The sequence below is a fragment of the Heloderma suspectum genome, chromosome 9 (genome assembly GCF_057233095.1).
Source record: "Heloderma suspectum isolate Gila_16-S chromosome 9, 16-S_ref, whole genome shotgun sequence".
NCBI lineage: Eukaryota > Metazoa > Chordata > Lepidosauria > Squamata > Helodermatidae > Heloderma > Heloderma suspectum.
In genome coordinates this window covers 37,804,131-38,092,488 of record NC_139466.1, presented here as the reverse complement: position 1 = coordinate 38,092,488, position 288,358 = coordinate 37,804,131, and the positions used below count along the sequence as shown (strand labels likewise).

General features: G+C 46.8%; 1 protein-coding gene across 1 annotated transcript; it reads left to right on the top strand.

Annotated features, from left to right (window-relative positions):
• The first annotated feature begins 54,047 nt into the window (after nt 1-54,047).
• TRPC5 (transient receptor potential cation channel subfamily C member 5) lies at nt 54,048-274,142 on the top strand. The gene is made up of 10 exons (XM_084813356.1): nt 54,048-54,425; nt 123,407-123,928; nt 183,391-183,727; nt 192,490-192,629; nt 219,525-219,847; nt 235,249-235,444; nt 254,838-255,044; nt 256,507-256,548; nt 270,061-270,150; nt 273,411-274,142. The coding sequence occupies exons 1-10, from the start codon at nt 54,048-54,050 to the stop codon at nt 274,140-274,142; spliced, it is 2,967 nt and encodes a 988-aa protein (XP_084669482.1).
• The last annotated feature ends 14,216 nt before the right edge of the window (nt 274,143-288,358 follow it).

Genomic DNA, 288,358 nt, shown 5'->3' with positions numbered 1-288,358 from the left:
GTGGCTTGTTAACCGCCTTGAACAACCCAGCAACAAACCATGGATTCTCAAGGTGGCTTATTCAATAAAAATAAGCCAAACTGCATGGTTAACAAGCCGCCCTGTGGAAAATGTCCCGGGTTCAGACAACATGCTAACCCACAGTTCAACAAACAACCCATGGTTCAACACCAACACACACTCAACCACTGAGTGTGGGTTAGCATGTTGTGCAAACCCAGCCTCTGAGTCCATAATGTGTATCCATTATCATATCCTAGACTTGGGGTGTTACACCAGCCTTCCCTAACCTGGTGCACTCTAGATGTTTTGGGCCCCAACTCTCATCATCCTTAGCTAGCATGGCCAATGGTCAAGAATGCTGGGAGCTGTCATCCAAAACATCTGGGGGAGCACCAGGTTGGGGAATGAGGGTTACACCATCACAAGTTGACCATGGTATACCTGAAATTGAATCCACATTAGGCTTTGGCTATGGTCAGAGTTAGGCCAGTGTTGGAGCTCCAGTTCTGGTATGGGTGGACCAAGGTTCAGAGGGCCAGAGGTGGATGACATGGTCGAGGACTGGCAATGGGTCAGATTCCAGATCACACAAATAAGGACCAAGGGCCAGAGGCAGGAGAAATGGTCATGTTGAGCTGGTGGGTGGATACCAGAACAGGCAGATGAAGCAAGGCAAGAGAGGCTGCACTGAGAGGTCTGCATAGCTACTTAGCGCAACCAGTTGCTCAGACTGAGGAACCATAATTGAAACAACAGTCTGTAGTATCCAATGTTAGTCCTACGTAGAGTAGACCTATTGAAATGAATGGGTCTTAAGTTAGCCACGACTAACTTGAGCGTCATTCATTTCAATGGGTTTACTCTATGTAGGACTGTATCACCCCTGCAGTGGGCGTTGAACTCTTAGGTTAGAAATGCCAAGACAGTGATAAATCAGACACATAGAATCATAGAATAGTACGGTTGGAAGGGGCCTACAAGGCCATCGAGTCCAACACCCTGCTCAATGCAGGAATCCAAGTCAGAGCATCCCTGACAGATGGCTGTCCAGCCTCATCTTGAACACCTCCAGTGTGGGAGAGCCCACCACCTCCCTAGGTCATTGGTTCCATTGTCGTATTGCTCTAACAGTCAGGAAGTTTTTCCTGATGTTCAGCCGGAATCTGGCTGGCTGTAACTTGAGCCCATTATTCCATGTCCTGTACTCTGGGATGATCGAGAAGAGATCCTGGCCTTCCTCTCTGTGACAACCTTTCAAGTACTTGAAGAGTGCTATCATATCTCCCCTCAGTCTTCTCTTCTCAAGGCTAAACATGCCCAGTTCTTGCAGTCTCTCCTCATAGGGCTTTGTTTCCAGTCTCCTGATCATCTTTGTTGCCCTCCTCTGAACCCTCTCCAGTTTGTCTGCATCCTTCTTCAAGTGTGGTGCCCAGAACTGGACACAGTACTCCAGATGAGGCCTAACCAGTGCTGAGTAGAGGGGAACTAGTACTTCCCGGGATTTAGAAGCTATGCTTCTATTAATGCATGCAGCCCAAAATAGCATTTGCCTTTTTTGCAGCCACATCACATTGCCAATGTGGAATTGGAATTGGAATTGTTGTTGATTCAGCTTGTGATTGACAACAATTCCAAGATCCTTCTCGCTTGTAGTGTTGTTGAGCCACGTATCCCCCATCTTGTAACTGTGCATTTGGTTTCTTTTTCCTAGGTGCAGAACTTGGCATTTATCCCTATTAAATGTCATTCTGTTGTTTTCTGCCCAGCGCTCCAGTCTATCCAGATCACTTTGAAAGTGATCTGGAAGGTTTGCTTACAAGGAAACACAAAGGTTTGCTTACAAGGAGTACTTTATTGAGTAACTTCAGCACACAGGCATACCCAATGGTTGGATCAGACAGCTTCTCTGAACCCCGAGCCCCTGGGTACAATGGGTCTTATAATTTACAGGTTAGCGATAAGCAGCGTAACAGCAGCACACGCCCCTAGCATTCATTCTCAGCATAAACTAACAGCACTTGGTTCTCAAGCATAGCCACCTGCAGCTTTAAGGTACACAAACTCTGCTTCTCAGGCTCATCAGCGATAAGACATTCTTGTCATTAGCGAGGAATGTTCTGAGAAGGCTCTTATAGGCCTTTTGACTCATCTGCACATGCTCGGAGGCTTACTAGCATAGGAATTGCACCAATAATGAACTTAAGCAAGCATTATGGATCTCTAGGCCCCTTTAACACTATAAATGACTTGGCTATGCTCCTGGGGCCAATACAAAGACTAACACTGGATATGTCAGGGTGGACACTGAGCCCATAGAATCCCAGTGTAGTTCTGATTCTGAGGAAGAGCAGTCGCTCCTGGGAGAGGAGTGCGCCCCTCTTTCCCAGGGCCCACAGCTGACGGAGATTCCTCCCACCAGCATTCCTAGATTAGAAAGCAGTCCAGGGAGTGACCGAGCGCGGGACGTAGTCTTGGTGGACGCGCGACGCCGACGCAGAGAGTGGCGCCAAATGGAGGGCGCAGAAAGGAGGCGTAGTGCCCGGTTGGCGTGCAAACAACGGCTGCACCCAGAGGATCCAAGGGAAAAGGGGAGGGACTCTCCCTAGTCCTTAAGTTCAGGGGTCTGCCAGTAATTCCCTTTCAAATGGGGACCAGCTGTTCCAACTTAGGGCATAGGTACTCTGCTGCTCAGATCTAGTTGCTACCTGTAGAGTTGTTAAGTTGTAAAAGAAGAATAAAGCTTTGAAAGGAATTCCTTTGTCTGTGTCTGGACTTGGCTACTGGATTAGACTGAGAGAGGCCTCCAAGGAGCCCTTGACAGGATACTACCTGATATATACAGAAGCAGCCAGTCAGACGCTTATGGTACTTTGGGGCACCTGGTCCGGCTGAACTGATGAGCTGCAGCAGCCTTTCTGACCATTATCATTCTGACCAGAGATCAGGCCAGTCATGCTTCCAGCCTCTGATCTGCCTTGGTGGAACAAGGAGGAAGGTGTCTGAGCACTGCTGACTGACTTCCTGCCTTGAGTCCCTCGGGGAGCAATCCTATGGTCACTACACGCTGTCTAAGGGCCACAGGGTTTTTCGGTGTCTGGGAACTGAAGTTGGAACCAGGGCTCTGAGCTTGGTTCCCAGAAACCATGCTCCCTTCCCCTGTCATAGCTGGTGCAGTTATCCATGCTCAGAAATGGAGTGCAGAGATGGGAAAAGGGGGAGCGGTCCCGGGGGCAGGAAGGGGAGGAGACTGCGGAAGCTGTCTTATGAAGCTTCCTATGCACCGTGCAGCCTCCTCCCCTCCTACTATAAAGCCTCCTGGCTAGACAGCCAAAAATCCAGGGTGGCCGAAGCACAGAGACGAGGATCGCCTGAGGGATTCCTCCTCAGAGGAAGAGCTTGAACTCAGTGGAGGCCGGTGGCTCCAATTTCGGTGGGGCTGTAAATCCATTCTAGGTTAATGTCAGAACCAGCCAGAACTCTAAAGGAGCTATCCAAGGTGCTGAATCTATTTTAGGGATAGGGCCCAGAACCTTGGATACCTCCTTTAGAGTTCTGGCTGGTTCTGACTGAAACCCAGAATGGATTCACAGCCCCACTAAAATCGGAGCCACCAGCCTCCACTGCTTGACCCTTCAGAGCCAGATGTTTCCAGGGAACAGGTTGCCTGGAGGACCCAGGCCCTACCAAAGATGGTCCTGGCCCTTCAGGGCTGATGCCTTCAGATCTGCCTCCTCTAGAGGCAGAGAGCTCAGCTTCTGATGCTGAGTAAACACCTAGCCCCTGGGAGCATTATTGCCTCAAGAGGCAGGCTAGTAGAGCTTTTTTAAGAAGATGTGCTTGGTTACCAAAGAGGACTACTCAGGAGGAAGGGACTCCTTGGGAGCAAGGCCTGTAACATCATGCAGCTGAGCCATGGGTGGGGCTCTGGTAGCTCTAGCTATCTCAGGTCTCACTTGTAACTTGAGAGCGACTAGAAACAATGTCTGATCTTCAGTTCTGGTCTCTGTAGCTTGGTTTCTCCCTGACCTTGCTATGTGTTTCGATTTCTGTGCTACTGACCCCTGAACTTCTGCCTGATTCTGCTTTTGGACTGTGTTTTGACTTGATTGATCTCCTGGCTTTTGACCATTGGCTGCTCCCCAGACATCACTTCGAAAAGTGCCTGGTGAAACTGTTCTTGAACATTTGCCTGCTAGACTGGCTACTGTTGTATACATCCCTGTATTTGCTTAGCAAAGAGCCAGGTCTCAGAGGAGGACAGAGTAAGCATCTCTTAAGTATTCCCAGGACCTACTGCTCCCTGATTCTGCTTCTGCTCCATAAATTTAGGGTGTGGGTGGGCTCTGATGCAGGGATGGGAAGTTGCTTTTGCTCTTCTCGGTGTTAAACCATACAAGTTGGTGTTCTAGTGCAGCTACCAAGGCATCCTTAAATGCAGCACTGGGCTGAAAAGAGTTAATAGAATTCACAGGATGGACACCTAGGCAGCAAGGGGATGACTGAGATGGGACCCCACACCCCATCCTCTCCTCAGCTCTCACCTAAGGTGGCTCTTATGAATTGCTGAAAAAGAGGACACTGGTTTGCAGAGAATTTGTGTATTCTATTTTATATGGGTAAATGCGAATTTAGAAATAATTCTTCTGATTTCAGTAGAAATGCAGTGCATCTTAAGCTGGTGGTGAAGGCTGTGCCCAGGGGTCCTGTTTACCTGCCTGCTCAGTCTTCTGGGCAGGTGCTGTTGATGGGTAACATCAAGGCCCAGCTCTTCCTTCAGATGGTTCCATTTCTTGAAGCTGGACTTGGACTGGAAAACCCTTCAAATAGAGGATGCCTTCAAAACGGACAGTGGTCTGGCAGCCCTTCAAATAGAGGACTGTCCTCTGTAAAAGAGGACGCATGATCGCCTGACACCGACACACATGTGCCCATGTGCAACGCGTGCACATGCGCACACACAGTGGGAGCTGGAGAGGGGTGCTGATAGCTGCGCTCCTCAGCAGTGGAGGCTGGTGGCTCTGATTTCGGTGGGGTGGTAAATCCATTCTGGGTTTCAGTCAGAACTACCCAGAACTCTGAAGGAGCTCTCTAAGGTTCCAAACCCTATCCCCCAAGATAGGCCCAGCACCTTGGATAGCTCCTGTAGAGTTCTGGCTGGTTGTGACTGAAGCACAGAATGGATTCACAGCCCCACCAAAATCAGAGCCACCAGTCTCCACTGCTTCTCAGCTGTTTCCAGCCCCAGTCAGCTGGGAGGAAGGAGGCAAATTGGCCGAGGATGGCTTGCGGGCCACATGGAAGTTGGCCAAAGGCAGCATGCACTCCACGGGCTGCCTAGATGTGCACTGCATGTTAGTTCTCAGCTTGGCTGTTCCCCCAACAGCAGAGCTCTGCTCCTAAGACACAAGAAGCAGAAAACAGGCAGTCAGTTCCCGGGCTCTAGAAAATAAGCGGTGCAGCATCTTCTTTACCATTTAGCCATGACTACAACAGCAGTCTTTTTTGCTGGAACATCTGGGGGGGGTGCTCTAGTCTCCTCTGCCTCCCTTCTGCTGTGGTCCCTGCACTTTTGTCTCCTTTTGAGTGCAACAATGAACCGTGCCGCGAGTATCAAAGGCTGGGGAAATAGTCCACATGCAAATCCGCACATTGCTTTAATTTATTGTCACCCACACATCAGACAAGGAGCCTGCCCCAACCCAGTGCCCCCCTGTTACTTTGGACTTCAACTCCCATCCGCCCCAGCTGTGGTGGCTAATTGTCGGAATTGCTGGGGGTTGTTATCCAAAACATCTGGAGGGGACCAGGTTGGGAAAGGCTGATACAACCGTTATAAGATATCCAAAATTAAGAGTCATATTACAGAGTAAGAAAAAAGTGGGTCCATACAGTCAGAAAATAGAAAACATGTAAGGATAATAGTAGCAGTATCTGTCTCTGTTTTGATAGACCAGGGGTGTCAAAGCTCAGGCCCATGGCTCCAGTCCTATGTATCTTAGGCCCCAAACCAGCCTTCTGGAGTTCCCCAGGGGGCACACACCCTTTCCCCTGGCCACTGGACATTTGACTGTTTCCTAGTTCTTGAATGTTCCCCACACCCCTTTTAAAAGGTTGAAAAGCCTTTCCTGAGGCTTAGTTACTGGCAAGAGGCTCAAGCTAAAATAGCTGGTATTTTTTGTATTTTGGCCATGTCCCTTTTTGCCTTTGGCCCCACCCACCACTGGAATTAATTCTCCAAAACTGAATTCAGCCCTCAGGCTGAAAGAGATTTGGCACCCCTGTGCCAGATGCTCAGTAGCTTCTGTAAATCATAACATTACATTTCACGAAAAATTCCAGTTCTTATTTTATTTGGGTAGCATCTATTTATTTCAGCCAGGATCCATATCTTATTCAACCAGCTAACAAACAAAGGGACCTCGTGTTTCCAATTTCTGTTCTAGCCCTATTCATGCATCAATCAAAAGACAGCCCAAATGATTTTACTGGCTGGGGAAATGACAACTTTAATTAACCCAAGTAAAACTGTCAGCCGGGTAAGGTTAATGCTAAATTATAATATCTCATTCAAAGTATCATTTACTGCAATCCAATATGGCTTAATTTTTTCACAATGCGGCTACAGGTGAATAAAAATGTCACCTGGTGCATTTCCCCCAACTTTACAGTCATAAAATGCCAGAAATGCAGCATTTTGGAGGGTTAGCAGTTCTGTCTCCATCTCCTATATAATGCCCCAGAGATAGGATGCTACTTTAAGGGTGCAATCCTATGCATGTTTAGACAGAAAAAAGTCCTACAACTCCCAGCATGCCGCAGCCCCATGCTTGCACCTTAAGTGTACCCTGCAGCCAGAACTGGCTCAAGGGTTAGGGGTGAGATAAGTCAAATGGAGAGGATGCTCTACAACCCTTGACAATGTCACCAAGGGTGTGATCCTATGCATGTTCACACAGAACAAAGTCCTACAGCTCCTACCGTTTCCCAGCCAGCCATGTTGCAGGACTGTTTTTCTGTCTAAACATGCATACGATTGTGCCCTAAAGTAGCCTTCCTCAACCAGGTGCCCTCCAGATGTTTTGGACTTCAACTCCCATCAGCCCCAGCCCATATGGCCAGTGGTCAGGAATGCTGGGACTTGTCATCCGAAACATTTGGAGAACACCAGGTTGGGCAAGCCTGGGGTGAAGATTCTGGGATGCTTCCCGCTCATGCTGGGATCTGGCATGTTGATCACCTTTTAATTGTTTTCAGAGGGGTGGCTGTGCTACTTTCTTGTGGTGAGAACAGCTGAGACCCTCTTGGCACCTTAAAGACTATAATACTTATTATGGCATCGGTTTCATGGACTAGAATTCACTCCATCAACATCTTACACCATAATAAAACTGCTAGTCTTTTCTTTACTGTGCCACAGGACCCGTTGTCATTTCTATCTTTTAGTTGTTCTGCCCTGAGCAGCTGTCTACTGTGGATCTGTCTAGACTGGATGGCAGGTTCGGATATGCTCTGGTTCAGATATGCTCAGAGGGATGTTTGACACCATAAAGTAAAACAAGGAAAAGAAAGTGTTTTTAATTGATTTGTGTGTGTGTTTTTAATGTTATATTAATCATGATTCTGTTTTTAATCTGTATTTTGTTATTGTTAGTTGCCTCGAGCACCATTTTTGGAGGAGAGGCAAGGTTTGCATATAATTAATTAATTAATTAATTAAACCTCCTTCCCATGCCACAAATAGCTTTTGAAAGTTTCCAGAGTGGTTCATGATATGGCATGGGAAGATTCTGTGCAAGGAACACATCCCCCCCCTCCCCCGCCATTTGAGTGTGTAGAACTAATGATGCAGTTCTTTGGACCCTACTCTTAATTGGCAAATACTAATCATCTCTTAAAACAGGGGTGAGCAACTTCAGGGGGTCTGGGGCCTAATTTTGCCCCAGCCTCACTCTGTGGGGTACTGAAAAAGAACAGCACTTTGCCACCGAAAGCACAGTGTGATGGGTCACTAGAAAGGTCAACTTAAGCATGTTCTCAAGCTAAATTTGACCCCTTTAGCACTTTGTAGCCGCTACAGAGCACTACAACAGTCAACTTTAGCTTGAAAACAAGCTATAATTGGTACTTTTTAGTACTCTATAGTACTAAAATAGCAAATCCCCCCCCTGAATTCAGTGATGTGGGGCTGGGGGCCATGGGGGGCACGTGTGACCTGTGGGCTTCATGCTGTCTTAAAATATTAAAAAGCACTCTCTGTCATCCCCACCATCTAACCTTGAAATGCTTAGAATGGCAAATGGCAAAACCTGGCACACTACAGTTGTGCTGGACTACAACTCCCATCATTCCCAGCCACCATGCTGCCTGGGAATGATGGAGGTTGTAGTCCACAACCTAGCTCCCGCTTTTGAGTCTTTAAATGGAAGGGGAACACCAGGTAAAAAAAATCTCAGGACTAAATATCATTTCTTTCTTCCCAAAGCATGAAAAGCTAGGTGTGGTGGTGTATGTGCATGTTTTAAAAAACTAGTTGATAGTAATTCAGAAACTACGATTAATTATCTCTTTAAAAGATGCAAGCCAAACACATGTTTTCACAATATGGCAAAGCGGTTGTCTTAGGGATTAATTCAACTTAGAAACAAAAACAGAATGAATCCATTCACAGTTTCACAGCTGAGGCAACATGGTGATGCATTGAAACAATAAAGCCATAGTTGCAGCTGAATCTTGTACATGTGAATTGGAAGCAAGGCCCCACCAATTTCAGACTCGCTTTTGTCTAACAGTGTCATGGTGTTAGGCAGTGAAATGGCAGCGGAAGGCATCTGTCCAAGAAGTGTTGGGGCCAGATGGCTGCTGTACATGTATCGGTTTGCAGAGTTATGCTGGCCATTCAGTAATCTTTGGCAAGTCTGAAAGGCATCCTGTAAAAATGGTGGAATAGGGTTCAGCAACTCAAGGCTCCAGGGCCACATCTGCCCCATTGGGGAGCTTATGCTTATATTCCAGTTGCCAACTCAGATGCAAGAGACGTGTGTCAGGAAGGAGCAGTGGCTGCCCCAAGAGGCATTCCGCCTTGGGGAACCAGGGATGATGTTGTGCTTTATAAACAGGTGATGGAGACATGATGAAAACATGAGAGCATGGTGGGCAGAACTTTGGTGAAGGATCCCACCTTTGAGAAACCACAACTTGACTTCTAAATGTTCGGGAGAAGCTAGCAAAAAAAGAGACGCATGATCCTGCCAGAGTATGAGCTGCAGGACCAGCAACAAGGGTAGGCACAGTTGGGTTCCTGCCAAGGGCCCACACCCCAGCAAGGGGCCACCAACAAGAGCTATCTGGACGTCCTCCTCCTCTTCACTACTGCAACTCGCTTGCTCATCTGCCTCTCGCTCTGGCCCAGACCTTGGTGGTGGAGAGAAGGAGGACTGCTAGAGGCCCCTGTCTTCTTGCTCACTGGCTCTCTGCTGGTCAAGCAAGCCAGTGGTAGTGATGATCAGGAGGAGGAAGAGCAGCAGGAGCTGCTGAGAAGGTGGACTCAATGAGGGAGGGAGAACATTGAGGGTGGACCTTGGAGGTCCACCATTGTACTAGAAATGGTGGACCTTGGAGCAGGCACTGACAAGCTGCATGTGGAATAGTTAGAATAATGTGGAACGACTAAGCATTCTGCAAGGTCTGAAGAACACACTAATGGAAAGTTAGCCTGCATCCCATAATGCAGTGTAATCAAGTATAATTCGGTCTCACCAGAAGGGATTAAGAAATTAAGTAATTAAGTAATTAACTAAATAATGCATGGATTCTGTGACTGGTTGATGGAATCATGCATGTAGATGCTTCCAGTCATTATGGGGAATATTCCTTGTGACTTGGAGGGCTACCCCCCTTCCAGTAAGGAAGGGGTCTAGCAAGCTGTTGTAACTGCCATGGTGTAAATAGAGACAGAAGCCTGTTTTATGCACAGAATGGAGAAGCCTTCCTTAACCTGGTGCCCTCCAGATGTTTTGGGCTTCAACTCTGTTCAGCCCCAGCTGGCATGGGCAATGGTCAGGAATGCTGGGAGTTGTAGTCCAAAACATTTGGAGGGCACCAGGTTGGGAAAGGCTGCAATAGAGGGAGCGTAAAAGAGCTGAAAGTAGGAGAGACAGATGGTGCTTATTCTTCCCCCACCCCATGACTGGCCCATTGCCTTCCATGTCCCTCCTCAAAAGTCTCCTTGCCAGAAAAGCAGTTGCTGACTAGGGCTGCAATGCCAAATCAGCTGTGAACATGTTGCTCAACATTAAGAACATCAGAAGAGCCCTGCTGGATCAGACCTAGGGTCCATCTAGTCCAGCGTTCTGTTCGCACAGTGGCCAACCAGTTGCCCATGGGAAACCCACAAGCAGGACATGAGTGCAACAGCACCCTCCCGCCCATACAATTTGTTATGCAGTTGAGCATCTCTGGCCAGTAATTCACACCATGGGCCAGAAGGTGTGTGCTTAGGGTTTGCCTGACCAAATTTGGAAGTAACTCCCAAATACTGTCTAGTCCACCAGTCAGTATTAGGGTGGCTACTTCTGAATCACCAAAAAAGAGGACAAAAGAAGATGGTGATTTGCATAAAATTTGCATACGTTAATTTATATTCATTGATGCAAATTGAGAAATAATTATTATCATTGAAACAGGAATACATCTCACCTTAGTGTGGAAGACTGTGTCCAGGTGAACTGCTCCTGCTAGGGATGGACGGACTTACTTGAGTCTGCGCTCACCGGGTGCTTACCAGACCCTCACCGCTGCCCATGCCGCTGGATAGCCCAGTGAGCTCCCGGCAACTGCTCGGTCCCTTAATGAGCTGCCATTGTGCATAAAAACGGTAGCTTGTTATTCTACGCAAAAGGCCTTTGGTGGAAATGGCAGCCATGAAGCCGCCTCTTCTGCAAGATGAATTCACCATCGCCATTTCTGTAAAAGGCCATTTATGCAGAATAATGCGCCACCATTTTTACACAAGATGGTGGCTTGCTCAGGGACCAGGCAGCCCCACGGAATTCACTGGGCAGTTGTTGGGCTGTCCAGTGGCTCACGCAGAGCAGTGAGCAGGGGCAGCTGGCCAGCGGGGTCTGTGGACCTCAGTCTGGCAGGCTGAGTGGGCTAGATCCTGTCAGATCCACCCCTGTATCAGATGCCTGCGACATCCCTAGCTCCTGCCTACTCAGTTTGCTCTTCAGGTGCTGTCCATCGGCAACTTGAAGGCCCAGCGCTTCCTTCTGATGGTTCTTTACCTTTGAACTGGACTTGGACTTGATGGCCCTTCAAATAGAGGACACCTTCAAAATAGAGGACAGTCCTTTGGCAGCCCTTCAAATAGAGGACTGTCCTCTGTAAAAGAGGTCACATGGCCACGCTAAGTCCATTTCTAATTCCAAGAAGCCACCACCAGGTCATTAATGCAGGACATTAATAATAGTTCCTATATTGTTCAAAGAACTCAACATACATTTTGTAACCCTCAAACCAACCTTGCAAGGCAAGTCAGTACGTTATTCCAATATTGAGGGTAGATGGGGGTTGAGGGTGAGAGAGTGTGGTTTCCCTAAGGCCACCTAATGATAATAATAAAGCTAGGGCTGGCACAGACACTTGCCTGGGTCCAGGAGTCCATTGGTCCCCACCCCACCCCTGTCCCCAAACTGTGCCTGGAGAGCCTCTGGCCTCACTCAGCCCTCCTTGCACCCTCCCAGATGCTCCCCGCACTCCCCCGGACCTGTACGCAAATGCCTGCCATTTTGCTGAGCTTATTTTTACAGGGAAAAAAGAGGTAATCAAAAATGTGCAGATTTAAATATGTGCAAATTTGGGCTGGGAAAGGCTGACCTATGCAATATTAGAAGCATAAATGGCCCAGTTAAGCCTCTAATATTGCATAAATCAAACTTTACCAGCCCAAATTTGCACATATTTAAATATGCACATTTTTATTACCTCCTCCTTTTCCATAAAAAAAGCTCAGCAAAATGGCGGATGCTCGCAGATGGGATCCAGGGGCGAGGGTTGGGTGGGTGGGGGCCCGAGCAGGAGCAGAGCTTCAGGGTATGCCGCCAATACTGGATGGGGGTGGGTTCGTCCATCCCTATTCATGGCAGAGGTGAGATTTGAACCCGGGACTGTCTGAATAGTAGCTCAATCATTTAGCTGCTATGCCACACCAGCTGTGGAGGTCCCAATTAGCTATCATTCCCTTTAACGGAGACCTTTGAAGGTGGAGTACCTATCCGTTTGGAAGTGCAATGGTCTCACCCAGAAACAAAGCAATGGTTTCTGCCTACTTGGTGGACCCCCTAGGCAAGCAGAAGAATCTAAGTTTGTAAATGAAAACGGAAATTCGTTAATGCCCAGAAACAGCCTGACAAGGACCAGTGAGCTTCCAGAATGTAGGGCAAGTTGTGGCATCAGCTGAGGATGTCAGGGAGAGAAGAGGGAATCTTGGGCTGCTGAAATCCTTAACAGTTTGTATGAAGTTCCTCGAGAGCAGGATTAGAGTTGGGAGGACATGTGCCATGAGCAGGGCTGGCACCAAGGGTAGGCACCACCGAGAGGGGCCCCCTGGCCTTGGTCCTCCTCTTCACCTCTGCAACCTGCATGGTCACCCGCCTCTCGAGTCCAACCCGCCTTGGGGGTTGGACTCGATGGCCTTGTAGGCCCCTTCCAACCCTACTATTCTATGATTCTCTTGCTCTGGCCCAGACGGTGGTGGTGGTGGTGAGAAGGGGGAACAGCAGATGCCGCGGCCTTTGCGCTCACTGCCTCTCTGCCTGCCATTCAAGCCATGATGGGAAAGAGGATGAGGAGCAAGAGCTGCTGGTGACAACGGTCATGAGGGAGGGGGGCATTGAGGGTGTCTTGCCCAAGGGCCCTCAAAAACCTGGCCATGCGGTTACAGATACATGAACATTTGGGTATCTGTAACCCAATGTTACAGAAGAGGGAAAGAGATGTGGACACTCTCCTGCCACTACGTAGCCACAATGACCTCAGGATTATGGCTTTTCCTTCAGATGCCTTTTATCTTCAGATGCCACACTGGAGGCCTTCAAGACGAGGCTGGACAGCCACCTGTCAGGGATGCTCTGACGTGTTTTCCCGCATTGAGCAGGGGGCTGGACTCGAGGGTCTTGTAGGCCCCTCCCAACCCTACTATTCTAGGATTCTATGATCTCACCCTACACCCTGCCAGCAGTGGCTACAAGGTTCCTGCACCACGTTGGCTGGATAGGAGCACTTTTAAGGGGTGTGGGGATCAGTGGTGAAGCAGTAAATTTTGAAGTGCAGGCCCTCATCATGACAATCCCCATAGCCATGGCCCCAGGGAGAGTCCAAAAATGCATGCAGCATTGTTGATCCACAGCAACAAATCACTTCTAGCAGTTTTCATCTCTACACATGGACGTCACCAGATGGTCAATATCGAAATCAGATTGATTATGTCCTTTGCAGCCAAAGATGGAGAAGCTCCATACAGTCAGTAAAAACAAGACCTGGAGCTGACTGTGGCTCAGATCATGAGCTGCTTCTTGCAAAATTTCGGCTTAAATTGAAGAACGTCGGGAAAACCACTAAACCGTTCAGGTATGACCTAAATCATATCCCTGATGAATATACAGTGGAGGTGAGGAATAGATTTCAGGGATTAGACCTGATAGACAGAGTGCCTGAGGAACTATGGACGGAGGTTTGTAACATTGTTCAGGAGGCAGCAACTCAATCCATCCCAAAGAAAAAGAAATGCAAGAAAGCAAAGTGGCTGTCTGATGAGGCTTTACAAGTAGCTCACGAAAGAAGGGAAGCGAAAAGCAAGGGAGAAAGGGGAAGATATGCCCAACTGAATGCAGAGTTCCAGAGAATAGCAAGGAGAGACAAGAAGGCCTTCTTAAATGAACAATGCAAAGAAATCGAGGAAAACAACAGAATGGGAAAGACTAGAGATCTCTTCAAGAAAATCTGAGATCTCAAGGGAATGTTTTGTGCAAAGACAGGCATGATAAAGGACAAAGAAGGCAGGGACCGAACAGAAGCAGATGAGATTAAGAAGAGGTGGCAAGAATACACAGAAGAACTATACAGGAAAGATCTGAATGTCCCTGATAGCCATGATAGTGCGGTCACTGAACTTGAGCCGGACATCCTAGAGAGTGAAGTCAAGTGGGCCTTAGGAAGCATTAGTAACAACAAAGCTAGCGGAGATGACAGTATTCCAGCCGAGCTATTTAAAATCCTAAAAGATGATGCTGTTAAAGTGCTGCATTCAATATGCCAACAAATCTGGAACACTCAACAATGGCCACAAGACTGGAAAAGGTCAGTTTACATTCCAATTCCAAAGAAGGGCAATGCCAAAGAGTGTTGAAACTACCGCACAATTGCACTCATTTCACATGCCAGCAAGGTGATGCTCAAAATCCTACAAGATAGGCTTCAGCAGTATGCGAACCGAGAACTACCGGAAGTACAAGCTGGGTTTCGAAGAGGCAGAGGAACTAGAGATCAAATCGCCAACATTCGCTGCATCATGGAGAAAGCAAGAGAATCCCAGAAAAACGTCTATTTCTGCTTCATTGACTATGCTAAAGCCTTTGATTGTGTGGATCACAACAAACTGTGGCAAATTCTTAAAGTGATGGGAGTACCAGACCACCTTACCTGTCTCCTGAGAAACCTGTACGAGGGTCAAGAAGCAACAGTAAGAACCAGACATGGAACAACCGATTGGTTCAAAATTGGGAAAGGAGTACGACAAGGCTGCATATTGTCACCCTGCTTATTTAACTTATATGCAGAGTACATCATGAGAAATGTCGGGTTGGATGAATCAGAGGTTGGAATTAAGATTGCCGGGAGAATTATCAACAACCTCCGATATGCAGACGATACCACCCTAATGGCAGAAAGTGAAGAGGATCTCAAGAGTGTCTTGTTGAGGGTGAAAGAGGAGAGTGCAAAAGCTGGTTTGAAACTCAACATTAAAAAAACTAAGATCATGTCATCTGGCCCTATCACTTCCTGGCATATAGAAGGGGAAGAAATGGAAGCAGTGACAGATTTTACTTTCTTGGGCTCCAAGATCACCACAGATGGTGACTGTAGCCATGAAATTAAAAGACGCTTGCTCCTTGGGAGGAAAGCTATGGCCAACCTAGACAGCATAGTAAGAAGCAGAGACATCACCTTGCCGACAAAGGTCCGTCTAATCAAAGCTATGGTTTTCCCAGTAGTAATGTATGGCTGTGAGAGCTGGACTATAAGGAAGGCTGAGCGCCGAAGAATTGATGCTTTCGAACGGTGGTGCTGGAGAAGACTCTTACGAGTCCCCTGGACTGCAAGGAGGTCAAATCAGTCCATCCTAAAGGAAATCAACCCTGAGTGCTCATTGGAAGGACAGATCCTGAAGCTGAAGCTCCAATATTTTGGCCACCTAATGTGAAGAGAAAACTCCCTGGAAAAGACCCTGATGCTGGGAAAGACTGAAGGCAAAAGGAGAAGGGGACGGCAGAGGAGGAGATGGCTAGATAGCATCACCGATGCAATGAATATGAACTTGAGCACGCTCTGGGAAAGAGCTCAGGACAGGAAGGCCTGGCGTGCTATGGTCCATGGGGTCACGAAGAGTCGGACACGACTGAACGACTGAACAACAAAATTGTCCATTCCAGACCAAGCCACCCCAAACTACTTTGCGTTACAACAGGGAACAATATATTGATGATGGGAAAATTCATCCCCCTGCCCCTGCTACTATGAGGATATCTCTCCACTCCCTGCCTTCCTTCTTCCCTCCGCACAAATCTTTCCCCTTTGCTCTCTTTCTGTCTCTCCGCTCACAGCCTCTAGCCTTGCTGTTTCTCTCCCCACAACCACTTTCCTCGCTGTTTCTCTCCCTTCCATGTCCCTAGCCTTCTTCTTTCTCTCCTTTCCTAGCCTCTAGCTTCACTATTTCTCCCCACCCCCCAACACTCGTTTGACTAGCCAGGCCCCCACAGCAGTTTCTCAAATTCCAAAATGTGCCCATGGTTCCTAAAAGGTTGAGGGAACCCCTGCTGTATTCAATGAGATGTGTTGCTGGGGTGCAGGGTTTTTTATAAGGCCTGATGTGTTCCCATTGGCCCGTGGGGGTCTCCTGACTATATTCAGGCTGGGGCTGCAGTTTAGAGGGTGCCCTTAATCCACAGAGCCTAATCTGCCTGTCTGTCTTGCTAAAATGGCACAGTGCTGGTGGCACAGGAGGCCTTGCAATCCTGTCCATGTTTAGCCAGAACAAAGCCCTACAGCTCCCAGCATTCCCTCAGGCAGCCATGCATAGGATTGCCCCCAAAGTCTGGGTTCAGCTGATAGTGTTGTGTGTTTGGATCTAGAAGACACTGGGTCTCTCTCAAGGCACACTTAGACCACAATTCTGGGCTGCCTAGCAAGGAATTTTGGGAAAACTAAAGCGTGCTTGGCTTGGCTTTTATTACACACACACACACACACACACACACACACCCCTGCATTTCAAAGACCCTTGAAGTTTTGCTCCCAGGCATTCCAGCTTCTGCACTAAGAAAGAAAGAAAATTCTTCAACTGGTATAATTTATGCAAATTCAGCAAGTCTGCATGACTTGGCTACTAGAGGCCTTGGTTCAGGACCCTCCTTAGCACCTTATGTTAGGGTGTTCATTTATGTATTGCCCCCCAAAGAGGGAATGGATCACCAAAAAGATAGGATTTATTTATTTATTTATTTATTTCATTTCATTTCTATACCGCCCAATAGCCGAAGCTCTCTGCGCGGTTCACAAAAATTAAAACTAAACACACAGTAAAACAATTTAAAATATATAGAACATTAAAACCACAATATAACAATACAACCACAATAAAACCTAGCAGCAGTGCAGGAGTTTAAAATACAGATTTAAAACAGCAAAGATAAAAATTTAGAAAGCTAAAATGCCTGGGAAAATAAAAAGGTCTTCACCTGGTGCCGAGGATACAGATTTGCATAAAATTTGCATATGCTGGTCTATATATGTGAAGGTTTGAGGCCTACAGAGGCAAGGAAAAGAAAAAGGTCACGTCTAGAGGCCTGGAGTTTTTGCTGGGAGCGGGTATCCCTGAGAGGAGTAGTCTCAGTTTCCCTGTTAAGTTTCAGTTCCCCAGTTAAGTCTCATTTCTTCAGGTTTGAAATTATACTTTCAGTTTTGAGGGAGGAGGGTATATAAAGAGAGCCAGTAAAAGCAGAGCCAGGGAGACAAGAGCCTGAAGAAGGAGCAGGAGGAAGCAGCCTGGAGAAATCTAAGGACAGCTGGGTAAAGGAACTTTTTCAACTTTTATTTTCTCTTAATGCCCTTTGAATCACTCTGCTTTATTGTGTAAATACCTTTAGTTGTGATTTGCTTGCTTTAATTTACCGGTAAACTGTTGTGGTTAAACCCTGTGCCTAGAGTGTCAATCATCCCATGTCTACAGCCTGTTGTTCAGTCGTTCAGTCGTGTCCGACTCTTCGTGACCCCATGGACCATAGCACGCCAGGCCTTCCTGTCCTCCGCTCTCTCCCGGAGTGTGCTCAAGTTCATATTCATTGCATCGGTGATGCTATCTAGCCATCTCATCCTCTGCCGTCCCCTTCTCCTTTTGCCTTCAGTCTTCCCCAGCATCAGTTTACCAGTCAGCATCAGACCAGTTTACTGGTCTTTTCCAGAGAGTTTTCTCTTCGCATTAGGTGGCCAAAATATTGGAGCTTCAGCTTCAGTATCTGTCCTTCCAATGAGCACTCAGGGTTGATTTCCTTTAGGATGGACTGATTTGACCTCCTTGCGGTCCAGGGGACTCATAAGAGTCTTCTCCAGCACCACAGTTCAAAAGCATCAGTTCTTCGGCGCTCAGCCTTCCTTATAGTCCAGCTCTCACAGCCATACATTACTACTGGGAAAACCATAGCTTTGATTAGATGGACCTTTGTCGGCAAGATGATGTCTCTGCTTCTTACTATGCTGTCTAGGTTTGCCATAGCTTTCCTCCCAAGGACCAAGCATCTTTTAATTTCATGGCTATAGTCACCGCCTGTGGTGATCTTGGAGCCCAAGAAAGTAAAATCTGTCACTGCTTCCATTTCTTCCCCTTCTATATGCCAGGAAGTGATGGGGCCAGATGCCATGATCTTAGTTTTTTTTAATGTTGAGTTTCAAACCAGCTTTTGCACTCTCCTCTTTCACCCTCAACAAGAGGCTCTTGAGATCCTCTTCGCTTTCTGCCATTAGGGTGGTATCGTCTGCATATCGGAGGTTGTTGATAATTCTCCCAGCAATCTTAATTCCGACCTGTGATTCATCCAACCCGGCATTTCTCATGATGTACTCTGCATATAAGTTAAATAAGCAGGGTGACAATATGCAGCCTTGTCGTACTCCTTTCCCAATTTTGAATCACTTGGTTGTTCCATGTCTGGTTCTTACCGTTGCTTCTTGACCCTCGTACAGGTTTCTCAGCCTGAACTCCGTGTTATTGGGAAGGGGAAGTATAAAAGAAGGAAGGTTAAGGGAAGAAGGAGGCAAGAGATTCTGAAGGAGCTGCTTAGGGGGTCCAAGTCATAAGGGGAACCCTGACAATATGTATAGATGAAAATTTATAAATAGTTACTATGATTTCAATAGATATACAATACAACCCTTCAAATAGAGGATGCCTTCAAACAGAGGAGTAGGATACATGGAGTAGGAATCTGTAAAGTAGGAAACATGGCCAATCTACATCACACATCCTTATCTCCTGAATTAAAATGGAAGTTATGCTTTAGCTTAACTTAAAATGTGTCAGAACTGCCTGCTGTTAGAGAAACCTTTCTCCTGTGTTTCAGTAGCAATTTCTGATCTGGTTGTTGTGCCCTCCCAGGTTTGGAGGTAAGCCTAGTTCAGTGACTCATTCAGAGTTGCAACAGGCAGCCTCCTCTAAAGGAGAGTAAGTCTGTTGCATTTCTGCAGTGTCCTTTGAGTAGCAACACCCACTATGTCTTTGCACCTCCTCCAAAGAGAGCCTTGCCAAGCTTCTTTGTGACATTAAAAACATTAATTAATTAATTAATTAATTTAAAACACTGCTAAAGACAGTTCATTTGTTAATGATCACCTTGGGGGCCTTGATCTGATTCTGTAATATTGGGTTGTTTAAATAACCTATTTGTTATGGTTCTGTTGTTGGTTTTAATTGTTCTCCACTTGATGTTGTTTTGTTTTATTGTTCCAAGCCTTCCTGGGGGCCTTTGTAGCCATAGAGCAGAATAGAATTGTAATACGTGAATTAAGTAATTGGGGGTGGGCGGGGCAGGAGGGATACATTATTGGCTGTCTTGGTAATTGATTTGGCTTGGGTTATGAAAAGGACCAATGCTGGTGGTGGTATCACTCACCGTTATTTGTCTGTATTGGTGTGAACCCACATTGGTGGTGGTAGAATAGTTAGCGGTAAGACACTAGGTGTGTATATACTGTGTGTTAATATCGGCAGGTGGTGCGCTGGGGCAGGAGAGGGAGACTTGTGGAGGGAGGAGTTGCGCTAATGCGCATTAGCGCTAATGCAAATTAACACAGGTAGAATTAAATTCTGGTAAAAAATAAAATAAAATCCAGTTCTGTCAATGAGTTGATGACGGAATGAAAGATGCCTGACAATCTGTGTAACACAGATGGAATGGTTTTAATGAAATCCATACATCCCTAGCTTGAAAGCTTTCCCAGCTACCTCCACAAGTAAGGGAGCTAGAGATTTACATGTAAACATAGAATCACAGAATCATAGTAACGTAGGATTGGAAGAGACCTATAAGACCATCGAGTCCAACCCCCTGCTCACTGCGGGAATCCAAGTCAGAGCATCCCCAACAGATGAGGCAGGGGTCTGGAATATCCCTAAGGACCCTTCAATCCTCCCCCCACCCCTTCCCACAGCTCTGAGGATGGGGTGGGAATAATAAAGGTTGCTACATAAAGGGGGCAAGGGAGAACACATGGGAAGGAGACTGGGAGGCAAATACTATTTCTTTTATTTGTATTTTACGATGTGTACTTCACATTATATAAATTAATCATAAAACATCAAAATGTACAGTAAAAGCAAATGCAATAGTGCCATGATCAAACAACAAACGAACCAGGAAGACATTTCAAGGAGGATGATAATAACCTTACTCAGCCACAAATCAAGAAGTCAGAAACTGTTCACATGAGATGAATCCATTCAGATGAACAGAACCGGACTGCAAGTGTGTGTATTTATTCCCACCCCACTTCCTACTTTGCTTGTCCTCAAATATGTCAGGCAAGAGGGCTTGGAAAGGAAAGGGTGGGTGGTACAGATCAAGGCTTCACAAGTTCTTAGGAATATATGGTTTAAAAGGAGCAGAAAATTATCACATCCAAGCTCCCAAAGGTTTCTTATTCATCAAACCCTGCACAGGTTAACTCACATAATCTCATACATATCCAAGGGAGTTCCTTTAAACTCAGTTGACTTTAACAGAGCAGAATTGGACCCAAGAGGTTCCGTTCCACTTTGATTAGCATCAGTGCAAGTTAGGATTAGTAACTGGTCAGATTTTAATGAGGTTTGCACCCGTATTCAAGAAAATCACACCCAGTCTAGTGCCATTACACAGTTTAGCCCCTTTGTAGTGGGGCTGATGAAAAGAATCCATATTCCTCTTCTGTACATGTTATGAGCAGCATTAAAAAGGGGAAAAAAGAAAAACAGAAGAACGGGGGGGATGGGAAGTCAAATTAGCTTGAAATGTTTTATTGAATAGTGTTCTCTGCTAAATGTGTGCAGACTCGTAATTAGCAGGCTTTTTGAAATGGAGTTATTTGAAATCTAGCAGCCAACAATCAAATAAAACTAATCCCCCCCCCCAGTTTGTATTTTGGTCATATTGGAGTGGGGAGGGAAGCAGTTCATTAACGGCATGATTCATATAATTGTGGAAGAGCCTTCGAGTGGAATCCTGTCTGCAAAGTCAAGCCTCTGATCATCTTGTTCACATATAACTATGTGAACTACTTTTCCAGCTGCACTGGCTGCCAGTCCATTTCTGGGCCTGATTCAAAGTGCTGGTATTAACATTCAAAGCCCGTAACGGCTTGGGGCCAGGTTATCTGAAGGATTGTCTCCTCCCATATGTGCCTGCCCGGACCCTAAAATCATCCTCAGTGGCCCTGCTTCATGAGCCCCTGCCAAAGGGAGTAAGGCAGGTGGCTACCAGGAAGAGGGCCTTTTCTGCTGTGGCACCCTGGCTGTGGAATGAGCTCCCTAGAGAGGTTCACCTGGTGCCTACGTTGGTTGTACCCCTTCCGGTGCCAGGTGTAGACCTTTTTACTCTCCCAGTATTTTACCATTTTAGCTTCCTAGTCTCTTAGCTTTGGAGTTTTAAATCTATATTTGAAATCTCTGCATTGCTGCTAGGTTTTATTAAAGTTGTATTATTACATTGTGGTTTTAATGCTTTCATATTTTATATTGATTCACCCTGCGCTTTTTGGTTTTGATTTTTGTGAACCGCCCAGAAAACTTTAGCTACTGGGCGGTATAGAAATGAAATGAAATAAACAAATGACAGTAAAAATGATAAAACAGGAAAGAGCAAATGTACATGTTTAATGGATGACCATCACCCAGTGGAGGCTGGTTGGTGTAATTTCAGTGGGGCTGTAAATCTACCCTGGGTTTAAGTCAGAACCAGTCAGAACTCTGAAGGAACTCTCCAAGGTGCTGAATGTATCCTCACAATGGGTACAGCACGTTAGAGAGCTCCTTTAGAGTTCTGACTGAAACCTGGAGCAGATTCACCACCCCACTGACCTTGGAGCCACCAGCCTCCACTGCCATCACCCATCATTCTTTAATTATTCTTTATTCTTTATTATGAATCCAGATTTCAATTATTTCCTGGAGAGGAGGAGGGCCATATATTTAAATGAATAATAATTTATTATTAATTTCATGATAATTTACTCAACCTGCTTGAAGATGCTGCAGCAGAAACAAGAGGTGAATTCTTATTAAGGTTGGCACAAGCTCATCTCCTCCCACGTAAATTCGTAATTTAGGTGAGACAAGCTGGGTCTGCAACAAATTATTACAGTGTGGTGTGCTCCAGTTCACTCTTCCAGCCAGCCATGACTTCTTTCATGATGCTCCATTCCATCTTCCCACCACCACCACCATTTTCCTATTTTCTTCTTGCAGCTGGCACTCTGCGTTCCTTGCCCCCTGCACACGCTCAGAACTCCTTCAACTGATTTTCAAGGGATTTTGTACTTCTGCAAACCTTGGGATTCCTGCAAGTCTGCAGATATCTCCCTCTTGGGTGTCGGTGGTGCTTTTTGGCTACATAAAGGCACTCACAGCCTGAATACCCCAAATCAAGGGAGAATGTGAGGGCCGCAACAAAATGGTGCAGTGTGGAGTGCTCCTGTTCAGCCATGCTCTCTCCCAACATACTGCATTCCATTTTCATTCCTACTTTTTTTTTTTGTGCCTCCCCCCCCCCCCCGAGTCAATCAACATTTCATGGTGACAGAGCAGGCTCAGTCCTCACTGGACTGTTTTTGGGGGGATCTCCAGAGTTCTCCCCCTGAAGATTGATGATGATGATGATAGATAGATAGATAGATAGATAGATAGATAGATAGATAGATAGATGATAGACTTTGCAGATTTGAGTTTTCCCCAAGCCTGCTGATACATCCCTGTTGTGTATTAGTTGTGCCATTCCGGTTACATAAGCAATGACGCTCACAGACTGAACACTGGAAACAGAGGGAATGATTTACCTTGGTGCTTTGTAAGGTGCTTTCTCCATTTGCAATTGACTAGGACACAGATTAGAAGTGAAAAGCTAGTCCTGGGATTGGGGGTAGGGTAAAGGAGATAAGTAATAGGAACAGGAAACCTGCTTTTATTTTATTATATTTAATATCATACCTTTTTTCCATGATGGGCCATAAGAACATAAGAAGAGTCCTGCTGGATCAGACCAAGAGTCCATCCAGTCCAGCATTCTGTTCACACAGTGGCCAACCAGCTGTCTACCAGGAACTCACAATCAGGGCATGAACGCAACAGCACCCTCCCACCCATGTTCCCCAGCAACTGGTGTACATAGGCTCACTGCCTCTGGTACTGGAGGTAGCACATCGCCATCAGGACTAGTAGCCATTGATAGCCTTTGCCTCCAGGAATTTTTCCAACCCCCTTTTAAAGCCATCCAAATTGGTGGCCATCACTATACCCTGTAGTAGAAAATTCCATAGTTTAACTATATGGTGTGTGAAGAAGTCCTTCCTTTGATCTGTCCTGAATCTCCTACCACTCAGCTTCATGGGATGACTGCACTGGGTTCTAGTATTTGAGAGAGGCAGAAAAATGCCTCCTTACCCACATTCTCCACACCATGCATAATTTGGTAGGCCTCTATCATGTCTCCCCTTACCCTCCTTTTTTCCAAGCTAAACAATCCCAGCTGTTGTAACCTTCTCTTATAGGGGAGATGTTCTTGCCCCTTGATCGTTTTAGTTGCCCTTTTCTGCACCTTTTCCAGCTCTACAATATCTTTTTTTAGGAGTGGTGGCCAGAAACTGTATGCAATATTCCAAGTGTGGCCACACCATAGACTTGTATAGGGGCAGTATGATGTTCACAGTTTTATTCTCAATCCCTTTTCTAATTATGCCTAACATGGAGTTTTTCATTTTTATGGCAGCTGCACACTAGGTCGATGTTGTCATCGAGCTGTCCACCACAACCCCAAGACATCTTTCCTGGTTATTCACCACTAGCTCAGATCCTATCAAGTTACACTTGAAGTTGGGATCCTTTGCCCCAAGGTGTATCACTTTACACTTGCTTACACTGAACCGCATTTGCCATTTAGATGCCCATTCTCCCAGTTTGGAGAGATCATTTTGGAGCTCCTCACAATCCCTGTTTGTTTTAACCACCCTAAATAATTTGGTGTCATCAGCACAGTTGGCCACTTTGCTTCTCACTCCTAATTCCAGATCATTTATGAACAGGTTGAAAAACATCGGACAGAAATCCAGGGGGTTGAGACAACTAAAGCTTATCGAGCTTCTCCCCCCACACACAGATTCCTCTGACATCCCAAAATCTAATAAATAAAAAAAAATCCTAAAGCAGTAATTCATGCCTATTCATGTAACGGTGGCCCTGTGTCCTACCTTACAAAGGACAGTCCTTTAGTTGAAGGGCTGGCAGAGAGCAGTCCATTATTCAAAGGCACCCTCTAATTATTTGAAGGGCTGTCTGGTCCAAGTCTGGCTTAAAGATAAAGAACCATCAGAAGGGTGAGCAGCAGGGGCCTTGGAGATGCCCATCCACAGTTAGCTCCTGTATAGCACACAGACGAGGCACACAGGTCACCTGGTCACAGTCTTCCCCACTATGGGGAGCTGTATTGGATCTGTATTTCAAGTGTAGTAATTGTTTCCAAATGTGCATCTATACATATACATTAGCCCATGCAAATTGTATGCAAATTATATGCACATTTGTGTCCTCTTTGGTCCTGGTATTATGTAGTGGCCTCCCTAAGTGGGCCCACAGAGCCCCCAAAGTAATTGCCAAAGTCTGCTATGAAGTCATTTTGGCAGCTTCAGGTAAGTCATGATCTCTCAGCTTAACTTATCTCTAGCATTGCCAAATCTCAGGTTTTGACCTGAAGTAGGGATGTCGGAGAAATCCACAACAGAACCAAATGAGTTCAGATTTTGATGAATCTAACTGGTGGATACTGCAATGGACTGTCTTTCCCGCCGTCAGATGGATTCTGCCAACTTGCAAGCCATTTTTCTAACTTTCCCAAGTTTGTGCAAATGTTGTTGTTGAAACATATCAAAAGAAAATCAAAAACAATAAAAAATGTTTATTTCCCTATAGGCTAAAGCATGAAAATGCACATTTCTACACTTGCGAATTTATGCCAATGTGCATCTGCACAAATTTGGGGAACTAAAAAAAAAAAGAAAAAGCTGATTCTGGCGATGGGTGGACTATAGAATGAAAGTCACCTACCATTCCACAGAACACAGATGGAATGGATTTTACACAATCAGTGTAAAACCAGTGAATTTTAAATAAATCCTAGTAATTATTTCTACCTGTGCATATATAGATATAAATCAACATATGCAAATTTGATGCAGACTCATGTCCTATGGGCCTGGGTCCAAAACCTTTTAGGTGATGAGTAACAGCCCTGCACCCAGGGAAGGAGTAATACTGCAGGGCTTGGGGAGCAGTCAAGCTACTTTTTGCACAGGATTCATCCCCGTGCTTTCTTTCCTCAGTGACAGTCTAACATTTAAATCACAGCACAGCTGGATGGTGCATGCTAGGAGCTGTAAGACCTATTTCTGTCTAAACATGCATAGGATTACATCCTAATTCACGGGTGGGCAACTCATGCAGCCCTCCATCATTTTCTATCTGTTTTTTAAAAATATGTATTATTACATTTATATCCCACCTTTTTTCCTCTTGCAAGGAACCCAAGGTGACTGTTTGGCCATTATTTCAAGACTCGGTGCAAAAATGTTTAATCCTTCACTTGCTCTCCCTTGCCCTCAGTGAAATCTTTGAGTAGCCAAGTCCTATTGCCTATGTAGAATTGCAATGACATCCTTTTCATTGTGTGGTCCCTGATTGGGTGGGATCACTTATGTAACTTTTTGAGGAAAGAGGAAGAAGCAGTGGCCCGGGTGGGGGCTGGTGGGGGCACCAAATTTACACATGCCATATGGCTAGGGGTGCGTGTGTGTGTGTGTATGTAACAATCTACTGTGTGGCTTCCGGTTAGTCCAGATGGCAAGCCAGGGACTAGTGGGACCACCATGGGTGGCACCACCCAGAACAGAAAGAGCCTCCCCCAAAATGCTTGTATGCAACTTCACAGACATGCTTCATAGACCTTATGGCAGGGTTTCTCAGATGGCCATGCCGCCTCCTTCTGGCTCCACCCACTTTTCTCCAACCTCCAATCATTTGGTGTTTTCTCAGGTTTGTACAGTTTTTCCACATTCTGAATGGTTGAAATTTGTCTCTTAAGGCTTAGTTGATGGCAGTAAGAGCTTTAAGCTAAAATATGCTGGTGTTTGGGGTGTTTTGGGTTCTGCCCTCATCCACCACTGGAATGCAGCCCCTGAGTGCTTCTCCGGAATGGAATTCAGTCTTCAGAAAGAGGTTCAACCCCCTTTAGACATGCTAAGGGAAATGCAAGCATCACAAGAATCCAAAGAACAAGATTTCTCCATGCTCTTTCACCCCCAGATGCTTGTTTAGGTTAATCAGGTAATCAGTCATGTTTACCCTCCCAAGGTTCAATGCTCGCTATTTCTCTGATACACAAGAAAACACCCTTTTGATGAATGGAAGGCATGCTGAGGCATACATTTCCTGGGGAAAACCAATGGGAGACATCAGAGCAAAGAAGCGGCCAGATGGATGGCCAGATTCATACATTGAAATTGTGGGCGAGTAAACACCCTGGACTAGGGATGTATGGATCTCGTTAAATCTGTTCTGTCTGTATTTCATGGATTGTCAGGCATCTTTCGTTCCGTCTTCCACTCAGACTTGGATTTTTTTTTTTTTTTACAGAATTCCGTTCTACCTGTGCTAATTCTCATCAGTGCAAATGGGCATTAACCAACACGCGTTAGTGCATTTGTGCAAGTGTTTTTTTGCACATGAGCACAAATCCCCCCCCCCCCATAGTGCAGAACTGGTCCACACATCCGCAGGATCTGTGTGACACAAATAAAGCTGGTCCGCGCAGTATCCACAGCTCGAATTCATAGAAATCTGAGCTGATTTGAATCTGTTCTGGATTTCTCCAACAACCCTACCTTGGACGGGCCTACATTAACCAGATAGCTTATTGGGGCTGCTACCCCAGCTCCCAGTCTTTTCCCCATCCCAAATCATTTACTTGGGAATAAGCTCTATTTTGTTGTAGAAAAGGATAATATATTTTAAAAAGTAAAAATAATAAAATCAGCACTGGTAGCCATTTACATGCACAATTGTCTGACCCCCTTTTAAAAATAAAAAGAAAGGATGCTGTGGTGACTAGCATCACCCCGGGAAGGCTCCGGCCTGCCTGTGCTTGTCCAGGTGCTGATATTGCTGCTCTGTGAGTGGTCAGTTGGACCCTCCCTAAGCCTTGGACTTTTGCCCTGAAGTCCAGCCCTTTCTGTACCACTGATCTGCCTTGACGCCTCTGCAGGCATTCACCTGGAACAGGAGAATGCCTGTTTGCACATGAATTGCTTGTATGAAGGTTCCTTACATGCAGGGATCTTGTGACATGTACAGCAGCCTTTGGGCTCTGAGTCACAGAGGGAGGGCAACACAGAATATTTTCTCAGTTTAAGGGAGACCTGGAGAATGAGCAGTACCCATTTAATCAAAACAGATTCTGTGCTTGAAAAATGTGTGGCACATGTTCTAAATGTTAGTATGTTATCTGTGTGGCTCCTTGTTAGCATAATTACAAATACACACAAGCTCCTAAACTAATTGAAAACAGCATTAGTAAATTAGCAGGTGCCGGGATTTTGCAGAGCAAAGAGCTTTCAAATATTTGCAGGATATAATAGAGCAGAGAAACGGTGAAGCCTTATTTGTGTATATAGGACCCCAGCCTTATTAGCAATGAGTGAAGATGCCATTGTTGAGAACGTGGGAGGGGGCTCAGTGCAGCCAGGTAGATTAATTTAGCTCAAGGTGACTTCTTTATTTAAGGGTTTTGTACCCTGAGCTTCACCCAGTTCCCATGGCAGCTTATTTAAATCGTTGACTGAATTCACCATGGGAAAAAGACCACTTGAAATAATTGATTTTTTACTCAAATTTCCCTTTGTGTAATTCATACAATTCTTGAACAAATATGTATACTAACTGGTTCTAATTGCAGTTTTATTGGTTTGCACCGACTAGATAGAGCCTTTATATTACCTCAAATCATATTTCAAAGCTGCTGATCATGCATAATCGTGCGTATCTTTTCTGCTGCCGATTTCTTTTAAGACAAGAGGAAAAATATGAAATTAGTGGATTGCTCTGTACTCATGCACTAAAATATGAAATTAGTGGATTGCTCTGTACTCATGCACTAAAAATATGAAATTAGTGGATTGCTCTGTACTCATGCACTAAAAATATGAAATTAGTGGATTGCTCTGTACTCATGCACTAAAAATATGAAATTAGTGGATTGCTCTGTACTCATGCACTAAACAGGACAGCTTTCTTAAAGGTGCAACCCTATGCATGTTTACCAGAATGTGAGACCAGCTATGTTCGATCCGAACTCATGAACAGACCCATTGAAATTGATGGGACAAGTTTGTCATGACTAACTAAGGGAGCAATCCTAGGGCCGCTACGCAGCAGCTAGACGGCCATAGGATATCCTGTTTTCCTAGAGAACCAACCTCCCTTCACTTCTGCACTGCCTCGGAGGCAGCGTGGAACAGCCCTGTCCTCCGTGCTCGCAAGAGGAGTGCGGAGCAGCCAAAAAGGAGCATGTCTGGGGGCGTTCTGGAGCAGGGAGGGCGGAAATGCCTGGACAACACATCCAATGTGTCGTACAGCAGCCTCTCTCCCCGCTCCATGTTCCCGCGGCTAGACAGCCGCAATCAGCTGTCTAGCTGAAAATGCAGGGCAGGAGGAGCGCAGGGGAAATGATCCCCTCCATGCTTCTCCTGCTCTGCATTGGATAGGCTGTCACCTCTGAGTTCGGGGCGGCCGCCTATCTGGATAGGATTGCACCCTTAAGCTCCTTTGATTTCAGTGGGTCTGTTCTAAGCACTACAAAGGGTGAAATCCAACATCAGTCTTGCTTAGAGTAGACCCATTCAAGTGAATGGGATGTAAATTAGTCATGACTAACTTAAGTCCTATTTATTCCAATGGGTCTACTCTAAGTAGGATTTACATTGGATTTTATCCTAAGTCTGGGTCCAACCCTCTATGTTCAGTGATATTTGGCCCAGGCAAATGCCCAAAATTTTGCTGAAGCAAGGGTTTATATATAGTTACTGGGCACAGTGGTGCAATTAGGCCTGGGTCTTGGGTCCTGCAGCTGGGTGTGTGTGCAACAAATGACCACATAGAGAGTGACAGGTCATGAGGGCAGCAGAAGGAGACTCCATTTTCTTCCTGTCATCATGCTGGTATTATGTCAATTCTTGAATTCCAAGGATCTTGGAATTGTTGTCGATCACAAGCTGAATATGAGCCAACAATATAGGCCTCATCTGGAGTACTGTGTCCAGTTCTGGGCACCACACTTGAAGAAGGATGCAGACAAACTGGAGAGGGTTCAGAGGAGGGCAACAAAGATAATCAGGGGACTGGAAACAAAGCCCTATGAAGAGAGACTGAAAGAAGTGGGCATGTTTAGCCTTGAGAAGAGAAGACTGAGGGGAGATATGATAGCACTCTTCAAGTACTTGAAAGGTTGTCACAGAGAAGAAGGCCAGGATCTCTTCTTGATCCTCCCAGAGTGCAGGACACGGAATCATGGGCTCAAGTGACAGGAAGCCAGATTCCGGCTGAACATCAGGAAAAACTTCCTGAGTGTCAGAGCAATACGGCAATGGAACCAATTACCTGGGGAGGTGGTGGGCTCTCCCACACTGGAGGCCTTCAAGACGAGGCTGGACAGCCATATGTCAGGGATGCTCTGACTTGGATTCCTGCATTGAGCAGGGGGTTGGACTCGACGGCCTTGTAGGCCCCTTCCAGCCCTACTATTCTATGATTCTATGTTTTAAGTCAGTTTATAATGCAAAACTGCACTTGCTGAGAGTTGTTTTTATTTTATTTTTTACATCAGGGTTGGCAAAGAGTTTTGTTGTTCGAACATGTCAGGAATGTAGAAGCAGTTTTAAAGCATGGGATGGTGGTTGGAGGAGGGGAAGAGACATGTTAGCACTGTGCTTCACAATTGAAGTAATGCGCATGGCTGTCTAAAGGGGGGCAAGTGCATAAGACCAAAAAGCCCAGGGTGAAAAATTGCCTGGCTGTACCACATATTGGGCAGCAGAGTATTCATTTATCAACACTATGTCCATGCTGTTCAATTAGTAGAGTCATGAATATTCATAATCTGAGAAATGAACACATTGCAGAGCTCAGGTATTTGGGGAGCATAAAATAGTGGTACCTAATCACGTAGGTAGCTCATTGGCTTATCCTGCTGTGAAGTAGGTTGCTTCCTCTGGATCTTAGTGCTTCTGTAGGGATGCTGAAGAAATTCGAGATGGACTAAAATGAGTTCAGATTTCTAAAAATCTGACCTGCAGAATCTGCTGCAAACCAGCCTCCTCAGGTCATGCAGAGTCTATGGACTTGGGATGTTTCTTTTTTACTTTCCCGAAATTTACACAAATTTATTCGTAGGAAAATATGCACGTTTTTGCTGAGACTGGTAAACATACGTGGGGAAAAAACTGAGTAGCATGGGGGACAATGCACTAAATGTTACATACTAAAGTAAATTACATAAATTCCAGGGCATAATCTGAAGACAAATGAGGTAGCCTCCTTGCTGAAGCTTAGCAGGTCTGGGTCTGGTCAGTGCTTCGAGGGGGGACCACCTAGGAACCACATGTAGCCACCTTGACTTCCGCAATGGAAGAAAGGTGGGATATAAATGTAATAAATGAATAAATAAAATTGTTGCAAACCCTCTTATTTGTGTATTTCTCTGCATAATGAAAAAAACCTTTTGAATCCGACTGTGAACGGACGCCAGAATGAATGACACTGAAGAATCCACGAAACACACACAAGATGGATTTCACAACATCTGGACATACAGCCAGTTGCTGTGTCCAGTAGGAAGCTTGGCATCCATTGTATATTGCATTGATTAGTGTGACCTTTTTGTAAAGCTTGACCTCAGATGTCAGATATTTTCCTTCATTCCTTGTTCTTTTATGTAAATCACTTTCCAACTCAACGGCTATAATAGAGAGTCACGGATTCAGTTTAGGGGATTATTAGTGTATTTCTATCCAGCTTTACTCAGAAACTAAATACAGATTACATTAAATACATGGCACACAGCTCCTTTTCTATTTATATTTTACTCAAAATTAAGTGCAGCGAGGGCCTGATCCAGATAGCGACTGGAGCATGCGGGGAGGGGAGGTTTAATCCTTCCTTCCCTGGCTGTGACCCCACCCCCCAAATCACCTCCCTGTATGGCAGATACTAATAGGAAAAAAAGAAGCCCCCATTAGTGAGGGTTTTTTTTTTTACTATTGGTAACTGACAAGGTATGTGTGTGTGTGTGTGTGTGTGTGTGATTTGGGGGAGGGCTGCAACTGGAGAGGGAAGGGTTAAACTGCCCCACCTGTCATGAAACATATAAAAAAGAAAAGAAAAATTAAAGAAAAGAAAGGAAAAAAGAACATTGCACTTATATGGTATAATTACATGTGTTAGAAGGACCAATTTCATGGATAGAACATTCTGAAAAAAGGGAATTATACATCAACTTCAACAAAAGCAGACCAAATACCCATATATATGTCCATTCACGAGTGGTGCCTTTCAAATGTTGATAGTGTTTTTCGGTCCTCAATCCATTGCGTTATAGGAGGTGAGCAATTATCCTTCCAGTGTTGTGATATCAGTCATTTAACTGTCAAAATGGCACAGAGAATCCATTTACACTGACCATGCATTAATGTCAAAAAACAGATAAGAAATTTAAAAACATGTACATTAGTAAATATTACAGAGTGTTCCAATACAAAGTTTATCCGCTTAATAATTTCCTCCCCAAAGGAGGCAACTATCAATAGTTAATCACATTAACTACCCAAACTCACTTCGATCTCGGATTTTTCATGCCCAGCTCCTTTGCAGTTGAGGCCAATCTATATTCAACAAGAGCAGGGGTGAGCAGAAGGTAGATTGGGATTTACTGGTAGATCTCCTGGTGATCCACAGTAGTTTGGCAAGGATTTCTGACTCCCAAGTGTTTAACAATAATAATGGTTCTTTAAAACTGTTTAGGCCTACGTCTCCCATCATCCCTGACATGTTGTTTGGGGCTGATGGAATTGTGCTCCTGAATTTCTGGAGGCTGCCAGGCTATATTAAGAAGATAAGAAGAGCCCTGCAGGATCAGCCTGAAGGTCAATCAAGTTCAGCCCCCTGCTTGATACAGTGGCCAACCTGATTTTTTTTAGGAAGACTGCAGGTGGAGCATGAACATTGGAAGAGCCCTGCTGGATCAGACCAAGAGTCCATCTAGTCCAGTGTTCTGTTCACAGAGTGGCCTACCAGCTGCCTGTGTGAAGCCCATGAGTAGGACATCATAGAATCATAGAATAGTAGGGTTGGAAGGGGCCTATAAGACCATCGAGTCCAACATGAGTGCAATAGTACCCTCCTGTCCAAGTTCCCCAGCAACTGGTGTACAGGGGCATATGGCCTCTAACACTGGAGGCAATATATAGCCATCATGACTAGTAGCTATTAATTGCTGTATACTCCATGAATTTGTCACATCCCCTTTTAAAGCTGTCCAGTTTGATGGTAGTGGATTCCACAGGTACACATTGTGCTGCATGATGGCCACTGCCCTCCCTGCAGTGTGTCTGGCCTCTGAACTTGCAAGTTCTGTTGAGTTATGGTTAACAGCAGCAGAAGCAGCTCCTCCTCCATGAAGGTGTCCCAGCAAATATTATGAGCCCATTATGCTTTCCATGAAGGCAGTGGAGGTTGGTGGCGCCAATATCAGTGGGGTGGTAAATCCGCTCTGGGTTTCAGGCAGAAGCAGTCAGAACCCTAAAGGAGCTTCACACCTTGGATAGAGTTCTGACTGGTTCTGACTGAAACCCGGACTAGATTCGCCATCCCACTGACCTCGGAGCCACCAGCCTCCACGGCATGAAGGACATTTCTTTGATCTGTCTTGGATCTCCTGCCAATCAGTTGCAGTGGGTGACCTGTAGGAAAGAAAAAGAAAGCCTTGATGCACTGAGTACCACACATCCTTTTATAAACCTCTCTGTTTTCGGAGCAGGTCTCTCTTACTTGCTCAGATCAGTAAGCAGAGCTGGATCTCAAGTTTTTATAGGAGGTCAGGGAGGGTCACATAATCTGCTTTGGCCCGTTCATGTAAATGGAGCTTCCCTGGCTAGTGCGGCTGATCTCCTTGAAGTTCATTCCTTTGGAGGTGATGGGGCACAGATTGGATGCAATTATGTAACTTTTCGAGGAAAGAGGAAGAAGCAGCAGCCCGGGTGGGGGCTGGTGGGGGCACCAAATTTACACATGCCATATGGCTAGGTGTGTGTGTGTGTATGTAACAATCTACTGTGTGGCTTCCTGTTAGTCTAGATGGCAAGCCAGGAACTAGTAGGACCACCATGGGTGGCACCACCCAGAACAGAAAGAGCCTCCCCCAAAATTCTTGTATACAACTTCACAGACATGCTTCATAAACCTTATGGCAGGGTTTCTCAGATGGCCATGTCGCCTCCTTCTGGCTCCACCCCCTTTTCTCCAACCTCCAATCATTGGCTCAGTGGTAGAGGGCATACTTTGCATGCAGAAGGTCAACCCCCGGCACCTCTGGGTAGGGCTAGGAAAGACTCCTGCCTGAAACTCCGGACAGCAGCTGCTGCCAGTCAGTGTCGACAATACTGGGCTAGATGGGCTATGGTCTGACTCAGTATAAGGCAGCTTTCTATGTTCCTATGAATCTCTGCCTGAAGTCCCTCAGGTCACCTTTTTGAAACCTGCTATGGCAGAGGCGGGGAACCTTTTTTTACTGTTGCTGCCCCATTTCCTCTTGGGTAATCTGTCGGGGGGGAGGGGGGTGTTGTAAGTGGGGGGCCCAAAGCCAGTGGTAGCAAGAACCAGAGACAAAAGTGGAAAGGGCACCCCCTTTTCTCACTCTCTCTTTCTGCTACCCCCTTTTCTCCTTCTCCCTCTTCCTTCCCTTCCACCAGGCTGCCCAGAAAGCGACCGATCACTCTTGCCTAGGAATGTATGTGAAATTCGTTTCTGTTCATTCTTGATCAGTATTTACCCAGTTTGCACCTTCCGGACTGAGCATGGACTTGGATGCAACCTGCGGTCAAAGTTGTGCATTCTGAGCTTGCAGTGTGATTTGCAGACCCAACTAAGTACATTTGACAGCATGTGTACCCTTGAAAAATGTGCATGGAAAAATGTGTACTTTTGAAAAATGCCTACTTCGGAGGAAGCGCAGAAATATGCTTTCTTCAATGGGAGAAGAATGCATACATTTTAAAGATGTGCATGACTGATGTGTACATTTGAGAAAATATGCATGGATTTTCACGCAAAAAGAAAAGAAAAACTAAAGCTCACAATCTGAGACGGACTCAACTTGGAACGAGCTTCCAAGTGGAATTTGGAGAACTTTGGCAAGCTTGAGTTTGGCCAATTTGCACATCCCTGCTCTTGCCACAGCTCTGAACTGATCACAAGCAGAGGGCTTTTGAAATTAAGCTGAGGGCCACATGAAATCCGGCCAAAGGCCACCACTTGTCCACCCCTGCTCTATGGGCTCATTCCTGATAGATTTGTTCAAATGTGGATGTTGAAGTAACTTGAGATGACCTCCAGTGACAATCCCCAAGGAAGCGCTCTTTCACTATGGCTGTGCGGGGACCCCCCGATCTGACTCGGAAGCCGCAAAGCTTCTGAGTTGGGCCTGATCCGGCTCGGGCAGATTCGGGGGGCTCCAACCTGCCTTGGCCCTGAACCCAAAGCAGGTCCCCCCCGATGCCCCCATGCAACCCCCCAGCTCCTTAGGTGGTCTGCCACCACTACCTCCTCTGCCACCGCTGCCGCCATCCTCTGCCTCTGCCTCCGCCGCTGCCCACCACTGCTGCCGCCGTCTCCTGAGGCCTGGACGCCTCAGTTTTAAAAATGGCAACTCCCTGCAAGAAGAGTCACTGCTGGTCCAGGCCTCAGGAGGCGGCAGCAGTGCGGCGGCAGCGAGGAGAAGGACCTGGAGGCGCTGGGGGGGGCTGGGTTGGGGGCTGAAGCACACTGAGCCCCCGACCCACTCCAGGCTGCTTTGTGCCCCCTCCGCTTTGCCTTGGAAGGGGCACAAAGTGGCCTGAAGCAGCCCGCTTCAACTTGGGTTTCGGGCCTCGGGCCGAAGCGGTGCATAGCCCTATCTTTCACTAATCTCACTGATATAAACAAGAGCGGGTTCAATAACACAGCAGAGTGCCCTGGCTCATTCTTGGTGGCTGGAGTTCATCCTGGTAAGGTTTGTGCAGATGAATTCCCAGGGGATATATGCCCTGTGTGCTTTCAGACAGGCATTTGAGATGCTGTTTCTTTCTCTTTTCCTCCCATCACATCCTTGGCCTTAATGCAATGTGCTGGGAACTATAGCCAACGGATTGTAATAAGAGTTAAGTGACATGTTTCTGTTTCCCCTTTTTCCTGAATGATTAGCCAGAGGGTGCCATATCTATGTGTGACGATTAGGGAAAGATCTTGCCTTGAATCTTCTGCCTCTCATTGTCTGTACAACTTTGCCATCATGCTGGCACACTGGCAAAATTATTTGGGGTCTTCAATACAGAATTAACAACAGCAAATCTCCATGCCTTATCCATTTTTCCTTTTAATAAGCCACATTATTAAACACTGGAATTATTCCATCCCCTTGCTGCTCTGTCTCTTGTCTGGAGTTTATTTTGATTGCTGAAATTGATGTCCTCACATCTCTTGAGCTCATTATTTTATTAGTGTAAGTAACAATGTGGTTCCCTCCCCCTGCCTTCAAAAACCATGTCCATTTACAGAACTTTCAGATTAAAGCTTTATTAACATTTCCATCGGAAGTGTGGCTGATGTCTCTTGGGCTTCTTTGATGTCTTTGGTTTTTTTTAGCTAGATTTCTCTGTTCAGTTATTATAGCTTTGACACTGTCAGTTTAAAAACAAATTGTTAGTACTGGCTGCTTGATTCTCCCTTGTGTGATTTTTGGAAGGAAGGTGGGGTGGGGGTGGGGGGTGGGACCAAGTCCAGTTTGAGCAAGCAAGGCTGTCATTTTGTTGAAAACCTTTCACACAAGAGTATGTAAAGGTTGTCTGGGTTGGGTCTAGGATAAATATTGGCTGTGCCAATCAAAATGTCCATCACGTTAAAAAATATAATATAAGAGGTAGCTGGGGGCCTGCAAGGGGGTTTCTGACAGCAGTGTTATAATTTATGGACATTTGCTGCATGAGAAGTAGCATGGCTGCTTTTGAAAATTCCTTTGTTCACATTCATTCATTCATTCATTCATATGTTTCTATACCACCCCATAGCTGGAGCTCTCTGGACGGTTCACAAAAATTCAAAACCATTACAATATACATGCAGAGTACAAAACCATTTACATAAAACATAGACAGCACACATGCAAACAGCATATATCTAGAAACAATGTTTAAACAAGCCAAAGACAATCCAGGGCCCGACTAAAAACACTTTATATACTGCAAAATGTCTGAGAGAAGAAGGCAGTTTTAACCTGGCACTGAAAAAATAACAATGTTGGCACCTGACAGGCCTCATTGGGGACATCGTTCCATACCTGAGGGGCCACCACCAAGAAGGACCTCTCCCTTGTTTCCACCCTCCGAGCCTCCCTCAGAACAGGCACCTGGAGGGGGGCCTCAGACGCTGAACGTAGCATACAAGTCGATTCATGCTGGTTCATTCCTCCCTAGTTGTTGGAGTTCCAAATTACCTGATCTTATTCCCAGAGTAGAACTGATGCTATAGGACATCTCCATTGTTCCATTTTTATTTCCAGATTTTGTATTTCCAGATTTTGTATATCATATATATATGATACTGTGTATATATGTTTTCCCACAGTTTTGGCTCCTTCAATTCAGTCTCACCTCATCCCGACTCCATCGTATCAGTGTGCACTGATCTACACCAGCTTAGATCCACAGCTGGGTTTTTTTTGTGTGTGTGTGTGGGGGTGTTGGTGACCAAGAGGGTTGTGGATCCTGTAGATTAACAACCTCCCCCAGCATGCCTCCACCACCACACCCCTGGCATTCCTCCTCTCTGACAGAGTTCAGCATGCTGACTGAATAAGAACAATTATTTTTAATTTCAGAAATGTTTGCCTACATATACTAAACACCTTCCTTAGATAACAAATATCTAAAGTAACGTCTTACAGTGATGCAGATATAGATATAAATATAGATATAGATATAAGAGGTGTGTGCAAATGGCCTCTCAAAATTGTTCAGCCTATTTACGGGCAGAGAAATTGGGGGGACACTTTCACTGAATTTCTCCCAGGGGAGGAGAAATTCTTCAACAATTTCTCACCGATTGGGTTCACTCTTGGCAGGGGTTGTGGCACAGCTTCTTTCTTTTTCCCAAGGGGTTTTGGTTTATTGCACTGCTTCTGTAGGTGGCAACAGCATCCACTATGTTGATGCTTCCACTTTTTTGAGGCAGATTTTTGAATTTCCTTTGGTGGCATTTTTGAGCTGACCTCATCACTGCGAGGTGGCCAAGGGTGCTGTGTGTTTTCTCGCTCTATCAACCACTGTCCATTGCTCTGCATTCTCCCAGGCCACCTGCACTTTCTGAACTGAAAAAGCCCCATGGGAGGAATTGCCTCATGACATCTTCCTCGTAAGGGCTTTAACTGAAGTGTGGGAAGCCAAGGAGGCTACAGGCTGCCACAGAGGTTATTGTACACAGAGAGGACACTCACACACACTCCTCAGCCACCTCATATGTATGTTAAGCACAAGAACCCCAAACCCAACCCATGAGTATTTCTCTGAATTTTTTCCTCTGTTGAATTTCTTTTTGAAAGCAATTTCTTTTCTATCAAATTGAAGGAGAATGGTCAAAAAAATGTGGGAGAAATTTTCAGCACAACACTAATACATATATAGACATAGATATATAGATATGGTTGTAGGCATAACTGCTGTGCTCAGTGGCATAATGACTAAAGCAGGGGTGTTGAGCCTCTTTCAGCCTGAGGGCTGAATTCCATTCTGGAGAAGGCCTCGGGGGCCACATTCCAGTGGTGGGCAGGGTCAAAGGCAAAAGGGGTGGGGCCAAAATGCCCCACTCCCCCCAGCATATTTTAGCTGAAAGCTCTACCTGCCTGTAACTAAGCCTTAAGAGAGGCATTTCAACCTTTTAGAATAAGGGGAAAAGCTGAAAAAACACTGGGAAAAACACCAAGCAATCAATAGTTGAAGGAAAGGAGCCAAGGTCATTGGAGGCTCAGGTGGAATGGATTTGGCCCCCAGTCTGATATTCTGCACCTCTGGGCTAAAAGCGTTTCTCTCCAGGAACATCTTAGCACAATCAGCTGGATAGCGATCTTGAAAATTCCCCCGTAAGCCAGAGGGAGTCTTGGGTGGTCAGCACTGGTCAATTTGGAGCAATTGGAGCAAAGACACTTTTTCTGTGGTGGGGACAGAAATCATCCCTCTTTCTGTGATGGGGTTTGGTAACTGGAAATCCCCCTGTTGAAAACAAAACAAAACAATTGTTTGTGCTTTAAATGGATGCTATGACTTCATACTTGAGCATGCTCCCGGAGAGAGCGGAGGACAGGAAGGCCTGGCGTGCTATGGTCCATGGGGTCACGAAGAGTCGGACACGACTGAACGACTGAACAACAACAAATGACTTCGTAACATCTTGGGGACATCACAGAGGGGACAAAATAATACTGTTGGTCCCTTGAGGACATGACAAAATGATATAAGACATAGTGACAGTACTTCAAGAGACCCACCCAGTTCTGCCAACATCTTCCAAAGTGCATTTACTGAAATAGCAAATAGCTCAATGTGCTATTTGTGAACTGGCAGATGCTACATTTTGACGTCTGCTTCAGCCTGTTTGCTTCAGCTTGGCTGCTCACTCGGGGTCCCAGTAGACTGGGGGGGGGGCAGCTCTCTTGTGTATTGGATTCTGATTTTTCTTTGGCGATGCAGATGGTTTGCAGCATGTATGAGCCATACATTTCTGAATCAAAACACATTATAGTGCTGCTTCCCTTATGTTAGCAAGATGAGTTTGGGCTGATGGTCTCTGCCAGCTATCAGTCATCAGCCAAAAGGAGTCAATGAACAAGATCGCATAGGGAACGTGGCTGCAGGATTTGATAAGGAGCTTCACAGCTACATGGAAACAGTTTTCCCATCTCATCACTCATCACTAGGAATGTGAAAGATGAAAAATGTTGCCATGTCAAGTATTGTAGTTCAGCCTACAGGGCCTGCATGCATCTTGGGATTGTCGCAGATCTGAATTGTGGTTTATCTCCAGAATATATTGGTGGAGCTTTGCAGTGCTTCTGTTTTCTATGTAATATCATGTTTCATGGCCCTCCCAGAGGCATTGCCAGGACTTGATGAGAGGGTGTCAGTCTGGGGCTCCCCAAGCTGGAGGGGCCCTAAATGTCTCTCTCTTTCATTTACACAGTTTGTGTAAGGTAGCAGTCAGACCTGCTGGGCTTCACTACTGTCCTGCTTGAGGTAAGAGTAAGCTGTGGAACACACACACACACACACACACCGTGGTTGCACATTGCAGTGGGCAATCAATAGTCACAGGAAAGTTATTTTTCAGAAATCCTTTCTGTCATTACTGACCTTTTCATTAAGGAACCCCTTCCTTAGGGTCCCCTAAAACAGAGCTGGAAGAGCACCGCAACATGCCCCCATGTGGAAGTATAGGGTGTGTTCTAGGGCCCTGTGAAGCACTTCGGAGAGCTCTTTTAGAGTTCTGAGCAGTTCTGATGGAAACATCAGCGCCACCAGCTTCCACTGGTTTCCCAGCTTTTATGCAATTTCTTCCCCATTCTTAAAGATTGAACTGCCTCTCCTAAGCCTTCGTTACCGGCAGCAAAAGCTTTAAGCTACAATATGCGGATTATTTTTGTCTGTTTGTTCTGTTTTTTTGGTCCTGTCCCCTTTGCCTTCGTCGCTGCAATATGACCCCTGAGAGTTTCTCTGAAATTGAATTCAGCCCTTGAGCTGAAAGAGGTTCCCTACCGCTGCATTAGACGCTGGCTTACCCTGCTGTTATTTTATCTGAAGGCTCACTTAATGAGATTAAAATGTCTGCATAGAATCCCCCATCATCCAGCCTAGAGCAGACCTATCTCATCAGATGCCTACGAGTCAACTAGCAGCTTGCTTAATTTCCTTAATGTGCAAACTTGCAAGAAATACAATAGCTTGAACAGAGCATGCGATCATTTCTGCCTGCTAGCAACCCTTTCTTATGATGAGCAGAATAGCAGCTGTAGGCTTGTTTGCAGAGTTGAATGAATAATTCGCGGTGAAGAAGAACTGGTTGGACAAATGGTGCTCATTCTGACTCAGCGAGATGTCTCGGGTGCTTCAAGTTAAGCAAGAATGTGAGGAATGCCAGCTTGGTGTATTTAAGGACCTAAGACCCCTGTTGGATCAGACCAAGGGGCCATCTAGACAACATCCGGTTTCCAGAGGTGGCCAGCTGTATGCTTGCAGGCATGGGGGCAACTATCTTCCCCTATTGTTGGTGCCCAGCCATCGCATTCAGAGGTTCCATTTTGCTGGTGATGGCTCTATCCTCCTCCACGAATCTGCCTAACCCCTTTTTAAGGGCATGTAAGACCATGACAACTTCGGACAGTGAGTTGCATCACTTAATTATGTGTTGTGTGAAGAACTTCTTTTTTTGTCTGTCCTGAATCTATTAACCAGCAATTTCACTGGATGACCCCCATGAATTCTAACTCTACGTGCGGGGTGGTGGGTGGTAGTGGATGCTTCCATGTCTTCAGGGGAGAAATTGTCCTTTTCTTGTCAGTTTGAGACTTTTTCATTAACCACTGAAACCCATAGAAGGATTTCCTGTCCAGGATATGAGTGATATCACTGGGTCAGGAAGGAATTGCCTTCTGGATCAGATTGGGTAGTGTGTGTGTGTGTGTGTGTTTGCCTTTATCTATAGCAAGTAGTTTGCCTCATTTGCTGTGTCATCTTGACCAATATGCCCTATGATATTATCCACCCTATGAATAGGATGGGGAGAACAATCCTGTGGCCACTAGACACTGTCTTGAAGGCCATAGGATTTTTCGGCTCCTGGGAACTGAGATTGTCTGACCTCGGTTTCCAGAAACCACGGTCCCTGCCCCTCCCCCTTGTAGCCACCACAGTTCTTTCTGCACCACCACCGCCTCTGTGCTCATAAATGGAGCAAGGAGAAGATGAAAAGCGGGTGGTCCTGGGGGAGGGGAGGAGACTATGGAAGCGACTTTAGACAGCTTCTTATTGGGCCTCTGGGCCCCTTCCCTTCCCGTCTGTGAAGCCGTGGCTAGATGCATGAAAACACAAAGCTAGCCACAAACGATCACCTCTATGCTCTGTCCATCCTGCACTGGATAGCCTCTGAGTTCAGAGGCTGATGTTTAGCTCGATAGAATTGTGCCTTAAGCTGTCAATTTGTTAAAGGAGCGGCTGTCAGAAGGAAAAATGTATTAATTTGGTTACCCATTCAACAATAGAAATGGAAACACTGAAAAATAACGTGTACTTCCTGTCATTGTAGCTCAAAGCACAGAAACATATGAGCACATAAGAAGAGCTGTGCCGGACCAGATTAAAGGCCTATCAAGTCAAACAGTTTGTTCACACAGTGGCCAACCAGGTGCCCCAATGGAAAGCCCACAAGCAGGAGATGAGCACAATTTAGCACCTCTACAATTTAACAAAATTTAGCTGCCCCAGAAATTGGCATACAGAGACATGCTGCCTCCGATACTAGAAGTAATAGAGCGCCATCATGACTGGTAGCCATTGATAGCCGTATCCGCCATAAATGTGTCTATTCCCCCTTTAAAGCCATCTTACATTGATGGTCTTCATCTCGTCTTGTGGTAATGAATTCCATAGTTTAACGATGCACTGTGTGAAGAAGTCCTTCCTTTTGTCCTTCCAGACTCTCCCACGATTAAGCATCATGGGATGACTCCTGCTGTCTCCAGTAACCTTACATTGAAATTTGTAAATTCTCTCCGAACATTTTTTAAATACCTGAGATGATACTAACCCAGGCTCCCCCAGCTTGGAGGGCACCAGGTTGGGGGACACAATTATAGCACCCTCCCACTTGTGCTCCCAAGGAACCAGTGTCTAGAGGCATACTGCCTCTGATACTGGAGGTAATCTATAGCCATGGATAGACTTATCCTCCACCATGAATTTGTCTAATTCCCTTTGAAAGCCATCCACGTTGGTGGACATCACTTCATCTTGGGGTTGAACTCTCATTACATATACATGGAAACAGGCAGTGTGGGACATCTGTCTGTTGATGACACTGAACTTTGGGTGTTTTCCCCCACTCTGGGGGGTGGAGAAGCCACCTTACCTCCTGTGACACTGCATGGATTGGTTTCCCTGCAGCCAGGGCTAGTGCCTGAAGGACATTGGTATCTGGAGTGAGGGAAAGGTGGGGAACTTCTGTAACCCACCAGTTTATCCCACCCTGGCATTGTTCTACATCATGGATGGGCAGTGTGCAGTCCATGGGCTGCATGCAGCCACCACTGTCCCTTGCTGCCTCCCAAAACTGTAAAAAAAAGGCATCCAGAAAGGCGATTTTGAAGACTTTTTGGCCCTTTTAGTGTTCCGTAGCTACTACAGAGCACCAAAAATACCACAATAAGCTTGAAAACAAATTATTTTTTTACCTTTTCAGTGCTGTGTAGTTGCTCTGGACCCCCTTTTTTGCATTGTGGGGGGAGGTGTGGCCTGTGGGGGAGGCATCTGGGGGGCAAAAATGGTCCCTGCAACTCCTGAAGTTCCCCATTTTTGTAAAGGGCATAAGTGGAAGGATAGTCCATGCCTGACGATGCAGCAAGCTGGCAGGGACATCTTCCCTCTTCTATGCCACCCCTAACTATGCTTGGCATGAATCATAGAGTGCAGAGAGGAGAGGATGGCAGTATACCACAAGGCTACTATTATTGTGGCTCTCCAGATGTTTATTTATTTATTTATTTATTATATTCCTATGCTGCCCAATAGGCAATGCTCTCTTTTGATGGATACCAATAGCCAATGCTCTTTGTTGGATACCAATTCCCACCAGCCCCATCCAGCATGGCAAGTGGTAGGGGATGATGTGAGTTGTAGTCCAACAACATCTGGAGAGCCACAGATATCTCACCCCTGCTCATCCACCCTCCTTCCTCCTCCACACGTACCCAGAGTGGGGGTGGGCTGATGAAAGTAAAGCTCACATCCAAACTGAGATGAGGAGGAATGAGGAGGGGGAAGGATGCCCATCAAAATGTGACTGGTAACAGAAAAATTAGTAGAAATGTCAAATGTGGTCAACTGCCTGCCTGTAATTTGACTGTGGTCAAATATTGAGGAGTATCCCATGAAGCCGAAGAGTCCCACACGGTGGGGAGCACATTGTCTTTTTATTTAATATAGTATCTTTAGTAATATAGGAGTGACAGGGGCTCCCCCACCGCAGCCCTATCGTAGTGGGGGGGGCACTTTGCCACACAAAGTTTCTCTTAGATGCCTCCTATAACTGCAGGCATCTCTGAACAGGAACAGGAAGACAAGCAGTCATCCGTGGCAAAGGTTGTATTTTGGTTCCATGATTCCATTTTGCTTGCTACAGGGACCAGTGAGTTCCCCCTCCATGTGATCTGGCTGTCTGCCCTATAATGTGTTCAGTAACAATTCTCAGTAACTGATAACATTGAAGAAGAAGAATTTCACGTCCCGAGTGGACAAATTCTTTCAGTGAGCTACTGGTCAGTGTAGGCAAAATAGCCTCCTTTATTTGTGGGTTAAGAGTGAGGTAAGCCCTCTGATTTTTCCCAGCTCACCCTTTCCGGAATGTGGAGATACTTCAAGACCAGTCACCCAACAGATAGTAGATGCTGCCCCAGCTGTTTGGTGACTGGTCTTGAGGGATTACTAAAGGGGGAAAATATCCGAGGGCTTACCTCACCCTTAATCCACAAATAAAGGAAGCTATTTTGCCTTCACTGACCAATATCCCATTGAAAGAATTTGTCCACTCCGGAAGTGAAATAATTCTTCTCCTTCTCCTTCTCCTTCTCCTTCTCCTTCTCCTTCTCCTTCTCCTTCTCCTTCTTCTCCTTGTGTTATCAGTTACTGAAATTTGTTACAGAACATGCTATGTCAACAGGAGTACCTGCGACTTACATCAACAGGAGTACCTGACGAAGACTTAATAGAGTTGAAAAGGAAAAACACCGGGGTTCCATAGATTGACGAGTATTTTGAAATGTTGTTTTGAAATGTTGCCTGACTCTTTATAATTGTTTTGTAAAATTAATTGGCATACTTTTACCACTAACGCTATAAATTTTTGCAATTAACTGGTCTGGGGCAGTTGTGTAGGTCTCTTATACCTGGAGTGTTTGCACTGAAACTGTTATCGGGGACTGTGTCCTTTCTGTTTTATATATGTCTGCCCTATAAACCTTCAGTAAGGGAATGGAAACTGGGCTAGGGAAATAGTAGCTGTTGAGAGGATTGAAGGTACCAGGTGAAGTAAAAATACATGAGATGTCCTGTGGACAAAATATTAACTAATGGAGTGTTCGGGGATAGCCAACAGCTTCCTCTGTTTTTCTAATACATTTAACGCTCTAAAAATACTTGCGTGTTATTCGAGCGAGGAGTTGAGCAAATCTTTTCTGAGTGGTCAAAGGCCAAATGCTTGTCATTCAAAGTTGTGGCCATGTTTTTGGTGAGTGTGCTACAGCTCAAGTCCAAAGAATGAGGTGGTTCCACTCTGGTGTGTACAAAAGGATCCGCCTGTCCCATGCTGTGTAGTACTTTTTGCCTCCAGTCTGCTGAGCTGGAGGGGGTGAGCAGGCAGCAGTGGAGTGTGAAGCAGGATGTAGGCCTGATTCTGTGACGTAGCCAAGCCCATGGTCTCTTTTGATCCTGTTCAGGACTGCCAAAGTAACATAACATACACAGCGGGGTGGTGGAGCCGGGGCTCACAGGAATACAGCACCAACTCTTCTTTTATTAGCAGAGAATTATCTTCTTTTTTGAACATCCACTACCAGCAGACTTCCTTGTTCCCTCTGAGCTTAGCTGCAATCCTCATGGTAGCTGAGTGGGAAAGACTTTCCCCAACAACAATATATTGTTCCCCGTTCTAATACAAAGTAGTTTGGGGTGGTTGGTCTGGAATGGATAATTACGCTTTACCCAGGACCTGCTCTGGGTAGAGGTGAAAACTGCTAGAACTAGGGATGTCAGAGGAACCCAATTGGGGGGTGGAGCTTGATGAGCTTTTATCGACTCAGCTCCCCAGACTTCAGCTTGACTTCTGCTAGCTGGCCCAACTCAGTGAGCAGCAAGTCGGGCCAGTGAGCAGATTTTCTGTATTTTCTGAATTATTATTTGGGGATACAGACATTCACACAAATTGCAGCTGTGATTTGTGTACATTGCGCAAATGTGGGTGCAATTTGTGCAAATGTGGGTGCAATTTGCGCAAATGTCCATTTCCTCAAATAAAAACAAACAAACAGAAAAAGTTCCCAGATTTCAGGAAAAGGCCATGGCTTAGATCGCAAATGCGAGCTGAGTCAGGCACACCGCAGAACTCCAGCAAACCCCAAAAGGGCTGATTGTCCCAGCACCGGACGTCTCTAGCTAGAACTAGTTTGTTGATATGGATCAACAATGCCGCCTGCATTCTTGGACTCTCTCTGGGGGTGTGGCCATGGAGATTGTTATGATGAGCACCTGCACATCAAAATTCACCACTATGCCACTGATCCCCACACCCTTTAAAAGTGTTCCTGTCCAGCCAACTTGGGACAAGGTTAGGGTTAGGGACACCTTGTGGTGCTGCTGAGGCCTCTCCTGGCTGGGGTTGTGGGAGAGATGAAGAGCACCTGAGGGAAAAGCCATGATCCTGAGAACTGTATAGCCTCACGGAGGCAGGGGAGTGACCATTTCCCTTTCCTTCTTCCTCAAATTTACCACTACACCACTGTGAACAAACACTGGAAAAAATTATGAGGAAATATCTCTGTGTTTTCCCTTAAATGTGGCGAAATTAATTCAGATGAAGACTGAATGTTCACTCAAATGGGGGTTACTTATGAGTACAGGACCTTGGAGATGGTGGCCCCTCGGCCTGGAATGCCTTGAAGTAGCCGCTCCTGAGGAGGCTGGCTCCATGCAATGCTCAGCGGTGGGTACATGGAACCTCTTCTGAGAGGGGAGGGGGCTTTGGGACAGGCGGGGGCCACATTGGAGGTCTCTGCTGATGGGGGGGAGCACAGGCCTAATCTATGGGTTCCCCACCCCTGGCATAAATGTATTGCCTTTTTATCAGTGGTGTTGCCGTAAATTTTGAAGTGCAGGTGGTCCTCATGACAGTCCTCATCCCCCCCCCCCAGGAGAGTCCAAAAATGCAGGTAGCTGTGTTGATCCATGTCAACAAACCCATTCTAGCAGTTTTCATCTCAACCAGGAGCAGGTCTTTTGTTTCGTGAACGGGCCTTAATTGCCCCTTCAAGACCAGGCCACCTCAAAATATTTTGCATTACAACAAGGAGCAATATATGGTTGCTGGGAAAATCCCCCTCCCCTCCTCCCCCCACAACATGGCCTTGATTCAGACTGAGACCATCGTACTCCGGGCAGGAGGGGAAGGGTTAAGCTTCCCCACCCTCGCATTTTCATCCTGAATGTCACCCCCACGTGGGGAGGGGGTGTAAAAAAAGAAAGAAAATCCCATCTCCATTGGAGTCAATGTAGGTGTTTTTTTCTTTTCCTATTTCTTTAACCACCCCACATGGTGGTGGGATTTGGGGACTGAAATGGGTGGGTCGGTGGGGATGCTTAAACATCCCCCGCTTCCTGGAGCGCTGTGGTCCTGATCCAAATTAGGGTGGCATGTACTTACTCTGGAGTAAATAATGGCAAGGAAGTTTAGTTTGGCCATAGACTCAGAGGGACCAGGGTGGTCTGGGGGTGGGGTGGCAGATGATGTCCATGTCCCTGCTAATAAAAAGTGCTGATGCCAGCTCCCTCTGTGCTCTGGCTGTTAAACACAGAGGGCCCTTTCAGTTATTTTATCTCATTTCTGCTAGAGCTGAGCAAGTACAGGAAGCTCTGTTGCGAGTGATGCACTGCAGTTCTTGGTACTGTCCACAGAAGCAGTCACCTGGGTTTGTTATCCATTACAAGATCATAGTGACTAGGTAGCCAGACACACAGACATCTGGCTGGCTACTATCTCACTCCCTGCCCTCCCTCAGCGCCAAAAAGGAACGGGGAAATAGGAAAGATTGACTTTGCCATGCTCCCTTTTAACATATTAAAAATGCAGCCTTCCCTCCACTCCAAACAATGCATTAATTTTTGCCCCAACTCCCCCAAATTAGGAGGAATGCATTCACACGCACAAGCACACACACTGAGGCTGGGGGCTCCGATTTCGGTGGGGCTGTGAATCCACCCGTGGTTTCAGTCAGCACCCGGCAGAACTCTAAAGAGCTTTCCAAGGTGCTGAACCCTATCCCCAAAGTCGGTTCAGCTTGTTGGACAGCTCCCTTAGAGCTCTGGCTGGTTCAGACTGAAACCCAGAATGGATTCACAGCCAAACCGAAATTGAAGTCACCAGTGCGCGCGCGCACCCCCCCTAAGTTAATGTATCTACCCCGATTTGTCAAACCAAGTAGCAGCGATCATGAGGAGAGAGCCCATTCAGGGAGGGAGACATTGTGGGTATTTGGCCCAAGGGCATCCTAAACCTTGGAGCTGGCACTGGGAATGCCTGTAGAACAGCAGTAGTGAAGAACTGCTGATGTCAAGCACAGTTTCCCCCTTCTTCTTACACACAGCCAGGGAATGGCCTCCATCAACTAGATTAGTAGTGTCTGGTTGCCTCAGAAACAAGCCAGGGCATGCCACACTTAAGCTGACGCATTAACCTGTGCTGATACATGCTTGCTGCAATTGTGTTAAAAGGGTTTAAATCCCAGTACTCTCACTTAACTGGGCCGCGAATCGGCCTGAGGGGCTTCAGCTGGTTGCGGAGGTTTAAGGGTTTGCTCCAAATCTCCTTTGATATCCCTGGAATGACTGACACTTTCCTGTTAGTGACTGAAGTCTGCAGAGGAAGTCTCTCTGCTATGCTCCTGTACAGTAACCGCAGATGGGTTGCAGCGCTTGGCAGACAGACATGTGCAAAATTATATTCCAGCACCAGAAGCTGGGTTAGCTGGAGGCTTGCTAGCATGGCCCAACCAAGAGTGCAAGTAGCTTTAGGGTAAACACATGTTGTTGTTCAGTCGTTCAGTCGTGTCCGACTCTTCGTGACCCCATGGACCACAGCACGCCAGGCCTTCCTGTCCTGCGATCTCTCCCGGAGTGTGCTCAAGTCTGTATTCATTGCATCGGTGATGCTATCTACTACTACTACTACTACTACTACTACTATTATTATTATTATTATTATTATTATTATTATTATTATTATTAAATTTATTAATCACCCAGCCACTCTGGGTGATGTACAACATACAATAAAACAGTTTAAAACAATAAAATTCTACAATAAAAACATTTTCTAAAATACCCTAACCCACCCCAAATGCCTGCCTGAACAACCACGTTTTTAATGCATGACGGAAGCTCATTAAAGAGGGGGCATGACGGAGTTCCCTAGGGAGGGAGTTCCACAGAGTGGGGGCCACCACAGAAAAGGCCCTTGTCAGGGTGGACACTGAGCCCATAGAATCCCAGAATAGTTCTGATTCTGAGGAAGAGCAGTCGCTCCTGGGAGAGGAGCACGCTCCTCTTTCCCAGGGCCAACAGCTGACGGAGATTCCTCCCACCAGCATTCCTAGTTTAGTTAGCAGTCCAGGCAGTGACCGAGCACAGATAGCAGACTTGGTGGATGCGCAACGCAGACGCAGAGAGCGGCGCCAGATGGAGGGCGCGGAAAGGAGGCGTAGTGCCTGGTTGGCGCGCAAACAACGGCTGCGCCCAAAGGATCCAAGGGAAAAGGGGAGGGACTCTCCCTAGTCCTTAAATTCAGGAGTCTGCCAGTAATTCCCTTTCAAACGGGGACCAACTGTTCCAACTTAGGGCATAGGTACTCTGCTGCTCAGATCTAGTTGCAAATAGGGATGGCGGAGAATTTCTCCCTGAAACTTCGGGGGGCCGAGCGCCAACATGTTCGGCCCCCCGAACATGTTTCGGGGAGAAATCCTCTGAACCCCCCCCGCACCCCCCCCCCCAGGACGGGACTTACCTTCGCCGAATGTCCCTCCCGGCGGCGGGTCCGGCCGGCGGTTCAGCGGGTGTTCGAGCGGGGCGGAAGCCGCCATTCCAATGAAAGGAAAAAAAAAACAAACGCCCCCGTGATAGGCTACGTGACGATTAACATAGCCTATCACGGCTAGATTTGCAAAGTCAGCCGTGATAGGCTATGTAAATCGTCACATAGCCTATCACGGGTGACTTTAAAAAAAAAAAAAAAGCGCATACGGATAATGGCGGCCCCCATAGGGAGCCGCCATTCCCGTTCCTTATCTGGTCGCTGTAGTCTACATAAATCTTTACGTAGACTACGGTGAAAATAAGGGCAACGCTATTTCGGCCCTCGGCTGCTGTTAGGAGTGCACGAAAGTCACTTACCTGGTCTCGCAGCTTGCTTCGCAGTGGGGGGGAAGCACTTCGCTGCTCCCCCCGAAGTTCAGGCCGGGGGGGGGGAGGTTTCCCGCCTCGCCCGGCCGAAATTCAGGCCGGGGAGGAGGCTTTAGATCCTCTTCGCTTTCTGCTGTTAGGGTGGTATCGTCTGCATATCGGAGGTTGTTGATAATTCTCCCGGCAATCTTAATTCCGACCTGTGATTCATCCAACCTGGCGTTTTTCATGATGTTTTAACGTTCATGGCGTTTTAACTTCATATAAGTTAAATAAGCAGGGTGACAATATGCAGCCTTGTCGTACTCCTTTCCCAATTTTGAACCACTCGGTTGTTCCATGTCTGGTTCTTACTGTTGCTTCTTGACCCTCGTACAGGTTTCTCAGGAGACAGGTAAGGTGGTCTGGTACTCCTATCTCTTTAAGAATTTGCCACAGTTTGTTGTGATCCACACAATCAAAGGCTTTAGCATAGTCAATGAAGCAGAAATAGACATTTTTCTGGAATTCTCTTGCTTTCTCCATGGTCCAGCGAATGTTGGTGATTTGATCTCTAGTTCCTCTGCCTCTTTGAAACCCAGCTTGTACTTCCGGTAGTTTTCGGTTCACATACTGCTGAAGCCTATCTTGTAGGATTTTGAGCATAACCTTGCTGGCATGTGAAATGAGTGCAATTGTGCGGTAGTTTGAACACTCTTTGGCATTGCCCTTCAAATAGAAATATAGAATACATCTATTTGAAGGCACCCTCTTTTTGAAGGGCTGCCCAATCCATGTCTACTTTCACATCTTGCCTGATGAAGCGATCTCAAAAGCTTGCACATCTTTTGTGATCTTTTGGTTGGACTAATAAAGGCATTACAGTAATAATGGCTTTTGGACTTTTAAAGATAAAGAACCCTGTGAAGGTTTGAAGCCTACAGATGCAAAGGGAAAAATGGCCGGGCTTGGAGGCCTGGGGGGGGGGGATTTTTTGCTGGGAGGGGGTATCCCTGAGAGGAGTAGTTTCAGTTTCCTGGTTAAGTTTCAGTTTCAGTTCCCCAGTTAAGTTTCATTTCTTTAGGTTTGAAATTATACTTTCAGTTCTGAGGGAGGAGGGTATATAAAGAGAGCAAGAGAACCAGTAAGAGCAGAGTCAGGGAGACCAGAGCCTGAAGAAGGAGCAGGAAGAAGCAGCCTGGAGAAGTCTAAGGACAGCTAAGGTAAAGGAATTTGCATTTTGCAACTTTCATTTTCTCTTAAGGACTTTTGTATCACTTGGCTCTATTGTGTAAATACTTTTACTTGTGATTTGCTTGTTTTAATTTACCAGTAAACTGTTGGGGTTAAACCCTGTGTCTAGAGTGTCACTCATCCCATACCTACAGCCTAAACCCCTCATTATTGGAAAGGGAAAGGGAAAAGAAGGAAGGTGGGACTCTTAAGGAGGCAAGAGATCCTTAAGGAGTTGCTCAGGGGGTCCAGGTCAAGTGTGGAACTCCCTAAGCAGGGAGAGTAGGCAAAGGCCTTGAAGTTGCCCATCAACAGGTTGCACCTGGACAGCAAACGGAGCAGACATGCAGGTCCCCTGGACACAATCTTCCTTCCTTCCTTTTTCTCCTGTCTTAGTTCTTCTATTTTTCTGCATTTGCAGGCCAGGAATTGGACTGGCTATCTCCAATAACACTTTATACACATTATTGACAACATAAAGGACACAGATCTGCTATCAGATGTCACCTGGCAAGAATGATCTCATTAGGAGCATGAGTTTAAGAGAGCATCCAGCATCCCTGGGGCTATGCATTAACAGCTAGAGCCATCATTCCAGTCTTATGCACTTCCTATAAACACTCAACTTACCACCTGGTGGAAAACAAAATGAGAAAAGCCCCTTGCAATTGCACCAGGGAGAGCAATTCTGCTTTGCCCGCAGATGGATTTGTTTAGAAACGTACACATATGGCTGCAAGTTGATTTGTCCCATTGGTTGCAATGTAAATAAAATAAAATAAATGGACTTATCTCAGAACTCTCCACCCTGATTGTACATTCCATCCTGCGGGGGGGGGGGTGTATTTCATTTTATGGAGGATCTAATGGATACCAAGAACTGAAGTTCAATTTTCAGTTTTTGCTCAAGGGAAGAGATTATTTCAGCTGAAGATGGCATCAGGGGAACGCAGGGAACTGGTGCGGTCTTTTGAGTGCTGAAGCCACATTCAGCATTTATTTATAAATTGAGAAAAGAGAGAAGGTTACACTAAAAATAATTAAATGTGTCAGAATGTAAATAAAACTATTGCAAGGTCACATGGAACACAGGGGGGAAGCTGAATTGTCCCGTTTTGCCAGGGAAAAGGTAGCAGAAGAAATGTTTGTTCATCAGAGTGGGGCTGTGCAAGGCAGTGCAACTCTGACGATGATCACACTTCATGAACTACCCTTCAGCTGCGCCCCCCCCCCATCTGTTACAAAGTCAGGGGAATTAGGATGATGCCCAAACTGACAAGCAGGCTTGGCAGGGATAGTGTGTCCACCCTATCCTGTCCCTGGAACTCCACACAATTGCTATAATATCATAAACGCCACACGCATATCTGTGATAAGCCATGTTTGCACAGTGTTGGTGCATATAGGACAGGGTTTGGGGACCTCCGGCCGGCAGGCCAAATTTGCCAGTTGGCTGTCCCATCCAGACCATGAGGCCTTAGGTGAGGCCACTCCCCCTCCACAAAGCCCCACCCCCTGAAGGAAAGTGGGGAAGAATCCCCGCTGGTATCACTGATTGGAGATAACACGGCGGATGACCCTAGCGTGCTGCTCATGCTAAGTGCTTTATCCAACAGAGGAAGGCATGGGGCAGGCAGAGGGACCCCTCCATCTAGCCCCTCTGTCTGGGACCCGGCTTTGCTGTACATGGGCTACACCGGATGACATCAGGGGGTGTGGCATGATGTCAGGGGGTGTGGCCCCACCCTGGACTGCATCTGGGCCATGGAGGAGCTGGAGGGGGACATCCAGCCCCCAACCCACAAATAGGTCTCCATCTCTGATTGAGGTGATCCCAGAGCTCAGTGGCATAGCACAAGTTTTCGTTATGCAGAGCGGTGCACGTTCATTCCCTGGCATCTCCAGTGAAAAGGTTCCCTTTTAGCAAGGCTGTTATGAGAGACTTCACCTGAGACTTGAAGCACTGCTGCCAGTCAGAGGAAGTAACCCTGGTCTAGATGGACCAATGATCCAACTTAGTGTGGCAGCCTCATATGGATGCATGTTATTGTTGTTTGCATTGTTTAATTGGACCTTTATCCCACCCTTCCTCCAAGGAGCTCAGGCTGGCACACAAGGTCAGTCCTCCCTTTTATCCTCACAATGACTCTGCCCTGCAGGCTAAGGTGACAGACAGTAAGTGGTCCAGAATCATTCAAGAAGAGTTATGACTGAGCAGGAATTTGAACTCAGGTCTCCCTGGGCTATGTCCAGGGCTCTAGCTCAGACTTCCCCAATCTGGTGCCCTCCAGGTGTGCTGGACTGCAATTCCTATCATTCCCATGGCTGGAAATAATGGGAGCTGTGATCCAACACATCTGGAGGACACCAGGTTGGACAAAGCTCCTCTAGTCAATATACCACAGTGGCCCAGAATGATCAGTTGTTCCAAGGGAAGCCCGGAAGTTGGCAAGGAGGGAGAGGGCCTTCTCGGCGGTGGCCCCCCATCTGTGGAATGAGCTCCCTAATGAGGTCCGCCTGGCACCAACGTTATTATCTTTCCGGCACCAGGTTAAGACCTCTCTCTTTTCCCAGGCATTGGTCAGCACATGATGAGTTTCTGGATGTGTCTTTAGTTATGACTGACAGTTCAAAGTTGTTTTTAGTTATATGTTGTTTGTGTATATTGTCCATGTGCTTTTATGTAAATGGCTTCTAAACTTTTTATATTGTATTTTAATGTTTTAACTTCTGTAAACTGCCCAGAGAGCTTCAGCTATGGGGCGGGATAGAAATGTAATTGATGATGATGATGACGATGACGACGACATGGAGAACATATGGGAAACATTCCCTCCCCACCCCACAAAAAGGGATAATCCTTCATTATGGGCACATGCATACAGAACATCCCACACAAGAACTTCCCCAAGTAAGGAATTTTGGAGCTCCCTCTTAAAGAGCTGCGTTCTCTCATTTCCAAACAGGCTACCCAGTCGCTATGAACAATGGCTCAGCTGTACTACAAAAAGGTGAACTACTCACCCTACCGAGACCGGATCCCGTTGCAAATTGTGCGGGCAGAAGCAGAGCTGTCGTTGGAGGAGAAGGCCTACCTCATTGCTGTGGAGAAAGGGGACTATGCCAGTGTGAAGCATTCCTTAGAGGAGGCCGAGATCTACTACAACATCAACATTAACTGCATGGACCCTCTTGGACGCAGTGCCCTTTTAATAGCCATAGAGAACGAGAACCTGGAGATTATGGAGCTGCTCCTCAGCCACAGCATCTACGTGGGCGATGCTCTCTTGTATGCAATACGGAAAGAAGTGGTGGGGGCCGTGGAGCTACTTCTGAATTACAGGAAGCCAAGTGGGGAGAAACAGGTATGTCAAGGATGAAAGTGAATGCTGTATGGTTTGACTGGGGATATCGGAGAAATCCATAATGGATTCAAATGAGTTTGGATTTCTATGAATCCAACCTGCAGAATCCACAGTGGACTGGCTTTTACTGAGTCACACAGATTCTGCGGACTTGTGGACCAGTTTTTCACTGGGGGGTGAGGGGATCTGCACTAATTCACATTAGCGCAAGTGTGCATTAGCGCTAATGTACACTTGTGCACTTGCACAACTGCGGTAATGCTCATTAGTTACTGTGAATTTGCATGAGTGTGCATCAATGCTACTGCAGATTAGCGCAAGTAGAATGAAATTCCGCTTTAAAAATCCGATTCCATCAATAAGTGGACGACAGAACAAAAGACGACTTGCAATCTGCAAAAGACTGACAGAGTGGATTGAACACAACCTGAACATACCTCCCTAGGTGTGATTTTCTTTATCTAGATTGGAATGGGGCAGTATCTGAGATATTTATTATACTCAAACATTGGGATGCGTGGAGGATTCTGCTTACATGGGTTGTAACAAGGGACAGAGTGAGAACTTGGCAGATGGGGAGTTTGGAATATGCAAAGTTTGCACAATGGAGGTTCTGCTTAGGGTGGCCATGTGTCCTACTTTACAGAGGACAGTCCTCCATTTGAAGGCATCCTGTGTTTCAAGGGCTTCCCAGTCCAAGTCTGGCTTCAAAATGAAGAACCATAAAAAGAGAAAACAGGGGCCTAGAGGTTATCCATCAACAGTTAGCAGCTGGACAGCAGATTGAGCAAGGCACCCAGGTCACCTGGTCACTGTCTCCCCACTATGGTGAGATGTATTGTATTTCTGTTTAAATTATAGTAATTATTTCCAGAAGTGGGTTCCATACATATAAATTAGCGTGGGCAAATGTAATGCAAATCTATGGCCCTTTTTTGATGTTGTGTAAGTGACCACCCTAGTTCCTTGGCTGCTTTTGTGATAGGCTGAGATGGGCAGGGAATATTTTCTTTTTTTCACCAAGAAAAAAAAGTGTTGTTGTTTGAATGAATAATTAGTCTGTTGCTTTTCTTGTTCAAGACCATTGTTTCCCCTCTGTGGAATTTCAGATTGTAAGCTCCTCAGGGCGAGGATCTGTTCCCACATACTCTGAAAACAGTTAGTACCTGGACAGCAGACTACATAGGTCAGCTGGACCAGCTGAAGTTTCCAGTTTTCAGAGGCAGCCCCACAAAGAGCATGTTATGGTAGTTATATACAGGTGTTCATTTACTTTCCCTTTATAGTCAAAGGGGTTTGTCATCCAAAGTTTTGGAAAACAAAGGGAAGCTTCTGCCTTGGGTCCAGTGTGATGTGTGATCCTATTCTGAGGTTCTGAGCTGCAGCAACCCCCTATCAATGTTTAAAAGGCAGGTTCCAAGGTGAAAGAGAGAGAGAGAGAGAGAGAGAGTATATATATATGTATTTACTATATATATATATATATATATATATATATATGTGTGTGTGTGTGTGTGTGTGTGTGTGTGTGTATATACACACACACACACACATACACACCACACTGATTATAGAACACTGTCCCAGAGAGGCTCATCTCATGCCTATCTTGATGTCTTTTCTGGGTGAGGCAAAGACCTTTCGATTTTTCCAGGCCTTTTAATCTGTTTTAGCTTTTAAATTGACTTTTACCTCTGCCCAGTAAGGTTGAGGTTCTCAAGTTACAATTGTAACCCAGTTCCTGTTGATATCAGTGGGACCCATTTACCCTTTCTGTGCATGTTTCTTTAGAAGTAATATCTCCTCTATTCAATGGAACTTTCTTCCAAAGGAGGGAGCAATCCCATATGGATCGACGGTCACCTTTGAGCCTGTGGGCAACAGCCTATCTAGTGCAGGGTGGGAGGAATGGTGAAAAGTGGATCTCCTCCCCACTCCCACCACCCTGCTTTCATGGCTACACAGCCGATTTCGGCTGTCTAGCCGCAGGACCTTGGAGCGCGGGAAAGGCCAGCCAGACCACACATAGGATGTGTGTGCACTTCCGACCTCCCCCGCCCCACCGCCCCTGGGAACGCCCCATTTCCCCCACTCCGTGCTGCTCTTCCGAGCATGGAGTGCAGGGCTGATCCACGCTGCCTATGAGGTGGCGCGGGAGGGGGTTGAGGTCGGTTATCTGGGAACCAATCTCGGAGCGTGGGCTCCGAGGCCAGTCCTCGGGAACCGACCTATCCTATGGCCATCTAGCCGCTGCCTAGAGGCCATAGGATTGCACCCTAAGTATACTTGGGATAGCAAGCTAGAATCCCAGATGAATTCCAGTTCTTTCAATCAGTGTTAGCTTCCACTAAGGCTGGCATCTTAAGCATGGACTACAAAAATGACTTCCCGCAAACCCAGGAAAACAAGCAAGACAACAGCCCCAGAAAAAAAAGACAACAGTGTGCAATTTAAGCTATCAGAACTTTATTAAACTTCCATAAACTAGGATGATAAAGACTACCCTTCAAGCTACCATACGGAAGGTAGCCCCTAAAACTCCCACAGTTGAACTCATCTTGAGCTACAAGCCAAGGTGCAGCAACCCAAGGGGAAGGTAGTGCAAAGGGCAAAAACTAAGGCTGTGCACAGACCTCCCGCCCCCCCCGCTTTGCTTCGGATGCTGATTCAGACCTTCCAAAGTGGCCCTTTTTCACTTTGGACTGATTCAGACTCCATCCACTTCAACTCAAATCTGAATCCGAAGTGAGATTCAGATTTCGAAATCACTCGTTTTGGGCGTTTTCCTATTGACTTGCATGGGAAAACACAAACAGCCGTACCTTTTCAGTTTTCATGATACATCCATGACATTTGGGGAACTCTCAGCCCCCATGGAGGGGTGCCCACCTGCCAAATTTCCGGCAATTTGACCCAGTAGTTTTTGTGCTCAGTCACTCGGTGCAGGTAGAATTTGATTTCTTCAACAAAAACTCTCAGCGCAAAGAGCTATCCCTTTTCACTGCTTGCACAGAAGTGCATGACATTTGGGAAACTCTCCCCCTGCCCCCCAGAGGGGATCCCACCTGCCAAACATCAGACAGTTTGGCCCAGTAGTTTTTGTGCTAGGCACAGGTGAAATGTGCTGTTCTCAGGGACTCAAACCAAACTCAGAAGGGATGATAATCAGAGTAGTTCAGTGTGTTGAAGCAGAGGAGGTCACTATCCCTAATCTCTGCTGTAGGTTTTGTTGAAGTGCAAACAGCCCCTTTCCCCTAGTACTTCTTATTCTGAATCACAGTCAGTGACCTCAGGCTCTCTTTGGCTGAATTCAGCGTACACACATTACAGGCAGGCAGGCTGGCAGGGTAGTTTGTTTTTGTAGTAATGTGCTTTTTTGTTTGTTTTAGCACACACGAAATGAATATTATACACACACACACACATACATGTATGTATGCATGCCACACCACACCTGCTAAATTTCAGACAGTTTTTAATTCAAGCAATGATGCAAGTGAACTGAAAGAACTGAGTGTAGCAAAGTGCAGATCATTATCCAGTTTATATTTATATATGCAGTTGGTGACCTGATCAGGCACTGGAAACCTCCACCTTGTGAACCTATACTTCCCCCACCCCATCTCCTCCATGGTGGCCCGCCTAAGCCTCTTGGGAGTGAGAGATGGAGAGCTTGCAGGAGTTCTGGCAGCACTACCAGCCTTCTCCTTGCCCCTGCTGCTTGCTGGGATGTGGGGGTCTCTTCCCTGAGCAAGACCGATTGGTGCTGCCTCCTTGAGTGCAGGAGCAGACTGCGGGGGGTGTTTTGCCCTGGCTGTTTCCCCTTGCAGTGGCGGCAGACAAGAAGAATGAAAGGTAAAAACCTGTTACAGAAGTGTGGGGTTGGGTGAAACAAAGAACAGGGAAGAAACTCAAACTCAGTACTAAATGTTTGGTTTTGTAAATAAAGAATCTACAAAAGAAAGAAAGGGAATAATTGAATTCAGATTGCGAATAAAGAAGGACACACAAAAGTGCACACACAGGATCTCCCTCCAGTCTCTCTCTAACAACAAAACTGCCGCCTAGCCAGCATGCACCCCTCACATGAGGAAATGGAGGCAAGCAAGCAGGATGATCTCTCCACTCCGGTATTCCCCCCTGTCACTGTTTGGAGACTCCTGGGTTACGTTCAGGCCTAATTTGGCAACTGGAGTTGCCATTTGCCAAAGCTCCCTCCCTCCTCCTCCTCCTTCCTAATCTCTTGCAAGTTGATTCATTTGGTGCCAGGCTGTCTGGGCTGCTCAGAATGCATCAGAAGAGCTCCGAATCACCGAGGTGGACTGAGGCACCTCATATAGGAGCCACTTCACCTTGGGATGCCTTGGTGCTGCTCTGAGCTGCCTCATATCATGCCGAGGCACCTCTGAATCAGCCTGCTTCACCTTGTTATTCAGGCTTCGGACTGAAGCAGTGCACAGCCCTAGTAAAAACCTGTTTTCCCCCAGTGCCAATTTGAAGTCAAGAAGAAAAAAATCCTTCTTGGCTCCAATTCAGTCAACCAGCTAAGTCTGCACTGTCAGGTCAAGAGATGAGTGGGCCATTCCTTCAGCTTGGGCTGACAAGGATCCAGTGGAAAGAGAGATTGCCTTGTGTGGCATAGATGTCATTGAATCAGTCCATCTCTTTCTGAGTTGTACCACTTATTTTATTATAAAAGTTCTAGCCTAGAGAGAACTGGCTTAAAAAAATTAATGGAGGACCAGTCAGTCATGTGCCTCTACCTGCAGTCTGAAGTGGTGCAGCCCAAACAGAGGTTAAAATGAGTACTACTGATCCATGGGCCTATTGTTGAGTCAGGACGGGTGTCACTGCCATTGTCATCTTCTGTCAGCCTTGAAACTGAACCTGCAAAGAAAAGAAAGACTCGGCTTAGACATGGAACTCCATGGATGAGTGGAGAAAAATAAGATATTGGAAGAGAAGGCTGCATGCTTCTAGCACACAGAAAACTAGGTGTCCAGGAGAAGAGTTTTCAAGAATATGGAAGAGCATTCAGTCATATGAGCCTTCACCCAGTCAGAAGCCACCACAAGACATAGCACTTTGCATGCAAACATTCACAGACACACAGGAGAATGCCACATTCAAACAGGCCAAACAGCACAACACAAGAAACAGCAGGAATAAAGATGGGTGCAGCAGAAAGGAACAGCAATGACAGGACAAATAGACAACAATGAGAATCACAACAGGTACAGTAGGACGTCACACACAGCAACAGGAATGCGAGTGAAGCTGGAACCCAGGTGGGGTAACAGGAATGAGGAGAGGGTGCTACACACTTCTGCAGGAATGGTAGGACACCACGCTCCAGATCACCGTTTTTTCTCCTTCTTCTCAACATTCTGGGCCTCCCCCATGATTTGTGATGCTTACGGTAACCTCATAGGAGGATTGGAATAGACACAAATGCAATGCATACTTAACTTGGAGTGCCCAAAGGAAACTGAGCTTTGCTAAGGGACTGTGGGCTTTTTTGTAGGTTGCTGTACTATGACCTGGGAGGACATGTGGCATTGTGAGGGTGGCACGGTGGTTGGAAAGGTTCCTTGCTTTCAGTTTGACAAAAGAATGAGGCTGGAAAACCTTCTGGCATGTCTGGCCATGCAGGAATGAAGGCTTTTTGTAGCCACAAAAAACAAAGATAGATCCTGGAAGGGATTGGAAGAACCCCTAACCCCAATGCCCTATTGCAATAAAGCAAGATGTATTTGAAATAATCACATATCCTTCCTTGGTTCACCTCTCCCTCCCCTTGCTCTATTTTTTCTGTACCTGTTATCATATTGTAAGTCCCATGGGGCAGGGACCTGTCAAACCTGTTCTTTCTATACTGCTATGTACGTGTATGTTGACGTATCTATAAAAAAATAAGTAAATGGGAGGAGCAAGGAGAAATAGGAAGAAGACTATCGACTGCATCTCATACATGTTTGCTCAGAGGCAAGCCCCATTAATTTCAATGGGACTTACTCCCAAGTAAGCATGCCTTGAAGAGTGCAACCTCAAAGTAGGGATGTATGAAAGTGACTTACCTTTTTGCGGATTCTGTTCATGGGGGGGGGAGGTGTTCCGTCCCTCCCCCCGGAATCCTTGATGAGGGGGAGGTGATCCGGTCCTCCCCCCCAGAATCCTCAACGGCCGGCTGTGCTCCCCGGCAGCTCCGCGGAGCAGCCGGCCAGGCCCAGGCCAGGGCCGTCCGCAGCTGGATTTCTGGCCATGGAGGGCTCTGGGTAAAAAACAACAACAACAAAAACACGTACGCAAAAGGCGCTATTTGCGTTCCCCTTTCTTTTCTTCGTCTTAGTCTACATAAATATTGACGTAGACTAAGACGGCGAAAAATAATGAACGGAAATTTTTTTGCATTGGCGCACGCGTTTTTTTTTAAAACCCAGACGTGATAGGCTACATAAGTCTTTACGTAGCCTATCATGTCTATGGGGGAAAAAAAAGACCAGACTGCAAATGGTGGCAGCGGCAGCCGGTCGGAAGACCAGCTGCCGCCGCCACCGCCGAAGCCACCGTTGGAGCCGCCGCCGTCTGGAACATCCGCCCAGGTAAGTCTTGTCCCAGGGGAGATCTGCGGGGGGCAGGGGGGGAGGCCGTTCTGCGATGGATTTTGGGGGGGCGAATGCACTGGCATTCGGCCTCACCGAGATCCGTCACGGAATTCTCTGACATCCCTACCTCAAAGGCTTAGGTAGAGGAACACTGGAATAGGAAAAGTCTGTAACCTACCTCATTTGGAAGCCTTTGGGCAGCCCCCCAAACATTATATAATACACACACATACACACGCACATACATGCACTCACACACACACACACACAGAGGAGAAATATTATATTATCAAACTGAAGGAAGATTAATTGTCTGTCCCTGACCAGCTTCAATCTAGCCGCAGGCACAATGAAGTCTAAATGAGAATATCTTCAGCAGCTTCTGAAAGATTCACAGCCCATAAGCAAATGTGCCTGGAGCTTCAGACCTGCTTTGGAGGTCCTTCCCCTAGACTGAAATGCAAGGGGCAAGCTGAGCCTATGGAAAACACCCCCCCTCCATGGAGCCGGTTTGCTTCTCCCCACTGCCCTTCTCTGAGGGGCAGGGCTTCAGTGAAGGGGCGGGGCCTCCACTGAGGCCTCGGCAGACGAGAGGGGGACCCATCCATGGAGTTCACTTCCACGTATTTCAGTAAAGTGCCATCTGTCTCAAGGATGGAGCAAGAATGTAGCAAGCTCAATTTGCCCCCAGGGCACTTTCTGGGACAGGTAGCAGGGTGGCCCCAAACATTTTGCTGCCTGAGGTGAAGGGAAGATGCTCCCCATCCCACCTCAGGAGCAGTGGAAGCTGGTGGCTCTAACATCAGTGGGGCTGTGAATCTGCTTTGGGTTTCAGTCAGAACCAGTCAGAACTCTAAAGGAGCTCTCCAAGGTTCTGAGCCTGGCACTGAACCCTATCCCCAAAATAGGTTCAGCCCCTCAGAGAGCTCCTTTAGAGTTCTGACTGGTTCTGACTGAAACCCAGACCCCCACTGACATTGGAGACACCAGCTCCCCTAGTGAGAAGCAAACTAAACTGGCTGTTGAATCTTTACTTCAACACTGGTGATGTGACACCATCCTCAGCCTCAGTTGAGGGCAGCTGTCTAGCTTAGAACATAAGCTGCAGGGCAGAATGTGGATCTCCATTCGTTTTGGACTTCAACTCCTAGAAGCCGCTGCCATCATGGCCAATAGCCAGGAATGCTGAGAGTTGAAGTCCAAAACATCTGGAGATCTACCTTCTGCCCACTCCTGGCTTAGAATATGCAGGGCAGGTTGCCTAGAATATGTAGCTCTGTCCTCCAAGAAAGGGAAACAGCCAGGGGGCTGCCACTGCTGCCTCCTCCACACCACCCAGTATCTGCCACCTGAGGTGACCACCTCACTCTTCCTCATGATAGGGCCAGCCCTGGACATACATGGAAGGAAAACCTTCACCTACTGCATTTGTGTGTGCCAGACTATTGGCACAGAAGCAGACCCAATGCAAAGTGGCAACCCTTCCCAGGTTTCATGGTCCCTTTTTTGTTTTTAATGCACCCTTTTCTTGGAAGAATCACACCTTGGTGGCAGATAGGGATGTACAAATCTGCCAAACCCAAGCTCACCAAAGTTCTCTGAATTCATCTCAAAGCTTGTTCCGACTCAAGTCTATGTCCAATGGTGAGCTTTGCTTTAACTCCTTTTCATATGAAAATCCATGTATATTTTCAGGTGTATTTTTCCAAATGGACACATGAATTGTGCACATATTTGAAATGTACGCATTCTTCTCCCTTTGATTAAAGCATGTCTGCGCACATTTTTAAAAAGTTCACAGTTTTTCATGTGTATTTTTCAAATGTATGCATGCTGTCGTACTGTAAGGAAAAAACTGGAGGCTAAAATTTCGGCATCCCTGGTATTGGGTACCTAGGCCCTGATGTGGTACCTGATGTGGTAGGCATGGTTCCTTTGGAAACTGAGACCAGAGTGTTCACATTCACCCAGATTTACTTAAATTCTATAAATAAGGATTAAAACAATGACATAAGCTAAATGCATTTATTAAAGAAAGATAAAGAAAAGTTTAACAAGCATACAAACCTTCCACGCAGCAACAAAGCAAAGATAAGACATACTCACAAGGAGCTACTTTAACATGAATAGTAAAGGGACTCTCTCCCACTCTGAACCCTGGCTTCAACCATGGCATATAACATAGACCACAGTGTAGCAGGCTCAGCCCAGAGTAAAGAAAAAAGACTGAGATCTCTTCCATGTACCCCATTATATACCCTCTCAAAGTTGATGTCCTCCCCTCTAATACATATTCCAAAATCTTAACAACTACTGGTCCATGTCATTCTATATGTCCCATCTCATGACACATTTCCCAAATATTCCCTCCTAACTCTTGTTTACTGTAACACAGGTCTAAGGCCTCCATTCATTCATTCATTCATTCATTCATTCATTTAATTGCCCATCTGGCTGGTCACCCAGCCACTCTGGGTGATGTACAGAATATATAATAAAACAGTTTAAAACAATAAAATTCCACAGTAAAAACATCATTTTTCTAAAAATACCCGAACCCACCCCAAATGCCTGTCTGAACAACCATGTTTTTAATGCACGGTGGAAGCTCATTAAAGAGGGGGCATGGCGGAGTTCCCTAGGGAGGGAGTTCCACAGAGTAGGGGCCACCACAGAGAAGGCCCTCTCCCTCATCCCCACCAGTCTAGCTGTCCGGGGTGATGGGATAGAGAGAAGGCCATCCGAGGCTGATCTTGTTAAGCGGCCTGTCTGGTGTTGCTGGAGGCACTCCTTAAGATAGGCTGGGCCGGAACTATATGGGGTTTTAAAGGTCAAAACCAACACCTTGAATTTGGCCCAGAGAACAACTGGTAACTAGTGCAACTCCTTCAGCACTGGAGTGATGTGATCTCGCCAGTGGCTGCCTTTAATCAGGCGAGTCGCTGCATTCTGTGCCAGCTGCAGCTTCCAAACCGTCTTCAAGGGTAACCCACATAGAGCGCATTACAGTAGTCTAGACGGGAGGAGACCAGGGCATGTACTACCGATGGCAGCAGATGGTTGGGAAGATAGGGGCGCAGCCGCTGTATCAGATAGAGTTGGTACAGCACTGTCCGGCTTACTGCTGACACCTGAGCCTCCATGGACAGCTGGGGCCCCCAGGCTGCGGACCGGGCCTTTCCAGGGTAGCCCTACCCCATTCAACAACAGGCTAACATCTCCCAACCTCCTCTTGTCTCCCACCAAAAGTACCTCAGTCTTGTCAGGGTTCAGCTTCAGCTTATTCCTCCCCATCCAGCCACTCCGTCTCCAGACATTTGGACAGGGATTATTATATGGCCAACCTTGGTGAAGATTTGAACGAGAGGCAGAGCTGCGTGTCATCTGCATATTGATGACACCACACCCCAAACCTCCTCATGATAGCCCCCAGCGGCTTCACATAGATGTTAAATAGCATCGGGGAGAGGATGGAACCCTGTGGCACCCCACAAGTGAGTGGCCACGGGTCCGAAACCTCCTCTCCCAGTGCTACCCTCTGGTACCTGCCGGAGAGGAAGGACCGGAACCACTGCAATATGGTGTCTCCAATGCCCAACCCCTCCAGGCAGTCCAGGAGGATACCGTGGTCAACGGTATCAAAAGCCACGGTGAGGTCAAGGAGAACAAGGAAGGAGCATTCGCCCCTATCCAGAGCCCTCCTCATATCATCCACCAAAGCAACCAAGGTCGTTTCTGTCCCATGCCCAGGCCTGAAGCCCGACTGAAATGGATCTAGATAATCGGCTTCTTCTAAGTGTGCCTTCAACTGCATCGCCACCACCCACTCAATCACCTTGCCCCAAATTGGCAGATTCGAGACTGGGTGAAAGTTGTTCAGAACCTGGGGATCCAAGGAGAGCTTCTTTAAGAGTGGTCTTATCACTGCCTCCTTGAGGGCTGATGGCATCACTCCCTCCTCAAGGGAGACGTTCACCACCGCTCACCCAGTGGGTGATCCCCTCACCCAGCCTCTCTCTGCAGCCCATAATGAGCTAAGATGGGCAAGGATCAAGTAAGCAGGTGGTTGGCCTTACAGATGAAAACACCTTGTCCACTTCATCAGAAGGAAGAAGCTGGAACTGATCCCACAAAACTGGTTTGCCACAGACTGCCTCTTGCTCACTAACTGTATCCACAGCACACAGAATAACACTCCTAATCCAATCAATTTTATCTGCAAAGTGCCTTGCCAAGGCCTCACAGGAGGCCTTAGAATGCTTCAGTGGTTCCGGAGCCACTGGACCGACCAGGCTCTGGACCACTTGGAACAGCCTCCTGGGACAGCACTCTGCGGACGCGATAGAGGCAGCATAATATTCTTTTTTTGCTGCCTTCACTGCCACATGATAGGCTGAAGATACAGCTCTAGTCTGTGTCTGATCGTCTTTGGAGCGAGACTTCCACCACCAGCACTCAAGCCGTCTCACCTCCTGTTTCAGAGCTCATAACTGCGGTTTGAATCATGGTGCAGTCTGAGCCCTGTTCGGGGGAGAGGGCATTTCGGAGCCACCCGATCTAATGCCCCAGAGATAGCGGCATTCCAGCCACCCACCAGGGTCTCAACCAAGTGGCTGTTGGCGTGCTCCAGAGAATCCCCAAGCGCATTCAGGAATCCATTCGGATCCATAAGACACCTGGGGCGGACCGTCTTAATGGGTCCTCCACCCCTGCAGAGGGGTTGTGAAACCAAGAAGTGATCTGACCATAACGAGGGGGTGGTGGATATATTATGTGGTCAACAGCTCCTTTTTTCTTCCCTTTATTTCCAGACAGGGGAATCCCAAACCACAACGTGTTCTTATCTATGGCCCCTTACTTTTTACCCAGTTTCCTTATAAGGAAGACGCAGTTGATAAGGTTGGAAGGTTATCAAAAATCTCTTATCAGCATCAGCATCTAGCATGCTTTTAATACGGTGGATCTTATTCCCCTACTTGCCCTGTTGCCCATTAGCTTTAACCCCCTCCCCATATTTTACTCAAATGTGAATTGCAAGGCCCAAGAAAATCCTTACAGTACACATTTTTATTTTGGTCCACAAACTACACTGCAAGCTTTGACTGCAGATTGCATCCATGATCAAAGTCCATGTACAGTCCAGAGAGTGTGAACTGGATAATCCTGATCAAAAATGAACTGAAACAAATTTCTCATACATCTCTAGTTGCAGAGCATCCAGTTTATTGTTGAAACAGTATTTGAATGGGGTGAGTGGTGGTGGATAGAAGTAAATATTTAATACTGTATTTTGCAGAAGCAGTGAGGAAAGGGATGCTTTAGCAGGTAATATACACTTTTAAAATCTGTTCTTCAGCACTGCTTGCTTCTACCACCTCCAGACTGTATATGACAACATTGATGTGTGTGTGTCTGGTAGTTTCCCCCCCGCCTCACCTAGGTAACAAAATACCTTGAGCCAGCTCTGGGGGAAAAATGCCTTTTCCAATCATTTTAAGTGCTGAAAGATGCCATTTCCCTGAACACAGAAGCACTTCCTTGAGGGAAGACATCTGGATCTCCTGTAACAACTGGGCATTTATTGCATGGAAAAATGCCCAACATTTGAATGCAAACAAGTATTTGTCCAACTGTTTAACCTTTCTTGGCTTTAACAACAAAAAAGGGATTATAAATAGCAGAGGAATACAGCGGAATACATTCACTAGTTGCAGAATTAGCAGTATTTTGCTTAGGAATATAATGTTTGGCTCAAGGATCTCCTCTGAGAGGACAGCAATTTCTGCATTCAATTACTGTAAACTAAGTGCAGCAAATCCACCAACTATATAGTTTGAAAGACCAAGGAAAAGTATGGGGAGATGAAGGCTGTGTTGTAAGCGAGCACAGCATGTAGGACTCTAAACCAGACTGGGTTGGATGCAGACTAGCAGTACAATCTTACAATGTCCACCTAGAATTAAGTCCCACTAAGTTCAGTGTTCCAGCACCAACCCTGTAGTAGTGCACTGGACCATCATGGGTTCATCAGGCCCCTTCTTTGTTGGTCTTCAGGAAGGCTCTGAAAGCCCACCCATTTCTGGTAGCTTTTCCACAGTCTATGGCCTGCAGGTTTTATTGGTGATATCTGTTTTATAGAATTTTTCTTGAATATTTATTGATTGCTTTTTATGGGATTTGTTTTGTACTGTTTTTTGTTGCATGATGCCATGGGAGGGCTTGAATGTGCCTTCAAAATCGTAAAATAAATAAGATTACTTCCTTCTTGTCACCACTCACTTCTGATTAACCCAAGTTGGAGGTGGGTGAGTTTCCGCCCGACTCACAGGACGTTTATTCAGGAGTTGGGAAACAGCCAGCTGAGTTCCCAGTTTTCCCATCCATCCAAACCTTAAGCCTTTGGGTATAACCCACACAGTCTAATCAGCATGTGGGATCCTTCCTTCCTTGAAGGCATAATTAAGAATCTGATCCAGCCCAAATGTCCAATTAAGTAAAGTTTACTAAAGGGAGAGTAAAATAGGAAAGCAAGGAAAGTAGTGAGTATGCACAGTAATTGGGGATGTACAAGAATCCGTTTCTGCTTGCAAAGTGTATGAGCAGGATGTATTCACAACTCCAAACACAGTGCAAGTAGGAGAACTTGTTCTCCGAAAATGTTTGCAAATTGTCAAGCACGTCCAAGTTCAAAACATACACAATTTTTTATCCAGCAAGCAGTTCACAATTGCGCAGTTTTAAAATTGTGCAATTTCACGCTTTAGTCTATGTGGAAATTTGCAGAAAATCTGAGATCGTTTGTGTGTGCAGCTTTCACTTTCTATCCTGTTCATTTTGCACAATTTTCCCATACCCTCAGAACGAACAGAGATTGCACCTGTGAGCGTGAATTGATGAGAGATGAGTGGCGAGCTGAAGTTTGGACAGTCTGGGTGAACACACATCCCTAAGAACAATAAAGAGACATTTAAATGGTTTATGAGAGTACAGGTCTATATGAGTCTCTGTTGAATGAGCTAGCAGAGCAAGTGAAAGAGACTCCAGATTCTCGTAGGCATTGAAAGGAGCCTCTCATGCTGAACAAATAGGGAGAAATCATAAAGTCCTTAGGCCAGGTTTTATGCTATTTTATCAGGGTGATCACAGCTGTCAGGTAAGAGGTAATTGACCAATGAGGGGGCATCCGCATAGACAGAGGATGCTTGAGGAAAAAGACAAGGTGCTGGAGTTTATCTTAAGGAGGTGCCACAATTTTCTTTTTAGCAATAACACTTCTATATTTATTTTTAAACTCATAATATTCAGTGGGGAGACTATTTAATTTATGGTTACCATAAAAACGGTAGAGGGAGTGAATCTGATTTTCCAGATGTTGACATTCCCAGTCATACTAAGGTGGTTGTTGTTGTTGTTGTTGTATCCCACCTTTTCCCCAATACTGGGACTCAAGGCAGCTTTACAGCATTAAAAACTTGTACAGTTAAAACCTATAAATAGAAATATACAAAAGTTAAAAAATATAATTAAATCATCAGTAATATTAAAATTGTGTAAAGTATCAAAATTTTAAAGACAACAAGAAATATAAACCATAGTATCCATCCATCATATTCTCACAGGTCCAGACTTGCTATCCCCAAAGGCCCGCTGGAACAATAAAGTTTTTACCTGCCTGAAAAAGCATACCAAGGGGGGTGCCACTCTTGCCTCCCTGAGAAAGGAGTTCCAGAGCCTTGGGGCAGCCACCGAGAAGGCCCTCTCCTGCATTCCCACCAGACAAGCCTGTGATGGCGGTGGGACCATGAGATGGGCCTCCCCTGAAGATCTCAGGGCACGTGCAGGCTCATAGGGGAGAATACAGTCCTTCAGATAACTGGACCCGAGCCGCATAAGTCTTTATAGGACATGACCAGCACTTTGAATTGTGCCTGGAAACAGACTGGGAGCCAGTGAAGCTGTTTTAGCAGGGGAGTTGAATGCTCCATGTAGCCAGCCCCAGACAATGGTCTGGCAGCAGCTCTTTGAACCAGCTGAAGTTTCCGAGCACTCTTCAGAGGCAGTCCCACATAGAGCACATTACAGTAATCCAAACAGGATGTAACTAAGGCATGTGTTACTGTGGCCAAGTCAGACATCTCAAAGAATGGACGCAGCTGGCACACTAGCTTTAACTTTGCAAATGCACTCATGGCCACCGCTGAAACCTGGGCATCCAGGCTCAGGGCTGAATCCAGAAGTACACCCAAGTTGTGAACCTGTGTCTACAGGGGGAGTGTAACCCCATCCAGCACAAGCTGAATCCCTATTCCCTGATCTACCTTTTGACCAGGGGCACCTCTGTCTTGTCTGGATTAAGCTTCAATTTGTTTGCCCTCATCCAGTCCATTACTGCTGACAGACACACGAGGCGAGGTGGCCCAGAAGGATACCATGGTTGATGGTATCAAAAGCCGCTGAGAGGTCCAGCAGAACCAACAGGGACACACTCCCCCTGTCTAGTTCCTGGCATAGGTCATCCACCAAGGTGACCAAAGCTGTTTCTCTCCCATAACCGGGTCTGAAGCCAGATTGAAATGGATCTAGATCATTTATTAATTAATTTATTTATTATTTAATTTATTAATTGCCCATCTGGCTGGACACCCAGCCACTCTGGGCGATGTACAACATACAATAAAACAATAAAATTCTACAATAAAAACATTTTCTAAAATACCCTAACCCACCCCAAATGCCTGTCTGAACAGCCATGTTTTTAATGCACAACGGAAGCTCATTAAAGAGGGGGCATGACGGAGTTCCCTAGGGAGGGAGTTCCACAGAGTGGGGGCCACTACAGAAAAGGCCCTCTCCCTCGTCCCCACCAGTCTAGCTGTCCTGGCTGATGGGACAGAGAGAAGGCCATCCGAGGCTGATCTTGTTAAGCGGCCTGTCTGGTGCTGCTGGAGGCACTCCTTAAGATAGGCTGGGCCGGAACCATATAGGGTTTTAAAGGTCAAAACCAACACCTTGAATTTGGCCCGGAAAACAACTGGTAACCAGTGCAACTCCTTCAGCACTGGAGTGATGTGATCTCGCCGGCGGCTGCCTTTAATCAGGCGAGCCGCCGCGTTCTGTACCAGCTGCAGCTTCCGAACCGTCTTCAAGGGTAACCCCACGTAGAGCGCATTAGACAGTAGTCTAAACGAGAGGAGACCAGGGCATGTACTACTGATGGGAGCAGATGGTCGGGAAGGAAGGGGCGCAGCCGCCGTATCAGATGGAGTTGATACAGCGCTGTCCGGCTCACAGCTGACACCTGAGCCTCCATGGACAGCTGGGAGTCCAAAATGACCCCTAGGCTGCGGACCTGGTCTTTCAAGGATAGCCGTACCCCATTCAACACCAGGTCAACATCCCCCAGCCTCCTCTTGTCTCCCATCAAAAGTACCTCGGTCTTGTCAGGGTTCAGCTTCAGCCTATTCCTCCCCATCCAGCCACTCACCGTCTCCAGACATTTGGACAGGGATTCTATGGCCAACCTTGGTGAAGATTTGAATGAGAGGTAGAGCTGCGTGTCATCCGCATATTGATGACACTGCACCCCAAACATCCTGATGATAGCCCCCAGCGGCTTCACATAGATGTTAAATAGCATCGGGGAGAGGATGGAATCCTGTGGCACCCCACAAGTGAGTGGCCACGGGTCCGAATCCTCCTCTCCCAGTGCTACCCTCTGGTACCTGCCGGAGAGGAAGGACCGGAACCACCGCAATACGGTGTCTCCAATGCCCAACCCCTCCAGCGGTCCAGGAGGATACCGTGGTCAACGGTATCAAAAGCCGTTGAGAGGTCGAGGAGAACAAGGAAGGAGCATTCGCCCCTATCCAGAGCCCTCCTCAGATCATCCACCAAGGCAACCAAGGCCGTTTCTGTCCCATGCCCAAGCCTGAAGCCCGACTGAAATGGGTCTAGATAATCAGTTTCTTCCAAGTGTGCCTTCAACTGCACCGCCACCACCCGCTCAATCACCTTGCCCCAAAATAGCAGATTTGAGACTGGGCGAAAGTTGTTCAGAACTTGAGGATCCAAGGAGGGCTTCTTTAAGAGCAGTCTTATCACTGCCTCCTTGAGGGCTGATGGCATCACTCCCTCCTTAAGGGAGGCGTTCACCACTGCCCTGATCCCCTCACCCAGTCTCTCTCTGCAGCCCATAATGAGCCAAGATGGGCAAGGATCAAGTAAGCAGGTGGTCGGCCTTACAGATGAAAGCACCTTGTCCACTTCATCAGGAGGAAGAAGCTGGAACCGATCCCACAAAACCGGTTTGCCACAGGCCACCTCTTGCTCACTAACTGTATCCACAGTGTGCAGAGTAACACACCTAATCTGATCAATTTTATCTGCAAAGTGCCTTGCCAAGGCCTCACAGGAGGCCTTAGAATGCTCCAGTGGTTCCGGAGCCACAGGACCGACCAGGCTCCAGACCACTTGGAACAGCCTCCTGGGACAGCACTCTGCAGATGCGATGGAGGCAGCATAATATTCCTTTTTTGCTGCCTTCACCGCCACGTGATAGGCTGAAGATACAGCTCTAGCCCGTGTCTGATCATCTTTGGAGCAAGACTTCCGCCACCGGCGCTCTAGCCATCTCACCTCCTGTTTCAGAGCTCGTAACCGCGGATTGAACCATGATGCAGTCCGAGCCCTGTTCAGGGGGAGAGGGCATTTCGGAGCCACCTGATCTAATGCCCCCGTGATTTCGGCATTCCAGCCACCCACCAGGGTCTCGACCGAGTGGCCGTTGGTGTGCCCCAGAGAATCCCCAAGCACGTTCAGGAATCCATTTGGATCCATAAGACGCCTGGGGCGGACCATTTTAATGGGTCCTCCACCCCTGCGGAGGGGTTGTGGAACCGAGAAGTCCAACGTCACCAGATAGTGATCTGACCATGACAAGGGGGTGGTGGATATACCCCCGACTTCCAGATCACTCCCCGCTTCTCCAGAAACAAACACAAGGTCTAGTGCATGACCGGCTACATGGGTGGGCCCAGTTAGAATATGGTGCAGCTCCCAGGAGGCCATGGTCTCCATGAAGTCCTGAGGTGCTCCTGTGAGGATGGCCTCCGAATGTACATTGAAGTCCCCCAACACCAGTAAGTTAGGGGACTGTACACGCACATCAGAGACCACCTCCAGCACCTCGGCCAGGGAGTCAGTCGTGCAGTGGGGTGGATGGTACATGAGCAGAATCCCCAGACTGCCCTTTGGGCCCAACCTCCAGTACATGCACTCAGCAACCTTGGTCTCCCGGAGAGGGGGCCTGGTGAAGACCAAGGACTCTCGGTAGATAACAGCCACTCCCCCTCCCCGATCCCCAGCCCTCGGCTGCTGTGCATACGAAAATCCAGCTGGACACATGGCTGCAAGGGTTGGAGCAGCAGCCTCGGCCAGCCAGGTCTCCGTAATACACGCGAGGTCTGCACCCTCATCCAGGATCATGTCATGGATGAGGGAGGTTTTCTGGGTAACAGACCTGGCATTGCAGAGCAGCAAACGAAGGCCAGAAGAGGGGGTCACGCCTCCCCCAGCCATCCTTTGGCTCTGGACAGGCCCGGAGCAGGGGACAGATATTACACATCTCTCCCTCGTTCCCCTTACCTGGCATGGCCTGCCCCTCACACTCCGCCAGCGCCTGCCGCCCAGCCTCGGTATCTTCTGGCCCCCAACACTCCCCCCACTGCCTCCATCAGGTGGACACATGCCCCCTCGCTCCCGCCTATCAGGCAGGCTACCCACCCCTAAAAACGCAACAAAATCCCCCAGAAAAACAAACAAACAAACAAACAATTAAAAATCCCCTTAAAAATAATGCCAGGCCGGAGTCCACAGGGAAGGCGCGGCGGCAGCGGCAGGCATGCCTCTTCCCCGGTGGTGGTGGTGGCACCCTCTCCTGCAGGCCCTGGCTCTCCCAGGCCACCTCAGCCAGCCAGCTTATGTAGCCCCTCCAGGGAGGGGCAGGTGGAGCAGCACAGCTGGCTCGGTACCTGGGGGCCTGGTCCTGCAGGGACTAGCGGTCTGCCAGGCAGAAGTCTACAGGGAAGGCCTGTTGGTGGTGGTGGTGGTAGTGGCGGCGGCAGCAGCAGCAGCAGGCCCAGCAGCAGCAGGCCTGCCTCTTCCCCGGGGGTGGTGGTAGCCTCTCCTGCAGGCCCTGGCTCTCCTGCAGGCCCTGGCAGATGAGATCATCTGTCTCATCCAGGAATCTCTAGAGTTGGGAGGCCACCACCTCTATATCTTGCCCAGAAATGGAATATTGGAGACTGGCTGATAATTATCCAATATGGTGGGGTTTAGGGAGGGCTTTTTTAACAAAGGTCTCACTACCGCCTCCTTCAGGCAGGCTGGAACTCTGCCTTGACTAAGGGAGGCATTAACCACTCCACTTACCCACTCAGCCAGTCCACCTTTGGCTGCTTTTATGAGCCAGGAAGGGCAAGGATCTAGAACACACGTGGTGGCCCTCACCTCTCCCAGGATCCTGTCCACAACCTCAGGCTGTACAAATTGAAAAGTGTCCAACAACACTGGACAAGCAGGGGCCAAAATTACATCTACTGGGTCTGTATCAACTATAGCATCCAAGTCAGAGCGGATCCGAGAGTTTTTGTCTGCCAAGTGCTGAGCAAATTGTTGTCAGCAGGCTGTCGAGAGGTTTAAATTATCCTCTTGTGGGCTAGTGTATAAAAGACCCCTGACCACTTGAAACTGCTCCACTGGACGGCTCTTTGCAGACACAATAGCGGCAGAAAAAATATTATTTTTGCTGCCCATATTGCCACAGAGTAGGCCTTCAATTAGGCTCTAGCCCGTGTTCAATTGGATTCACGCCGAGTTTTGTGCCAACGTCACTCTAGTCATCGTCTCACTCATTTCATCACTGCCAGCTCCCTAGAAAACCAGGGTGCTGGTACAGCTATGCTTCGTGAAAGAGGCGCTCAGGAGAGATTGTGTCCATTGCCCTGGTCATTTCTCCATTACAGAGATTGTCCAGGGCTTCGAGAGAATTGCCTGCCGAGGCAAGAGAAAAATCCCCAAGAGCTGTCAGGAAACCATTTGGATCCATCAGCCTCCTGGGTCGGACCAGCATAATCGGCCCTCCACCCTTACAGAGGCACTGAGTTTCAGTGAGTCTAAACCCCACCAGGTAGTGATCTGTCCATGACAATGGAACTATAGAGAGTTCCTCCACTCTCAGATCACTATCACCCCATCCAGCAGAGAAAATGAGGTCCAGAGTGTGCCCAGCAGCATGTGTGGGGCCAGATACCTTTTGGGACAGACCCATGGTTGTCATGGCAGACATGAAGTCCTGAGCCACTCCTGACAGGGCAGCCTCAGCATGGATGTTGAAACCCCCCAGCACAACAAGCTAAGGGGTCTCCAACACCAGCCCTGAGACTACTCCGGCTAGCTCAGGAAGGGAGGCTGTTGAGCAGCGGTGTGGACGGTACACCAACAGAACCCCTATTCTGTCCCAGGCATCCACCTTCAAATACACACACTCGAACCCAGCAGAATGTGGGATAGGGCACCTGGTCAGAAGGATCGAATCCCGGTAGACCACTGCCACTCCACCACCCCGCCCCCCAGGCCTTGCCTGCTGCTGGACAGAGAACCCTAGAGGGCAGAGCTGAGAGAGATTACCACCCCCAGCACCCCTAGCTTCATCCAACCAGATCTCTGTAATACAGGCCAGGTCGGTGTGCTCATCCATAAGGTTTTGATCTTTCCTGTTTAACTGTACTGGTCTGTTGTTCCAGGGCCATTTGAATTATCTGAATAAGTTTAGCATAGGACTGCAAAGCATCATCAACACATTGAGTGTTGGTTATCTGTTCATTTAGGGTATTAGAAATAGGGCAATTAAGAATACGTATCATCTTTTTGTCTACAACTTTTGTCCATCTTAGTCATTTATAGCTGGAAACATTGTCTGCATCTAACATAGGAAGAGAAGAAAGGGGCTGGGATTTTTTAAAATATCATTCATTCTCATAGGAGGTGGAAACGGGCAAGATTGGAGCTAATTTTTCTCTGTTGGACAGTCTTGTAGATGCTGGATGGGATATGAGTTGGAGGGGTTCATGACGCAGGGGCTGCTTTTCCAGCCATTATGTGGAAGATTTCAAATGTCAGACCGGACTGGTTTAGGGATATGTGACAGGGCTTACTCCCAGAAAAGTGGTTATAATATTTGGTGGTGCTTTGTAGCAGCTGGTGCCTGGCATGCAATGTAATTACAATTAATGTAATTACAATGTAATGTAATTAGTATTTGATAATATTTGGTAGTTGCCGTACAATTTTATTTATTTATATTTATTTATTATATTTTTAATCTGCCCAATAACCAACGTTCACTGAATTTCATTTCTGATGACATAGTGGACATGCAATAGTACTTAATAACGGAGCACTGACAACTTAGTGCCTGCTGAAAAGCATCAAGAGATGCCAATAAGTTTAAACAACTCCCATTTTGAATTGTGAGACAGCATTTCCCATTCGAAATGCAAAATGCATTTGACATTTTACATTCAAAATGTGATTGGCAAAGCTGAAAAATTCACTAAATACTGAATATTTGCAAATATGAATTTCAGCACATCCAAGTTGCAGCTTCCTGTACTTTTTATATTGTCCCACTTCCTGGATAACCAGAGTCCATGAAAGGATTGATGAAAAAAGTCAGGGCAGCGAGTAAAATGGAAATGGTTGCTGAGTTGTACTCAGGGGACCCCAGGCTGGATACCACCTGGACATTTGATGTGGTTGAGATCGCGGGTGCCTCCCAGCCAACCTCCCAGGAAGCTGGGAAGCAGCAATGTTGCTGCAGCAACAGCTCCCACAAGACTGAGGTGTTTGGGGGCGTTTCATACATTTTGCTGCAGCAAATCTACGAATGTATAGGAAATTTATACCTGGTGATGTGGAGAAATTGGACAGGGAGACATTTTCCTCTCTCCTAATACTAGAACCCGAAGGATAGGAGCTGATAGGTAGAAGCTTCAGGACAGATAAAAGGAAGGACTTCTTCACACAGCGCATAGTTAAATTATGGGATTTGCTACCACAAGATGTAATGATGGCCACTAACTTGGATGGTTTTGAAAGAGGATTGGACAAATTCCTGGAGGATGGGGCTATCAATGGCTACTAGTCCTGATAGCTCTATGCTACCTCCAGTATCAAAGGCAGTATGCTTATGTACACCAGTTGCTGGGGAACATGGGTGGGAGGGTGCTGTCATGCTGATGTCTTGCTTGTGGGTTTCCCATGGGCAGCTGGTTGGCCACTGTGTGAACAGAATGGACTCTTGCTCTTCTTATGTTCTTAACCGCATTTCATTTCCTTAAACATCAGAATTTGCCCCATTCGCAACCCGAAGCACAAACATGAGTGCATTTTCCAGGCAAAGCTCGCATATGCCTAAGCTTGAGATCGGATCTGAAAAAATGTGTTCATTAGAAAAATGCGCACTTTAAAAATACACTTAAAAACATGTTTACCCTTTAGTCAGTGCAGAGGGAGTTTGCATTTGGGTGCATGCTTATAAAGAAGTACCCACCCAAATGCACACTTTCCCCATTCGAACAAAAACAAACAAAAAATGCTGGCATTTGGGAATGGGAAAGAGGTGAATTTGGCTTCAAGGTGGAAATCGGAAAACCTCGATCAGTTTGAGCCTTGCAGATTTTCTGATTCCTAAACAAATCCAGCTTCTTTGCCACAGAGCAGACACCGGACAGAGAGGCTATCTGCCAGGCCTGTCCGTGTGATAAGGTGTTTCCAAACCTATGCATGCTGGCTGGGGAATGCTGGGAGTATGCTGGACTATTTTCTGTCTAAACATGCATAGGATTGCACCTTTTGTCACATTCACGTAATCCATATTTTGGCATGCGCTAAAAAAATTAATTAAAAAATCGGAGGTGTGAACCTAAGAAACATGACATGAAGCAACTCCTAGGGCACTTTCAAAACAGCGATTTGTGAATGTCAGGCTGTGCAATCAATACTCGTGCCATCCACAATCCATCTGGAGTTTGTGCCTGTCTCTGTGCCGACCACCACAACAGACCAGCAGGGATCAGCCAATGGGACACAGCAACCCTGTCACCTAGACAGCCACCATTGCACCAAAACTTGACACTGAGAAGGATCTCATCTGTGGAGTGTGTGCATTCTGCTCACCGCAGGAACTGATGCTTATGATGATCCTTATATTTATTTATATAGCACCTTCTGCATAGTCTTCTTAATACATCTGAGCCATAAGTTTGAGAAGTCAAACTAGCAGATGAATCGGAGGGATGCGCATTCAGGGGCAAAAGAGGGGCCAACATGATCTTCCGTCTTGTACATTTTTGGTGTTTGGTGAATTCTGGAGTGCAGGGCAGAAAAAACTAGGGCTCCAGCCAGCTGCTTTTGGCTGCCATTTTTTTTCTCTATCGTACATCATTATGAAGTATCGTTACAAAGGGCATTCTGGGGTGAGGGGAGCACCACTGAGTTTTGCCTCTATCCCTGAAAATCTCTGGAATGTTTCCCAATTGCAAAGCCTGCAAATGGAGCTGTAGAATTGTGTGTGTGTGTTGTGTGTGGGGGGAGAGAGCATTTGGGCCTATTAACTCCTCCCTAATCTGCGTGTGTGCCATAGATGGGTATATTCTAAGCTCCTGTATAGTTTGCTACTAGTGCTACAAACAAATGCTTTCTGATGTCTGCCCCTTTGCGGATTAGCCTGTTGATCAATTTCCCCACAGCTCCATTTTGTCTTGGAATCTACTGAAGCGTGTTCGCTGTTGTGTCAAAGAACTGAGGGATTAATGTGATTTAACCACAGAAGGCATTGTTTTTCTCACTAACAGGGTATGCGGCAAGCAGCCTTTTTGATAATAGTAGTAAATAATCCAAAAGCAAAACAAGGGAGACATGTGCCAGTTCATCATTATGTCCTTGGAAGTTACATATCAGAAGCAACACCTGTCTACTTCCCAGCGGAGCCTTCATGAGGTCTCTTGAATACTAAGAAGGACTAAGTAGATAGGAAATTAGTTAGCATGAACAATGAGGGGCACCTTTCCATTATGGTCTTCCTGAAAACACACTGCAAACTATGGTGAAATATTGCCCAGTTATGAAGCACATTAACATAACAGATAGCTTCGCCATGTATGATAGAGGTGTACAAGATAATGCATAGTGTGGAGAATGTGGATAGGGAAACTTTTTTTGCATAATACTAGAACTCAGGGTCATCCCATGAAGCTGAGTGGTGGGAGATTCAGGACAGACAAAAAGAAGGACTTCTTCACACACCGCAGAGTTAAACTGTGGAATTTGCTACCACGGGACATAGTGATGGCCACCAATTTGGATGGCTTTAAAAGGGGGTTAGACAAACTCCTGGGGGAAAAGGCTATCAGTGGCTACTAGTCCTGATGGCTATGTGCTACCTCCAGTACCAGAGGCAGTAAGCCTTTGTACACCAGTTGCTGGGGAATGTGGGTGGGAGGGTGCTGTTGTGCTCATGCCCTGCTTGTGCGTTCCTGGTTGACAGCCGGTTGGCCACTATGTGAACAGAATGCTGCACTAGATGGACCCTTGGTCTGATCCAGCAGGGCTCTTCTCATGTGCCTATGTTCTTATGAATAGCTGGTGCATGTTGTAAATTGCCCAGTGCACATGCAATGCTGCTGAATCTTTCAACCATGGTGTCTGCATCTTCCAGGAGCCTTTGGATCTCTGCACTGGTGCCCCATGTAGGAAGCCACCAAGTCAGAGGGTTCCCTGGGCTGGGATGTGCTGTTAGGCTCCCGAGCGACTCCACCTCCCTGAGCAACCACTGGCTCCCCCCGACGTGGAAGGACTACATAAGGCAGGGGGGCTGATGCTTTTTCAGCCTGCTGGCCAAATTGCATTTTGGAGAAGCTCTCAGGGGTTGAATTCCAAGGGCAAAAGGGCTGGGTCAGAAATATAAAAATTGCCAGCATATTTTAGCTTAAACCTCTTACTGCCAGTAACAACACCTTAGGAGAGGCATTGCAACTTTTCAGAATGGCAAAAAACTGCAGAAAAGCCAGGAAACCACCAAACGATTTGTGGTTGGGGGAAAGGGGGCCAGGAGGAGGGTTTGTGGCCTTCTAGGGAATCCCGGAGGGCTGGATTGAGACCCTAAGTGGGCCTGATTTTGCCCGCAGGCCTGAGGTTCTACACCCATGGCATCCAGGTCAGGCTGGGATTTTCCCTGGGCAGCAGAAGTCCTTGCTTTACCTTCTGAGTCGTCACCCTGCAGCTGGCTAAGCGTCAAGCTGCATGTTACTGACTCAGGTGCCTGCCATGTGTTAGAAGGCAATGCGTTCTTCGACCATGAGACCCAAAGGTTAGGAGAACAGGAGTGCTGCGTATGCTCCAGGGCCGGCCCTACTATTGGGCAGAGTGAAGCAGCCACCCGCGGCAGCAGATTTGGGGCATACAGAAAGGGCAGCAAATTGTTAGCTGTTTAATTTGTTGTTACTGTATTTTTACTGCCAGGGATGGGGAGAGGTGTTTGTGGGATGTTCTGCCTCGTGTGCCAAAATCACCTGGCTGGCTTTGGGTACTATCCACCTTGACTTGGGCCGGGGGGGCATCATTTGGTGCTGTGACTCAAGCCAGCCCTGATAGGCTTATACACACTCCTTTCCTCCTTCTATCCCTCCTGCAGTGTCTTTCATTGACTGTGATTATTCTTCCATGACATCTGAGTTGCCATTAGGAATGTCAGAGAATTCTACCATGGATCTCAGTGAGGCTGAATGCCAGTGCATTCGGCCCCCCAAAATCCGTGGCGGAACGAAGCCCCCCACCCTCCCACCCTGCAAAAAGGGCCCGGAACGGAGCACCTACCTGCTGCCGTCCGCGCTGCATTCACTTCTTCCATATAGTCGTGATAGGCTACGTAAATACTTTTTTTAACATACCATTTGCGTCCCTGCGGAAGCCATGATAGGCTACATAAGTATTTACGTAGCCTATCACAGAAAAACGAAGGGAACGCAAATGGCAGTGGCTATGGCGACCGCCATTTGCATTCTCTTTTTTTTGCCGTGTGATAGGCTACGTAAATATTTACGTAGCCTATTACGACAAAAGAGAGGGGCACAAATGGCGTAGTGGCTGCCATTTGCTTCCCCCCCTTTTTTTTGGCTGTAATAGGCTACGTAAATACTTACGTAGCCTATCATGGCAAAATACAGGGATGCAAATGGCAGCGGCTACAGCAGCCGCCATTTGCGTCCCTGTGCAGGCTGCCCAGTGGCTGGATGTCCAGCTGCGGGCAGCCCCAGCTGGTGGCTCCATGGAATTTCCGCGGAGCGGAGCTGGCCGGAGAGAATTTCGGGGGGAGGAACGGAGCGCCTCCCCCCCACTGTGAATGTCACCCTTCGAAAAGGTAAGTGACTTTTGTACATCCCTAGTTGCCATTCTCTCGCCAGAAAGAACAGTCGGCTCCAACTGCCCATTGTCCTGGGACTGTAAAGCTCAAGGGTGACACACTCTGGGGCTGTAGCTCAGCAGCAGCACACCCACTTTGAACGCAGAAGGTCCCAGGTTCGATTCACGGCATCTCCGGGAAGGGCTGGAATAACTCCTGCCTGAAACCCTGGAGAGCCGCTGCTGGTCAGCGTTGACAATACTAGGCTAGATGAACCAAGGGTCTGTGTGGCATTCCTGCCCAGGTTCCACCTTTCTCCAGCCTCCTCCTCAGAAACTGAGAACCAAACTCCACAGGAACGCCTGCTTTCCCTTTGGGACAGCTCAGCTGTCCCCACTGTCCCACAAGCTTCAACCCTTTTACCCTCTCTGGGTTTCAGAGAAACTCAGTAGGCTCAATTGGTTCTCTCATCCCACGACAGGAGAAGTAACAAGGAAATAGGTATACTAGAGGTAGCATGAACTCAAATCACACATGGGAATTTGGATTTTTAAAAACAAAGATTTATTGAAAACATGAAAAGTTTGAAGATATTATTATTAATCAATGCCTGTTCCTAACTTCCCTACCTACTCTGCCCTCCTAAAATCCTAAGCACAAATCACACTACCTAGATGTTGCTTCCACGATCCCTAAGGCCCTGTCTGACTCCCAGCTGTCAGTTCATTCCTTATATAACCCCAGAATCCATGCGCGCGCACTCAGGTCGCTCCCACCTTTCACTCACCCTCTGGCATACTTTTAACCCTATCTTACCTGGGTTAAAGTGAACAATATAAAAACATACTTAACAATACAGGCAGATGTTACAGTCTGACTCAGTATCAGGCAGCTTCCTTTGTTCCAGTGTGATGGCCTATGCTATCTGCCGGGGGATCGAGGGCCACTGTACTCCTGGCCTCTCAAGAAGAGTATTACGGCAAGGGGGAGTAGGGTAGAGGGCTAAACTTGTTTGGTTTGTCTTTTAAAGTGACCATACCTACTTTTGCACTTTCAAACCTGTGAGCAGGGTCTTGTCTTTTAAGAGCTGTATAGCAATTAGCCAACTTCAGGTGCTTTCTAATCAGCAGCATCATAATGGTGGTGGTGGTAGTAGTAGTAGTAGTAGTAGTAGGAGGAGGAGGAGGAGGAGGAGGAGGAGTAGCATAAAAGCAGCAGCAGCAACAGCAACAGCAACAACAACAAATCACCAAAGTGAAACCCCAGCACAGAAATGGCTGAATTAGAATGTATCAAGAAGTTGGATTCTGTTTGTTTTGGCTTAAATTGAGGTAGTGGTTTTCTCTCCCACGAAGAGTGTTAACAGCTTTGTTCACTCTTAATTGTGTTTTCACCAGTTGCTGCTCTGGTGAATGTTACTGTGCTCATCTTGATACATTAAGCTGACTTAAAATGGTCACAGACTGTACTTCTTGCATTCCATGGCCATTTGGCCCCACTGTTTACATTTTCTTACACACACACACACACACACACACACACCCCTACCTGCCACCTGAGGGTATCATGCATCTGATAAACTGGAACTGGAAGGCTAAGATTTTGCCATAACAGATCTATTATTTAATTTGCTACGAGACCTGTCATTATTGTTGGTGCAGAAGTCACTTATATCTGAATCATAGGAGATGATCATAGGAGATTGCAGGCTTATTCGACTTGCATGGAATATTCTGCCATTTCAGGTTTTTTCAGCTGAAAATCATGATTTTTAAATGGGTAGAAATGAGGAATTTGTGCATGAGATGGGGATAATCTTGTGAACCCATGGGGTGCTCCGAATTTCACAGCCACAGTTAGGAGATCAGACAATATTACAACTGCGTCGGCCACCGTAGTACTCAAGGTGACAACACCCTAACTCTTTCTGGCAGTTTTTTGTGCCATTTTGGCACATGAAATGCTGTTCTCTGAAAGTGTTATTGCAATAGCGGAGATGATTCACATGATAGTCACTATAACAACCCAGCTCATCACTTTGCTTGAATTAGAGGTGCCTGACAGGAAAACAGAGAAGAGATTTTGTTTACATCTCATGCTTTAGCAATCCATGAGTGAACGAAAGGCCATCTGAGGGGAACACTGGAGTGTGTTTAGCAAAAGAATTCACAGCACTCATGTTAGAGGAGGGGTTGTTTTGTTTTTTACTTTAACCTCCAAGAGGCATTCATGGGTAAATTAAGATATACACAGTTCTCAGGGTGTCTGAATTCCATCCTGGCACTCCTTAAAGAAATGGGAAAAGGGCAGGCATCAGTGGTGGGCCATGAGGGGTCCTGGCAGATGCCCATGGATGCCAGTTGCTGACCCCATCCCTCCTTGTGGTTATCCTGTTCTTATATGCATGGTTAGGAGATGGAACAGTAGCATTACAAACACATGCATTGGTATCTAGGGAGTAGGGGTGTGCTCCAACCACTTGATTCGAGTTGGACTGTAATTCAGCACATTGGAAATCAGCCTGAGTTGGCTCAGACTGATTTGGAAGCTGTCTGCTTCAATCTGGGTACCAAACCAGAGTTGAAATTTGGAAATCCAAGTCTCAGTGCCTCTCATTGATTACTGTCAGGGGCGCCTCTGAACATAGGCAGTGGCAGAGTAGCTCAGATTCTGAAGAGGAACCGCAAAACATGGGGAGGAACTTTCCCAGACTCTTCCAGACAGGGAGAGACAGACTCTTCAGGTTTCAATAGCCCAGCTGGATGGAGAGGGCCTCTCTTCACACACCCCTGTGAGAGATAGCAAACAGGGAGAGCTGGGGCTTAAAGAGCCTGGATTCTTAGAAGCCAGGCGCAGATGCAGAGCCAAGAGAGAGTTGGCAGGGGCGGAGCTTAGGTGATCTGCCCAATTGGCCTGGCGGGAACAGCTACACATAGAGACCTCACGAGACAGAGGGAGATTCCTCCACCCTCCCCTTAAGTCAGGAAAGCATGCCGGCTTTTTCTCAAATGGTAGGCAACTTTCAACCTTCCTGGTTTCCCTTTGAACTCCCTGAAGGCTTTTCCTTTGTAGACTGTGAGTTACTGACAATTAGCATCTGTATGACCCATTGAAGTAAAAGGATTAAAGAGCCGTGGATAGAAGCATCTTGTCTGTGTTTTGATTTAGCTATTGAAGTTCAGCAGGGACAAAAGGGAATCCTGACAATTACCATGGGAAATTGTTAACAATGGCAATAGCCTCTTTTCCTTGGTCAGAACTGAATGAAATTTGCAGGCATAGTAGCACTTTAGCAGAAAATTGTGCCTGCCAAATTTTAGAAAAATAGGTGCTGTGATTTATGTGCAATGAACCTTTATATTGTGATTTTTTCTTTCAAGGGAACTGCCCATAACTTTTGTTTCCCAGCAGAATTAGATGAAATTTGCAGGGATAGTTACCCCTTCTGAGGGGATCGAGCCTGCCAAGTTTCAGATGAATTGGTGCAGGGATTCTTGTGCAAGAGAAGTCATTACATGTTGAGGGTTTCCAAAAAGAATGTGCTTATCCTTGTGTGTTCTTTGCTCTGAAAACAACAGAAACATAGAGGTACCCCCTAAGTCAGAAACCTACAAAGTTTCAGAAGGATAAGTGCAGCAGTTTTTGTGGAAGGGGTGTCCTCAAAATTGGGGGGTGAGTGACTGGTTTCCCATTTCATCCCCCTGTGGTTTGGGAGGCAATGTGCATGAAACCAGCACACATCATAGAAATTTCCCCAGACAAGAGACCTACAAAGTTTTGGAGGGCCCTTGGGCAAGACAGCCTTGGTGGGCCCCATCATTGCTACTCCATCCCTCAGTGAATCTTATCTTCTTACCGATGTTGTCACCAGCTCCTCCTCCTCTTCATCATCGTCATTGCTACCACGGTCTTGCTTGCAGGCAGAAAGCCAATGAGCAAATACACAGTGGATCCATTGCTTCTCCTTCCTGCACACCACCACTGTTGCCTAGGCCAGAATGAGAGGAAGGTGAACAAGCAAGTTGCAATGGAGAAGAGGAAGAGCCCTTGTCAGTAGGCCCCCTGCTGGAGTGTGGGTCCTTGGCAGATGCCCAGCCATACCAACCCTTGATATGCCAGACCTGAAAGGAGGAAATGTGTTCTTCAACATTGTTATTAATGTCTTGGAGGAGGAGGTGCAGGGAATGCTGATCAAATTTGCAGATGACACCAAATTGGGCGGGATAGCTAATACCTTGGAAGACAGAAACAAAATTCAAAGTGACCTGGATAGACTAGAGCGCCGGGCAGAAAACAACAGAATGAAATTTAATAGGAATAAATGCCAAGTTCTGCACGTAGGGAAAAGAAAGCAAATGCACAGTCACAAGATGGAGGATATGTGGCTCAACAACACTACAAGTGAGAAGGATCTTGGAATTGTTGTAGATCATAAGCTGAATATGAGCCAACAATGTGATGTGGCTGCAAAAAAGGCCAATGCTTTTTTGGGCTGCATTAATAGAAGCATAGCTTCCAAATCCTGGGAAGCACTAGTTCTCCTCTACTCAGCACTGGTTAGGCATCATCTGGAGTACTGTGTCCAGTTCTGGGCGCTACACTTTAAGAAGGATGCAGACAAGCTGGAGAGGGTTCAGAGGAGGGCAACAAAGATGATCAGGGGACTGGAAACAAAGCCCTATGAAGAGAGACTGAAAGAAGTGGGCATGTTTAGCCTTGAGAAGAGAAGACTGAGGGGAGATATGATAGAGCTCTTCAAGTACTTGAAAGGTTGTCACAGAGAGGAAGGCCAGGATCTCTTCTCGATCATCCCAGAGTGCAGGACACGGAAGACTGGGCTCAAGTGACAGGAAGCCAGATTCCGGCTGAACATCAGGAAAAACATCCTGACTGTTACAGCAATACAACAATGGAACCCATTACCAAGGAAGGTGATGGGCTCTCCCACACTGGAGATGTTCAAGATGAGGCTGGACAGCCATCTGTCAGGGGTGCTCTGACTTGGATTCCTGCATTGAGCAGGGGGTTGGACTCGATGGTCTTGTAGGCCCCTTCCAACCCTACTATTCTATGATTCTATGACCCTATGCAAGCATAAGATGTGTACAGCACCTTCCAGACACGAGGTTGCTGGGCTTACGATCCATTTAGGGCTGAGCCAAAGTGTTGCTAAGTTGATACTTTGGGGTGAATTCATTTCTTCTGTGGCTGTTTGCAAACTTCACAGCTGCAGAAAAAGCAAGAAGAAGCTGTAGAATGTACCAGAACATAGGAATCATTGCCTGGCTTCTTGGCAATGCAAGAGATATTACCCTCTTTCCGGCACTGCGCAGCGAGGTTGGAGCATAGCATGCTCAAGGGGCCTGTTGCAGAACACTGTCACAGACACTTCTTTACTCAGCGTGTTGCCTTTCTGAAGAAATCAACTGCCTTAATTTCACCCACTCCCCATTTCTTCTTCCTCTTTTTCTAGCTACAGAGCTTTATCTGGCTCATGTCAAATGTAGTTGACACCGAATGTCTATACAACAGCACTGTCAACATTCTTCTCTTATCTGCCATCGTGAGCAACATGCCCACAGCAGATGGTTCCAAATTAATATTTGGTTCACAGATGGGACTTTGATGAGCAGGAATGGCTCCTCCAGAAAACACCAATACCAAGGGTGAAATTGTTATATATGCTTGAATGTTGCTTCAAAGGTCAGCGAGCCCCAAGAGTTTGCCATTCAGAATCAGAGCTCAACAGACACCCGTCCCCATGTGTTCTGCTCTGGAGAATGCACATTGCAAGAATAAACAGAGGAAAGACGTTTGTTTTTCAGGGAATAAAAAGGCAAACTTTTGCAGCCTTACAAAATCCTCTTGCGCTTATTAAAGAGGGGTGTCCATAATCAGCGGTGTTGGCTAACTTAAATCTGACCTTTTGTTTTACGTAAGCTTCTTTGCAATGAAAGTCAATTCACAGATTTTGTGCAATAATATTCTGCATGAGAGTCAGTCTGTGCCCGGTCTTTTCTGGAGCTGTTTTACTGCCTTGGATGCAAGATGTACTAATGGGAAATGGAGAGGGAGCAGAAGATGAGAGGCCATGTTTGGGGAATTTGTGATCTTCTGCTTGGGAGAGAAAGTCCCCCACCCCATTCCCTGCAAGAACTGCATAAGGAAAAGCCACTTTAAGACAACTTCAGAAGGGAGCCTATGGGGCATTATGACATCACTAGCCAATACACCAAATCCATCCTTCTTCTCAGAGCTCTTTGCAAACTTTTCACACAGTACGGCAGAGCTGAGGAAGATCTGAGCTGAGGTCTCATGAAATCCAGTGTCGCTTAGGAATAGAAGCTGTGCACATCAGTTGTTGCGGATTTGGAGAAATCAAGTAAAAAGTAGAGATGAGAAAATTCCCCTTCGCCTGATTTGGCATTGAAACTACAGCACTTAATGATTAAGAAGATGTTCACATTGAACAATTAATCTGTTTCTCCCCCAAGATCAATTCCAGCTTGAGCAACCTGGCCTCCGTATTTCTTCATGCATTCCATGATGTGTGAAGAAACCTAGAGGCCTCCGTGCACCCTGTGACCCTCCCATCGTGGACTGGTCCCCTTTTATCATCCACCCCTATTTGCATTTGTTACTGGAGAATAACGACCAGCAATGCCACTGAAGTTCATAATAGGAACTTTGGCAACTGGTTCCGAGCACTCTTGGTGTGGGGCTATTGCAATCCGAGCCAGAGGGGAACGAACGCCTCTCTCTGATTCCTGCTCACCGGTTCACTTATCAGGAAGCTGCTGCCATAGAAGAAGATGTCAAGAGCGAGGGATGGTCTCTTCCTCCCTCCCTCCCTCCCTCCCTCCTCCCCTTCCCTGGCACATGTAAGATGCTGTAGCAGCACTACAGGAATGGGAGGGAGGGGAAGGGGGAGAGAGAGAGTGAGTACGTGCAGTGCATAGTCAAACGATGCATTTTGCTACCACAACTTGGATGGCTTTGAAAAGCGATTAAACAAATTCACAGAGGATAAGGCAATCAACGGCTACTAGTCCTGATGGCTATCTATTATCTTCAGGATCAGAGGCAGTGTGCTTATGTTCGCCAGTTGCTGGGGAACATATGTGGGAGGGGGGCTGTTGTGCTCATGTCCTGCTGGTGGGCTTCCCACAGGCAGATGGTTGGCCACTGTATGAACAGAATGCTGGATGAGATAGACCTTTGTTCTGATCCAGCAGGGCTCTTCTGATGCTCTTATGGGAGGATGCTGTCTCTGCAATAATTGCCACCGATGGCAGGGAGCGACAGCAGCCATGAAGTAAGGCAGTTAATGGGGGTGGAGGTGGGGTATTGGAATCATTGTCTGGGGGGGGGTAGCTTATTTATTTATTTATTTTTCAATTGCCCATCTGGCTGGTCACTCAGCCACTCTGAGCGATGTACAATAATAAAAACAGTTCTTTTAAAAATAAAATTCTACATTAAAAACATCATTTTCTAAAAACACCCTAACCTACCCCAAGTGCCTGCCTGAACAACCCCGTATTTAATGCACCGCGGAAGCTTATTAAAGAGGGGGCATGGCGAAGTTCCCTAGGGAGGGAGTTCCACAAAGTGGGGGCCACCACAGAGAAGGCCCTCTCCCTCGTCCCCACCAGTCTAGCTGTCCTAGCTGATGGGACAAAGAGAAGGCCATCCAAGGCTGATCTCGTTAAGCGGCAGATATTATTTGAAGAGCTACTGATAGATCAGTACAATCTTCATATATTTTCTGCTGGGATAATTTAGGTTTTTTCTGTTACATCTGCTGGCCGGCTCACTTCTTGCTAGCCCCTCTGTTTGCTTCCGCCATTACCCTGACCTTCTTCACCCAGGGTCCAGCTGTGCTGGTTATATAGCAGCTTCATGTAACGAAGCCCTGGCCGCCCCGTTTCTAATACAAAATGCCCTAGGGAGGGAGCAATCTGCACTGGACAAGGGGCAGGAGGGGAGGAAAAGCTTAACCCTTCCCCTGCCAGTCTCTTTCCCCCTGAAACTCCTTCCTCAGCACTGTGTTTTGTGATGTAAACACGGGTCTCGACAGGGGCAGCCCTACCATTAGGCAAAGTGAAGCATGTCATCCCTGGCAGCAGATGCTGAGAAGTGGAGAGTGAGGTGATGGCGGGCAGAGCTGTGTGTGTCACATAGAATCATAGAACAGTAGAGTTGGAAGGGCCTACAAGGCCATCACGTCCAACCCCCTGCTCAATGCAGGAATCCAGGTGAGGGCATCCCTGACAGATGGCTGTCCAGCCTCGTCTTGAAGGCCTCCAGTGTGGGAGAGCCCACCGCCTCCCTAGGTCATTGGTTCCATTGTCGTATTGCTCTAACAGTCAGGATGTTTTTCCTGATGTTCAGGAAGAATCTGGCTTCCTGTCACTTGAGCCCATTATTCCGTGTCCTGCACTCTGGGATGATCGAGAAGAGATGCTGGCCTTCCTCTTTGTGACAACCTTTCAAGTACTTGAAGAGTGCTATCCTATCTCCCCTCAGTCTTCTCTTCTCAAGGCTAAACATGCCCAGTTCTTTCAGTCTCTCTTCACAGGGCTTTGTTTCCAGTCCCCTGATCATCTTTGTTGCCCTTCTCTTAACCCGCTCCAGTTTGTCTGGATCCTTCTTAAAATGTGGTGCCCAGAACTGGACACAGTACTCCAGATGATGCCTAACCAGTGCTAAGTAGAGGGGAACTAGTACTTCCCAGGATTTGGAAGCTATGCTTCTATTAATACAGCCCAAAAGAGCATTGGCCGTTTTTGCAGCCACATCACATTGTTGGCTCATATTCAGCTTGTGATCTACAACAATTCCAAGATCCTTCTCGCTTGTAGTGTTGTTGAGCCATGTATCCCCCATCTTGTAACTGTGCATTTGGTTTCTTTTTCCTAGGTGCAGAACTTGGCATTTATCCCTATTAAAGTTCATTCTGTTGTTTTCTGCCCAATGCTCCAGCCTATCATGATCACTTTGAATTCTGTTTCTGTCTTCCAGGGTATTAGCTATCCTGCCCAATTTTGTGTCATCTGCAAATGTGATCAGCATTCGCTGCACCCCCTCTTCCAAGTCATTAATAAAAATGTGGAAGAGCACTGGGCCCAGGACTGAGCCCTGCGGTACCCCACTCGTTACCTCTCCCCAGTTTGAGAAGGTCCCACTGATAAGCACTCTTTGAGTCCGATTCTGTAGCCAACTGTGGATCCACTGGATCGTTGTTTCATCTAGCCCACTTTGAGCTCGTTTGCTCATCAGGAGATCATGGGGCACTTTGTCAAAAGCTTTGCTGAAGTCAAGGTATATGATGTCTACAGCATTCCCACAGTCCAGAAGGGAGGTTACTTGATCAAAAAATGAGATCAGATTTGTCTGGCAGGATTTGTTCTTGACAAATTCATGTTGGCTTTGAGTCATCACTGCATTGTTTTCAAGGTTCTTCCAGATGCATTGCTTTAGAATCTGCTCCAGAATTTTCCCAGGGATTGATGTCAGACTGTCTGGTCTGTAGTTCCCAGGTTCCTCCTTTTTGCCCTTTTTGAAGATAGGGACAACATTAGATAACCTCCTCCAGTTATCTGGCACTTCACTGTCCACATGCCCTACCCTGTGCCCCATAAGCTACCCTGCTGCCCCCACATGTGGAGGAGGATGCTGTCCCGTCACAGTGTTTAACATGAGATTCAGCTGCCAGTCTGGTTAGCTTCGGTGTATGGAGGGGGCCATCAAGCGGCAAAACATCCTGGGCTGGCCTGGTTCTCAAACGCTGGCAGAGCCAAAACTCATCAGAGAGGGAGTTTCAGAGGCTGGTAGGCAGGGCTGGCTCTGTCATGAGGCAGAGTGAGGCAACTCTGGCAACGGATGCTGGGGGCAGCAGTGGCAACCCCCTGGTCATTCCCCCTGAGCCCCTGAGTCACTCCTTTCTCTTGGAGGACACAGCTGGAGGACTGTGCTCTTTATGCTGTCTCCTTGAAGTCTTTTTCTTTTCACAGAAGCCACACCTGGCCAGTCTATGCTTTGGTTTGTTGCCCCTTGCATAGTCCAGGGAATTGTAGATCATGCCAAAGGCTGTGCTTTTGCTACCACCAAAATGGGTCCTGAAGCTGAAGATGAAAATGACATCTGGGGTTGTCTTGTACATTTTGACCAGCCTTTTATGCATGTCAGTTTTGGGGACAGTGGTCTTCCCAGGTTGAAGAACATCAATAAACATCTGCTTACGCTGAAGGAGGATTGTTGGAGGGATCCATTTTGGAGGGGGGGGGGTTGATGAGCTTTCATCAGCCCTGCCCCTGGACTTCAGTTCATCTTCCGCTATCTGGCCTGGTTTGATCTGCGGTGAATCAGGCCTGCTAGCAGATTTTCGGTGTTTTCAAATTTGCGCAAATCACGCAAATTTTGGGCGTGGTTTGCGTGAATTATGCAAATTTGCACAAATGGTGGCCATAATCTGTGCAAATTATGACTAACACACACACACAAAATTGAGAAGTCCCTAGAGTCTGGGGAAAACCCATGGCTTGGCTTGCAGATGTCAGCCCAAAAAGGATCCTACACTGAAGCAGCCTTTTTGTCATGAACTTCTTTGTTCTGATGGTCACGATATCATTCATCTTGGTGGTCTCTCCTGCAGCAGGGAAAGGAAAAAAATGAATCACGGTGAAAATCTTGAGAAAGTAGAGAGAAATTTTCCAGGGATTTTTTTGCCAAGCAAAGAATGGGGATATATATGCTCCAGGAAAAAGAAAGTGGGTTTTTGTGCCAGGTCTCCTTCATCCTTAGGCCAAAATTCTATACACATTCCATTGGGGGGTAGGGGGTACGGGGAGAGAGGGGTAGGGGGAGAGACTGGCTCATATAGCTTAACTTCCAAAGAGCCTCTGCCAACATCAACAAGCAAAGGGCTGGATGCGCCTGATCTCATTTGATCTCGGAAGCTAAGCAGGGTCAGCCCTGGTTAGTACTTGGTATGAGAGACTGCCTAGGAATCAGGCTTCCTGCATTGAGCAGGGGTTGAACTTGATGGTCTTGTAGGCCCCTTCCAACCCTATAATTCTATGAGATCTATGCTTTTCATTCATTTTTATTGATGCAGTAATAACTCATGACCACAGCTAGTGATAGGCCTTTTTCACTAAATGCTGCCCTGGACATGGATTTCATCTAATTAAGCCAACAGGCAAAGTAAAAATAAAAAACAGTCACTTTATTTAATCATTGCTGATGCAGCCAGGAAACCCAATTCGTAAAGACAACAGAAGTTAGAAGAGAGAGGACAGGTCAGAGTCCAAGCAAACCAGCACAGCAGCTTACAGCCCACAAAGCTCACCAGATATGGAGGTCCACCACTAGAAAACTGATGAAGATCTGGTTTGACAAGAACTGGACAGGCCACAGTAGATGCCTGGTGGACTGTGTTTAGCTTGGTGAGTCACACAACCTGTACAGATCTATACTAGAATCACCCCTCTAATTGTAATAACTACTGCAAAAACTGGAGAGGTCTATGCCTACAGGTGGAACCAGATAATGCCAGTTAGAGTAGCTGCAAATCAGTACATTTCTGATTCAGATCTCATCTTTGACAGTTTGTAAAGCTTAGTAGCTTTACAATACAGTAGGGCTGTAGCTCAGTGGGAGAGCACATGCTTGGCATGCAGGTTCAATCCCCAGCATCTCCAGGTAGGGCTAGGAAAGAATCCTGCCTGAAACTCCGGAGAGCTGCTGCTGTCAGTCAGTGTCAACAAAACTGGGCTAGATGGACCCAGGGTCCGACTCAGTACAAGGCAGCATCCTATGTCTCTAACAGTTAGGATGAACAACAGCTGCAAATGCTGTGAGCCCCACAAGTGTTACACATACCAAAATAATACACTCACTTTATTGTGCAGTCAGTACATAATATGCCCTGCATTAATGTACAAAAGCAGGATCACATGTGTTTTATATCATAAGGATGAGCAAATCCCCCACATTTTTTTTTAAAAAAACTCAAGTTCTTTCTCTCTTGGATGTGAAGAACTTTGTGTATTTTGGTAAACTCTTTTTAAAAATAAACAGAACTGAAATTCTGACCCAACTGCACCAGCCAAATTCCATAAGACCATGATGTTTCTGCCTGCCATGTAGTGGTTAAAGATGAGGAGCCTGTCCGAAAAAAAGAGGTGGCAACCTTAATTCAGCACTAACATGGTTAGGGATTCAAACCCAAACTTTGAAGACCTAATCCCTCAAAGCCCTGGGTGGGCGGATCTGTCAGTCCCAGTTTCTCCCACATTCATTTAAAAAAAAAAAAATCTCAATGTCTTTTGGTCCTGAATATAGAGAACACTGCAAATTTTTGTAAATTCTTATCAAAACTGAACTGAACTGAACTGAAATTCTTGCCCATTCCTATTACATCAAATGGAATTCATGGTACTAGGTTTAGAAAGTGATAAACAAGAAACCCATGGACAACATGAAATTCAGCTGTACATAGTCAAAGTAACTATGCACAATTAACCCATGGACAAAAGAGGAGATTCTGTTAAATGCAGTCTAAGTAACAATACACAGGATTCCATGACACACAGTCTAAGGAACAATGCACAGGATGAGCATCCTGTAATGTACCCATTTCATGGATCCTCATCCGAAGTTACCCAGTAATGGTAGGAATTCTTTCTCCATTAATACCAGTTTCAGTTCATTCAAGAACCAGAGCAGACAATCGCCTAAACAGCAAAATCCTCTTCCAACAGCTTTTCAGTTGTTTCTTTATTCATGCCAAAAGGCTACCATTCTTGAAGACTGCAGATAACAGCTAAAATTTGCTGCTTTTTGTCTTCCCCAACAAGTGGATACATAACAGTTGTGCGCCTCACAGCATTTTTGGTTGTTGCCCTGGGGTTGGTCCGGGATGGGCAGTTGTGGCTCTCCAGGTGTTTTGGTCTACAACTCCCATCAGCCCACTCTATTGGGTATGCTGTCCAGGGCTGTTGGGAGTCGTAGGCAAAAACATCTGGATGGCCCACAACTTGCCCACCTGCTTGAGTATAAGTAGACACTCAGGTTGGAGTGCTATAAGGCTCTGTGATTGTTGTCAGATCCCCTGTTCTCAACCCCAGTTGTTGTCAGGTCTCATCTCTGCTATGAATTCATTAGCTGGCCTTAGGAAAGGCACTGTCAGTCAGTCTCAATTTCCCCCTATCCATCTGTAATGTGGGGATAATAATACCTACCAAACAGGGTTGTTGTAAGCTTTACTGAGCTAATGTACGTAAAATGCGTCAAACACTGAGAAAGCATCATATCAGTGCTAAATGTTGCCCTCCTCTGAACCCTCTCCAGTTTGTCTGCATCCTTCTTCAAGTGTGGTGCCCAGAACTGGACACAGTACTCAAGATGAGGCCTAACCAATGCTGAGTAGAGGGGAACTAGTACTTCACGTGATTTGGAAGCTATACTTCTATTAATGAAGCCCAAAAGAGCATTTTGCAGCCACATCACATTGTTGGCTCATATTCAGCTTGTGATCTACAACAATTCCAAGTACATAAGACCATAGGTAAAGCCATTCTGGATCAGACCAAGGGTCCATCTAGTCAAGCATTCTGTTCACACGGTGGCCAACCAGCTGTTGACCGGGAACCCACAAGCAGGACATGAGTGCAACGGCACCCTCCTGCCCATGTTCCCTAGCAACTGGTGTACTTAGGCATACTGTCTCTGATACTGGAGGCAGCATAGAGGCATCAGGACTAGCAGCCATTGATAGCCTTCTCCTCCAGGAATTTGTCTAACCCCTGTTTAAAGCCATCCAAATTGGTGGCTGTCATCACTATGTCTTGTGGAAACGAATTCCCTAGTCTAACTATGTGCTGTGTGAAGAAATCCTTCCTTCTATCTGCCCTGAATCTCTGAGTCCCGGCAGATGTGTTGGACTGTCACCTGAAGTTGCTGAGGATTGAGCCTGGGACTTTGCAGACAAATCTTGTGCTCTCCCCCGTCCCCAGCAGAAGGTGGAAGAGGGATGTTTTAACCCTTGCCGACCTACATCTTTTCTCCTGTAAATCCCTCCATCCCGCAACCTGGAATTCTCAGAGGCACATTTGCCATATTGAATTTGGGAAACTAGTGAAGAGAGGAAGGCTTAGCACCTCTCCATCCACTGCTTCTGCCCTGCAGGTGCAGTCTTTGAAGTAGCAGTTCCCCTCTACTCAGCACTGGTTAGGCCTCATCTGGACTCCTGTGTCCAGTTCTGAGCGCCACACTTGAAGAAGGATGCAGACAAGCTGGAGAGGGTTCAGAGGAGGGCAATGAAGATGATTCACGGGCTGGAAACAAAACCTATGAGGAGAGACTCAAATAACTGGGCATGTTTAGCCTTGAGAAGAGAAGACTGAGGGGAGATTGGATAGCACCCTTCAAGTACTTGCGAGGTTGTCACAGAGAGGAAGGCCAGGATCTTTTCTTGATCATCCCAGAGTGCAGGACACGGAATAATGGGCTCAGGAAGCCAGATCCCAGCTGAACATCAGGAAAAACGTCCTAACTGTTAGAGCAATACAACAATGGAATCAATTCCCTAGGGAGGTAGTGGGCTCCCCCACGCTGGAGGCATTCAAGACGAGGCTGGACAGCCACTTGTCAGGGATGCTCTGACTTGGATTCCTGCATTGAGCAGGGGGTTGGACTTGATGGTCTTGTAAGCCCCTTCCATCCTCACTAGTCTATGATTCTATGAGTGCTGAAAAATGGACCTAGACATACAATTTGGGGATCTAGGTTTCTGGGGGTGGGGTTTGAACCTCAGATAGCTCCTTTAGAGTTCAGACTGGTTCTGACTGAAACCCAGAGCAGAGTCACTGCCCCAGTGACATCAGAGCCACCAGCCTCCACTGTCTGGAATGCTCCCCTATGTGTGGTCAAAGAGGTGGAAGCTATGGGATGCTTTAGCTTGGATTCCTGCACTGAGCAAGGTGTTGGACTCGATGGTCTTGCAAGCCCCTTCCAACCCTACGATTCTATGATTCTGTTCTGCTATGATTCTTTCCCGCCTTGTGATCAAGAAGCAGCAGCAGGGCCTCTCAGCCCTTGTATTTGCCACCCAAATGTGACCTCTCCTTGGGTAGAATGTAGGTCAGATACAAGGAAATGGCTTTGAGGGCACAATCCTATGGACGTTTAGATAGCAAAAAGTCCTACGACTCCCAGCCTTCACCAGCCAGCCCTGTTGGCTGGGGAATACTGGGAGATGTAGGACTTTTTTTCTGTCTAACATGAAGAAGATTGCACTCAAAGAAGCTAAATGTGCATCCCCCACACCCTAGAATAACTTTCCCTAAAGAAGCCATGCAAAGCTTCTGCTGAATTGCATACATGTTGATGATTACAACAGCTACCCATAGAATTGCTTTATTGAGCATGTTTTCTTTCGATTTAAAAGCAGCTTATCTGTAAAATGTACATTGTTTAAGATGCAGCCATACACGGTATTAAGATAATTTGAGTGGGTAAGCTCTTGAGCAAGATTAATTCCCAGTCTTTTCCAAAATGTACTGTTGGTTCTTAGTCATTCTTACCACCAAAATTCTGATTCCTGGCATTTAAATAGCTCTTAACATGGAGCAATGGTGCAGGGAAGGGGGGAAGAATGACAAAGCACATATATCCTCTTTTGTGCTTTTTAAATGAGAAGCATCACATGTTCATCAATGTGGAACACAAGAATGTATTGGATGATTTACTCCTTTATCATCAGTACAAGGAATGTATCTGAAATACCACCTGGAAACAAGGAGATGTAAAGCCTTTGGCAGATCTGTGATATTAGACTCTAATACCTGTCCCTCTCCCCACTCTCTGACACCCCCCAAAAACATATTGCCCCCAAGTGGCAATTAGTCTTAGAAGAAACCTCACCCTGGTTCTGATGGGAGAATTTTTCCCCCAACCCTAATTGTGCACTGTTATGTGTCATTTATATATTTGTTGGTTTATTTGTTGGTTTAACATATTTTAATATCACTCCTCAGCTAAGAAAGTTCCCAGAACAGTAAAACAGGACACCCCCTGTCTACAGGCTTACAACCTAAAAAGACACAACACACAAGGAAAAAGGACTGGGGAGGGTAGAGGAAAATGTGTGGATGTTGATGTGCGTGTGTGTGTGTGTGTGTGTGTGAGAGAGAGAGAGAGAGAGAGAGAGAGAACGGGTGGGCCTGCCCACTTTAGCTTTGACCCACATTTGTGGGGGAGGCGCCCACCCCTGGCTTGAGGCCACCAGAAAGTTCCCTGGAAGTGAATGGGGTCCTCAGATAAAAAAGATCCTCCAACCCTGTATTAGATACTCAAAGAAACGAGGCTTTCCTGGCCTCTTGAGACAGGAGGTGGAGCCTCTTAGTCTGGGATGCAGCCTTGTGGTACCAGGTAGGGAGTTTCTCCTCGCAGAATGCAGGTGGGTCTGACATTGTGTAGCAGTTCAGGTGTGGATCCTTGGATCCTGGTAGAAAAGGAGTCAGAACCAGCAGCAAAAGGTCAAGTGAAGCAGTACCATCCGCACATTGGCTGCAACTCTTGGCGTACTTTGTGAGAGGGAGTCTCATTGAAATGAGTCGGACATAATTCTGAGTAAACCTGCAGAGGATTTCCTGGCCAAACTCATATAATTAAATGATGACAGTGTCATTAATCAGGTGACAGGCCTAGCATGTGTGAAATCAAGTTTTCTGAGGTTTCAGGTAACTATTCAAAAAGACCCGATAGCATTTCTTTAAAAAGGGATTTGCCTTCTCTAGGCCTGAATCAGTGAGAGCAAAGCACATGCTAGAAGAAGCGAGTTCCTGAACGTGCATATCTCTACACCAGCATATGGAGAAGCAATAGCTCATTGGTAGAGCACCTGCTTTGCATGCAGAAGGCCCCGGGTTCAATCCCCGGCCTCTCCAGGTAGGCCTGGAAAACCTCCTGCCTGAAACCCTGGAGAGTGGCTGCCAGTCAGTGTCGACAATACTGGGCTAGATGGACCCATGGTCTGACACAGTATAAGGCAGCTTCCGATGTTCCTATGTACTACTGTTTGATTAAAAGCCATGCAAGCAAAAGGGTGCACCACATCGCCAGCGCTCACACACTCCGTCTGTCCCTATTAGAGATATACCCCAAAAGCATTTGCACCCCTTGAGCTTTAAAATCCATCACCACGAAAGTCTCAGGGGGGCAGATGCTAGCCCTCTTCAGCTGTTAACCTGTCCCTCTCCCCCGAGGACAGAAAAAAATCACACACATCCTCACTTTGGGAAAGGAGTAGCAGCCAGCAGGAGATTCGACTGCAGACTGGACAGGCATGGCAAGCTTTTGCCCAAGTGGCAAATTGGGCAGCTACACATCACCAAAAGAAGACAGGAGAGGATATATCACTTGCATAAAAACTGCATGTGCTCATTTGATGCAAATTGAGAAATAAGAGCTATAATTCAAATAGAAATGCAAAACATCTCACTGTTGCATGATAAGGGGAGACATGGTAGAGGTGTACAAAATTATGCACAGTCTGGAGAATGTGGATAGGGAGACATTTTTCTCCCTCTCTCATAATCCTAGAACCCAATGGGGTCATCCCATGGAGCTGACTGGTGGGAGATGTAGGACCGATCAAAGGAAGGGCTTCTTCACACAGCGCAGAGTTAAGCTATGGAATTTGCTCCACAAGGCGTCGTGATGGCCACCAACTCCAATGACTTTAGAAGGGGGTTAGGTAATCTCTTCTCCTGGAGGAGAAGGTAATCAGTGGCTACTAGGCTTAAAGGCTCTGTACCAGAGGCTGTATGCCTATGTTCACCAGTTGCTGGGGAACATGGGTGGGGGGTGCTGTTGCGCTCATGTCCTGCTTGTGGGTTCCTGGTCGACAGCTGGTTGGCCACTGTGTGAACAGAATGCTGGACGAGATGGACCCTTGGTCTAATCCAGCAGGGCTGTTCTTATGTATGTATGTATGTATTTATTGCATTTATATTTATTTATTGCATTTTTATCCGGCCTTTTTTCCTTTTGCAAGGAACCCAAAGTGGCTTACATTATCCTCCTCCTCTCCATGTTATCCTCACAACAGCAACCCTGTGAGGTAGGTTGGGCTGAGAGTCCGTGACTGCCCAAAGTCACCCAGTGAGCTTCCATGGCCGAGTGGGGACTAGAATCCGGATCTCCTGGCTCCCAGTCCAACACTCTTGCCACTACACCGTGCTGGCTCTCGTGGTTCTTATGTGGCCAGGTGACCTCTGTGCTTGCTCAGTTTTCTCTCCAGGTGCTGCTAACAATTGATGCATAACTCCAAGCCCCCTGCTCCTCTCCCTTCTAATGGTTCTTTATCTTTAAACCAAAGTTGGACTGGACAGCCCTTCAAATAGAGGACACCTTCCAATAGAGGACTGTCCTCTGTAAAGTAGGACACATGGCCACCCTAGCAGGAAATGATGTGCAAAGTGTCATGTCCTGCTGGGGAATCATGGGGCTCGTGCAGATCAGAATTCCTAGGCAGAAGAAGATGCTTTTTGTGTCACTTGGATCCCACCCATAAATCCCTGCTCCCATTTTTCTCAGATCCCTCTTCTGGCTGCTTTCCATTTGAAGAGGTCTTTGTGGGGGAGGAGGGCAGAACGTCTGTTCACATTTTGTTCATGCACACTAGCATTTTTCAGGTTCTGGCCCTCTATCCCAGTTCTCTCCAAGTTGCGGGGTGGGCGGATTATAGTGTACAATCATGTCATGTGTTGCACATTGACTCGAATGTCAATGTGCTAGATTCCGTGTGCCATTCCTCCGTCCCATCAAACCGCCTATCCAAACAGTAAATGTTTCTGAATGTGTCTGAGTTGCAACAGTCAGGTCCGTTGTGAGATAAACATTCTATTAAACTACCTAACTTGGTTTTTTAAAAAACCAAACAAACTGTTAACGACTGATATGCGAATACAGTGTAAATGAATCAGCATATAGGAGACAGAGAAGAATGTTGAGCAATGTGCAATAATGTGTGTGTGTGTGGGGGGGGGTGTCAGGCAGTGATTGTTGGTATGAGAAGAGGGGGTATTTCAAGTGTGTAATACTGACAGGCATGTGTGACTCAGGATCTCTTCTTTACTATGACCCCTCTCCCCAAATCAGGAACTGTATTCACAGTGGCAAAGGAAGGACTGGCACTCTCAGCTTTAACAGTGCTGGTCACTAGTTTGAAAGTGGGCAGCCAAATACAGTCTCCCCTCCCTGTTCCTCCTCCCCACTGCTCGACGGGGTCTTGGATTCAGCCTACATCCCTCCCAACTGCTGGGTATTGATGTCTGCTCGATAGCTAGGCATTAGCAGACATATTTATCTATTACATTACAATTATATTCTGCTTTCATCCAAGGAGTTCAAGGTGCCTGGTTCTCTTCCTCCCACCACCGCCATTTTATCTTCACAACAACCCTGTGAGGTCATTTAGGCTGAGAGACAGTGAGTGGTCCAAAGCTATGCAGTGTGCTTCATGGTAGAGATCGTGGTAGTGATGGCCACCAATTTGGATGGCTTTAAAAGGGGGTTGGACAAATTCATGGAGGAGAAGGCTACCAATGGCTACTGGTCCTGATGACTATGTGCTACCTCCAGAACCAGAGGCTGTGAGCCTCTGTACACCAGAGAACATGGGCAGGAACATGGGCAGGAGGCTGCTGTTGTGCTCAAGCCCTGCTTGTGGGTTCCTGGTCGACAGCTGGTTGGCCACTGTGTGAACAGAATGCTGGCCTAGATGGATGAAAGCAGAATATAAATGTAATGTAATAGATAAATATGTCTGCTAATCTTGGTCTGATCCAGCAGGGCTCTTCTTATGTTCTGTGTAGAGATGATATTTGGATCTGAGTCTTTTCTGAATCTTGCTAGTCCTAGCCTTACACAACATTTTCTGTTGAGAGCTGCTTTCTATTGGAGGTAATTTTTCAGAGGCCACATGCTGGTGGGAAGTGCTGAAGCTGGCAGTGGGTGAGTCTGGAGCCAAAAATTGGCAGATCCAACGCCTTTTCTCTCTCTGTGTCACTCCATCATCTTTTTCTGACTCTCTCTCTCTCTCTCTCTTCCTTACTGCCCAGCAGACTGGTGGAGGAGGGATAGATTGTTCTTGCCAGAAGTCTGAAATGATCACTTGCAGAAGGTTTTTGAAATTTGATGAAGAGCCACAGGATGTTAAGATTTTGGTTTTTTTTCACCTATAAAGCCTTATATGGCTCAGGACCGCAATACCTGACAGAGTGTTTCTCCTGGTAAGAACCTGCCCATATACTACGCTCATCGTCTAAGGCCTTCCTTCAGTTGCCTCCTCCAAGGGAGGCTCAGAGGATGGCAACAAGGGAGAGGGCCTTCTTGGTGGTGCCCCCCCCATCATGGAATTCTCTCCCCAGTGAGGCCTGCCTGGTGCCAGTATTGTCATTTTTTGGTACCACGTTAATATTTCCTCTGTTCCCAGGCATTTGACAGCATATGATAAAGGATTTTAGTGGGTCCTGGGATTTACTGCTGATTGTTTAAAATTGTTATACTTTTTGACACTGGTTTTATATTAGGTTATTATATTGTATGTTGAGGGTTTTAATCTTTGTAAACCACCCAGAGAACTTTGGCTATTCAGTAGTAAGGAAATGTAATAAATAAAATGAAATGTTAGGCCAAGGGCCACATGCCATCCCTAGGGCTGCCAGTCGCCCACCCCTGAGCTAACATATACCAGACCACACACACATACACACACTAGAGATGTCAGAGAATTCCGTGACGGAACTCGGTGAGGCCAGTGCATTCGGCCCCCCGAAATCCATCACGGAACGGCCTGCCACCCCTCTGCCCCCCACGGATCCCCCCCGGGATGAGACTTACCTGGGGCGGATGTTTCAGACAGCAGCGGCTCCAGCGGTGGCGGCGGCTGGTCTTCCGACCGGCCGCCGCCGCCGCCATTTGCAGTCTGTGTTTTTTTCTCTTTTTTTTCCCCCCATAGACATGATAGGCTACGTAAAGACTTACATAGCCTATCACGTCTGGGTTAAAAAAAAAAAAAGCGTATGCAAATGGCGGCGGTTACGGCCACCGCCATTTGCGTTCCTTATTTTTGGTCGTCTTAGTCTACATAAATATTTACGTAGACTAAGATGGTGAAAATAAAGGGGAACGCAAATAGCGTCCAGTACGCTATTTGCGTTCCCCTTTCTTTTCTTCATCTTAGTCTACGTAAATATTTACGTAGACTAAGATGGCGAAAAATAAGGAACTCAAATGGCGGCGGCTGTGGCTGTGGACAGCCCTGGCCTGGGCCTGGCTGGCTGCTCTGCGGAGCCACCGCGGAGCACAGCCAGCCGTCGAGGATTCTGGGGGGGAGGACCGGATCGCCTCCCCCCCCGTCGAGGATTCCAGGGGGAGGGATGGAACGCCTCCCCCCACACCATGAACAGAATCCGCAGAAAAGTGAGTTTCGTACATCCCTAACACACACACACACACACACAGAGCAGGAAAAACACACATGCACACAGCGCAAGCAAAATGCTTCCCCTTGCTCCCTCCCTTTCCCTGTATCCCCCCCCCAGGATACTCCCCCAATTCCCCCCCCCAGGTGACTTTTTTCTATTTTCTGAGTGGCTGGATACGTTTGCAAATGAAAGGGCCCAGAGGCATTTGGAAAAGGAGATGGCACTGGAGCTCACACACCCAATTTCAATTTTAAAAAATCAGGAGGGGCAGGGAGTCTGGGATAGGGATCTACGGACTGTGTAAAATCTGCTCCGTCTGTGTTTTGTGGATTGTCAGGCGCCTTTTGTTCCATCATCCGCTCACAGACAGGGGCGAATATACTTTTTGTCATGCAGAAAAATACACAAATAATTACCTAAGTATTTACATAATTTAGCTTAGTACGTAACATTTAGTGTATTGTCCCCCATTCCATTCAATGTTTCCTCAGCAGAAACCTTTGTTTTTTCCTACCAATTTATATGTGTAAATTTCGGGAAAGTAAAAAAGGGGGCCGCTCCGCAGCGGATTCTGCAGGTTGGATTCTTAAAAATCTGAACTCATTTTAGTCCGTCTCAGATTCCTCCAGCATCCCTAGTCTGGGAGGCACCAAGGGAGGCAACTGCGGACTCAAGAATGGTTTTTTTCTAGTTTTATTCTGGTTGTATTGATATACTGTGGTTTTAATGTTTTATATATTTTATATTGTTCTATTGTGTGCTCTTTGGTTTTAATTTTTGTGAACTGCCCAGAGAGCTTCGGCTGTTGGGCGGTATAGAAATGAAATGAAATGAATGAACGAACGAACGAACGAATGAATAAATAAATAAATAAAGCTCATTGGCACCACACTGGGGTCCCCAGATATAGGATGATGATATAAAAATTATACAACTGGGAAATACACTTTAATGGATGAAACATGATTTTACGTATAGTAATAGTCCTAGTTTTGTGCACTGATCTCTTTCAACAGCACAGACAGAAAAAAGGGAGTAACATTTGAGAGGTGATTCCCCCTGTTGTAAATGAGGACTGAATATGGTCCTATCCACTGTCCCAATTTATATTACTTTTCCCAGATATCTCTGTATTACAGAAACCAGCCTTTCCCCAACCTGCTGCCCTCCAGAACTGTTGGACTATATATCCCATCATCCCCAGCCAGCATGGCCATTGGGGAAGGTTGGCATACATGAAATATAGCAGAGGCCTTTAATAACTGGAGGAGCGGTACTATAAAGCACACAATTCATCACTACAATAAACTTCTCCAGTGTGTTTATTATAACCACTAAAATGAGAAGTAATAAACAGAAGAGAAGGGCTTAGCTTTTCCATTACTTAATGCATACAGACAGACGCCTGCCACTTTATAAACTGCAGACCTTGCCGTGAAATGAAATGAAATCCTCCAAGCCATCCTTTTTATTCATTCGGAACATCCGAAGAAAGGCCAAGAGAGAAACCAATGCGAAAAGGTCAGACTTAACTGGATGCCACAAACCAAAGTTCATCATTGCATACCGATCCCCACTCAATTGGGTGGCCACTTATGCCTCACCCAAAAAGAGGAAATAGATCACCCCAAAAAGAGGTCAGAAGGAGACACCCATCTGCATAAAATGTGCATAAGCTATTTTGATGTACTGATGCATTTCAATGATGTACAGATGTCAATGTTCAGTGGGACCTGTGAAATGTATCTTTAAACCCAGCCAAACCAAACTGACAAATTTCCCTTTCCTCATACCTAATGGACTGTAAATATTCTGATTTTAATATAAATAAAAATACAGCACATCTCACCATAGTGGAGAAGACAGGGGGCCTGTGTGTCTCCCCTGCTCAGTCTGCTGCAGTCCACAACCTAACTGTGATGGGTAGCTCCAATGCACACTGTCAGAACAGTCCCATGAATTTGCTTTTGCTGAATTTAGGGTTGTTGACTGAATATGCACCCACCCAAATGCCATGGCCTGCCCAGTTTTCTTGCTTCCCGACTGCCAAAGAAGCTAGAGGCAAGGCTGTCCCCCCACCCCCAGCTGCATAACCTTATGTCAATGGATAACATTTGCAGTTGGTTCCACTCCCAAGGCCACCAGAAACTGCTGTGTTCTGCCTCCAGGTCCTCTTCAGCTGTTGGAGGACATGTACAACTGCCCTGATCAAGTGGTGCAGCTGTAGCTCACAATCACAGGCCCATCTCAGGTGGAGCTTGATATGTGTGTTGGAGCCACACAGAACTTTGAGACACCCCAGGTGTTGACATCGAGGGCCATGGCATGCGCCGCTGTGAAGATTCCTCATCTCTAGCTCCATGAATCTTCAGATGTTGCCAGGTTCATGTTGCCAGGTTTTGAGCGGGAGGACAGGAGGCTTCCAAAGGATTAGTGGCCATTCCGGAGAGTTTGTGTTGGCACTGTAGCACTTTCATTGTGAGTCTGGGGTTGCTTTACTAACAACAGTGGAGCTGAAATGTCTGTGCATCTGCGGTGGTTGATCGCTTTTTTTTTGTCTTGGCCTACCAAAGAAGGGCACTGTTTCTCTTACATGCATCTGCTTTATACTCTGTGCCTTCCAGAGTAAATGATCAGTGTGGTGGCATCTAATGTACACAGGCAAATCCATTCAAATGTTCACACATTTTAAAGCATATTTCCCCCCCAAAAAAAAATATCCTAATACATAGAAAGAAGTACGAAATGGTGCCGGCTCCAGGTTTTGGGGGGGCCCTTGGGCAAGACACCCTCAATGGGCCCCCTCCTCCAGTGAGTTCACCTTCTCACTGCCATTGTCACCAGCTGCTTTTGTTCCCCATCCTCTTTCTCATCATTGCTTCCACTTGCTGGCTTGATGGGAAGACAGCCAGGGAGCAAGGAGGCCGTGGCATCTCCTGCTCCTCCTTCTCACCACCACCACCGTTGTCTGGGCCAGAGTGAGAGGCAGGTGAACCAGCAGGCTGCAACGGTGAAGAGGAGGAGCAAGTCCAGGGTGCTCTTGTCAGTAGGCATGTGGACCCTCAGCAGGTGCCTGACCATGCCAACCCTTGACAGCAGCCCTTGTGTGAAAAACATCCTAAAAGCTAAGCGCCCCACCCACCCCGCCACTCTGCTGGATATGATCAGAATCGAAGATTGTGGGAAGATTCCAAGTGAAGCATATGTTGTGATTCAAGACACTGATTTTGACATATTCCAGATTAGTCTTCCCCAACCTGATTCCTTCCAGGTATTTGTAAGGCCCCAGGCCTGAACCAAGGCTATTAGTAGTTTTCGAGGGGCTTAGATGCCCCATAATGCTGTCTGACTTTGGTTCAGAAGGCCACTGTTTTCTCTAACAGGCCTCTTGATTTACCAGGATGAGTCAAAGGCTGGTAGTGCTGCCTCAAGCACATTCCAGACTAATGAGCTAGAGGGCCTTATCAGGATGTGCCTGGGAAGTGAAGTTTGTTTGCCTTAAAGCAACCAGGGATCTGTAGTGGGAAAGTTTTGGATTGTTTTCCTTCTGAACAAGCACTAGGGATGTACGAAAGTCACTGTTTCGCGGATCTGCTTTGCGGTGTGGGGGGAGGCGCTCCGTCCCTCCCCCTGGAATCCTCGATGGGAGAGAGGTGCTCCGTCCCTCACCCCGGAGTCCTGCCCGGCCGGCTCCGTTCTGCGGGGATTCTGCAGAGCCGCTGGCCGGCTCCACCCGCAGCCGGACATCTGGCCACTGGGCAGCAGCGATGCAAATAGGGATGTATGAAAGTCACTTACCTGTGACGAAATTTGATTCACGGTAGGGGGGAGGCACTCCGTCCCTCCCCCCGAAATTCTGGCCGGGGGGGAGGCGTCCTGTCCCTCCCCCCAAAAATTCTGGCCGGGGGGGAGGCACCCTGTCCCTCCCGCCACGAATCCTGGCCGGCCGGGACTGCAAATGGCGGCGGCCGTAGCTGCCGCCGTTTGCGTCCCTGCAGTCAGCCGTGATAGACTACGTAAATGTTTACGTAGCCTATCATGGCTGAGTTAAAAAAAACCAAACACGTGCGTACGCAAATGGCGGCACCCATGGGCGCCGCCATTTGCGTTCCTTATTTTGGCACGTCTAGTCTACGTAAACATTTACGTAGACTATGGCGAAAATAAGGGGAACACAAATAGTGTAGACGCTACGCGATTTGCGTTCCCCTTATTTTCGCCGTAGCCAATGTAAATGTTTACGTAGACTAGACATGCCAAAATAAGGAACGCAAATGTACGCGCGGTTTTGTTTTGTTTTGTTTTACTCAGCCGTGATAGGCTACGTAAACATTTACGTAGCCTATCACGGTATTTTTTAAAAATCTAGCCATGATAGGCTATGTAAATCTTTACGTAGCCTATCACGTTGTTGTTGTTGTTGTTGTTTTTTAACTTGGAAACGGCGGCGGCGGCGGCCGGTCAGAAGACCGGCCACCGCTGCCGAACCGCCGCCAAACCACTGCCGGAGCCACTGCCGCCAGGGAGATTCACCCAAGGTAAGTCCCGTCCTGGGGTGGGGGCGGGGGGGGCATACCATTTTGCCACCGATTTTGGGGGGCCGAATGCGCTGGCATTCGGCCTTCCCAAGATTCGTGGCAAAATTCTCTGACATCCCTAGATGCAAATGGCGGCGGCTGTAGCCTGCACTTAAGTACTCCCTGTACTTAACCGTGATAGGCTACGTAAATATTTACATAGCCTATCACAGCAAAATAAAAAAAACGCGTACGCAAATGGTGGCGGCTATGGCGGCTGCCATTTGGGTTTGCTATTTTTTGCCGTTCTAGCCTACGTAAATATTTACGTAGGCTAGAACGGCTAAAAATAGTGAACACAGATGGCGGCCGCCATAGCCGCCATTTGCGTACGCTGCGCCCAGCCGCGGCTGGCCAGGAGACCAGCCGCCACCGCTGCCCCTGCCGCCGCTGCCGCCCCCGCCGCCGCACCCACTGCTGCTGCACCTGCCGCCCCCACCACCGCACCTTCTGCCTCCGCCACTGCTGCACCTTCCGCCGCTGCCCCCGGTGCTCCTGCCGCTGCCCCTGCTGCCGCACCGCCCCTTCCGCTGCTGCACCACTGCCGCCAAATCCACCGCATCTGCCCCAGGTAAGTGCCGTCCCAGGGGATTCCGCAGAGCGGGAGGAGGGCAGGAGGCCGTTCCGCCACGGATTCCGGGGGGCCGAATGCCAGTGCATTCAGCCTCACTGGAATCCGTGGCAGAATTCTCCACCATCCCTAACAAGCACTGCTAGTCTATGATGGGAAAGTGGTAGATGAAATCTAATTAATGCTTGCTGCTGTCATGCTGCCTCACTGCTAACATGTATGGTATAAAACCCATTTTACCCCATGGCTCTGGGTTCAGAGAAGCTGTCTGATCCAGCCACTGGGTAGGCCTGTGTGCTGATTGTACTCAATAAAGTATCTCCTTGTAAGTAAACCTGAATCTGATTTATCACTCTCTTGGCATCTCTAAATTAAGAGTTTGAAGCCTTCTGCAGGGGCAATACAGTATTTTAGACTACAACTTCCATCAGCCTCAGCCAGCATGGCCAATTGTCAAAGTAGATGTGCCTGTGAGTACCAGTTGCTGGGGAACATGAGCAGGAGGATGCTACTGCACTCATCTCCTGCTTGCGGGCTTCCCATACACATCTGATTGGGCCACTGTGGGAACACTGTTTTTCAGACCACTCCTGAAAAAGCCTAACCTGGACCCAGAGGATGTTAACAATTATAGGCCAGTGGCCAACATCCCCTTCCTGGGCAAGGTGCTTGAGCGGGTGGTTGTAGGACAGCTCCAGGCACTGTTGAATGAAACGGATTATCTAGATCCATTTCAATCGGGCTTCAGGCCTGGTTTTGGAACGGAAACTGCCTTGGTCACCCTGTGGGATGACCTCTGCCAGGAGAGGGACAGGGGGAGTGCGACCCATTTGATTCTCCTGGACCTCTCAGTGGCTTTCGATACCATCGACCATGGTATCCTTCTGGATAGGTTGTCTGGGTTAGGAGTTGGAGGCACTGCACTACAGTGGTTCCGCTCCTACTTGGATGGCCGATGCCAGAAGGTGGTGCTGGGGGATTATTGCTCTGTGCCATGGCAATTGTGCCATGGGGTTCCACAGGGCTCTGTTTTATCCCCCATGCTGTTTAACATCTACATGAAACCGCTGGGGGAGGTTATCCGGAGGTGTGGGCTGAGGTGCCATCAATATGCGGGTGACACCCAGCTCTACCTCTCTTTCTCATCAAACCCAGGTGAGGCAGTGGCTGTTCTGAACCAGTGCCTGGGCACGGTAATGGACTGGATGAGGGCTAATAAACTGAAACTCAATCCAGACAAGACGGAGGTACTGTTACTGGGTGGTTCATCTGCCCGGCTAGGTGATATTCAACCTGTTCTGGAGGGGGTTGCACTCCTCCTAAAGGATCAGGTTCGTAGTTTGGGGGTGCTCTTTGATCCAGAACTGTCACTTGAGGCACAGGTGAACTCAGTGGCATGGAGCACTTTTTATCAGCTTAGGCTGGTATACCAACTACGCCCTTATCTGGACAGAGATAGCCTAGCTACAGTTATCCATGCTCTGATAACTTCTTGTCTGGATTACTGCAATGCGTTATACGTGGGGCTGCCTTTGAAAACGGTCCGGAAACTTCAGCTGGTCCAAAATAGGGCAGCAAGATTGTTAACAGGGGCTGGCCTGCGAGCTCATATTACGCCAGTACTTTTCCAGCTGCACTGGCTGCCAGTCCATTTCTGGGCCCGATTCAAAGTGCTGGTGTTAACATTCAAAGCCCTTAACGGCTTGGGGCCAGGTTACCTGAAGGATCGCCTCCTCCCATATGTGCCTGCCCGGACCTTAAGATCATCATCAGAGGCCCTTCTCCGTGAGCCCCTGCCAAAGGAAGTGAGGCGGGTGGCTACTAGGAGGAGGGCCTTTTCTGCTGTGGCACCCCGGCTCTGGAATGAGCTCCCTAGTGAGGTTCGCCTGGCGCCTACATTGTATTCCTTTCGGCGCCAGGTGAAGACCTTTTTGTTTTCCCAGGCATTTTAGCATTTTAGCTTTCTAAATTTTTATCTTTGCTGTTTTAAATCTGTATTTTAAACTCCTGCACTGCTGCTAGGTGTTATTGTGGTTGTATTGTTATATTGTGGTTTTAATGTTCTATATATTTTAAATTGTTTTATTGTGTGTTGTTTGGTTTTAATTTTTGTGAACCACCCAGAGAGCTTCGGCTATTGGGCAGTATAGAAATGAAATTAATAATAATAATAATAATAATAATAATAATAATAATGATGATGATGAAGGGGAAAGATGCCAGTCCAAATTCTGATTTTCCCCGGGGCTAATTCACACAAACTGGCATGTAAAAAGGAGCCAGTTGAAGTGCTGTGCATGATATTTACTTATTTATTTATTTAATTTTATTTTTACCTTTATAGCCCACCTTTTCCTCCAAGGAGCCCAAGGCAGCATACATGATCCTCTCAGGATACAGTGATAGCTTATGTACTGAGGTTCAATTCCCAAAATAGTGGCCCAAATCGGTACAGAGGGCAACTGCCTTTCTCTGATGGTATAGTTCAGCAGTCTTCGATTTGGTGCCCTCCAGATGTTTGGGGACACAGCTCCCATCAGCCCCAGCCAGCATGGCCAATGGTCAGGGGATTATGGGAGTTGTCAATCAAAACATCTGGAGGGCACCAGGCTGAAGTAGTGCATGGGGCAAGCTTGTTTATTCAGGGTGCTCTGGAAACCCTGAATGCACACTAGACCTGTGGGCTTGTTTTAGATGTAATGCCCAATCATGGCTCAGAACTGTTGGGATGGACTTTCCAGGAACCTCAGGCCCATAGACTCCCTCGTCCCCTGGCACATGGTGATTCCCCTTTTCATGTTTGGAGGCAAACCATAGTTTGCTGTTTCATTAGATCTTGCAAACCTCCAATTGCAGTATAAAGAGAAAGCACAAACCATAGTTAAGTGAAATGGCCATCTATGTTTTTTTTGTTCACAGCAGGAAAGGAGTAGGGGGTGTATGAGAGATTCGTTTCAGCTCATTTTTGATCAGTATTTCACCCAGTTTGCACCTTCCGGCCCAAACATGGGCTCAAATGCAATCTGTGGTTGAAGTCATTTCCAAGCTTGATTTACAGATTAAAAAGAAAAAAAAATCTTTTGACAGCATGCATACATTTTAATGCTATGCCGAAAATCTCTCCCACATATTTTTCAACCATTCTCATTCAGTTTGATAGAAGAGAAATTGCTTTCAAAAAGAAATTCAACAGTGAAAAAATTTCAGAGAAATTCTCATGGGTTGGGTTTGGGGTTCTTGGGCTTACCTTAGGAGGTGGCCATGGAGTGAACACAAATGTCATGTTTTTTCATTGTACAATCATCTCTCTGGCAGTCTGTAGCCTCCTCAGCTTCAATTAAAGCTCACTTTAAAGCACCATGAGGTAATTCCTCCCATAGGGCTTTTTCAGATGAGGACATGTAGGCAGCCTGGCTGGGAGGCTATCTGTGATTAGGTAAGTTCAAAAACACCACAAAAAATATGTTATAAAACATCCTGAATGAGGCAGAACAATGGAAGCCTCTTTTGTGGGAGGAGAAAAACTCAGGAAATTGGAGGACAGATTTTGGCAGGGCACTAACTCCCCCTCATCCCTGGGGCTAGACACAACATTGCCCCCACCGGCATCGCAGTAGATGCAAACTGGTGGCCAGCCTGCCAAGACAGTTGATGCTGTTGCAGTGCAACCCCCCCCCCAACACTCCCCCCCCCCCACCAAAAGAAGCTGTGCTACAAGCCAATGCGGTTTCTACCTGGGAGAACTGGTTAAGAATTTCTCCTCCCGCTGGAGAAATTTGGTGAAGTTGTCTCCTACATTTCTCTGCCCACAAGTAAGGTGGAGAATTTCAAGAAGCCATCTGCACACAGCTCTAGTACATTTCAAAAATGCGCACAAACATGCTGTAATCATGGGAGAAGAATGCATACATTTCAAAAATGCGTATGTTTAAAAATGAGTACATTTCAAAATGAGCACGTTTCAAAATGAGTACATTTCAAAACTGTAAACATCTCAAAAATGCGCACAGTTGATGCATACATTTGGAAAAATATACATGGAAATCATATAGATTTTCATGTAAAAAGAAAAAAAATCCTAAACACACTTAGGGCGCAATCCTATGGCTGCTAGTCAGTGGCTAGACAGCCTTAGGATTGGTCAGTTCCTGGGAACCGATCTTAGAGCCCATGCTCCGCGGTCGGTTCCTGGAGAATCACCCTCCACCCCCTTCCCATGCTTCCTTGTAGGCAGTGCGGATTGACCCCGCACTCCATGCTCAGAAGAGCAGCGCGGAGCGGGGGAAACAGGGCGTTCCTGGGGGTGGGCCAGGGAGTGGAGTTCCGAAGTGCCGATATGACACTTTCTATGTGTCATCTGGCCTCCCCACCCTGCGCTCTGAGGTCCCGCAGTTAGACAGCCGAAATCAGCTGCCTGCTCCTCACCGCTCCTCCCTCCCTGTAGTGGATGGGCAGTCGCTTCTGAGTTTGTAGGCGGCCTTCCCCCCACCCATAGGATTGCTCTCTCCCTAGGAACTAAGTCCCATAGAACACACTGAGACTTACTTCTGAGTACACTGAGGCACTGCATTTAGCATGATTGCACTGGGTTCTGCAATCTGGGTTTGCCGTCAGAGCTTTGCTACATCTGAGAGTGTTATCTTTTTGTAAGCCTTAAGACAACTCCATAAAGTAGGTCAGTATTGTTATCCCTATATTACTGATGAGGGACTGCAGCTGGCTGGCTGGCTGAGGACTCCCCTAAGACTCCTTAGTGAACTTGTACCCAAGGCAAGATCTGAGCTCAGAAGCGCCTCATCTTAGCCACCAGGCTGCAGAAGCTCTGAAAGGTCTCTTTTGGCAGTCCCTCCATCCATCCCATCAGCATCAACGCTCACCAGTCGCCACCAGCAAGGCCAGTGTCTGACTACTTTCCTTTAACACTCCTATCTTGGGGCATTCTTGTTCTGTCTCAAGTGGTGGCCTCAGTCAGATGAGGCCCCAGGCCCACAGGGAAGGGGGTTCCAGCCCAAACTCCAGGTTTCAGCCCAGTGAGCAGAACAAGGCAAATTTCACTTCCTAGTGAGGCAAGGTAGCAACCTGGATATCTCCATGTGGGGCTCAGCCTAGGCTTTCGTACAAGCAGGCTGGAATGTTGCTTTAGCAACATATATGCCAATCTGAGCCTGCCTACATTTTAAGGTTTTGGGGCCAGGCCCTTCTCTCAGTACCTCCACAATGAGAGGCACATTTGGTGGGGCTGTGTGAGAGGGCCTTCTCAGTGGTTGCTCCCAGTCGCTAGAACTCCCTGCCGAGGAGGCTAAGTTGGCTTCCCCGCTGTTGTCCTTCTGCCAGCAGCCCAATATATTTTTATTCAGACAGGCCTTTGGCATGTAAGCTGGTCTATTGCTGAAGAAAGGTTGCATTGCGTTGGGTGCTGTTTATTTTTTATGGTTGTGTTTTTAATTGTGTTGAAATTTTGTTTTTATGTTATGCTTTAATTAAGATGCTGGTTCTAGTCTGTATTTTCCTGTTGTTAGCTGCTTTCAGTGCCATTTTTTTTTTGGGGGGGGGGGTGGAAAGGCAGTGGAGGCTGGTGGCTCCGATTTCGGTGGGGCAGTGAATCCATTCTGGGTTTCAGTCAAAACCAGACAGAACTCACATTTTGGGAATAGGGTTCAGCACCTTGGATAGCTCCCTAGAGTTCTGGCTGGTTCGGACTAAAACCTGGAATGGCTTCACAGCCCCAACAAAATCAGAGCCAGCAGCCTCCACTGTGGAAAGGTGGGATATAAATTGAACAATAAATAACAAGGCTTCAGCTCAGTCGGGGGGGGGGGGTCAGCTGGAGCAGCCTGTTCCAGTTAAAGGGGCCTGGCCTGCTTCAGAATCTGTTGGCTTCAGCCACACAGGTGAGGCCATGGCTCCACCGGGGATCTCGTCTGATCTCGGAAGCTAAGCAGGGTCAGCCCTGGTTAGTACTTGGATGGGAGACTGCCTGGGAATCAGGCTTCCTGCAGTGAGCAGGGGGTTGGACTTGATGGTCTTGTAGGCCCCTCCCAGCCCTATGATTCTATGACTATGACCATGGATTCAGCCGCGTGACCTCCAGTGCTGGCTCCAGGTTTCCGAGGGCTGTTGGCAACACACCCTGAATGGCCCCCCTCCCTCTGCGAGTCTCCCTCCTCATCACCATTGTCACCAGCTACTATTACTCCTCTTCCTCTTTCTCACCATTGCTACCACTTGCTTCCCTGCCCGGCACATGGCCAAGGAGCAAGCAGGCCGTGGCGTATCCTGTCCTCCTTCAACCACCACTGTTGTCTGGACCAGAGTGAGAGAGAGGTGAACAAGGGGATTGCAATGGTGAAGAGGAGGAGCCAGTCCAAGTTGCTTTTGTCAGTGGGCCCCTGCTGGTGTGTTGTCCGGATTGATTCTGAGCGCAGGGAGATAGCAGCTCAGATTCAGAAGAGGAGCAGCCAGAACCGGGGGAGGCATTTTCACAGGCCAGTTCAGGTATGAGTAGGCGTGCTTCTCAGGTTACCAACTCCCAGATGGCTGGGCATGAAGCTACCTCCTTACCCCCCTCTGTGAGAAGCAGCAAGCAAGAGGAGGAGGAGATTGGGGACTGTGACCTAAGAGACGCCAGGCGGCGATGCAGAGCTAAGAGGGAAGCGTCAGGGGTGGAGCTCAGACGGTTGGCCCAGTTGAGAGGCTATGCAGGGGAGCAGCAGGCGAGGGGCAGGACCTCCCTCCCTAAGTGAGCCTAGTCAGACAGCCGCCCTTTCAAACTGTGGGCAACATTCGGTGATCCCATTTGAATCCCCTGGAGGCATTCCTTTGTAGCCAGAGAGTCCTCGAGGATTTGCATCTGTAATGAACCTGTGAATAATGAATTAAAGGCGTGAGACTGAAGCCTCTCTTCTTGTGTGTTTGTGAGTGCTTGAGGAAAGACGGGGCCAAGGGAATCTTGACAGGTGTGTGCCCTCAGCAGGTGCCCAACTATGCCTAGCCTTGACACCTGGTGACCTCCTAAGGCTGCGGTGGTGGTAGCAAGATCAGTTCCTGATGTGGAGGGCCTTTCAAGAAAGTGGGATTGTCTGGAAGTGCATTAAGGACAGTTCCCTCTCCCACTCTCCCACTTCCTCCAAGTCCTTGGCCTCATCTCCCAAATCTGGGCAGTCTGACCCCAGGATGATGGCCATTCCACAGATGTTGTGGGTGGAGGGTAACCCCAGGGTGTACTCAGTGGGGAGATCCAGCCAGTCTTGGCTCTCTGGTGACTGTCACTGAATTATACACATATTTCCAAACACACGTTTGTCAGATTCATGTATTATGTTTTTAGGTGTACATCTAAAACTGGATGAGGAAATCCGTGCAATTGTCAAGATTCCTTTAGCCCGCACTTCATTTCAGTGCCCAAACATACACAGATGAGAGGCTTCAGTCTACAGCTTTTAATCCATTACTTCACAGGGTCATACAAATGCAAATTCTCAGAGAAACTCTCTGTCTACAAAAGAATGCCTTCAGGGGATCCAAATGGAATTTATTAGAGTTGCCCGCTGTTTGAAGAGGGAGGCGGTCTCACTAGCCTAACTTAAGGGGGGCCTCTCTTCTTGGGAGGCCTCTAAGCTCAGCTTCTCACACAAGGCCAATCGGGTAGACCATCTAAGTTCCTCCCCTGCCTTCTCTCTTTTTGCTCTAGGCCTGCGCTGGGCATCTATTAGGTTAAGCTCCTGTTCGCTGCCTCTCATGGGGGGGGCAGGGTGAGGAGAGACCCTCAAGCTCAACCATCTGTACATTTGTAACCTGAGAAGCAGGCCTACTCATATCTGGACTAACCTGGGAAACACCTCCCCCATGTCTGATGGTTCTCCTTCAGAATCTAAACTGCTATCCCACTCCCTGCTCTGAGAAACACCCCTGACAGCAATGCTCTTTTCTTGCAATGCCCATACTGATGCAGAGATTGAACCTGAGACCTGATGCAGAAGAATCACTAAGGAGTACACCAATTGAAAGCAATGAGGTAGAAAAATAATAAATGAGGTAGAAAAATCCAGATTGGATATGAATAAGCATCTTGTTAAAAGCAACGGAGTAAAAACAAGCATCCAGTTAACATTCCATGGATCCTAAAACCAAGGGTCAAATGAAAGATTATGCTAATTGTATAGCATGTAGCTGACCCTACTCTTTTTTATTGTTATTATTCAAGAGTAAGTGTGTGCAGCCCTGCTTTGGATTGGAGCCAGCGTACACCTGAAGGAGAGGATTAAACCTTCCTTCTTACATCTATTTGCTTCCCAAAATTCCATCCCCCTCCCTATGTGGGGATTAAAAAATGAAAATAAGTGTCAACTGGAGTCAAGGGAGGCTTCCCCACCCCCCTTTTAAATCCCTGTATGAGGAGGGCAGAATTTTGGGTTGCAAACGGGTGGGGGAGGTTTAATCTTCCTCTCCCAGTGCGTGCTAGTCCCTCTCCGAATTGGGGTCGCACTTACGTACTGTAAGAAGAAGAAAAAGCTCAGCTTCATGCCATGCAATTAACATAACATTTAGTTTGACCCCAAGATATCCAAGACACGCTACGGCGTTTCTGCACATAGCCCAGACTGTAGTGAGAAAAGGGAGAATGCTGTAATAAAGGAACAGGATTCAAACATCCCTGATTCCGGTTATATAGTTTTGTACAGGCTACATAACACACTGCTGCCCCCGAGGTCTTTTGACAATGCTTTCCATGAAGTACTTTTGACAGTCACAAGGCAAACGTGTGCAGCACTCACCTGCCATTAGTCACACTTTGAGGAGATGGGGCTGGTTGGTTGGAGAGGGCACATGAAATGCCGGGTGCTGTGGATATTGGGTGATGCCAGCCACAAACACCATTGGCCGGGTTACAGATGGAATTGTTTGGAAAGGTCGCTGTGCAGTCACGTTTCGGTGTTCTGAGCTCCAGATGTCAATAATAAGCCACAACGGGGGTATGCATTAGTTCCAGGCTTAGCTGTGAGGTACACTGATAACTTAATAGCACACGGCTGCAGTGCTGGCTGCTTTTAGACTATTTACATCTCATTCTCTTTTAAGTGTTTCTTTCCCCTGTTCCCCTTTACAGTGGAGGTGTTCAAGCAACAATTCTTTCTTCCGAATAACAGCTTGAACTTAACACCAACAGGAAAACAGTGTGCAAGAGGCAGACTTTTGATCAGCCATTTTGCCCCGTGCTGCAAAACTGGCAAGATGTTCGTTCCAGTGATAGTTTATTAACTTTCTAGCCCACCCTTTCACTAAAGGTGGGTTTATACAATCAGCATGTGTAATTCTCTTTTGGGGTTGGTTACTTGAGTGTAGAAGAAGGCCTCTGGGAGTTCTGTTTTCAAACATGCATCCTGGTGGTCTAGGAACACTTCTGCAGGGGTGTGGAACCTCAGGAATGCAGGACAAAACTGCCCTGCTGGCATTCACCAAGTGGCCACGCCCCTTCCCTTCCCATGGCTCCACCCCTTTCTCCCAGCCACCAATCATTTTGTGTTTTCCCAGCTTTTGTGCAGTTCCCTTATTTTAAAAGGTTGAAATGCCTCCCCTAAAGCTTAGTTACTCGCAGTAAGACCATTAAGCTAAACTATGCTGGCATTTCTGGGATTTTGCCTTTGACCTTTTGCATTCAGCCCCCACCCCACCCATGGAAATGTGGCCCCCGAGAGCTTATTTGAAACAGAATGTGGCCCTTGGGCTGAAAGACAAGACCGAGGTACTTTTGGTGGGAGACAAGAGGAGGCTGGGGGATGTTGACCTGGTGTTGAATGGGGTACGGCTACCCTTGAAAGACCAGGTCAGCAGCCTGGGGGTCATTTTGGACTCCCAGCTGTCCATGGAGGCTCAGGTGTCAGCTGTGAGCCGGACAGCGCTGTATCAACTCCATCTGATACGGCGGCTGCGCCCCTTCCTTCCCGACCATCTGCTGCCATCGGTAGTACATGCCCTGGTCTCCTCTCGTTTTGACTACTGTAATGCGCTCTACGTGGGGTTACCCTTGAAGACGGTTCGGAAGCTGCAGCTGGTACAGAACGCGGCGGCTCGCCTGATTAAAGGCAGCTGCCGGCGAGATCACATCACTCCAGTGCTGAAGGAGTTGCACTGGTTACCAGTTGTTTTCCAGGCCAAATTCAAGGTCTTGGTTTTGACCTTTAAAACCCTATATGGTTCCGGCCCAGCCTATCTTAAGGAGCGCCTCCAGCAACACCAGACAGGCCGCTTAACAAGATCAGCCTCGGATGGCCTTCTCTCTGTCCCATCAGCCAGGCCAGCTAGACTGGTGGGGACGAGGGAGAGGGCCTTCTCTGTGGTGGCCCCCACTCCGTGGAACTCCCTCCCTAGGGAACTCCGTCATGCCCCCTCTTTAATGAGCTTCCGTCGTGCATTAAAAATGTGGTTGTTCAGGCAGGCATTTGGGGTGGGTTAGGGTATTTAAAAAAAAAAATTATGGTAGAATTTTATTGTTTTAAATTGTTTTATGGTATGTTGTACATCGCCCAGAGTGGCTGGGTGACCAGCCAGATGGGCGATTAATAAATTTAATAATAAATAAATTAATAAATAAATAAAAAGAACAGCCCTGACTTATGTAAGAACATCAGAAGAGCCCTGCTGGATCAGACCAAGGGTCCATCTAGGCCAGCATTCTGTTCACACAGTGGCCAACCAGCTGCCCACAGGAAACCCACAAGCAGGACACGAGTGCAACAGTTTCCTCCTGCCCATGCTCCCCAGCAACTGGTGTACCTAGGCATCCTGCCTCTGATACTAGAGGTAGAATATAGCCATCAGGACTAGAAGCCATTAATAGCCTTTGATAGCCTGGTGATGGCTCCCCACCCCCCATGCTTAGAACAGGGTTCTTTAGCCTCCGTTGACAAAAACATAAATGGGGAGGTGTACACATTGTGCTCTCCTAGCCACAGACCATAACTTTACAGATTCTACCCCCCAAACACACACACACACGCGCACGCACAAAATGCATGGGAGCATTTAGAAGATCATTTCACCACTGTATCACAGAGCTCATAACTGACTTGTGGCAAAGCGCATTCTACAAACAAAACAGAGTGCAGTGCACTCCCCCTAAAGGATCACGTTCGTAGTTTGGGGGTGCTCTTGGATCCAGAACTGTCACTTGAGGCACAGGTGAACTCAGTGGCACGGAGCACTTTTTATCAGCGTAGGCAGGTATACCAACTACGCCCTTATCTGGACAGTCATAGCCTAGCTACCATTATCTATGCTCTGATAACATCTCGTCTGGATTATTGCAATGCATTATATGTGCGGCTGCCTTTGAAAACGGTCCGGAAACTTCAGCTACTCCAAAATAGGGCAGCAAGATTGTTAACAGCTTCGGCTATTGGGCGGTATAGAAATGAAATAAATAAATAAAATAAAATAAATAACAGGGACTGGCCAATGATATCACATTACGCCAGTACGCTGTGCTGGCTACCAGTCCATTTCCGGGCCCGATTCAAAGTGCTGGTATTAACATTCAGTGCTCTTAACGGCTTGGGGCCAGGTTATCTGAAGGATCGCCTCCTCCCACATGTGCCTGCCTGGACCCCAAGATCATCCTCAATGGCCCTCCTCCATGAGCCCCTGCCAAAGGAAGTAAGATGGGTGGCTACTGGGAGGAGGGCCTTTTCTGCTGTGGCACCCCGGCTGTGGAATGAGCACCCTAGTGAGGTTCTCCTGGCACCTATGTTGTATTCCTTCCAGTGCCAGGTGAAGACCTTTTTATTCTCCCAGGCATTTTAGCATTTTAGCTTTCTAGACTTTTAGCTTTGCTGTTTTAAATCTGTATTTTAAATCTCTGCATTCCTGCTAGGTTTTATTCTGGTTTTATTCTGGTTGTATTGTTATATTGTGGTTTCAATGTTCTTATATTTTAATGTTTTTATATTTTATATTGTTTTACTGTGCACGTTTTTGGTTTTAATTTTTGTGAACTGCCCAGACAGCTTCAGCTATTGGGTGGTACAGAAATGAGATCAATCAATCAATCAATCAATGTCTAAAGTGGGTTCTAGTCTGAGATGTGGCATCTTGCTTGCGCCACTATCCGAGCCCCTGCCTGGGCTGGCGTTTTGAACCCAGGTCTCCTCCTGTTCTCTGGCATTCATCATACTGCCTCTTGGAGCTGCCCATTCACTAAATGTCTCTTAATTTCATCAGCCGATGAAGGCGCTGATGCTGCTTCTGCTGCTAATACTCCTGTTGTATCAGCTTGATATTGACTGAGGTGGTCAGTGAATCGTCTGGAGGAAGCCATTCAGGTCTCGTGGGTGGCCCCGCACTGGGATGGCAGGAGGCCCAGGCAATTGCTGGATGTTGTCAGAACCTTTGGGGACCCTTTTTGGAAGTGCAGAAAGCTGGTGAAGCAGAAAATAAACTGGCAGAAGGGATCGGTGACTGGTAGAGGCGTCTTCGGGGAGGATTTCAGTGTTCAGATTTTTCAGTTTCTTGACCTGTGTGGGGGACATGCGGCCCTGTGGCTTATGCACACATCACCAAAAAAGACGAAATGTATCATCACCATATGCAAAAAGGACATCCATTTGCATAAAATGTCACTGTGTTAATTTATATGCATAGATGACATTTAGAAATAATGAGTGTACTTTCAGTCAGGAGTGGACAACTTGTGTCCCTCCAGACAATTTTGCCTACAACTCCCATCAGCCCCAGCCAGGATAGCCAATGGTGAGGGGTTAGGGGAGTTCTAGGCCAAAACATCTGGAGGGACACAAGTTGCCCACCCCTGTTTTAAACAGTAATTTCTCTCACCATAGTGATGAAAGATTATGACCTTCTGTTCCCTTTAACTGCAGATGCGCAACTCCAAGGCCCTGCTCTCCCATCCTATGGTTGCTTCTCTTGAAACCAGACTTGACTGGACTGCCCTTCAACTAGAGGACACCTTCAAACTGAGGAGTGTCCTCTGACAGCCTGTCACCTAGAACAGCCTTTCTCAACCTGATGCTCTTCATACGTTTTGGACTACAACTTTCATCACCCTTGACCTTTGGCCATGCTGGCTGGAGCCAACTGGGTTCTGTAGTCCAAAACAACTGGTGGGCACCAGGTTGGGGAAGGCTGAACTAGAGGACTGTCTAGGCACTAGGCACATTGCCTACTAGGCACATTGGCTCAGTTCTGGAGGCTTCCATTTTGTACCCCATGCTCCATCTTGGAATGCATAGACACTCAGCTAGCTTCTAAAGGCAGCTGGGTATGACTCATCCTTCTCCTCAAATGGCATTCATGACTTGGAAGCATCCTCTGCTTTGGGCATGATCCCCTGGGGAAGACACCATCAAAGCTTCTGTACTACCTCCTTACTCTCCTGAATCCTTCAGCAGGAACATGATCCAGTCAAGATGCAGCTCTACACAAAGCACAGTTCTCTGTTTAGAGTGTGCAAGCAAGCATATTTTACCATATGTAATTAGCATGAGCCAGTGTGGTGTATGGCCAGTGTAGTGTAGTAGTTAGAGCAGGAGTAGGCAACCTTTTGGAGCCATGAGCTCATTTGGCAATTTGAGAAACTGTCCTGGGCACCACTACAAAATGGCTGCGATGGGAGGTGTGGTCAGTGAAAAGTAACCTGCCCAAAAGACTGAGGACAAAGCAGAGGGAGTCTGAACCCCAGCACGCTAAACAACAGCGCCAACAGAAACCCATTTCACAGCAATCCCACCTGATGGTAGGGGTGGACGAAAGTCACTTACCTTTCGTCGAAGGTTGTTCGCGGTGGGGGGGAGGCGCTTCGCTGCTCCCCCCGCGAAGTTCAGGCCAGGGGGGGAGGCTTCCCGCCTCGCCCCGGCCGAAATTCAGGCTGGGGAGGAGGCTTCCCGCCTCGCCCGGCCGCGAACTCGAAAGTTTAAAAAAAAAAAAACGCCCCCGTGATAGGCTACGTGACGATTGACGTAGCCTATCACGGCTAGATCTGCAAAGTCAGCCGTGATAGGCTACGTTAATCGTCACGTAGCCTATCACTGGTGACTTAAAAAAAAAAAAGCGCGTACGCTAATGGCGGCCCCCATAGGGAGCCGCCATTCGCGTTCCTTATTTGGTCGCTGTAGTCTACGTAAATCTTTATGTAGACTATGGCGAAAATAAGGGCAACGCAAATAGCGTTGCCCTTATTTTCGCCGTAGTCTACGTAAATCTTTACGTAGACTACAGCGACCAAATAAGGAATGGGAATGGCGGCTCCCTATGGGGGCCGCCATTAGCGTACGCGCTTTTTTTTGTTTTAAAGTCACCCGTGATAGGCTACGTGATGATTGACGTAGCCTATCACGGCTGACTTTGCAAATCTAGCCGTGATAGGCTACGTTAATCGTCACGTAGCCTATCACGGGGGCGTTTTTTTTTCTTTCATTGGAATGGCGGCGGCGGCGGCAGCCGGTCGAAAGACTGGCTGCCGCTCCCGCCCCGCTCGAACACCCGCTGAACCGCCAGCCGGACCCGCTGCCGGGAGGGACATTCGGTGAAGGTAAGTCCCGTCCCGGGGGGGGGGGTACGGGGTGCGGGGGGGGTGCGGAGGATTTCTCCCCGAAACTTGTTCGGGGGGCCGAACACGTTGGCGCTCGCCCCCCCGAAGTTTCGGGGAGAAATTCTCCGCCATCCCTACCTGATGGTAAGAAAATGTGTTACTTAAAAAAAAAAAAAAAAGTGGGAAGGGAAGAGCACCTTGGGGGCCACCAACAGAGTTATCTGGGGATACATTGGTGCTCACAGGCACCACATTGCCTGCCCCTGGGTTAGAATGATAAGCTAGGACTGGGGTGACCCGGGTTCTAGTCCTCACTCTGCCAGGAAGCTCACTGGGTGACTTTGGGCCAGTCCCTGACTCTCAGCCTAACCTACCTCACAGGGTTGTTGTGAGGATAAAATGGAGAGGAGGATCATGTATGCCGCCTTGTACTCCTTGGAAGAGAGGCGGGATACAAATGCAACAAATAAATGAGTCATTCGGGAGGAGCCAGAGCGCAATGGCAGCACGCGGGCTTTCGATACGGAAGGTCCCAGGTTCCTTCCTTGGGAGGTGGCCACCGTGGCATGTTTTAGGCTCCAGCTGGAGACCTCTCTTTCCACCCAGGCCTTCCCTGACTGCCCAGGCTGTCGACTGTTAGTTCTTCGATTTTATATGTTTTAACTGAGAATGGTTTTGCTTGTTTGTTTTACATGTTTTAACTGAGATGTTTTATACTCTGTTCTTTACTGTTTTAACCGTGGACCCCACCCTGGAACGCCCCCTTTTGGCCGCTCCACAGTCCTCTTGCGAGCACGGAGTATGGGGCCATTCTGCACTGCCTGTGAGGCAGCGCGGTAAGGGGGGAAGGTCAGTTCTCTGGGAACCAACCTCGGAGCGCCGGCTCTGAGGTTGGTTCCCGGAAAACCACATATCCTATGGCCATCTAGCCACTGACTAGTGGCCATAGGATTGCTCCCTAAATCGACTGAATAAATAAATATCTCCACTTAAAAACAAACACACAAACAGTCATTTAGAAAGGCTGCCTTGCACACCAGTAGTCAATACTGGACTTGATGTGTCAATGGTCTGACTCAGTATACATTAAGTAGAATGTATTCGATTCAATAATAATAAGTATAAGTATAAGTCGTGTTTATTTCTATGCTTATCTTAAGATTCCAGAATAATAGTTTGTAATTAAACAATGATTAACAGTATTGGGGCTGAACTATTGGGTGCAATGTGCCATTGAATGGGGCAGCATAAATTTTCTTAGGAAGGTGTGTGTGTATTTGGGTATTACGTAGTGAATAGTATGTGCAGCCTAAATGCTGATTTCTCTAGCAATATCCCTTGCTTAAGAGGACTGAATGTAGACTTATTTTCTATTCTGCTGAGGTGGATAAATACTGTCATTATCTCATTTTGTCACAATATTGTCCACCTCAGCAGAATAGAAAGCAAAGTGGTGATCTTGCATTCTGCTCTGTCCTCTGTGTGGAAATTACAGTAATTCTTTCAGCGGGAAAAATATACAAATATTTCTAACTGTGCAGCCAATTTTGCTTATGCCGTTGCAAAAGTAGGGTCTACCCTAGAGTCTCTTCGCTTTTTAGTTTAGTTTTAATTCTGCTTAAGTAGGCCAGACTCTCTCTGTCCTTTATATATGCTCTTCATTTTCTGCCATGGTTTTATTGAACTTGTGCAAGAAAGATCTTAATCAGCCGACTGGTTTTGTGTAGGTCCCCACGTTGATGATGGACACTCAGTTTTCGGAATTCACCCCTGATATCACCCCCATAATGCTGGCAGCTCACACCAACAACTACGAAATCATCAAGCTGTTAGTCCAAAGACGGGTCACGATCCCTCGCCCCCACCAGATCAGATGCAATTGTGTGGAATGTGTCTCCAGTTCCGAAGTGGACAGCCTGAGGCATTCCAGGTCGAGGCTGAACATTTACAAAGCCTTGGCCAGCCCTTCGTTGATCGCCTTGTCTAGCGAGGACCCCATCCTGACAGCCTTTCGGCTGGGCTGGGAGCTGAAGGAGCTCAGCAAAGTGGAGAACGAGTTCAAGGCAGAATACGAGGAGCTTTCGCAGCAGTGCAAGCGGTTTGCTAAGGATCTCCTGGACCAGGCGAGGAGCTCCAGAGAACTGGAAATCATCTTGAACCACAGGGATGACCAGAGTGAAGAATTAGACCCCCAAAAATGTCATGACTTGGCAAAGCTAAAGGTAGCAATAAAGTATCACCAGAAAGAGGTAAGGGCTGTTTTTCTGCAGGGACAGTGTGATGGATTGTATATAAGTCATGGACCATGGCAGCTTTCCCCAAACTGGTTCCTTCCAGATGCTTTGGACTTTAGCTCCCAGGATCCCTGACCATTGACCATGCTGGCTGAGCTCGATGGGTGTTCAGGTCCAAACCATCTGGAGGGAACCAGGTTGAGGAAGCCTGGGCTAGAGTCTATTATCAAGAAGAATGGTTGGATCAGTCTATTTCTGGTCCATATCACTTTCTCATGTGTTCATTCATCAGTCTGTTACATTTCCGTATTAAGCTGTGATATTTTAATCAAAAATTGTCATGAAAATTCATTTAAATACACATTTCAATTAGCATGTTTAGATGCCTTTTCTCTCCAAAGATGCATTTTTAAATGTGTTTTCTAAAAAAAAAAAAAGTCATATTTTAAATGCGTTGAGATACTTTTTGAGATGAGAAATGCATTGGAACATTCGGTAAGTGTGGAAGCTGGTGGATAACTCGGTCTGCACGTTAGTCTGGAAGGAACTACAGATCAGGTCGGTTCATATCATAATTCACAAAGAGCAAATCCATCCATCTTTCTAAATGACCAGCTGCATTGTGTCTAGCAACTGGGATGTGGTGCAAATGTGATCTAAATACAAGATGTAAGTCGTCCCCTCGCCCCCTCCCCCCTGCCCAGCCGCTTCAGTATAAGAACAGAAGAATCTGCAAAGAGTCTTGTGGGATCAGGCCAAAGGTTTATCTGCTCCTGCATCCCATTTCCCAAAGTGACCAACCAGATTCCTCTGGGAAGCCCACAGGCAGGACATGATAGTGGCTACTTGATATGATAGTAGAGAAAAGCCCATCACTATAACAGGTTGTGTGTGTTTGTAGCTTACATTGGAAGAACTGTGGTATGCATATGTGTGTGTATCATGCATGTGTATCACTTCCCTGCAGGATTCCTGGTGCCCTCCAGATGTTTTGGACTACAACTCCCAGAATTCCTGACCATTGGCCATGCTCGCTGGGGCTGATAAGAGTTGAAGTCCAGAACGTGTGGAGGGCACCAAGTTGGAGGAGATTGCACTTTCCTCCTTAGGAGTAAATGGCAGCCATATGGGAGAAAATTTAGGAGCATACCTGGGACATCACTGGGGTGGGAGTGAACCTGCAATGGCTGATTCAATTAGTAGAATAGCCTCCTCTCCCAGGTTGTAGCTGTTAGGGTTCCCTTTATGACCTGGACCCCCTGAGCAACTCCTTAAGGATTTCTTGCCACCTTAAGAGTCCTACCTTCCTTCTTTTAAACTTCCCCTTCCCAGTAACATGTGATTTAGGCAGTAGATGTGGAGTGACTGACACTCTAGACACAGGGTTTAACCACAACAGTTTACTGGTAAATTAAAGCAAGCCAGTCACAACTAAAGACATTTACACAATAGAGCTGAGTGATACATAAGGCATTAAAAGAAAATAAAAGTTGCAAAATGCAAGTTCCTTTACCCTAGCTGTCCTTAGACTTTCCTAGGCTGCTTCTTCCTGCTCACTCTTCAGACTCTGCTCGCACTTCAGGCTCTGGCTGTCTCTCTCCTCTTAGTGACTCTCCTGCTCTCTTTATATACTGTCCTCCCTCAAAACCGAAAGCACTGTTTCACACCTGAAGAAATGAAACTTAACTGGGGAATTGAAACTGAAACTTAACTGGGGAAATGAAACTACTCCTCTCAGGGATACCCCCTCCCAACAAAAACTCCAGGCTTCTATGTCTGACCTTTTTTCCCTTTGCCTCTGTAGGCCTCAAACCTTCACAGCAGCATATTTATTTAGTCTTTCTTGTGATCACAGCCTATATATTTTAGGCTTTCTAGAGGCATCAGGCTGGCCATTGTGGGACAGAGGATGCTGAACGAGATTGGATCTTTGGGCTGATGCAGCAGGAATCTTTCTTATGTTCTAGCAAATGTCTAAATAATTGTCAGGCTTGCTAATTTGGTGGGATTTTGAGTTCCACAGAAAAACAGCCTTGACCTGTGAATGATTCAAGTTATTTTTGCTGTAAGACCCTAGATAATTCTTCGCTCATGTGGACATGATGTGATGTTTATTTCATCTCATTCTCTCCCCTGTGTAAGCAATTACTTCGATGCTCAAGATCTCTGCGTAGCTCCACATCTTTTCCTAGTACCCAATTAGCATCAATTGTTTTGAACTCTAGTCAACTCTGAAAATGTGTGAGAACATTCAAATGCACGTACAGAACACTGCCAGATGGTGCTTCCCGGTCACACTTACAGTTTATTCATGTCTGTGCTACTGTGAAAACATAAAGCAACATTTCCGAAGCACTTGGCATCAGCTTAAATTCCTGATCAAGCCACATGTAAGGTTCGCCCTGAGACTTGGGGGCAGCGGGGAGAGCTTGGGAGGTAAGGTGTGATGACTCACAGATCAGAGGTTTAATGGGTGGGAGGGATGTGGCTTAAGAACATTAGAAGGGCTGTCCTGAACTGGACCAAGGGCCTGTGTGGTCCCGCATACTATTTCTCACTGTGGCTAATCAGGTGCATATGGGAAGCCCACAAGCAGGACATCAGTGCACCTAGTGGTGAATCCACTGGTCAGAACCGTCCAGAACTCTACAGCAGCTATCCATGGAGCTTCCACACCTTGGAGAGCTCCTGTAGAGTTCTGAATGGTTCTGACTGAAACCTGGAGGAGATTCCGTGCCCCACACTGACATCAGAACCACCAGCCTTCACTGAGTGCACTAGAACCCTTCTGCTCATTTCCCCCAATGGCTGGTATTCAAACCCATGACTAGTAGCCACTGATGGCCTTCTCCTCTATGTGAAGCCTAGGGTGGCCCCTGGTAGATAAGGTGGCAAAGGCTGACAGTGCCTGGCAATTCAAGGTGTAGCCTGGTAAACTTGGCAGCAGAGCGAATAGCAAAAGCTCATCAAGCTGAGGAGGAAGCCATTTGTCCCCTTGGTTCTTGGTTCAGAGAAGCCCTGAAAAGGAGGCTATAGCCCTAAGACTTCAGGTCAGGGTGGCCTCTTTTGCAGAGGACAGCCCTCTGTTTGAAGGGCTCCCACAGGACTGTCCTCTATTTGAAGACATCCTCTATTTGAAGGGCCATTCAGTCCAAACCCAGTATATAGAGAAAGCCCCATAAGAAGGAAGAATCGGGCCTTGACGTTGCCCATCCACAACAGACAGAGCAAGCCCCACAGGCCGCCTGGCCACAGCCTTCCGCATTGTGAGATGTTTCTATTTAAATCAAATGGCAATCATTATTTCTAAATTTGCATCTATGCATATCAATTAGCACATGTACATTTTATGCAAATGGGTATCCTTTTTTGGTCTTCTTTTTGGGTCATCCATGTCCCCTTTTTCGGCACTTCACAAGCGGTCACCCTAGAACTGACATTGCCAGGGAGGAGTAGGGAGTTGCGAGGGTGGGGGATACAGACCCCTTCCTCTCTCCCCTCTCTTTCTCACCCCAGTTTGTGTATGTGTTTTGATCAGGCTGGAAGGCAAGGTCCATGTCAGGGGTAGGGAATCTTTCAGCCCGTGGGGCCAAATTCTAATTTGGGAAGGGTCTCAGGGGTGACATTCCAGCAGTGGGCAGGGCCAAAGCAAAGTAGGTAGGGCCAGTTGTAATTCGCACCAATTTGGACGTTTTCCAACCAAACATGCAAAGCACAGCTCAATTCGAGGCATGTCTACTCAGGAGTAAGCCTCAGTGCAGCAGCTTCCAATCACACAAAGAATAGCTCGGTTCTCAGGAAAAAAAGCTGCAGAAATGGAGCACAGAAGAAACCCACATAAATGGATCACTCAGACACAAGTGTCTGGTTTCCAAACCTCTTTAGAGGACCAGTTTAAATTTTAAGGGTATTGAAAGAACACATATGTCAAGTTTAAATATCATACTTTTTCAGGTACTGAAAGTTCAAATATCTTTAACTCCCCTCATCTCTGGTCACTGATTAGACATCAGAGTCAGATTGTCCCACACTCTGCTGAAGGAATGCTGTCTTTCTTCAGTGCTGACCAGGGAAACCCCAGCTCTTCTCTCCAGTTAGTTATCAGAGGTAAAAGTGGGGGTTTCTTGAGAGAAGGGGTAGGGGCCTATGGCAGCTCACAGGCCAAATGGGGACTCCCTATGGGGTGGCAGTTACCCATCCCTGGCCTACATACATTCCAATACCCCCTATTTACCTGGGGCAGTCCCAACATTCTGGTACCTGTTCTCTGTGTGTGTGTGTGTGTGTGTGTGTGTGTGTGTGTGTGTTTTATGTGCACCAGCAGTACCATTCTCAGGTTTCTCCCTTGGGGTTCTAGATCTGCCTTCCCCAAGCTGGAGCCCTCCAGATGTGTTGGACTACAACTGGGGACGTATGGGTTGCATAAAATCAATTCCATCTGTGTTTCTCCAATTGTCAAGTGCCTTTCGTTTTGTTGTCTGCTCATCGACAGAATCGGATGTTTTTTGTTCCGTATTTGCGGAAATGCCCAATTGTTCAATTTCACACATGCAAAAATGCACACATTCCCTGAAATGTGCATTTTCATGCTTTAGCCTATGGGGGAAATGTGTATTTGGGGCCAGTTGTTTTTTTTAAAATGGCATTTTTTTCAACAACAAAAATTGCGCAAAAATTGGAAAAGTTAAGAAACTGGTCCACAAGTCCATGGAATCCACCCAATGGGGGGAAAGCTGATCTGCTGCGGAATCTGTTGGTCAGATTCATGAAAATCCAAACTCATTTGGTTCCGCTGCAGATTTCTCCAACATCCCTAACTACTACTCCCATAATCCTCAGCCAGCCTGACTCTGAGATCTAACTTCTGGAGTCCCTGGAGAGTGAGCTGAACCCTGAAAAGTGACATATCCATGAACTCCCACTAATAAAATATTGACAAATGTTGTGTCTGAAAAAGGAAAATATGGGGACGGCTTTGTGTGTTTGAAATATTTTTACCCCACTTTTGCTGAAAGAGGCACCCAGAGCAGTTTATAAAGACTGGTAATAAAGCAGCTACTTACCAGGGGCAGAGACCAGGAAATAGGGATTTCCCCTGGTAAAAAAAAAGAAGAGTTGGCGGGGGGAGTTGTTATTGGGTTTTCTTTCCGCTGGTGTTTGTTGGTTCTGCTGGTTGTTTGATTGTTCGGGGTCTCATGTTTTTAGTTGCCGTGTTTGGTTTTATTTTTATATTTTTAGCGATCGCATAGCGCTTTAGATTCTCAGGCAGGATACACAACTTGTAGTCAATGAATGACTGCATGAAACCACTTCCACAGATACATCAGCACAAAGGCACCGCCAAGTAGATCTAAGAGGGGGAGGTCTCCATCCAGTTCCTTCGGAACTGCAGCATCAGTAACCCCATTTATTCAAATCAAGGAGTGGGATCTGCAACGCAGGGCTGTGGGGCAGAGTGCCCCCTTCGTTGGTCCCAGCCAGTCAGCTGCATCCATTTCCAGAGTACTCTGTTCCAGAGGTCCCCAATGTGGCTCCTGCAGGTGCCATTACATAAGAAGTTAAGAAATAAGAGCCCTGCTGGATCAGACCAAGGGTCCATCTAGTCCATCATTCTGTTCACACAGTGGCCAACCAGCTGTCGACCAGGAACCCACAAGCAGGGCATGAGCGCAACAGCACCCTCTTGCCCATGTTCCCCAGCAACTGGTGTATCTAGGCTCACTGCCTCTGGCAGTGGAGGCAGCACATTGCCATCAGGACTAGTAGCCACTGATAGCCTTTTCCTCCAGGAATTTGTCTAACCCCCTTTTAAATAGGGATGTACGAAAATCACTTACCTTTCGGGGATTATGCTGATGGTGGGGGGGAGGCGCTCCGTCCCTCCCCCCGGAATCCTGGATGGGGGGGAGGCGCTCCGATTCTGCGGAGCCACCGGCCAGCTCCGCCAGCAGCCGGACATCCGGCCGCTGGCTAGCAGGGACGCAAATGGTGGCGGCTGTAGCCACCGCCGTTTGCGTCCCTGCAGTCAGCCGTGATAGGCTACGTAAATGTTTACGTAGCCTATCACGGCTGACTTTAAAAAAAACCAAAAACGTGTGTACGCAAATGGCGGCGGCCATGGCCGCCGCCATTTGCATACGCGCGTGTTTTTGTTTTTGTTATTAAGTCATCCGTGATAGGCTACGTAAACATTTACGTAGCCTACCACGGTTTTTTTTAAAAAACCTAGCCGTGATAGGCTACGTAAATCTTTACGTAGCCTTTCACGTTTTTTTTTTTTTTAACTGGAAATGGCGGCAGCTGCAGCCAGTCGGAAGACCGGCCGCCGCCAGAGCCGCCACCGCCAGGAAGATCCACCCCAGGTAAGTCTCGTCCCGGAGGAGGCGGGGGGGGGCAGGCCATTCCACCACTGATTTCAGGGGGCCGAATGCGCTGGCATTCGGCCTCCCCGAGATCCGTGGCAGAACTTTTGTACATCCCTACTTTTAAAGCCATCCAAATTGGTGGCCATCACTACATCCTGTGGTAGCAAATTCCATAGCTTAACTATGCGCTGTGTGAAGAAGTCCTTCCCTTTATCTGTCCTGAATCTCCCTCCAATCAGCTTCATAGGATGACCCATTTGGATTCTAGGATTTTGAGAGAGGGATAAAAATGTCTCCCTATCCACATTTTTCATACCATGCATAATTTTGTGCAGCTCTATCATGTCTCTCCTTACACTCACGGGCATCTCCAATGGTGCCCACGAATGGGTCCCCAATGTGATGCCTGCAGGCACCCCAAATATATATTTTAATATTGTTTGGATTGCCCCTCTTGGAAAATATACATACATGGATTTGTATGAAATGCATACAACTTTCTAGCAATTATACACGAGCTGCAACAAAACTGGCATTTTTTTTTTAAATGGCATTTTTTCAACAACAAAATTTGCGCAAAATTTGGAAAAGTTAAGAAACTGGTCCGCAAGAATATCCAAATAAGTATCCATTTGAAGGTGACGTCTATATGCCACCCTTTCAAATAGTGAAAGCATTGTAAGGTCCTCAATCCACTGCATTATAGGAGGCGAGTGTTTTCCTTCCAGTGTTGTAATATCAGTTTTTTCGCTGTCAAAAAGGTGCAGAGAATCCATTGATGCTGACCATTTGTTGATTTACATGAAGCATGGGGAATGGGGAAAAACCGCACAAAACCCAGGAAACCACCAAACCATCAGTGGTCAGGGGAAACGGACATCTGGAAAACACCAGAGGGCCAAATTGGGACTTCAGGCAGGCCAGATTTGGCCCACAAGCCTGAAGTTCTTCACCCCTGGTATATAGGATAAAGACTTCATATCTCTATTAATTTGAAAAAGCAGAGTCCAATCCAGTGGAGGCTGGGCTGCAATTTCGGTGGGGCATAAATCAGTTCCGGGTTTCAGTCAGAACCAGTCAGAACTCTAAAGGAGCTATCCAAGGTGTTTCTGCACCTGGGATAATTCCTTTAGAGTTTTGACTGGTTCTGACTGAAACCCGGAACGGATTCACTGCCCAAATGACATCAGAGCCACCACCTTGCACTATTTCAATCAGTTTATTTCAGTCTACAGACCACAACACACAAATATGTAAAATAGCAATATGTACAAATACAGTACATTGATTTGGCATTACACCAGTTATAACCAGAAAGGATATTACCTGATTAAGGGCACAATCCTATGGGGATAGTTGGCCGCCTCCGAACTCAGAGGTGACCGACTATCCAATGCAGGGCGGGTGGAACGCAGGGGGGATCTTCTCCATTCTCCAGCCACCCTGCATTTGTGGCTAGACAGTTGATTTCGGCTGTCTAGCCAGAGCAGCTCAGGGCGGGGGGAGGCCGGATGACGCATAGGAAGCATCGTAACAGTGCTTCCGCCATCCCGGCCCCTCCCCGCCCCTGGGAATGCCCCCCTTTCCCCTGCTCCATGCTGCTCTTCCAAGCACAGAGCTGGGGACAAATGTCGCCTCCTCTGAGGTGGCGGGGAGAGGGAGAGGGGAGGTGGTTTTCTGGTAACCGACCTTGGAACACTGGCTCTGAGGTCAGTTCCCCGAAGCCCCAAAATCCTATGGCCATCTAGCTGCTGCCTAGCGACCATAGGATTGTGCCCTAAAACTGCAAACTGTCCAAATGTCTGGAGAGGATGAGTGGCTGGATGGGGAGGAATAAGCTGAAGCTGAACCCTGACAAGACTGAGGTCCTTGGTGGGAGACAAGAGGAGGTTGGGGGATGTTGACCTGGTGTTGAATTGGGTATGGCTACTCTTGAAAGACCAGGTCCGCAGCCTGGGGGTCATTTTAGACTCCCAGCTGTCCATGGAGGCTCAGGTGTCAGCTGTCAGCCAGGCAGCGCTGTACCAATTCCATCTGATACGGCGGCTGCACTCCCACCTTCCCAGCCATCTGCTCCCATCGGTAGTACATGCCCTGGTCTCCTCTCGTCTAGACTACTGTAATGCACTCTACGTGGGTTACCCTTGAAGACGGTTCAGAAGCTGCAGCTGGTGCAGAACGCAGCAGCTTGCCTGATTAAAGGCAGTCACCAGCGTGATCACATCATTCCAGTGCTGAGGGAGTTGCACTGGCTACCAGTTGTTTTCCAGGCCAAATTCAAGGTGTTGGTTTTGACCTTTAAAACCCTATGCGTTTCCAGCCCAGCCTATCTCAAGGAGTGCCTCCAGGAACTCCAGATGGGCTGCTTAACAAGATCAGCCTCGGATGGCCTTCTCTCTGTCCCATCAGCCAGGTCAGCTAGACTGGTGGGGACAAGGGAGAGGGCCTTTTCTGTGGTGTCCCCCACTCTGTGAAACTCCCTCCCTAGGGAACTCTGCCATGCCCCGTCTTTAATGAGCTTCCACCATGCATTGAAAACGTGGTTGTTCAGGCAGGAATTTGGGGTCGGTTAGGGTATTTTTAGAAATACAGTGTTTTAATGTGTAATTTTATTGTTTTAAAGTGTTTGTACAGCTGTACATGCCCAGAGTGGCCGGGTGACTGGCCAGATGGGCGATTAAGAAATTTAATAAATTAATAAATAAACTAAGTATCGTAAAATGTGATTGTACTCGGATAAAATCCATGGTAAATTAAAAGCTAAGAGTACATAAAAAACTCATACACAAGTAAAATCTGTGTTCCTCCATCAAAAAAATAGCACTCCCTTAACTTATCTCTGCTTTAGCAGTTTCAGTCTAGTTTGAATGGCCACAGCTTGAAATTTGGCTAATACAGTGGGACCCCAGGTTTAACATCTGCCAGCAGAACAGAAATGTAAGGCTTGCTTAGTAACCCCATCAAGAGCATCTGGATCAAAATAAATGGAGCAAAGAATAAAAGGAACCTGGTGGTCGGAGTCTACTAGCAGCCACCCAATCAAGGAGAAGACGAGGATGAAACTTTTGAAAAGCAAATAGCCAGTGTTTCAAGGAATCATGATGCAGTAGTAATGGGGGACTTCAACTACCCGGATATGTGTTGGGAGACAAAGTCTGCAAAACATGGCCCCTCCAGGAAATTCCAGACTTGTGTGGCGGACAACCTCCACCTACAGAAAGTAGAGGAAGGAACTAGAGGATCGGCTATTCTTGTCATATTTCTCATATAGGGTAAAAGAATGGGGGAAATAAAATGGGCTCTCAAATCTCTTATGAAATTTGCAATATAATAAAATGTGGGCTATTGTTTTGACTTGGCTGCTTTCACAAAGGCAAAATCTTAGATGTCGAGAGAGACCCCTCAAATGCTGATGGGAAGACATTGAGGGTGCAATCCTATTCAGATAGGCGGCTGCCCCCGAACTCGGAGGTGACCACCTATCCAATGCAGGGCAAGAGAAGCCCAGAGGGGATTGTTCTCTCCGTGCTCCTGCCCTGCATTTTTGGCTAGAAAGCCAATTGCTGTTGTCTAGCTGCAGGAGGGCAGAGCGGGGGACAAGGCTGCCGGACGACATATTGGATGTGTCGTACCGGTATTTCCACCTGCCCCACCCCAGAATGCCCCCCGAAATGCCCCTTTCTGGCCGCTCCGCACTCCTCTTGTGAGCGTAAAGGATGGGGCTGTTCCACGCTGCCTCCGAGGCAGCGCAGAAGGGGGGGAAGGTTGGTTCTCCAGGAACCAAGCTTGGAGCATGGGCTCCGAGGTCGGTTCCCAGAAAACCAGATATCCTATGGCCGTCTAGCCACTGTGTAGTGGCCATAGGATTGCTCCCTCTATCTAATCAGCATAAATGCTCTCCTATATCTGGAGGTATTTAAAGTTGGCAGATTGGTGGGGACACACACACACACACACACACACACACACATATAAAAGCAGAGTTAAGGATGGTGCAGCTCCAAAAACAGCTGACGGAGGGCAAACATCAGATTTTGGTTTGCACTTTTCCCTGAGTATTCCCCAAAGCCCTTTTGTGAGTAGTGGAATGAAATGCCCACAAAGAACCCAATTATTTCTTAGCAGAATCTTTATGCATCCCTGGTTCCCCCTTTCTTTTCTTCTGGATCTCCAGGAGCCAGAACACAACTTCCCATTGCAGGATAAAGGAATGTTGCATACAGCAGGCAGAAAAATGCCTTTAACAAAATGTATTGGGGAAGGCAGGGGAAGAATTCATAAGGCTGTGAAAATAAGCATGTTTAAAGTGCAGAAGAGGGTCTCCATTTTCATTTCTGAACAAGGGCAAGAAAAAATGTCATAGTGTGGAGCATTGCTATTCAGAGTTTCAGGCCCGCCAGCCATGTCCGTTTCAAGTATTTGCCATTACAGTCAACCTTTTCCCATCACCAGTTTTCCATTGTTTCTCTCCTTTCAACTATTCTGTACTCACTGAGCATGCTCAGTCCTCGTTGGGGTGTGTTTAGGGTTTGTCTCTCTCTCCTTAGGGCAGGCTTCCCCGACATGGTGCCCTTGAGATTTTTTGATTTCAGCTCCCATCAGCCCCTGCCTGCATGGCCAATGGTCAGGAATGATGGGAGTTGTAGTCCAAAGCATCTGAAGGGCATCAGGTTGGGAAGGGCTGCCTTACGGAGAATTTTTCCTAAAGAGTTTTTGTACTTCTACAAACTATGGGGTTCCTCCCAAACTGCTCATTCCTAAAAATGTTTTCCTAAAGATTTTAAGGATTTTTTAAGGATTTGGTTTAGGGTTTTTAAAGGATTTTTAGATTTTTTCCTAAAGAGTTTTTGTACTTCTACAAACTATGGGGTCCCCCCAAAACTGCTGATCCCTTCCTCTTGTGTGTGGACGGTGCCATGTTGGTTATGTATGAATGCACACTTGAAGAATGAGTTTGCTATTATTAGGGATGCTTGAAGATTGTGCTCACTCGGCATTGTTTTAAAGTGAGCCAGCCTGATTTGCATTTCCAAGATTAATACATGGATCAGAGCGCATTCATATTTCCGTTTTTGCACTTCTCCAAATGTTGTGAAACACTCCTCAGTTGGGGGGGGGGAGTACAACATGCAGTACAAAATGCATATTTCAGGATAAACTGCAGGCAAAAATGTATATTTTAGGATAAAATACATCCAAAGATGCATCTTTTAGAATAGAATGCATACAAAAATGAGTATTTTGTAGGGGAAATGACAGGTATTTGCATGAAAACATTTGTGCTTTTTTTTTTTTTTTAAGAAAATTCACAGATTGATGCAGAAACAGGCCAGAATAGAATAATAGAATCACAGAGTTGGAAGGGACCTCAGAGATAATCTAGTTCATCCCCTGCTCAATGCAGGCTCTGCACTGCAGGGTGCAGCTACACCACCCATGACTGATGGCCATCCAGCCTCTGTTGAAATACCTCCAGCAAAGGAGAACCCACCATCTCCTGAGGAAGTCTGTTCCACTGCTGAACACCTCTCACTGTTAAGCGCTTTCTTCTAATGTTTAGCTGAAATCTGCTTCCCTCCAATTTCCATCTGCTGGTTCTAGTCCTTCCCTCTCTGGAGCAACAGAGGACATCTGCTCCATCTTCTGCATGACAGCCTTTCAGATACTGGAAGACCTCTACCATGTCTCCCCTTAATCTTCTCCAAGCTAAACATATCCAGCTCTTTCAACCGTGCCTCTGCCTCATAGGACTCAGTTCCCCTCACTATCCTGCAAGGGGTCTGGAATTGTGAACGAGCACATGTAACCCTGGCATGGAAATTAATCAATGGCAGGAACTAGGGTTGTTGGATCTTCTGTTGTTGGACCTTCTGTGGGCCGAATGTGCAACAGTGGGAGAATCCTCGGTGTGTAGATAGGAATCCTCCAAGTACACAAAAGGGTCCCTGTTTTCATCTGGGAACCAACGGAGAGCATGAACCGCTAGGCTTTGCCAGCATTAACAGTAAAAGGTATCTTTAAAAAGTGGATGGTTAAAAAAGTAACAAGCCTGGCTCAGATCAATGACAGCTCCTTGGCTTTCCCTCAAGAATACCAAGCAGGTTCGGAAATATATATAAACAGAGTGCAGAACTGGGGCTTTTATTTCCACATACGCCTCACCCATCCTTCATGTGCCAGTGATGTTTTTAAAAGGCTTTTTTTTATAAGCAGACTGAAGTGCCCCTTAGAAGTTTTCCAGGTTCCGTCACAGTCTCTTGCGGATGCTGTACAGCCAGCGGGGGTGGTATGCTTGACAGGTTCAAAGCACCACAGAGCTTTCCAGGACATCGCTGGGAAGTCTGTCCATATACCACTAGATAATCTCTGTCTCTGTCTCTGTCTCTCTCTGGTGGTTGAGGTCTTCATAAAGATCTCCAGGAGAAATTATGGCTCCAATCCTTTATCTTTAGAAATATATCTTGAAGCTCTCCTTCTTCTTTTTCCCCCCAAAAGGAAAACAACAGCCACAAAGTGAACATGCATACACACGCACACAGAGAGAGATGGAAGCAACAAAATATGTCTAAAAATCCAACGAAGTATTTTATTCTGAGGCTGTTGCTGTTTGGGCTCTTGGAGTCAGGAAGGACATTTTATGCAATAATTTTGCATCATCGCTCCCCACACGTCTGCCCCATGTACACACACGAGCCATCAGACAAGAGAGACACAATTCAAGACAGGGTATTATCCAAGGCAGATTTCTGTGGGAGAGCTACAAAGGTTAGCAAGTGGACTTTGATTTCAAGAGGGTAAATGATCAAGAGCCTAACTGATCACCATATTTGCTGGTCCAATTGACAAATGATTCCAGGGTTTTCTTTTAAGCCCTGGCACACAAGTTCAACATTAAGGGAGGGCAGCTACACACACGCACAGAAAAGGGTATGTATATCATTATCATTATTGAATCATAGAATAGTAGTAGTAGGGTTTGAAGAGGCCTACAAGGCCATTGAGTCCAACCCCCTGCTCAATGCAGGAATCCCAGTCAGAGCATCCCTGACAGGTGGCTGTCCAGCCTCATCTTGAACGCCTCCAGTGTGGGAGAGCCCGCCACCTCCCTAGGTCATTGGTTCCATTGTCGTATTGCTCTAACAGTCAGGAAGCTTTTCCTGATGTTCAGCCGGAATCTGGCTTCCTGTCACTTCAGCCCATGATTCCGTGTCCTGCACTCTGAGATGATCAAGAAGAGATCCTGGCCTTCCTCTCTGTGACAACCTTTCAAGTACTTGAAAAGCGCTATCCTATCTCCCCTCAGTCTTCTCTTCTCAAGGCTAAACATGCCCAGTTCTTGCAGTCTCTCCTCATACGGCTTTGTTTCCAGTCCCCTGATCATCTTTGTTGCCCTTCTCTTAACCCGCTCCAGTTTGTCTGCATCCTTCTTAAAATGTGGTGCCCAGAACTGGACACAGTACTCCAGATGATGCCTAACCAGTGCTGAGTAGAGGGGAACTAGTACTTCCCGGGATTTGGAAGCTATGCTTCTATTAATGCAGCCCAAAAGAGCACTGGGCTTTTTTGCAGCCACATCACATTGCTGGCTCATATTCAGCTTGTGATCGACAACAATTCCAAGATCCTTCTCACTTGTAGTGTTGTTGAGCCACGTATCCCCCATCTTGTAACTGTGCATTTGGTTTCTTTTTCCTAGGTGCAGAACTTGGTATTTATCCCTATTAAATTTCATTCTGTTGTTTTCTGCCCAGCGCTCCAGTCTATCAAGTTCACTTTGGATTTTGTTTCTTTCTTCCAAAGTATTAGTTATTTTGTGTCATCTGCAAATTTTATCAGCATTCCCTGCACCTCTTCCTCCAAGTCATTAATAAAAATGTTGAAGAGCACTAGGCCCAGGACTGAGCCCTGCGGTACCCTGCTTGTTACGTCTCCCCAGTTGGAGAAGATCCCATTGAGAAGCACTCTTTGAGTCCGATTTTGTAGCCAACTGTGGATCCACCGGATCGTTGTTTCATCTAGCCCACTTTGAGCTCGTTTGCTCATCAGGAGATCATGGGGCACTTTGTCGAAAGCTTTGCTGAAGTCGAGGTATATTATGTCCACAGCATTCCCACAGTTCACAAGGGAGGTTACTTGATCAAATAATGAGATCAGATTCGTCTGGTGGGATTTGTTCTTGACAAATCCATGTTGGCTTCGAGTCAGCACTGCATTGTTTTCAAGGTGCTTACAGATGGATTGCTTTATAATCTGCTCCAGAATTTTCCCTGGGATTGATGTCAGACTGACTGGTCTGTAGTTCCCAGGTTCCTCCTTTTTACCCTTTTTAAAGATAGGGACAACATTAGCCCTCCTCCAGTCATCTGGCACTTCCCCCATCCTCCATGATGTCTCAAAGGTAGGGGTGCACTTCCCCCATCCTCCATGATGTCTCAAAGGTAGGGGTGCACGAAAGTCACTTACCTGGTCTCGCAGCTTTTCGCGGTGGGGGGGAGGCGCTTCGCTGATCTCCCCCCGAAGTTCAGGCCGGGGGGGGGAGGCTTCCCACCTCACCCGGCCAAAATTCAGGCCGGGGGGGAGGCTTCCTGCCTCGCCCGGCTGAAATTCAGGCCAGGGAGGAGGCGCCTCGCCTCGCCCAGCCGCGAAATAAAAAGCTAAAAAAAAAAAAGCGTGTACGCAAATGGCGGCCCCCATAGGGAGCCGCCATTCGCGTTCCTTATTTGGTCGCTGTAGTCTACATAATCTTTACGTAGACTACAGCGACCAAATAAGGAACGTGAATGGCGGCTCCCTATGGGGGCCGCCATTAGCCGTACACGCTTTTTTTTTTTTAAAGTCACCCATGATAGGCTACGTGATGATTTAAGTAGCCTATCACGGCTGACTTTGCAAATCTAGCCGTGATAGGCTACGTTAATCGTCACGTAGCCTATCACGGGGGCGTTTTTTTTTTTTAGTTTATTGGAATGGCGGTGGCTGCAGCCGGTCGAAAGATCAGCTGCCGTCCCCGCCCCTGACGAAGACCCGACGAACCGCCGCCGGGACCCGCCGCTGGGAGGGACATTCGGGAAAGGTAAGTCCCATCCCGGGGGGGGGGGCTGCGGGGGCGGGGGGGGCAGAGAATTTCTCCCCTAAACTTCTTCGGGGGGCCGAACACATTGGTGCTCGGCCCCCGAAGTTTCGGGGAGAAATTATCCACCAACCCTACTCAAAGGTAACAGACAGTGGTTCTGAGCGTTCTTCTGCCAGTTCCTTTATTACTCTAGGGTGCAGCTCATCTGGCCCTGGAGATTTGAACTCATTCAAAGTAGTTAGGTGTTCCTTGACCATATGCCTATCGATCTCAAGCTGCAATCCTGCCCCTTCAGCCTGTACTTTGCCTTTGCCAGGGGGCTCATAGAACCTCTTTTGGGAGAAGACTGAGCCAAAGAAGGAATTGAGCACCTTTGCCTTTTCTTTGTCAGCTGTTATCATTTTGCCATCCTTATTTGGGGGAGATGGGGTTACACTCCCCCTGAAGACACAGCTTCGCAGCTTGGGTGTACTTCTGGATTCAGCCCTGAGCCTGGATGCCCAGGTTTCAGCGGTGGCCAGGAGTGCATTTGCACAGTTAAAGCTAGTGCGCCAGCTGCGCCCATTACTTGAGATGTCTGACTTGGCCACAGTGGCACATGCCTTAGTTACATCCCATTTGGATGACTGTAACACACTCTATGTGGGGCTGTCTCAGAAGAGTTTTCAGAAACTTCAGCTGGTTCAAAGATCTGCGGCCAGACTGCTGACTTGGGCTGGTTACAGGGAGCATACCACTTCCCTGTTAAAACAGCTTCACTGGCTCTCAGTCTGTTTCCGGGCACAATTCAAAGTGCTGGTTATGTCCTATAAAGCCCTATATGGCTCAGGTCCAGGTTATCTGAAAGACTGTATTCTCCCCTATGAACCTACTCATGCCCTGAGATCTTCAGGGGAAGCCCTTCTCGCCATCCTGCCATAATCACAGGTACACTTGGTGGGAACGCAGGAGAGGGCCTTCTCAGTGGCTGCCCCAAGGCTCTGGAACTCCCTTCCCAGGGAGGTGAGAGTGGCACCCTCCTTGATATGTTTTCGTAGGCATTCAAAAACTTTTTTGTTCGAGCAGGCTTTTGGGGATAACTAGTCTGGACCTGTGAAAATGTGATGTATGGATATTATTTTTGTTGTGGTGGTTGTCTTCTAATGTTTTAATATTTTTACAATTTTAATATTGATGAATTAATTACTTTTCTAACTTTTGTACAGTTGTTTTTATATTTCTATTCATAGGTTTTAATTGTAGAAGTTTTAACGTTGTAAGGCCGCCTTGAGTCCCACTATTGGGAAAAAGGCAGGATATAAATAATAATAATAATAATTATTATTATTTAATAGCTGAACCACCATTTCTTTCTTCTGCCTTTTACTATGCACGTAGCTGAAGAAAGCCTTTTTGTTGTTTTTAGCATCCCTTGCTAACCTCAGCTCGTTCTCAGCTTTAGCCTTCCTGACGCCATCCCTGCAATTCTGTGCTACCTGCCTGTACTCTTCCTGTGTTACTTGGCCTTCTTTCCACTTCCTATATGTGTCCTTTTTTGTTTTCAGGTCATCCCTAAGCTTTTTGTGAAGCCACATTGGCTTCTTCTGTTGTCTTCCACCTTTTCTTCTTGTTGGAATTGTTTGTAATTGTGCCTTGAGAATTTCCTTTTTTAAAAGCTCCCACCCATCTTGGACTCCTTTTCTCGTTAGTGTCGCTTGCCATGGGACCTTACTGATCATTGTTCTGAGTTTATTAAAATCAGCTTTCCTAAAATCCAGGGTATGCGTTTGACTACACTCGGCTTTTGCTTCCCTTAGAACCAGGAACTCACGTATAACATGATCGCTTTCCCCCAGAGCTCCTGTCACTGCTACTTTATCCACTAAGTCATCTCTGTTGGTTAGGATCAAGTCAAGGATAGCCGATCCTCTAGGTCCTTCCTCTACTTTCTGTAGGAGGAAGTTATCCGCCACACAAGTCAGGAATTTCCTAGAGGGGCCATGTTTTGCAGCATTTGTCTCCCAACAAATATCCGGGTAATTGAAGTCCCCCATTACTACTACATCATGCTTCCTTGAAACATTGGCTATTTGCTTTTCAAAAGTTTCATCCTCATCTCCTCCTTGATTGGGTGGCTGGTAGTAGACTCCGACCACCAGGTTCCTTTTATTCTTTGCTCCATTTATTTTGATCCAGATGCTCTCGATGGGGCTACCAAGCTCATCCTCTTGTATTTCTGTGCCGAGATACATATTTTTCACATACAGTGCAACCCCACCTCCCTTTCTGTTCCTTCTGTTCTTTTTGAACAAGTTATATCCCTCAATTGCTGTATTCCAGTCATGAGAGTCATCCCACCAAGTTTCAGTTACACCTATCAAGTCATAATTTCCCTCCTGTATTAAGAGTTCAAGTTTGTTTCCCATACTCTGGGCATATAGACATCGAAGACCATGTGCTTCCTGGTCTGGCTTTCTTCCTACATGTGTCTGAAGACTATTGTTGGGCACTATTAGAGCTGTTCTCTCTGTTGCAGCGCATGAGCCTTCGTCCATTGTTACCCCCAACTTTACATCTCCCTTCCCCGTAGGATTCAGTTTAAAGCCCCACTGATGAAATTGTTCATGCTGTGGCCAAACACATTCTTCCCAGCCTTTGTGAGGTGCAACCTGTCCCTTGCCAACAGCCCATCTTCCAGGAAGTATAGCCTGTGGTCCCAGAATCCAAATCTCTCACACCAGCACCACCTTGATAGCCAGTCATTCACCTGGGGTATTTTTCTTTCCCTTTCTATCCCTCTTCTAACTACTGGAAGGATGGATGAGAAAACTATCTGGGCCTAAAGTTCTTGAGTTTCCTTCCCAAAGCTATCATTATTATTTATTGCATTTCTATGCCGCCCCATAGCCAAAGCTCTCTTGACAATTCAAAAGATTAAAAACCATTAAAGATACAGCATACAAAACTGAAAAACTATTTACATAAAAACACACAGACAGTACACACAGGGACAACATGTATCTTAAGTGCCTTCTGCCTTACCAACCTGCCCAGTGCCCAGTCACTGAGGTCATCAGAGGGCTTGCTCCTGGTGGTTCCACATGGACCTGTGGCCTGATTGGAGTCCACCAGGAGAAAAGCCTTCAGTGTGGCAGCCCCCTTTCTTTGGAACTCCCTGCCCTGGAGGTCAGGCAGTTCTGTTCCAGGAAGCATTCCTTAAATGAACAGCCACAGTTTTTATTGGCATTGTTTTTAATAATTTGAATATGGTGTTTTAATCTTTTATCCTTTTTTACTATTGTACTTGTGTTCACCGCTCCGGAATCTGTTTGGATGGGGAGCAGTAGGCAAATGTTGAAAATAAAATAAAATAAAAAAACGCAACTTTAAACAATCAACCATAACCATAAGACAAAGCCAGGACGTGATTAAAACTCATCATATGCTGCCAAATGCTTGGGGAAAGAGAAAGGCCTTAACCTGGCATCGAAAAATAACAATGTTGATGTCAGGTGGGCCTCATCAGGGAGATCATTCCACAATTGGGGGGCCACCACTGAGAAGGCAGCCTTGTTGGTAGAGGGCCAAGTTACATTTCGGAGAAGCTCTAGGGGGTAGGGCTAAAGGCAAAAGGGGAGGGGCTAAATATACCAGCATATTGTAGCTTAAAGCTCTTACTTCCGGTAACAAAGACTTAACATTTCAGACTTAACGATCCCCGGTTGTTTGGTGGTTTCCTGGCTTTTGCTAATTTCCTTCCCTAACCCTATCCCCACCTCCATTCTAAAAGGTTGGTCTCTCCTTAGGACTCTCTCTTGGGTCTGTCTGAAGGCTCAGTTACTGGCAGCCAGAGCTTTAAACTAGAATATGCTGGTATTCTTTTGGATCTTGGCCCCACCTGCTTTGCCTTGGCCCCGCCCCCTTTTGCCTTCAGATTCACGCCCACCACTGGGATGCAGCCCCCGAGAGCTTGTCCACAATGGAATCCGGCTTTCAGGCTGTAAGAGGTTCAACACCCCAGATATAGGCAGTACACTTTGACAGAGGAGTCTTGAAGATGGTGCAGCTACTGTGAGGAATATTAGATCTTTCACCTTTACATCTGTTTTTATATATGGCTGTTAGGAGTGTGTGGGGAGCGCAGAAGAAACTGTATTCATTCTGCCCGTTCTCCGAAATTCAAATGAGTAAAATAGGTAACGTGAACACAACCAATGCACCAAAGGCAGCCCTTTTCATCTCTTTCATCAGACAAGTGATTGATCTTAGGGAGTGCAGCTACTGGGGGAATTTGATACACAGTCACTGCTGCATGAACAGCTGATGGAGCTAAAGAAAAGGGTTCGTACTGTGTTCAAATGGCATTATTTTTATCCACACCGTGCATACATGTATCACAAACAATTACATCCCTCCTGTCTTCTAAATAATTCATCAGATGCCCTCGGTATATTTGAAATTCATGGTGTGCTTCCATTCCACATAGTAAACTGCTTCCAGTGCCAGAAAGACTGAGAGTTTCATTTTGAAACTCAACACTTATAAACAATATTCTGCAGAAACCACTGTAGGGCACATACTAATGTTTCCTGTTTAATTAACTCCCTGTCACTTCTGTTAAAAAAGGGTAATCTGCCTTCTAGGATATACGATAACTTCTAAAAAATATAAGGAAATTATAATTTATAATGTGTCTATTGTATAGATACTATAAATATTTTATTTATTTATTTATTTATTTATTTTCCTGAAAATTGGAAGTTGTTATGCTACATCTGAGCTGGATTTCAGTTTATCCTTTCATAAAGTATGGATAGGTATTGCACTAAATCACTATGGGATGTAGGTCTGGGGCATGTTTTAGGAATAAAATTTCATTTCTCTTCTTGAGGAGGAGGATAATGTAAGCCGCCTTGAGTTCCTTGCGAGAGGGAGAAAGGCGGGGTATAAATGCAATAAATAAATAAATAAATAAATAAATAAATAAATAAATAAATAAATTGCCCTTTTGTCAGGATGTATTATTGGACCAAAAGGGCTTTTGAGGTATTTCCTCCACTTACATTCCCACCCCACTCCCCCACACCCATTGACAATAATAATACGATCAACTTTTGTCCAATTCTCCTTCAGATTGACAAACATAGATAAACTTACAAACCACACACACATTCAAATTCACATTCAGACAGACGGATTACATCGTTATAGAGTTCACTGGAGGCTTGTAGCTCCGATGCCAGTGGAGCTGTGAATCTGCTCCAGGTTTCGGTCAGAACCAGTCACCTTGGACAGCTCCTTTACAGTTCTGACTGATTCTGACTGAAACCTGGAGTGGATTCACCGCCTTGCTGACATCAGAGCTGCCATCCTCCACCGATAGGGCTCTAGTTTTAGAGACTGTTGCAGTGGTTTACATCCTGGAGAAGCATTCCCTAGAAAAGTTGGGGCACAACAAGGATAGACAAGAACCAAAGATTCACAGACTAAGGGTGCACTCTTATGCATGTTTGGACTGGAAAAAGTCCTACAGTTCACTAGGAGCTGTCCACCGTGCTGCAATCATTGGCATTCCTGGCCTTGTGGGTATTTGCTATGAATGGGGTGAAGATCAACTAAGCTAGTAGTCCTTAGGGGTGTGCATGGACCCCCGATCTGACTCAGAAGCCGCGTCGGGACTTCCGAGGTGGGCCCAATTCGGCTCCTGACCCAACTTGGCCTACAAAGCCAAAGCAGGATTTGGACATCCGAGTCCCACTTGCCCCCCCCCCCATGCCACCCAGCCTCCAGCTCCTTACCTGGGCCCTTGTTCCATAGGGGGGAGGCACTGCCAGGGGAGCTGCTGCTGCCACCACTGCTGCTGCTGCCAGGGAAGCTGCTGCTGGTGCTGTCAGGGGAGGTGCTGCTGGGGAAACTGCTGCCCATCACAGCCCGCCAGCCGCCGACAGGCACGAGGGCAGGAGTCGCCCTCCAACTGCGCTCTCTCCCTTCCCTGCAAGGCGGGGGGGCACCTGGTTGGAGGACGACTCCTGCCTCTGCTCAAGCCTTCATGGGTTCCTTACATGCGAGGAGCCCATGAAGGCATGAGGCCAGCAGTGGCAGCCTGCAAGGAGGGTGAGCTGCCGCCGCTGCCTCCACCCACTCCAAGGCCCTCTGGACACGTACCAGCAGCCGTTTTGTTCCGGGGAATGGGGGAAGCCATTTCCCCCTGTTTTTGCACCGTGGCGATGTGCAACATGAGTGGCAGATCCATGATTTCTCTGGTTCAGTCCATGGAGGCAGATGTGCTCTGTGACTGAATGGTGGTTTTGTGGGTCTCCCCTTAAGTATCATATGAAATCATGAGGATCCCTTTTTGATTTTATGGAGCCTCATTTTATCCAGTCCCCATAGCATACCCTTTCTTCTCAGCTTCGTTCTGCCAAAGGAGAGTGGGAAGGGCTAAGACCTCCTCTGCCATGCCTGGCAGAGACTGGGGCAGTTGCTCCCAGTGGCTAGGACTGGATCAGAGAGAGAAATCCCATGGAGTTTCCCTCTCAGCTCCCATCCCATCCTGCTGCTACCACCACCATCATTGCAGACAATGGCAGTTTGTCAGGGCAGCAGGAGGCTGCTCAATTATCAGGGGGCTCGTGCACCCCAGTGGATTGTCTTGCACCACCCTTGGGGTGCATGCACCCCACTTTGGAGACCACTGCTCTAGCCAAATAATGTTCAGACAGTCTTCTCCTCTCCAGTAACACCACCTCTCTCACAATGAGCAAGCGGAGGCTGATTCACTCCCTCCTCCTCCTCCCTCTCCTCCCTTGTTTCCCTGCCTCTCCCGGTGGCTGGATCTCTCTCAAATTGATACATTTGGAACCTCCGCAGTCTCTTGCCTTCCACCCTCCCTCCTCCTCTTGCCCCTCCACATGATCTTTCCAAAGTTGACACATTTTAGAGACAGCCTGTCTGGTCTGCTCAGAAGGCATAAAAAGAGCTCCAAATATTTGAGATGGACGAGGCGCTTTGTGGAGGAGCTGCTTCACTTTGAGGTGCCTCAGTGCTGGTCTGATCTGCTTCGTATCATGACAAGGCACCTCCGAATCAGCCTGCTTCACTTCATTATTTGGGCTTTGAACTGAAGCGGTGCACAGCCCTAATAGTCATCACCGTACCATGTGGAAGTGAATTCTTAACATTAGGAGCCTAGGAAGCTGCCTTATACTGAGTTAGACCCTTGGTCCATCAGCCCAGTATTGTCAACACTGACTGGCAGTGGCTCTCCAGGGTTTCAGGCAGGATCCCTTCCTAGCTATACACGGAGATGCCAGGGATTGAGCCAGGGTCACTCTGCATGCATAGCATGTGCTACGATGTAGCTTATTTTGTATGTCCTGAATTTATGGTTAATCAATTCCACACATCAGATCTACTGATTTCAGGATTGCCTTGATTGGCACCAGAATGGAATGGATCTATAACCATCTCTTCAAAATATATCACTGACATTTTCATGTAGTTCAACTTCTCTTATTTAGCTCATGATTTGGAACAGATAGATTTATGGCACCCAAGGTCTATGGAAGGCTCTCTTGTACTTTAGGAAAACCATTTCTTCTTTTATTTTTGTAAGTGCTCCAGTGAAGACTTTAGATTTCTTTAAAAAAAAAAAAAAAAGTTGTCTGTTCGTTCCCTAGAGCCAATATGAGCCAGCAGCCAGGAATCAAATGGAGTCTTTCACGTGTGAAAATAAATGTGCACATGGCTTTGTAGGCAAAGATCCTTTGCCAAAAAAAAAAAAAAATTAAAGTAGAAGGAAATAAAACAGCATTTTGGAAGCACAAATATTATAAATAGGTCATTAATTTTCTCCACTACACCCCATTTCATTAAATTGAATTTGCCAACGTGTAATATAATGTCTTTGTGTGCATTGTAATGGATGAAATCTGCCAGTTCCATTATTATAAGCAGTTTCCCCCAAATAAGTAGAAGAGATGGTACAGTGAAAGGTGCTGTTATCCTGCAGCACTGGGCAAGATCTCTCTGACCTGCCCTATTTATAGCTCCTTTTGATTTCAGAGATGTGGGAGTTCACCTTTACCTGCCAAACTGAACACTTAAAATTGGCTGCCCACAAAAGGCACAGATTGTACTCCAGTGCGTCCTGAACTCCATTACAAATAGACCTTTTGTGAGCACTAAGAGTGTGAATTGTATCCAAACGATGTAGCCATCCAGGTTCCTTCACTACGACGTTAACTCTGGCTTTGCTGAAATCATGTCGGATATTTCATGCATTTTCTCATGGGCTACATATTGATATCGAGTCTGGATTAGGGATGCTGTGGAATTCTCCTCTTGGATTTCTCTCTGAATGCTAAGGTTTGAATTGCTTTGCCTTGCTTGTGGAATGACACAAAGGCCTTAGCAATCCACCATTCTTCCATTTTGATTCTAGACTTCATTGAGATGCCTCAGACTTGCCACAGCTTTCATTTCCTTCCACTGGTTTCTCACATTATTTCTCCTTCTACCTTATCAAGGGGTAGCCTGGTTACCAGTCCATGTACTGGTAACCTCGCATTTAGATTACTATAATGTGTGCTTTACATGACGCTACCCTTGTGCTTGGTTCAGAAGCTGTAGCGGGAGCAGAATGCGGTGACCAGGACCTGGCTGAGCACATCTTACACCAGTGTTGAAGCACCTGCGCTGGCCACTTGTTAGCTTCCCTGGTACAGATCTGTGGGATCACTAAGATAATCAGTGGAGGCCTTGCTGGTGGTGCTATGACCTCCAGATAACCACCTGGTGGCAAACTGGAAGTGGGCCTTCTCCATGGTGGCACCCACTATATAGAATGTCCTCCCCCCACCCCTGGTATTCGGGAGACACTGACTGAGGCATGTTTTAGCTTCTGGTTGAAGACATATCTCTTTACCCAAGCCTTCTCCGAAAGACTGTGCTGCCCAGTTCATTTGCTTAGTACTTCTTTTATTTTTAGTTTTGATCTTAAATATTTTCAACATCTCAATGGATGACATTTTGCATTTCTTATGATATATTTTAATTTTTCATTTTGTAAACCCCTTAGAGATATTTTTTAGATATGGTAAGCAGGATATAAATTGGTTAAATAAATGAAAACATAAGGACGGGTGAATCAGTCTATTTCTGGTCCATGTCACCTTTGCTCATGTTCACCTATAAATCCATTCCATCACAATTCCATATTAATCTGTATAATTCAAAACAAAATAACCTTCAGGAAAATTTGCATTCAAATGCGTATTTAGATAGGTATTTAAACAGACTCTCTCTCAAAATACAGATTTTTAAATGTATTTTGATATGTCCTTGGAGCTGAGAACTGTGTTGGAACATTCAGAAAGTGCAAAAGCCAGTGGATAACTCAGTTTCAATCCACATATAATTCTGGGAGGTCAGTTTATATCTGAATTCATAATGATCAGATTCTTCCAACATTCCTACTTACCAATGTACACATAAGTGCTTTGAAAAACACACACACAGTACTTAAAAAGGGAATCTTGATTAGCTCATTTGCTTGCCTGATCTTATGCCATGTGCACTTAGCTGCTGTGTTGCATCAGTAATCACTCTGGGTGCACTGATGAAGTATAGGGGGAAATGACGCGAACAAATGGTAGGAGATTAAAGTTACAGCAAACTGTGCATGAGCCGGTTCTAGAATTAATTTTAGAAATGTTTCATGTTGAATTGGAAAGAAGGCACAGTGGAATGCCAGGCTTGACTGAAACCATGATGGGACAATAGCTGAACAGAACTAGTAAAATCCATTCACCCCTAGTGGAAATGCAGCCAAACCTGATCAAAGTAAAATCTAAAGTTCTCTAGAAAATGATCATGCAAAATAGGAGACCAGAGATGGTACCATGAGCTACTCAGCCTGTTGGGTGGCTTTTCTGCTTGGCCAGAGGTTTCATACACCACACAGTGCACGAGAATTGAAAAGCAAAGAGAGAAATACTCACTGTTTTAAGGGATGTTTTCAGTAGGGCTGTGGGCTGCTTCAGTCCGAGGCCTGAACCCCGAGTCAAAGCGGGCAGCTTCGGGCCATTTCCGGCCCCTTCCGAGGTGATGTGGAGGGGGCATGAAGTGACCTGGAGTAACGGGGGGGCTCTCCGAAGTGCTTGGTGCACTTCAGGGCTTTGGCACCCCGGCCCAGCCGTGCCGGCGCCTCCAGCTCCTGACCTGAGGCAACTCACAGGAGGAGTCACCGCTGTCGCCGCCATTACTGCTGCCACTGCCTCCACCACTGGATGCACGCCAGCTCTTTTTGGCGGGAGTCGCCATTTTTAAAATGGCGACTCCCTGCAACAACAGCCAGCGCGCGCCCAGGCCTCAGGAGCTGGCGCCGGCAGCAATGACGGTGGCCGCGAAGGTGGCAGCAATGACAGCGGTGGTGGAGGTGGCCGAGGCGGAGGCTGTGACAGCAGTGGAGGCAGTGGGGGGGGGCGAGGCAGAGGCAATGGCCCAGGTAAGGAGCTGGGGGGTTGTGCGGGGGCATCGGGGGAGGGTGAAGCGGGATTTGGATGGCCGAATCCCACTTCAGGTTTGGGGCTGAGTTGGGTCGGGAGCACCCCGAATCAGCCCTAGCCAAATCAGGCCCACCTCCAAAGCCATGAAGCAGCTTCTGAGTTGGATCAGGGGGTCCCTGCACAGCCCTAGTTTTCAGCAATGTCATGGAACTCATTATCAACAACAGTTGTGAGCACTTTTACTTATTTGTATTGCCATCTCTCTCTCTCTCTCTCTCTCTCTCTTTGAAGTTTCTGTGCCCTGAATAACAGAATCATGAAGCCAAATCTAGCATTGTGACGTAGTTCTCATTCACTACAGACCTGTTAAGGCATTCACCTGAATGGATGAGGGTTTAACATGGGTAGAGCTGATAAGGCACGGTCTGCAATCATGAGAAGAGTTCTACTTGTGTTCAAGCAAGTGTGAGTAGGACTGCCTTTCAGGCCTTGCCGATGCAATATGGCAAGGCCCAAACTGAGGGGGGCGGGGCTGGTGTACCCGGAGACTTAGGGGGTGGGGCCCATGTGCACGGGCATTCAAGAAAATGCCTGAAGAGGGCATATGCATTCCCTGATTGGCTGGAAGGTAATCGGGGAAGTAAATAGGAGCATAGGAATGTATGCAGCTCCTTATACTGAGTCAAACCATTGGTCCATCTAGCCCAGTATTGTTGATGCTGACTGGAAGCAGCTCTCCAAGGCTGCAGGCAGGATTCTTCCCTAGCCCTACCTGGAGATGTCAGGAATTGAACCTGGGAACTTCTACATGCAAAGCAGGGGCTCTGCCACTGAGCCATGGCCCCTCAGTCGCAGCATCAACTCAGTCGTAGTATCAACAAGAGCACATTTCTAGCCACCATTACTATTTCCAGCCCAAAACTGGAAAGAGGAGAACATTCCCCCGCCCTCTCCCAACAGAGGCCCTTCTCTGAAGTGTTCTCTCAAGCGTGTGTCACTTTTTGCAATGCCTCCAAGGTCATTGGTCTCAATCTCTTGCATTCAAGCCAAGGACCGCTTGACCTAAATTGTCCCTGACAGATCATTGTTATACAGACTCTTTTTAGAAACCCCAAAGAAAGGATATAACACATATTTCCAGGGCAAATTCTTCCATAGCCCAAACATTCATACCAGCCTGACACTGCTGGGATTTTTTTTAAAATTTCTGAATTTACACTGCTACAACTGAAATCTATAGCCCTTTCTTTTTTTTGTCCTTCCTGCTGTGGCAACGAAGAACAGTTCTCCTTTGGGGCAATGCTTGGAGCATTTCAAAACAAATTCCATGGCTCTCACCAAGTCTTTGCCTCCCATCAGCTCAGAATATCCATTTTTCTTCAGTAACTCTTTGTACATCATGAACTCTAAGCCTGTTGTTCTCCTTTGAGTGCAGCTAAGCCCATCACGATCCCAGGAGAAGGTTAGTTCGCTTCAGGTTGTCATTTCCAAACCAGGTGCATTAAACCACTACAACGAAAGCATTAACCCCACACTCTCCAGGGTTTCCAGTCTTGCCCTCTGAGGTTCCCCAGATGGCCACACCCCTTTCACTTGGCCCCACCTCTTTCCCCCAACCACTGATCATTTCCCCACTTTCGCGTGCACACACACATTTTAAAAGGTTGGAATTCCTCTCCTAAGGCTTAGTTACATGCAGTAAAAGCTTTATGCTAAAATATCCTTGTATTGGGGGGGGGCGTTGGACCCACCCCTTTCACCTTAGGCCCCACCCACCACTGGAATGTGCCCCCGAGAGCTTCTCCAAAATGGAATTCAACCCTCAGACTGTGTCAGGAATGCATCTGAGCGTGTGGAGATGTCTGGCAGCTCAGATTCAGAATGGGGAACAGCTAGAATGGGGAGGCAACCTCCCCAGTGAGCCCAGATACAGCAAGACTTCTTCCCCAGGACTTTGACACAGAGATGGCTCAGCTTGAGCCCCCCCCCCTTTTCCTCCACCATAAGAACCCAGGTTTCAGAGGAGGAGAGTGATGGGCCTGACTTGAGGGACAGTAGGGTCTGTTGCAGAGCAAAGTGGGAAAAGTTAGAGGTGGGGCTCAGATGCTCTGCCACTCATGGAATCCAACATAGGAAGTAGCCACCCTAAGGGAGGGGCATCCCTACGAAGCTAGTCTGGCCAAGCAGTTCTTGCCCTGGCTGCTGGCAGCTTCTCTAACTTCCACTTCATCTCCTCTATTGATATTCGTAGATGTGTGGATTAGCTGGTTCATTGCAGTCTGAGAGTTTCCTAGAATCTGCATTTGTAAAGAAGCTAGCCGTTGACTAATAAAGAAGTGTAGCTTGAAGCCTTGTTTCCTGGAGTGTGTTGATTGTGGAGCGAGAGGACAAAGGAACGACAGCCCAAAAGTGGTTCTTCACCCCGGAATTAGAGGCTCCCATGTCCCCAGAGTACCCATCCACACAGGAGGTTGCCCACTGTGCCTCAGTATGCTTATCAGCTTCGGATCTTGCCTCCATCCAAACAGCCTCTGCCCAGTGTGGATCATCCTGCCACATCCTGCCACATACAATGATCAGTAAGGTCCCATGGCAAGCGACGCTAATGAGAAAAGGAGTCCAAGATGGGTGGGAGCTTTTAAAAAAGGAAATTCTCAAGGCACAATTACAAACAATTCCAACAAGAAGAAAAGGTGGAAGACAACAGAAGAAGCCAGTGTGGCTTCACAAAAAGCTTAGGGATGACCTGAAAACAAAAAAGGACACATATAGGAAGTGGAAAGAAGGCCAAGTAACACAGGAAGAGTACAGGCAGGTAGCACAGAATTGCAGGGATGGCGTCAGGAAGGCTAAAGCTGAGAACGAGCTGAGGTTAGCAAGGGATGCTAAAAACAACAAAAAGGCTTTCTTCAGCTACGTGCATAGTAAAAGGCAGAGGAAAGAAATGGTGGTTCAGCTATTAAATAAGGATGGCAAAACGATAACAGATGACAAAGAAAAGGCAGAGGTGCTCGATTCCTACTTTGGCTCAGTCTTCTCCCAAAAGAGGGTCGATGATCCCCCTGGCAAAGGCGAAGTGCAGGCTGAAGGGGCAGGATTGCAGCTTGAGATCAATAGGCATATGGTCAAGGAACACCTAATTACTTTGAGTGAGTTCAAATCTCCAGGGCCAGATGAACTGCATCTTAGAGTAATAAAGGAACTGGCAGAAGAACTCTCAGAACCACTGTCTATTCTCTTTGAGAAATCATGGAGGACGGGGGAGGTGCCAGATGACTGGAGGAGGGCTAATGTTGTCCCTATCTTCAAAAAGGGTAAAAAGGAGGAACCTGGGAATGACAGATGAGTCAGTCTGACATCAATCCCAGGGAAAATTCTGGAGCAGATGATAAAGCAATCCATCTGGAAGCACCTTGAAAACAATGCCATGATTACTCGAAGCCAACATGGATTTGTCAAAAACAAGTCCTGCCAGACAAATCTGATCTCATTTTTTGATCAAGTAACCTCCCTTGTAGACCATGGGAATGCTGTAGACATCATATAACTCGACTTCAGCAAAGCTTTAGACAAAGTGCCCCATGATATCCTGATGAGCAAACGAGCTCAAAGTGGGCTAGATGAAACAACGATCCGGTGGATCCACAGTTGGCTACAGAATCGGACTCAAAGAGTGCTTCTCAATGGGACCTTCTCCAACTGGGGAGAGGTAACAAGTGGGGTACCGCAGGGCTCAGTCCTGGGCCCGGTGCTCTTCCACATTTTTATTCATGACTTGGAGGAGGAGGTGCAGGGAATGCTGATCAAATTTGCAGATGACACCAAATTGGATGGGATAGCTAATACTTTGGAAGACAGAAACAAAATTCAAAGTGATCTGGATAGACTGGAGCGCTGGGCAGAAAACAACAGAATGACATTGAATAGGGATAAATGCCAAGTTCTGCACCTAGGAAAAAGAAACCAAATGCACAGTTACAAGATGGGGGATACGTAGTTCAATAACACTACAAGCGAGAAAGATCTTGGAATTGTTGTCGATCACAAGCTGAATATGAGCCACCCATGTGATGTGGCTGCAAAAAAGGCCAATGCTCTTTTGGGCTGCATTAATAGAAGAATAGCTTCCAAATCCCAGGAAGTACTAGTTCACCTCTACTCAGCACTGGTTAGGCATCATCTGGAGCACTGTGTCCAGTTCTGGGCACCACACTTGAAGAAGGATGCAGACAAACTGGAGAGGGTTCAGAGGAGGGCAACAAAGATGATCAGAGGACTGGAAACAAAGCCCTATGAAGAGAGACTGAAAGAACTGGGCATGTTTAGCCTTGAGAAGAGAAGACTGAGGGGAGATATGATAGCACTCTTTAAGTACTTGAAAGGTTGTCACAGAGAAGAAGGCCAGGATCTCTTCTTGATCATCCCAGAGTGCAGGTAGGGATGGCGGAGAATTTCTCCACGAATCTCAGGGAGGCCGAATGCCAATGCATTCGGCCCCCCGAAATTGGCGGTGAAATTCTCCGCCACCCCCCCACCCCCCCCCCCAGGATGGGACTTACCTCCTTCGAATGTCCTTCTCGGTGGTGGGTCCCGGCGGCGTTTCGGCGGGGGCAGGGGTGGCGGCCGGACTTCCAAAGTAAATGTACAAATAAATATGTGTAAATTTCAGGAAAGTTAAAAAAAAAAACAAAACTGAAAGTCCATGGACTCCGCGCGGCCTGAGGGGGTCGCTCCGCAGAGGATTCCGCAGGTTGGATTCTTAGAAATCCAAGTTCATTTTAGTCCATCTTGAATTTATCAAGCACCCCTACCCCCTATGCAGAGAAGCAACAGAATAACCTGCCCTCAGAGGTGCCTGTCCGTTGCCTCTCTGTATGGGTCACTCCTCTGAGTTTGGCTCTGGTCAGAAGCCCTTTTCACCCCATGAGTCAGGTCTTCCACCCATGAAATGGATGTGTGTATAGCAGGAGTGAGGCTTCATCCCCAGCATATGCACATTCAAATGCACACCTGCAACATGTCCCTTCTATGTGCAGATGAAGTGCTTGATGTAGGGATGGGCGGATTCCCTACCTGTTCCTCTGCTTGGAAATCCGCCTGCTGGGGGAGGCGATCCGTCCCTCCCCCAGAATCCTCCTTGGCCAGCTCCGCTCCGCGGCGATTCTGCGGAGCTGCTGGCCAGCTCTGGAGCACCAGCGATACGGCCGCCACTGCTGTATCGCTGGCTGGGCTGACTGACTCTGGATGCAAATGGTGTAGCAGATGCCATCTGGGGCTGGAAAGCAATTAGATTAAGCTAAACACAGCTGTAAATGGCTGCATTTAGCTTAAACTAAGGGGTTTACAGCCGCAAATGGCGTAGCGGATGCCATTTGCATCTCTGGTTTTTCACGCAATAGGCTAGCCTATTCTTTTGAATCCGGCCTCAGTGGGGTCCATGGAGGAATTCTCCGCCATCCCTAGCCTGACATGACCGGGTACCTTACTTTTTCAAGTAGATCCCTTCCAGACATGCCACCCTGTCCCCATGGCATGTGTGTTCATTGTACACACAGAGGACCAGATCTACCATGTGGAAAATGCTAGAGACTTACGCAGATACAAGCTGAGCTTCTTGGAGGGTGGTTCTTTCTTCCTCTTACAGCACAACATGCCCATCTCAGCTCTGTACAACAACAGGTCTGCCTCACTGCAAAATAATTCTATGCAGCATCTCTCCCCACAGCAAAATGCACAGCCCAGTTCTACACAACAGCTTTCCTGCCTCCAAAAAGCACAGCTCAAAGTCTTTGCAGGATATTCAAAGGTTAATTGCCTTTAAATACCCTCTTATCTTTGTTCCGTGATTAGATATAACAGCAAAAGCAGCTTGCTGGCTGACAGCAAGGTTCCACATCCCTGTCTTAAATAAAATCTACGAATAAAATATCTTGGGCTGTCAGAGTGAAGTGCCTGCCTGCTATTAGAAGTTTGGAAAACAGGGGCTTAGCTGCCTCATCTTTTGCCGATAAACACCTGGCAAAGCTAGGAACAGATCAATCAGGAGGCAAATTTTAAATGCATACAGACGTATGCACGCAGCTACCCACGTTCTTATCTACTTTATGTTGCCCTCTGCCATGCTGAAGGAGCATGTTCCCTGTTGCAAACTACCGGTATTTAAAATCTGGCTGTCTATGGAAAAACGCTCTCTCCTGCCTTCTTGCATGAACATCATCACTCATGACGGAGCAACACTGATATCACAAGAATTCTGAAGACCTGGGTAAGAGAAGAAAAGTATGGGAAACCCCAGATGGTCAACCATGTAGGACATGCTGCAGAGCTCTTAGCACTGTGGTCACCAACGTGGTGTCCGTCGGCACATTGGTGGTCATGGGCACCTCTCAGGGGGCCTTCCAGGTGATGAAGTATGGATTTTGTAAGATCTGTTCCATTTCTGTTTCATGGATTGCCAGGTGCCTTTCATTCCATTGTCCATTCATTGACAGAATTGGATTTTTTCCCAATGTCAGAAATTCATGCAAATTAGCATTTGTGCAAACTCACACTTTCGAAAATGTGACACCTCCCCAAATGTGCATTTTCATGTTTTACCCTATGGAGGAAATGTGCATTTTTGGCTGATTTTTTTTTATTTTACATATTTTTCTAAGACTAAATTTGTGTACAGCTCTGAAAAGTAAAACTCCCCACTATGCAAGTCCACAGAATCCATGCAACTCGGGAAAAGCTGCTCCACTGTGGAATCCATGAGTCGAATTCATAGAAATCCAAACTCATTTGATTCTGTTGCAGATTTCTCTGACATCCCTACTTCCAGGCTCCCTGTCCTTCATGATTTTTTTTTTAAGTTTTAAAATTATTAAAAAAAAAAAAAAAGAAGCACTGGGAGGCTGCCTTTTTTGCAAGGCAATGCATTGTCCTGGAGTATATCTTTATTTCCAAGAATGCCTCTGTGCTCCACATGGGCCCCTGAGGAATTGTTAGAAAATAAAAATGGTGGGCAGATGGAACCCTGCAGTTCATTTTGGAGCATATGCTGAAGGTGATGGGGAGCATCTTGGAAGGGTGGTCTCTGTGGTGTGGTGTGGTGGGTAGGTGGGTAGGGCAGCATCTTGGGTGGATAGAGGAGATGGCAGGGAATGAAAGGAGGTTGGTATTTTGCCCATGCTGTGTGTGTATGTTTGCTTCTTGCTAGGGGGTGGGGGCAGTGGTGTGTGTTAACTGGAATGTTTGCTTGCTTTGGCATGGTGTTTGTTTTGCCCGACTCTGTGTGTGTGTAAATTTCTCTGAGCACCACCAGTTTGACTTCTGTGAAATGGGTCTTTTGTTGTGCTCTGTAGGCCCAAATATGTGGTTTGGCTTTTGAGGCTCAGACTCCACTGCTTCCTTGTTCTCAGTTTCTTGGCCAAGTTATCTGCCCTAAAGCCTCCTCAGTTCATCTTCTATGTCATGGGTGTTGGAGCAGAAAACTGTGGTTTCAAAAGCGTAGTTTTGTGTTTTGGAGCTCAGGCCACATTTCTGCCTTATAGATAGGATCTTGGGCATGCTACTTTTCTTTTAGCCTCGCCAGTTTCCCTTCTGGGAAATGGCTGGCTGGATCTACACTTACCGCCTTTTTTCGCTTCCAATGAGGTTTCACTGCCCGCCTTTCACACTACGCAGTAGCTGCCTCGAATTGGAACCGGAATTTCCCACTTCTGTGCTTCCGCTTTCAATACCTTAATATCATGGTATTTCCCCTTAATGTGCTCTGATTTTCCGCCTTCGCTACCATATCCAGTTGTAGTCCCCTCCCCCGCCTGTCCATATGCGGCGGTGTTTGTATTTCCCTCCTGTCCAGTCACAGCTCTCGACAGCCCCATGTCTTCTTCCGGCTACTGATCGCATAGCTTCCTCAGCAGCCCCTGTTTCCTCAGCAACAAGCAAAGGGCTGGATGTGCGCATGCTTGTCTGATCTCGGAAGCTAAGCGGGGTCGGTCCTGGTCAGTGCTTGGATGGGAGACCGCCTGGGAATCAGGCTTCCTGCACTGAGCAAGGGGTTGTTGTATCCCTTCAAATGAGATTAAGTTTTACCCCCTCCTATCCCCCGCTCTGGATGTGTGTGTTTTTTAATTAAGGCGTTATCCTCGCAGAATCGGGGCTTCTCTGCGATGTTTTTTTTTCTAACTAAGGCATGATCTTTGAAGCTTTGAAGTTGTGAAGCATCATGGCTAATCTAGCCCTTCATATGCTTCTTTTTCAAGTAGTCAGGAGTGTGTTTGCATTTTTCCCTTCTGGGAAATGGCTGTTTTGTGACTGGCCATGCTCACCATGGCAGCCATTTTGTGAAGAATTAAAGGTCTGTAGCGCTATTCCAATTGTGCTCAATGACCCAAAACGTTTGGGGACCCCTTCCTTAACATCATGGCTAATTTAGCCCTTCATATGCTTCTTTTTCAAGTAGTCAGGAGTGTGTTTGCATTTTTTGGTATGTTTGACTGTTTTCATACATTGCCCACAGTGGGACGGGGGGGGGGGCAGTTAACACTGGCTATCAATTATTTTTAAAAAGTTTAATTCTCTGACTTCTATTCTACTAATCAATAAATAAAATGTAAATAGAACCCCATTTATACAACAAGTGCACCCCCTGAGCAATTTGTTTGCTTGCTTACTTTTTTTAGGGTTCCCAAACTACATACAGAGTCTATGCTTCCTACTTTGTGCTGGAGGTGGGTGGTCTCTCTCTGTCTCTGAACTGACCCAGAAATGAGACAATTTCTCTCATCCCTTGGAATGACTACGATTGCCAGGGGAAACTGCTTTGGAAGCCCTAATCTGTTTGGGGAGATGGAGAGGGAGGGAGAAGGAGAGATAATCCTCTTTGCTTGTTGCTCTCTCCTCAGCGCAGCTGCCACCATCTTGATTTAAAAGCGGAGGGGGCCAAGATGCTTTTGGGAATGAGGCAGGGGCTTTTATCTGTCCCAGGAAGTGATCTGAGCTGGAGAAGAGTTTGGGTTTTCAGCTTGGCTGTCTTAAAATTCTGCCTCTTCTTTGAGGTAGGCTTTTAAGGGCTGTGGCAATTCACATCCAAACCAGGTTCAGATGAACTCTTGCAACACCACAAGTTTGTACATTTGTAGGGACTATATAAACGATCAAACGGACGCATGTAGGTTGGAAGTGGGCCTTGGTGCCATGATCCCATCCCGCCCCCCATGTGCACGCACTATATGTGTGAGTGGTGGCTCCAATTTTGGTGGGGCTGTGAATCCATTCTGGGCTTTAGTCAGAGCCAGCCAGAAGTCTAACGATGCTATCCAAGGTGCTGAACCCTATCCTCCAAACGGGTTCAGCACTTTGGACAGCTCATTTAGAGTTCTGGTTGCTTCTGACTAAAACCCAGAATGAATTCACTGCCCCAGTGACATCGAAGCCACCAGCCTCCACTGCTTGGATGAACAGTACTGCTTAAATATATCCACTGGAAAAGCTGAACTAAGGTGTTTGGTTTTTTTAATGCAGAGGAATCGTTTCATTAAGCTTGAGGTTAGGGATGTACGAGAATTTATTTCCTGTTTGCAATTGATGCAAACATGTCCCATTTGCAATGCCAAACACAAATGCCAGCAGGAACACAATTCTCAAGGAACGTTTGTGATTTCCAGAGCTGGCAGTTGTGTTCAGAAGTGTACATGCCCACCCGCAAGCTGGATTTTCATGCTTTAGCCTCTGGGGGAAATGTGCATTTTCAATCAGGGAAATGTGCATTTTTAAACTGTGCATTGTTTTCAATTGGGAAGAATGCATATTCTCCCTGAATTGGGGAGGGGGGGACCATGCTCACATTCGGGAACATGAACAAGGCTAACCAAGCTAAAAGGATATGGAGACCCTCAACAAGCTTGAACATCATGTGTTCGTCCATCCCTCCTTCAAGTGACTTTAGATTTAATAAACAAAAGTGACCACTCACTACTGTTCAAAGAGGACATCTTCACATTTTCCTTTTAATCGCACATGGGGAAATAGAATATAAGGTCCCCACCTGACTTTGTAGCCTGAGCCTCCTGTGAGGCTGGGGAGATGGAGGTTCTGCTGTGGACTCATCCTCGGAGCCAGAGAATGATGGCAGGGCTCTGTCCTCTGGCCAGGAGTGCCCTGAATAAGACACCGACTGCCCTACCCTTGAAGAAGTGGCCTGAGCCTCATCCACATCAAAATCCCCTGCTGCACACTGAGAACAGCCTGAGAACCAGGGGTCATGATTACCACAGTGAGATGCAGCATTTTCCCCATCTCTTCCATCCTTGGCCATCCATGTGAGGGCACCCTGTCTGAGTACAGCCATGTACACTTCAGTTGGGTGGTCGATTCCTGGATTTTTATCTGGGAATAACTCCATGATTCAGACCTACACATGTAGGCTGTATTTAGTCAGCTCTTCTTTAGAGAAATGGCTAGGCACAGCAGAATGGGTGACACTGTGCCAGCTCCATGCAGTAGGCCAAATTGGCACTTCGAAATACCATCTGAACTGGCCCTCTGTCTTCATCCGATTGATCTCTGTTGTGTAGATATTCCCTTGGTGATAAAAGCAGATGCTCATGTGTATAAAAATAATTATTATATGATGAGTCTTTCATAGTGATGATCAAATCTCAGTGTGTATAATCCTAAATTTCTGCTCCATTTTTATTTAATCACTTCTATCACTGCCTTGCTGTGGCGAAGGGGCTTGCGTAACTCAGTGAAGCCATAAGCTATGCCGTGCAGGGCCACCCAAGACGGACAAGTCATGGCAGAGAGTTCTGACAAAATGTGGTCCACTGGAGAAGGAAATGGCAACCCACTCCAGTATTCTTGCCAAGAAAACCCCATGGAACGTATCACAAGGCTAAAAGTTATGATGCTGGAAGATGAGCCCCTCAGGTCAGAAGGTGTCCAATATACTACTGGGAAAGAGTAGAGGGTATTTCCAAGTAGTGCCAGAAAGAATGAAGCCGCTGGGCAAAAGCTGAAAGGACACTCAGCTGTGGATGTGTCTGGTGGTGAAAAGTAAGTCCGATGCTGTAAAGAACAATATTGTTTCGGAACCTGGAATGTCAGATCAATGAATCAAGGTAAGCTGGAGGTGGTCAAACATGAGATGGCAAGATTGAACATCGACATCTTGGGAATCAGCGAACTAAAATGGACAAGCATGGGCAAATTTAATGCAGGTGACCATTATATCTACTACTGTGGGCAAGAATCCCTTAGAAGAAATGGAGTAGCACTCATAGTCAACAAAAGGGTGGGAAAAGCAGTACTGGGGTACAATCCCAAAAATGATAGAATGATCTCAATACGAATCCAAGGCAAACCATTCAACAACACATTAATTCAAGTCTATGCTCCAACCACTGAGGCCGAAGAAGCTGAGGTTGATCGGTTCTATGAAGACTTACAACACCTTCTAGAACTAACACCCAAAAAAGATGTCCTCTTCATCATAGGGGATTGGAATGCCAAAGTAGGAAGTCAGGAAATCACCGGGATAACAGGCAGGCATGGCCTTGGTGTACAAAATGAAGCAGGACAAAGGCTAATAGAGTTTTGCCAAGAGAACAGGCTGATCATAGCAAACACTCTTTTCCACCAGCACAAGAGGTGACTCTACACATGGACATCACCAGATGGTCAATATTGAAATCAGATTGATTATGTCCTTTGCAGCCAAAGATGGAGAAGCTCTATACAGTCAGTAAAAACAAGACCTGGAGTTGACTGTGGCTCAGATCATGAGCTGCTTCTTGCAAAATTTTGGCTTAAATTGAAGAATGAAGGGAAAACCACTAAATCATTCAGGAATTACCTAAATCATACCCCTTATGAATATACAGTGGAGGTGAGGAATAGATTTCAGGGATTAGACCTGATAGACAGAGTGCCTGAGGAACTATGGATGGAGGTGCGTAACATTGTTCAGGAGGCAGCAACGAAATCCATTCCAAAGAAAAAGAAATGCAAGAAAGCAAAGTGGCTGTCTGAGGAGGCTTTACAAGTAGCTGAGGAAAGAAGGGAAGCAAAAAGCAAGGGAGAAAGGGGAAGATACATCCAACTGAATGCAGAGTTCCAGAGAATAGCCAGGAGAGACAAGAAGGCCTTCTTAAATGAACAATGTATAGAAATCAAGGAAAATAATAGAATGGGAAAGACTAGAAATCTCTTCAAGAAAATCAGAGATCTCAAGGGAACATTTTGTGCAAAGACGGGCATGATAAAGGACAAAGAAGGCAGGGACCTAACAGAAGCAGATGAGATTAAGAAGGGATGGCAAGAATATACAGAAGAACTATACAGGAAAGATCTGAATGTCCCTGATAGCCATGATAGTGCGGTCACTGAACTTGAGCCGGACATCCTAGAGAGTGAAGTCAAGTGGGCCTCAGGAAGCATTACTAACAACAAAGCTAGCGGAGATGATAGTATTCCAGCTGAACTATTTAAAATCCTAAAAGATGATGCTGTTAAAGTGCTGTACTCAATATGCCAACAAATTTGGAACACTCAACAGTGGCCACAAGACTGGAAAAGCTCAGTTTACATTCCAATTCCAAAGAAGGGCAATGCCAAATAGGGGTGCACGAAAGTCACTTACCTGGTCTCGCAGCTTTTTGCGGTGGGGGGGAGGCGCTTCGCTGCTCTCCCCGTGAAGTTCAGGCCGGGGGCGGAGGCTTCCCGCCTCGCCCGGCCGAAATTCAGGCCGGGGAGGAGGCGCCTCGCCTCGCCCGGCCACGAAATTAAAAGTTAAAAAAAAAACGCCCCTGTGATAGGCTACGTGACGATTTACATAGCCTATCACAGCTGACTTTGCATATCTAGCCGTGATAGGCTACGTTAATCGTCACGTAGCCTATCACGGGGGTGTTTTTTTTTTATTATTGGAATGGCGGCGGCAGCAGCCGGTCGAAAGTCCGGCTGGCGCTCCCACCCCGGACGAAGACCCGACGAACCACCGGCCGGACCTGCCGCCAGGAGGGACGTTCGCCAAAGGTAAGTCCCGTCCCGGGGGGGCGGTGCGGGGGGCGGGGGGGCGGAGAATTTCTCCCTGAAACTTGTTCGGGGGGCCGAACATGTTGGCGCTTGGCCCCCCGAAGTTTCAGGGAGAAATTCTCCGCCATCCCTAATGCCAAAGAGTGTTCAAACTACCATACAATTGCGCTCATTTCACATGGCAGCAAGGTTATGTGCAAAATCCTACAAGCTAGGCTTCAGCAGTATGTGAACTGAGAACCACTGGAAGTACAAGCTGGATTCCGAAGAGACAGAGGAACTAGAGTTGAAATCGCCAACATTCGCTGGATCATGGAAAGCAAGAGAATTCCAGAAAAATGTCTATTTCTGCTTCATTGACTATGCTAAAGCCTTTGATTGTGTGGATCACAACAAACTGTGACAAATTCTTAAAGAGATGGGAGTACCAGAACACCTTACCTATCTCCTGAGAAACCTGTACGAGGGTCAAGAAGCAACAGTAAGAACCAGACATGGAACAACCGATTGGCCCCCTCTTTAATGAGCTTCCGTCATGCATTAAAAACATGGTTGTTCAGGCAGGCATTTGGGGTGGGTTAGGTTATTTTAGAAAATGTTTTTACTGTAGAATTTTATTGTTTTAAACTGTTTTATTGTATGTTGTACATCGCCCAGATTGGCTGGGTGACCAGCCAGATGGCGATTAATAAATTTAATAATAATTTAATAATAATAATAATAATTGGTTCAAAAGTGGGAAAGGAGTACGACAAGGCCGCATATTGTCGCCCTGCTTATTTAATTTATATGCAGAGTACATCATGAGAAACGCCGGGTTGGATGAATCACAGGTCGGAATTAAGATTGCCGGGAGAATTATCAACAACCTCAGATACGCAGATGATACCACCCTAATGGCAAAAAATGAAGAGGATCTAAAGAGCCTCTTGTTGAGGGAGAAAGTGGAGAGTGCAAAAGCTGGTTTGAAACTCAACATTAAAAAAATGAAGATCATGGCATCTGGCCCCATCACTTCCTGGCATATAGAAGGGGAAGAAATGGAAGCAGTGACAGATTTTATTTTCTTGGGCTCCAAGATCACTGCAGATGGGGACTGCAGCCATGAAAGTAAAAGACGCTTGCTCCATGGGAGGAAAGCTATGGCACACCTAGACAGCATAGTAAGAAGCAGAGACATCACCCTGCCAACAAAGGTCCGCATAATCAAAGCTATGGTTTTCCTAGTATGGCTGTGAGAGCTGGACTATAAGGAAGGCTGAGCACCGAAGGATTGATGCTTTCGAACTGTGGTGCTGGAGAAGACCCTTATGAGTCCCCTGGACTACAAGGAGGTCAAATCAGTCAATCCTAAAGGAAATCAACCCTGAGTGCTCATTGGAAGGACAGATACTGAAGATGAAGCTCAAATATTTTGGCCACCTAATGCGAAGGGAAAAGTCACTGGAAAAGACCCTGATGCTGGGAAGGATTGAAGGCAAAAGGAGAAGGGGACGGCAGAGGATGAGATGGCTTGATAAGCATCACCGATGCAATGAATATGAACTTGTCTTGAGCACACTCCGGGAGAGAGCAGAGGACAGGAAGGCCTGGCGTGCTATGGTGCATGAGGTCACGAAGAGTCGGACACGACTTACCGACTAAACAACAACAACATAATATCAATGAGAGCTTTACTTGTAAAACTTTTAGTCAAGTATCTCATGACTTACATTATCTTCAGCTTATTTATAGTCTGGGCATTTTATTATTATTATTTTGGCTATAAATGTAACAACAACATGTATAACAGAAGTGCATAACCTTTTTGGTCCTGAGGGCTGCTTCTGATGATGGCTTGGTGTTCAGGGGCTGCATGCGCATGGGCACACATGCGTGTGCGTGTGCACGCACGCACACATATCCCAGCAATCCAGATAGAGATCACTGCTGAAGCAGCTGGCAAAGAGTGATCTGTACCAGGATTGCTGGGGGAGAGGATTCGGTGGTGGTTTAGGGCACCCATGGGGAGGCTGCAGTTAAGTACATGCATCCCTGATGTATATGCATGTGCCATGTGCTGAGTCAGAGCAACTAGCCCAGGTCCACCTAGCCTCGGATTGTCTATGTCAACCTTTCCCAATCTGATGCAAGCTGGACGTGGGAGCTGTAGTCCAACAGATCTGAAGGGAACCAGGTGGATGAAAGCTAGTATCTTGTTTACTTGAAGCTGCACTCGAAGGTTTACAGCAAGAGACTTTCCACGTCCTGGTATGAATGCTGTGTGTGTGTGTGTGTGTGTGTGTGCACGCGTGCACACACACACATACACACTAAGAGTTGAACTTGGAATTTTCTGCATAAAAGCATATTCTCTACCCAGTGGAGGCTGGTGGCTGTAATGTCAGTGGGGTGGTAAATCCACTCCGGGTTTCAGTGAGAACTGGTCAGAACTCTAAAGGAGCTATCCAAGGTGCTTTGCACCTTGAATCGCTCCTTTAGAGTTCTGACCAGTTCTCACTGAAAGCTGGAGTGGATTTGCCGCCCCACTGACATTGGAGCCATGAGCTTCCAGTGTCTCTACCCCTGAGTTATGGACCCTTTTTCTTCGCACCACAGCCTAACAGTCAACAGAGCCTTTTTCCTGTGATCACCATGCACTGAAATGCTCATGCTGATAGGGCCCAGATTCTCTCACCATATATCCACAGACTTTGAAGTTGCAAACAAACAAACAAACTCATTGCTCAGCAAGCAGGACTGGCTCCCCGTTGGAAGGGACTTTCAGCAAACTGCCCTCCTTGGGTCAATGTCTCCCTTGGTGTGTCCCTGGTGCACTTCCCAGTGGCAGGCAGCAGCACCATGCATCAGTGATGGGAGCGACCATTTTAATTTCCCACAATGCCCTTGATGTACTGCAGCATCCCTCCAAGGCATTGTGGGAAATTAAAATGGCAGATCCCAGCCTCAGCCACTTCTTAAGAAAGGAGTCCGGGGCTGGCTTCAGCCCTGGGGACATGGCAGGTGCCCAAGGGTGCCACACGTTGACATCGGACTCACTTGTAAGCTGAAAATATTTATTCAAAAGACCTGCTTCAGAATGATTGGTTTTATATGAATGCAGCAGTGACAGTCCTTTTGTCTGTACCAAATTGGAATAATGATCAGGAGAGTCATTTAAAAATGGCATGGGGACGTGACAATCTCATAGCCCTTCTCTTGAGCAAAGGGTGAGCCAAGGAGAGTGATTCATTGGAACCCATTAGGGATTTCGGTCAGGCGAACTGTTATGATTTCTGACTGCCATGGCAGAGTTCTCATTGTTTTGTCATAATCCCCCCATTTGTCATAATCCCCCCTGCTGTCCTTCTGCAAGGGCTATCAATCTGTCATTGCATGCCTATGATTCATCCAGTCCCAAAATGAGTTCGCATGTTTTCCAGGCATGGCTGCCGCCACCATTCTCAGAGTCATGACAGCCTCCTGTGCTTTGTCCATTAGAAAAATACAACTCGTGGTGTTAGGAATGGAAGGGAGGGAAGACAAGACAAAGAAGGTGGTTCCCCCCACCACCCTGCCAGTTATACTTCAGGTTGTCCTTTCCAAAATAGTTGACAACAAGTAGGTGTCCCACCGCAAGCCTGGATGCATATCTACAGGACTGGGGTCAGCGGTTAGCATGGGTGGGCAGCTGCTGAGGGCCCAGCAGGTAAGGTTGGTCAGTTGGGCTCATCCTTGCCACAGTTACCTCTCTCCTCCTCTTGCCCTCCCAGCCAGCACCATAGCCAAGCATGCAGGCCCCTTGGAGCACCATTTAAAACAAAAATAATGCTTACATTTTGAGTAGCAGTGCTCTCAACCGATCAGACACTGCCTTTGGGGGTGGGGCTCAGCCAATGAGGGCACAGGAGCAATGTAAAGATGGCTGGTGATGCTGAAAACTGTGGGTTCAAAGGAGTGATTTAGTGAGTTAGGGCTCAGACCCCACATCAGCCTTGTATGCAGTCCTTTGGGCAGGTTACGTATCCTTTGTGACTAGCCTCACCTCTCATGGCAGCCATTTTGTGGTGGTGTTCAGGACTGTTTCGCAAATTACCAAATGTGCCCATGGGCCCAAAAAGGTTTCATTAGTAGAACACATGTTGTCAAATTGACCTCGGGCTGGCCTTTCATTCGTTCTGGTGGAAAGGCTAATGTGATGTACTTGATGCGTAACACTTTGAAACTGAAGAGGTTTTGAGAAACGTTTACTGACAACCATGTGAGAGCCACATTAGTCTGCACCTCATTTGAATAACCAGTAGAGAGAGATTTTGAGAGAGATTTTCGGCAAGATGCTTAATTCTTTGGATGATGCCTTGTCTCTCATCTTCTGGAGCAAATGACTTTGTTATTTTATCTAGCTTTAGGTCAGTGTGTCTTAGCTCCAGAACTCTCCTTTGCACAAATTCCTGGAGAACCAAGGAAGGAAGGTGTGGGAAGCTCTGAACAATGCTGCAGCACAGATGCTGCAGCTGGCCCATGTGCACAAATTAGGGATGGTGGAGAAATTCATTTGGTTTGCATTTAATGTGAACATACCTAATTTTGCATTTTCATGAACCGAAAGTCAGTTATCCTTTGAAATTTGCCCTACTCCAAATTTTGCGGTGGAGTTCTCCAATCCAAAAATCTGTACAAAAATGTCTACAGTAGGGAAAGCACACACAAAATTGTGCATATATTAGTGAAAATAATGTTAAAACGTGCATTACATTAGGAACATTGCTTGCAAAATTGGGTATAGTAGGCAAAATTGCATACAAAAATTCATGCTTCAGACAAAATGTGTACAATATTTCATGCAGACTTTTTAAAAGAAAAATCTCAGCACTTGGAAGGAACTGAATTTAAAGCTGGAAAAATTCTCCAAGTTCAGGATGAACTGAATTTAGGATTGGAAAAATCGAAATTGACAGATCCATCCCTAGTGAAGAGAACTGGTCCCATGAATTCCCTACTCACATGGATGGTGTAATGTTCTAGGGTTTACTTTATGTATGTTTGGGGAGAGCCTTGGACAAAGTGTCCTCAGTCAGCTCATCTCCTCCTCGCCACTATTGCCACTCCCTATGGGCTTGCCCACTCTCTCTTAGCCCAATCCTCAAAACTGGGGATGTGTGAGAATTCCATTTTTTGCTTGTGAAACATGCAAGCATGCCCTGTTCAAAGCCCCAAACACAACTGTGAGAATGAGCACATGTCTGCTGAAAATATTTGTGAATTGCTGAACATGTGCTCATGTTCAATTTGCGCAACTTTCCTAAATTGCACAAATTTCCCCTGTATCAGCCCCACTTGAGTCTATGGAGGAAAGTTGTACAAATTTGGAAATTTGCTCAAATTTGGGGGAAATTGTGCAAATGTCCCAGTTGATCACAGCTCGATTTGTGCAATTTTCCTGTTTGCACAGACCAAGTGGCAATCCAAAATGAGAAGCTGCAAGGCGATGTCCTGAGAATCCTAGCAACCTCAGCCATCATTGATTTCCCCCTCAAAACTGCCAGAGAAAGAGAGTGGCCATGCTGCTCTGTCTCCTCGTTCTTGTCACTGCTGGCACACTTGAAGAGGGCAGGTGAACAGGAAGTGACAGCAAGGAGAGAAGTGGCAGGTCTAGGAGGGGTCAGCAGTGTGCTGCAGTCGCACATATGTATGAACCCATCAAGGTTTCTACTTGACAGCATTTTACCATTACACACGTATGTACCAGCAGCATATAAATCAGAATTCAGGAAGAGAACGCAAGGCAGGGAGATAGCCAAAGGAATAATAAAGGAACAGAATGAAGGGGGAATCCCTTGATCCCTAATTATTATACTGATATTGCAGGTGGGGTTGGGGAGGCTGAGGCTGAGTGGCTTGCCTATGGCCATCTAGTAAGGCCCTAGCCGTGATGAGATTTGAACCTGGGATTTCCTGTCTCACACATTTTCACACAAGGCTTAAAGAAGATCTATTCAAATTAAAATGGAAAATATACATAATTATGCTATTTGGTTGAAGGAAAAGATAAGAACTGCAGCCAGAACAGAACAGATACACTTCCTTTGCAAAACTGCTAAGCATCTGTACACATTTTGGTCTGTTTTTCTTTTTGCTTCACTCTGATTCATACTGTGAATTTAAAACCAACGTTGGCCAGGATGTTCGTTTGCATTAGAAGTCCCTCTCCTTCACCTTTGCTTCCACATGAAAACAGATCAGGCATCAAGCTTAAATATCACAAAAGAAACTCCGAGGTGATTTGTGAGAACACCTTTAGGGGATTTTAGGGGTTTTGTGGGAACACCAGGTAGACATTTTTGCATGTTACATAACGTTGTGATGTTTGAAGGACTCTGGGGTAGATTAATACTTAATCTAGATTGATTAATACTTTTGCCATTGATGGAGCCTTGTGTATAATTTATCCAAATGTCCAGGGACACTCAAAAACCAAAATGAATTTTCAACAGTTTGGATAAGAGGAAGCGCCATTTATCTACATTTGTGACAGGAGGATGATGCAAAGAGGGGAAAGCACTAAATTCATATATTGAGGAGATTTTGAATGATCAGGGTTTATGGGGGTGGGGATATTCTCAAGTATTGACCAGGAAATGAAGACCTAGAGAAGTTGCATGACCTGACAAATGACACACAGTGACATTAGCAACAGTAGAAGTGGTCCTTCCTAAAACTCAGCTGAAACATCTCGATGTTTACAAACCTTTTTGGCAACGCCAGAAAATGCCTCCCTTTTTGGATGATTTTTCAGCCCTCCTACAGAAAAATGTTCATGTCTTCATTCACATTCCCTCACTCTCAATTGTCCTCACTTAACCTAAGCGAATTGGCTACATAGCATTCCAAAGTTATGTCTATAGAGTCAGCCCTGAGTGCCCATCAGCCATTTAACCAACCCAGGAAAGAGCCAGGGGAAAGCAAGGTGACAAAGCAGCAACAGCAGCCAGGGGAAGCAACACAACCTTATTCATGCCCATCTAAGGCAAGTGCGGGCCGGGAACCTTTTTTCTGTTAAAGGCCACATTTCATCCAGGGTAATCTGCCAGAAGCCAACAGTGGGCAGGGGCAGGAGCCAAAGGTGGCAGGGCCAACCCTGTTTTTTCTCTTTTTCTGCCTCCCTCTCTCTCTCTCTCTCTCTCTGCCACCCCTTCTCTCTCTTTCTGACACCTCTTCTCTTTCTTTCTCTCTCTTTTGAATGCCCCTTCTCTCTTGTTCTCTCTCACACACACTCTCCCTGTCACACTCTCTCTCTGTGACTCTCTCTCTCCCCCCCTCTCTCTCTTTCTCTATCACCCTCTTCTCTCACTCTCTCTCTGACACCCTCTTCTCTCTCTCTCTCTCTCTCTCTCTCTCCCTTCCTCTTTTTCTGACACCCCTTTTCTCTCACCCTCCCCCCTCTCCCTCCCCACCCAGGGGGCTGCCAGAAGAGTCTAGATCATTCCTGACAGAGGTCTGAACTGATTGCTTGCAGGGGGCTTTTGAAATTAGCCTGTAGGCTGCAGGATGCCCATCCCTGGTCTAAGGGGATGATTCATCCTAGCAGGGGTACCGGCGTAGGACTCAATAGCGCTCTATTCTCCCCTACCCATCTTTGGTATTGGCACTGGGCCAGTACAGCACTATCTACCAGACCAGTGCAAGTAAGGATGTATGGATTATGTAAAATCCATTCTGTCTGAATTTTGTGGATTATCAAGTCCCTTCTGATCAGGTGTGTCCACCCATTGATGGAATTGGATTTTTTTGTTTCCAAATTCATGCAAATTCACATTTGTGCAAATGTGCAATTTCACACATGCGAAGATGCACAAATTTCCAAAATGTGCATTTTCACACTTTGGCCTATGGGGAAAATGCACATTTTTGGCTGTTGTTGTTGTTGTTGTTGTTGTTGTTGTTTTTCCATATTTTTCTATGACAACATTTGCACAAACTTTGGGAAACTTAGAAAATCAGTCAGCAAGGTGGTGGAATCTACCTGACAGGGGAGAAGCCTATCCACTTTGGAATCTGCAGGTTGGATTCATGAAAATCCAAACTCATTTGGTTCTGTTGCAGATGTCCCTGCATCCCTAAGTGCAGCACCATCTAGGAATGTACAGATATTGTTAAATCCATTCCACCTATGTTTTGAGGATTGTCGGGTGTCTTTTGTTCTGTCACCCGCTCATTGACAGAATCAGATTTTTTTTTTTTTACCAGAATGTAATTCTACTAGCCCGGCCCCCTTCATGGATCACTGCCTTGTTGTGGCGAAGGGGCTTGCATAACTCAGTGAAGCCATAAGCTATGTCATGCAGGGCCACCCAAGATGGACAGGTCATGGCAGAGAGCTCTGACAAAATGTGGTCCACTGGAGAAGGAAATGGCAACCCACTCCAGTATTCTTGCCAAGAAAACCCCATGGAACGTATCACAAGGCTAAAAGATATGATGCCGGAAGATGAGCCCCTCAGGTCAGAAGGTGTCCAATATACTACTGGGGAAGAGCAGAGGGAATTTCCAAGTAGCACCAGAAAGAATGAAGCCGCTGGGCAAAAGCCGAAAGGACACTCAGCTGTGGATGTGTCTGGTGGTGAAAAGAAAATCCGATGCTGTAAAGAACAATATTGTTTAGGAACCTGGAATGTAAGAATAATGAATCAAGGTAAGCTGGAGGTGGTCAAACATGAGATGGCAAGATTGAACATCGGCATCTTGGGAATCAGCGAATTAAAATGGACAAGCATGGGCGAATTTAATTCAGGTGACCATCATATCTACTACTGTGGGCAAGAATCCCTTAGAAGAAATGGAGTAGCACTCATAGTCAACAAAAGGTTGGGAAAAGCAGTACTGGGGTACAATCTCAAAAACGATAGAATGATCTCAGTACGAATCCAAGGCAAATCATTCAACATCATAGTAATTCAAGTCTATGCCCCAACCACTGATGCCGAAGAAGCTGAGGTTGATCGGTTCTATGAAGACCTACAACCCCTTCTAGAACTAACACCAAAACACGCTAATCATAGGAAACACTGTTTTCCACCAGCACAAGAGGTGACTCTACACATGGACATCACCAGATGGTCAATATTGAAATCAGATTGATTATGTCCTTTGCAGCCAAAGATGGAGAAGCTCTATACAGTCAGTAAAAACAAGACCTGGAGCTGACTGTGGCTCAGATCATGAGCTTCTTGTTGCAAAATTTCAGCTTAAATTGAAGAACATAGGGAAAACCACTAAACCATTCAGGTATGACCTAAATCATATCCCTTGTGAATGTACAGTGGAGGTGAGGAATAGATTTAAGGGATTAGACCTGAGAGACAGAGTGCCTGAGGAACTATGGACGGAGGTGCGTAACATTGTTCAGGAGGCAGCAACTCAAGCTATCCCAAAGAAAAAGAAATGCAAGAAAGCCAAGTGGCTGTCTGATGAGGCTTTACAAGTAGCTGAGGAAAGAAGGGAAGCAAAAAGCAAGGGAGAAAGGGGAAGATATATCCAACTGAATGCAGAGTTCCAGAGAATAGCAAGGAGAGACAAGAAGGCCTTCTTAAATGAACAATGCAAAGAAATTGAAGAAAACAACAGAATGGGAAAGACTAGAGATCTCTTCAAGAAAATCGGAGATCACAAGGGAACGTTTTGTGCAAAGACGGGCATGATAAAAGACAAAGAAGGCAGGGACCTAACAGAAGCAGATGAGATTAAGAAGAGATGGAAAAAATACACAGAAGAACTATATAGGAAATATCTTAATGGCCCTGATAACCATTGATAGTGCAGTCACTGAACTTGAGCCGGACATCCTAGAGAGTGAAGTCAAGTGGGCCTTAGGAAGCATTACTAACAACAAAGCTAGCAGAGATGACAGTATTCCAGCTGAGCTATTTAAGATCCTAAAAGATGATGCTGTTAAAGTGCTGCACTCAATATGCCAACAAATTTAGAACACTCAACAGTGGCCACAAGACTGGAAAAGGTCAGTTTACATTCCAATTCCAAAGAAGGGCAATGCCAAAGAGTGTTCAAACTACTGTACAATTGCGCTCATTTCACATGCCAGCAAGGTTATGCTCAAAATCCTACAACCTAGGCTTCAGCAGTGTGCGAACCGAGAAATACCGGAAATACAAGCCGGGTTTCGAAGAGGCAGAGAAACTAGAGATCAAATCACCAACTTTTGCTGGATCATGGAGAAAGCAAGAGAATTCTAGAAAAACATCTATTTCTGCTTCATTGACTATGCTAAAGCCTTTGATTGTGTGGATCACAACAAACTGTGGCAAATTCTTAAAGAGATGGGGGTACCAGACCACCTTACCTGTCTCCTGAGAAACCTGTACGAGGGTCAAGAAGCAACAGTAAGAACCAGACACGGCACAACCGATTGATTCAAAACTGGGAAAGGAGTACGACAAGGCTGCATATTGTCGCCCTGCTTATTTAACTTATATGCAGAGCACATCATGAGAAACGCCAGGTCGGATGAATCACAGGTCAGAATTAAGATTGCCGGGAGAATTATCAACAACCTCCAATACGCAGACGATACCACCCTAATGGCAAAAAGCGAAGAGGATCTCAAGAGCCTCTTGTTGAGGGTGAAAGAGGAGTGCAAAAGCTGGTTTGAAACGCAACATTAAAAAAATGAAGATCATGGCATCTGGCCCCATCACTTCCTGGCATATGGAAGGGGAAGAAATGGAAGCAGTGACAGGTTTTATTTTCTTGGGGTCCAGGATCACCGCAGATGGTGACTGTAGCCATGAAATTAAAAGACGCTTGCTCCTTGGGAGGAAAGCTGTGGCACACCTAGACAGCATAGTAAGAAGCAGAGACATCACCTTGCTGACAAAGGTCCGTCTAATCAAAGCTATGGTTTTCCCGGTAGCAACGTATGGCTGTGAGAGCTGGGCTATAAGGAAGGCTGAGCGCCGAAGTACTGATGCTTTCAAACTGTGGTGCTGGAGAAGACTCTTACGAGTCCCCTGGACTGCAAGGAGGTCAAATCAGTCCATCCTAAAGGAAATCAACCCTGACTGCTCATTGGAAGGACAGATACTGAAGCTGAAGCTCAAATATTTTGGCCACCTAATGCAAAGAGAAAACTCTCTGGAAAAGACCCTGATGCTGGGAAAGACTGAAGGCAAAAGGAGAAGGGGACGACAGAGGATGAGATGGCTAGATAGCATCACTGATGCAATTAATATGGACTTGAGCACGCTCCGGGAGAGAGTGGAGGACAGGAAGGCCTGACGTGCTATGGTCCATGGGGTCACGAAGAGTTGGACACGACTGAACGACTGAACAACAATTCTACTAGCACTAATGTGCATTAACTAATGATATTAGCACATGTGTGGAAGTGCGAATTAGTGCAAATCCCACCCCCCAAAAGTGAAAAAAAAACCAGCCCGCAAGTTCACAGGATTTGTTTGACTGGGACAAACAAAGCTGGTTCACTGCAGGATCTGCAGGTCACATTCACAGAAATCTGAACTCATTTGAATCCATTGCAGATTTCACCAACATCTTTAGCACCATCTACTGGGCCTTCTGGCTAACCTCCTCCACCCCCTGTTCACATTATACAGACCCTGAGCTCAAATTTGCACCAAGCCAGAAGGGAAGGGTGAGTTTGGGGATACAGGAAGCATGCACAGATCCCTCCGTCCTTGTAATGACTCTGTTTCTGTGTGCAGCCATGAGCACATGTTAAGGATGGGAGGGGAAAGCAGTGTTCTATCACATCCTATGGTGATCCCTCCATGCATTGCCCTTGCATGTGCATGAAAATGGATCATGCCTCTTGGGGGTTATTCTAGAGGTAGGGATTTCTTGGTCACAACATTGTGAGCTTCTACTCAAAAAGCAAAATGCATTTCCAGCTGCATCCTGGAAATTAACGGGTCTGGATTCCATTCCTTAATGAGATTTTCCCCCACTAGCCGAGTCTTCTCCCATGGGTTTCTCTGTGATGCAGTTTAGCCAATGTGATTTCTAACATTTTGTCCCTAAGAACGCTCCACTCCACTCCCAATAATTTCCTTTTTCCTTGCCCCCAATGTCATGGCTTAACAGATAGGCCTAGTTTCCCCACTCTACCTGTTAATAAAAAAAAAGATGGAGGCGGCAGCTCCTATGGTACAGGGTGAAAGTACATTGTCTTCTCACTGCTGATTATTTGAGCATGTATAATTAATGCATCATAATTTTACTGTTGCTAAAAAAAAAAGAAAAAAAGACCGGGGATGCAAATGTAACTGAGGCTGTAACAGCATGCAGTTTGCCGAAAGCATGATTAATGGAGGAAATATAAAATGAAGCATGTTCAGCAATTTTTAGTGCTCGCTCTGTCTTCCTTTTTTTTTCTTTTCCTCAGCGCAAAAATGTTCAGCTAATAGTGAAGCCGGACCCATATGGCAGAGTCATGTGGAAAGGCAGTAAATGTGATATTCTCACTCATTCTTCCTTCCCCAGGGCAAATGAAGAAAGGTTATAGAGTAGAATGAAAATCATGTTTGGGACGGATGGTGTCACGAAGCCTGCTAATAGTGCTGGCAGCAGTCAGAGCACCTTGGCTCAAGTTCACAAGAGTGGAGAAGACCAGGCAGGGTGGAGGGGAGATGTCACAGCATCCTCAGACTTGTAGATCAGGGCCAATGCTATGCAGGGGTGTTCAGAGTTTTTGTTTGGTCTGCATTTTTAAGCAAACCAATTTGCTTAAAAAATTGGGTTTGATTTGGATTTCCTCGACTAATACAAGAGCCAGTGCAGTGCAGTCCAGTGCAGTGGTTAATGTTGGACAAGGACTTGGGAGATGGGGGTTCCAGTCCCTACTTGGCCATGAAGTTCCCTGGGTGACTTTGGGCCAGTTAGTGACTCTCAGCCCAACCTACCTCACAGGGTTGTTGTTAGGAATGTCAGAGAAATCTGCAACGGAGCTAAATGAGTTCTGATTTTTCTGAATCTGACCTGCAGATTCCGCAGCAGACCAGCTTTCCCCCCATCTGTGGATTCTGCAGATTTGTGGAGCCTTTTTCTAACTTTCCCAAATTTTGCACAGATTTTATCACAGAAAAATATACAATTAAAAAAAAAAAAAAAAACCAGCCAGAAATGCACATTTCCCCCATAGGCTAAAGTATGAAAAAGTGCATTTGGGAAAAAAATGTGCATTTTCACACATGCAAATTTATGCAAATTTGGAAACAAAGAAAAATCTGATTCTGTCAATGGGCAGATGAAGGAACAAAAGGGACCTGACCATCCGCGAAACACAGACGGAATAGATTTTACCAGTCTGTACTTCCCTAATCGCAACTATGCCAGGTTCATTTTATGGTGATTTTATATAGTCTTTTCTTATTATTTTGTTTAAGTCAACATGTTCATGATCTTTAAGCAAAAGCCTATAGCTATGGAACTGAGGGGCACAGCCTAGTACTGTACAACGTGAAGCCTATGGAGGCTGTGGTTCAACGACCAGACAGTAATTCAATTGCTTTCCAGCTGTGAATTTCTTAGCAATTATTGCTCTTTTCTGAAGGTAGGGGCAGGGTCCTTATTGTGTATGGCGCCTTTTAGTTAATTTTCCCCCCAGGCCAAAAGACAGGCTTGGTTAGAAGATTCCATCGCTGTTTTTAATGGCACCTTCTTCTTCTTCCTCATCCTCTTCATGCCAAGCTAATCTGGAAAGAATCTCTTCAGTGAAATATGAACCCTCTGAATTTTTAACAGCAAAGCCTGATTTGCAAAATGAAACCATTTCACTGAGGACAGACACACTCTGAGTTGCAGGAGAGGAATCACACACGTCCGCTGAACACAGATGACACAATTTGAACTCCTCCCATGTGCTCCGGTGCGCTGATGGAGTTTTTGATCGTGCAGCTGGGCCCGTAATGGGCAGGGCAGTTCCCTTGGGAATAGCATAATTCCTGCAGAAGGGAATGCTTCCCAAATCCATTGTTTCCCCTGAGGCTCGCAGCTGATTTGGGTGAGTCTGTGGTTTACTCAGAGGAGGCCGGGGCCTCCGATGTCAGTGGGATGGTGAATCCGCTCCGGGTTTCAATCAGAACCAGTCAGAACTCTAAAGGAGCTAAAGCACCTTGAATCGTTCCTTTAGAGTTCTGACTGGTTCTGACTGAAATCCGGAGCAGATGCATGGCCCCACTAACATCAGGGCCACCAGCCTCCACTGGATATAATTTATCTATTCTCCCCCCAGCTCTCCTGTTGGAAACACAGCAGTGGAAATAGGTGCAAGAAGCGTCAGGCTAAAGCAGAGGTACCCCTTTGGTACCACTCACCAAGGCGGCCTGCCCTTCCCGCTTCTGTTTTTTAAAATTATTTTCTTGGCAGCAGCTGGGATTGTCGTGAAATACGTTTCTGTTGGTGCTGAAGACTGTGGGTTCCAAGGAGTCATTTAGCGTGTTGCAGCTCAGACGCCACCTCTGCCTTGTACTCAGTCCTTTGGATAGGTTACATATCCTTGGCTATGCCTTCCCTGGCAGCCATTTTGTGGTGGTGCCCCAGAGAGTTTCTTAAATTGCTCAATGTATCTCTGGCCCACAGAGGTTGCCTACTCATGGGCTAAAGCCTCGTGGGGTAGTTTGCAATTGGCTCCCTGACTGAGAGTCAAAGTGTACCCCATTGAAGCTGGCAGGGAATGGGGGCGCTAGGCCCAAGGAGAAACTGAGCAGTTTTCTGCCTTCTTGGTGGTGGTGGGAGCTCTGGTACTAAGCAGTGATAGCCAACATGGTGCCTTCCAGATGCTTTAGATTACAGTTCCCATAATTCCTGATCATTGGCCATGGTGGGTCAGGCTGATGGGAGTTGTAATCCAAACCATCTAGAGGGCATCAGATTGCCTGCCAAAGATAGGCTGTTGTTGCTGCTGGCTGAATAAGAGTGAGAGTACCACCTGAAGGATCTGTAGGCTGTGGTTGTACATTTGCGGTGGGGTGGCGAAGTGTCTTGCCTACCTCAGCTCAAGGTTCCCAAGGGAGCCAAAGCATTTGCATTTACTCAGAGTCAGGTCCAGCTGTGCAGGAATGCCCGGCCTGTCAGGACTCTGGACAGATCTCTGTTGGCTGGAATTCACTCAGGAAGAGCTGTTGTCTCAGCAAAATGCAGAGACCTTCTGAGGCTTTATGAAGGCTGGCTGGTCTGGTTCTGTAGTTAACTGCACCCCATCTGAGAAGCTGCCTATCTCTTAAAGTGCCATTGCTGCTGGATTCTCTGGCATGGGGGTGGTGAGGACTGCATCTGGGGGGGGGGGTTCTGAGTCCAAAGAATCTGGTAAAGCTATGTCCTTTTGCCTGGAAGACCCCAGGGTAACAGACAATGGATCACTGGATGATGCCTCCTCCACCTCAGAATCCTCCTCTGAGTGGAGGTGGGGGATCAAGACCAGAGAACATGACAGTAGAGCATTGACTCATGAGGAATTAATCAGATAACCTAAGCACCAAAGCTGGGGGAGGGGGAAGGCAGTTACCACATGTAAGTATGTAGGACCACTGGTGTGCATGGTGCTTTATAGATCCCTGCCCTGAGGAGCTTAAAATCTAAAAATTGACACAGAGGAAACCTAGGAAGGGGTTGGAAGCTGAAGCAGAGGTAAATAGAAGAAGAATGCGTGATTATTTCAGTTGCCACTGCTTAGGTTTAGTTACAGTACGGTAAGGAGACTAGGGGCTTATGCCAAAGGCTTCGCTACAAACATGGGTTTGGGGGAGGGATTTGCAGGAAGTGAGAGAGCTGGCATGACATCCCACAGGTGTTCTTGGAGGCCGGTCCAGTCCTACAGGCAGCAAGGGAGAAAGGGCAGAGTCATTTGAGGGAGCAGGAGACCTCAGGTCAGTGGAGGTGGACCTGGAGAGGTGAACATCACGGGCAGGGCTGTATCTAGGGATGTGAGAACCCACCCCAGCCCAGTTCTCTGGGCACCTGCTAAAGCACCACCCCTGCTCCCCCCCTGGACCTGCACCTGAGCCCCTAGGAGCTCGGCGAGTCACCCGCACTCACCCCGGGCCCATCCGGCTAGCGCCTGCCATTTTGCCACCCTTTTTTCATTAAAAAAGGGAGCTTAGAAATGTGCACTTTTAAAAATGTGCAGTTTCTTTTAGCTCCCTTTTTTCATAAAAAGAAACAAGGCCGCAAAATGGCTGGTGCTCACTGAATGGGGCTCATGTGAATGTGGAGAGCATCCGGGAAGGTGCCTGCGACGGGGACCGCCTCCTCTTCCTCCTGCCTGGTGGGCTGTCAAGGTCAGCTAACTGGGCAGCCAAGTCCAAGCTATTCCCAGCCGCTTGCCAAGCTCCAGCCTATCAGTGCCCTGGAGTTCAGTGAGTGAGGGCCGGGGGGCTGGGCATGGGGGATTTTGTTCCCGGACCAAGTAAGACACTCGTGACAACCCTAGTTTTATTGGGAGATGAGAGTGGGGAGGTAAGATGGAACAAGGCCATGGACAGCTTTGAAGCTAGAGTCGGTGGGATTATTTTGGACCTGGGAGTCCAGGAAGCCAAGGCAGGTATTTAAGGAGGGGCATCACACGGGCAGAGAGAGTTATTGCAAATGGTAACTGCAGAATCAATATGGGGTTTTGACTTCATGTAATCCAGAAGAGGGAAATAAAAAAAAATGTATTTGGGATCAAATCGATAAAATTAATCCAAATCAACTAATTCCAAAGTAAAATTAAAATTTGTTAGGATTTTTCTATTTTTTTTAATTTGGAATTATTTTTGCTTGATTCTGCGGGGAAAGGAAATGGCTGATGGAGGAGAAATCCACCCCCAGCAAGGATCCGGTTGTTCCACCAATCTTGTCCTCCCCACCCAGCCATTTTGGCAGGTGCAGCCTGTCTTTCCCTCCTATGCAAGACAATAGAGACACCACCAACATTGTCTTGCATGAGGGAGGGGAGGGGCGGAAAAGGCTGCAGCCCAAAATGGCTGGGGGGGGGGAGCCTACTGCCCAGTAAGGACTCAGTTGCCCCCAAGGGTCATTGATGGGAATATTTCTCCCCCAGCATCCATTTTCAGAGGCTCAGCCAGCTTTATCCCCTATGCTGGGCGGGGGGCTTTCCACTTTCCCTTCCACCAGCTGTTTTCAGGTTTGCCTTTTTTTCCCAGCATGCAAGTCACTGGAGATGGAGTCAGGAAGCAGCTGGGTCAAATGGATTATCAACATGAATGTCGAAATCGCCAAGAAACACAGTGGGGGCAGCCTTGGATAGCTCCTTTAGAATTCTGACTGAAAACCCAGAGCAAATTCACTGCCCCGAATGAACCGGGAAGACAGCAAAGCAAGCGGGGGGATTTCGTGTCATTTTGTTTCTTACATTTCTATACCTCCCAATAGCCAAAGCTCTCTGGGCAGTTTGCAAAGATTAAAACCTTGAAAATGCAATATAATAATGTAATTCAAAACCATTTGCATACAAAAATATAAAACAACTTCGTACAATTAACAGTAAAAATCCCAGGACCCATTACATATCTGTCAGGGTTGTATCTGAGCCCATAGAGTCCCAAAGCAGCTCTGATTCTGAAGTGGAGAGACAATTTGTGGGGGGGAAGCTCTCTCAGACTTCAGAGGCACAGCTGCGGGGGGAGCCCCCCCCCCCGCTCACATCCCTGGGAGTGACAGTGAACCAGGCGTTTAAAGGGAGGTACAAGCTGATCTTTTAGATGCGAGGCGCAGGCACAAGCAAGAGATCGCAGGAGCCAGGCTTTGGCACTCAGCCCGATTGGCTCAACATCAACAGCTATGCCCAGAAGCATCTCAAGAGAGGGGGAGATCTTCCCCTCCCACCCCTTAAGTTCAGAGATTTGCTGTGCTTTTCCCAAACAGATATCAACTTACGTCCTAACCCTTAGAAACCCCTAGATGGCTGTTCCTTTGTATTTCCTCTGAGTCTCAAGCAATTAGCATCTGTATGCCTCATTAGGATAAAAGGAATCCTAATGCCTTGGAAAGCAGCCATTTTGTCTGAGTGTTGATTTTAGCTATTGGAGAATTCAGTAGGCACCAGGGGCATTCCTGACAGCATCTTATAAGATGCTGTCAAACGACTGGGAGTAGAGAAAAGTCTTAACCTGGTGCTGGAAAGGTGACATTGTTGGCACCCAGGGGACCTCACTGGGGAGAGCATTCCACCATTGGGGGGCCACTACTGAGAGGGCCCTCTACCTTGTTGCCATCCTCCAAACCTCCCTCAAGGGAGGCATCTGGAAGAGGGCCAAAGCTGGCGATCGCAGTGTATTGGTTGGTTCATACCAGGCATACCAGGAGCTGGCACTGGCCGGATCTGGAAAAAGAAGAAGCTGATACCATCCCCCCAGCCATTGATAGGAGGAGCATGGGAGAAGCAGAGACAGTAGGTTGGGTCCGATCTTAGTCCCACTTAGAGCAGACCCAGTGAAATGAATGGGACTTCAGTTAGACTAATATTGGATACATCCCCTCCAGAGGAGAGATTAGCAACAGTGCTGGAGTGGGAAAAGGAAGTTTTCCGATACAGCATGTAGCTGGAAGTATCGAGAGAGCAAGGGAGCGTGACTGCTTTCTGGGTGAGGGGGTGGCCGTCCCAGAAGGAACAGAAGAAAGGAAGCAGGGAGGATGGCCAGCAACACATGAGGATGAGAGGAGGAGAGAGAGCATGGCAGGTGGGTGCGATGATGCTGGAAACACAGACCGAGAAGCTGAGGAAGAGGAGAGGGCAGACTGGAGCACTGGAATGGGGAAAGGAGCTGGCAGAGACATGGGCAAAAGAGGGTGCAGCTTACCGAGAGGAGAGACTTGGACACAGGGGGAGCTTTGGCTTCCTCACTGGCTGATGCCCTTTGGCCGCTGGCCAAGGCAGGTGCTTGGCTGGTTAACCACATACTAAAATGGAGGTCTGAGCTGCGGCCCACCCCCTCAGGACTAGGCCCCAGGAACCCGCAGCAAAGAGGCACTCAGATGGAGAGTCAGACATCGCAAGCGTGGCTGTTCAATAAACTGGCCTGAAGTTGGGCCCCAAACCAGTCAGCCTGGGCGACACACATAGCAGTGCCCAGCAGATGTGAACCAGGTCAGCCATTTCTATGGGTTGCTTCAAAAGGAGGCTGGTGGAGGACTTGGAAGAAATATTCTATATATTCACAGAGGATGTGGTCCCTCAAAGGGCCCACATTGGCCATGATAGCCACATAGAACTTCCAGGTTCAGAGGCAGTGTAGCTCTAAACACCAGATGCTGCAGGGGTAGGGGTGTACGAAACCCCACTTACCTGGTTCCGCCGGGTTCCACAGGTGGGGGGAGGTGATCCATTCCTCCACCCGGAATCCTCGACGGGGGGGAGGCGATCTGTTCCTCCCCCCCAGAATCCTGCCTGGCTGGCTCCGCTCTGCGGCCGGGCCATGGAGCCGCCGGCCAGGCCAACCCGCAGCGGGGCCTCCAGCTGCTGCCGGGCTGCTGCGGACGCAAATGGCGTCCTGTGTAGGGGACGTCATTTGCGTCCCTACGCCGGCCCGTGATAGGCTACGTAAATATTTACATAGGCTATCATGACTAAAGCAGGGACACAAATGGCGTCCCCTATGCCATTTGCGTTCCTTTTTTCACCATGATAGGCTACGTAAATATTTACGTAGCCTATCACAGCCTCCACAGGGATGCAAATGGCGTCCCTGCATTAGCCATGATAGGCTACGTAAGTATTTACGTAGCCTATCACGGCCATTCGAAAGACGTGAATGGCGGCTGCAGACGTGGCCGCCATTCAAGGAGCACCGGAACGGCCGACGAAGGTAGGCTCCATTCCAGGCCCATTTCGCGGGGTGGGCGGGGGGCTTCGTTCTGCCACGGATTTTGGGGGGCCAAATGCAGGGGACAGGGCGGGGACGGTAGGGGCAAACAATAAGCAAAGTTTGTTGCCATCATGCTCTGCTTGTTGACTTCCCAGAAACATCAGGGGTTTTTAAAACAAGACATCAGACTAGATGGACATTTGATCTGATTCAACAGGGATGTTCTTATGTGGAGTCACACAATGGGGTCTCATTGCCACAGGCTATGGTGATGGCCAGTAACTTAGATGGACAAGCAAAAGAAGAGGACCATCAGCTTCATGCCTTCATTATGAGCATCTGAAACTGGCCAGAGAGCTTCAGCTATTGGGCAGTATAGACCATCAATCAATCGATCTGGCTGGCTGGCTGACTTGCTCCTGGGTTAGATCAGCCTTGCTCAATGTGGCTCCCTCCAGATGGGTTGGGCTACAACTCCCATCGTCCCTATTTAGGGTGATGGGAATTGTAGTCCAAGACCTCTGGAGTGTGTCATGTTGGGGAAGGCACCCTCCAGAGGCCTCCCCCAACATTGGGACCTTGGTTCTGATCCAAAGAAGCTCTTCTGCAGTTCTTGCGATTGTCACTGCTTTCCGTCCTTGCCATGTTGCACTCTCAGTGTCTCCCTTTTCTCTCTCTCTCTCCCTTCCCCCCCCTCCCTTTCCCTCTCCAGTTTGTTGCCCAGCCCAACTGCCAGCAGCTGCTAGCAACGCTTTGGTATGACGGCTTTCCCGGATGGCGGCGGAAGCACTGGGCGGTCAAGCTCTTGACCTGCATCACGATTGGACTTCTGTTCCCAGTGCTTTCCGTGGCTTACTTGATTGCACCTAAGAGCAGGCTGGGACTGTTCATTAAAAAGCCATTTATAAAGTTCATCTGCCACACTGGCTCTTACCTTACCTTCCTCTTCATGCTTCTCCTGGCATCCCAGCACATTGTCAGGACTGACCTCCACATGCAGGGACCACCTCCCACCGTCGTGGAATGGATGATCCTCCCCTGGGTTCTAGGTAAATCCATGAATGCCAGCGCATGTGTGGCTTAATGAGAGTTGCATGAAGATTAATTTCGAGCGGGATGCTGCTATTTCCATGCAAATCAGCTTGGCACCTAAATGTCAAAATTAACAGCTGTTGTCTTTTCCATGGGGGAAAAACAAGACCACGTATTTTCCCGAATTTAACCTTGTTTTCTGTTTTTGGTCCCCCGCCCCTCACCTCAACCTCCCTGTAATTAAGGAGAGAGGAGAGGTCTGGATCTCCCCCCCACATTTTTTTCTGTTGATATTTGATTCCAATTAGGGCCAGGCAGGGCTGGAGTCAAGGGTAGGCATGGTTGGGCATCTGCTGAGGGCCCACACCCCAGCAGGGGCCCAGTGACAAGAACCCCTTGGAGTTGCTCCTCCTCTTCCCCATTCCAACCTGCGTGTTCACCTGCCTCTCGCTCCAGCCCAGACAACGGTGGTGGTGAGGAACAGGAGCAGCAGATGCCACGGCCTGCTCGCTCACTGGCTGTCTGCTTGTCGAACAAGCAAGTGATGTAGCATTGATGAGAACGAGAATGAGAAGCAAGAGCAGCGGTGGCAGTGAGAAGATGGACTCACTGAGGGAGGGGTGGAAATGTAACATCTCCAGAAATTTTGAGGCCATGGAAAAAAACAAAACATTTTTTCTGGGTTTTTTTTTAGGGGGGGTGGACATTTTTGAGACATTGAAAAATAAGCAATACTTCTTCTCTCTCTTTTTAATAGATATTTTGGACTTCAGTCCTCATCTGTCTCAGGCAGCATGGCCAAAGGTCAGGAATGCTGGACACTGTAGTCCAAGACATCTTGAGGGCACCAGGTTGGGGAGGGCTGCTTTAGGAACACGAAGCAGCCTTTCTGCTCCTAAAGTTATTTGATGTATGACTTAGTTTGCTCATAAAATTATCATTATATTTAAAAACTTTTAAAAGTAGACTCAGTTAGTATATTTGTAAATATTGTCTGAATAGATTAGAACTACATAAAATGGCTCCTACAGCATCAGAAACACAGGACTCTATGACCAAAAACTCAAGACTGTATAGAACAAAAGTCAAGACCCATAGAACAAAACCCAAGTGTCAAGAATGCACAATGGTGACTCTACTCACATGTTGGAAAACTGAGCATAAAATATACTTTAGATCAATAATTTTTAATAAGGAACGAAAGAACTAACTATGCTGTCAATCTTACAGAGAGGATTTTTTAAAAAAACACATTTTTCCCCATGGCTTCATTATTTCCCGATATTTTACATCTCTAGTCTTTCTATAAAAGTGTTCTTATTACATAGTTTTTAGAAATCATTTTCGGGAGAAAAAAGTCTGAGTAACAATATAGAAATACTCTGTCTTAAATTCTAGAAGAAAATATTTAATAATCCAAACCTGTTCAAATGTCCCAATTTTTCAGGAAATAACAAAAACAGTCCTCAGAAAAAATGGGAGGAAATGGTGTTATTCCCAATATTTCTGGTTTTTTTCTGGGCCTTCACATCTCTAGGAAGGGGGACAATTGGAAGTGGTTTTCCCAAGGCCCAAAACCTGGTGCCAGCACGAGTGCCAGACAAATGGTACAAGTAGCCTAAAAGGTAGACAGGGCAGCAATATTTGTAGGGTGTACGATTTGTGTCTTGCAGCCCAGGATCTCTTGCACCATCACAGAAGATGCTGAGATGCAGTCTGTGGAGGGACCATAGCTCAGTGGTGGAGCACCTGCTTTGCAAGCAGGAAGTCCCAAGTTCAGTCCCTGCCATCTTTGGTTAAAGGTCGGAGGGGGTGGGAGAGCTGGTGTCACTCAGAGTAGACAACACTGTGCTAGACAGACAAATAGTTTGACCTGATATAACACAGTTTCCTGTGTGCCTTGTGAATCAGGACTAAGGATGGACAAATGTCCCTTACCTGATCCTGCAGCTGTTTTCGGCGGGGGGGGAGGCGCTCCGTTTCTCCCCCCGAAATTCTTGGGGGGGGGAGGCGCCCTGCCCCTCCCAGTCAAAATTCAGGCCAGGGGGGAGGCGCCCCATCCCTCGCCGCCGAAATTCAGGCCGGGGGGGAGTGCCCCGTCTCCCCGGCCGCGAAATAAAAAAGTAAATTGAAAAAAAAAAGTGATAGGCTACGTAACGATTTACGTAGCCTATCACGGCTAGATTTTCAGTCAGCCGTGATAGGCTACGTAAATCTTTACGTAGCCTATCACGGCTGACTTTGGGGGGGGGGAACCGCGTATGCAAATGGCGGCGCCCATGGGCGCCGCCGTTTGCGTTCCTTATTTGGGAACAGGTAGTCTACGTAAATCTTTACATAGAGTACCCGTGCCCAAATAAGGAATGCAAATGGCGGCGCCCATGGGAGCCACCATTTGCGTACGAGCTTTTTTTTTTCCCCAAAGTCAGCCGTGATAGGCTACGTAAAGATGTACGTAGCCTATCACGGCTGACTTTGAAAATCTAGCCGTGATAGGCTACGTGAATCGTTACGTAGCCTATCACGTTTTTTTTTTCTTACTTTACGGGGAAATGGCGGCGGCAGCAGCCAGTCGGAAGACCGGACGCCACCCCCGCCACCGCCAAAACGCCGCCAAAACGCCGCCAGGACCCGCCGCCAAGAGGGACATTCGACAGAGGTAAGTCCCATCACGGGGGGGCGAGGGGCGGAGAATTTCCCCACCAATTTCGGGGGGCCGAATGCGTTGGCATTCGGCCTCCCGGAGATTCGTGGAGAAATTCTCCGCCATCCCTACTCAGGACACTGCAGTGTCCTAGGTCAAGCCTGCTTCTGATTTCTGAGTCTCAGCTAGGATGCATGAGCTGCGAGGCCAGAGAAAAGACTTCTTTACACAGTGCATAATTAACACTGGGAATTCCCAGTCTCATCAGATGTGGTGACAGCTGTTGGTGTGGATCACTTAAAAAGGGGATTGCACAACCCATGGAAGAGAAGAGGCTTAGAGATGCACGAAACACCTACCTGGCTCCGCACCGGGCAATCCGCGGTGGGGGGGAGGCACTCTGTCCCTCCCCCCGGAATCCTCGATGGGGGGGGAGTTGATCCGGTCCTCCCCCCCCGGAATCCTGCCTGGTCAGCTCCGCTGCGCAGCCAAGCCGCAGAGCTGCCGGCCGGCTCTGGCCGCCCGCAGCCGAACATCCAGCCGCTGGGCAGCCCTGCAGGGATGCAAATGGCGGCTGTTGTAACTGCCAGCATTTGCATCCCTGTATTGAGCCATGATAGGCTACGTAAATATTTACATAGCCTATCACAGCAGGGGGAAAATCCCCAGCCATTTGCATACGCTGGGTTTCCCCCCCCCCTGCCGTGATAGGCAACGTAAATACTTACATAGCCTATCATGGCCTCCGCAGGGACGCAAATGGCGTCCCTGCATTAGCCGTGATAGGCTACATAAGTATTTACATAGCCTATCACGGCTATGAAGAGGAGGAAGTGAATGGTGGCCACAGAACGGCCGCCATTCGCAAAGCAGCGTGGATGGAAGCAGGTAAGTGCTCCGTTTCATGCGCCTTTTGTGGGTTGGGGGCAGCGGGGGCTTCGTTCTGTGATGGATTTTGGGGGGCTGAATGCACTGGCATTTAGCCTCACTGAGATCTGTCGTGGAATTCTCTGACATCCCCACTTACAGATGGTTAGCGCCACAATAGCTAAAAGACAGCTCCAGGGTTTGAGGCAGTTTGCCTAGTAATACCAGAGGTCTGGGAGCAGGGAGGGCTCTTTTGAGGAAAGCGGAGTTTGGAAGAGCCTGAAATGTTCCCTAAACATGCACATATGACCTTGCTTTTTGGCACCATTTCACTCTTGTCCACTTCCATGCTCAATACTAGGGATGGCAGAGAATTTCTCCACGAATCTTCAGGAGGCCGAATGCCAACGCATTCGGCCCCCCGAAATTGGTGGGGAAATTCTCTGCCGGCCCCCCGCCCCCTCCCCGGGATGGGACTTACCTTCGGCGAATGTCCCTCTCGGCGGTGGGTCCCAGCGGCGTTTCGGCGGCGTTTCGGCAGGGGCGGCGGCCGGTCTCCTGACCAGCTGCCGCCGCCGCCATTGCAAAAAAAAAGTAAAGTTAAAAAAAAAACCAAAACACCCATGATAGGCTACGTAACGATTTACGTAGCCTATCACAGCTAGATTCCCAAAGTCAGCCGTGATAGGCTACGTAAATCTTTATGTAGCCTATCATGGGTGACTTTGAAAAAAAAAAGCGCGTATGCAAATGGCGGCGGCCCGTGGGCACCGCCATTTGCGTTCCTTATTTTGGCACATCTAGTCTACGTAAAGATTTACGTAGACTACGGCAAAAATAAGGGAACGCTATTTGCGTTGCCCTTATTTTCGCCATAGTCTACGTAAATCTTTACGTAGACTAGACGTGTCAAAATAAGGAACGCAAAAGGCGGTCCCCATGGGAGCCGCCATTTGCATACGCACTTTTTTTTTTCCAAAGACACCCGTGATAGGCTACGTGACGATTTACATAGCCTATCACGGCTGACTTTGGAAATCTAGCCATGATAGGCTACGTAAATCGTTACGTAGCCTATCACAGGGTGTGTGTGTTTTACTTTTTCCTTCGCGGCCGGGTAGACGGGGTGCTTCTACCCAGCCTGAATTTCGACAGCGAGGGATGGGGCACCTCCCCCCCGGCCTGAATTTCGACCGGGCGAGGCGGGGCACCTCCCCCCCTCGCCTGAACTTCGGGGGGAGAACCGAAGCGCCTCCCCCCCACCGCGAAGCAAGCTTCGAGAACAGGTAAGGGACTTTCGTCCATCCCTACTCAATAGCGGATGTGGTGCAATCTTTTTTAAAAAGACGTTTCAGCTGGCTGGCTCCATGGCCCAGCCATTCGAAAATCAAGTAGCTAGAGTGATGACATCACAGTACAACATAGCCTTATAGCCAGTCAGATTTGTCTGTGTGATGACACCATGTCAGTGAGATCAGAGTGAGGGCGAATCTTCACATAGAATGGGAGAGTGTTTTTTCTGTTTTGCAGCCCCTGGCATGATCACCAAACCAATGAAGTGATTCTCTCTCTCACACACACACACACTCACGCACATCCTCATTTGATTAATTCTCTCAGATCTCACTGGATCTACAAGAAAATTTAAATTCTAATGAGATATGTGAGGGGTGAGGGAATTTAAAAATAAAATGAAAAACCAGTAGTCCATTGTAGCTTGTATTTCTTTACTTGGGCTGTTCTTATGTATCAGTCACACCTTCTAAAAATGAAGCTGAGACTGATGGACTGAACTGAAAGCTTGAAACAGCGGGAATTAGCTGTTGCATAAAAGAACACACCTGTAAACAAGCTCCTGACCCAGCACTATTCCTTAACGCATATCTTTCTGCCTTCGAGTTTAAATTGGCTGAAAGCCGTCTGGGGAAACTCAGTGGTACAGCAAGGTGATTTTAAACCCTGGATTTAATTATCTTTTGCGGGGATGGGGGGGATGGTGGGCTTTAGATGCCACCGGTATTATTTCAGTTGTGAAACACAGAACTAACATTTTTCTCTCCGCTCAACCCCCCCCACCCCCCACAATTCCATGCTTCACACCAGTGGAGGCTGGTAGCTCTGATATCTGGGGTGGGGAATGTGCTCCAGGTTTCAGTCGGAACCAGTCAGAACTCTAAAGGAGCTCTCCAAGATGCTGAACCTTATCCTCACAATGGGTACAGCACCTGGGATAGCTCCTTTAGAGTTCTGACTGGTTCTGACTGAAACCCAGAGCAGATTCAACCCCCCACTGACATCGGAGACACCAGCCTCCACTGCTTTACAATTAACATTCCTGCTATGCTAGAACAACAGCAGCAGCCCTGTTTGCTCTCCCTGGTTTTTTTTAAGAGTGATAATAATACCCTGAGCATGTGCAGTTTTGCATTTTAAACTCAATTAACCCATAGCACCATCATGCCCATAGGAATAAAATGGAGTTTGTCTCTGCTGCGTTCACCACCTGCTGGTCTCTGGCTGGTTATTTTGCCCCCCATCTCCACCCCTGTGAGCTGTGGGGCCCTGGATTTTGGGCCCATCCCTAGCTGCCCCAAACGATGTTGTGAATAAGTTGGAGTCATTCCTTCAGCTCGGCTCCCTCGTTGGGCGTCTTCTTCCAGCTACAATCTCTTCTTTACAAGGTTGTGTTTATCCCAGATCAGCAAAGGTATAACAAGGTTATTGATGAAACGGGGAAATGAAGATAACATTTCTTTGGAAATCAGTTCTTAAAAAACAACAACGAATTGCCTCCTCTCCAAAAAGAAGCAAGACGAACGGAAAGAACAGTCACGTTCTGTGCAGACAGCATGGCAGTAACTATAGAAACACAACTCTAACAATGATTACTCACAATAAATGTAACATATGGGGCTGTTCCTCAGAAGCCTCTCCACTGATTCGTTTGTATAGGCAAAGAATTTGTGCCCAAAGAGTGAAAGGTTCTTTACCAGTGTCAGCATGGTGGTGATATTTAAATGCCAATTCAAAAGGAACAGAAAGTCCCAAGCAGGGCCTAAAACAAAACATTGCCATGTGGAGTGCTCCTGTTCAACTAGATATACCCTTTTCCCGGATATTCCATTCCCTTCACTCCTGGTTTTCCAACATCCCCCCCCACTCCAGTCCACCATCATTCTATAGCCACGGAGCATGCTTAAGGTGGCCACTTCTGAATGGTCCAAAAAGAGGAAATGCATCACCCCGAAAAAGGACAAAAGAGGACATCCATTGGTATAAAATTTGCATTTGATAATTTATATGGATAGGTGGAAATTTAGAAATAATGGCTATAATTTAAATAAAAATACAGTACATCTCACCATAGACAGCCAGTGTTGTGTAGTGGGTAGAGTGCTGGACTGGGAGTCGGGAAATCCAAATTCTAGTCCCCAGTCAGCCATGGAAGCTCACTGGATGACTTTGGGCCAGTCACAGACTCTCAGCCCAGCCTACCTCACAGGGTTGTTGTTGTGAGGATAAAATGGAGAGGAGGAGGATTATGTACGCCACCTTAGGCTCCTTACAGAGGAAAAAAGGTGAGATATAAACGTAATAATTACTACAATAAATTAAAAAAAGGGGAAAACTGTGGCCAGGTAACCTGTGTGCCTTGCTTATTCTGCTGTCCACCTGCTTTTGATGGACAACTTCAAAGCTCAGCCCTTCCTTCTGATGGTTCTTTTTCTTTAAACTGGATGTGGACTGGACAGCCGTTCAGATAGAGGAAGGCTTCAAAGCAGAGGACTGTTCTCTGTAGAAGAGGACACAGGGCCACTCTAAACATGCTCAGTGTTCATTAAGCTGTTTTGTGGGGAGTTCTCCCCCTTAGGGTTTTTTCCCCCCTAAAGATTTTGTTGTTGTTCTGAAAACCCTGGGGTTCCCCTGAACCTGCTGATACCTCTCTCGTGCATGGATGGTGCCATTTAGGAGACATAAGGACCAGCCCATGGGGAACTGACTTTGCTGTTAATATATATGATGTCGAATTTGTCAAGGGCCAGGATGTATTGACTGAAATCCCTCTTTTCCACATGGAATTAAATTACTTGGTAGGGTCCAACATACAATGGATTCTAGTACCAGAATTATCCACCTGAGTTGGTTGTCTTTTGTTTTCTTTTTGTTTTCATTTGTTTATATGGTTTATTATTTTCCCTTGCCTTAACTGTAGGTACTCACATGCCAATTGGTTCTTGGGAGATAATAAAAGAGAGTGAAATATGATGAGCAATATATTAGCCCTTTTTCAAACCTTCACATTGCAGGTAGAATCCATGTTTGGAGGGGGAACAGGATCATGCCTGCTATCTCCACCCTCTGAATTCCATGGGTTGGATCAGACTTAGTCATATTTAGAGTAGACCCATTGAAATTAATTGGACTTAAGTTAATGTTGACTAAGACCAGATCCAACCCCATGTGTTGACTGGCATGAAGTTCACTGGGTGAGTTTGGGCCAATCACTGACTCTCAGCCTAACCTACCTCACAGGGTTGTTGTCAGGATAAAATAGAGAGAAGGATCATGCACACCACCTTAGGTTCCCTGGAGGGGAAAAAAAACAAAAATAAATGTAACAAATAAATAATACAAATAAATCTAGCCAACAACTGTCTCAGTTGACTGGCAGAAGTTCTCCAAGGCCTATACTTGACAGAGATTTTAACAAGAAGAGGCGTCATAATTCAATCATTGTAGGGTTGGTGCTTCAAAAGCCAATCCATACTAACTTCAGCAATGTCCAGTGTCATGAAAGTCTGAATGAGAGAATCAAAAGCTAGTGCTGTGCTGGGGTGAAGAGGGTGGTGAAAAGTCTTTAAGTAAGTACCTTATTAATAACTGAAAAGAAATTCTATCCAAAAAAAAAGAAAAGAAAAAGAAATTGAAGCTTCTCCAGGCAAACCCCAATTGCACTCTTTACTCTTTCATCTTGATTGGGTAAAAAAAAAAAAAAATCACAAGTCTTCATCCAGAGACCTTGCATCGTTTGTCTTTGAAGCCACGGCTCACCTACCTATGCTTGTGCCATCCCTACCATTTCGAGCCATACTTCATGTTCTGTCACAGCAAACCTCCCTGAACACAGCTTCATTACATTTTGCAAAAAAGGAGGAGGGCATCTTGTTTCAGGGCTGTTACTTTTCAGTGGCCTTTTCCTTCCATCCCATTTGCTGTCCTTTGGTGCTTGGTAATAATGTTTCACTGACATAACCTCTCTTTCCGCAGGTTTTATTTGGGGTGAAATCAAAGAAATGTGGGATGGAGGCTTCAATGAGTACGTGCACGACTGGTGGAACCTGATGGATTTTGCAATGAACTCGCTCTACTTGGCAACGATCTCCCTGAAAATTGTTGCATATGTCAAGGTACCTTAAGTGTGGAGCATGTGTGTGGACTCTTTAGTGGCAGGGCTTCTCCACGATCACAAATTTCTCCCTTCCTTCCATTCCATGGAGGTGTGGTCCACTCAGGAGCCATCTTCAAGGTTGTTGGCGTCCTCAACTTTGGCCTCCACTTTCTGACACAAATTCCCCTCTCTCTTCCTCGACCATGTTTTAGCATTATGTCAGGAGTGCCCTTGCTGCCTTCTGAAATCCTCAAGTAGCCAGAATCAACACGCAGACGATAGGGCTATTTTCCAAGGCTTTATTTCCACTCAACTTAATGATAGGGATGTCAGAGAATTTCGCCACAAATCTTGGGGAGGCCGAATACCAGCGCATTCGGCCCCACAAAATCTGTGGTGAAACGGTCTGCCCCCCCGCCCCCCCCGGGACGGGACTTACATTGGGCGAATCCTCCTGGCGGCAGCGGCGGCTCCAGTGGCGGTTCGGCAGCGGTTCGGCGGCAGCGGCAGCGGCGGCCAGTCTTCCGACCGGTTGCCACCACCGCCATTTCCAGTTAAAAAAAAAAAAGTGATAGGCTATGTAAAGATTTACGTAGCCTATCACGGCTAGATTTTTAAAAAATACCGTGATAGGCTACGTAAATGTTTACGTAGCCTATCACAGCTGAGTAAAAAAAAAAAACGCGCGTATGCAAATGGCGGCACCCATGGGTGCCGCCATTTGCGTTCCTTATTTTGGCATGTCTAGTCTACGTAAACATTTACGTAGACTACGGCAAAAATAAGGGGAACGCAAATAGCGTAGCCGCCATTTGCGTACGCACGGTTTGTTTTTGTTTTTTTTACTCAGCCGTGATAGGCTACATAAACATTTACGTAGCCTATCACGGCTGACTGCAGGGATGCAAACGGCGGCGGCTACAGCTGCCGCCATTTGCGCACCTGGCCGGCCAGGATTTAGGGGGAGGGACAGAGCGCCTCCCCCCTGGCCAGAAGTTTTGGGGGGAGGGATGGAGCGCCTCCCCCCTGGCCAGAATTTTGGGGGGGAGGGATGGAGCACCTCCCCCCCAGCCAGAATTTCAGGGGGAGGGGCGGAGTGCCTCCCCCCCCACGAATCACATTTCGTCAAAAGGTGAGTGACTTTCGTACATCCCTACCTAATGACACTTACAGATGCTAATTGCCTGAGCCTAATGAGGGAAACTTAAGAGATCTGCCTACCAGGGGTTTCTAGCCTTAGTGAATCAGTTGATCTCAGTTTGGAGGGTAAAGGTGGGAAACCTCTGAACTTAAGGGCTAGGAGGCGAAAGTCCACCCCTTTCCCGTGGGGCATCGGGGCACAGCTGTTGATGTTGCACCAAGTGGGCTGAGTGCCTCCTCTCAGAGCCCTCCATCTCCCGCTTGTTCCTGCGCCAGCACCTGGCATCCCAAAGCTCCAGTTGTCCCACCCCCTGCCTGCCAGGGTCGCTACGACCCTCAGGAATGTGAACAGGGAGGGGCTTTTCCTCCAGTGGCGCCTCTGAACAGCACGCAGGTTCCTCTCCCACAGTTTCTATCTCTTCCTCAGAATCAGAACTGCTTTGGGGCTCTATGGGCTTCCGATCCAACCCTGACATGTTATGCCTGCACCAGCACTAACCATGCTAAGCTCTTAACCAGGGTTTACAAACTCACTTCAAAGGAACTCTGTTTTCAAATCCTGATTAAGATGGGAACCCTGGTTAGCATCAAGTGCAGAGGTAAAATAAACCTGGGGTCTACAACGTGGTGCCTGTGGACATCTCTCTTCCCCCACCCCCCAGACTTCCTGCCCCTCCCAATGTTTATTTTATTTCTTAAAACTTTTAAAAATTAAAAATATCTTTTAAACTGGGAAGCTATCATGTTGCAATGTGAAGTGCTGCCCTCCAGCATCATCTTTATTTGGGTTCCTAAGAATGGTTTTGTGTTTTGTTTGTTTGTTTGTTTACAATATTTACATACTGCTCCATACCTAGAACAGATTTCAGAACAATGAACACAAGGAATAAAAGAATAAAAAGATTTAAAACACCACATTAAAATTATACTTGTTTAAAAACGCAATGCCAATAAGAACCATAACTGGTCAATTAAGGAATGCCTCCTGGTACAGTGCTGTTTTCAGGAGGCGCCAGAAACAATGCAGTGCTGGTGCCTGCCTGACCTCCAGGGGCAGGGAGTTCCAAAGAAAGGGGGCCACCACACTGAATGCTCTTCTCCTGGTGGACTCCAATCAGGCCAAGGGTACTACATGTTTTGGAGCTCAGACCTCACCTCTGCCTTGTACTTCAATTCTTGGGCAAGTTACTTTTCTTTTAGTGTCACCAGTTTGCCTTCTGGAAAATGATTGTTATAAATGGTCAGATCCACCATGGCAGCCATTTTGTGAGAGCACACACACCACACTCTCTCTAAATTCCAAATGTGCCTGCTGAGCCAAAAAGACCCCCACCCATGGGTAAAAGCCTACTAATGAAAGCAAGGGTGAGGGACATTTCATGACCTGGCTCCCAATTTGCAAACCAGTTTTCAGAAAGATAGCATTACATCTGCACCAGAAATATGTCTTGTGTGTCTGTGTGTATCAGGTCAGGTGACAAAACAGGGATTTGTCCTCTATTGCAGTCAGTATAACAAGCAGCTGTGCTCCACTTTACTTGTGTTGATGGCGTAGGGATGTCAGAGAATTCCGCCACGGATCTCGGTGAGGCCAAATGCCAGTGCATTCGGCCCTCCGAATTCCATGGCGGAACGAACCCCCTCCCCACGAAAGGCACGCGAAATGGAGCACTTACCTGCTGCTGTCTGCGCTGACTTGCGAATGACTTTCATTCACTTCTTCATCATAGCTGTGATAGGCTATGTTACATAGCCTATCACAGCTAACGCAGGGATGCCATTTGCGTAGCTGCCTTTGCCGTGATAGGCTACGTAAATACTTACGTAGCCTATCACAGCAACAACAACAACAAAAACCGCGTATGCAAATGGCGGCGGCTACTGCAGCCGCCATTTGCGTACCCTTTTTTTCGCTGTTTTAGCCTTTTTTTCGCTGTTTTAGCTATTTGCGTTCCTTTTTTTTCTCACCATAATAGCTTACATAAATATTTACATAGGCTAAAACGGGGGGGGGGGGGGAGGAACGCAAATGGCGCCCACTACACTATTTGCGTTCTCCTTTTTTTCGCCGTATTAGCTTACGTAAATATTTACGTAGGCTAAAACAGCGAAAAAAAGGGAACGCAAATGGCGGCCACCGTAGCTGCCGCCATTTGCGTATGCTGTTTGGTTTTTTTTGGCCTGCAGGCTGCCCAGCAGCCGGATGTTCAGCTGCGGGCAGCCCCAGCCGGCAGCTCCACGGAATCTCCGCAGAGCGGAGCCGGCCGGGTTAGGATTTCGGGGGAAGGTGCGGAGCGCCTCCCCCCCACCGTGAATCACCCCGTTGAAAAGGTAAGTGACTTTCATACATCCCTATGATGGAGATGCAAGGGTCGTTCATCTATTTTTTAAAAATACAACAGCCACAAAATTACATAGGAAGGCAGCACCACTAACTCACACACAACAAAGGAAGGAGAAAAATGTCAAAGGATGCAAGTCCGTATTTATTAGAGAATTGTTAATGCATTTTGAGCACCAGTCTCTTTTCAGAGATGTTGTTCTAATCAAGTCCTGGCTCTAGGCATGTACGTACTTGCACCAATGTTCTCAGACAGTGCAAAACCTGCTGCGGATTGGTAAGAATGACTCTCCTGGAGAAGTGCTTTTGCGGCTTGAATTGCAGTAGAATTCTCTATTGGCTTGCATCATTTTAGACCTATTTGTGGTGACCTAAAATAATCCCATGCTCCATTGTGCTCAGAAAGATGGTGGTTTTCTCATCCAAAACTATTGCTTTTTGGTGCTAGTGAGAGTCTTTTTCAGATGCCATTTGACCCTTAGCATGATTTTTAAAAAATAAAATAAGGCTGCAATCCTATGCACACTTACCCAGGAGTATGTCCGATTGAACTGAATGGAGCTTACTCCTGAGTAGACATGGATAGGATCACAGCCTAAAATAATTATATACCACTGTTGATAAAGTATGTTGCGGCGATTTACAAATTAAAAAACAACCACAATAAAAACAGTAAATCAACATGTTACTAAAACCTTGACCAGATGGACAGACAGACAGACAAGACAGCAAAATAATGCAGTATTTAACTTCAGATTTCAAAAGCCAATTGGAATTGACCTTCTCCGTGGCAACAGCCCTGATGTTATGGAATTCTGCACAATGCTGGAAAGGAGGTGATGGAGGCATGAACCTCATCCAGAAGGGAATTCCACAGTAATGGGGCTGCAGAAAAAAACAGAAGGCCATGTTCTTGGTGGAGGGGAACCGTGCCTCTCCATACTACCACTAGCCCTGATCCAGGGTTAACTTCAGATGACCACTGAGCTAGCCACAGATGACCACTACATGAAAATTCCTCCCAGCTCTACCTCACTCTGACCAGGGGTAAAGGCAAAAGGAGAAGCTATGGTCGGATTGTGGGCCAGACTAGGTTTCCACGGATTCTTCTGATCATAGGTGTAGAGATGTAAACCTTCCACAAATTTTGAAACCATGGAGGATTTTTTTTTTTTTTCTGGGCTGGGGTGTGTCTGGGATAAAGGTGAAATTTGGGGGGGGACTGAAAAATATGCAATACTTTTTAAAGCACTCTTAATAGATCTCAAGTCACTTTGTTACTTTAGAAACAACAGAGTCTTGTGGAACCTTAAAGATTAAGAAATTTATTCTGCCATAAGCTTTCATGGACTTCATGACTTCATCAGAAGCTTGGAGTATTATGGAGGGTTTCAGGTTTTGTATACACTATATACAGTGTGTATCTGGGGTGGGTGGGATTGTAAACAGTGAGGTCAGAAGGCAATTCAGGGCAGAAGTAGGGAAGTATGGAACCTCTACCTTTCATTTCGGGGGGGGGTTCTGCAGGGGGGAGGTGATTCGTTCCTCCCCCCCCCCCGGAATCCTACGGAGCAGCTCCGCTTCTGCTGGATTCCGCAGAGCCACACTCCAGCTCCGTACCACAGCCGATACGGCAATGGCAGCCACCATTACCATTTCACTTGAGAAAGGCAGCCGCAAATGGCGTAGTGGATGCCACTTGCAGCCGTAAAGCCCTGAGTTTTACCTAATCGCAGCTGTTTACGGCTCTATTTACGTAAAACTCAGGGCTTTGCGGCCACAAATGGTGTCCACTACGTCATTTGCGGCTGTCTTTCTCCAAGCAAATCAGTAATGGCGGCCGCCATTGCCGTATCGCTGAGGATCTGGAGCAGGAGTGCCGGTCTGTGGGGGATCCTTGGGAGGCAGAGGTGAGTGGTGCCATTCCACCGTGGATTCTGGAGGCCAGATTCCAAAGAATCCAGCCTCATTTGAGTCCATGGCGGAATTCTACGCCATCCCTATGCAGAAGTACTGGTGGTGACAATCACATTATCAACAATGGTCATTTACAGTGCAGCTGTTGCTAATAACAAACATCCTGACACTGGTAAGCCAATTAACACATGTAGTATGATAAAAATCTTTTATCCCAGTTCAAACTACTCACAATTGAATTAAAACTGTTGATGAATCCTAACTCTTCAGTGTCTTGCTCTAATCTCCCTTTGAAGTTCCTTTGCCCTGCAATGGCCACTTTAAGTGTCCTGGGAAGCTGACGTATTCTGCCACTGGTTTGTGAATATTGTAATGTCTGATGTCAGGTGTATGCCCATTTAATCTTTTCCGTAGAGACAGGCCTGTTTGCCTTATGTTGGATGTAGAAGGGCATTGCTAGCAAATGATGGCATATATCCCATTAGAAGGTGAGCAAGTGAATTATCCCCTAATGTTTTGTGTGGCATTATTAGGCCCTGTAATAGTGTTGCCAGAGTAGATATGGGGACAGAGCTGGCATCTGGGTTTGTTCCAGGGCCCAGTCCCTCTGTATTCTTGTGATGTGGCCTGTTGCTGTTAGTGACTAGCTGTTATAAGTTGGGAGGCTGTCTGCAAGCAACAGGGCTGACCCAAGACATTTTGCTGCCTATGGCAAAAAGCAAGATGGTGCTCCTCCCATTCCATGTACCAAAAGCCAACTGGACTGACCAATGCCTCTGCCTTCAACACTGATGATGGAACAGTGTCCTCCACTGCACCTGAAGGCCGCAGCCTAACTTAGGGGTTGCAGAGTAGGCCACATGCATAGTACATCTCTCCTCCAACACCTTGCTGTTGCCTCCCAGTATCTGCTGCCTGAGGCGACTGCCTCACTTTGCCTAATGGCAGGGCTGGCCCTGGTAAGCAAGTACAGGCCTACCACCCAAGGCCTGTGAGAGGGAACTGTCATTTTCCAGAATGCGTTGTAGACCACTGAGGAGATGTTTGAGTGGTTTTAGCTGGGAACTGTGGGTTTTTTGTTTTTTTAAAAAAAGCAAATTCAGCAATAACAAACAAAAAAGGGGGGAACCACAAAAGAGAGGAGGAGCAGCAGAAGAAAGAAAGAACATATCATAAACCATATTCATGAAAATAAACATTAACATTGCCCTTAATATAAAAAGAAAAAGGGGGAAAGAAGGAGTTAACGCTTCCGTTTCAAATATATACATCAATGCAAGCAAATTCATATATCTAAATATGCATCCATTTGAAATGGATGGCTGCAGGAGATGCTTTCAAATGTAGCTAGGGCGGTAAGATCTTCAGTCCATTGACTGATAGGTGGTGGGTGTTTATCCTTCCAAGCCTGATGTATAAGTCTCTTTGCAACTGTAAGGGCTCTCAGTATCCACTTCTGTTAATCCATCTGTTAATCCCCACATCACAGGGATGTAATTTAAAAGCACATGGACATCCGCTATTATCACAGATTTTTCAAGAACAAAATTTATATGAGCAATGACTTCCAACCAAAACAAAGCCACACATCACATGCCTCAATGAGGCATTGTCCTCGTTACATCTAGTGCTATGCCGAAAATTTCTTCCACATTTTTTCACTATTCTCATTGGATTTGACAGAAAAGAAACTGCCTTTGAAAAGAAATTCGAAGGAGAAGGAAATTTTGGATTAAATTCTTATGAGACGGATTTGGGTTTCTTGTGCCAAGGAGGGAGCACGTGTGTCCTGTTTTTCATTTTTTTACAGTCATCTCTCTGGCAGCCTGTAACCTTCTTAATTTCCTGCACTTCATTTAAAGCCTAGGGAAGACATCATGAGATAATTCCTCCCACTGGGCTTTTTCAGATCAAGAAGGGCAGGCAGCTGGGAAACTGCAGAGCAATGGAGAGGTATGTACTACGAAGAGAAAAAAAAACCCACACACGGCACCCTTGGCCACCTCACCTTGATTAGATAGGCTCAAAAGCTTCACAAAAAATTATAGAACACCCAAAGAATAAATTATAAAACACCCAAAGAGAGCAATGGAAACCTCTTTGATGGGAGAAGAAAACTTCCGGGAAATCAGAGGACAGTTTTAGGCATAGAATCATAGAATAGTAGGGTTGGAAGGGGCCTACAAGGCCATCGAGTCCAACCCCCGGCTCAATGCAGGAATCCAGGTCAGAGCATCAGTATTAGCTCCCCTTCTTCCCTTGAGTTGGACACAGTATTGCCCCCTGACACCTGCATTGTGGAGGATGCAAAATAGCCGGCCAACACAGTTGATGCTGTTTCAGCCCCAGCCCTCCAAAAGAGAATTATGAAAAAATAGAAGAAAAAAGAAGCTGTGTTACAAACCCTGCCAATGGTGAGCCCTACCTGTGAGAAACTGTTGAGAATTTCTCCTCCTCCTGGAGAAATTTGGTGAAATTCTCCCCCCAGTTTCTCTGCCCAGAAATAGAGTGGAGAATTCCAAGAGGCTGCTTGCGCACAGCCCTAATTAAATCACCAGCAAAGAACTGTAGGTGACAACTAGTGATGTTCTGTTATTTTCTCTTCTGGGTCTGTCCTGTGGTAGACTGTTCCTTGGTACCAATCTGGCTGCATCAATCTGTTTCCTCACTTCATTGGGTGGGTGTTGTAATCTGCGGAATGCCTGATTTAGATCCCTACGTTGTGAGTGTCTATCCAATGAATCTGAACAGATACAGTTGTCTCGTAGGGCTTGGCTGTAGACAGTGCATCCTGTGGTTTGTTCTGGGTGGAATCTGGAAGTGGTTTGTTCTGGGTGGAATCTGGAAGTGTGTAGTGGTCAGTAATTTGTTACTCCTTAAGGTGCCACCAGACTCTTTGTTGATTTTAGGGATGTCCATCATTTCTAAATCAGGCCGTTTGGGGGCCCAATGGATGCTGCACAGCTTGGCTTGCATTCGTGAGCTGTGGGCTTTTCCTGGAATCTGGGAACTTTTTCGGGGTTTTTTTGTTCTTAAATTAACATTTGTGCAAATGGCAGCTGCAACTTGCATAATTTGTGCAAATTGCGGCTGTAATTTGCACAAATTAAGCAAATTACAGCCACAGTTTGCATAAATTAAGTAAATTGCAGTCACAATTTGCGCAAATGCCGATTTAAGAAAAAACCCTAAAAATCTGCAAGCTGCCACGACTTGATCTGCATTGAGTCAGGCTTGCAGGTAAGCAAGCCAAAGTCCGCGGGGCTGAGCTGATGAAAGCTTAGCAAACATCACCCTCTGGACAGATTCCGCCAACACCCAAGCTGTTTTTGCTGCAGTCGAGTAGCACAGCTACCCTCTGGAATTTGTTGCTTTAGGAACATAAAATGTATGATCGGTAACTTGTTTTGCTCATAAAATTACCATTAAAATTAAAAACATTTAAAAGTCACCTCAGTATATTTGTAATTATTGTCTGAATAAACTAGACTTTTAAATGTAATATGCCACACATGATAATTTTATTAGCAAAACAAGTTATACATTTTTAGGTTCCTATTTTATGTCTGCCCCTTCATGGATCACTGCCTTGTTGTGGCGAAGGGGCTTGCGTAACTCAGTGAAGCCATAAGCTATGCCGTGCGGGGCCACCCAAGACGGACAGGTCATGGCGGAGAGTTCTGACAAAATGTGGTCCACTGCAGAAGGAAATGGCAACCCACTCCAGGATTCTTGCCAAGAAAACCCCATGGAACGTATCACAAGGCTAAAAGAGATGACGCCGGAAGATGAGCCCCTCAGGTCAGAAGGTGTCCAATATACTACTGGGGAAGAGCAGAGGGAATTTCCAAGTAGCGCCAGAAAGAGTGAAGCGGCTGGGCCAAAGCCGAAAGGACACTCAGCTGTGGATGTGTCTGGTGGTGAAAAGAAAATCCGATGCTGTAAAGAACAGTATTGTTTAGGAACCTGGAATGTCAGATCAATGAATCAAGGTAAGCTGGAGGTGGTCAAACATGAGATGGCAAGATTGAACATCGACATCTTGGGAATCAGCGAACTAAAATGGACAAGCATGGGCGAATTTAATTCAGGTGACCATCATATCTACTACTGTGGGCAAGAATCCCTTAGAAGAAATGGAGTAGCACTCATAGTCAACAAAAGGGTGGGAAAAGCAGTACTGGGGTACAATCTTAAAAACGATAGAATGATCTCAGTACGAATCCAAGGCAAACCATTCAACATCACAGTAATTCAAGTCTATGCCCCAACCACTGATGCCGAAGAAGCTGAGGTTGATCGGTTCTATGAAGACCTACAACCCCTTCTAGAACTAACACCAAAAAAAGATGTCCTCTTCATCATAGGGGATTGGAATGCCAAAGCAGGAAGTCAAGATATCACCGGGATAACAGGCAGGCATGGCCTTGGTGTACAAAATGAAGCAGGACAAAGGCTAATAGAGTTTTGCCAAGAGAACACGCTGATCATAGCAAACACTCTTTTCCAACAGCACAAGAGACGACTCTACACATGGACATCACCAGATGGTCAATATCGAAATCAGATTGATTATGTCCTTTGCAGTCAAAGATGGAGAAGCTCTATACAGTCAGTCAAAACAAGACCTGGAGCTGACTGTGGCTCATATCATGAGCTTCTTGTTGCAAAATTTCAGCTTAAATTGAAGAATGTAGGGAAAACCACTAAACCATTCAGGTATGACCTCAATCATATCCCTTATGAATATACAGTGGAGGTGAGGAATAGATTTCAGGGATTAGACCTGATAGACAGAGTGCCTGAGGAACTATGGATGGAGGTGTGTAACATTGTTCAGGAGGCAGCAACGAAATCCATCCCAAAGAAAAAGAAATGCAAGAAAGCCAAGTGGCTGTCTGAGGAGGCTTTACAAGTAGCTGAGGAAAGAAGGAAAGCGAAAAGCAAGGGAGAAAGGGGAAGATATATCCAACTGAATGCAGAGTTCCAGAGAATAGCAAGGAGAGACAAGAAGGCCTTCTTAAATGAACAATGCAAAGAAATCGAGGAAAACAACAGAATGGGAAAGACTAGAGATCTCTTCAAGAAAATCGGAGATCTCAAGGGAACATTTTGTGCAAAGACGGGCATGATAAAGGACAAAGAAGGCAGGGACCTAACAGAAGCAGATGAGATTAAGAAGCGGTGGCAAGAATTCACAGAAGAACTATACAGGCAAGATCTGAATGTCCCTGATAGCCATGAGAGTGCGGTCACTGAACTTGAGCCGGACATCCTCGAAAGTGATGTCAAGTGGGCCTTAGGAAGCATTAGTAACAACAAAGCTAGCGGAGATGACAGTATTCCAGCTGAGCTATTTAAAACCCCAAAAGATGATGCTGTTAAAGTGCTGCATTCAATATGCCAACAAATTTGGAAGACTCAACAATGGCCACAAGACTGGAAAAGGTCAGTTTACATTCCAATTCCAAAGAAGGGCAATGCCAAAGAGTGTTCAAACTACTGCACAATTGCACTCATTTCACATGCCAGCAAGGTTATGCTCAAAATCCTACAAGCTAGGCTTCAGCAGTATGCGAACCGAGAACTACCAGAAGTACAAGCTGGGTTTCGAAGAGGCAGAGGAACTAGAGATCAAATCGCCAATGTTCGCTGGATCATGGAGAAAGCAAGAGAATTCCAGAAAAATGTCTATTTCTGCTTCATTGACTACGCTAAAGCCTTTGATTGTGTGGATCACAACAAAATGTGGCAAATTCTTAAAGTGATGGGAGTACCAGACCACCTTACCTGTCTCCTGAGAAACCTGCACGAGGGTCAAGAAGCAACAGTAAGAACCAGACATGGAACAACCAAGTGGTTCAAAATTGGGAAAGGAGTACGACAAGGCTGCATATTGTCACCCTGCTTATTTAACTTATATGCAGAGTACATCATGAGAAACGCCGGGTTGGATGAATCACAGGTCGGAATTAAGATTGCCGGGAAAATTATCAACAACCTCCGATATGCAGACGATACCACCCTAATGGCAGAAAGCGAAGAGGATCTCAATTGTTCAGTCGTTCAGTCGTGTTCGACTCTTCGTGACCCCATGGACCATAGCACGCCAGGCCTTCCTGTCCTGCGCTCTCTCCCGGAGTGTGCTCAAGTTCATATTAATTGCATCGGTGATGCTATCTAGCCATCTCATCCTCTGTCGTCCCCTTCTCCTTTTGCCTTCAGTCTTTCCCAGCATCAGGGGCTTTTCCAGAGAGTTTTCTCTTCGCATTAGGTGGCCAAAATATTTGAGCTTCAGCTTCAGTATCTGTCCTTTCAATGAGCACTCAGGGTTGATTTCCTTTAGGATGGACTGATTTGACTTCCTTGCAGTCCAGGGGACTCTTAAGAGTCTTCTCCAGCACCACAGTTCGAAAGCATCAATTCTTCGGCGCTCAGTCTTCCTTATAGTCCAGCTCTCACAGCCATACATTACTACTGGGAAAACCATAGCTTTGATTAGACGGACCTTTGTCGGCAAGGTGATGTCTCTGCTTCTTACTATGCTGCCTAGGTTGGCCATAGCTTTCCTCCCAAGGAGCAAGCATCTTTTAATTTCATGGCTACAGTCACCGTCTGCAGTGATCTTGGAGCCCAAGAAAGTAAAATCTGTCACTGCTTCCATTTCTTCCCCTTCTATATGCCAGGAAGTGATGGGGCCAGATGCCATGATCTTTGTTTTTTTAATGTTGAGTTTCAAACCAGCTTTTGCGCTCTCCTCTTTCACCCTCAACAAGAGGCTCTTGAGATCCTCTTCGCTTTCTGCCATTAGGGTGGTATTGTCTGCATGTCGGAGGTTGTTGATAATTCTCCCAGCAATCTTAATTCCGACCTCTGATTCATCCAACCCGGCATTTCTCATGATGTACTCTGCATATAAGTTAAATAAGCAGGGTGACAATATACAGCCTTGTTGTACTCCTTTCCCAATTTTGAACCAGTCGGTTGTTCCATGTCTGGTTCTTACTGTTGCTTCTTGACCCTCGTACAGGTTTCTCAGGAGACAGGTAAGGTGGTCTGGTACTCCCATCACTTTAAGAATTTGCCACATTTTGTTGTGATCCACACAATCAAAGGCTTTAGCGTAGCCATGAATCTTACAGAGAGGATTAAAAGAACAATCCCCTCCCTTCCACCTGGCTTCAACATTTTCAAAAATGTTACATCTCTAATTTTCCTATAAAAGTCTTCCTATTACATTTTTTTAACAAATAATTTGGGTGGAGTAAAGGTTGGGTAGCATGTATGCACACCTTCTCTTAAACATTTCATTCATAATTCCAAAAGAAAATATTTCAGAATCCCAAATTGTTTCCCCCCCCCGCTTTTTCAGAGGATGGGGGAACCAAACAATAGGTCCTTGGGGAAAAACACCATTCCCCTACCCCTCATTTTTTCCTGGGCCTTCACATCTCTCTGTTGGTGTGGAGGCAATTCTGGCATGGCAATCATTTTTCATGAGCTGCAGTCTGTCTCTTCCTATGGAGGGCCCATAGCTCAGTGATAGAGAACATGCTTTGCATGCAAAAGGTCCCAGGTTCAATCTCCAGTTAAAAGGATTGGATTGGATGGCAGGGGGTGGAAAAGTCCTCCACCCGAGACACTGGAGATCTCTTGCTAGTCAAAGCAGGTAATACTGGGCTCAGCAAACAAATAGTCTGACCTGGTACAAGGCAACTTCCTTTGTTCCTTCCCTCTACAATGCCATAGAGGTAGGGGATGTATGGATTTTGTCAAATCCATTCCGTCAGCATTTCATGCATTGTCAGTTGCCTTTCATTCCATCATTTGCCCATTAGTGGAATTGGATTTTTTCCAATTTCCCAAATTTGTGCAGATTTGCACTTACGAAAATGTGCAAATCCTACCAAAATGCGCAAATCCTACCAAAATGCGCAAATCCCCCCATGCACATTTTCATGCTTTAATTTACAGGGGGATGCACATTTTTGGATGATTTTTTTTTAAAAAAAAATTACGTATTTTTCTATGACTAAAGATTCCAGAAAGTAAAAGAACTGGTCTGCAAGTCCATGGAATCCGTGCGACTTGGGAAAAGCTGGTTTGCTGCAGAATCTGTGGGTCGGATTCATAGGAATCTGAACTCATTTGATTCTGTTGTGGATTTCTTCGACATAAAGGGAAGCCAGGACACACTGTCCAGCTTCCACACCCCTTGAGGGCAGGAAATTCCAAAGCCTAAGTGCCACTCTGAGGCGACCCAAGTCCAGATATCCACCTCCCTGATTTCTGGCAGTGGTAGGACAGTGGCATCATGGAATCAGGGCTCACAGGGATGCAGCACCAGCACTTTTTGATTAGCAGGGATGCTGATGTCATCTGCCACCCCCCTCTGAATTCCCTGTTCCCTCTGAACCTAGCTGCAAACCTCAGGGCAGCTGTGGGAAGAAATGACTTTTCCCAGCAACAATATCTAGATGTCAGCTGCCTCTGCTGTAAAGCAAAACATTTTGGGGTGGCCTGGCCTTGTACAGATAATTAAGACCCAGTAGCTTTATAGTAGAGCTGCTCCTGGTAGAGATGACACCTGCTAGAATTATTTCATTGATTTGGATCAACACAGCCGCCTGCATCTTTGGCTTCTCTTTGAGGGTGTGGCTACAAGGACTGTCATGAAGAGTGCCTGTGCCTCTAAAGGGTCCCTTTAGAGACCCTTTTCTTCAGGGTCTCTAAAGGGACTCACAGCAAAGGCCTTGTATGGGGACAATTAACATATATCATTGTAATTACTTGATTAAAAACAATAATAATGCACATGTAATAATTTTACATGCATAACAATATACTTATCACCAAAAACAATAATACAGAGTACAGCTCTTCCAAAGTTCTGTCTTGTAACTTGAGTCCACAACAAAAATATAAATAAAACTTCTCTCTGAAGCTTGATTTTTCTGCTGGCTGAAGAAAGAAAACAGTCTCTACTCAGTTCACTCTAGCTCCACAGCAATCTTCTGAAAATGGACCAGGATCCAGCAACACAGGAACAACTTTGCAAACAGCCCTGTCTCAAAGGTTCAGGGTCTTAGAGAGAGGAGAAGGCAAGCTTCTTCCACACTGTAATTTTGGTAACTGCCTAAAATGGTGGCCACTCCTTACCTCACTCCTTTACTGAGCATGTGCAGGAATATTCCTACTCAGAATTCTTAAAAATATACCAGTGGGCTATACCTGCACTTCAAAATTTAACACTACACCACCGGGTAGCATGCACAACAGAGCCCAGCCCCCAGAGTGTGCCCCTATTTTAATCTGTGAAATGGTAGAGCAGCATCCCCCAACCTGGTACCCTCCAGTTGTCTGGAGCTTCAACTCCCATCAGCCCCTGTCACCATGGCAGATGGTCAGGAATGCTGGGAGTTGTAGTCCAAAACATTTGGAGGGCATCAGGTTGAGGAAAGCTGTGTTAGAGGATAGGCATATGTCTGTGTTTCATTCACGAATAGCCATGGGTGTGTGTCCTGATCCACTTTTTGTCATGAGTGATTTGATGGCGCACGCCTGTGAATTCCCATGCTAATGCTGGATGCAGCCCTCGGGCTATCTTCTCCCTAAAAGCTTTTGTTGTTGTTGTTCAATTCCTGCCACTTTTAATGCTGGCAAGGAGGAGAGGCATTCGGAGTCTAAATATTTTACAGACTGGCAGGGAGGTGGCTGAGAGATAGGAAGGCCGTGGGATAAACACTGTGGCTACCAGACACTTGCACCAAGGCCTGTTTGAAGGCTGCGGGATGCATGCTTCTCAAACTGAATACCGAGGAAGCTGCTTCTCCCCAAGTAGGGATCTCCACCACAGCATCAAGGACTGCATCTTTCCCTCCCTTCATTCACAACCACCACCTTGAGCTAGAGTGGAAACGGACGTATGCTGTTGGAACCATGGGAACTTTGAAAGGAACGTGTTAGCAGCCTAATACATCTCCATCAACAGTTCACAGATGGACACTTTTGTGTACTTGTAATACCCCTTGTCTTCTCACACTAAGGAGCACCGCCTGAGCGCTCCCCTCCCCTACTACACATTGCTGAAGGCTTTTCTCCACCTGCTGTTTCCATTTACCTTCCAATCGCTTTTCGCCAATTTAAAAGCAAATCGCGTACTTCTTTATTCAGTTAAAGTTATCCTTGAGAAAACAGGGACGGGCGAATCTGTCAAGCTCAATTTTTCACGGCTATGTCCCTTCATGCTTCTGTATCAGATTGCAAATGCTTTATTAGTCCGCCTGAACGTTTGTGCACATTTTGCACACATTTTGCAAATGTAGGTGTTGTGTTCTAGGGTGCACTTTTTCAGAGGTAGGCATTTTCGCAAATGATTTTTTTCCAGCAAATAAAATGTTCTTGTGTGCATTTTTCCCAAATATACCCATTTTTTTGTAGGCACTGTCTCAAGCGCACACATGTTTTTGCACACACTTTTTCAGATGCATGCATTTTTGTATGCTTTTTTGGGGGGGGACAAATTGCACCACAAACTTTGGAAAAGTACATCTTAGTGCAATCTGGTTCACATTCAGGTTCAGGGAGTGCAATTTTGATACATTCACATTGAAATGCAAACTGAATGAATTTCTCACCCACACCTGGGAAATATCAGGAGCTTTTAAAAGTCAACAGCCCCAACCCCTGCCCTGGGCAAGTCAGCATGCATATTTGTATTGCATCGAGCATCTCCTTACTTTGACTCATAGATGGAACATTTAATTTTTTCAAAAAAAAAATAGATCATAAGGTCTCTACTGGTAGTCCTAGTTATTGCCTCAGAACTGAAGTCATGTTTGTTCTCCTACATGCAGTTTGCTTGTTGGCCGTGGCAGAGTCTTTGCAAATGTTTAGAATAAGTTATAGAAGATGCTTCATCACATTTATGGGCAAACTGCGTTCTGCCCCGCTCGTGTGATTTCACCTTCTTTTGTCTGTTTCTGAACTGTAGAATGCCCACTTACTGAACTCATATCGAACAAGTTGGTTGCTTGAGCATTTGAGCAGTATTTTAACTGTATGTTCTCCCTGCACTTGTCCTCGCTTTTTCTGTGTCGGCTTTACTAGCTGAATTTATTGGCAGATCACAGTCCCAGATTTTGCGGTAGGTCTCTGTCTCTGTCTCTGTAAGAGGCTCGTGTGGGGCAGAGTGGTAGGCGGCAGTATTGCAACCAAAATTCTCCCCACTACCTGAGTTCCATCCCAGTGGAAGCTGGGTCCCAGGTAGCCGGCTCAGGTCGACTCAGCCTTCCATCCTTCCGAGGTCGGTAAAATGAGTACCCAGCTTGCTGGGGGAAAGGTGGTCACGACTGGGGAAGGCAATGGCAAACCACCCTGCTATAGTCTGCCATGAAAACGCCAGTGCAAGCGGCGTCCTTCTAGGGGTCAGCAATGACCCGGTGCTTGCACAGGAGGAACCTTTCCTCCCCCCCCCCCCCCCGTCTCTGTATGCCAGTTTCTGGGGAACATGAGTGGGACGGGGCTCTTGCACTGGTGGCCTGCTTGTGGGCTTCTCACAGGCAGCTGGTTCCCAGTGTGTGTACAGAATAGTGCTGTGCCGAAACCCCACCTGCCCTTTCACAGCCTCTTCGATTCACAGAATCATAGGATCATAGAATAATAGGGTTGGAAGGGGCCTACAAGGCCATCGAGTCCAACCCCCTGCTCAGTGCAGGGATCCAAGTCAGAGCATCCCTGACAGATGGCTGTCCAGCCTCGTCTTGAATGCCTCCAGTGTGGGAGAGCCCACCACCTCCCTAGGTAACTGGTTCCATTGTCGTATCACTCTAACAGTCAGGAAGCTTTTCCTGATGTTCAGCCGGAATCTGGCTTCCTGTCACATGAGCTGCAAAAGAGGCAGTCATTTTTCTGCCTCTTTCCTTGAGTTGCTGACAATTTCAGAGACATTTCTCAGGGACGGGGCTTCAGTGCTGCCCTTACTGTAAAGAGGTGGCCGAGGGGTGTGTGCCCTTTCTTTTACCATTTCCCCCGTTCTGTCCTTGTAGCTGCTCCAGCTGCTTGAATTTCTTTGAAAGCCCCCTAGAAGACTTCGGCAGGGCTTCCTCCCTTGGGGCTTTCCAGTGCAGCTGCCTGCTGAGTGCCTGAAAGCTTAGCGAGGAGTTACTGTTACTTTTCCTTATTATTTTTCCTCTTGTTGTGTTTCAAAGCAAATCCAAAAATGCCTCTCTCAGCTTTCAAGCACTCTGTATGCAGCAGCACAGGGAAGCCCCAAGGGAGGGAGTCCTGCGAAAGTCCTCCAGGGGGCTTTCCAAGCAGCTCAAGCAGCCAGAGAAATGGGGGGGGGAGAAAGAAAGAGCACCCCCCATTCCCCTCTGCCACCTCCTTCCAGTAAGGCAAGCACTGAAGCCCTGCACCCTGAGAAAGTTCTCCAAAATTCTCACCCCTTTCCCACAAATTTTCGGGTGCAATTTCTGTTTGCCCATCCCTCCAACGAATGGTCAAAAATAAACAGATCAAAACATTCAGCACAGTGCTAATACAGAATGGTCAAACAGGTAGACCCCTGATCTGATCCAGCAGGGCTATATTCTTATATCCTCTTAGAATCATAGAATAGTAGGGTTGGAAGGGGCCTACAAGGCCACTGAGTCCAACCCTGTGCTCAGTGCAGGAATCCAAGTCAGAGCATCCCTGACAAGTGGCTGTCCAGCTTCATCTTGAATGCCTCCAGCGTGGGAGAGCCCACTACCTCCCTAGATAATGGGTTCCATTGTTGTATTTCTCTAACAGTCAGGAAGTTTCCCTGATGTTCAGCCAGAATCTGGCTTCCTGTCACTTCAGCCCATCATTCCGTGTCCTGCCCTCTGGGATGATCGAGAAGAGATCCTGGCCTTCCTCTCTGTGACAACCTTTCAAGTATTTGAAGAGCGCTATTCTATCTCCCCTCAGTCTTCTCTTCTCAAGGCTAAACATGCCCAGTTCTTTCAGTTTCTCTTCATAGGGCTTTGTTTCCAGTCCCCTGATCAACTTTGTTGCCCTCCTCTGAACCCTCTCAAGTTTGTCTGTATCCTTCTTAAAATGTGGTGCCCAGACCTGGACACAGTACTCCAGATGAGGCCTAACCAGTGCTGAGTAGAGGGGGACTAGTACTTCCCGGGATTTGGAAGCTATGCTTCTATTAATACAGCCCAAAAGAGCATTGGCCGTTTTTGCAGCCACATCATATGGGTGGCTCATATTCAGCTTGTGATCAACAACAATTGCAAGATCCTTCTCGCTTGTAGTGTTGTTGAGCCATGTATCCCCCATCTTGTAACTGTGCATTTGGTTTCTTTTTTCCTAGGTGCAGAACTTGGCATTTATCCCTATTCAATGTCATTCTGTTGTTTTCTGCCCAGCGCAATATTCTGCCCAGTTGCAATATTCTTCTTACATTTAAACAACCACCCAAAAAAGTATTCTTCATTCACCCAGTCTTGTTGTATTTCTACATCTATTTGCTTTTTTCTTAAGCATTGGAATATGCAGAGACAACCCGGTCAGTGAGGCAGGCGGTAGCTGGGAGAGAACAGCTCCTCTCTTTCCTTGAGCCTCACTGAACTCCTCCTCCTCAAGGCATTCAGTCTGACCAAGCATAGGTCTGGACTGAGTCCTAGACCACCAAGAGACTCTCTGTAAAAAGCTCCCCTGGCATCTGCAGGCAAAAGCAAGGTAGTACGAAGGTCTTATTTGGACAGACAGAGCTGAACTAACCATCCTGCCAATTAATGAGCACACATGGCCCTTCCAGGCCATCGAACGACTCTGTCCTCTTCCTGCTGGTAAAACTAAATGCAACAACCCAAATCAGTAGATTTCTCACATGTGAGAGCTTTTCTACATGAGGCATTTGTTGTGCACTCGTGATTCCTTAATCACAGTTTTTTATGGATTCTTTAGATGATGTCATGATCCTCCAGTTTCACTTCTGTTTTTTAAGAGCACTTTCCTTTTCCTTTCTTTTTTATTTAGAGCTGGGGAAATATGGTATTATTTCTGAAAGTGAAAGAGAAGGTATTTTTCCTACTTGTGTAGTTGCAATATTCTTCTATAGCACAGCACCACCTAGAGGTTATGTAGCAGAAAAGCAGGAAAGGAATAGCTCAGATCTAAATTCTGCAGTGAAAATGAAAGTAGATACAGTGATTAACAGCCTTGTGTAGAAAAGCTCTGAAGGTATTTTTCGGACAATCAGTAGATCAGCATTTGTTGAAATTTACTAATATGTAACAGACCTGGCAACAGTAAACCCCACACACCTGAGCTGGGTCTCTAGGGGAAAATGCAGTGTCCCCCCCCACACACACACAACCAGTGCTTTCATTTTAGAAATAGACATAGAGTAGACATAGACATAGAATCATAGGGTTGAAAGGGGCCTACAAGACCATTGAGTCCAACCCCCTGCTCATTGCAGGAAGCCTGATTCCCAGGCGGTCTCCCATCCGAGTACTAACCAGGGCTCACCCTGCTTCGCTTCCAAGATCAGACGAGATCAGGCATATCCAGCCCTTTGCTCTAGATCTGTGTGCAACTAGCTTCACAAATTTCTCTACCCCATCCCTCTGTGGCATGGGTGAGGGTGTTTAAAAAAGGAAGAAAAAGTCTCCATTGGCATCAATGGAAACTCCCCCCCACCCCGCTTTTTGAATCCTTCCGTGGTGGTGGTGATGGTGGTGGGATTTAGAGGAAAAAACAGTGGTTTCAACCTCCCCACCCAGAATATGAAGGTCCTGATATGAAGTGGGGCTGTGCCTGCTTACACTAGAGTGTTAAAAAAAGAGAGAGAGAGAAAAGACACACCTCAGCTACATGCCACACAATGATCATAACATGTTGTTTAGCTCTTAATGAATTCCAATATTCTGATCTGTATCTAGAAATGCGTATTTTGAGAGAAAATACATTTCATGTGGATTTAATTTTTTAAAAATCACAGATTAATGCTGCAACAGGAAGGAACAGACTTAGGACATCTCTACACCAGCCTAAAATCCTGCATTTAAAATGGGGCTTTCTGCTTTCATTTTAAATGTAGGATCACAACAACTCCCTTTACACGCGCTTCCTTTTCCCCCTCCCCTTTTCCCTCCTTCCCCCTGTATCTGAGTCTTCCGTTATCTTCCATTGATCTCGTTCCTCTTCTTGCTGCTTTTCTCCTTTTCATGGAGGAAACTGAAGCGGAACACAACAGGGTCATTTGATAGCTCATCTGTGATCTATCTAAAAACAGAACAAAGGGCATTTAGTGCAGGAGATGCCCTGGAGGGACACGGCATCATGTAACGAGCCCGCAAACTTCCGTGAAGGAGCAATCTCCATCGCAGGATAAAAGCTCCGTGTGAAGAAAGCCTTCGGAGCGAGCATATGTTTAAAATGACACAGGGTAGAAATGGACTGACTTGTCCATGCCTATTCGTCACATGCATTACGAGTTTGGTGTTATAAGGATGAGCAACGAAGGCATCTCGGGCTGACAGCCTTGCCCTCTTACTTCATATGTGGTGATGCATTGCATCCTCTGGAGCTGAGGCAAATCACAGTTCGCTCTTCAGTTGCAAACTGGCAAACAACGGCTTGTGCTTGCTTTGCAAACCAGGGGTTGTATCCAATGTTAGTCCTACTTACTGTAGACCCACTGAAATGAATGGGACTTAAGTTAGACTAACATCGGATACAAGCCTTTAAGAGTCTGACCATGGTTTCTGATTCTGGGGCTGTAACAAATGAATGTATAGCCCCAGAATCAGAAACCAGGATCAAACTCTTAACTACTTGCTCATGTAATGCTCCTTGGCTGCTCGTTCACATAATTCATTTTATTTGTTTGTTTGTTTGTTTGTTTGTTTATTACATTTCTATACTGCCCAAAAGCTAGTGTTGCCAGCTCTCTCTCTCTCTCCCTGGAACCAATGGAACCCATGACCTATGGAGGCGGTGGGCTCTCCCACACTGGAGGCCTTCAAGACGAGGCTGGACAGCCACCTGTCAGGGATGCTCTGACCTGGATCCCTGCAATGAGCAGGAGGTTGGACTCGATGGCCTTGTAGGCCCCTTCCGACCCTACTCTTCTATGATTCTATGATTCTCTCTCAGTGCCCCTTACAGCAATCTTTGTAAGGTAGGTCACTACTATTGCCATATTGCAGGTGGAGATGGCTAAGGCTGAGGACAGAATTGCACATGAGAGAAGGCATGTAGCTGTGACCAAAACAGCAGCACTGCGTCTCCTTTGCTCTCTTGCCCCTGCAACATTGGTGCTACAAAAGATGTTACACAATGCGTCCCACCACTCTAAGAACAGCAGGCGTTGCCAGCAAGTGTACAGGAACTTGCAGCAAGGGAATAGAACATGTTCTGTACCATCATTCTGTACCTCATGGGTGTCAAACCTCAGACCTACCTGTGGTATTACTCTGGCCCTCTGGGGCTCCATGGATGGCCATGCCTCCTTCCCCACATCACCAGGTGATTCCCATTCCTGCCCCTGCCACATATCACTTGGTGGTTTCCCAGCGTTTGTGTGATTTCTTCCCCTTTCTAAAAAGTTGAAATGCCTCTCCTAAGACTGACTTAGCAGTCAGAGCTTTTACGCATTATTATTATTATTATTATTATTATTATTATTATTATTATTTCTGTACTGTCCCATAGCCAAAGCTCTCTGGGCAGTTTATAGAAGTTCAAACATTAAATACAATATACATAGTTTAAAAGCCCTTTACATAAATCACACAGACAATTTACACAAACGACATATAACCAAAAACAACTTTGAACAGTCAGTCATAACGAAAGACACATCCAGGTCTGATTAAAACTCATCCTGTGCTGCCCAATGCCTGGGAAAAGAGAGAGGTCTTAACCCGGCACTGAAAAGATAATGTTGGCAGCAGGCAGACCTCACTGGGGAGCGTGTGCCACAGATGGGGGGCCACCACTAAGAAGGCCCTCAGTGCAGGTATGTTTGTCATTTTGGTCCTGCTCCCTTTGCATTTAGCCCCACCCACCATGGGAATGCAGCCTCCAGGAGCTTCTTTGAAATAGAATTTGGCCCTTGGGCTGAAAGAGATTCGACACCCCTGCCTTATAGGGTGAGGAAAAGGAGGAGGAGGTATGGGTCTCCTTCTTTTCCTCATCCTAGAAGGGACAGCGACACTTTCTCCATCTTGCCCATTTCTGGCCTGCAGGCATGGTGACGCCTTGGCTAAAGCTACCCCGGGAGTTCATAGCTGAGGGATTTCCCAAGTCACACATTCTTAGCTGCTCCCCCACTCTTCCGCTCCCCCACCCCATGATTATGGTAAACATCAAAAGGCCAGCATGCAGCTTTTGTACAACAAACAAAACACTTTGTGCTGATGGAAGAAAAACCATCCATGATTTGCAAGGATGATTTCTTCTCAATTTTTTTTTTTAAAGAAAACCCTTCTAAATAAAATGAATATGTTTCTGAGGGTGAACACTTGGCGGTACACCTACAGAGTAGCAACGTCTGTGCAAACACCCACACTTCCTGGCAGATGTGTAGCCTGGATAATCCCATTCTAGCTGGAGCGCCAAAAGAGGTATGAGCCATCTGAGCTGACCGTACTCTTGACGTTCAGTTTTGTGCACATTCTCACTGGCCTCTGCTCCATACCTGCGACCCCCTAATGGTGACAATGGTACTCTTGGGCATGTCATTTCAATTTGCGGGACCAGAAGCAAACTAGGGGAGGGCCGTAGCTCAATGGACAAGCCCCTGCTTTGCACACAGAAGGTCCCAGGTTCGATCCCTGGCTTCTCCAGGTAGGGCGAGGAAAGAATCCTGCCTGAAACCCTGGATTGCTGCTGCCAGTCAGTGTTGACAGTACTGGGCTAGATGGGCCAATGGCCTGACTGGAGATAAGGCAGCTCCCTAGGTTCCTTCTAGGTAGCATGTCAACACTCAGAGCAGGCATCAGCTGTGTTAACTCCTGAAGAGCGACCGGTTGCCTTCACTTTCAGAGGTGGTGCAGAGAGGCAATTAGCAGCTTGTTGGCTGAAGGAGGCCCCGTACATTCGAAGGGATATGATTAAGAGCGTTCTGATCTTCACTGGCCACCCCTTCACAAAATGGCATCTGAAGCAGTAACAGCTTTTCTTAGGGCTCCGGCCATGATTTGTTTTTAAGGGTTTTTAATCTTATCTTTAACGCCCCAGCCTTGGACCTTTGGAACTCTGACACAGCTGGAGTGTGGGGTTTGTCTGGTGTCTGACCGGCTGGCTGCTCCCTCTTTTATTTCGGAAACATAACACTGGCCACCCGGGCCACAGATTCAGTTGTGGTGACTGGAGCAGGCCTGCATCAGCACCCAGCATGGAGGGGCCAATCCTAATCCCAGGAGGGGCCCCGTGGCTGAAGCCAGCCTCCTCTTTATCAGCCACTTCAGGACGTCCCAGTCCTAGTCCAGCACTCTGACCACCACACCACGCTGGCTCTCACCATATATCCCACCATAGTCCAAAAGAATGACCACGTGAGCTGTGTTCCTGCTGCTCAGCCTGCTATCCAGGTGTTCCTAATTGCCGATAGGCAACTCCAAGGTCCCTGCTGCTCTCCCTTCTTATGGTTCTTTGGCTTTAAACCAGACTTGGACTGGACAGCTCCTTGAATAGAGGAAGGCTGAATCTACACATAGATGTGCAAAATGCCATTTCTCTGCCAGTGAGTAGTCCTCACATGGCTGAGATTTGGGGCCTAGGAGGAGGGACTTTCAGCTGATAGTGCATGATGTCCAGGCCTTTTTGACATTCACTAGCATTTGGAAAGCAGATTCGGTGATTTGGCACACAACGGCCCGAATTACTATGTAGGACAAGAGGAAGATGCAACATTGATCTTTTATTTTTACGGGCCAATTAGAGTTTGCATTTGAAGCTGCCCAAAAAATATAGATCTGGGCAATCAAATGACTTGGTCGAGTCCTTTTTCTTAGGGCGTCAGCATAAATACTGGCCAAGAGTCGTGTGCTTTGGGGACGTTTGTCAAAAGGCAAAGGTGTATTTGGCGCCCCATGGTTTCTTTAAGCATCTGTTTTCCCAGCACACATTCCACTCTGTGCTTACAACTCCAGTGGAAAGCCTAGTGAAGAGTTAAATGGGAGCATTTTAAGGGCCTTCCACAAATCAAGTTAACTGGGTCTATGCATGACGTTTGTAGACATAGAGAACAGTTTGAAATGTCAGAAGTAATCAGAAGTTATGCAGAAATGCAGTTTTAGAGGAGTTCTGTTCCTCTGTACTTCAGAAAAAAAATCTTTCTCCTTTTTCTTAAGTTTCCAAAATCCTTGATTCATACAGACCCATTTAATTTATGGTGTTGGTCAAAAGCAAGATTCATATATATCCACCAATGGAAAAAATTCAACATCTGAGTAATTTCAAAACCTGTCTTTGTGCCCAAACCTTTATTTTCTGTAGCCATATGGCAAAATACGTCCTTAGCATAATACCAGCAAAGAAGCAATATTAGGCAGCAGCCCTGTTGTTTTCTCTTTAAGTGCAGTGACACCAGAAGGTTCAACTTGACCTTGGCTTACAAGATGGCTCACCTATGAATGATAGCCTGTTTCTAAGTAAACAACATTTGATGCCATATGGAGAGGCATAGATTATTCCAGCCTTCCCCAACCTGGTGCCCTCCAGATGTTTTGGACTACAACCCTCAGCATTCCTGACCATTGGCCATGCTGATGAGGACTGATGTGGGTTGACGTCCAACACATATGAAAGGCTGGACTAGGCTGCGAGAGTGTGATCTTTTAGGGATCCCGGGGCTTGTTTATGGTTACCACGACAGAAAAAACAAGTGGGCTGGATGGAGTTTTGGTTTGTGTTTGTTTTTTTAGGTCAGTTACCAGAAAAACAATGGGCAAGACTGTTCCCACCCCTTTTTAAAATTTTGATCTGGACACCTTTGATGAATACAGACATTCAGTAGTTCCGATTCCAGTGGGGCTGTAAATCCATTTCAGATTTCAGTCACAGAATCATAGAATAGTAGGGTTGGAAGGGGCCTACAAGGCCATCAAGTCCAACCCCCTGCTCAATGCCAAGTCAGAACCAGCCAGAACTCTAAAGGAGCTATCCAAGATGCTGAGCCCTAGCCCCAAATAGGCTGGTGGCTGCAACATCTGTGGGGTGGTGAATCCACTTTGAGTTTCTGTCAGAAACAATCAGAACTCTGATTCTGGCTGGTTCTGACTGGAACCCAGAATGGATTCACAGCCCCACCAAAATCAGAGCCTCCAGTTTCCACTGGAGATATTTGTTGCTAGCCTCCAGTTTCAGACCACTGAGCACATCTCCTTCCAGGTCTTCCCCATGACTCAAAGTACCAGGCCTTGCCTAGATACTACCAGTGAGGTTCCCCGCCCCCAAATTGGCAAACCTGGCTGACTGGACACTCCTGGTCTGAGGCTTGGATGTAGCCTGGTGAAAATTTGCAGGACTTGAATTATAAGTGAAGGGGCTTTAAAAGAATCCACAAGTTCCTTTAAGTGCTCTGATTCTCCCCCAATTTTAGACAAATTGTGCCCATATCTGCAGTCTTCTAAAACAACAGCTAAGGGGGCCATCACAAAAGGTAAAGGGGCTCAGTACGGAATCATCTATGGAGGACACCAATTTGCATAAAAATTGCATTTGCTAATTTATATGCCTAGGTGCAAATTTAGAAATTATTATTACAATTTAAATAAAATGCAATACATCTCACCAAGATAAGGAAAGGCTGTGACCAGGTGATCTGTGTGCCTTGCTCAGTCTGCTGTCCAGGTGCTAACACTTGAGGCACAACTTCGAAGCCCAACTTCAATATTTCACAGAAGGCATTTTTTTCAGGGGAATTTTTTGAGAATCTTGTTTTTTGGTCTCTCCACCACCACCATCAAATAGGGTGATTTTGCCACATATCCTCCACTTTGCTAATGAAGATCCCCCCCCCCCGCCCCCATAATTTGTTTGAGAATTCCCCCCTGGAGAACATTCAGCAAAATGTTCTCCCAGCCATTGTTCTGCCCGTGAATACAGTGGAGAATTTCCCAAGGCCATTTTTTTCTTATACTTGCCAAAGCCATGTATTCTTGGACGTGCACGCTAAGTGGAAGCTGTAGTGATTACAGGTGTTTATCATACGACTGTCTAGAGACAGTCATTTGCAGGGATGCCATTTTAGTGGTGGATTGGCGTAAACAACATTCAGCGTTGCTCAAACTTGCTGTGCATGTATTCAAAAGTGGGGGGAGGGGGTTTGAAAGGGCAGGGACAGCCCTGCATGAATGGCAACCCTTCAGCTTAAAGTATAGTGTGTGTGTGTGCGTGCGTGTGTGTGTGTGCGTGCACACGCATGTGTGTCTAAAATGATCTGAGTAGTGAAATAATGTAGTTTGAAGTATTGACCGCAACCATTCACGTCTATTCCTTTCCCCCCTCCCCTATTATTTCTTGCAGTACAATGGTTCCCGTCCAAGGGAGGAATGGGAAATGTGGCACCCCACTCTCATTGCAGAAGCCCTCTTTGCAATATCAAACATTTTAAGCTCCTTGCGTCTCATCTCCCTGTTTACAGCAAACTCCCACCTGGGACCCCTGCAGATCTCTCTGGGACGCATGCTGCTTGACATCCTCAAGTTCCTCTTTATTTACTGCCTGGTGCTGCTGGCTTTCGCCAATGGACTGAACCAGCTTTATTTCTATTATGAGACCAGTGCCTCCGAAGAGCCCAACAATTGCAAGGGGATCCGATGTGAGAAGCAGAACAACGCCTTCTCCACGTAAGGCTCCTTGTCTCTGTTTCTTCTCCGTTGTTTTTTTACCTCTGAATGCCAGCGTGCCTTTCCTCAGTGGTCTTGGCTTGTCGGATTCTGCTGTTGGTGTAACAAAAATTCCTTTATTTATGCATAGGTGAACACCCTGTTTGTCAGGGTTATGTAAGCCCGGCTCAAGTTACCTCAGACAGCCATCCTGCAGAGGGACAAAGCTAAACTCGAGCCTTTCAGGAGAAAGGGTCTCAGATACGCAGCCATAAGGGTGACAGGGCTTAGCATCCCTGGTTAACACTTCTAATTCCTGTCGTTAGCATTTGCATATCACAAAGAACCCCCATACACACACAATGCTACAGAGACTCTCAGAGGGCTTGTGCAGAGACTCAGTGTTGTCCTAAGTGTTTCAAGCACAGGTCTTCCTCGGGACCCATTTCCGTAAAAGGGTATCTGTGGACACTGTCAGTTCCATCACTATAACATCCCTATTCGCAAGTCCTGAGTATAATAATAATAATAATTGAAAATTGCTCCAAGGAAGTTGCCCTTAAAATCGGAGCCACTGTGTTTGACATCAGAAGCTGTGTATTTACAACAGCTCCCTGGCATGCCATTCTTTGTTAGAGCTATGTTTTGGAATGTTCCGAGAGGAACACAAGAACTTGAGCCCCGCTGGGTCAGGTCGAGGATCCAGCTAATCCAACACACTCTTTCCAAAAGTGGCAAGGAAAGAGGAGGGGGGAGGGATCACCTCCCTTCCTCTCCAACTCTCCCTTGATGCAAAACACACACCCCACCCAACCACCCCCACTGTATATGCTATGAATAGGGCAGACACAGGAACAAACTAAGATGGCTGCCACTATCATGTCCTGTTTGGCCCTGAGCAAGGGTGGAATTTGGGGGAAGGGGAAAAGCTCCCTGGTTCTTTTAAAGCAGGAGCAGGCAACCTTGCTTTCTTTTTCCCTCATGGCCCTTGCCATTGATGGGCAGGGCCAAAACCAGCCGTGTGCCAGGCCAGGGCCAAAGGTGGGTCACCTCTTTTCTCTTCCTGCCGCTCCCGTTTCTCTCTTTCTCCCCAGTGGAGGCTGATGGCTGTGATGTCAGGGGGGGCGGTGAATCCGCTCTGGTTTTCAGTCAGAACTAGGAATGTACAGACTGTATGAAATCCTCTCCGTCTGTGTTTTGTGGATTGTCAGGAGCCTTTTGTTCCATTGTCCACAGATGGATGTGATATTTTTTTTTTGTCATGCAGAAAAATTTGCAAATAATTATGTAAGTATTTACGTAAGTATTTACATAATTTACCTCAGTATGTAACATTTAGTGTATTGTCCCCATTTCATTCAACGGTTCCTCAGCAGAAACTTGCATATTTTCCTACGAATATATATGTGTAAATTTCAGGAAAGTAAAAAAAAATATCCGAAAGTCCACGGACTCCATGCGGCCTGAGGGGGTCACTCCACAGCAGATTCTGCAGGTCGGATTCTTAGAAATCCGAGCTCATTTTAGTCCATCTCAGATTTCTCCAGCATCCCTAGTCAGAACCAGCCAGTACTCTAAAGGAGCCATCCAAGTTACTCCACATGAGGCATTTACCTTGCTTTGCACCTTGGAGAGCTCCTTTAGAGTTCTGGCTGGTTCTGACTGAAACCCGGAGCGAATTTACTGCCCCACTGACATCGGAGCTACCAGCCTCCACTGTTTCTCCCTCTTCCTTTCTGCCCAGCAGACTGCCATGGAGGGGACAGATTGCTCTTGCCACAGATTTAAACTGATCATATGCAGGGGGTCACATGAAATTGGGTGGAGGGCCATATAGTACCCTAGGGCTGCAAGTTGCCCACCTCTGTTTTAAAGGGTGGGCCCAGACTACCTATTTATTTATTGAGTATGTTTTTCAACCTCCCAATAACCAAGGTTGTCTGGGCAGTATACAAATCCAAAACATAAAATACAAGATAAAGAAAACAATGACAGCAAAACAGGTCAAAATAAAAGCGAGACAGAACCAGCGGTAACTCAAAATAAAACCCAAAATTAAACCACCAGCAGGGATAAAACAGTGCATTATTATCTTGGGGCTCTTGGTATTTAACCTTTTACTTGTGTTGGGTTCTCAGTATTTGATCTTTTTGCCTGTGTGAGGTTAATGGAAAACAACAGAAATATTTAGAAAGGTAATGTTCAGTTTATTATTTATTTTTTTAATCAAAAGGTTGTGTGTATAGATATATGTGCCATTCAACAGAGCGCAATAGGCTTCAGAATGCCTCAGATTTATTTTCACATGTTTGTTTCACTCACCCCTTGGCCTCATAAGAACATAAGAAGAGCCCTGCTGGATCAGACCAAGGGTCCATCTAGTCCAGCATTCTGTTCATACAGTGGCCAACCAGCTGTCGACCAGGAACTCACAAGCAGGACACGTGTGCAAAAGCACCCTGGTATACATAAGCTTACTGCCTCTGGTACCGGAGGTAGAACAAACCATCAGGACTAGTAGACAGTGATAGCCTTCTCCTCCAGGTATTTTTCCAACCCCCTTTTAAAGCTATCCAAATTGGTGGCCATCACTACATCTTGAGGTAGTGAATTCCATAGTTTAACTATGCGCTGTGTGAAGAAGTTCTTTTTTTATCTGTCCTGAATCTCCCACCACTCAGCTTCATGGGATGACCCCTTTGGGTTCTAGTACTTTGAGACAGGGAGACAAATGTCTCCCTATCCACATTCTCCACACCTGTGTCATTTTGTAGACCTCTATCATGTCTCCCCTCACCCTCCTTTTTCCAAGCTCAACAAGCCCAGGTGTTGTAACCTCCCCTCAAGGGAGAGATGCTCCAGCCCCTGGATCATTTTAGTTGCCCCCTTCTGCTTGGGTGCTTAAGGAGACACCATTTGACAAAATGTGTTCAGTGCCTCATATCATCCTTTGCCTTGAGTTAGAATTCCCCTGCCTAATAATACTTTTAGCTTTGTCCTCTTGGGATGTTCCTTTTCACCACCTCTGCAGAGAGTTTGTATGGTTGAGCTTGGTTTGTCCATGTTAGTTTTTGCATAAAACTGCACCATAACCTGCCACAACCTGGTGCCCTCCAGATGTGTTGGTCTACAACTCTCAGAATCCCCTAGCCAGAGGTAACGATATCCCCCTGGAGTTGTTCCTCCTCTTCATCACTGAAACCTGCCTGTTCACCCGCCACTCACTCAGGCCCAGACAACGGTGGTGGCGAGAAGAAGGAGCAGAAGATGCCACGGCCAACTTGCTCGCTGGCTGTCTGCCAAGCAAGCAAGTGGTAGCTGTGATGAAAGGGAGCATGAAGAGCAAGAGCAGCTGGTGACCATGGTGATGAGAAGGTGGACCCACTGAGGGAGGCGGCCCATGGAGGGTGTCTTGCCCAAGGCCCTCAAAAATCTGGACCTGGCACTGTCTAGTTCTTCATGATTTGCCCAGTAATACATTCAAAATATGGCCTGCCATGTCTCATCTATAATGCTCATCCTGCAAACTCACATATTTTTGTCCCTGGATCATTCTTTTCTCTTTTTTTACAAAGCAAAAACAGATTTTAACTCAATGTATTTGATAGATGGCCGTGGACTCTGTTTTAAAGAGATTATGGGGAAAGACTTTGATACGTTTGTTCGTATTGCATTCAGATATCATTTTAAACAAGGTTATTTTAAAGGGACACTTAACAGCTGACATTTGAAGCCAAAATAAAACCTGATTACAGATTTTTTTTTAACCAGTGATTTAATTCTATCTCTTTTTTTAATAATTTAAAACACACACAAACACACACTCTGATTATTGTTAACCAACCTGAATAACAAACAGTGTGGGGTCAATAGGAGTGGAGGGGTAGCTGCTGTCATGCTTTGCATAAATTCAGGCAGCCTCCCTCTCCCCACTTTGAGCTCTCTGCCTTCCCCCAACACACATGCTGACAAGTATCGCCTTTCAAAGACAAAATGTCCAGCCCTTTGGTTAAGTCCCTTGTCACCCATCCTGTTTGTCAGATGAAATGGGAGCAACAGGCCTGTTCAGGCTAACAGGGACAGCCAAACTCATAACACCAGGCCAGCAGCGTTATCTTCATATTACAGACAAGAGCTGGGATGGAGAGATAGTGGTTTGCCCAAGGATACCAGCTGAGTGGATGGCTGAGCTCAGGTTTTAACCAGGAGCATCCAGCTCACTTTCTATGCACTCAACTGCTGCATTACGCTGTCTGTGGCTCAAAGGTCTGTACCGATCCAGTTCTATTGTCAGCACAGCACTGGAGATATATAGATATAGATATAGTACAGGAAGGCAAGAGGCAGAGATCCTTCTCATTTATTTTGTTGGAAGGAGAGCTGTGATTCTGTAGAAGGCGCAGAGCTAATGCTTACCCCATGCTGTCCCAGGACCATACACAGTGCTGGCTCCAGGTTTCAGGGGGCCCTTGGACAAGAGACCCTCATGGGCCCCTCCCTCAGTGAGTCTAGAATCATAGAATAGTAGGGTTGGAAGGGGCCTACAAGGCCATTGAGTCCAACCCCCTGCTCAATGCAGGAATCCAAGTCTACCTTCTCTAAAGGATTTAGAATTGGCCAGTAAGCCATTCCTCTTCTACATTCTCCCTCCCAGCCTCTTTTCTTTTGCCCAGTCAGCTCATGCTTCCTTCTAGCAAAAGCTTTGGGTCAATAGAAATGCTGCTGCAACCCACACTCCTCTGCTTCTGATAGTGTGGTCCTCCCATTTTGTACACTTGTGATTTGTCCAGTTCTAAATCCAATCCTTCTCACTGCCATTGTCACCAGCTGCTCTCGCTCCTCATCTTCTTTCTCACCATGGCTACCATTTGCTTGCTTGACAGACAGACAGCCGGTGAGCGAGGAGGCCGTGGCACCTCCTCTCCTCCTTCTCACCACCACTGTTGACTGGGCCGGAGTGAGAGGCAGGTGAACAAGCAGGTTGCAACAGTGAAGATGGGGAGCAACTCCAGGGGACTCTTGTCAGTGGGCCTCTGCTGGGGTGAGGGCCCTCAGCAGAAGCCCAACCACGCCTAGCCTTGATGCCAGCCCTGGCGACATCCTCAAGCCGAGATGATGGTAGCAAGAGCAGTTCCTGATGTGGAGGGCTTTCAAGAAAGTGGAGTTGTCTGGAGTCAGTCTTGAGGGCTGTTCCCTCTTCCACTCTCACATTTCCTCCAAGTCCTTGGCCTCTTCTCCTGAAGCTGGGGAGTCTCTGGGGTTGCCACCCCCCTAATGCGTAGAATGGCCATGGCAAACCCGGAATGTATTTAGTGTGGAAATCCAGCCAGTCTTGACTCTGATGAGTGTCACTGAATTCTACACACGCTTGCCAGAGTCATGTCTTACATTTTTAGGTGTAGACCTGGACTGGAGCGAGAGGCAGGTAAACAACCAGGTTGCAATGGTGAAGAGGAGGGGCAAGTCCAGGGGCCTCCTTGTCAGTACCCCCATGCTGGGATGGGGGCCCTGGGCAGGTGCCTGACCATGCCAACACTTAGCAGCAGCCCTGACCACATGACTTGAATCCTGACATTTCATTATGACTATAAGAGAGAGCCATTTTCATATCTCCGAGCAGGGTGTCAACATACAATAGGGAGCTTAAGAAAATCTACGGAGAGCCACTCGACAGCAATGACACTCAGTGGCTTGACAACCGCTTCGGAACACACACACAGGAGAAACGTGGCAATCACGGGGATGGGGGGTTGGAATGGCTGCATACAACGCAATGTGAGGGGGAAGAGAGTGGCAGAGAACAAAGCAGCAGGGGGAGACCATTAGAGCGGCAGCCTCTTTACAGGCGGGGAGAACGCATGGCAATTGCATTTCTGCTGGAGCCTGGCTTCAGAACTTCTCCCGACCTCGTCTTAAAAGCCGAAACAGTCATTATTAACACCCCTGGTGCCAAGTGACATTCTGCTCTTCGAACAGACGCTCAGCGTGAACGGCTTGCTAAGAATGGACGGCCTGCGAAACCAGAAATTATGTCTGTGGGCCGACGTGAAGGAGCAGCACTGCGATGGGTTTGCCGTCGGCCCCCGATGCCACTTTGAGTTTGCTCCGCTGAAGTCACCCCTAATGGAAGAATGATGCCGAACTGCCTCTGCTGGCTCCTCTCGCTTCTTCAGCAGCGGACTAAAAGCAGTCGCTTAATCGGCGCCGCCGCTTCCGGAAGAGACCAAGCGGGGCTTGTTCCCGGGTGCTCTGCTGGCTTAAAATATGGCATTGTCACGCTATTGCTTATTACTTCCCAAGGATGGTCTTCTTAATCTCTTTTCTGAAAAGATCCAGGTCCTCCAGCAGTCCTATCCCTTGGTGACAAGCAGAAGGTCAAACCATTAATAATTCAAGTTTTATGCTTCGGCCTCCCGGTTCTTGGCAAATTGTCTCTTGCTTTGATAGCCCATCTGGAAAATATATTTACAAAGGAGTTGTGGGTCAGAACATGGAAAACATGGGGAGGGACTGCCGAAAACAGGGACATCACATCTATCTCTCCACCCCCACCCCTCGGCCATCCACAGCATAAAGGATGACTTAACCCACCAGTGGAGGCTGGTGGCTTGGATTTCAGTGGGGCTGTGAATGCACTTTGGCTTTCAGTTAGAACTGGCCAGAACTCTGCAGGAGCTGTCCAAGGTGCTGAACTCTACCCCCAAATATGTTCAGCACCTTGGACAGCTTCTTTAGAATGCTGGCTGGTTCTGGCTGAAACCTGGAACAGATTTACAGCCCCACCGAAATTGGACCCACCAGCCTCTACTATAACCCATCATGCTGTTGTGCAGTTCCCAGCACCCTTTAGCAGGGAGCTGGATTCTTTGGCAGGGAGCGGGGAGGAGTTGTGGCTCAGTGGCAGAGCCCCTGCTCTGCATGCAGAAGGTCCTGGGTTCAATCCCTGACATCTCCAGGTAGGGCTAGAAAAAATCCTGCCTGGAGAGCCACTGCTGCCAGTCAGTGTCATCAGTACTGGGCTATATGGACCAAGGGTATGACCCAGCGTAAGGCAGCTTCCTATGTTCCTACACTCTGCACAATGCTGTGGCATGGCTCTTTTCAGAGACGGCTCTAGTTTAATGCAGCTTTCCCCAACCTCTTGGCCATGCTGGCTGTGGATGACTGGAATTGCAGTTATACACATCTGGAAGGTGTCAGGTTGGGGAAGACTGGTTTCAAGGGATGCATAGCAGTGGTCAGGGATGCTAGTCATAGGTGGTGCAGGGGCAGCGAATGTGGACCAGCAAAACTACCCCTGAAAAATGACTCCCCCACCCATTGCAGAATGGCGTTTCCAGAACCGTTTTCACAGGCACAACCTACTCCACCCTTCTCCCCACCCCCCATACATACACACCATTTTTCTGTAGTGCCACAGCTGGTAACTGGAAGGAAGGAGCTGTCTTTCTGCAGCCCCTTTTTGTGTGAAGTGTGAATGATCACTGGCGTGGATTTTGTTCAAGCCGCTAGGAAGAAGAAGATAACTGTGCACTGTTGAAATGAAGTCTGACACTCTCTTTGCTTTGGAATCCTTAGAAGGCAGCTGCAGCTTGATATTTCCCCTACTGGAAGTTTCATCGGTATGGACAGTCAGTTCCTGTGCCATCTAAGCAGATATAGACTAAACTCCACGCCGTGCTGTGAACTCCCAAAATGTGCTCACATTGGCCACGTTTTTGGCAGCTGCTCCCATTATGGGTCCTGTTTCTACAAATGTCAAGCTAAGGGCCAAACTACGCATGGTGCAGGAGGTCTCTCGGTGTTTTTCTTTTCCTATTATTTACAAGCAGAGGCTGGGGAGGGGGAGATCTGAATGTGATGGGAGCAATGCCACTTCCCCCATCCCCACACACGACGCTGTTTTCCTGATCTAAATCACCCCCTCCCTGAAGCTGCGGTTGGCCTGCAGGCAGAAATTACAGCAGTGAGAAAGGGTGAAGGGAGGGAGGGATTGGAAAATGATTCAAGGAAAAGATTAACCTACCCCACCCCACCCCAGCACCATGTAGTGGGACCGTGGCATGCGCTACCACAACATGTAGTGATGGCAACCAATTTGGATGGCTTTAAGAGGGGGGTAGACAAATTTCTGCCAGAGTGGCTGCTGGTCCTGATGGCACCATGCTACCTCCAGAGGCAGTCTGCCTATGTATACCAGCTGCTGGGGAACATGGGTGGGTGAGCGCTGTTGTACTCATGTCCTGCATGTGGGTTCCTGGTTCACAACTGGTTGGCCACGGTGTGAACAGAATGCTGGACTAGAAGGACCCTTGGTCTGATCCATCATATGTTCTTACATTCATGTGATAAAATTTGGAACCCCCATTCTACTGTGTGAACAGAATGCTGGACTAGATGGACCCTTGGTCTGATCCATCATGTGTTCTTATGTTCATGTGATAAAATTAGGAACCCCCATTCTACAGCCCTCATTCTGGAGCTGCAGTTCACCTTTAAAAAAAAAGTCATTGCCTTGTATGATATTGAAGAGACCTAAAGACAAGAATAGGAGAGGACAGGTTGACAATATTCAAATATTTCCACAGGTCTCAGGAAGAAAGAGAGAAAACAATTGCTTATCACATGCACTGGGGATAGTAGGGTTGCCATATGTCCTCTTTTACCTAGAGCAGGCCTCTATTTGAAGGACTGTCCTCTGTTTGAAGGTGTCCTCTGTTTGAAGGGCTGTCCTGTGCAACTCCAGTTTTGGAGTTTTAAACTTTTAAAGAAAAGAACCGTAAGAACTGCTGTTGCCCATCAGCAGTTAGCCGCACCAGGACAGCAGCTTGAGCAGGCAGGCACACAGGTCACCTGGTAACAGTCTTCTGCACTATATGGTGAGATGTGCTGGATTCCTAAATAACGTGTAGTGTTGGGTCTAGATTGACACTGGATCAACTGTGCTGTCAGAAGCAAACTTCCCTGCCCCCTGTTTCCCACGGCAGCCCCTTCAGTCCTCTGAAAATGGTACACAGGGGGTCAGGAGACCCTGCTGAACGGGCTGCACTGTGGTGTGGGGGAGGGGGATCCCCCAAAATCAGGCAGCGGAACTTCCTGCAAACAGAGACCTCCCTCTTGTGGAAGGCAGACGCTGGATCCAACCCATAATAATTATTTCTCAACTTGCATCTATACCTATGAATTAACCTATACAAATTTTATGCAAATCTGTATCTTCTTTTGTCCTCTTTTTTGGCAATGCATGCCATTTCCTCTCTGGGGGCAATTCATAAGTGGCCACCCTAAGAGGTAGGCTATTTTTAGATTAGGCGTCAAGGGTGCAATCCAGGAAAGTTGTTTCACTACGTGAACTATATCAGGCATGACCCACCCTAGATCTCAGCTGGAATAACGTGCACCCAGGTGACAGGGAGGACTGGAAGTAGAGAGGGAGGTATCTTAGGATCTAGCATTCCCATGAATGGCCCAGCTGTTGTGGTGTGCAGAAACCGCCAGTTCAGAAAGGCTTAAGTGTTACGGGGAGAGCAATCTTATGGCCCCTAGACAGTGTGTGTGTGTGTGGGGGGGGTGTCATACAATGGTACAGTTTCCTGGCTTTGAGGTCAGAGCCAGGAATCCGCGCTCCCTGCCCTTTCCCCCTCATAGCCGGTGCAGAGAGAACCACTTCGGCTACCTCTCCATGCTTGGGAAATGAAGCGCCGAGACAGGGAAAAGGGGGCGTTCCCTGGGGTGGGGTGGGGAAGAGACCAGGGCAGCTGTGGTACACTGTTTCCTATGGCTGCTCTAGCCTCCTCCCCTTCCAAGGTGTTGCTGCCAGATGGGCGAAATCACTCATCAAGCAGAAATGCAGGGTGGCTGGAGCGCAGAGGTGACGATCGCCTCTGCTGTCCTCCTACCCTGCACTGGATACTTGGCAGCCTGACCTGTGACCCACCTGCTAGGTCTGCTGTCCTGGTGCTGCTAACTGTTGATGGGCAACAATAGTTCTTATGGGCTTTGATCTTTAAGCCAGAGCTGGACCGGATGGCCTTTCAAACAGAGGATGCCTTCAAACAGAGAAGGGTCCTCTGGCAGCCCTTCCACTAGAGGACAGTCCTCTGCAAAACAGTACACCTGCTCCCCTGGATTTGAAACTAATTTGTTTGGAGGCAGATGAGGCTCGCCTTGCAATCCAGTTTTATAATGAATTCGGTATCGTCTGATTTGGGTTGGACATGAGACATCAGCAGTATGGTGAGGACTGTGCTGGTCACAAGCTTTCTCGTACAAAAAGGAACTGGAGCTCGGTCATGGCCTACACAGCTTCATGGTCTCCCATATCCCAGTTAGGACTACCTGAGATTCATTGGTTATCCAGACTCATAGCCAGGCCTAAGAACCCTAGCAAAGTTCCACCAGACCTCAATAACTTTCACCCCACCATTAAGCTGAGCATAGAACAGTCCACACAACAGGTTCACTTTCTGGATACAGCGGTGTAACTACATAATGGATGCATAAACCCCATCCTATACCAGAAACCTACAGACCGCTACACTAGCCTTAGTAGCCTTGATGGCTATGTGCTACCTCCAGTACTACAGGCAGTGAGCCTATGTACACCAGGTGCTGGGGAACATGGGCAGGGGGGTGCTGTTGTGTTTGTGTCCTGCTTGTGGGTTCCTGGTTGACAACTGGTTGGCCACTGCATGAACAGAATGCTGGACTAGATGGACTCTTGGTCTGATTCACCAGGGCTCTTCTTATGTTCTTATGTTCTTCTTACACATACCTACGTGCTTCCAGCTTCCATCCAGAACACACCACAAAATCCGTGGTCTACAATTAGGGATGTACGAATCCCCCGATGTCCAGTCTGGAGGGGCGGTCTGCCGTGGGGCAATTTGGGCTGCTTGGGGACCCACGGATTCCTCTGGAGCCCTGCCGCATCTGCCAGAGTTGGCAGAGTGGCTCTCCAGTTTTCTAAAAAAAAAAAAAAACACTAATGGTGGCTGCCATTAGCCGATCACAGAAAAATTACAGCCATGAATGGCGTATTTTAGGCCATTTGTGGCCATAAACCACTTACTTTTTTCCTAAATTGCATCTGTTTACAGCTGTATTTAGGTAAAAGTAAGTGCTTTATGGCCGCAAATGGTGTACAATACACCATTTACGGCTATAATTTTCCCACAATAAGCTAATGGCAGCTGCCATTAGCATATCGCTTTTTTTAGAAAGCTGGAGAACTACCCCACAGGAACTCCTCCAGATGCAGAGGTGAGTGCAACCAGTCCACCACAGACTCCAGAGGTCCGATTCTTTGGAATCTGGCTTCATTTGAGTCCGCAGCAGATTTCTCCTGCATCCCTATCTACAACAGGGCCAGGAATAGTCCATCACAGGACTGAGCCTAAAGAGAAAATGACAGAACACCACTTGTTGTCACCTACAGTTCCCAGCTAAGACCACTCAAATGTGTCCACAATGATCTACCTACCACCCATCCTGGACAATGACACTTATGTCCATTGGTCTTCAGTAGTAGTCTATCATTGCTTACAGGCAGCTGCCCAGCCTGAAAAGGATGCCACCACCAACAGGCCTTGCAACAGAGATTCAGACACAGGGTAGTATCCAACTGTGCCATTCCATTAGTGCAAATAATGTTGTACTAACGGAAACTAAGTTCTGAACTATGCGTAACAGTAACTAAAGTTACATTTGTGCAAGAGTGGTTGCACAAGCAGTTTTGCATTATGCTTGTGCAATGCATTGTGCAACTCATTGCGCAACCCACTGCACATTATACTTCAGTTACGCAACTACTTGCGCCATTATGCAACCGATTGTGCAACTGCTTTGCACCCATTGTGCAGCCGGTTGTGCAACTGCTTGAACAACCACTTGCACAAGAGTAATGGGCATCTGCTTGCACAACAGGAAGATTCAACTGAGCTACGCTAGTGCTATCTGAGTTTGCGGAATGTCACTGTTGGATACTGCCCACAGGAACCAGATCCCAGCTCTGTGGCAGTCCCAGATCCCAGCTCTGTCCCCATATCTAATCCAGCAACACTATTACAGGATCTAGTAATGTCATCCATATTATCAGGGTTCATACATGTACTCATCTTCCAATGTAATATACACCATCATTTGCCAGCAATGCCCTTCTACATCCTACTTAGAGCAACCAGGCCAGTATGCAAAAGAATAAACGGACACAAATCTGGCATCAGGAATGGCAATGTTCAGAAACCAGGAGGGCAACATTTCAATGTCCAAGGACATTCTGTGAATGACCTTACAGAGACAATGGACAATGGAATTGAACAATGGAATTTCAAAGACAGATACCAATGTGAAACTGCTGAAGTACAATTCATCAAAAGATTCAGCTCTGTTCCCAGTGATTTGAATAGGGACATGAGCTTTTAATCCGACTATGTATGTTAAATCTTCTCACCATTGCAATGAACTCTGTGTTATCGCCCCACAGTGTCCAGGAAAGCTTATGCCAGAAGAAATGGGTTTGTTTCTAAGGTTTCACAAGAGTCTTTGTTGGTTTTGCTGCAACTGACTGATATGGCTGACCCTCTGGAGATTATTACCTGATTATAGTTAAATATCGTAAAATATTTCACGAAGTCATAAACGCCCTTGTGTGAAAGGGGTGGTGATACCAGATATTTTGGGGGTGAGGAGCCTCAGGCAGGACACCCCCAGTGCCCCCCTTAAAACCCCACAGTGCAGCTACCCATGGGATGGGAGAGCCATTCAGCTGGTCCCTGCAGCTCCGCCTACTCATCCTTGCGTCACCAACATGGGAACGGGGAGGGGCAGCAGCAGCAGGGGCTTCGGCTCAGTGGCAGGCCTCCCGCTGGGATACGGGCAGGCAGCCAACAATGCCAACCATTCATGCTAGCCCTGTATGAAGGAGAGCCAAACGTTATTCACAAAATGGGGTTACCTGAAAGCAATGGCGGATGTGCAGCCCTCGGGGGGCAGTATCCAGCAGGGTCATTCCTCAAACTCAAATCACACTAGGAAAACTCCACTGAGCTTTCTGTTGCACAGTCACCCATTAAAAGGTAAAGGTGTCCCCAGCCAGTCGTGCCCGACTCCAGGGTGTGGCACTCATCCCCGTTTCTAAGCCGAAGAGCCAGCGCTGTCTGAAGACGCTTCCGTGGTCACGCAGCCGGCATGACTGAACACCGAGATGCACGGAGCGCTGTTACCTTTCCTGCCGAAGCGGTGCCTGTTTATCTACTTGCAATTTCTTGCTTTCGAACTGCTAGGTTGGCAGGAGCTGGGACTGAAGACGGGAGCTCACTCTGTCACGCAGCACTCGGGTCTCGAACTGCTGACCTGCCGACCTTCCGGTCTGCAGTTCAGCGTCTTAACCACTAAGCCACCGTGGTCCCACTAGTCACCCATTACACTTTATTATTTATTTTTATTATTATTATTATTACTGCTACTACTACTACTACTTATTCCATTTATATCCCACCTTTCTTCCATTGTGGAACTCAAGGTGGCTATATTTATTTATTTATTTATATCCCTCCTTTTTTCCTCCAAGGAACCCAAGGCAGGGTACATGATCCCTGTCCTCCTCCTCCTCTCCACTTTATCCTCACAACAACCCTGTGAGGTGGGCTGGGCTGAGAGTCTGTGACTGGCCCAAAGTCACCCAGTGAGCTTCTGTGGCCGAGTGGGGACTAGAACCCGGATCTCCCAGCTCCCAGGCCAACACTTGATCCACTACACCACACTTAGGGATGTACGAAAGTCACTTACCTTTTCGAAGGGTGACATTCACAGTGGGAGGGGAGGCTTTCCGTCCCTCCCCCCGAAATTCTCTCTGGCTGGCTCCGCTCTGTGGAGATTCCGCGGAGCCACCGGCCGGGGCCACCCACAGCTGGACATCTGGCTGCTGGGCAGCCTGCAGGCCGTAGCCACCGCCATTTGCGTCCCTGTTTTTTGCCGTGATATGCTACGTAAATATTTACGTAGCCTATTATAGCCACACGCACAAAAAAAGGGAACGCAAATGGCGGCCACTACGCCATTTGCATTCCCCCCCCTTTTTTTTTTTTTTGCCGTAATAGCCTACGTAAATATTTACGTAGGCTATCACGGCAAAAAAAAAGGGAATGCAAATGGCGGCCACTACACCATTTGCATTCCGCCCCCCTTTTTTTTTTTGCCGTAATAGCCTATGTAAATATTTACATAGGCTATCACAGCAAAACAAAAGGGAATGCAAATGGTGGCCGCCATAGCCGCCGCTATTTGCATTCCCTTTTTTTTTTTTTTGCTGTGATAGGCTACGTAAATACTTACACAGCCTATCACAGCCTCCGCAGGGATGAAAATGGCATCCCTGCGTTAGCTGTGAAAGGCTACGTAAGTATTTATGTAGCCTATCACAGCTATAATGAAGAAGCGAATGGCGGCTGCAGACGCAGACGCCATTTGCAAAGCAGCGCGAACGGCAGCAGGTAAGTGCTCCGTTTCGCGCGCCTTTCACAGGTGGGGGGGCTTCGTTCCGCCACAGATTTCGGGGGGCCGAATGCACTGGCATTCAGCCTCACCAAGATCCGTGGCGGAATTCTCTGACATCCCTAGGCTACATGTGGTTCTCAGGTGGTCTCCCCTCCAAGCACTGACCAGACCCCAACCTGCGTAGCTTCAGCAAGGTAGCTGTCTCATGAGCCTTCAGACCATGCCTGGGACCACTTATGCAACTGGTTGTGGGACCACTTGTGCAACCTGTCGTGCAACCGGTTGCATGACAGGTTGCACAAGAATTATGTGCAACCGCTTGCACAACTGTGGTTGTGCAAACACAACTTCAGTTGGATTCTTCTCTTGCACATCGTCCAGAACCTAGTTTCTGCTGGCACAAGGTCATTTGTGCTAATGGAATGACACAGTTGGATACTGCCTGTGGTCTCCGGCTCCAGGTCCACGCCAGCATACACTTTAATCATTTGCTTACCCTTTTCTCATCTCCCTCAGAGGCAACTCCCTTGATTCCTGCAACTGCATGAGCCAGGATAACTCAGAGTCTTCCTTCTCCTACTAGCCATATGCTGCTGGTGCTGTGTTCAACAAAGAACAGGAATCCCAGGCTCAGGAGGAAGCAAGAAGTAGACACATACAAGCAACTGTCATCTCGTTTCAAGGCTAGCATAGAGTCAAATGCATTTGCTGTGGAAAGGTCCATGTGTTCTGCTGCCCTGCTTCTCTTTCGAGCTTCTGCGTCTTCTGAAAGACATCAGCTTTGAGAATTAGCATGCCTCTCTCTGTTTTTTCTTACTGTTCTAAGAAAGTAAACCTTTAAATGCTTGACTGTTATTTGACCCATCAAATATCATCTGTCACCCTAAATCAGACCCAACCAGTAAAGAATCATGTGTCTTTTGCAGGCTCTTTGAAACTCTGCAGTCTCTCTTCTGGTCTGTGTTTGGTCTGTTGAATCTCTACGTCACAAATGTGAAAGCCAGACACGAATTTACAGAATTTGTTGGGGCAACCATGTTTGGCACATACAACGTCATCTCCCTGGTGGTCTTGCTAAACATGCTCATAGCAATGATGAACAACTCCTACCAGCTGATAGCAGTAAGTCAACTGATGGGCTTCCTTTCTGGTTTCCTTTCGAGTATGCACTTTGCGCTCTCTCTCTCTCTCTTTCTGTGTGTGTGTGCACGGCACACGTGTGCGTATGCAATATGTGTAACAGATGGAATTGATCATTACTAGCACTTGACTGTGGATAAATAAAGTCAGCCATATTAGAAAGAGAACAATCATGGTAATATGTCCCTCAGCCACTGGGCTGAGGCTGGGGCTGGGTGAGAATTTCATTGGGTGACTTTTCTTTATAAGAACTTACCAGAATTTGTACATTTCTTTATAAACGGGATGAGGAAAACTTGAGTTTTGTTTGTTTTTTAAATGAATGTGGGAGAAAATGGAACTGACAGATTCATCCATCCAGGCAGAGGACTTTGTGTGCTCATGTGTTTGTTTGTTTACAACATTCGCTCTTCAAAGTCTGGGTTTGAATCCCTGTCTGTTGAACCACGCCTGTGGTGCTGAATGAGGGCCCGGCTGCCACCATTTTTCTGACTGGCTCCACATCTTTAATAGCTACATGGCCGGCAGGGACAACATATAGCAGAGGTATGGGGAACCTCCAGCCCATGGACTGGATACACAAGCCCACAAGGGTCCCCCATCCAGCCTGCCATCTTCCTCCCCAGGCCTCACCCTCCCTACTGGATGGGAAAAAACACTTATCTCCAACCAGTAGCTAATTGGAGATAAGAACTTTTCCCAGTGAAGTAGAAGGGGTGGGGCCTGGGAGGAAGCTGCTGACTGATTCAGTCCTGATTTCTTCTCAGGCTTTCCCCACTTACTTGTGAGTAGACATGCTACTCATGCTTACTTCTCAGTAAACGTGCAGTGTCTTGGTATTTGGGTGTTATTTGAAAGTGCTGCAGAGTGATTCAGTCCTGCTTACATATAAGCAGACATGCGGGAGCTTATCTTGCTTACTTGTGAGTAGACCTGCAGAGGCTTAGTATTTGGGAAAGCGCTGCTGAGTGATTCAGTTCTGCTTACATCAGAGTAGACATGCCTTGCCCTGCTTTCTTCTGAGTATGATTAAAATAAGTAACAGTCACATTTTAGCTGACCCACTCTGCCTTTGACCTCATACTTATCTGCCAATTTATCACCTTATCAATTTAGGAAAATTGCAACTCCCCCTGCCCCAAATCTGCTCCAGAGATTGAGGTATGTGTGTTTCTTGGTGACATCACAGAATGTCGGCCAATCAGTGTTGTGTACAGTTGGCTTCTGCAGCAAGCTTGACCATCTGTGGGGTGATTTTTTAGAGTTCAACCCTGGATAGGAATACAATCTTCTTGAAATGAACAGGGTGACGCTGCTTCGAACCCAGCCCCACCTAGGTCTTCTCCCTGGGATGGGTTTCCATGCTTTCTAATATTCTATCAGAATTCTAAACAACCTCATTGCTTTCTTGAAGAGCTGGTGAAGCATAGTGAGAAAGCAACTAAGCTGTGTGAAACAAAGGAGTCCATTGTTTGACTCTTGTCTCTGTCATGAACATACTGGATGATCTTAGGCAAGTCTGCGACTCAGTCTCCCCATTTGCAATATGGGAATAATAATGAAAAATAGGAATGTACACAGACCACCACATCAGCTTTGACCCTGACAATGGAACCAATGACCTAGGGAGGTGGTGGGCTCTCCCACACTGGAGGCATTCAAGATGAAGCTGGACAGCCATCTGTTGGGGATGCTCTGACTTGGATTCCTGCATTGAGCAAGGGGTTGGACTCGATGGCCTTGTAGGCCCCTTCCAGCCCTACTATTCTATGATTCTATGATTCAACACTTCAGAAAAATGCTTGCTTCTGCCCAGACCAATTCAGAGTCAGCCCACTTTAACCCGGTACTGAACAGAAGTCGAGGGTCAGAAATCCAATATTCAGGTTTCCTATTGACTATCATGGGTAATCCAAAAATGGCTTATAACTTATTTTCTCTTGGTCAGAACTGGATGACATTTGTAGGCATAGAAGCTGCTCAGAAAAGAGTAATGCCTGCCAGATATCAGAGAAATAGGTGCAGGGGGTTTTGCGCTATGCACCTTTATATTTTGATTTTTTACGGGTACTGCCAATGTGAAGCAGTTTCTGTACTCTGGAAGTACTATATTAAAATCGAAGTGTTGTTGTTCCATGAGCTTCCAGGGCAGTGAGCTGGACTTTGAGTCTACTCTACTGTCCATAGGGATGTTCATCGCTGGGAAATCTGGTACTTTTTTGGCTTGCCACAGTTTGGCAGAGTGGATGACTCACTTTGGGTCTGCGAGCTGAGCTGCAGGCTGTTCTCTGAACTCGGCGAACTTCTTTTGTGCATTGTGTGGAGGGGAAGGTTCTTCAATTTGTGCAAATTTCACAAATTTGGCTGGAATGTGTGCAAATTACTCAAAATTTGTGCAAATTGCAGAACACCCCCCCATGTGCAAAATTCCCAGAAAATCCACAAACTGGCCCAACTCACTGCAGATTGAGTCAGGCACTGCACTGGAAATTGAAATGAAGCCCAGGGGGCTGAGCCTAGAAAAACTCATCAGACTCCATCCCCCAAACAGATTTCTCTGACATCCCTAGTAGTAGATACCCTTCTAGGGCTCAAATTGGTTTTTCAAGGCAGAATCCCCATGAAGAAGGTTCTCCAGCACAAGCAGAAGAATAGGAAGGAATAGAGCTCTACCTCATGGGTGTGCCCTAGAACTGTACCCTCATTTTAGTCCTAGTCCTCATTTTAGTCCATGTTTTAGTCCTAGACCTCATTTAATCCTAGTCCCCCTTTTAGTCTTAGTCCTCCTTTTAGTCCTTGTTTTAGTCCTAGTCCTCCTTTTAGTCCTCCTTTTAGTTCTACTCCTCCTTTTAGTCCTAGCCCTCACTTTAGTCCTTGTTTTAGTCCTAGTCCTCATTTTAGTCCTTGTTTTAGTCCTAGTCCTCCTTTTAGTCCTAGTCCTTGTTTTAGTTCTTGTTTTAGTCCTACTCCTTGTTTTAGTCCTTGTTTTAGTCCTACTCCTCGTTTTAGTCCTTGTTTTAGTCCTAGTCCTCCTTTTAGTCCTAGTCCTTGTTTTAGTTCTTGTTTTAGTCCTAGTCCTCGTTTTAGTCCTTGTTTTAGTCCTAGTCCTTCTTTGAGTCCTAGTCCTTGTTTTAGTTCTTGTTTTAGTCCTAGTCCTCCTTTTAGTCCTTGTTTTAGTCCTAGTCCTCCTTTTAGTCCTAGTCCTTGTTTTAGTTCTTGTTTTAGTCCTAGTCCTCGTTTTAGTCCTTGTTTTAGTCCTAGTCCTCCTTTTAGTCCTAGTCCTTGTTTTAGTTCTTGTTTTAGTCCTAGTCCTCGTTTTAGTCCTAGTCCTCGTTTTAGTCATTGTTTTAGTCCTAGTCCTCCTTTTAGTCCTAGTCCTTGTTTTAGTTCTTGTTTTAGTCCTAGTCCTTGTTTTAGTTCTTGTTTTAGTCCTAGTCCTCGTTTTAGTCCTAGTCCTTGTTTTAGTCCTTGTTTTAGTCCTAGTCCTCCTTTTAGTCCTAGTCCTTGTTTTAGTCCTAGTCCTCGTTTTAGTCCTAGTCCTTGTTTTAGTTCTTGTTTTAGTCCTAGTCCTCCTTTTAGTCCTAGTCCTTGTTTTAGTTCTTGTTTTAGTCCTAGTCCTTGTTTTAGTTCTTGTTTTAGTCCTAGTCCTCGTTTTAGTCCTAGTCCTTGTTTTAGTCCTTGTTTTAGTCCTAGTCCTCCTTTTAGTCCTAGTCCTTGTTTTAGTTCTTGTTTTAGTCCTAGTCCTCGTTTTAGTCCTAGTCCTTGTTTTAGTTCTTGTTTTAGTCCTAGTCCTCATTTTAGTCCTAGTCCTTGTTTTAGTCCTTGTTTTAGTCCTAGTCCTCCTTTTAGTCCTAGTCCTTGTTTTAGTTCTTGTTTTAGTCCTAGTCCTTGTTTTAGTTCTTGTTTTAGTCCTAGTCCTTGTTTTAGTTCTTGTTTTAGTCCTAGTCCTTGTTTTAGTTCTTGTTTTAGTCCTAGTCCTCGTTTTAGTCCTAGTTCTTGTTTTAGTCCTTGTTTTAGTCCTAGTCCTCCTTTTAGTCCTAGTCCTTGTTTTAGTTCTTGTTTTAGTCCTAGTCCTCGTTTTAGTCCTAGTCCTTGTTTTAGTCCTTGTTTTAGTCCTAGTCCTCCTTTTAGTCCTAGTCCTTGTTTTAGTTCTTGTTTTAGTCCTAGTCCTCGTTTTAGTCCTAGTCCTTGTTTTAGTTCTTGTTTTAGTCCTAGTCCTTGTTTTAGTCCTTGTTTTAGTCCTAGTCCTCCTTTTAGTCCTAGTCCTTGTTTTAGTTCTTGTTTTAGTCCTAGTCCTCGTTTTAGTCCTAGTCCTTGTTTTAGTCCTTGTTTTAGTCCTAGTCCTCCTTTTAGTCCTAGTCCTTGTTTTAGTCCTTGTTTTAGTCCTAGTCCTCCTTTTAGTCCTAGTCCTTGTTTTAGTTCTTGTTTTAGTCCTAGTCCTTGTTTTAGTTCTTGTTTTAGTCCTAGTCCTCGTTTTAGTCCTAGTCCTTGTTTTAGTCCTAGTCCTCCTTTTAGTCCTAGTCCTTGTTTTAGTTCTTGTTTTAGTCCTAGTCCTCGTTTTAGTCCTAGTCCTCGTTTTAGTTCTTGTTTTAATCCTAGTCCTTATTTTAGTCCTAGTCCTCGTTTTAGTCCTACTCCTCATTTTAGCCTTTGTTTTAGTCCTAGTCGTCCTTTAGGCCTTGTTTTAGTCCTCATTTTAGTCCTAGTCCTCATTTGAGTCCTAGTTCGCTTGCTTGAATACCTAAATGCAGAACTGGGCACAGTATTCAGTATTTTTGGTGACACTGGGCTTTTGGCAGGACATCAGGGACAGACAGAAGAATCAACTCTCCCTCTCTCTCTCTCTCTCTCTCTCTCTGTCTTTGTGACACGGAAAGAGCACCTTTCTCGGCTTTATCCCAGCCCTGATATTGATATATAGCAACTCTGAAGAGATTCTAAATTTTGCAGGAAGTTCCTAAAGCAGCTGGGAACAAAACAGTTCCTGGGTTTTGGAACTTGGGGGTCTATGGCGCGATGTTACTCCTTGATAAGAAATAATAGCAAGCGCACCGGCACATGTGATTAATATTTTTAAAATGTTTTTAATGTTTACTATTGCATTATTTTGATACTTCTGTTGTATTTTTGTTACATGGTTGTTGTTGGGTTTTATAACTGTAAACCACCCTGAGGGCAATTGCCAGTTGTAGGCTATAGAGATCTAATGAATAAAATGAAAAAAAAAAATATCTAAGGCTTAAGCTGTGCCGTTAAGGCAGGCTGGGCTGATTTCCGTTTATGTACGGGAATGGAATATCTGTATTACAGAGGTGTCCTGGCCCTGGGAGCCAAATGTCCTCCTAGGACACCCCTGGTGCCTAGATGACATCAGAGGATTGGCTCTTTCCTCTTGGAGCCACGCCCCTTTCCCCAAAGGCCCGCCCCTGTCATCTGATTCCTTTCTTTGGGCAGAGAGGGGCATGGAGCGATTGCTCAGTGCTAGAAAAAAGCTGAGCATGGGGTGTGCCTCTAGTACCTGGGAGAAGGTACTAGAGGAGCAGTTGTGGAACCCCTGTGGGCCGGATCTGACCTGTGGGCCAGAGGTTTCCCATCCCTGCTCTATATCTATATCTGTACCTATATCTATATCTGTCTATTTTTACTGGAATCCCTGTGGTCCACCAATGTGCTTTAAATATACGGCTCAAGAATGCATACCCAGCATTTCTTATCACCAAAGGTGTAAGTGATGTGTGTCCCGTGATCCGGAGTAACTGTAAGGTATCAAGGGGCTCAAAGCAGGCGGTGGGACCAGCTACCTTCCTCCTTGCACTAGCAAGGCAGCCCACAGGCCGAAGGAGTCGCTGGCCTGATTTCCCTTGGGCTGCAGGGGCCACCCCAGTCGTGGCCAGAGAGGGTACTGTAGCTCTTCAGCTCCGCTGAAGCAGGTGGCTGGAGGAACCAATGGGAGCCTAAGGGGCTCTACACGACTGTCACTCCAGGATGAATTTGGTTTGCCTCTGTGTTTGGCCCAGGCCTGGTAGCAAGGCACACCGACTGCAGAACGTGACAATCCCCTTGCTGGCCAGACCAAGGCCTACCGAGTGTGCTCTTGCTGCACTTTGCATTCCTTTTATTTGCGTGATTTCCCCCTGCCCCCTTTCTTTCAGTAATGCACAAGACTGGAGAACATCCAAAATGACCCAGTGAAATAAAGATTCGAAATCTTAGGATGCTGAAACAACAGATGTGGTTTTATTCCAAGAAGTAGCCCCATGTGTTTCGGCCCTGCGTAGTGCCCTTCTTCGGGGGTCAGTTTTTATAATAAATGCCTGCAGAGATCTCTAAAGAAAAGATAGTTTCCAAGATGAATCCAGTCGCAGGATTCCTGAGCAACTGTGTTAATTAAAACAGGGGCAATTGGAACAGCCTTCCTTTTAGTCAATGGAAAAGATCCCAATTTGTTGATCCCGCTGTGCATTTTTCCTTTTTGTTAATGAAAAGGTCACAGTTTACACATTTGTGTGTTGGTGCCGATTCTGAGCACACATTTAGATGCAAAGGTCATTTTATTTATTTATTTATTTATTTATTTATTTTTGCGTAGAAGTACACAAAATGTTGCAGTGGTTATTTTTATCATATCCCACCTTTTTCCCATTTGCAAGGAACCAAAGATGGCTTACATAGCCCTCCTCCTCTCCATTTTATCTTCACAACAACCCTGTAAGGTAGATTAGGCTGAGAATTGGTGACAGGCCCAAAGTCACCAATGAACTTCATGGCTGGGTGGGGACTAGAACTATTGCTGTGCTGTGCTGAAAATTTCTCCCACAGTTTTTTGATCATTCTTATTAAATCTGATAGAAAAGAAATTGGTTTTGAAAAGAAATTTAACGGTGAAGAAAAATTTGGAGTCATTCTCATGGGTTGGATTTGGGTTTCGGGGGCTTAGCTTACTTAGGAGGTCACCAAGGAGTGTGTGCAGATGTCCTGTCTTGCATCGTACAATCATCTCTCTGGCAGCCTGCAGCTTCCTCAACTTCCCACACTTCCCAGAGGAAGACATCATTAGGGAACTCCTCCCATTGGGCTTTTTCAGATCAAGAAGTGCAGGCAACCTGGGAGGCTGCAGAGCAATGGAGGTAATACCAAGGGGTTGCAAAATGGGGGACAGCCTGCCCACACAGCTGATGTTGTTGCCACTTGCAGTGCCAGCACAAAAAAACAAAAACCCTTAGGAAGAAAGAAGCAAGCTGTGCTACAATTCATGCCGCTGGTGACCCTTACCTGTAAAAAACTGTTGGAGAATTTCTCCTCCCCCTGGATACATTCAGTGAAATTGTTTCCCCAATTTCTCTGCCCACAAATAGGGTGAAGAATTTCAAGAGGCCATTTGCACACACCTCTGACTAGAACCTGGATCTCCTAGATCCCAGTCCGACACTCTAACCACCACACCATGCTGTGCACATCCTCTCCCTGTAAACAGAAAATATTCCCCATCTAAAGCCTGCCTTGTTTCCTCGTTGTCATCTAGGCCACCATTCTAAGTTCTTCATCTGTCGTTGCACCCAATAGCTGGATAGTTCTGGGTGGGTACATAAGGACTGTTCCCTGGCTGCACATTGTAATGATGGCAACAGAACAGCTGAACAAGACACAATAAGACAAGCAGCCAGCACAACCCCTGCACTGCTTAAGGGGAAAGGCAGCGTAACTGAACTGCAAGATTTTTGTTTTTGTTTTTGGGCAAAGCTATTTTAAACTTCAGTAGCCGTCTGCTCCCTTCAGGGCACCTTGAGGCAAAATAATTATTGATCGTCTCACTGCACCAACCTGCATTTCTCTCTCTCTCTCTCTCTCTTTCTGTGTCAAAAAATTTAGTTGATATTCGATCACAGAAATCAGTGCATCTCACTCAGAGAGCAAAATGCTATCTACCTTTGTGCTTCAGCATGTGAATGAGTCTTGGGGGGCTTTGACAATCACCTGAGGTCAGGTCATGAAGTCCCTGTCCCCGCAACCCTGAATGGCACTCAGTGGGTTTTCTGCACGGATGGATTTCCTCATCTAAATATCCTTCAAGACATGATGACAGAAGTAGCGTTGCTGTGTGAATACAGATGGAATATATCATGATGACAAAAAGAAGGACAGTGGGATTTATCTCCATGAGGCAGGATTGGCCTGGTGACTCCATCACTCATCAGTGATAGAAAGTAACAGTGTGGGTAATGAGTCTGGGCGCGATCAGGCACATTCCAGCCCCCACTGTCATCATCGCTTGCCTGCCTTCAGAATGAAGGAGTCCTTCCTGATGTCTGGTGTGGCGATCTGGGACAGGGATGAAGCCCAAAATTGGATGCCTTTGGAGATCAGTCACTAACTCCAGAGCCAGCCTCTAAAATGTACTGTCAATTTCTTTTATTGTAGAACGAAGGTGCCGGTCCCATTTTGTGAAGGTAAAGTCTCAGCCCGCCTCTGGAGGAGCTAGGGTGGCCACTTACAGATTGCCAAAAAAAGAGGATCAAAGAGGACACCAATTAGCATAACATTTGAATATGCAAATTTATATGCATCAGTCAGTGGAGGGTGATGGCTCTTTTGGTGGGGCTGCAAATCCAATCCAGGTTCTAGTCAGAACCCACCAGAAGTCTAAGGAGGAATTCAAGGTGCTGAAGCCATTTTGGGGACAAGGTTCATCATCTTGGATAGCTCCTTTGGAGTTCTGGCCAGTTCTGACTGAAACCTGGAATGGATTTGGAGCCCCACCAAACTCAGAGCCACCAGCCTCCACTGGCATCGGTATATATTTAGACATAGTGACTAAAATTCAAACAGACATTCTGTACATCCCACCACAGCTGAGAAGAGTGACCAGGTGAGTTGTGAGCAGCTTCAAGGCCCCTGTTCTGCCACCTTATAGCCTTTTGGAGCCTTCCTTAGATTGGTGGACAGCAGTTTGAATACAGGATACCTTCAAACAGAGGCCTGTCCTCAGCCTACCCTGTCCTCTGTAAAGGAGGACACCTCGCCACTCTAGGAAGAGCACAGGCTGGTCTGGAAATAGGCTGCAGGAAGAGACTCTTGTTCTGTTTTGTTTTCCAGACAGAATGGGAAGAGGCTTTGTTGCCCAGAGTGAGCCCACTTGTGCCACGAAAGCCGGGGTTGGGAACACATGGACCTCCACGTGTTGATGGACTGCAACATTCATCAGCCCTAGCCAGCATAGCCAATGGTGAGGGAGGATGGGAGCTGCAGCCCATCATAGGGATGCCGGAGAAATCTGCAACGGAACCAAATGAGTTGGGGTTTTGATGAATCCGACCGCTGGATTCCACAGCAGGCCGGCTTTTCTCCTGTCAGGCAGAGTCCACTGACTTGTGCACTGTTCTTCTAACTTCCTTAATTTCATTGTCAAACAATACGCAAAGAAACAACCCGGCCAAAAAATGTGCATTTCCTCATAGGCTAAGGCATGAAGATGCACATTTGGGGGGGGGGGGTGCGCATTTGGGGGGGGGGGAATTGCACATTTTCCCACATGCAAATTTGCAGAAATCCGTATTTGCACAAATCCAGGAACTAAAAAAACATCCAATTCCGCTGATGGGTGGACTGCGGAACGAAACGCGCCTGACAGTCGGTGAAACAGACGGAACGGATTTTACACAATCCATACATCATCTGGAGGGCCACATGTTGGTCACCCCTGCACTATGTGTGAGTTGCGAGTAGTGGTGGGATGGATCAGAAGCTGATCCTGGCTGGGAGGTGAGTCTGGTTTTTGCAGCCCTTTTTGGGTGTCCATGTCAAGGCTGCAGATTCTGAAATGGGGCTGAAACGGCCACCACAGGCCTCCGAGGCCCATTGCGTCAAAAGAGGGCACACATTTGCATAACATTTGCATATACTAATGCAGGTGTACCTATTCAAATTTGGAAATAATTACAAATGCCAGAATTTCAGCTTAGTGGGTAAGAGTGTGACCAGGTGTTATGTTGGCTGTTCACTCCTGTCCAGGTGCTGCTGTTGATGAGGAACTTCGGGGCTCCTTCTTGCTCTCCCTTCTGATGGTCCCTTCTCTCTGAACTGGAATTGGACAGGGCAGCCCTTCAAATAGAGCCCTTGGGTGGCCACATCATGTCCTCTTTTACAGAGGATAGTCCTCTGTTTCAAGGGCTGCCAGAGGACTGTCCTCTATTTTGAAGGCAGCCTCTATTTGAAGTCCAGTCAAAGTCCAATTTAAAGAAACAGAACCATCAGAAGGAAGAGTTGGGCCTTGGAGTTGCCCATCTACAGCATCTGGACAGCAGACTGAGCAAGGCACACAGGAGGTCCCCTGGTCACGGTCTTCTACACTATGGTGAAATGTACTGTATCACTTATTTCTAAATTTGCATCCATACATATACATGAGAATATTCAAATTTTATGCAAAGGTGTACTCTTTTGTCCTCTCTCTTTTTTCTTTTCTTTTTTTGACAATTCACAAGTGGCCACTCTAAATAGGGGGTGCCTTCGAATAGAGGCATGTCCTCCGACAGCCGTTCAAACACATAGGATGCATGGCCACCCTATCCAATGACATCATTGGGCGTGTGCTGGGACTCAGAGCCTGTCCTGCTCTTCCTTGTGCAAACTGGGCCTTAGCTGCCACCCCTGTTCCTTTGGATGAGCCTGAGTGGACCATGGGGAAGGCTCAACCAGGGGCTGACATAGTCCAGTGGCTAAGAGACTAAACTACTATTCAGAAAGCCCATGGTTCAAATCTTCTCTGCCATGAACTTACTAACTAGCCATTGACAAGCCACTGTCTCTCAGGCTCAGTCCCACCCACATGCATGTGCACACATGAACACATGTGTACTGTGGGGGTAACAAGACTGATCTTCCTTGCAGGGTTGTTGTTGTTGTAAGGATTGCCACAAAACAAAACTTATGTGAACACTTGAAAGCGCATTATACATGTTAAGTATTATTTCTGATCAGTACCCAGAGAAGCATGGTAAACTCAGAGGATTCTAGGTCCCATTGTGCTCCTGATCGATCTCTCTCTCTCTCTCTCTCTCTCTCACACACACGCACACACACACTACATTTCATTCCACAGTGTCTTGTCCCGAGGGCAAACATTTCTTCCAGTAGTTAGCAACCTTATAATTACATCCCATGTGCTCACCAGCATTTCTGACACGGGAGGGACACATTTTCCTCCACAGTCCCCTCCCCCAGCCATCAAACGTGTATCACCCTCCATCCAGAGCAGCGCTGGGGCCTCCTTGTGTAATTCAGCTCTGCATGCATCCCTGGAATGGAAGGGAGGCTTCATTGTTCCCTGGGAGCAAGCGAAAGCTCTGCATGTGACGATGTAGGGCTGCTTGTCTCTATTGCCCGCTTCAGCCTAATTATATCTCACCTGTGGACTTGAACAAGGCTGTTTAATATTCATGAGCTGCTGGCTGAGTCTCCAAATGGATCCAGCCAATGTGTTCTAACTTCAGATGCTGTTTTTTGTTCAAGCCAGAGAATCGATCTCTCTCTCTCTCTCTCCTCTGCAAAGCATGCAAAAACCCAATGGTATTGCATTAATATTTGGCATTGCTTCCAAGTTCTGGCAGGGCCTTGGGGAAGGAGCCTCGAGTAGACCCTCCCTCTGGTGAGCCCACACACACACACAGCAGCCCCACCTCCTCCACACTGTCACCACTGTTGCGGCCTGCTCATTCATTCAGAGAACTGGCGGGAAGGCAAGCCTGAGAGCAAGGGGTGGGGAGGAGACGTCACATCTGCCTAATCTGGGAGAAGGAGGAGGGAAGCGAGCAGCAGCCAGGGCCAGCCTCAGAAGTTGGCATGGTTGGGCACACCCCAGCAGGGGCCCGCTGCCAGTCCCTGGAGCCTCTTGGTCTTGCTGCTGCAGTGAAAAGGGGGAGAAGAAGGAGGAGCATTCGCCTCTGCACGTCTTGGCCTCTTCCCTGGGACGGTGGTGTGATCTGGGGGTTGGATTCGATGGCCTTGTTGGCCCCTTCCAACCCTATTATTCTGTGATCTGGTACAGAGGCCTAGAGCATGGAAAACAGTGGTGAGGAGCAGGAATTCTCCATTTTTCCATTAAAAAAAAAGATCTGGAATTTGTCGAGCCTCGTAGCAGCTCTCCGTTATTTCTGTTCATTTATGCCTCCCCCACTCCTGATGTCACTGATGCATCTGCGCCCACTGAGAAAACCCTGCAACAAAGCCGTTTTGATGTGATGGTCATACATATGGGTGCAATCGGGATTGTTTTTTGTGTGGTGTGTTACCAGTGCACAGGAGCGCATGTTCGGATCAGTAAAACACTGCACAAAAAGCAATCTGGAGGCGATCATACGCAATGTCGCATCCGGATTGCTTTTTTCCTTTTTCTTTCTTTGCAGGGTTTTCTCGGTGTGCACAGGCACATTGATAATACAGACCAGGAACAAGCCTCAAATGAAATTAAGGCTGTGGCAAGCTGTGCTTTTTCTTCAAATCTGGGATTCATTTAGAAAATTCTCCAGGTTAAACTGGAATCAAAGAAGAGTGGAACCGAGGGCTGTGTGTGTGCACATGTGTGCGTCTGTGTGTGTGTGTGAAGTCACAGAACAGCCTGCCCCAACCTGTGGTCCTCCAGATGTGTTGGACCCCAACTCCTATCACCCCCAGCCAGCATGCCTAGTGGCCATGCTAGCTGGAGCTGATGTGAATTGTAGCCCAACACATCTGGAGGGCACCAGGTTGACGAAGGCTGCTACAGAACAATAAAAGAACAAACCTGGGAAATGCTGTCTGCCCAATTGCCCAGAGAGCTCCAGTTTTTAATTGCCCTTCTGAAAATAAATTTGTTCGTGTTAATCTTACTGATGCCTCTCTCTCCTCCTACCTTACCTTTTTCTTTTCTTTTTTTACAACTCATGTGCCAAATTAGAGGCAAAATGGCATCACAAGGGAGCCCCTTTACTAAATGATGGAAATCGAGCTATTGGGAAGAAGCAACAGAGGCGTGCGCCCAGCGCATTCTCTCATCCTTGAGTCAAGCAAAATTAACATGCTCTCTTGTTGCTGAATTAATTAAGCAAAATAAGATACAGAAGGCAAGCCAGCCCTGCCTCCCTCTCCCATTTTCCTCCACAACCTTTTCTTTCTTTCCTCCTAACCCTGAAAACCAGATCTATATAATTAAAGAGATTTGCCTGGGAAAATGGCCAAATGCTAAAAGAAAAGCTAAAAATAATAGACAAGAGCCATAATCTACACCAGCTATTACTCATCAGGGTTGCAGTAATCCAGGGGCTCAGAAGCCAAAGGCACCTAAAAAATTTGGGCCAGTGGCTGAGTAACTGAAGATGAGAACATTCAAGGAAACCAAAGACTGGACATTTTTCAATAAGACTCTCTGAGGATAATGTCTGACTGTATTTTGAGATGGCTAGAAGAGGGGGCCAAATTTGCCTACTATTTTCACTGATGGCTTTTTTCACATCTCCAGCTGTGGTGTTTCCCCAAGCAGCCACCAACTGCAGGCTGCCATTTCCCACCCCCAGAAAGCCCCACAGAACAACAGTGTTGATGACACAGCAGCCTCTCAAGGGGCATTATGAGTGGACAAGCCGCCCCATGGCTGCCATTTTGGGAGAGCGCCCACAACACTCGCTCAAAATTCCAACTGTGCCCATCAACCTCAAAAGGTTGGGGACCCCTGTCAGAATGCACTAAGAAGAAAAGGACCCACTTTTCACTGGTGTGGTCATGGCCTTAGCTCACTCATTCTCCTACCAGTTTGCCCCTAAGAAATCTTGCTGTGGTCCCAAAGTTTTGCAAGTAAAATTAAATATAAAAATGCCTCTCCCATGCACAGCATATACACGTCTTGATTTTGGGAATGGGGACTTACAATTAGGCTACCCAATCTATTGTTTTCCTGTTTTCTTGTAAGTATCCTCTGTAGCATTGGATTCAATTGTGGCCATCATTGCACTTGGGAAAGGGGGTTAGAAATAGGAATGTATGGATTTTGTGAAATCCATTCCATCTGTATTTTGCAGATTGTTATGTGCCTTTGCTTCTGTTGTCTTCTCACTGATGGAATCATTTCCCCCCCCCCCATTTTCTGAATTTACACAAATTCACACTTGCAAAAATATGCAAATCCCCCAAATGCACAAATTGCTCCAAATGCACATATCCCCCCAAAATGCACATATCCCCCCCACCACCTTTGCATTTTCATGATTTAGCCTATGAGGGAAATACACATTTTCAGCTGGTGTTTTTTTAATGTATTTTTCTATGATTAAATTTGCGTAAAATTCCGGAAAGTTAAAAAAAAGAAAAACAGTTTGTAAGTCTGCAGGATCCGTGCAACTCAAGAAAAGTCAGTCCACTGCAGGATCCACAGGTCAGATTCATAGAAATCCAAACTCATTTGATTCTATTCATGGATATCAGAACTCATTTGATTCTGTTGCAGATTTCTCCAACATCCCTAGATAGGTATAAACTAAATATATGTCAAAATACAACAAATATGTCAACATAACAAGAAATACCGATGGAGACTTGTCAATCACTCATTCATTCCTCAGGGCTGTGTGGGGGGGAAAACATTCTGCACTCAGGAAATCTAAACTGACAAGAAAAAAATGTATGCTGAGCTTGCATAAGTAAATGCACATTGAGCAACCTTGAATTATTTGCTTTAGTTTACATAATTTACAGTGCAATCCTATGCATGCTCACTCAGAAGTAAGGCCCATTGAGTTCAATGGGATTTCCTCCCAAGCAAATGTGTTTGGGATTGCAGCCTTATTCTGCAATTATTATGGGTTTGCATTATTTGTTCTGGTTTTGTTCCTTATGGAAGAAGGGCAACAAGAAAAGCAAGATGGCCAAGTCACTGCCCGCCCCTGCGCCCCAGCACAAACCCTTGAAAATTGGCTCTCTGATCCTACATGTGTCCGCTTGGATATAAGTCCCATGCATAGGATTGCAGCTCTATTTGGCCACACTTCTGGCTGTTGATATGTCACCAGGCATTCTTCACATATAGAAAAGCACAGTTTGACACCACCATCAGGGCTAGAAACATGTTTAAAAACAAAAACCACCACCACTACACGCATACACGGACACCTGGGATGGGCAGGAACCTCAATCTTACACCTAATAGCACAGTCTTCTGCAACCTGGTGCCTTCCAGATGTGTTTGCCTACAACTCCCATCATCCCCAGCCACCGTGGCCATTGTCTGGGGATTATGGGAGTTGTGGCCTGTCACATCTGGAGGGCACCAGGTTAGGGAAGGCTGTAATAGTATATTCTGCACTCCCATGCAACTGGGTCTGGAAGCTGGCAGTCCAACTGATACACACAACCTGAGAACAGTTCAAAGTGAAAAGCTTGATAAAACCATCTCGCTCGCTCTTCTTGCACACTGTCATGTCTGAATTCTTTCCACCACATTCCCTTGATATCCCCAATTTTCTTGAAGAGATCTCTAGTCTTTCCCATTCAGTTGTTTTCTCAATTTCTTTGCATTGTTCATTTAAGAAGGCCTTCTTGTCTCTCCTTGCTATTCTCTGGAACTCTGCATTCAGTTGGGTATATCTTCCCCTTTCTCCCTTGCTTTTCGCTTCCCTTCTTTCCTCAGCTACTTGTAAAGCCTCCTCAGACAGCCACTTGGCTTTCTTACATTTCTTTTTCTTTGGGATGGATTGAGTTGCTGCCTCCTGAACAATGTTATGGACCTTTTATAAACCTCTGTCCATAGTTCCTCAGGCACTCTGTCTATCAGGTCTAATCCCTTAAATCTATTCCTCACCTCCACTGTATATTCATAAGGGATATGATTTAGGTCATACCTGAATGGTTTAGTGGTTTTCCCTACGTTCTTCAATTTCAGCCGAAATTTTGCAGGAAGAAGCTCATGATCTGAGCCACAGTCAGCTCCAGGTCTTGTTTTGACTGACTGTATAGAGCTTCTCCATCTTTGGCTGCAAAGGACATAAGCAATCTGATTTCGATATTGACCATCTGGTGATGCCCATGTGTAGAGTCGCCTCTTGTGCTGTTGGAAAAGAGTGTTTGCTATGATCAGCGTGTTCTCTTGGCAAAACTCTATTAGCCTTTGTCCTGCTTCATTTTGTACACCAAGGCCATTCTTGCCTGTTATCCTGGTTATTTCTTGACTTCCTGCTTTGGCATTCCAATCCCCTATGATGAAAAGGACATCTTTTTTTGGTGTTAGTTCTAGAAGGTGTTGTAGGTCTTCATAGAATAGAACCGATCAATCTCAGCTTCTTCGGCCTCAGTGGTTGGGGCATAGACTTGAATTTCTGTGATGTTGAATGGTAAGACATTTCATGTATGATCAAATATTTATTTATTTATTTATTTATTTATTTATTTTGAATCTGCCCAATAACCAATGTTTTCTGGCCAGATTACAAACAACTGTGGTTTTCAATACCACAAAAGCTGTTTAAGGGTGAAACCCTAAACACACTTACAAGGCAGTGAGTGTCATTGAACACAATGGGTATTACTTGTTTATGGCAGGGATGATGGGTGTTGTAGTCCAAATGAGCCGGAGGGTACCAGGTTGGGGAAAGCTGCAAAAATGAATGGATATTTTTACCTGACAATGAGAGAGAAGGAACAGTGAGAGAGACAACAATTCAGATGATCTCTTTTCCATCCTGTATCCCCCCACTGGGCCACTGGTGCTTTTGGAGCACCGTTTCTGATCCACAAACTTCACGCAGCTCTGATTCAAACTCAAAGCGGAACACATTTGAATTGGATTTGGGCAGGCACTTGAGGCTCTTCACAGCAGACAATCTAAAATGAGAAATCTTAGATTTAGACAATCTAAAACATGAACAACACAGCTTTATCCTACGACCGTGTGCACGCACGCATGCGCACACACGCACGCACGCGCGCGCGCGCACACACACACACTACCTCGGAACATTTCCAAAGGTTCTGAAGTTCCCTGTTAGCTGTCATTGTTTTGTTTCCTGGGACTGTTAAGCAGTGGAAGGTATTTCGCATTGTGTATAACCTCAATACACAGCAAACTGCTGAGCATGAAAGAATACAGATTCCAACTAGCCAATGCTTCCAGTTGTGGAAGCATCTAGCTACCAAAACCCTGAGCAGGCATTTTTCAAATATCAACCCCTCCTTTCATTTCCTTTCAGAATGCAACACCTGCCCCCAAATGCACACCCTGCAACCCTTACAAAGCAGAGAGATGCATTTACCTAAAGTACTTAACAACTGAAAGAAACCCCACTCCTTCTTACACAGTGAGAAGGAGACATTAACAATCAGAAATTTCTGAAAGGATTGTATAAGTGTTGTTGTAGCTCAGGCTGTCCTTCAACCCACAGGCAAGCACCACTTTATTTAAAAAGGTTGTAAGTGGGTCTGTTGGGTTGAGTGAGATAGATAGTTGATGGATGGATGGATGGATGGATAGATAGATAGATAGATAGATTCTGCAATTGTTATGTTTTTATTTTAAGGTATTTTGTTATTGTTTTAATCAATTTTAATTGTTCTGTAAGCTACCTTGAGTGCCATTTTTTGGTAGAAAGCTGGGATACAAATAAAATAAAAATCTTGAGGCAAGCATCTGCAGAAATGCACCAAGATTCTTTTTGTAGAATGTATGTTAGTAAAACACCACACAGAAAGAATCTTATGAACAGGGCCAGCATCAAAGGTAGGTATGGTGGGGCACTTGCTGAGCCCACACCCCAGCAGGGATCAACTGACAAGAGCCCCCTGGAGTTGTTCCCTGTGACAAAATCACAACGTTTGCCATGTGGAGTCTGTATTAATGTTCTTATGCACTTGCTGTGTTAAATAGAACCCTGGTAAGTTAGGGTTAACTGTTTGGTAGTGAGTGAGTGAAAGGTGGGAGGGGCTTATGCATGAGGAGGTGGGGTTTATAAAAGGCAGGAGCAGACAGTTACTTGGTTAAATAGGGCTGAGATACGGATAAGCCTAAGGCTTTGATGAAGCTATATCTAGATAGTGGGGTTGTGGGAACAGGAGTTAGATAGGGCTGATACAGATAGGGCCTTAGGCTTTGATGAAACTACATCTAGATAGTGGGGTTGTGGGAACAGGAGTTAGCTAGGGCTGAGATACAGATAGGGCCTTTGGCTTTGATGAAGCTACATCTAGATAGTGGAGTTGTGGGAACAGGAGTTATCTAGGGCTGAGATACAGATAGGGCCTTTGGCTTTGATGAAGCTACATCTAGATAGTGGAGTTGTGGGAACAGGAGTTAGCTAGGGCTGAGATACAGATAGGGCCTTAGGCTTTGATGAAACTACATCTAGATAGTGGGGCTGTGGGAAGAGGAGTTACAAGGGGCAGAGTAGGTAGGGTAAAACCAAGAACTGAGTGATACGCTATAAGATTTGTTATCTCTTGTATCAAATAAGCTTTATTTTGTTTGTTTTTGAATTATAAACTCCCACGTCTCATCCATCTTCCTGAGCCACCAATAGTGTTCATATTTGGGTAAAGGGAACCAATTAGGCATATTGGGGGTTCTCTTTTACCTGGTGAATTTAGGGGCTGAAGCTTGTGGGACAGTGAGGACAGCTATCCCAAAGCGGAGGCAGATGGACCTGAGGGAGGGTGACGTCACGCTCCTGTTCTTCACCACCGTAATGCTCTTACTCACCTGCCTCTATCTGGCCCAGATAACTGTGGTAGTGGAAGGGGGGAGCAGGAGATGCCACAGCCCACTCTGTCACTGGCTGGCTGCCTGTCCAGCAAGCAAATGGTAGCAAAGATGAGAAAGAGGATAAGGAGCAAGAGCAACTGATGTCAGTGGTGGTGAGAAGGTAGGCTCTCTGAGGGAAGGAGCCTACTGAAGCTGCCTTGCCCCAGGGCCCTCAAAAACCTTGAGCTGGCACTGCTCACGGCCCATCAAACAACAGATAAAACCCTGCCGAAAAGCAATACATATGCCGCATCAGCAATTCTAATGGAGAAAAGACATGAAGGACCAGAGGGACGTTAAAGCTGCAGCAAACAGCGCATTCACAGTTCTCCGAAGAAAACTGAGAGGTTTTTAGAAAGGGGAGAATTCCTAATAGATTGGTTCCACTCCGGAAACAAGACACATACTCTGGAACTCCAAACTGTGGGAAGAAATCTGGAGGAGGAGTTTTTGCATCCTTGCCTGTGCTCCACATGGCGCAAATATTATTTCATACTCAGATGTAACCCCCAGCACTAATCTTACTGTTCAGCCGCGGAGGTTTACCTGGGCTGCTGTGTGTGTGAACAATTTGCCGATAACCATTTGTTGTTGTTGTTTTCTCGCCCATCTCTCCCCGCCCAGGACCACGCCGATATCGAATGGAAGTTTGCACGCACAAAACTCTGGATGAGTTACTTCGACGAGGGTGGCACTTTGCCACCTCCTTTTAACATCATCCCCAGCCCCAAGTCATTCTGGTATCTTTGCAAGTGGATCCACAAGCAGCTGTGCCCATCTCAGGACCCAGAGAATGACCAGAAGAAGCACGAGAACCTGAAAACGTTCACGGTAAGGAGGAGGCTGGAGAGCTCCAGGGAAGCCCTGTCTTAGCATCTTCGTCTCTGCATTTGTATAGCAAGATCAGCCTTCCTCAATCTTGTATCCTCCCGGTGTTTTGGACTACCTCTCTCAGCATTCCTGACCTTTGGCTGGGGATGCTGTAGTCCAACACATCTGGAAGGCGTCTGTTTAGAGAAGGTTGGGCAAGCTGAAGCTGTGGCCCTCCAGATGTTGTTAGACTACAAACTCCCATTAGCCTCAGCCAATGGTCAAGAATGCTGGGAATTGTAGTCCAAAACTACTGAATGGAAGAGAAACATCTCAAGGCGCTAAAACACAGATTTTATTTGTAAAAAAACACAAAAACACCCAAAGTGTTTCAGCCTATTTTTATTTTAAGGCCTTCTTCAGTAGGTTATGAAAAATGTCTGCCAAGATTTCTGAAGCAATGTCTGTCTCCTGCTAAAATTCACTGGTGACTAGTAGGGCACATTACTACAGAAATTTCTGCAGATGTTTTTCATAATCCCCCCCCCCAAGAAAGCCTTTAAACAAAAATAGGCCAAAACACGATGGGCTTTTTAACAAATAAAATCTCTGTTTTAGCTTCTTGAGACATTTCTCTCCCATTCGTGTGTCTATTTTGGCTGCTGTCCTGTTTTGTGCAAAACAGCTGGAGGGCGCCAGGTTGGGAAGGCTGCTGTGAAATAAATTAGGCCAATTGGTGGATGACAGGCTTATTAGCGGCCATTGCCGTGATAGCTCAGTGGTACATCCTGGTTCAGAAGCTTGTACATCTCTGAATATCAGTTTATGGGCCGCACCAGTGGGGGAGAAATAGTGACTTCAGGCTGTCCTTGCGGGCTTCCCAGGAGGACCTGGCTGGCCACAGTGGAATACAAAATGCCAAAGAGGGCAGGGCTTTCATCTGGTCCACCAGAGGCTCTTCTTATGTTCCTAACTAATCCCTTAGAACCAGCATGGGAAACCCACAGGCTAAAGCAGGGCCAGCCCAAGGCATTTTGCTGCCTGAGGCAAAGGACAAGATAGCGCCCCCTCCCATTCCAGAAACCAGCTGGACTGGCCCTTGAGCATTACTTCAACATTGGCTGACTGGCAACAGGACAGTGCCCTCCATCACACCCGAGGGAAACAGGCTAGTTTAGGGGATGTAGGACAGGCTGTGAGGCACACACAGCTTTGTCCTCCTAAGAGAGTAGAATGGCTGGGGGATTGCTATCTTCCACCTGAGGTGGTTGCCTCAGTCTGTCTCATGATAGGGCCGGCCCTGCACTAGATCTTGTTGGACTCTACCTCCCGTCACTCCTCACCAATATGGTCAAGGATGATAGGAGGTGTAGCTCAGTCACATCTGGAGGACAACAGATTCCCCACCCCAGCCTTATCGTGAGAAAGCTGAACCTGGGATGGCCACCCATGTAATGTCTGTTACGTTCTTCTTTCATTACAGGAACGTCATGCTGACAACTTGATTCAGAATCAGCATTATCAGGTAAAAAGTATTAATTCATTAAGAGGTTTATTGCATTTTCTTGACTTGTTGTGGGCAAGGAATCTTTCTTTCTTTTGTATATTTATACAGTGGAGGCTGGAAGCTTTGATGTCAGGGGGGCAGTGAATTCTGTCCAGGTTTCAGTCTGAACCAGCCAGAACTCTAAAGGTTCTGACTGGTGTGAAGCACCTTGGATAGTTTCTTTAGGGTACTGACTGAAACCTGGAGCAGATAAACTGCTTCCACTACATTTATATCATGCCTTTCTTCCATCTTGACACTGAAAACAAGAGACATGGGTTCCCAGGTGATCTCCCATCCAGACCCTGAACAGACCCACAGCTACTTAGCTGATTTTTTAAAAATTCCCCTGGGAATGGCAGACCCCTCCCCACTCCTCCCCTTCTAAGTCAATGCCATATCAGACACTGCTTTTGAAACACCGCTCTGCTTCATCATAGCTTTGCAATGTGGTTTTGTCTTGCAAAACACAAGTCCAAATCTTCCATGAGTAGCAGACAGAACTAGTGCTCTAGTTCTTTGGATCCAGGCCACTGCTTTCTGTTATACTCCCTTTTGGAACCTGAACAAGTCTCCGAAGTGTATTCTTAGTTCTTCGGCGGTGTCAGGTGTGAAGAGTGCAAATGTGTGATGAGAAAAGATTTGCATTTTACAAGCTTGCTTCGCTGTTTCTCTGGCTTGCTCTGCCATGCGTTTCCCGCATCCTGAATTCCCTTTTGACTAGGAGAGCACCTAAAATAAAGGGTTGAGCTGAGCATGCATGGTTCGGTGCAGGTTGTCAAGCCTTCAGCTTATTTGCATCTCCATTTCCCTTGATGTTACCACTGTGCATTGTTAAAAACACTTCCAAGACACAGTCTAGATGTGATCATTACTATGATTCCTTCAAGATTCTTTTTCTGTAGTGCTTTACTGATGCACCAAACAACACCAAACAAAAATGCTGCATTCACACATGATCGTAAGTCAGGATTTTGGTGAATCCTGGCTTGTCATAAATGAGCTGCATATTGGTGCATGCTGCCTGTTGGCTCCTACATGGCTTCTCCTGCTATTGCAGGAATGCACAATCTGCAGGCCATATGAGGCCCTTTGCCACTCTCTGTGCGACCTGCTGAGCCTACAGGTGCCCACCCAGGGCCCGTCTGCATGGCACCGCTTTCACCCCCCACCCCGTCGCAGCCACCCAGCATTGCAGCTTCCAATTAGCTTCTGTTGCAGTACACTCGCGATTTACTGCAGGCTTCCCCACCAGACTTTGCCATGCCCCCTATTTTGCCATTATATTTCAGTGTGCAGCTGTGCAGGCCCGTGAGCGTGGGGCTGTGACACTTCAGTGGCTGTTTAGTATTTTAGGGGCTCTGTTGTGTCTGTCTGTCCCACGTTAGGTAAAAAGTGGGTGTTCTGTACGCCTTCATTATCATTTCCACGCCAACTGTTTGGCAGTTCCCCAGCCTGAAACTCTCGCGATGGTTCGCACTCACCCAAAGCGTAAAGGGTACGTGCCTACCCATCGCTCCGAAATGGCAGCTGGAGCAAAGTTCGTCCTCCCTCAGGACCCCCAGGACCCTGGCCACTGAGTCCAAAAGCAACCATTGCGAAGATACAAAGCTGCAAAAATGTGCAAAAGTGGGATTAAATTTAAAAAAAAAACGCCTCTCTGTGCCTCTGTAACTATGCAGCTGCAAAGGAACAGGGGAGTAAAGGGGAGTCACGGAGTGATGCAAGCACTGCACACACCTACAGCACGCCCACTGCAAAATGTGAACTTGGTTGGGGGAAGGACAGACGGCTCACAACTGCAGGGAACCCCGCGGCAAACCAAAAACATCGCAGCAAAACATCTCCTTGGAAATCCGGATTTTCCAGGAGAAAGCTGTGGATGGCTGCGAAGTGGTGACTGTGTTGTCTGTCCCGAGGGACCTCGACTTGCATTCACCCCAGAGTAAAAGGCTCGAGTAGATGGGGGCCCTCTTTTCCCCGCAGTGCAGCTGATCAACTGGGCTGCAGGGAAAAGATGCCAATCCACTGTGGGGAACAGCAATCCCAATCAGGGATGCAAGAAGGGAAAACTGTAGCTCCCCCTCCCCAAGCAATCCTGAAGCATCCTAGATTGCTGCTTTACCACCACTAATGGCACACACATATGTGCCCCCCCCAATACGGATGCAGCCTTATGCCCAAGAAGGATGTGCACCCTGTGCTGGTGTGAGCAATTAACTCCCCAGAAATTGAAAGCTTACTGTGATGTCTGAACATGGGATCTGGGTTTGTTGTGCCCTTTACAAGGCAGGATTGCAAACCAGGGTTTGTGAATGCTGGCTTGTTTGAAAGCAACAAACCAGGATCTGAGGTTCAGACATCATGTTAAGTTTTCAATTTCTGCTTAGGTTAGGGGCCATTCATGGTGGAAGGAGGAGCCAAGCAGAAGCACATGGGCTGTGTACACCAGCCTGATAAGCCAGGTAAAAACCCTGAGCTTTAACAAAAGATCTTCAGCCAGCTGAAATGCAGCATTTAGCTTTTAATTAGAAATGCAAAGTGTTACCATTTAAACTGCCAGCACAAAATGGGAACACCATCAAGAAACGGAAACGAGTATCCACCCTTGGCTGGATTACTTTCCTCGTTCTCTGATTACCTCTAGGCTGAACTGTGAGAAGCAATCATAAAACTTGAAAGCATTGTTCTCACCTCACTCACTTGCCAGAACAGATGGTTGGCAGATGATGGCACCACCTCTGCTCTGAAAGGAGTCCCAAAGCTGAGCTCCCCCGCACTGCTGCATAAGCCCTGCTGAAAGGATTTGGAGCGCTGCTGTAAGAGCACGGCTTACGCAAAAGGCGTTGCTGGTGGGTTGCGCCTGAAGGTGCTTTCACACGAATTCTTCCAAAGGAGAAATCAGTTGGGCTGAGCGTATATGAGAAAGCTCAGATGATATGAACATTTTCTTTCATGTTTTTAGGCAACTCAGAGATGTGTTCCCACTCCCAGCATGTTTAGCTTCATTAATTCTTCCAATTAAAAGATTTACTAAGATTAATGGATTGACTGTGCCCTCAGCTCACACTAATTATGCCAGTGTGCCTTCAAAATAACATTGTTTTAGATGTGGATTTTCATTGTGGATGAAGCCACCTTGGGTCCTAGTATTCGTAAGGATGTCAGAGGAATCTGGTTGGGGGGGTGTAGCTCGGCAACCTTTCGTTGGCTCAGCCCCCCGGACTCCGTTCTGACTTCCACCAACTGGCCCAACCCAGTTCGCTGTGAGTCAGTCCAGCTGGTGGATTTTCTGTCTTTTAAAAAATTTGCATAGACATTTGCACAGATTTCAGCCACAGTTGCAATTGTGGCCAAAATTGCCATAGTTGCAATTTGCCATTGCAATTTGCAACTGCCACAGTTGCAAATTGCACAAATGTCTATTGACGCAAAAAAAAAAAAAACCCTAAAAAAACAAACAGAAAGTTCCCAGATTTCTGGGAAAATCTGCAGCTTGGCTCACAAATGCAAGCCAAGTCAGAGGTGCTGCAGAAATCCAGTGAGCCCCCCAAAGGGCTAGATTTCCCAGCAACAGACATCCTGAACTATCTGTTTCTAGGACAATTCAGAAGAGGCAAAGTCTCCATCCTGGCCTGTTCATGTGCTACTTTATGGATTTCCAGACCGTATGATCCAAAAGCAGAACAGGAATGATATTGGAGTGCGCACCTCAATCTCTTTGCGCTGAACGGTGGGCTGGGATAAGGGGTGGGCAAATCTGTCCATTTTGCTTCCTCCCACATTGAAATTTCATTTCTCTCTCTCCTGAAAATGAAGAACTCTGCAAATTTTGGTAAACTCTTGTAAAAAATGAACTGAAACAAAATTTCATCCATCCGCACTGGCCAGGTGCAAGAGGGACAGCTATCCCAAGCATGGAGAGGACAGTGTTGTACCTGCCTGCCAAAAAGTAGTTGAAGATGAGAAGCCAGTCGGGGTGTGTGTGTGTGCAGAGTGGCAACCCTAATTCAGCACTAACATAGTTGAATACAGACAAAAATCAAACCCAGACTTTCAGGAGCAAAGGACTTAAAGCCCTGGGCCTGGATGGATGGATGGATGGATGGATCTGTCCATTTCGGTTCCTCCCACATTCAATTTTTTTAATTTATAGAATCATAGAAATTTATAGAATAGGGTTGGAAGGGGCCTACAAGGCCATCAAGTCCACCCCGTGCTCAGTACAGGAATCCAGGTCAGAGCATCCCTGACAGATGGCTGTCCAGCCTTGTCTTGAATGCCTCCAGTGTGGGAGAGCCCACCACCTCCCTGGGTAATTGGTTCCATTGTCGCATTGCTATGTTTTTCCTGATGTTCAGCCAGAACCTGGCTTCCCATCACTTGAGCCCATTATTCTGTGTCCTGCACTCTGGGATGATTGAGAAGAGATCCTGGCCTTCCTCTCTGTGACAACCTTGCAAGTCCTTGAAGAGCGCTATCCTATCTCCCCTCAGTCTTCTCTTCTCAAGGGTAAACGTGCCCTGTTCTTTCAGTCTCTCCTCATAGGGCTTTGTTTCCAGTCCCCTGATCATCTTGGTTGCTTTCCTCTGAACCCCCTCCAGCTTGTCTGCATCCTTCTTAAAATGTGGTGCCCAGAACTGGACACAGTACTCCGGATGAGGCCTAACCAGTGCTGAGTAGAGGGGAACTAGTACTTCCCGGGACTTGGAAGTTATGCTTCTATTAATGCAGCCCAAAAGAGCATTGGCCTTTTTTGCAGCCACATCACATTGTTGGCTCATATTCAGCTTGTGATTGACATTACATTATTACCAATTTACATTAAGTTATTTTTGTCCCAAATATGGAGAACTTTGTAAATGTGCGTAAATTTTTACACAAACCAAACTGAAACGAAATTCTCACCCACTCCTATTTGGGGCCGCTTAGCTACTCAGGATGCGCCGAACGTTTGAGGAAAGCTGCTTGAGAATGCCAGCGTCCCTGTTCAAATGCTTGCACCTCTTTGTGGGGCATGCCATTCATCAGGGCCCTGCTTGCCTTGCAGATGCAAATGCCTGCCACCCTTTTTTCCTATCCACCCTCTCGGAGTCTACAGACTGGCTGGGGCTGATGGGACCTGGAACCCAGCAGTGTCTGGAACATCTGTGGGGCTGCCCTTAAGGCTGCTCCAAAAGCTGCAGCTAGTGCAGAACGCAGCAGCTCAGCTGTTGTTGGGAGCTGCCCCTTTTCAGTGTGTAACACCTTTGCTGAGGGAGCTGCGCTGGCTGCCTATCCCCTACCAGGCCAGGCTGAAGGCTTTAGTACTTGTGTACAAAGCCCTAAACAACTCGGGACTAAACAACTAGGGATGTCAGAGAATTCCGTGACGGATCTCAGTGAGGCCGAATGCCAGTGCATTCAGCCCCCCGAAATCCTTCACGGAACGAAGCCCCTGCCCTCCCACCCCACGAAAGGCACGTGGGACGAAGTCCCTGCCGCCCCCACCCCATGAAAGGTGCATGAAACAGAGCACTTACCTGCTCCTGTCCGTGCTGCCTTGCAAATGGTGGCCGTCCTGGCCGCCATTCGCTTCCTCCTCTTCCTAGCTGTGACAGGCTACGTAAATACTTTCGTAGCCTATCACGGCTAACGCAGGGACGCCATTTGCATCCCTGCGGAGGCCGTGATAGGCTACGTAAGTATTTACGTAGCCTATCACGGCAGGGGGGGGAACCCAGCGTACGCAAATGGCGGCAGCTACCGCCATTTGTGTACGCTGGGGTTTTTCCCCCTGCCGTGATAGGCTACGTAAATATTTACATAGCCTATCACGGCTCAATACAGGGACGCAAATGGCGGCAGATACGACAGCCGCCATTTGCGTCCCTGCAGGGCTGCCCAGCAGCCAGATGTCCGGCTGCAGGTGGCCGGAGCCGGCCAGCGGCTCTGCGACTCAGCCACGGAGCGGAGATGGCCGGGCAGGATTTCGGGGGCAGGGATGGAGTGCCTCCCCCCCCCGTCAAGGATTCCAGGGGGAGGGACAGAGCGCCTCCCCCCCACCGTGGATGCCGCTGCGCGGAGCCAGGTAAGGGATTCGTACATCCCTACTCGGGACCATGACACCCGAGAGAGCGCCTTCTCCCTTACCAACCTGCCCGGCGGTGACTGAGCTCATCGGAGGGCTTGCTCCTGGTGGTTCCACATGGACCTCTGGCCCGACTGGAGTCCACCAGCAGAAGAGCCTTCAGCTTGGCGGCCCCCTTTCTTTGGAAGCACCCGCTCCTGTAGGTCAGGCAGGCACCAGCACTGCACTGTTTCCGGCGCCTCCTGAAAACAGCGCTGTGCCAGGAGGAGTGCACGAAAGCCACTTACCTGGTCTCGCAGCTTTTCGCGGTGGGGGGGAGGCGCTTCGCTGCTCTTCCCCTGAAGTTCAGGCCGGGGGGGGAGGCTTCCCGCCTTTCCTGGCCGAAATTCAGGCCGGGGAGGAGGCGCCTCGCCCCGCCCGGCCGCGAAATAAAAAGTTTTTTTAAAAAACGCCCCCGTGATAGGCTACGTGACGATTAACGTAGCCTATCACGGCTAGATCTGCAAAGTCAGCCGTGATAGGCTACGTAAATCGTCATGTAGCCTATCATGGGTGACTTAAAAAAAAAAAAAAGCGCGTACTGCTAATGGCGGCCTCCATAGGGAGCCACCATTCGCATTCCTTATTTGGTCACTGTAGTCTACGTAAAGATTACGTAGACTACGGCGAAAATAAGGGCAACGCTATTTGCGTTGCCCTTATTTTCGCCGTAGTCTACGTAAAGATTTACGTAGATTACAGCGACCAAATAAGGAACGCGAATGGCAGCTCCCTATGGGGGCCGCCATTTGCGTACGCGCTTTTTTTTTTAAAGTCACCCGTGATAGGCTACGTGATGATTTACGTAGCCTATCACGGCTGACTTTGCAAATCTAGCCGTGATAGGCTACGTTAATCATCACGTAGCCTATCACGGGGGCGTTTGTTTATTTTTAGTTTTATTGGAATGGCGGCGGCGGCAGCCGGTCGAAAGATCGGCTGCTGCCCCCGCCCCTGACGAAGACCCGACGAACCGCCGCCGGGACCCGCCGCCGGGAGGGACATTCGGGAAAGGTAAGTCCCGTCCCGGGGGGAGTGTGGGGTGCGGGGGGGGTACGGAGAATTTCTCCCCGAAACTTGTTCGGGGGGCCGAACACGTTGGCGCTCGGCCCCCCGAAGTTTCGGGGAGAAATTCTCCGCCAACCCTAGGAGGCATACCTTAACCGACCAGTCACGTTTCTTATTGGCACTGTGTTTTTCAACAAGTATAAATTTAACATGGTGTTTTACATCTTTTTATTCTTCTACTGTTTTATTCCTTGTGTTCACTGCTCCGAAATCTGTTCTACATATGGAGCGGTGTATAAATATTGGAAATAAATTAAATTAAATTAATAAATCTGGAAGGGCACATGGGTGGCCCACCTGTGGAAATTCTTGAAGTTGATGTTTATCGATGAATATTTGTCATGAGAGCTAATTGGACCCTCCATGCTCACAGGCAATATATCTCTAAATACTGGATTCTGGGACAAAGAACAGAGGATGGATATTGGTTTTATACCCTGCTTGTAATGCTGAGCCAGGAGTGCAGGACCTCTTTCAGCCCAAAGGCCAAACTCCATTTTGGAGAAACTCTTCGGGGCGGCACTGCAGTGTTGGGCGGGAAGTGAAAAGAGCAAAAGTTTAAATGTAAAAATATCAACATATTTCATCTTAAAGCTCTCGCTGCCAATAACTAAGCCTTGGGAGAGGCATTCCAAACTTTTCGAACAGGGAAAAAGCTCCACAAAAGCTCCACAAAACCAGTGGTTTGGGGTGGGGAACGGGTGGGGTTCCAAATTTGCAGTTCCAAACCTCATGCATCTTTACTCTGAAGTCCCACTGATCCCAAGGAAACCTACTTCCATATAAGTGTGCGTGGGATTGCAGCCTTAATTCATTTAACCTAATCCATTCCATAAACTGTAAATAATGTAGTGATGTAAGTTATACCACTTAGTTCAGATTTTAAGTTCATTTGACAGAGTAAATCTTCATCACGAGAAGAATCAATTTTATACAAAGCCCTTGGTAAATTAATGAATCATTTATATTCAATTACTTAATTACTTCATTCATTCTAATAATAAGTTTTTTCGGCATGTGTAATTAATTTCCCCCAGCACATCCAGTATATTATTAACACACAAATCAAATCAAGTATTTCAATTAAAGTCCATCCTATTAACTCCAGAGGCCTAGTACAGTCTTCAGTTCCAAATAGGATTTCAGTTAATTTAGTAGTCGTATCTTAAATCAGCAGGATGATCAATAATCTTCTATGTCAGGGTGAGGGGGGTGGACAGAATCCATTCCTTATTTCAGACATAAAAGTAGTCCTACAATCCTTTGCATGTTGGGCTGGAAGTTAAGAAGAAGTCCTGTAATCCTATGTATGTTTAGACAGAAAAGAAGTCCTATAACTCCCATGGTGGCATGCTGGCTGGGGAATGTTGGGAGTTGTGGGGCTTTTTTCTGTCTAAACATGCATAGGATTGTAGGACTTTATGTCTAAACATGCATAGGATTGTGCCCTTAAATACAAAACTACAGTAACAGAAGTGTCATTCTGGCCTTGACTCTCCCCTTGTTCCTGAAATAGCCTCAAAGGACTGTAATCCTTTAATGCTACAGATCAGTAGATCTAATCCTGGGAAATGCCAGGTAGCAAGAACCACAAAAATGCCCTGCGCACTTCGCCATCCCATTGGGCGGATGGAACATTTCACCAAACTGCAGCAGGTTCATTATGGTAGGTGGGCAAGGCCAGGGATTAAGCATACATTTTGGATAGGCCAACCATCTTTGAGGGGTAGGACAAACATGTAACACGAGTCCTTCCCATATACATGTCCCACAATCCCATGCCACACATACAATCTCATGAGTCATGAACGATCTGGTGTCAGGCCTGGTTTTGGAACAGGAACTGCCTTGGTCACCCTGTGGGATGGCCTTTGCCAAGGGGAGGACGGGGGGAGTGCAACCCTGTTGATTGTCTTGGACCTCTCAAGGGCTTTCGATACCATCAACCATGGTATCCTTCTGGATAGGTTGTCTGGGCTGGGAGTTGGAGGCACTGCACTGCAGTGGTTCCACTCCTACTCAGATGGCCGACCGATTCCAGAAGGTGGTGCTGGGGGATTGTTGCTCTGTGCCATGGCAATTGTGCCATGAGGTTCCACAGGGCTCTATTCTATCCCCCATGCTGTTCAACATCTACATGAAACCTCTGGGGAGGCTATCCAGAGATATGGACTGAGGGGTCACTAGTATGCTGATAACACCCAGCTCTCTCTCTCTCCTTTTCATGAAATCCCGGTGATACAGTGGGTGTTCTGAACCAGTGGCTAGATGTGGTAATGGACTGGATGAGGGCCAATAAAATGCAACTCAGTCCAGACAAGATGGAGGTACTGTTAGTGGGTGCCCAGATGAGTGATATTCAACCTGTTCTGGAGGGGTTTGTGCTCCCCCTAAAGGATCAGGTTCATAGTTTGGGGATGTGCTTGGATCCAGCACTGTAACTGGTGGCCTCAGTGGCACGGAGCACCTTTTATGAGCTTAGGCTGATATACCCACTATGATCCTATCTGGGCAGAGATGGCTTAGCCACAGTTATCCATACTCTGGTAACCTCTTGTCTGGGTTACTCCAATGTGTTCTACGTATATGGGTCTGCCTTTGAAAACAATCCAGAAACCTCAGCTGGTCCAAATAGATTGTGAGATTGTTAACAGGGACTGGCCAAAAGGAACATAATACACAAGTGCTTGATGATCTGCACTGGCTGCCCATCCATTTCTGGGCCAAATTCAAAGTATGGGTATTAACCTAGAAAGCCCTACATGTCTTGGGGCCAAGTTACCTAACGGATCATTCCCTTCCATATAGACCTGCCCAGACTGAAATGTCATCCTTAGAGGGCCTTTTCTGGGTGCCCCTGCCAAATGAGATGTGGTGGGTGTCTACTAAGGAAAGGGCCTTTTCTGTGGTGGCACCCTGGTTTTTGAATTCTCCCCCCAGAGAGGCTCACCTGGCACCTACACTGTGGTCTTTTTGGCACCAGGTGAAGACCTTTTTATTTTCCCAGGCTTCTTAGCCCTTCAGTTTTAAACATTGTATTAGGCTTTTATCTTGGTTACAACTTTGGTTTTATTTTGTTTTATGGTTTTATATTTTGTTTTACTATGTTACTGTATTGTATGTCTTTAAGCTTTGCATTGTAAACTGCCAAGAGAGCTTCAGCTGATGGGTGGTAGAGAAATGTAATAAATGAATAAATAACATTCTGTTTGAATTCTGAAAGTACATTTTCTGCATTTCTGAAGTTACACCATAACCCACACTGGGGCTTTTCTACCATGCCCCCGCCCCCCGCTTTGCACTTTGTCTTTAGCATAACACCGAGCCTGAAGAACAGTACTATTAAACAGGGGTGGGCAAACTTGGCCCTTGCTGTACTTTCATGGCCTCAGCCTAATTTCAAATGTGCTTTACATGCAATAAGTTGAGACCTCTGGCATGAGGTATCTGACAGCTTTTCCTGACAGCCTACTGATTGGGAAAGAGAGAGAAAAGGGATTGTCAGAAAAAGAAAAGGGGGTGACCTACTCACCTTTGGCTTCATCTTCACCCACCGTTGCCATGCAGCCCCCAACAGATTACCCACAAGGCAATGTGGCCCTCAATGGGGGGGGGGAATGTCCATCCCAGCTATGAGTTTGCTATTTTGTGACTTTTAGTTTGGCAGCAGGACTGGCTGTCCCTGGGATCAATGCTTCCAGTTGTGAAGATGCTTTGTCCCTCTCATCAGCTGTCCCTTCCTCCTGGCTATGCTCAAGGAACCCCAGGACTGGTCATTCTTGAGAGAGCATGACACACGGGGAAGCATAAATCTGTCTCTCAAATGACAAGTCTTAGTTTAACTGCACAACCGCACTCTACAGAAGGGCTTGGCCACTGTTCAGAATGTGGCTCATTGTACCCTAACACTACTTCTGAAGATCAAACATATCTCACAAGACCTGGACATTAGGTACATAGCTACAGGGAAAATACATTTCTATAAATAACCTCAAGCCTCCTCTCTCTCTCTCTCTCTTTCTCTCTCTCTCTCTCTCTCTCTCTCTCTCTCTCATATGGCAATGGGGTTGCAAGCTGGGTTGGGCCCCAGATAAAGTATGTCCTCCCAGCCATTTATTTTATTTATTATTTCATTTCTATCCCACCTTTCTTCCATCATGGAACTCAAGGTGGCTACATGTGGTTCCCAGGTGGTCTCCCCTCCAAGCACTGACCAGACTCAGACCTGCTTCGCTTCAGCAAGGTAGCTGTCCCATGTGCCTTCAGACCATGTTCTCAAACAAGCCACCTTAAGAACCCATGGTTTGTTGTTGGGTTGTTCAGGGTGGTTAACAAGCCACCCTGCCTGGTTAACAAGCCACCCTGTGGAAAATGTCCTGGGTTCAGACAACACGCTAACCCACGGTTCGACAAACAGCCCATGGTTGAACAACAACCCACACTCAACTACTGAGTGTGGGTTAGCATGTTGTGTGAGCAGCCCCAATAAGAGTTTTATGGCCACCACCATTTCTGAAACTAATTCTGAACTGCACAACAGTAAGGCAGGATTCGAGTGAATTCCAGCTTACCATAAGTGCGCTGCACAGTGGTGCGTGCAGCCTGTTGGCTCCCACTTGGCTCCTCCCGCTGATGAAGGTGCACAAAATCTGTGGGCCACAAGTGGCCCTCTGCCTCTCTCTGTGCAGCCTATCAAGCCTGCAGGAGCTTCTAAGGGTAGAATTGAATGTTTCCTTTATTCAGACGGGATGCCTAAAGGACAGGTACCTTTGGAGGCATGCTCCCCGGTTCCAGATCAGTTCAGGGTTTCATGGACCCATAGTCTTATTATAGTTTTTAAAAGTCTACATAGGAGTTTGAGGGAAGTCTGGAAAAATAGTTAAACAACATGGAATAACACTGGGCCTTCTGTGATTCCTTCTTTCTGTGGGTTGTCTTCTAACCTGTTTCTCTCTCCCACTCCCTCCATAGAACTGCTCCCTTGGGAATTGAGCTTGTCGGGTAAACCGTTTATTCAGGTGCCTCAGTTACTGGTTATGAGATTGTCACTGACCTTGAATAGAGGAGGGCTGGGCAACCTGTAGCCCTCTGCCTAATTCCATGCAGCTTTTGGGCCTAATTTCAAAAGCCCCCTGCAAGTGATTGGACCAGTGGAGGCTGGTGGCTCCGATTTAGGTGGGGCTGTGGGTCCATTCTGGGTTTCAGTCAGAACCAGCCAGAGCTCTAAAGGAGCTACCCAAGGTGCTGAACCTATCTTGGGGATGGGGTTCAGAACCTTGGATAGCTCCTTGAGAATTCAGGCAGGTTCTGACTGAAACCCAGAATGGATTCATAGCTCCACCAAAATCAAAGGCACCAGGCTCCACTGGTTCAACCTCTGCCAATGACAATCTGTCTCTCCCTAGCAGTTGCTGCTTGGGGAGGAAGGGGGGGGGGAGAGAGAGAGAGAGAAGAGGGTTCCCCCCCTGGCTCTGGTCCCACCCACTACAAGCATGCAGCCCCCAACAGATTACCTGCAAAAGAAAGGTTTCCCACTCCTGGTATAGACCCGTCTCAGCCATAGCACTTGTGTAAGGAAATTCCCTGCCCTCTGGGTTCAAAAGAACTCTTTAGTAGGATGGCCACTCACACACTGCCAAAAAAGAGCATATGCATCACTGAAAAAGACGACCAAAGAGAACGCATTTTTGCATAAGGTTTGCAAATACTAATGTACAAATATAGATACAAATTTACAAATAAGAACAATAATAAGAACAGAAATACAATACAGTTCACCCGACTGGGGAATACTGTGTCCTAGTGACCCATGCTCAGTATCCTGCCCAGATGGTAACTACTGATGGACAACATCGAGGCATCTCTCCTGCTCTCCCCGCAGGTGGTTCTTTATCTTTAAACTGGAACTGGCTCGCCTTTCAAATACAGGATGGCTTCAAATAGAGGACTGTCCTCTGGCAGCCCTTCAAATAGAAGGCTGTCCTCTGGAAAGGTCCTCTGTACTCTTTAGTGGCTGCAGCAAAAAGAAGAATCAAGGGAAATTTCAAAGCAGAATCTCAAGAATGGAAAATGCTCAAGGTGTTTTCAAGAGAGATGCTATGAATGCCTTTCGCTCCAGAAGGTGTAATATGTGAACGTCAGCCATACAGGTGAAAAAGTAGGAGAGACATTTTTTAAAAAAAATCATATGGGCATTCTAGACAAATGCAGACTTCATATTTGAATGAGAGATGCAGGAAATGCGAAAGAGGGATGTAGGCGTCACTTGTGGATATGGCCTTCTAAGGCAATGGAGTTTCTTCCTTTCATTTCAGGAAGTGATCAGAAACCTGGTGAAGAGGTACGTTGCAGCAATGATAAGAAATTCTAAAACCAATGAGGGATTAACTGAAGAAAACTTTAAGGTAACTTATTACGTGCAGTGCAATGCTCCCAGCCCCCGCCTATCTGAACACGGCAAACAGAACACTAAAACTGTATAAAAGTTGTGAACGTTTAATCTCTTGTCTAGTATATACTGGGGATTTCTCAGGTGCCAACGTCATATGTATTTGATAGACATGCCAAGTAATTCTTTATTTCTTATATTTTGGACCAGAATTTTTAAGTCGGACAGTTACATCTGGGGAAGTATGATATGGAGGAAGGCATTAGGTAGCTGCCCTACCCACTTCCTGCAGTATACAAACAGTGATGTAGCACCCATCCCTTTAGTAGGCTCTTCTCCCTGGTACATTGCTAGTGTGTTTTCCCACCAATTGGAGGTGAGCAATGGCTGAGGGGCAGAGGCAAGGAAGGCCCTGGAAATGTAACGTGTTGACCGAGAAAATGGCCTGGGTTATATTTATTTACTTAGGAATACTGTGTACAGTTTGGGTCACCGTACCAAAAAAGTATATCTTAGAGTTGGAAAAAGTGCAGAAAAGGGAAACTAAAATGAACAAGGGGCTGGAGCAACTCCCTTATGAAGAAAGGTCACAAAATCTGGGATTGTTTAGTTTAGAAAAAAAGCAAGCCGGGGGGCATGATAGACGTATGCAAAATGATGCATAGTGTGGAGAAAATGGATAGTGAGACATGTTTCTCCTTCTCTCATAATACTAGAATCCAATGGGGTCATCTGAACTAGCTGATTGGTGGGAGATTCAGGAAAGAGAAAAGGAAGGACTTCTTTACACAGCGCATAGTTAAACTGTGGAATTTGCTACCAGATGATCTAGTGATGGCCACCAATTTGGATGGACAGATTCCTGGAGCAGAAAGCTATCAATGGCTACTAGTCCTGATGGCTCTATGCCACCTCCAGTATCAGAGGCAGTATGCCTATGTACACCCATTGCTGGGGAACATGGGTAGGAGGATGCTGTTACACTCATGTCCTGCTAGTGCGTTTCCTACAGGCAGCTGGTTGGTCACTTTGTGTAGGGATGTACGAAACACCTACCTGGCTCCGCGCTGGGCAATCCGCGGTGGGGGGGAGGCGCTCTGTCCCTCCCCCTGGAATCCTCGATGGGAGAGGGAGGCGATCCGGTCCTCCCCCCCAGAATCCTGCCTGGCCGGCTCCACTCCACGGCCAAGCCGCGGAGCCACCGGCCAGCTCCAGCCGCCCGCAGCCGGACATCCAGCCGCTGGGCAGCCCTGCAGGGACGCAAATGGCGGCTGTCATAGCCGCCGCCATTTGCGTCCCTGTATTGAGCCATGGTAGGCTATGTAAATATTTACGTAGCCTATCACGGCAGGGGGGGGGGAACCCCAGCGTACGCAAATGGTGGTAGCCGCCATTTGTGTACGCTGGGCTTTTTCCCCCCTGCCGTGATAGGCCATGTAAATACTTACATAGCCTATCACGGCAGGGGGGAAAAAACCCAGCGTACGCAAATGGAGGTAGCTGCCGCCATTTGCGTACACTGGGGTTCCCCCCCCCCACTGTGATAGGCTATGTAAATGCTTACGTAGCCTATCACGGCCTCTGCAGGGATGCAAATGGCATCCCTGCGTTAGCCGTGATAGGCTACGTAAGTATTTACGTAGCCTATCACGGCTATGAAGAGGAGGAAGCGAATGGCAGCCATAGGACGGCCGCCATTCGCAAAGCAGCGTGGATGGGAGCAGGTAAGTGCTCCATTTCCCGCACCTTTCGTGGGTTGGGGGGCGGGGTCTTCGTTCCGCGACAGATTTTGGGGGGCCGAATGCACTGGCATTCGGCCTCACCGAGATCCGTCGCGGAATTCTCTGACATCCCTAACTGTGTGAACAGAATGCTGGATTAGATTGGTCTGATCCAGCAGGGCTCCTCATATGCAATCCTATACATATTTAGACAGTCAACATAGCTGGCTGGGGCATGCTGGGAGTTATAGGACTTTTTTCTGTCTAAACAAGCATAGGATTGCACCATTATTTATATCTCAAATATCTTATGCCAGTTCTTCTAACCGTGAATAGCTCTGTTCCCATGGGGCTCACAATCTAAGAAAATCAAACGTTTCGGGAGATAAAAGAGAAAAAATAAAGTTCAAAAGTGACCTCAAGAACATAAAATCTGTATAAAAAACTAAAAATAAGCCATTACAAATAATAACCAGTCCAAAAGAGCTATGCAAAGGACAGTACTTTTTGCTAGAGTGTGCACAAAAATACATACACACATTTCATTTGTGTGTTGTTTTTTAAAAATACGCACAAAAATATGTGCAAATGTTCAGGTGGATTTTTTTAAAAAAATGATAATATGATGTGGAAACAGGATGGATTAAACTGCTGGAGAAAGTCAGATGCACTGGATGGGGATCAGAACTCATGGTATCCCTGGAGCTCTGTCACTGCAATGCTTTGCTTGCACAGAGACTGAACTTTATCCGCCCAACAACAGTGTGGATGATTTCATCAATTTACGCAAATTGCTGCAGGCCTTTGCACAGATGTCATGTGTGCACTGTGCAAATCGAGCAATTTCCCCCATCCTGAGTCAGCCCTCAATGGTGGTAGCTAGTAAGTGAGTGGGCACTCAAGTCTTTTGCACACCAGTCCATGGTACTAAATGGGTGCACAGGTTGCAACTGTCAACTTTAAAACAAAAGACTCTGCTTCTGGCAAACGTTTTCCCCTGGGTAATGTAGCTTGGAATCCAACCCATCTGAGCCCATGCCCCTTTAATCATTTTACATCTATAGTAGCTTCTATGCCCTCTTTTTACTAACTCTTAAAAATATTATTCCTTAAGACTGCAAGAAAACACTCCCCGACAATTTTGCCATCCCAGTGGGGGTCTTTTGGCTATTTTGCAAGGGAACGCAACAGAGACAAAAGGAGGAGAAAAATATTGTTTTTACTGAGTCATCATGTAGCATCATCCCCAGCAGATGTCTTGGCGGGGGAAATGGCAGACCAAATTTTGAGTCAAAAATTATCTTGCACAGTTGACATTTTGATGGCTGGAATAAACAATCTAGCAGAGCTTTTCCTTTGCTTTGCAAAAATCACTGAACTCTTTCTGATGCTAAATAATGAAATATTTATTTGCAATTCTTGTACACAGTGATCTGGAATAATTCATGTGCATAACTTTGAACACCTCTCAGGAGAGTACCATCTCCCCACTCCCCTTGTCACAGATAAAGCTTTAGAGTTTAACTCATTTCTTTCCTCCTGCCTCTCACCTTAGGAACTGAAGCAGGATATCTCTAGTTTCCGCTATGAAGTCCTTGACCTCTTGGGTAACCGAAAACCCCAGAGGAGAAGTTATTCCACCAGCAGCACAGAGGTCTCCCAAAAGGACGATGCCAATGAGGACTGTGCCGGAGAAACATCCAAAGCAAAGAGCGTTTCCTTCGGCATAGCCAACAAGAAGAAAGACTTCAATGTCTCGGCTCTGATTAAGACTATGTCTGGGATTGAAATGGTGAATGAGAAACCAAAAAGCAATGGGATAAACAAGCGTTCCTTCGTCCGCAATGGGAACAGAGTTCAAAGGCTTTCCAGCTCCAAGAAGGAGTCCTTCAAACGGCTGGGCCTCCTGTTCTCCAAGATGAACGGTCATCTCGATGAACCCAGCTCAGAGCCCATGTACACCATTTCAGATGGGGTCATCCAGCCGCATTATATGTGGCAAGACATTAAATATTCTCAGATGGCTAAAGGGCAAGATGAGAACTGTTCCAAAAGTGAAATTAACCTCAATGAGGTCGACTACAGTAGGAACGCCAGGCATACGGGGCAGAGCCAATGCCCAGTGGTTTGTACCAGCTCCCTTCACTGTGCTTCCAGCATCTGCTCCTCAAATTCCAAACTCATAGACTCCTCCGAGGATGTGTTTGACTCATGGGGAGATGCTTGCGATATGTTTAGGAACCAATGGAAAGATGGGCAGGAGGGACAGGTTACCACTCGCCTATAAGTAGAGCTATTCCGTAACCTGCTGTAGAACATCACTAGTACTGGAAACGGTCTACTATCACAGACTATTCATAGTTAGGATCCTTCCCCGCCCCCATTTGGTCTCTACTGTCAAGTGTAGAACTCAAATTATTTTAGCCTATTTTATAGCCACAATGCCACATCCTTATCTCCCTTTTATAATTTGCTTTCTTAAACTCACAGATGCCGGACTTTTAATTTGAATGGTCCAATCCTTCTAAGAATATAAAATTCTATAGAATATGCCCTAAGGTTTGCTTCATATTTCCTTTTCTTTCTTTCCTTTGAAATCCCTTTAGGATGTATCTCTCTCTCTCTCATTACAGAATAGAATATCATTAATCTTTTGTTACAGAAGATTGGAGAACCTCTCAAGTATAGGGATGTACGAAACACCTACCTGGCTCTGCGCCAGGCAATCCGCGGGGGGGGGGGAGGCGCTCCGTCCCTCCCCCCAGAATCCTCGACCAGGAGGGGAGGCGATCCGTTCCTCCCCCCCGGAATCCTGCCTGGCCAGCTCCGCTCTGCTGGGCAGCCCTGCAGGGACGCAAATGGCAGCTGTCATAGCCGCCACCATTTGCATCCCTGTATGGAGCCGTGATAGGCTACATAAAAATATTTACGTAGCCTATCACGGCAAGGGGAAAAACCCCAGCGTACGCAAATGGTGGTAGCCGCCGCCATTTGTGTACGCTGGTTTTTTTTCCCCCCTGCCGTGATAGGCTATGTAAATACTTATGTAGCCTATCACGGCCTTCGCAGGGACGCAAATGGCATCTCTGCATTAGCCGTGATAGGCTACGTAAGTATTTACGTAGCCTATCATGGCTATGAAGAGGAGGAAGCGAATGGCGGCCGCAGGACAGCTGCCATTAGCAAAGCAGCGCGGACGGGAGCAGGTAAGTGCTCTGTTTCACACGCCTTTCGTGGGGTGGGGGCGGCAGAGACTTCGTCCTGTGCGCCTTTCGTGGGGTGGGGGGGCGGGGGCTTCGTTCTGCGACGGATTTCGGGGGGCCGAATGCACTGGCATTCGGCCTCACTGAGATCCGTCACGGAATTCTCTGACATCCCTACTCAAGCATTGCTTCTTTTCCAGCCTCAACTTGATTAGCTGTTCCACTTTCCATCACTGTTTATGTTCCATTTTCTGGCCATTTACCGCTCTCCGACCGGCAGGAACTCACTCACTTAGTTGGAAGCTAAATGCCAGGCTGAGGCTACTGGCAGAAGGATTCAAATATAAATGGGCTTTTCGCTTTTAAGCAATACAATTTCCCATGATTTCAAACTGTGTGTCCTTTACTAAAGTTGCATATTGTTTTCTTAATGTAAATTATTACCACAATGAGTTAAAGTTGAGTTCTTGAACTTGCTGCTTTCATGCATCTGATCCATTTTTTAACCACTCTGTCCTCTTGCACAGACAGTCTTCTCCCCTCCAATAGTTGTATTCTCCAATATACTAATGTGATTGTCCCAGGGATTTGTACATAGACAATGACCTTGTTTGCATGACACGCCACAGATCACCATGAGTTATTTAACCCCCCACAAGCCACGGGCACCGTTTTGCATATTCAATATTCAACAGCCTATCTCAAGGAGCGCCTCCAGCAACACCAGACAGGCAGCTTAACAAGATCAGCCTCGGATGGCCTTCTCTCTGTCCCATCAGCCAGGACAGCTAGACTGGTGGGGACGAGGGAGAGGGCCTTTTCTGTGGTGGCCCCCACTCTGTAGAACTCCCTCCCTAAGGAACTCCGCCATGCCCCCTCTTTAATGAGCTTCCACCATGCATTAAAAACGTGGTTGTTCAGGCAGGCATTTGGGGTGGGTTAGGGTATTTTAGAAAACGTTTTTATTGTAGAATTTTATTGTTTTAAACTGTTTTATTATACGCTGTACATCGCCCAGAGTGGCTGGGTGACCAGCCAGATGGGCGATTAATAAATTTAATAAACAAACAGACAAACAAACAAACACCTGACCAGGGGTTGTTGTGTTGTGTGAACCCAGCCACCCTGGCTTATGAGAGGGTTAAACAACCCTCAGAAAACTCTACAACAGACCATGGGTTATGGAGGGTTGTTTAACCTTCGCATAACCCACAGCGGCTGGGTTCACACAACATGACAACCCCCAGTCAGAGGTTGAATATGCAAAATGGCAGCCGGTACATGCTGCAGGCTTACCAAGCGTTAAAGAACCCACAGCAGGCTGCCGTGTAATGCAAATTGGCCCCATAGCATTCCTCCATCCAAATGATTTTCTTGAGCATGTTTAAAATCCAAGCACATAACTGCATTTTACACACAGCCTTTCTAGACAATGAGTTGATCAGCACATTTGTAGCTTAGAACCTCTTACGAGAGCTGAAGATCATCTGAATACAGTTTTGCAATTCAAATTCTCTCTCTCTCTGGATTTGTACAACCAACATCTTCCTTTCTGACAGTTTCAGAGTCCTGGATACTACAAGATTTGAGAATGAGCAGAGATCTGCTCTAATAACCAGATTCACCGCTTCAGCGACACTAGCTAGATTCGTTATCAACAGACAAAACAACACAAGAGAATAAGAACTCAGTTGTTTTACAGAGTTTCTTCTGTGACTTAAATTTCATTAATAATGCAGCGTGGTTCCAAACCAGATAACTCATGAAGAGGTGGTGTTTTAGTGTACATGTTTGGGACACATGGAGAACTCTATAGTCTTGAGCAGGGACAGACCGCTTCTCTTCACCAAGGCCATTCACACAGTGGCCTCTGGGCCAGGAGTACATTTTATCTCACAAACAGACTCCCTTCACAACAAGAGGTCTAGACCTGTAAAAGAGTTGCAGCCATGTGGTAGTAAGCTTTCACAGTTAAGGAGCATGTGCATTCATACAAAAAATCAGAGAGAGGGAGGAGAGGGAGAGGTCGCTTTAAAGCAAGGGATCTCTATTTCAGGGATGGAGACATTTTGGCCACAGGACATGCACACCTCTTGGAGATTTCCCGTCTCCCCATCCCACCCTACCGGGATCTCCCCTCCTCAGCAGCTCCTGTGCTCACTGCAAAGGAAAGGGCTTCTCTTTGTCCCCGGCCAGCAAATTGCAGGCACTGGGACCCCAATCTGGACTGGAACCCTGGCTGGGTGGGTGGCTGGGTGGGGTGGTGGGTATCATAGAATCATAGTAGGGTTGGAAGGGGCCTCTAAGCCCATCGAGTCCAACCCTAGAAAAGGTTTAACTCTTTGCCCGCCCTACTCTGGTCCCAATCCAGATCAGCACCTCCCCCCTATGCACCTGCAATTTGCATTCCTAAAAAAGGATACACTGAAACCTATGGATCCTTTTATGGCAATGCAAATTGGCAGGGGGGGGGGGAACTCCATTGGAGTGAATGGGAGGTTTTTCTCCAATGCAAATTGCAGCGATGGGTGGCTGTGTGGAGGGTGTCATCCTGCGTTGAAGTGGCCGCACACACGCAGATTTTGGCCCCAGCCCCACCCACTGCTAGCATGTGCCCTCTGACACATTGCCCCTGAGGGGATGCAGACTTCCGGGAAGCAAAGGCTCCTCTCCACTGTATTTCATACAACTTAAAAACCCTTTCCAGTGTCAGGCCCGAGTTTCTGACACACTCTGGTAACCTGACACAGAACACAAATAGCAACGAAACACTCTACTGCAGCAGATCGGGTCACTCAGTCCAGCTTTTCAGAGCTCACAGCACAGTGTTTATAGGCCCCAATGAATCAAGCAGCCTAGGCTATCAACGCGTCGCTTTGTTTAAGAAAAACTTCCAAGGCTAGAATCCTCAGAGAGTCAGAGTCAGTGTTCAATATCTATATTCCCAGTCAGAGTCTTTAATGAAACAGGATTCAAGGCAGCCAAGAGTTCAAGGTTCCAGACAAGGAAGCATTCCAGGCAATGAAGACGCCGTTCTCAGCAAAGGCTCTTTAGCCTCTGCACTGGCTTAAATACAGGTGAGGGGCTGCTAAAGAACCCGCATGATGATCTATCCTGACATGGGAATCCGGCCCTTAAGCGAGCACTACGTCGAAGAAGGCATCTCTGTTCTGCCCTCTTCAGTTGATGCCTTAACCTGGGTGGCACCCCGAAGACCCCTCCTCTGCAGAATCTTCCTCCTGCACAGTTCTCACAGACCCAAGATGTAAGTAGTCCTTGGATGGGAGGCCGCCTGGGAATCAGGCTTCCTGCACTGAGCAGGGGGTTGGACTTGATGGTCTTGTAGGCCCCTTCCAGCCCTATGATTCTATGATTCGACAAATGAGAGGCCTCATTCAAGGCCAACTCTTGCGGCTATGGCTGACAGGGAGTATCACCCTCCTTCGGCCTACAATCAGCTGGGAAGCCAGGCAGAACTGAGCTCCCCTCGAGCATCCCATGACTATACTGGGTTCCAAATCATACAGCTCTAACTCAGAATCGGACTCTGGCTGCAAAGCTGCAGGGCCCACAGAGGCACTTAGGCTAGGCCTGACACCCAATCAAAACTTGTTTAAAATTTGATAAGGCCACTGTGGGCTGGATGATATGGCTTCCAAGACTGGATCCAGCCAGTGGGCCAACAGCTGGCTCTCCCTGGTCAAAGATGCTGTTCCTTAGATTTTTTCAACATTCTCCTGCACTCCCTATAAACTCACTCTGTCTCGCCACCACCCCGCCCTGAATCAGTGTCCTGCAGGTAAAAAATGTGGAGATCCATGAATGCCATTATATATCTGCAATTCACTTCTGCAGAAGAAGGATCTGCATGTTGTGTCAAAAAAGGGCATTTCAAGAGTAGTAGCAGCAGCAGAAGACATTGTTGGGCCGCTCCTAAAATGACAGTCAGAAAACATCCTTAGATCAAAGCCACAGCACCTTCCAGAGATGAGCTGGAACGCCATTCCTCTCCTTCCTACCCCACGCTCCAATGGTGTTACGATGCCAGAATTGTTGCTGTCCCTCTTTACTGGAGAAGGTCAAGATGCTTGAGGTATAGAAATGGTAGAGATGTGGAAAATTGCATATGGTATGGAGAAAACAGAGAATGAGATGTTTTTCTCCCTCTTTCATAATACTAGAGCCCAAAGGGGTCAGCCCATGAAGCTGATCGATGGGAGATTAAGGACAGATCAAAGGAAGGACTTCTTCACACAGCACAGAGTTAAACTATGGGATTTGCTCCCACAAGACCTGGTGATGGCCACCAACTTGGATGGCTTTAAAAGGGGATTAGACAAATTCCTGGAGAAGGCAATCAGTGGCTACTGGTCTTGATGGCTATATGCTACCTCTGTCAGAGGCGGTATGCCTATGTACACCAGTTCCTGGGAAATACAAGCAGGAGAGTGCTGTTGCACTCATGTCTTTTGTGTGGGTTTCCCGGGGGCAGCTGGTTGGCCACTGTGTGAACAGAATGCTGGACTAGATGGACCCTTGATCTGATCCAGCATGGCTCTTCCTATGTTCTTAAGGTAGTAGCAGTGGTTGCAATGCCAGACCTCAGCTGGCAATGAGGAAGGCTCCATCTGTCTCAGGATCCTCTCCCTCCCTGGAATATCCTCCCTTAGGACGACCAGCTTGAGAACCGAGAATGGAAGGCAGAACGTTCTCCCGAATGCATTAATTACTCTGTTCACTAGATGTTGCCTCTCCCACTCCATGCAGATGCCCTGTCTACACATAGTACAGTACTCTACCCCCAGGGATCTGCCTTTCCCAAAGAACCTTTGAGTGGCACGGTGAGCATGCCTGCATGCATGGATTTGGCAAAGGGGCCCTACCATTGTCGATGGGGCAGCAGGGAATTTGCGTCAACTTGTGGTGTGTGACTGGGGCTTTTATTTTATTTTAATTTATTTATTTATTGCATTTATACCTCGCCATTTTTCCTCTTGCAAGGAACCCAAGGCGGCTTACATTCTCCTCCTCCTCTCCATTTTATCCTCACAACAACAACCCTGTGAGGTGGGTTGGGATGAGAGTCTGTGACAGCCCCAAAGTCACCCAGTGAGCTTCCATGGCCGAGTGGGGACTAGAACCCGGATCTCCCAGGAGCACCCAGTCCAACACTCTAGCCACTACATCACACTGGCTCCCTTTTAGGATCCTTCATTACATCGAATCGGGAAAGGCACCACATTCCCTGCTTGCCTAATTTTTCCTTGCTATTGCTGGATCTAAAACAGCAGTTCTATTCCTGGATACTTAAGACATGCCTTTCCATTTGAGGCACAGCAGTTTGTCCCATCTGAACACAACCGCCTACATAATATTCTGGCTGGCATGTTTGCGACATGGGCAGAGTGGTTGTTATGCACTCATTCTACTTCTCCAAGCAATAAGAAGTAGGGATGTGCATCGGTTTTGAATGATGCCTGAAACCCAAGCAGAATCAGGCCACTTTGGTCTGGTTCTGTTGCTTCTTAAGGCAAAGAAGGCTTTCCTCTGAGGCCAACAGAATGGAAACTGCTCCAGAACAAAGCTTCATGAGCAACTTGTGTTCCAGAGACATGCCAGTCTCCAAATAGAATCTTTTGCTTTTGTTTCTCTAAATGCTGCAGGGGGAGGGAGTGTGGTTGAGTGACTGGCAGGTCCATCTTCTGAGCCTAAGGCATGCTTTACCAGGGGTTCCAATCACTGTGCTTTGGAGGAGGGGCAAGGATAGGACTGTGAGATGGCTATTCTTACAGTGCTACCAGGCTTCACTATGACGAAAAGCCTTTAATTGGTTTTCAGTCATCATAACTCCCTAGCCCCTGCACCCATTCTTCAGAAACATCTTGGGTTTCTTGCCTGGGAACACTTCTATCACGGTGCCAATTGCATACCAATTGCCAAAGAAAAAATGGGAGGGAGGAAGGGGAAACAATTCACTTCCCCACAAAGAATTTCAGGAATCCCCTTCCACATGAACTGTTTCACCTATCCTTCTGAAATCTTACAAGTTTCTTACTGAGGGACACCGCTAGGCTGCCTGTCATTTTCAGCACAATGGTCCAGAAAGAACACAAGGGCATAGTATCCTCTTTGGTATACCCTCGAAAATCCCTGCAACTATTCATCTGAACTTGATCCCCTCAGAAGCTGAAACTATCTCTCCGAAATTAATCAAATTCTACCAAGAGATAAAAAGTTATCAGCAGATTCTGTTTAAAAAATCAAAATATAAAGGTGCATAGCACAGACCCTCCTACATTTCTGAAACTTGGCATATGCAATCCCCTCCTAAAAGGCCAGTATGCCTGCAAATATCATCCAGTTCTGACAGAGAGGAAACATGTTATAACCATTTTTAATTTCCTATTATTTATTTATTTATTTATTTATTTATTTATTTACATTTCTATACTGCCAAATAGCCAAAGCACTCTGGGCAGTTTACAAAGATTAAAAACATTAAAAATAGAGTATACAGACATTAAAAGCCATTTACATAAGAACACACAGACAATATACACAAAGGGATTCATCACAAGGAGCTTTTATCCTGTGACTGAGTTTGCTCCTTCACGGAGGTTTGTGGGCTCTTTATACCCTGCTGTGACCCTCCTGTACTAAATGTAGGGATGTCAGAGAATTCCGCCATGGATCTCGGTGAGGCCGAATGCCAGTGCATTCGGCCCCCCGAAATCTGTGGCGGAATGGTCTGCCACCCCCCCGCCCCCCGCGGATCCCCCCCGGGACAAGATTTACCTGGGGCGGATGTTCTGGGCGGCAGCGGTTCCAGCGGCAGCTCTGGCGGCGGCGGCTCTGGCGGCTGGTCTTCCGACCGGCTGCCGCCGCCGCCATTTGCAGTCTGGCGTTTTTTTTTTTTTTTTTACAGAGACGTGATAGGCTATGTAAAGACTTACGTAGCCTATCACATCCCGGTTAAAAAAAAACACAACGCGTACGCAAATGGCGGCGGCGTTCCTTATTTTTCGCCGTCTTAGTCTACGTAAATATTTACATAGGCTATTACAGTGAAAATAAAGGGGACCGCAAATAGCGTAGCGGGTGCTATTTGCGTCCCTTTTTGATTCGCTGTTTTAGCCTACGTAAATATTTACGTAGGCTAAAACGGCGAATCAAAAAGGGATGCAAATAGCGCCCGCTACGCTATTTGTGTTCCCCTTTATTTTCGCCGTAATAGTCTACATAAATATTTACGTAGACTAAGACGGCGAAAATAAAGGGGACCGCAAATAGTGTAGCGGGCGCTATTTGCTTCCCTTTTTGATTCGCTGTTTTAGCCTATGTAAATATTTACGTAGGCTAAAACGGCGAATCAAAAAGGGACGCAAATAGCGCCCACTACGCTATTTGCGGTCCCCTTTATTTTCACTGTAATAGCCTATGTAAATATTTACGTAGACTAAGACGGCGAAAAATAAGGAATGCAAATGGCGGCGGCCGTAGCCGCCACCATTTGCGTACGCCTTTTGTTTGTTTGTTTGTTTTTTACCCAGCAGTCACCGTGGCTGGAAATCCGGCTGCAGACGGCCCTGGCCTGGCCGGCTGCTCCACGGAGCCACCGCGGAGCACAGCCGGCCGTCAAGGATTCCGGGGGGGAGGACCGGATCGCCTCCCCCCCGTCGAGGATTCTGGGGGGAGGGACGGAACGCCTCCCCTCCACCATGAACAGAATCCGCGAAAAGGTAAGTCACTTTCGTACATCCCTAACTAAATGCCCTTTGTTCCATTTTCAAATAGATTGCAGATAATGAGCTATCAAATTACCCTGTTGTGTTCCACTTCAGTTTCCTCTGTGAAAAGAGTTAAAGCAGCATGAAGAGGAGCAAGATCAATGAAAGATCATGGAAGACTCCGATGTGGGGAGAAGAGGGGTGGAGCGCATGTAAAGGGAGTCAGTGGTGATCCTGCATTTTAAACGGAAGCAGAAAGCCCCTTTTTAAATGCAGGATTTTAGGCTGGTGTAGAAATGCCCAAACACAACATATATCAAAAACAACATCAAACAAGCAATCTCAAGCAAACAACCATAACCAGAAGACAATCCGGGATCAATTAAAACTCATCATGTGCTGCCAAATGCCTGGGAGAAGAGAAAGGTCTTAACGTGGCGCCCCAAAGATAACAATGTTGGCTCCAGGTGGGCCTCATCCGGGCGATCATTCCATGATTGGGGGGCCACCTATGACAGTCAATAGGAAGCACAAAGCATGAGATTTCCAAAGCGCTACTCGGGTTCAGTACTGAGTCAAAGCAGATGACCTCCAAATCAGTCCGAGCTGAATCAGAGCCCAAGTGGAATCTAGGGGGCAGCACACACCTCTAATAAGAAGCTCCAGGGTTTAGTTTCTTTGGGATGAGAGAAGCACTGGAGGCTTCAGGTTTCTTTGTAATATTTGCTTTTCTTCCGAATACACAAGCAGAGCATAATGAAAGCAAACTGTCTCATAAAAGCAGACAGCTCAGCTGCTAATCTTGCATTAGATCTCCGGAGAACAAATTGTCCAACCCTGCAAAGCTGCTCCCTGTTCCTTGAGCTAGACGTGCTCAACTCAGCTGTCTCCCATTCCAACTGCCGACTTTTGTTGTTCCTCTCACACACTCCTGCAGAGAACCAATTCAACAACCCACTCCTGCGGTAAGTTACCCATTCAGGAAAACACACACCCATCTGCAATAGAGAGCATGACATCAGGCTCCCCCACCTTCCAGCCACTTGCTGTTTCTTGCAGGGGTTGGGAAACTCAGAATACAGCTTTCCCCAGCCTTGTGCCCTCTACATGTTTTAAACTACAACTCCCACAATTCCTGGCCATGCTGGCTGGGGCTGAATGGAGCTGAAGTCCAAAACATTTGGAAGGGCCCCAGGTTGGGGAAGATTGTCATGTGATGTTACATCTAGGGATGTACAGATTTTCTTAAATCTGTCCTATGTGTCATGGAATGTCAGGGATCTTGTGTTTCATCATCCACTCATTGACAGAACTGGATTTTTTTTAGGGGTGTACGATATTTCATTCCACTTGTACTAAAGCACATTAGTGCAACTGCACATTAGTGTTAATGCACATTAGTGCAATTGAGAATTTGCACAGATCCCCCTCCCACAACTTAACAACCAGTCCGCAAGTCTGCATGACCTGGAAAAAGCCAGTCCACTGTGGAATCCTCAGGTTGGATTAATAAAAATCTGAACTCATTTGAATCCACTGTGGATTTCTTCAACATCCCTAGTTAAAACAAGTGTTGCTTTACTAAACTTTATTGGGGGAGAGGGAGTGGCCTTGAGGGTGGGGGAGGAGTTGCCACTTTCTGTAGAAGCCATGTGCCAGCCAGAACATCAAGTCCTAAATAATATAATTGCAATAGCCATAGTAAGACTGACAGCCAAGGCTTTATATATCCATCACAGCATTGTGACCCAGAATTTAGCAGTAATTGAAGTCCACCAAATACAAATCTTCTAATGGTTGCATAGTCCAAGATGCTACAATATTGGGTGGCAATCTGCTGTGATAACAAGATTAACATCTCCAGAATTAATTCGAATAAATTAATCTTTTTCTTTTCTTTTTTGCCTTCCTGGGAGCGTAGTTCCACTGGGTTACAATCTTAGACTACTTTGTATTAAAGAAAAGAATCCACCTTCATGGCAATCCTGCTGCATAAATAAGGTTGCAGGAGTAAATGCATCTCATTTCATTTGGCCTTTCAGGTTACTCTGTTCTGGACTGGCTCCAAGGACCCTACCTGGCAAGCAACCATATGGGTGGATGAACCTTGCAGCAATTAGAAATAGTGGCAGATAACTGCCTGCAGATAACATCTGAATTATTTAGCTCCTTGATTCTCAACCAGTGTCTGAAGCATCATGCAAAGCCAGTTCAACACAGGTGCACAGGGCTGCTGCTAGCTGTCAATTCAGTAGTTTGGCTTTTTGGTCCAGCAGTCTGCTTAAGTACCTAAATCTAAATGCTCCTTCCCCGTAACCGCCAATTTTAAAAAAATCATTTTATTGCAACATCCCAGTGGCGAGTTTATATTTAAACAAAACAATCAGTGGGCTCACTGTAGTGTGAGACAAGGAACAATTTTTCATCTATGTTCTCAGGAATTAATAAACGCTTTAGTCTAACAACAAACATCACACTCAGTTTTAAATAGACTGTGCACTCCGCTGGGAGGGAAGGATTTTACATGTCGGAAGACTGACTGTCCAGCCTCGTATTTTTCAAGACGAGGCTGGACAGCCATCAGTCAGGGATGCTCTGACTTGGATTCCTGCACTGAGCAGTGCGTTGGACTCGATGGCCTTGTAGGTCCCTTCCAACCCTACTATTCTATGATTCTATGATTCTATGACTGCAGACGTAGGGAGGTAGCAGTTGTCAGCTGCAGAATTCAGCTCTTCAGCAATCAACCACAACTTCCCAGTCGACCAAATTCTATGGAGGAATTGAAGCAGTAAGAGTGTTTATTAAAGATAATATGTTTACCAAATGTGTTTAATTAAATATGTAGATGATGATCATCAGTGGGTTCACTGTAATAAAACAAAATTAAAATGTTTCATCTAGGCAAGACAAACTCTGCACCAAGAAAATTCTGTTACTTGTATAAATTGTGAAGTTATCCAGATGTACAGAATTTGGGGGGAGCATTTCTTCTTCAATTTTAAATATTTTGTTAATTTTTTTTCTTCATCTGCAAGTGATGGGGAGAACTATGCAAGGATCAGAACACCTTGCTGCTGCCTCCCAGCATCTGCTGCTTGAGGTGAGTGCCTCACACTGGCTAATGGTAGGCCTGTCCCACACATTTTTAAGCCTATCTTTGCACGCATAAGGACATTTGCTTCTCTCTTCAAAACAAAACTGAGCTTTTGGGAAAGGAGAATGGATAGACCTAGTAACAAATTCTGTACTTCCTCCTCCCCTGTTCTATGAAATTAAAGCATAGTTATTTATCTTACGACAATCCTAAGGCCCCCGAAGAACATCCCAGGAACCAGAGGATTTTTATTATTTCCCCTCCTAGAGCTGTAGACACTGTTATGACTTTGGGAGTGGGATTTAAAGATCCAATCCTTCCCCCTGCCCCCTTGCAGCTGCTGGTTCCTGCTTTCAGAGGTCACAAAAGCAGCCTCAGATGACCTTGTAGAGGTCCAAAAGGAGTGTTCCAGTGGGCAGGGCCAGGGAGGACAGGCGAGACCTGGCTATGCAAAATCCCATGGCCTCTCCACCCCACCCCTGCCAGCACAATTCCTCTAGATGGGCTCAGAGGTCCATCTAGAGGAAGATGGGGGAAAAAAGGAATGAGACAAAAATCACCTCCTTTGCTCCTCCCGCCCTGCTGGCAGCAGTCCGGCAGGGCATAGGATAGTCAGAAGTCTCCAAGATTGGAAGCCTCCTTCTAACAGGCAGCAACCTGAGAGGGTAGCACCCTTAAATATTTAAATGCCACCCTTCATTATATTAGATTACAAGCAGTTTACCAGCATAAAAGAACAATCCAATTAAACACAAAAAATGACGAGAAAAGCAGCCGACAAAACCTTAAGACAGGCAAATAACTTCTTGATCAATTAAGATCAGTAAAACATCTGGGTAAGTTAAAAAAAATGTTTTTGCCTTTGGGGAGGGCATTCCAGTGCCAAGAAAGCTCTCTCTCTTCATTGATAATAGCCTTTCCTCAGGTGCAAGAGGTACAAGGAAAAAGGGCCTCAACAGATGACCTCGAAGCATGGACGAGTTGATATGGGAGTAGGTGCTCCTTTGGATCCCAAGCTATTTAAGGATCTCAAGGTTAAGTAGCAGCACCCTGAGTTGAGCTTGGAAGTGAACAGGTAACTAACTAGAAGAGCTCTTCTAAAACTGGTGCAGTGGATGAACCCAACAATACTTCTGCAGAGATAAAGCCCCATCTGTTCTGAAGGAGTCTATATACAAACCATTTTCTGAATCTGGATCGTCACCCATATGGCAACATCCTTCCACATACAAGAGGAGATGTATCAGCAGGCTAAGGGGAACCCCAAAGTTAGATGATGAAAAAAAAAATCATTTCAAAAAAGACTTGTGGGGGTGGGGGTCAGAGACTGCAAAAGCATCCCAATGGAGACCACTCAGTGGCCGTGGAATAGTGGAGGACTATGGGAGGAAAACACAGAAAACTGGGGGAAGGGAATGGAGTACTGCAAGAGGGCATGGTTGGCTGGGTCCTGAACAGCAGCACTCCACACAGCAACGTGTTGTTACAGGACCCCTTGTTCCTCTCTATTCAGGTACTTTCCACAGAGAAGGTGTACAGCTTTGTTTAGGCACGGAATTGCTATACTGCTTTTACAAGATGGCATTGAAACTACCATCTATTGATCTAATGAAGACAAAGGGTGGCAGATGTTTAATGGTTTCTTTTGGCAGGCCCAAACGGGATGACCTAAGCTCCTCACCCCCTCACCCTTTTTATATTGACCTTTCCCCACATTGATCATAAGCACCAGGAATCCAGCTTTCATTTTAATATTCTCTTCCTGCACAGAATTTCAAACAGCAGGAAGGCCAGAGTTCAATTCTTTCATAACCCTGGGTCAAACTTTCAAGACTAAAGCAGAGAGAATATTAATCAGATTTTAAGAAATACAAAAATGAAGGGCCATGCAGTCTTTACAATGGGTTTTCAGTAGCCTTGCCTGATAGGGGCAGTTTACATACTGCTTTAAGTTAACATTGCAAACTCCATATTCTCCCAAATATGCAACTGTAAAAGCAAAGAATGCATTTAAAATGCATACATTGGATTAATTGCACATTTCAGAAAATGAGGCATTTGCGCTGCAGAACTGAAGGGAAGCACATTCTAGCCTCTGCCACTGGCCAGGGGACCGATGGCCACCCTGTGGTTGCATGCCTTGCCTCTCAGAAAGAAGAGGGGAGACCAACCTGGCCCATCCAATGACCAGAGAAGGAACAGCTTGCAAGGAGATTGCTTCCCCTCTTCCAGATGGTAAGAACATTCAGTGGCAACTAACAGTTGCTCTGGAACTGGAGAGCTAAAGAGACCAGAGGACTAATGGCTGATGGGTTTGTATATTGCTTATTATTGTTTATATACCGGCTTTTGTGTGCATGCTAAAAATCCATTATCATATTCTGTTGTAAGGCATCTCAAACAGTGGGATATAAATCTGCTAAAAGTGTTTCTTCCTTTTCTAATATAAATGTGTCCAGCTGCCAATTTTTGCTCC

Excerpts from the sequence above, each read along its gene's own strand:
- TRPC5 (XM_084813356.1), top strand. The coding sequence starts at position 54,048 with ATGGCTCAGCTGTACTACAAAAAGGTGAACTACTCACCCTACCGAGAC. Across the intron at positions 54,426-123,406 it reads AGCCAAGTGGGGAGAAACAG|GTCCCCACGTTGATGATGGA; the intron begins GTATGTCAAGGA and ends GGTTTTGTGTAG. Across the intron at positions 270,151-273,410 it reads TAACTGAAGAAAACTTTAAG|GAACTGAAGCAGGATATCTC; the intron begins GTAACTTATTAC and ends CTCTCACCTTAG.